This window comes from Amia ocellicauda, chromosome 21, assembly GCF_036373705.1.
Source record: "Amia ocellicauda isolate fAmiCal2 chromosome 21, fAmiCal2.hap1, whole genome shotgun sequence".
Classification (NCBI taxonomy): domain Eukaryota; kingdom Metazoa; phylum Chordata; class Actinopteri; order Amiiformes; family Amiidae; genus Amia; species Amia ocellicauda.
Window position 1 is genome coordinate 18,963,214 of NC_089870.1, and position 279,784 is coordinate 19,242,997.

General features: G+C 41.2%; 10 protein-coding genes across 22 annotated transcripts; 4 read left to right on the plus strand and 6 right to left on the minus strand.

The window, feature by feature from the left end:
- Positions 1-1,573: 1,573 nt before the first annotated feature.
- Positions 1,574-77,227, minus strand: foxn3 (forkhead box N3). 9 transcript variants are annotated; one of them, XM_066694821.1, is made up of 8 exons: positions 77,201-77,227; positions 76,934-76,966; positions 47,217-47,773; positions 35,259-35,395; positions 26,988-27,055; positions 8,464-8,526; positions 7,625-7,733; positions 1,574-5,249 (listed from the first exon to the last, which is right to left on the minus strand). In XM_066694821.1, the coding sequence occupies exons 3-8, from the start codon at positions 47,757-47,759 to the stop codon at positions 4,700-4,702; spliced, it is 1,470 nt and encodes a 489-aa protein (XP_066550918.1). In that variant the 5' UTR covers positions 47,760-47,773; positions 76,934-76,966; positions 77,201-77,227; the 3' UTR covers positions 1,574-4,699. The 9 variants fall into 9 exon arrangements, with proteins under 9 accessions (XP_066550918.1, XP_066550911.1, XP_066550914.1 ...); XM_066694814.1 differs by lacking the exons at positions 76,934-76,966; positions 77,201-77,227 and adding an exon at positions 70,820-70,984; XM_066694817.1 differs by lacking the exons at positions 76,934-76,966; positions 77,201-77,227 and adding an exon at positions 69,084-69,194.
- A 14,184-nt stretch (positions 77,228-91,411) lies between these two features.
- On the minus strand, positions 91,412-125,556 carry efcab11 (EF-hand calcium binding domain 11). 2 transcript variants are annotated; one of them, XM_066694614.1, is made up of 6 exons: positions 125,401-125,556; positions 124,957-125,052; positions 123,482-123,530; positions 120,765-120,866; positions 117,742-117,832; positions 91,412-92,120 (listed from the first exon to the last, which is right to left on the minus strand). In XM_066694614.1, exons 1-6 carry the CDS (start codon positions 125,479-125,481, stop codon positions 92,036-92,038), a joined length of 504 nt encoding a protein of 167 aa, XP_066550711.1. In that variant the 5' UTR covers positions 125,482-125,556; the 3' UTR covers positions 91,412-92,035. The 2 variants fall into 2 exon arrangements, with proteins under 2 accessions (XP_066550711.1, XP_066550712.1); XM_066694615.1 differs by lacking the exon at positions 120,765-120,866.
- Positions 125,557-125,877: 321 nt separating this feature from the next.
- tdp1 (tyrosyl-DNA phosphodiesterase 1) lies at positions 125,878-154,317 on the plus strand. The gene is made up of 16 exons (XM_066694166.1): positions 125,878-126,226; positions 126,584-127,213; positions 127,591-127,634; positions 127,805-127,860; positions 128,365-128,461; positions 129,051-129,085; positions 131,382-131,474; positions 134,002-134,172; positions 134,307-134,385; positions 134,523-134,708; positions 136,166-136,214; positions 136,444-136,510; positions 138,083-138,190; positions 144,090-144,192; positions 148,433-148,541; positions 152,624-154,317. Exons 2-16 carry the CDS (start codon positions 126,586-126,588, stop codon positions 152,695-152,697), a joined length of 1,899 nt encoding a protein of 632 aa, XP_066550263.1. The 5' UTR covers positions 125,878-126,226; positions 126,584-126,585; the 3' UTR covers positions 152,698-154,317.
- An 803-nt stretch (positions 154,318-155,120) lies between these two features.
- On the plus strand, positions 155,121-165,822 carry kcnk13a (potassium channel, subfamily K, member 13a). Its single transcript, XM_066694167.1, has 3 exons — positions 155,121-156,098; positions 156,344-156,984; positions 163,886-165,822. Exons 2-3 carry the CDS (start codon positions 156,648-156,650, stop codon positions 164,779-164,781), a joined length of 1,233 nt encoding a protein of 410 aa, XP_066550264.1. The 5' UTR covers positions 155,121-156,098; positions 156,344-156,647; the 3' UTR covers positions 164,782-165,822.
- A 4,380-nt stretch (positions 165,823-170,202) lies between these two features.
- LOC136716851 (26S proteasome regulatory subunit 4) lies at positions 170,203-173,849 on the plus strand. Its single transcript, XM_066694256.1, has 11 exons — positions 170,203-170,280; positions 170,861-170,914; positions 171,046-171,142; positions 171,250-171,374; positions 171,488-171,673; positions 171,866-171,994; positions 172,221-172,317; positions 172,572-172,761; positions 172,855-173,006; positions 173,129-173,283; positions 173,622-173,849. Exons 1-11 carry the CDS (start codon positions 170,278-170,280, stop codon positions 173,754-173,756), a joined length of 1,323 nt encoding a protein of 440 aa, XP_066550353.1. The 5' UTR covers positions 170,203-170,277; the 3' UTR covers positions 173,757-173,849.
- A 509-nt stretch (positions 173,850-174,358) lies between these two features.
- LOC136716852 (epithelial cell adhesion molecule) lies at positions 174,359-179,137 on the minus strand. Its single transcript, XM_066694257.1, has 9 exons — positions 178,945-179,137; positions 178,281-178,451; positions 177,384-177,621; positions 177,179-177,250; positions 176,898-176,961; positions 176,569-176,667; positions 176,222-176,404; positions 175,949-176,008; positions 174,359-175,578 (listed from the first exon to the last, which is right to left on the minus strand). Exons 1-9 carry the CDS (start codon positions 179,015-179,017, stop codon positions 175,516-175,518), a joined length of 1,023 nt encoding a protein of 340 aa, XP_066550354.1. The 5' UTR covers positions 179,018-179,137; the 3' UTR covers positions 174,359-175,515.
- A 382-nt stretch (positions 179,138-179,519) lies between these two features.
- On the minus strand, positions 179,520-194,451 carry nrde2 (NRDE-2, necessary for RNA interference, domain containing). The gene is made up of 14 exons (XM_066694477.1): positions 194,243-194,451; positions 193,063-193,171; positions 192,405-192,608; positions 190,627-190,773; positions 188,874-189,339; positions 187,516-187,921; positions 185,011-185,144; positions 183,278-183,401; positions 183,000-183,172; positions 182,436-182,825; positions 181,384-182,303; positions 181,107-181,245; positions 180,776-180,847; positions 179,520-180,197 (listed from the first exon to the last, which is right to left on the minus strand). Exons 1-14 carry the CDS (start codon positions 194,310-194,312, stop codon positions 180,072-180,074), a joined length of 3,480 nt encoding a protein of 1,159 aa, XP_066550574.1. The 5' UTR covers positions 194,313-194,451; the 3' UTR covers positions 179,520-180,071.
- A 2,927-nt stretch (positions 194,452-197,378) lies between these two features.
- Positions 197,379-206,902, plus strand: calm1a (calmodulin 1a). Its single transcript, XM_066694965.1, has 6 exons — positions 197,379-197,521; positions 201,057-201,087; positions 201,920-202,063; positions 204,841-204,947; positions 205,444-205,579; positions 205,952-206,902. Exons 1-6 carry the CDS (start codon positions 197,519-197,521, stop codon positions 205,978-205,980), a joined length of 450 nt encoding a protein of 149 aa, XP_066551062.1. The 5' UTR covers positions 197,379-197,518; the 3' UTR covers positions 205,981-206,902.
- Positions 206,903-227,002: 20,100 nt separating this feature from the next.
- ttc7b (tetratricopeptide repeat domain 7B) lies at positions 227,003-270,478 on the minus strand. 3 transcript variants are annotated; one of them, XM_066694086.1, is made up of 21 exons: positions 270,274-270,478; positions 268,819-268,973; positions 268,538-268,706; positions 266,658-266,788; positions 262,451-262,572; positions 258,195-258,273; positions 257,849-258,021; positions 257,128-257,191; positions 256,344-256,481; positions 253,556-253,639; positions 253,146-253,250; positions 251,955-252,072; positions 251,322-251,379; positions 250,307-250,379; positions 247,769-247,929; positions 246,422-246,538; positions 244,934-245,031; positions 242,562-242,612; positions 238,886-239,026; positions 237,187-237,389; positions 227,003-229,340 (listed from the first exon to the last, which is right to left on the minus strand). In XM_066694086.1, exons 1-21 carry the CDS (start codon positions 270,392-270,394, stop codon positions 229,119-229,121), a joined length of 2,583 nt encoding a protein of 860 aa, XP_066550183.1. In that variant the 5' UTR covers positions 270,395-270,478; the 3' UTR covers positions 227,003-229,118. The 3 variants fall into 3 exon arrangements, with proteins under 3 accessions (XP_066550183.1, XP_066550184.1, XP_066550185.1); XM_066694087.1 differs by lacking the exon at positions 242,562-242,612; XM_066694088.1 differs by lacking the exons at positions 227,003-229,340; positions 237,187-237,389; positions 238,886-239,026; positions 242,562-242,612 and adding an exon at positions 242,725-243,812.
- Positions 270,479-273,183: 2,705 nt separating this feature from the next.
- Positions 273,184-279,141, minus strand: brms1la (BRMS1 like transcriptional repressor a). Of its 2 annotated transcripts, none has more exons than XM_066694372.1 (10): positions 278,745-279,141; positions 278,058-278,148; positions 277,190-277,326; positions 276,808-276,887; positions 276,574-276,670; positions 275,956-276,045; positions 275,608-275,672; positions 275,336-275,375; positions 275,055-275,181; positions 273,184-274,944 (listed from the first exon to the last, which is right to left on the minus strand). In XM_066694372.1, the coding sequence occupies exons 1-10, from the start codon at positions 278,878-278,880 to the stop codon at positions 274,827-274,829; spliced, it is 981 nt and encodes a 326-aa protein (XP_066550469.1). In that variant the 5' UTR covers positions 278,881-279,141; the 3' UTR covers positions 273,184-274,826. The 2 variants fall into 2 exon arrangements, with proteins under 2 accessions (XP_066550469.1, XP_066550470.1); XM_066694373.1 differs by having other exon boundaries at positions 277,199-277,326; positions 278,745-279,140.
- Between the last annotated feature and the right edge of the window lie 643 nt (positions 279,142-279,784).

The window sequence follows — 279,784 nt, forward strand, 5'->3', positions numbered from 1 at the left end:
CCAAATACACACACACACACACACATGCACGCACACACACACAGCACTGCAATGGGAGGCCATTTGGCACCGGTACCCAACACTGACCTCACTATGACATCACTACATTTCTGTGTCCACCTGCTGGGCACGAGACACAGGACTAATCAGTCAAAGCCACACAAAGCCCTCACACAATGACAGCAGAACCATTCTCCCAATAAAACCATTATGGGTTTGGACTGATGGTGGCACACACCACATACCCCTAGATTTACAGGCGACCGGTAAGGTGTGTAGGAGAGGCTAAACTACACAATACAAACTGAATACAACACAGCAAATAAGAAGAGTTAATGCAATCACATTTAGAAAAGGGCCATTGAAATGACACTGCTACCCCTTCTTAAAAACATGTTTTAGAACATATCGAAAGGCAAAAATCAGGACTAGGTGGGTTCCTTTGAATTGTGTAGATAAACATCCATATCCCCTAACAAAGACACCAGCGCAACACATATCTACACCATACAGAAGGCCACAGTTGACATTTCCTAATATTTAATCTTTAATAGCATATTTAAATGAGCTCATTAAAGCCATGGTGTATCCAGCAGCCGCTCAGTATCTGCCGCGCAGGCCCGTGGCGGGCGCGCTCGCCTGTGGAAGTTCTGTGCACACACAACGCACTTTTCTCTGTGCTGTGCTGTGGTTGCATAGCAACAGAGTTGGCCACGGGTGTGGTGGCAGCGTTCTGAAACGCAGCGGCCTGTGATTAAGACGATCTGCCTTTAATTATGAATGCCTTTCTGTCTGGGGTACAGCTTTTAAATGGCAACGATGAATTATACAGGTGATGCAAACAAGGTGCTCTGAAAGGGCTTTTCTGCTCCAGAGTCACACCTCACTTCCCCGCAGGTTGTCTTTGTTCGGATGTAAATGATGCTTTTAGGACATTAATGTTGTAGATGAACAATGCAGGGTAAACATATTAACACAGCTGGACTATAATGGAGTCAACGCTCCACACAGGAAGGAAACACTATAAACACAGGCCCTCTCTCTCTCTCGATTTGTTTGTTTTCTTGGCTGGTTTTGTTTAAGTTCAACATGTGAGGGACAGTGCCAACACCAGCTCTTCTCAGGCCAAACACTGCATTTGCATTTGTTGTGTAATCTTGTGGCACAGGGATGAGTAAACAGTGACTGTCCGATGCCACTGTACTGTGCTTTTGCCGCTCTTTAGTGTGCGGTCTTTGTCATGTTTTTCAGGAAAACGTCTGGCACATTTTGATTAAACTTTCCCTCCCTGGTTTTGGAAACACAAAATGAGAAGAGAGAAATATTGTGTAATAATGTGCTGAAACACGGACTTCCTCCCTCCTTCCGGCACAGTCACTGTGACTGCGTCAGGAAGCAGGGTCCAGATGTTGAGCTACACAACTCCGACTCGTTGCCAAACATGGGAGGCCACTGCGGTCTCAGGACTCCACAACACATCACCTGTTGAAACGAATGGGATATGAAACAGGGAACATATGAAGTGATTAATCTTTCCCAAATAAACATCAAGACAAATAAACCACTTTTCAACTTATGCAACTCTTATTTTTTTTTTATTGCAACTGGAAGACAATACATCACAGAAACTTTATGGTAGGTTTCAGAAAAACAAAACAAACAAACAAAAAAAACAAAAAACGTTTTTGTATAGTAATGGACAAAGTGATATTTACATTAATTGATGAAATAGTTTTGTCTTTGGCAATATGATTACACATCAAGGAATTATAGAATGCAAGTATGCCTCCATATTGACAGGTCTTTTTTTATTATTTCAGACAGGTTGGCTGAATGCATATGCCTTCAGACTGCGCATTTCTTAACAAAACAAACAAAAAAGAACTCAAATCCTTAGCTTTTCTCCCCTCCTCAAACCTCCGTTAAACAAACAAAATGGCAGTTTACATTTAAATACCAACAGAACAAAAAAACAGAAAACAAATTGGCCTTTTTATCACTATTATTTGCTTGGCTAGTATAAACATTGAATTCACTAATTTCTCTCCGGTACATTTTTATTCCCTCCCCTTTCAGATCATTACTACAACATGAAGTTAAAGGATCAGTTACGTAGTGAGTGTGAGTCGATGGGCCGGCGATTGGATTCGGAAGGCAGTCATTTGTCCATGTTTTCCAGGGGAGAAGACGCTTTGATTATTGGTGGCATTAGCGGTTACTCAAAGGGTGGTTTATTAATCTCACAAAGAACCACGTGCCACTGAACAGCTACCAAACGTATGGGGTTTCTTTCCTCGCATTTGAGAATCACTTGCTCAGCAGAAGACCCAGGGTTTGTCCTAATGATCATGGGATCTCTCAATGCTGGACAACGCGGTCATCCTGAACACCCAATCGGAATGGAGTGTAAATATTGATATGATTAGCAGAAACAACACATTGAACGTCTAAGATGATGGAACCCGGGGCAGTGGACATATTGCAGTTTTCATATCACAAGTTCTCCTTATTCCTCTATCGAGAGCAATATTTTTGGAAGGGGCAGTGTGGTCACATGACTCAATAAAGGAGCATCCACAAATAACAGTATGACTAAGGCTGATATGCAGGACAAGCGTTCATTCATAATGGTTTTTAAATAATACTATGACTAATAATAATAATTAAATGTTACAGGCTTTGGCACTGAACCTTGAAATAGACAATATCCTCGATTGAACAGTTTAGTGCAATCTGGCGCGTTTATGTGGCTGTTTATACCATCGTGTGCACTCCAAAACTTCAGTTTTTATAATCATTCAAGAGTAAATAATACTGACAGTTTAACCTGAACAGTACTAGCTTGAAGGCTGACAAGAAACACGGAGTAAACAACGCAGAAATCCAACATTAAATAAACGAAAGCACAGCAACTAGAACAGAACATGGCGTGTCGGATGGACGGTGTGACATACGCACGGACGCTCACGGTCTCGGGACACATCGATGTTCGAACAGGAGGCAGGCATGAAGGGTTTACACTCACTACTAACTTCTCCTCGAATATCCGAGCTAAAACACAAACAGATCAAAAACCTCGACATTTGAACATTATTCATTTGAAAAGCAGAAGTGGGCTGAATGTGCAGACAAAGGCAGTATATTTTAATCATTCTAGCCCTACCCGAAATTTGAAGTCTTCATATTGCAGAGTAAGTTCCCAACAGTCAGTGTTTGTCCCTGAAGAAGGTTTATCTTTAAAAGCCTGCTTCAAAACAAAAACGGAAAAAGACAAAGAAAAAAAAAAAAAAAGAAAAAAAAAACTAGGCCTATGGGCATAAAAATTAGAGGCATTGCCTTTTCTCTAGGATCTATATTTATATGAAAATAATTCATGCTCCATGCTAAATACATTATTTACCTTACATGAACTTTGAATAAAAAACAGTTTCTTTTTGTTTACAGAACCCATGCAACACGATTTGGAAAAATCCTGCTGGCTACATTGGTTAAATTAAGAGAAAACAAAAATCTATTGTAACCTTTATACAGTGTTATCCTGACTGGATGAAATTGCTTATTTCATTGTGAGGGTAGGAAAAGAAAAAACAAACAAACAAACAGAAAATATGTAAATTAAAAACTCCACAGTCAGTTAAATATTTTTTGTCGCTATAATACTATTGGCAGGTTTTGTAGCATCTTTTATCCCATCGAGGTCTTTTTATTATTATAATCATCATTGTTCCACATGAATTATCACTATTTTTTAATCACTTGATTGTAATTCAATTCATTAATTTAATTGCTTAAAAAAATAAAAGGCAGTTTAGAAGACATTTTAATTATCATTATTTTTTGCACGCCCTGCACTAAAAGATCCGGCTTATGGCTTTTAAATAATTTTCTTTATTTCTAGAAGACTGAATTCTATGGTTGAAACGATTACCAATAACCAGCAACCAAATCTTTACCCGCGGCCTCCCTGCCTTGGCACTCAGTCCTTTATTGGCCCAGATTGGCTGTCCCAGGACAGCCGCCACAGTGACAACACAGTAGTGAATTAAGTGCAATTGTCATCGCTGGCTAACCAAGGCCTTGTCTTTGGCACTATCTCATCCGAGTGCCTCCGATGAAGACACTCGCTATAGTGCTGTTTGCAAATATCTCCGAACCGAAATATCCACAGTACTAAACATGACACATCCCCTCCTTGCGCCCAGCACTAACACGTCGAAATGGCTCAGTTTCCCTCCAACTCCAGCGTCGCTCTTGGCTGCACTACAGACCGGGAGATTGCTACAGATTTGTTTGTTTTCTTTCATTCGTCCTTTCCACAATAACTTCGCTGTAATTTCCTATTCCACCTGGATCCTATTTGCCAATTAGAGAAACACACGCATTTGGCTGACTTCTCTCTCTCTCTCTCTCTCTTTCCAACTCTCTCGCTCTCTCTCTACTCAGTCGACAAAAAAAATTTAAAGGAAAGAAAAAGAGGAAACAAAAAAGGTGTACCTAAATTAGCTGAGCATCAGAAAAAGTTTTGCTATGGCTTTAATCTCCTTTCAACAAAACGACAACAAAAGAACCCTCAAAAACAGTATCTAAAGGATAGGAAAACAAAGTGATTGTTGATATTGCCACAAATCATTAGAATTCACCTGATGTCCTGAAAAACAAAAATTGTAAATTCTATTAAAACTGATGTTTTTTTTCAGTCTTAATTTTTCATAGAATCTTTTTGCTCTTTCTGCCCCTTTGCCGTCCTGTTGGTGATATTGTTTAAGCACGCGCGGACCCCCGCCAAGTGCAGGAGCGACCCGGCGGCCTCTTTCATCTCCTCATCGTCGCTCTCTGGGGGCTTTTCTGTGCGCCTCTTTTTTAGGGGCAGAGTATCACTGGACACTTTCTGTTTCGCTTTTGTCAAATGTTGCCTTTTCTTGTGCTGGGCCAAATAGCCGCTGTCAGCCAGAGCATCCTTGGACTCCTTCCTGGCCTGTTTCCTGTCCTCTTCCTCCGTCTCGCTGTGGCTCTCGTTGCTGTGCAGGCTGCCCTCGCTCGCCTCGCTGCCGTCCCGGCCGCCCTTGCCGGTGAACTCGTACACGTCGTCGGCAGAGGAGGCCGTGGAGTTGCTGGTGGGGGAGGCGCTCCGGTGGTTGGAAGATTTGGCGCTGCTGTAGTTGTGATCCTCTTTCGGGTCGCTGCTGACCACGGGGGACCCGCAGGAAGGCTCGCTGTCGCTGCGCATCCGGCAGTTTCCCAGCACGCTCCTGCGGGGAGACGGGGGAGACGGGGTTAACAACACAGAGCCGCTTCACTCATCCTGTCAGAAAGCGATCCCATATAAATAGTCTGCTGCCACAGTCCGATTGCTAATGCACAGGTCTGATGAGTATAAAACACGGTTTAGACTTCAAATGAGCAGTAAAACCATAAATATACAATAGAATGGAGACATATTTTCAAATAAAAGTATTCTTTTGGATGAATAAACCGATTCAAATAAATAAAGGCAGCAATAAATAAGAACACTTTCTCAATTAAGGTAAAAAAGTCTCAGTCAAATCAGATCTCATGCCGAAGAAAATATCTGCTTCACTGCTTTTTTTAAGGAAATTGTGCAGTTAACATTAAACCACATTTTGGGATTTGACAAAAATTTACCTGAAAGCTGACAGTCTGTCTATTTCCTGCATTTATCTCTCATGAATTATAGCCAGTGCACAGCAGGCAAAGAAAACTGCACTCAATAATTAATATCTAAATGCAGTGTCATTCACTTGTGTGTGAACGGGGCGCATTTACTTTTAGTTGGCTTCCCGCGGCAGGGGCTGACATTAGAGGCTGCGAGACGCTTAGCAGGGGAACCAATTGGCTGCAGCTTCTAATAGACTGAAACTGCGGCTCCGGTGAAGCACTTTTAGGGTGACGGTTGTCACAAAGCACGGCTCACAGAAGTCACTCTGTAGCTGGAGGGGAGACTTCTCCTCTTCCAAAAGTGTGTTTAAACTTTTGCTGGTATCGCCCACAGGGAAACTCTCCGGTCCCTCCACACCACTAATGTACTTTTTTGCGGTTAGTCTGTATTGAGCGAATGTGTGGAGAAGCTCACAAGTTAAAGGATTAACAAGAACACAAGAGTTTTCTGCATTAAGCACGGTGAGAACTATTCCTCACATTGCCCTTGTTGTTAGTTTGTCTTCTTCCCTAGGAAGATAAGGTTTCATTTAAAGGGGAAAGTATAATATTGATATCTGTATATAGAGACTTGAAACAGTTGCTTAAACCTAACGAGCACTAGGACTGTCAAAGGAGACATTCCCAATAATCAGCCCTCGATGATGCCAATTTATACCCTGGACAAATCCTGTTAATTAGACAATTAAAACTCAAATCCACTGGGATCAATGTAGACAAAGAGTAATGGGGAAAATTGGGTGGCACAGAATTAATTTCAAATTGAGAAACTTGCTCAATAATAACAGGTTTATAACCTGGGAAATGAGATTAACGGAGATCTCTCTAAAGGAGTGACATCCTACACTTGTGACAGACTGGCCAGGGAGGGAGGGAGGCACTGGCGTCTGCACTGGCGAGTGAGAGCATCTCCTTAGCTTAGGGCGCGAGGAGGGCACCATCGCTCACTCGAGCTTTTCAGCCTGATCTGTAGGTCTTTGGACAGGCAGCAATGTGGCTCAACTTCAGCTATGTCAAAAGACCTACGTTTAATAAACACCTTTTTAAACGCGCCTTGGAGAAGAACAAATGGCAGAGTGGTTCAAACTGAAACTGTAAACGTTGGACAAGTGTATAATATATGATCCATAGCTCGCTCCCACTGCAAGTGAACCAGTAAAGCGCTCGTAGGTTATTTCAATAAACAAGGCTGATTTCAGTCGGTTCTTGTCCACACCATGTAAAACGTGTTCAGTGTCAGGTGGAGGGAGAGATCTAGACTGGTACCTACTTCTGCACTAAAGGTTATATGTTAATGCTGTGTTCTTCAGTCTCAATGGTCCAAGCTTAATCATCTTTTACACACTACAATCGTTTAAGATGACTTTCAGGTTTATTAGAAGAATTTTCCCATCTAAACATTTTTATAGCATCACATAAGGATTTGTTTTTAACATTTATATTCGTCTCTTTCAAAGTATACAACATAAACCGGCTACGTCTATAATCACTGAAGGATGAATTAAGTGCCAAACCAGTGTTTTTTATTTTCATGAAATCACATTGTATTTGAATGGTTCCAGAAGAAAACATTCACTGCTAATGAGATGGTTTACAACGTGTTTTTTTTTTTTTTTTTTTTTTTTTTTGACAAGTTGCGCCGCCTCGTTTTGGATACATTTATTTAAGCATGGTGTTGCTAAACATACATTTGACTTTTGTATTCTCTATAACGCTCTCTTTCATCAATTCTGTGTCCGCCTCATCATACCTGATGAGCAACCGAGTACAATTTAAAGGGTTAACTCCACTGGAGATGCACTTCCTACCCTCAACTCAAAATCACGCAAAAGTAAACCTCCAGACCTCCCTTTCCCCCGGCACTGTGTCCCAAGGTCAGACCATACATCAACCTGTCGTCAGCAGGACTCATGAGCTCGATAGGAGGATGTAATTGATGCACACTTGCCTCATCGCTGCTGTCCGGCTTCCTATGGGATTGATTGGCAGTGGTCTGATGCCCGGGAACATCCCCTGGTTCACCATCCGTGCGCCGTTCTGGATGACGCCCTGCGGGACTGAGGGACAGCAGGAGAGGCACGGTGAGGCCACAGGCACCACAGCACCAATCACACACATTTCAAATTGTTTTCTTTCATTCTCAGCAGATTGCACAACACACACAAACATGTCACCTGGAAGTGAAAGCACACATTAAACCTGGCGTTCATGATTCACTACAAAGCCACAACAGAGGTCCCAGAATGCACCACACTTTGGAGGCACTGGCCAACACCTCATCTTTTATACCATACCTGCGCTGGGCAGACCGACAGGAGCGCGTGAAGAGCTTTACAAAGGAAAATGAGTTAAAACTGTTCAAGCCCACCTACAAATAACATTTTGTAACGGCTGAGCGGAGAGTAGGTGGTCGAGTTAAACCATTTTCTTGTCTGTATTGAAACACACAAACACCAGCACATGATGACAGGAGTACACGTGAAAGAATTCGTGCCCTGAGAACCTTTTCAAGAAGTCTGTAGTAGAAACGGATGCATCTGACGCGTGAATATTACACCTCGGAGATAGGATGGTAAAATACTCCCAGAATCCATTGTGAAGGAGGGGTGGGGTTTAGGCGAGTTGTAAATGTTTCGTTATTGTTCTGTAAAGAACCACAATTATTCAGGCTGTGCTCTGAGATACTGTGAAGCTCGGCCCGCTCTTAAGTTTCCATTTGATTGACTGTCCTCGGAGTCTCTGTGTTCTCCAGGAGACTGACTGGAGCTCCAGTGCTATGGTACTCACAAGAAGCTGGGAGGTCAGGAGAATTCAAAAGCATCATGGTAGCGGCAGCATCAATGTCAGGATCTAAGAAATGCAAAGGAAAACTGGACTTAAAAAACAGTTACTGCTGGGAAAGGTGTTTGAGGTGGAGTCGATTTTCTGTTTATTTATTTATTATGTCCTCTAACAGTGAGCTATATTGACAAGGCAAGGGAAGTGAAATTGACCATTAAACTGTCATAAATATGTCGTGTCATTTCTGTCTCATCAGATTAAAATGGATGTACCATCTCTTGTTTTCTTGTTGTCGTTATCTTTTTAATCAGGTTATAAAAGGGGGATACTTTTGCCATCTCCTATTTGTGTCATCGTCAATGGCTTGCTCATGCTTAATATACATTTAAATAAATGTTCCCCAAGTACCAGAGCGCAATTATGTTTCACGTTGCAGAAACCTTATTTTTAGATCTCGCTATATTAAATTATACAACTAAATAAAGACACCAGGGCTGAAGGCAGGCACACGAGTGATCCTAATCTTTTGTTAACGAGGGGAAACCGCCGAAGTGAGCCAGGCTGTGACAAGGCAAGCCTCCGAACGGGGTAAAACAAAGGGAATATTCCGCCTGCAGCCGGCGCAGACGACACATTGCGCCAACACCTGTTACTCTACCCTTTTCAGCCGACTGTCGACTGCGTGTAACAGCGTTCCACGGGACGGCGGCTAATCTAAAACAGATGGCGGGTTACAAAAAGGAAAATATTACCCATTTGCACTCATACACACTTTTGCCCATTAGGCAGTGAGCATCGTTGTCATGGAAACTCCCTGCTGCCATGGCGACGGTACACAAGTCAGCGACAGGCCTGAACGAGCTGAAAGGAGCATCTGTCCTGCACCGCGTCCCGGCCGCCCCAAGGGCAGCACGCCACGAAGGTGAGACGACGCCACATGACAAGGCTGCCTCGTGCCCCGGCCGGGCGAGCGCAGCGCCCAGTGCGGATCACTCCGGGAAAGTGAAAATTTGAGATGCGTCTCTATAATGTTAGCGTCGCACAAGGCCAAACTGAAAATAATCCATATTAAAAAAAAAAAAAAAAAGGATACTATCCCAAAACGCTAAATGCTTTGTCTACCAAAATCGTAACCGACAAAATAAATTCAAATTTTGCGCTTGTTATAATAATGCGAAAAAACAAGCTGCAGTTGTCAAATTTGAAAATGGGGTCATGCAGATTGGCAGAGATTGTGCGTTTCAGTTTGAAATCACACTCTCGCTTTCCCTTTGGTTAAAAGAGGTGCCAAAGAGGGTCTATAAAGTAAAAGTCTGTCAACACAAAGCCGAGGGAGACGGATCGTGACAGTTTTGGATTAGGGGAGACTTGACTGGGCGATTAACTGCCAGTCAACTGCTTAAGCAAACAAGTGCAATCCTGCCACGCGGGGACGAGCGCCCCCAGGACAATACAGGAATACAGAAATAAGTCATTCAGTAGAAATGAAATGAAAATAGTCGCAAGGAAGCATTTGTAAATATCCAAGAAGCTACACTCCAGATTTAGTAAATCTGGACTCCCCTTCCCCTTCCTTCTTTCAAGGCATTCCAAAGTGAACAATGTCATCCCCCGAGAGAGCGCTGGACGTGACCGGAGCCACGCTCAGGGACAGCCAGCTCCTCGGCTCTTCTCTCGGCCGCTTGGTCCCTAATCTGTGGCAAATGTTTGTTCCCGGCTGCCTGCGGTCTGTGCCGGGCTGCCCGAGGGCCCCTCTGCCCCTGGGAGTGTCGCTGCACCGTCTCCACAGGGAGTGATGCTCTGGCCCGCGCACACTGGACTGCTTTTCTACTCCTGTGAAGCGTACTAATAATCAGGGCAGATGGCTCCAGCAACATTATCATCATTACAACACAACTCTGTCCTGGACTGTGTTTTAATGCTGAACCTCTTATTCTTTTTATACTAATCCCTTCTCTTTAAACGAGGGATGTGAAACAAAAAACGAGTGAAAGCACACTTTGATATCCTGGTCCATTCAAAGTATAGTATAATTTGCATGTTTATTTTATTGTTTTACTTGTGGTGCCACAGAAAAACCCTTCCAAACCTAATGAAACCACAGCTTTTTGACATTCCTATCAATCACTGAATTCATTAAAATAAACATTAATCACTAGTCTGAAAACATTGACTATTCATTCAAGTTTTACAACTTATGTTTCTATAGTCAACAAGATTCACAGCCGATCTAAAACCCCTCATCTCTTCAGCTCACACTCAAACCTAAGAATAATTAATAACATGCAGTGTTTGGGATGCTTTTAAAAATTGGTTTTACTTAATGCAGTAGTAAATTAACACCAAACCACGAGATGCTAAAGGGTCTGGATTCTCTCTCGTTCGAAATTCTCGTTTGAAATTTGCCAGCGGGACTGAAAAGGACATTTTCAGAATTCCATCAACACACTGAAAGATTTAGCCCCTGGTTCTTCTGAAGAAGGATGTGTTGAGAATGGAGATCTTCCCAAATTGAAGACGACAGTTATTGCTGACAGATGCTGACAATGGGAGAAACAGTTCGGTTTTAAACTAAACGGGAAACATGATGCCAAGCATTCGTCCCCTTTGACCTCAGATTAACGGCGATCATCTGCTGTCCCCCCCCTCCCCTCCCCTCCCCCCCAAGAGCAACCATAAACACGTAGCTGTTCAATAGCTCCTCATATGTAACAGATGACATGTAACCAATTCAACAGTATGGTTAATGCTCTGAACTGTCCACCAGGGGGTAAAATATACACTGGCAGGCCTGTGTGATACATTTCTACAAGAAAAATGTGTTTGCTTTTGCTGAAGCTTGTTCAAATGAAAAAATCAAATCGACTCGAAACTTAAAATCTCTCATTCTTTTTCAAAATAAGTAACAGACAAACAAACACTAATGTACATCACAGAAGACATCGTCTTGCTAGTAATGGGGGAAAGAAATCAGCAGCAAAACACCACCAGAAAGAGAGTAAGCACCAGTAAACCAGACAGAAAGCAAAGGTCTTGTAGGAGTGAAGGGGTGTCTGCACCAGAAGCAAACTAGTTTAAAAGAGGCAACTTTCTTGTCTGAAATAAGGTACTCCACACGGGGAAGTACAGGACCTACATGTAAATCACCAGAGGAATGAAACAAACACAAAGTGTTAACGCTAACAACGGAGTCAGCAATTTAGCATGCTGGAGTAGTTCTCTGCAGTAACCTAATTAATAAATGGCTTGGCACAAACACTCTTCCAACTAGCTGCCTGCTGTTCCTCCACAACTTCTGCTGGAGTTACAGCATAGTGCACAACTTGCATTTGCTTATTCCCAGGTCAGCAAAAAAAACAAATTTCCTTAGTATCACGTATACTGGTGCATCCAAAGGCTTGCATTACTCACTTACAATACAAGAGCTTTAGTAATGGAAAAAAAAAAAAACTAAAAACAAGGATGGGAAAGACCCTTGTCTTGTATTACAGGGTTTACTTTATGGTCTGTAGGAGATTAAATGAGACACCGTCATCAGCAACCACCACCACAACAACACAGACAAAGCCAAATCAAAATGAGGATCAAAACAATCTTAACATCTAAACCGTTTCTTTTTGTGAAGGAGTAATACAGAAAAGTAAAGCAGGGAAAGATTAAATGATTATATAACCCCAGTAAAAAAAAATGCTTTTAAAGAATTCAGTTGAGTCTGGTTGGACATAGACGGGTGGGGGGGAATCAGTTCTTGGAACATCTGTTTATTGACACTGAGTAAAGATAAGTGCTCATACTAAAAGGGCTCCTTGATAGGAAATTTCTTTTGACAGAAGTACTTTCCGAGTGCTCTTGGCCATTGTATTCAGACAATAAAACACAGACCTTCGGGGTGTGTAATTTGTACATTCAGGTCTATAACACGGATGGTTGGCTTTAGTGAGTGAAGAGTTCTTTATTTATAATAGTAAAACAGCAGCGATTCCTCATCAAACGCTATCTTCCGCGCCAGGACAACCTTTTCTGTGCCGGTTTTGAAATCCATTTACATCTCTGTTCAATACCCCTATTGTGGGGTTCAGGGCAGAAAGCCTATGTCACAAGGGTTTTATTTTCCGTGCTGGTGACGGTGCTGGCCCCGGTGAATGCAGTGCCTAATTTTTATTCAGGGCTAAAATACTTGATTGGACTTTAACCTCGGGGCTTCAGTCTTGAAGGTCAGAGAATGCTGCAGTGGCAAATATCCTCCCAAATTACTATTATGGCAGAGTTTCTGGGTAACAGGACGTGTTTTTTCCAATAATGTGACATCGTTGTCGTGGGGGAAAAGATCGCAAAATGTAACAAACCACTTTCTATGACAGGAAGATCTTAAATTCATTTTTGTATTTGGTGTGTAAAGAATAAAACGATAATTATAATTCATATAAAACAAAATGAATAAATAATATAAATGCATTAAACAAAAATATGACAAAGTTATTGTCTGATAAGAATACACCTTAAATATTTATAATGGCTCTAGGTTACATGAGGATAGTGGTGGACTGCACAGAACCGTAAGAGATTTAGACTGCTACAGCATCGGGTAAGGATGTTATCTCTCAAATGAGCAGTCAATGTCAATTTACGGAGTTAATAAGCAATGAGAAATCAGTGTAGCTTCTGAAAGGATGAGATGAAATATGAATTGCATGTCTTGGAAGCAAGTCTGGTACAAGAGAAACTTGCCACAGAAGATTGTTTACTTACACACACACACAATTTAAATGTACTTAAATACAAATTTCCAAATGAAAACATTTTCCCTGCTACCATGTCTTCATTACAGAAATTAAATCTATAGCATTTCCAATAGTTAGACGTGGGGGAGTACCTATAATTGGAGCTGGCCCGAGCCAACTCAGATCAGGTGATTCAATGCCAAGATAGAGAAAATACAAAAACAAGAAGGTGAATGATGTGGAAAACATTTTCTCTTTCCAAGTTTCTTTTTTTTCCTGTCTCTCTCTTTCATACTTTCATACATATTCGTGGCATGGAAATCCTGCTCATTTTAAATCCAGTTTCCACTGCACAACAAATTATTCCCGACTCATCTGCGGAGAAACTAAAATCCCTGTTATGCAGTAAATATTAGATCATCCAAAAGCCAAAGTAAGACGGCCGGCTAGAGAATGAAGATTAAGTGCCGTACGAGTGAATAGCAAACGGACAACTTCAACGATACAGATGTACTCGTTTGATTTCGGTGTCTCACGCTCTGAAACTTGCTTTGTAACAAAACAAAAAACTTTGTCATGAGAGGCCGGTCATTTCTCTCTAAAAGGGGACGCCGCATGTTTGTAGGTTAATGCAGACGGGGATGGTTTATCTCTTTAGTCATTCAATTTTGTATTTTATGACACTGAAAGGAAAGCAGGGATGACAAATTCCCACCACTATATAATCGCAGCACCTGCTGTTCTCCAAGTAAAGCCTATGCATTGAGCTTAATGCTATTCCCAGAAGAAGTATAGTACAGAGATTGGATTTGGAAGTCAATCTGAGAGCAAATATTTCTATATGATAAATAACAATATTAGGCAGAATTAGTGCCAGTGCATCCGAACAATACCCCGGTCTGCCACAAGAGGATTTGAAATGTAGTGCTCCACGACGCTCACACACACATTCCTCAGACACAATGGCTATAAAACTGCTCCACTGTGGCCATCAATTTCTAAGCTCTTGTTGCAGTGAGATCTTTCACCAGACACGCTTTAGAGATCCACAAAGGGTTTTTTACAATTATTTTTCATCCCTTTCTCTATTTAAAAAATCTAAAAAAACAAATGCCGAGACTCTGCTCAGTACTTCTGCTTCTTTCCTGTAAATACTCAAGTTTCAGTAATGTTTAAGCAGAAACCAAAAACAAAAGACATTCGAGAAAAACAAGAGTTTAAAATAACACGTCAGTGTTTGTTTTCCCAACAAGGTGAAAGTTACAGTGTAAATGGACACCATTTACACATTTCTCCTAGAAGCCAGACACAATATAAAAATAAACCTGCACTCATTGCAGCCCACAAAAATCCCACCTGTTGTTGAACTCTCGGTGTGGCTGCTTTTCCTTGGCTTTATTGGTGCATCATCAACTTTAAACCATGACATAAATGCACACTGGCATGAAAAGAGTTAATTCTACAATGGCACCAAAGTGTTGTTTCATAATACGAAAGAGTAGTGATAACATTTATAACTCTGCACATCGTAAACATGCCGTCTCACATTGTGTTCACTCAAAGTCCAGACAGCGCAAGTCTGCAGACGCTACACTGAGGGCCGCAGTGTGAACACGCGCTCTGAAGAGGGCGTCTCTTCTGAGTCTTGTAGGTCTATTTACACGGTTGCCACAGGAACGGCAACAACCTAAAGTACTGTACATCCTTCAAAGGGACTTGAACTGCGAGACCTTCCTCAAGTTCAGAGTCTGCTTCCTTCACAATGCAGCCTTTCTTTGTGTGGGAGGTTAATTAAAGGTAAACTGTGGGCTGTATCAACGCCAGGCGGTACTCTTTACTAAATGACTACTCAAAAGACAGGCAAGAAGTGCAGATCACTTTGGTCATTTCTTTTTTTCCCAGTTTTTTCTTCACATTTGACTGCTTTTTCTGGCACGATGCAGAAAAATGCAGGCACTGTGCCAGAAAAACTTTTTAGCTGAAGAACTGTGCACACATCTCTGATTTAGGCATATAAAGTGTGTGGGACCGATGATATATTGTGGTCGAGTATTTCGGGTATTTACAAAGCCTTGAGTGCGGCTCAACGGTCTGCATCAGTGTTTACAACATTTCAGAGGTTAAAAGAAAAAAGTGTTAGTCTTCAAGCTCACATTGAAGTCCACTGCTGCTTAATAATTGTTATACCATATCTAGAAAAACTAGCAAATGAAAGACTTATAAATAAGAAAGTTGTATTGTTTGTACAGCAAGCAGGAGCTGTAAAGCAGGGAACAGGCTTTTCATTTAGGGCTTTATAACAGATAAGGAATGCCTGAAAGTACATGATTTTGCAATTTATAAACAAAACAAACTAAGCCAACATTAACCCCCAGTTATTTTAGAAGTCTTGGTTTATATGAGCAATCAGGCAAAACTAAACAGAGCTTCGCCATTAAAACTACCAAAGGTCAATTACCATCTCTATAATGATCTAGACAGGGATTCTGGTGTTCAGAACACTGCCATTTCATTCTAAACTTAATTACACGAAAAGACTTCCCGAAATACTTCTAGTGACAGAGCCCTTCAAATCAATAATTTGCCTTCTATCCCAGAGTAGGAGAAACAGAGCAGAAGATCTCTGCCGAATGACACCCTGTTGAATTGAATTCGTCCCACTCGGATTTCACAGGCGGCTCCACACAGGAATGCCATCCGGCAGGATCTCGCTCCAAGCGAACAGGAGTGACGTCACGCTGCGGGGCGGGTTTCATTGCCCGCATCTGTACGGACTGCGCTACATAATCACCTGATTAGGAAAGCTGTTCAGAGGTCGATAATATATTTCCGAGAAACCGGAGGCTTGATTTCCTAAAAACGACATAAAAACCCTAATGAGATGCTGCATGCTGAGTCTCTAAGCTATGCCGGTGATCCATTTTGAAGTTTCTTAAATCCGCACTGGATTGTTCATGTTTCTGGATGAGGAGACATTAATGATGCTTCAGCAGTAGAGGCAATTGAAAATGACCCAGCTAGGTGGTTTACAATGTGAGACACACACGAAGTCCCTGAACTGTCTCTCAATCCAGGCCCACTTTACCATCAAACAGCTGTGTAATTCCACACGGTGAAGTCAACTTGCACTAAAATAAAACTGTAAATCTTGTACAGATGTAAATCTCGACAGTAGCAGGTCTGGGATGTTGATTTCTCTAACACGGAGGGAAGGCCAGTGTGTCAGGTGGGCCAGGCACAGAGAGGGTCCTCGTTGTGTACCATGCTAACCTACATTCACCGACAATAACACAGATCGAGGGCTTTGTTCAGAAGTGAATGAATCCCTCGCAGTCGCAGATAACAAAAGCCACCTTGTGCAAAGATCAATTCCGTTTCCTCCACTGCGTCCCCTCTGGGTCAGCCAACGCCAAAACGAAGGGCACTGCGGTTACACGTCTTTTATGTAAAATGTAAAATAATACGTGTTCGCAACACAAGGGTGATATTTGTGTGTCTCTGGCTCGGTGTCAATGTGTGTCAGTGGAGCGTGAAACCCATGGCACTAACAAAAGCATCCGACGGAGTTATTTAAAGCGCAGAGGGAGCGTGCTTTGGAATCGATAACACTTGTTTACAAACGGTGGACCGGTCATGTGGCTGTGGAGATGCCACTCACTGGAACGTCCCAAACTCCTCCGATTGTGGGGCTGCGGCAGATTACGACTTCCCTCAGCTCTATCCACACTGACCTCAATGCCGAACTCTCCCGCACATAAAAACCTTTTACCTGGAGTTAACGCAGGTGTTCATGAATAACTGCAGCGAAGACCGCCAGTCAGGCCAGAGTTCGTATTTCAGACGGAGGTGATTGTTCAGAAGGCCGCCGGTGACAAATAGGTTTGAAGTCTCGATTAGCTAAGGAAAAAAAAAAAAAAAAAAAAAAAAAACCTAATCGTATTGGCCGACGTTAGAGAACAATTAGCTCCTGTTTATTTTTTTAAATGCACGGTTTTTGTGGGGAAACAAAAATGCATTTTCTTGCAGATTAATAATTGAAGTGGTCTTTAATAAGCAGAATTCTCCATTGTTGCGGTCGATTCCCCTCTGAAGGCATCTCGGCTGCAGTTTCCTTCCGCAGTTTAGCCAGGCTTTCTGTTGCCATAGCAACCACTCACATTTCACATACTTCGGAGTAGTATATCATGCATCACCAGGGTAAAACAGGAAATACCATTCTGCACTTAATGCTGCCTTTTAGAACATAACTATATACTCCTACTGGAGTGTCTACACAGCCAGTAACAGTAACCAGATGTATAATGCTATAAGTACAGTAATTTCTATATATTGTATGCTGTATTTATGCTGTGAAAACCCCCCCCTTCCCCTCTCTCTCTCTCTCTCTCTCTCTCTCTCTCTCTCTCTCTGTGTAAAGGGAGGCAGTGTTAAATTACACAGAGCACACTACAATGCACAGCCCTGACTTCAACAGCTATTTATAGAAGTAACCAGGGAAGGGAAAAAGAGAGAGAGGGAGACAAATGGAAAAGCACCTGATATAGGGGAGGCAAACTGGGAATATCTGAAACCATTACAAAAAATAGTTAAAAGCAAAGATAATAATATTCAGCTGCTGCACTTAAGAAGGGATTTAGGGATGGTCTGCGTTATAAAGGGAAAATGAAAAATATCTTTATCCAGCACTGCCCTTACTGCAGTTGAATTAATACCGTTTACAATAAGAACAAATGTCTAAACATGGGAGGACTGATCTCCATAAATATCAGAAGCAGAACATACTTTCTTATGTGTAACAAATTAAATACATAAATATTTGTGTGCGTGTCTGTCTGTGACTAGGCGTGTGTGTGCATGTGTTTAAGTTTAAGGTCAAGTTTAATGACACGTTCTGCGAAGTTTCCAGGAAATTCAGTATTTGTGGAATTATTGAAGAGAAAATGCTGAATTTGAAGCTGGGAACACCGAAGACCGTTTCACAATCGGAGCGACGCTGAACCTTTAACATCCTGCACAGAACTTAATATGTACAGTACGAGTCAGTCATTTCAATTTGCACCCACGGTTTCATGGTTTCTAAAAAAGAAATGAAATATCAAAATCAATCGGTATAGCAGACATTTCCCCTAAAGGATCTGAAAGCAGAACAATCTCTCTTTGTATTCTGAGTGGGCAGAGATAAAGCTTTCTCCCTTTTCTTGTATTATTTGAACCCATCATGCAAAACTGGCCAAGACCAAGATTCTCCGTGCTCTTAATGATGGAAATTTCATTACAGGCTACCTACCTAATCGGGGAGCTAGAATTTGTACCAATAAAATACAAAATCTACATATTAAACATGTTTTCTTGTTTGTTTTTTCCATTTGAAATAATTCACAGAACTTCTCCCTTATCTGCATGTATTATAAAATGTCACTTTCTAAATTAAACTCAACAACGTGGGGAAGAATTAATATTTAAAAGGCCATTTCTGAAAGCTACGTCTATACGTTGCGGAGAGCGCTGAACTGATGAAAGATGACATGCCAAACTTCAAATAGCACTCTGCCTACAGCCATTATGAAAATATTCTAATGTGGAGGTCAATTACTTGCAGGTCAAGGGACAACAGCATCATCGTCCTGTCTTTTAAATAACTGGCATATGCCCCGTAACGACCGCCAAAGACTGCATTTGCGGTCGAGAAAAGGCTTCGTCCAGACGCAACCAAAGTTCATTACCGTCAATAAAAATGCGCTATTTTGGGGCATTTAAATGTGATTTCTTAGTCACATTGCTGACTCATATCTTGAAAGCTCAAAAGGTAAAAAAACAACAACAAAAACATCCAGATTTGCAATATGTCGTGAACGCAGAAAGGTGACATCAACACACTTATAATCATCTGTGCAATTTATAGAGACTACCTAATATAAATAATGAAAAAAGGGAAACATACTTCCGACCAACGCTGGATATTTCAGATACACGCATGCTTGAGAAGTAGTGAGTGAGTGTAAAAGTAGACCCGTCTGCTCCCGAGGTCTCCTCTGGAGGGGATTATCGACTGGAAATCGACTGAGCAGCCAGAAACAGGGCTTGATCTCGTCTGACCTCTCCGGGACCCCCGTCAGCAGGGATTGGCCAGTCTTCCTTCACCTGTGGGGACACCCAGATCGCCGGGACGTTCCCTGGACACCCCCCACAACAATTACACACTGATTCTTTAACAGACTGCACAGGCAGGTCAACTCACAGCACACTTCAGACAACAAACACTACCACGTGAGCGTGTTTGTTGATCTTTCCACGCAAAGAACACTATGAAACAAGTGCCATGCTGTGATATCTAAATGTACACTCTTTGTTGACTGTGTAGGCAAGAACTGGACATGAAACAAACACTCAAGGTTAATTTACCTATTTCTTTACCCGGCATGAGCAGCTCAGGCTAACATCTGATGATTTACTTCAACTTAAGCTGGCTCCTAGATAGGTCTGATTTGATGTATGTAATGCCATGTTCTGAAGAATACAGTTAGTTAAGGTCACTGCAGTGAATGCAGAAGCTTAGCACACAAAAAACTAAACATGGCAGCTTTAGTCACATCTTTTGAAAATAACTATCCTGGAACAAAAGGGAAATAGATACAAGAAGCTTTAATACCGGCACAGAAGGATGCAGTGGACTGATTGTAGTGCGCACACTTGCAGAAATTGAGAATAATGAGGAATGAAAAGCATTACTGAAAGTGATCCAGAACTGTGTTCCACGAGTCCTTTAGAGGGACTAATCTCTGAATTTCTAATTGTTGGATTAGGACGCTGGTGTGCTTCTTTTAAAACACAACGGAGAATCCACCCTTTAAAGCCATCTATAATCTCAAAATGGTTATATGAAATGAGCTGAAGACGGTTGTTTAAAACGCTTTAAAATCCGGCATCAAGGCTCAAAATACACCAGATTTTCCCCCCTATTTAAATCAATACCCCATAGAGTTTAAGAGCCAGACTGACATACCAGCAGGGTTCTATTTTAGAAAAACTTAATAACCCAATTATGTTAGAAAGCCTCTTTTATCACCGGTTATATCTGAAGGCATAAGTAAATATAAATCACTAAATTAGGATCTAAAATTTAACTATATATAACGGCAAAGCAGGTCGTAAGCAGAGTGCAATATGGACTTCCGTTCATTCTCTTTCATTTCTGTAAATTTGTTCTTGCAAAAAGTTACGGCTTGCCTTCTTTGTAAAACAATCAAGCAGAATTCAATTTCACCACTGAAATTGTATTTTAAACCATGGAAGACTCCGACACTATTTATCTAAATATACATCTGCAATCCAGAATTTCCCGGCATCAGCAAACCGAATATCTACAGCTTATTTTCCAATTGCTTGATGCTGCACATGTAACCAGTCGTTCCAAATGATTCATGGCTCTCCTTTAAATTGCACACTTTTGAAATAAAGTGGGGAAAGCAGCATTTGACGAGTTCGTTTGAATAACAGCGGATGTCACCATGCATACCACAATGTATTTAAAATGTTATTGTCTTAAATTAAATGACTGAGAATAATTAATATAGGTGCAAAGTTATCAAAGACCTTGTTTCCTGAGTTCATATTCAGGTGTGGACTCTCTTTTGAGTTTGAAAATGAAGCTGCTATTGTCTTCCTATAATGAATTTCTTCCACAAAGTGCAGAGGCAAAAGCCATGATAAATCTATGCCCAAAGATACTGAGAGAAGTGTGCCTGGATGACACGTGAATCTCACCAACATTAACTACACCAAGGAGCCCGACTGCGTGCACACACAACATTCATAATTAAAATGACAACAACAAAATGTAATAAAACGAACCCATTTTAATTGTATCCCAGTGAAGTGTCGTATTGTGCATTTTTCTAAACGAAATGTAATGGTTTCAGGAATACTAATGTGCTTAACAGAACACAACAGGAACATTTGTTTTCGAAAGAAGAAAACCTACTGCCAGCAGGGCGGAGAGCAAAGACATTACTTCTATCTTCTTCAAATCATCTCCTTCACTTGCACAAACTAAGTGTTTTACCGTGATGGTGCCAATATAAAGGTGCCATCCTTTTAAGGATTGAAAGGAGAGGGGTGAAAAAGGAATGGTTATAAAAATGTGCTCCAGGATGTCTCATGAAAGGAAACACACGTGAGAGAGTTATTCTCGTCTCTTGCTCTGCACCAAACCTGCGCTCGGGAAGGTTACTGTGACTCTGCTTCTCCGCGTGTGCAGCTGGGTACACCTTCGGGCCTCGGGAGGGAAGATCGAGTGATGTTGTTAAGGTTAAGGTTTTCTTTACAGAGTTCTCACGGGCACTAATGTTGTATCATCTTCTCAGTTGGGCATCTTTATGATATAATGCATCTGTTAACAATCAATTACTGTGGTTTTAAATAAACCGTCTCTGACCTTGTCCGTGACGCCCTGGCGCAGAGAGAAACGCATTAGGCTGCATTAGAGCCGTATCAGAACACAATTATATTAAAATCCATACACTTCATAGTATTGTGTTTGTTTAGCCAGACACATACAGGTCAGGTTAAAATAATAATAACAATTATAGTAATAATAATAATCACCCATTGTTTAAACCCAAACAAAGAAGTACATTTTAAAAAGTTGAGAGAGTACAGTGACAAAACCCCAGGAGCAATATCTGCTCTTCCACCTACACCTACAAGAATCAGTCCACAGTATGGACCTGTAGTGGCATGTTTCCTCTATATCAGTCTCATTTTTATTTATTTTTAATTCAATGCCGAGACGCAGCAATCGGTTTGATTTGTTTGCTCACAAAGCTCGATGGGCTCTATAATAATACAGAAGCGATTCTCTTTGTTGAGGGTCATTACACTACAGCAGAAATTTTAAAACAATTAAACACAATGAGGTAATTGACCCCACTCTCAAGCCTATAATCAGGCCCCTCTCGAAGCCTGCCACAAAAATCAATATCATCAACTAATTAGGCAGTGTCAGTCATTGTACTGTTCCACAGTTAAAAGCGCCGGACTCTGATAACTTGGGTTATTTCAATCCCTTTGTCTGATTAAAGCCTCCAGTGCCTGTGTTTGTAAATGATTTCTAAGCAAGTCACAGCTTTCTCACTCTTTGAACAAAAGGACAGGAGTGGGGAAGGGGTTATCTGGATTCTCTTAAAGGAACTGTATCACTTTTCATGGAAATGTCAAGAGTGCCTCCAAAATCCCCAAATCAATCACTGACCTGCTTTAACTAGGTCAGAGGTGAAGAGCGGTTTGTTTCTCGAGACAGATCACAGAGGAACATTATCATTTATTGCAATAGAAACCAGGCCCTCCGAAAGAAATCTCCCCAGTAATCCCTTATTAAATCTGCTTTTATATCTTATTTTGCTTGGCAAAGATTTTATCTTTTCTTTAATTCTGCTTGTTGCTGACTGCAGACTCCGGCCAGAATACAATGTCAAGATGGCCCGAGCCAAAGGTATGGCTTCATATTACCAAGGCTGGGGAACAAATAAAGGGAGTCGCCTCTAAAGTATTTTGGAAAGAACTGTAAAAATGCATACTTTAGACATCCTATTATTACAAAATTCAATTTCATACTTATTTAGATTGAATTCTATTAAATAAAATAAAAATATCTATTTCCACACTTTAAAAACTCCCACTGTTCACTGTTTGAATTCACATGCAAGACTTCTCATGTTTACAATGCTGTAAGCCCCAAGATTCAATTTTATCTCACGCTCTTTCAAAAATACACCCTGAGTTGCGATTTAACTTCACAATTTTTTTAAAACTAAAATCACTCTAATTAAAGCGATACAGGCGGTCATATCCACATTTCTGTATCTGTTAAATGTCCAGAGATGCAGATGGAGCTGGTATTGAGCTCTGGAGATGCATTCACTTGCACAGTTAAAAGTACTAAAGTAAACAGTTCAGTAAATAATACACATGTAATCTGGTAATCATTCCAAGAGATATTCGAGAGTACGTTGGGTAAAACCTTGCTATTTCAACGACACATTAAGTACTCTGCTCAGTGGTGAAGTATTGCAGATTGTAATCCCTGTTCATTAGGAGTACTATTCCATTTGAAGGGTATCCTTGGAAAAAGCTTTAACCCCCCACCCTTGAAATGCAAGAGATCTGCTGAAAAATGTGATGGCTCTTGGAATCCATAGGATACACTTAAGGGGCTTGAAGACTGTGATTTAATTTGGCCCATTAAGATAATAATAGTACACCCAGCAATCAAGAGCATTTCCCATTCACCAACAGCTAACACTACTTCAGGGCAACACTTTGGCACCTCTCTCTCATGAATTCCCACAATCTGTGGATACTGGAATAGTGTAAGATATTTAACTACGTGAAAATGAAGGAGACTGACTGCAGGTGAGAGTGAGAATAGAGTGAACATGCTTTATCAAAAACTATTTAGAAACAAGTACACAAACCTATACAGTATACTCCAACTGTTAAGTGAAATGCACACTTTCAGAAAGCATTTTCTTGAAACAGATGTACTAACAGACAAACCCATCTGATATCAAACTCCAGCAGTCGGAAAGTTAAAAGCATGCCGTGTGCAGACATTCCTTTATTCGGGTACCGGGTTAATTATATTAGTCCTGCAGATTAGTAGTCTGTTTGTACCACAAGCTGTTTGTTTTTTGGTCTCACCAGATGTCTCTCCCACACTCACTTCAGTTAAACAACACAGGTGCTCTGGCAAGGCTGACGACGTCGATTACACAAAGATAATATCTCGGCAAGAAAGAAAGTGTTCCAAACACTGCAGTCTGCCAATTAGACAGGTATTTCTGCCGTGACCCATTGGCTGTGCTATCTCAAGTCTCTACTTGTTTAAGTATTTTGATGTAAATGTCTTGCATATGGCTGTGTTTTTTTCATTTTCTTTCTAGTCTCATACATTTAAATGTTAATTTTTTCAGTTGATCGAAGCGAGGTATAACAAGGTGTGTGTACAATTTGACTACCACTGATTTCAGTGCGTTAACTCAGTTCTCTAAAGTGCTGGTTCAAGCTACAATCCAGTGGATGGGAATGGACTGCAGCCACACACTGTTGCGAAAGACACAGTGCGTGTGGTTTGTGCGGTTCTGTGCTGAAATCCATCACAGATTTTCCCCTCAGCTGTCTTTTGCCTGCCATTATAAAACGCACACAGAGAAAGATGTTTTGGAAACAGAATTGAACCTGCTGAGTGGTCTGTGAAAAGGGGAACTTAACTCATTGGTTCCTGCCAGTGCGATGAATCAAAACAAAAACACAAGAAGGGCACTTAGCCGGTTATGTTTCAGGAGGAAACTTGCTGATCAAGTATAATTTTTCATCTACTGTTAAGAGTAAAAATAAACAAATCCAACACTTAGTGGGACATTTTTTTTTTTTAACTTTACATTCCAGTCCTCAATCCTGCCATCATGCCTAACCCCTTATGGATTTGCAAAGAAAACTTACTTCTTAAGTTTAGTTACTAATTATTCAATTTAGGATTATGTGAAACTAAGAGACACCGAGAATCGATAGCATTTTGAAGGGAAAGGCATAATCAGACATCTTGCTGCATCTTAAATTCACTTCACACTTCAGTGTAAAAGAATTGCAATCCCCAATTACAGTTCCTCGGGAGCCCGTAATGAACAGTTAACAAAAAGTCCCACAGAAATAAGTTATACTCTGTCTAACATGCAAGGTGGTAGCCAGGTTTTTATGGCCTCAGATTTATGACCCCTTGCTGGTCTACAGCCCCTGTGGTACTGAACCACTCAGACCTGGCAGATAGTTAAGGAAAATACTTAATCAGCATTTCATTCTATAACAAGAGCCACTGGCCTTTCAAAAAATAAACCGAAAAACTCACCTAAAATGACAGCATCCTGTTCTAAATGCAAACGAGGAGAGGAGAGCAACTTAAAAGCGCTGAATGTAACCTGAAGCCTTGCATTACTAAATTAATTAATATACATTCTTCCTCAGATTACTTTTATAGGTATCCAACTAAACACACAGAACTCCTGAATCGAAATTCTGGTATGACAAATTAAGCCCATCTAAGTTTGGGATCAATCTTTAGAATAAGGTGCCCCATTTCTACAATGGGGATCATCTTTTTATACACATTTCACTTTTGACTATTAGCTTTTAACTCCTTGCCATCTGACATTTCCCAGCCTGGATATCAAAAGGCATAGGATATCTGAAACGAGGCGCTCTGGAAATGTTTGAATACACCTGTGTGCTCCTTGGAGCCATGGCAACCGTCGAGCTGACCTTTGTTAACTTGTCAACACACGGTGCCATGGCAACTTCGAACAGGTAACGTCACGTCATGTTTACGGGCCTCGTTCAGGAGTCCGCTCTCGCCCCCGAAAGATCTCTCGAGCAAATCGACGACAGGATGGAGCGGCAGCCATTAAGATGGGCAAGAAGGTCGAGTTCAAGTGGCGAGCGCGAGCGCTTTTGTCAGTGCCAGGTGCATTATTCAGGCGGATTACTAATACCAGAGGTGGCTTCATTTGCAGCTCTTCAGCGCCGTAACCGAGCCATTACTAAAGCAGCAGAACAAAGAGGACTCACTCCATACCCTTTTATGTACCTATTTACTTCCACTTGTGGATTTATTACATTGCCTGTCCTCAAAAGCCACTGTGATTGAAAATGAATGTCAATTTAACAGTCCGCGTGCTCGCACAGGAAAGAAATAATAATAATAATGAGAAAAATAAATCCCTTACAGCCAGACCCCACAAGTCAGTTTAAATGAGCTTGTTGACTAAATATGTTCACTGACTTGCCATACACGTAGCGGCTAAACTACATTTTGAGGTACAGATAGCATTTTTCAAGTCTCTGTGACGAACAAAAATATGTATGAAAGTGTTTCATCACAAAATCATCAAACACACTTATTCAGATCTTTAAAACCTCAGAAAAATGACTTGATAGGACACTAGTGAGCAATGCTATAAGTACAGAGTACGTACAGACGCATTACTTTAAATGACTCTCAAAAATAAATAAAACACTAGACAATTACATATATTTATTTCAAATACCACTACTTTATAAACTCCCAAGCAATGTCTGAGATGCTGGTCCAATCTTTCTCTCTCGTGTTTTTGTTCGGCTATGTTGAATGAAGTCGGAAGGTGTTTTTCCAAAAGCTGTAGATTTCACACTTTTAAAACCGACTTCATTAAAGATGGGAAATGTCATGAATTTTCAGCTGCTCAACCTCCCGAACAGCGCACACGTTCAGTTCTGCTCGCGCCGTTTAATATTGCCACACATCAGCCCCGGCATACTGATGAACTGGTCAAGTGACAATTGGAAAATGGTGATTCATAGATAAGCTCCTATTTGAATGCCTGCTGATGTACATGAATACATGGGAAGAGAGAGATTCCTCAGGATTACCGCAAGAGAGAGAGAGAGAGAGAGAGGGTGGGGGGGGAATCCACAGAGGATATGTTGCCAAAATCCAAAAATGTGTTAAAGAACTGCTTCAGATATACTGCACGACCTTAAACAACAGCGAATATAAAAGACACCCACTCACCGAACTCCTGTATGATCTACCCAGGTGCAGAACACAATGCCTTTGTTCCAGAAAAGCTTTACTTAAACAGCATATGCAAATAAACAAGATCCTATTTTTTTTCAGTAGCTTTGAAGTGAATCAAGAAGACAGGTTTCAGCACCCCAAACATTCGAACCGAGAAGAGTTCACAAACACCGTCGTATCATAGTGGCGTCGGCTCACACTACCTTGTAAGAGAACTCCCCCATTTTTTCGGAAGAAAGGGCTCCCTGGCCAGAGGGGTGGGCTTGACATGCTGCAAAGAGACAGAACAAGATGGTCATTGAACCTGGAGAGCTCCAACACAGCAACATCTCCAACGCACACATGGAAGACAACACTTGGGTTAGGTCATTGCAAAGGCAGCCGGGATGCAGGACAACAGGCTGCTCCAGAAAACATATTAATTGCAGCACTCGGCATTAAAAAAAATTGGATTCACAGGGAAAAATCGAAAAACACCAGCATTCAGACTACAAATTCTTCTTTTTATTGTATGACCCATGGAATTATGTACAGCATAGTCTATCGCAAGTACATTGTTGACAGGCTTTTGAAACAATATGGAATACACATAAAATCCGCCATGATGATCTTGCACATAGGCATCTGTGGTATCGAAGCTGTGTTGACAAAAGCTTGTGTTTCTTGGGTCAACGGTGGCCTGCTTTAATTGACTAATGGACTTTTTCCCCTTGTTGTTTTTCATTCATGAAAAATGAACGTGAAAAGCACAGCTGCGATCCCACTAAATACACTTACAACCCAAGCTCCTATGGATGACAAAAAAAAAAAAAAAAAACAGATCTCTCTTCTAGATACGTCTTAAAAGGGTTAACATGACATCTAATGCCTTTATCACTTAGACAGAAACCGTGGTTCAAGTTGCATGTTTTCCATATCAAGCCGCTTAACTAAGAGCTCTGATTAAGGTATCTGTCTCGTTAAAGAAGACAAATGTGTTTTTGACCAGGCAGCTTCGGCTCTTTAATGGCAAAAGAAGTCTACAAATTTAATCAAGCATAGCCTGTGATCTTAATTTCTGCTTCCAGCCTCTATTCTCTGCGAAGACACTGCCATTAGATAACACTTCAAGACATTTGTTATGATGCTCTGTTCATAATCTTCTTAGTGTATATTAACTAATTGAGAATTAGAACAAACAGCTGAAATGCGCCGGGCTTTGAGAGTATTTGTCTACATGCGGTATCATTCGAGGCTCTTAAAAACAGTGTGCCGGGCTTATGAATGTATTTGATGAATTGCCACTAAGACAATTTTATTGAGGAAGCGTAAAAAAAAAATTAGCACACAACATAAAACCCAGAACAGAGTGGTTCTGTTTTGTCGTGCCATAAAAGCAGAGTGTGCAGTTAACCCTGAACTTTGATTTACCAAAAATTACAGAGGGCACGTGCTGACCCCCACAATCTATAACCGGCTCTCAGTTAAGTGTAGTAAAACGGTGGGTACAATGTTTTTTTTTCCCCAAGATACTTTAATGATAGCATTCTTCCAGAATATTATCCTCATATTTGCACTAAGTGATTAAAACATGTTTTAGTGGATTTTGCCAGCAGCTAAAAAGAGGGTAACAAATCCATTAGCATATTTGTTACCTAGCAACAACAATGTGCATCCCCTTATCACAGTAACTTTTTTTTTGTTTTTGGACAGGAAAGTATTTATGGCTTCAACAATATAAACCAATTAAATAATATACATTACATAAACTAAAAACATGCTTGCTTGGGATTACGAATTTGAACAGAGGGGATGTATTATCGTGTAATTTAAAGAGATTGACTGAGATAATGTACAGTGTAGACTTATATAATAGAAATAAAATGTTTACAAAGCCGTCGCGGAGACCAGGGCATTCCTCAGGAGACAATATTCCTGTTCTACCCCACCTTCTGTGCTCCTTATTTTAACTAATTCGACTGCGCAGTAGGTTTTCTGACAGTGAAAAATAATTAACACATCAAACAAACAAAGTGAATTCCCTGAAAGTTCCTTCTCCTGTCATCACCCTGTTCGCCTGTCATTAATAACAATGGCTTGTTTCTCTACTTCCCACTAATGACACACTGTTGATGTTGTTGCAGCTGGACCTGTTTTGCGATTATGGATTTGTTATAGTCGTCCTGGGTCATTGTGCTACTGCAAATGACTCCATATAGGCCTATTAGGGGGAAAGTACCTATATTTACATCTGAACAACAACTATGTTTTCATCCATTCAGTTTAAGTACACACACACAAAAAAAAAATATATATATATAATTTAACTTTTAACCACTCAATCCCCCAAACTATTCTTACCAACCTTGCGGAGCTTAAAATATGCATCACATGGTTTGGACATGCCAGCGTTAACTGTGCAAGAGACTGAGGTGCAGGAAAGCACACAGAGGATATTCTGTGTTCACACTGAAATAGAAAGTGTGCTATTGGCTGAAGTATGCCGAAGCAGGCCCCTGCTCTGGCTCCCTGCTCCCGGAGGTGTTGATTTTATCATTACACTACAGGGATTCTCAGCCGCCCATTGGTGGGAGAAACGTCCGTTTGTATTAGACACGCACATATGTTTTGCATCAGGTTACAGTGACGGTATGCGTTGCTATGGAGACCACATGCTTGTGATAGACTACCCAAGTCCTTTTTTAACCAACTGTAAGGACAGAAAAACACAAACACACCCACCCTGCCACCTCACTTAAACCACGGTCTATTCCGATTAAATATTAATACTCTACTGTGAACCCACTCCACTATTAGCCTCAATCCCATCACAGAGAAAAACACATAATATTCAGGACAAACATGCATTAAAGAGTCACTGAAATGGTGGCAGACAGAAGTAATTGTTTTCTTTTCTTGAAACACAGCTGCTTCTTGTGCAACAATCTGATCATCTTATTAAAATGGATTGATTAAACACATATTACATGAAAAGGTTGCATGACAGCGACTAATGTATTTCTTAGACAGGCCTACCATCTACAGCGACCCAGACTTGCAGACTATTTTAGAAAACGCTAACATTTGTGTAAACCACAGGGACACCTTTACTAAAGGCATTCTTCTGAGCGTTTTATTTGAAACACGTGCCACTGGCAGAAAGCGTCTCCATACGAGCCTGTGATTTTATACTTAGCTCGGTGTCCTGTGGGTTTTGTAATACTAACACTCCACTTCTCAAACCGGATTGTCTCACCAACTTGAGTGTAACTGTTGAATTAATTTCCCAACAAAAGCTAGGCTCTTTTTTGATTCTATAATCTCATTTCAAATCCTCTTGCCCACTCCCTTCTCTTTTTACCCTTGAAATTACAATCCTCTTTCAGTAATCTGAAGACTAATTGGTGCCAGCACTGAGTCTCTAGTGCCATTTTTTCACATTTACTTTGTTCTGGCAAAGTGCAGGGCTGCCTTCCAGTGAACCAGACGGCGCACAATGAGTCTATTCTTAAGTACGGCAGACACGGCTAACAATTAGTGGAGAGAAATTAAGGTCTAAATCTCACAGCTGGAAAAGGGAAATTCCAACAATTTAAAGCTTACCTACTTAACACTGACCAAAGGCAGGGTTATAGACACTGACCCAAAGCTTGTTAGAAAAGTTGATGAATAAATATGGCGCTCTCTTCAGTGCCACCTCCAGAATCAATTTCTTAAACCGTTAGTATCAAAATCAGTAGGTTCGAAAAAGCCGTGTTGGATTATTTCAAACAGATGACGTAAACAGGGGCGACACGGGGAAAATTTTAGTACAGCAGATGGATACATATTTATCTATCATTAGGATGAGATCAAGAACATCTACACTACGGGAATGCCTCACATTACTGATGAAGAACCGGAGTCAGGATGCTGATGCCAGCATTTCTGAAGGCATCGAGTGCTAAGGTCCAGGACATGTGGGGCGGCTGCCCAGAGAACGGAAGAGCTGTCTACTGGGGCACGATCTGCCGTGGAGCCGTGCCACAGTTGGATCAGTAATCACTAGCGCACATGATAGAGCCATCTGCTGTTATGAATCAATTGCCCAAACTGTTTCCAACATCAGCCTCAAGTCTCCAACAGCCTGGCCTATCAACTGTAGCTTGTGACAGTGTCGAAAACACACAGGGAGATTTGCCCCAGAAGGCAGAAAAATCAACAGAAGCGAAGGCTAACTAACCAAATACATCAATCGCCTCTGCAAGCAATCACAGCACATGATACGCTATAGCAGATAAAATCTCCCACTTAAACTAACAAGTCTAGAGTATCTTGTCACATGACTAAATTGTCTTCTGGTTTACGACTACATGTTTTTTTTTTTACCTTTGCTAGTGTATAACTGCAGTATTGTATCTGTTCAGAAGGAGACTTTATACTTGTGCACTAGCATCCTGGCCAGTGCCCCAGCCACTGCGGACAAATTTGTCATCAGGGCTGAGTACCGCATGGTCCTAACCGTGACTAGAAAAGAAAAAAGTTTCCAAGGAGAAAATGTTGACTTGACAAAAAGAAAACACAAACAAAGAAGCCAGGCTGTACATTCACATCACAGCATACCAGACAAAAAGGGAAACTAACAGAAAAATTAGTTTTTATTTCTCGTCCTGCATCCAATGGAGAGGTTTGTAATACCAGCGTGGTGGGACGTCTTGATTCATGGCAGCAGTTCAACAGTCATCCGTCACACACACAATGAGCTACTGAGAATCGCCTCCAAATAATACACTCCCTACACAAAGTGAGCAGCAGATCCACGACTTACTGAACTCTAACAAATGAGTTACACTTTTGTTCTTCTTCCTTTGTGCCGTGACATCTGAAAGACACTTCGTGTGGGGATTGTAAACACTAGATATGTCGAGGATTTCACATCTAGCACAGCATTTGTGGTTTGTTGGACGATACTTGACTGCACTTTCTGTATTACTTCTCAACCACTCTCTTACTGTGCACTATTACAGCATGACCCTCATCCGCAGCGTTTTGAGAGGTCGTTCACCATGAACAGGCACTTTATGAAATAATATCTAAACGACACACGGACCATCCCTGAAGACTTCGAAAAGGAGATGATTTACACATGAAAAATCTGTAACTGTGTTCACGGCACTGTCCTCTATACAGAAGCAGCTTTTACAAACACAGATTTTTAACAATCCATGCGGCTTCCACACTCATCCATACAGATGAGGAGGAGATGAACCGGAGGTGCTCTTTCTACACACCTTACTCAAACTGAGAAAGTCACATTTTAGCTGAAGATTCGGCATATTCAATGCTTGTGTACTGTAGCTTCTTATTAGTACAGACACATGAGCAATTTACAATGCATTACTGGGAAATATCCAGGTTTTGAAAGCCATTGAGTAATATTTTCCATTGCTCTTTTTTGTTAGAGTGAGGTAAACTATCTAGAAGTCCTCCTGCTGCCAAATAAACACTAGGGGAATAGCATAAAATATGCAAAAATGAAACAAAACAAAATTAAATGAATACATAAAAACAACCATTAAAGGGGCCTTTAATACAGCTACATAAACTGAATCAAGTACAGTCAAAATAAACTTCTAATTCCTTCTTTCTGAAGGGTAAAGTAACAATATCTGCTCAAGGTGTTGGGAGCTACACAGCCACTACTTAAAATGCAGATTTTGGAGCGATTAAAATCCTTTATAAACAAGCACAGGAAAGAAAAAAAAGCTCACGTCTTCAAATATGTGAAACGTGCTATTGTTTAATCCAGTCTCTATTATATGTGGTGTCTTTTTTTTTTTTTAAACCAAATTATGACATTAAAGTAAGATTCTTTTCAATCTACAAAAAAATACCTAATTTAAGAATCTGCCAAAGCACATAAATTATGCAGCTGTGACTGGCTCGCACACTGGCTGTATAAAACAAACCCATTAAGGATGTTAGATATGGAAACATCATCATTTTAAATTCCTATTTCCATTACAATTGCTGTCTAACCTCCTGAATGATCCTATAATTTTCTATTACTGCGGATAGTGTAGCGAGCAGCGTGCGCAGAGGGAAAGTGACAGGGGAACAGCGGCATCTCCACCGGACAGAAGCGGAAGGCGTGCGTCTTCTCCGCAAAGAGGATTCGCAGCACGGTTCTCCGGACATTATAATTTTTTAATTTATTTTTTTAAGTACAGGAGGCACACGTCAGGCGAGCCAGAGATTCTAAACTAACTTCTGCTCTCTCAGTTCAAGGAGCTCCATTTAAAATTAATCTCCTAAAGCTACCGGACCTCAAGTTGTCATCTCGAATAATTCACGCATCCGTGGATTTTTATGAAGATGGACAAAAGCAGGTACAAATACCCTAAAATAGGCTCCAAGCCATCTGCTGTTGCCATGGAGAGTTGTGTGTTGCCAGGGCAATAGCGTATTTCTCCGCGCTAATGGCCTGTCCTTTTGCCAGGCAACAAATAGCCTTGTGATGCAACTGCACCTGTCTCAGCTATGTGTTACCATGGAGGCGTTCCTGTTGCTATGGCTGCCATCACGCTAATCGCCTAGCAAGGGCAGACGTGCAGCAGTCGGCTCCTAAGCCCAGCTGTTCTCCCTGATCTCCCACGGAAGACGCACTGTGGGCATGTAGAGGAATGTGCCTAAACCTGCCAGTTACACAACATCTTCCCTAATGATCCCCGGGCTTTTCTTCCCTTCAATGGAGCCTTCACGATTGTATATGGGCTTAAATTCATTTGCTGACATCAGTACAGAAATATTAAAATGCATTAATTATGCCGGCGTTCGGGATTGCTCGTGGCTTAAATGATTTTCTCCAAGCGAGCCGTGGTTTAGAAAGGAAATCCAGTCAATAAGCATAACCATGACAATCCAACAAATAATCAACTAACAATGCCGGATGAAGCGCCGTAATGCGGCTCCATTTATAAGACCTGACAGCGCTAAAAAAAGGTATGCGTTCCCCAAATCCACGGAAGCCCGATAAATGCTTTATTATGCTCTGACATGCAGTGCGGTACCATCTGGCCTGTTTGTGAGTGTGGATGGGGGACCGGGGTTGTGGTGATAACAGAAATGCTTTTAGTACCTGGTTTTCGGGCGGGAGGACGGAAGACTCGCCAAACATCATGTTAAATTGAGTCGCTTCTAGATGTTCTTAAAAGCAGAAACTAGACCGATCAGCATTTTTCCACACATTGATCGCATTTCATCTGTGTTTACGCAAAAATCTTTCTTTTGACACGTGCTTAAGACTTATTTCAATTATTCACAAAAGGTCTGTTCCGCAGTCTGCGAGGTTAGGTGTAAATTAATGTATTCCCTCTTGGAAAAATAAATCGTTCATTTCACTAATTTAACACAGTGTCACTTGCTACTCTTAAATTGAGTGTAATTTATACAAGTGACAAGAAATAGCCTCTCTGATTTCTCCATCACTCTTTGGACACTTTTTCACTTGGTAAGGTCTATACCAGACACGTATTCATGACTGAATAATGGCTCTTAGATGACTGAAGGCTCGTTTAAGGGCCCGTCATACCAGATTGTGCTTAATCACTCTTCTAAATAAATGTAAAAGTAATGAATAATGTGAAATTATTATTAAAAACACATTTCACTCAATATTTTGGGATGGTTAACGACAACACAAAGTGGATTTGTGAAAGAATAAGTGTCTGTAGTAATGAATGCTTTACATTTCTTGAAACTAATGGGCATTTGACTGTTTTTCTCAGGCTTTCGTACATCTCTATCAGTTCTGTATCAATTTAAATAAAATGCACAAATTAAAGGATTAAAACACTTAAAAAAGAAAAAGAAATAATGTGTTGCCTTCAACACAATATTGTGCAATTGTGTTTCCTGCAGTGTAATCCCAGCTGCTGTTTGCTGTGACCTGATTAGGGGTCAACGAGTTTTATTGCAAGTAAGATTTAGAAACTGTGTTGGACAATCAGTGCTGTGCTTACTGTGCCATAGTAGTTTTGGGACTACAGAATATAAATAAACAACACAAAGTGTGGAGTGGCTCCCAAAGTAACACCAACTCCCAGCCCCCCTCCATTTTGCACAATGTCTTATCAGGTGGGCACCGCAGCAGCATCAGCGGCTGTTAAATTGAATTTCCCTGGCTTTTACAACATCTACACTCTCTCAACTCACAAAAACTAGCCTCCCGCTCGTTACAGTCCCTTTTGTCGAGAAGATATGCCAGTTTAGGTTTTACAGTAAAGCAATTATGCCGTCTTTTCCAGTCCACTGACTCTGCACATGGACCTGTTAGCATGATCTGAATTAAATGAACCAGGGTTTTGAGACACAGTACCGTGAACTGTGCTTCCTCCTGACAAGTCCATTGGGAAGGGGAGCTGGCACTCTTCTGTGCTTTCCGTCTTTGCAAACTTTTAAGATTTCAAGGAGAGAGGAAGTGAGGAATCAATATTTTCTCCATATCTCTTGCTTACCTTTGATATGCCTGAGGAGATGTAGGAGGCGTATTAAACACTTGGGAGTAAGGATGATAAGGTGTCTTTTTCAACGCTTGAATTAGATTCTGTCTGTATTCTGGATCTATGCACCACAAGGAACCTTTCCCGATACTCTGTGGAGAGAAAAAACAAAAAAGGACTGTTATAAAACAGGCATGCGATTGTCTGAAAACTTCATTGCGTTTCTGAATCTAAAACACAGAACTGTCAAGCTTAAAACAATCTCCTCACCACATAAGATGAATTAGCTTCTTGTATGAAGCCATTTTAAAACTTACCTCCCACTGTCCTACAGACATTCAGCAACTCCAGTTAGAAATATCTACCTGTCAAAATACCGTGCACAACCTGTGGTTTACTGCATCTGGGAAGTGTGGTTATGATACTCAGCACGTCTATTCAGAGTCCCTGCTAATATAGCTTTGAAAACACAAACAAAGATGGCCATTAATGAAGTACGAGAACTAATAGCGATAGAGATCAAGTGTCTCCCTTTATATTGCCTCCATGGAGGGTACCAACATCTTAAATCAAGAGGACTGCTGCCTAAAGAACAGGATTAGTGAAAACTATAAAAAGAAACATTCTAGATGTAAGTGAATAGTTAATCAATATATATAAATTCGGACTATATTCACAAATTATTCTGCTTAGAAATAGTGGGGTAAGAAAAACCCTTTACCTAAATCCGATTAGTGGATAATGGATTTGTACCCCCATTCGATCGGCATCTCGGCCAAAAATACCCCAAACGGGGCAACAAAATGCTTTGCGTCTATACAAGTGCCTCCTAGTTTAATTCAAGCCTTTTGCAAAATGCACATGAATCTTCCATGAGTCGCAGGAGGTATTAAGCCAGTCTTTTCCAGTTGAGCTGCTATAAAGCATCAAGACATTTAAAACTCCACTGGCTAAAGAGAAAGCTTGAGTGAAATTTAGGCAATTTCTGAGGCTTGGGAGGGATTTCAAAGCTTTTTTTTTTCTCTTGGTATGCATCCATATGTACTATTTTTATCTTCGAAACAGCACCACTTGGTTGGGTTGACCTGAAACAATTTGTTGAAGCAATCCTGGTCGGACAATAGCCCCTATGGCAAAACGTGAAGCCCTGCACATGCAAAATATTTTCCTTTCAGTGGCAAAGGAAACAAAATAAAATGAACCACATGTGACAAAGCTGCACGATGTTTTCAGGAACTGGCGCTTTCATAAGGATAATTTGGGGACTTTCCATAGAGACCGTTTAAGACTCTTAAATCATAATAAAATGTTCCATTATTCCTGGAAGAAGCCTAGATCTTTTCAGAGACTTAAATTAAGTTGAGGAAAGTGAAAGAAATGGACTAAAGGAAGGAAAAAACACACAAACAACAAACACAAACACAAACACAAGAATAAATATACACACAATTGTTCTACTGAAAAGCTATTTCTTACATCCAGTGGGAGAAGCTGCTAATTTAAGATACTCGTGAGAAACAAATCTCAAATAAGTGAACGTGGAAGTCTATAGGGACACAGTGCAGGACATTAGTCGCCAGCTGTGTGTCGTTTACTAATAGTTACCAGCATATTGTTCTACCTCCAGGTCTGCTTTTCCCTACTGCCCTGTGGCTAGCTGGGGGGGGGGGGCTAGCTCTGTCTGCTACACAGTGGCTCCACCTGGGACCCTTAAAGTCCAGAGAATGGGAACTCCACAGTGTCTGTCCGTCCTACGCTGCCTGATGGGGAAAAAAAACACACACACAAAAACATGGCTTGTCAGGATCTCTATTAATTTGCCTACTTCTCAGGTGGTGACATAATCCAACACAGCACAGGATCGCAGGTTGTTACTTTGTGTTGAATAATTCCGAAATGCAGGTTCTGACATAATGGCGGTCCTGTATCCCAAAACTCTTGAAACCCACCTATCACTTAACTAGGACTGTAAACTCTGGGATGTCAGGCACTTTAACTTGAAATTAGTCAAACTAATGAGCCAAGAGTTTTTGTTGGACTTGGCCCGTAAGCCCTTCTTAAGATCACAAGTAGAGTGGGTTGCAGAAAATCGCGTTTTGGGAACGTGCCCATCCTGTGCTGCTGTGTGTTGGTGGGGAGGGGACAGGACTGTAAACATCCTTGCTCTTTAGTTTTGTTTATTTTCGGGGGGGCTGGAATAGAAAGCAATGTTTTCTGAAAGCCTGAGAGTCTAGAGGTTTATTACACTCCCGTACACAACACAGAGTGACTGGAGTAGACTGGGCCCCTACAAAACAGTGAGTGTGTTCAGAAATTCCCTGTGTCCAGCTGAAATTGTAATTGCTGGTCAATGAGGGTTCCTATACTTAATCATAACATACTTAGGCCAGACAGACATTCTACTACTTCTATACAATTCCACGTGGGACACAGGAGCAGGCACAAAGCCTCAGACTTGTTTACAGCTCCCTTCATTCTGATCTACACTAAAATTCAACCACACAAAATCAACTTGTGTTATTATAATCTTTTTCAATCTTTCATCAGATGTCCAGAGAGTATTTACACGTAGCACCCAGGAGATGTTTAGGTGCAAATTAAATTAATTAGGGACTTCTCAGTTGTCCACAGAGGCCAAGTGTTGCTTGGAAAATTATACACCTGGGCCTTTGCCATGAGATGGGTTTGAAGGAGACCTTAACTGTCCTGTTTTGTCTCTCTTATATACAGTAAACCTATATATATATATGGCAGCATTTAAAGGACCTCGAGACACATTGGTTGATCCGAACTCCAAGTTAATTATTTGCACAGGGATCAACCTGTGAGATAAGATATTCCATATTCCATTCCACTGACACGTGGCCCATTCGGCTGCTGACCACACCAAAAACAGACCTCAAAATGTTTAATGTTCCTATAAACTTTTCTCAGGTAATTCTCCAAAAATCAAAAGAAACCCTCACTGAGGAACACAAACATTTCAGCATAATTAATAAAAAATCTGAGACAAGTTATTCATCGTGCAGTTTGAATTAATACCTTTCGTTTTTAAATAATTTAATCCTGTTTTCAAAGGGAATATGTATGTGTGTAAATTGCTATAATAAAGCTTCTTCATGGTGTAAATTAAATTACATAGAAACTTGCTAAAAGCAACTTTTTAAACCAAATACTAAGAGTCAGCATTTTCTTGAAAATCAAACACAGCAAGACAGTGTTTTAATTAAAACATCCCCAAAAATAAAAGTACTCCAATGTAAAACTGTTTAGACCTCTTACATTCTTCATTATGTCATCTTTATCAAAATGCATTTTCTCTCACCATATGCTGTGTTTACATTTCTGAACCTAACCTATCATGTGTGGTCCTTAATGAGCTTCTTAAAATCCTGCATCCCTAAAACACCTACAAACAAACTTTACCCACACAGATTGTAGTTTGTATCTTATTTTTGCAATAAATTAACAAATTGTTTGGTCTAGTAGACAGCATCCAATCTGAACCAATTAAACGACCTTCAGATAATTTCTTGGGCTGTGACTCCACTTTGCTCTGCCCACATGGGAGCGCAGTGGGTTAAAAATCCTGATGTGCTTTTGCACTTGGGAGTTAAAACCTTTATTGAACGTTTAACTTTGCGAATGTATTTTTATAGCGGTGCAATGCTGCTCACGTATAAATGCATTCCAGACTAATCTGGGAGTTCAGGAATGCCGACTGTCCACATCAATATTCGCTATGATCAGTCTGTGTAAATAAATGCTAAAATCCACACTGTTAATTTGTAAAATGGTACCTACGCCAACATTCAATATTTACTTGCCTGTTCAAGCCCTTCAACATGTAGCCTAAGCACTTTGATTTCTACCATCAGAAAACAAACAGGATAACTATATCTCCCAACTCCTTTAGTGTCCACAAATCATACAATCTTTCACATTCATCCTGATTTTATTTAAAGATGTTGCATCTGTTTCAAATTCACATTCATTTATGTGAAGATCAACTACACTTTATTTTAATATTAAAAAACATCCTATATGTCAGCCTATTTATTTTAATATTAAAAAACAAACAAACAGGAGCGTCTACAATCACTTGGTTATTAATAATAGGATGTTTCAATGCAATGTATCTCTCTTCTATACAGATATTCTGCTCTCGCAATTTTAACTGGGAAAAACATGGTACGTTGTTTAAGGCAATTTAGGTAGATTTCATAACTTGAAGGTTTTTTTCACTGAGCAAAAAATTCATTTATATTTAGATCATATTATATTCGCCTACCTAATTAAATTGTCAATTTTCCAGCAGAGTATTTTAACACCAAAACAGAGTCTGTTGAAGTACAAAAAAAAAAATGAATTCACGTCATGAAATTAAAATCTTAAATGCTATAATTTAGATTGTCAAGCATCATGACAGCTTCGCTTTGTGATTTATGAAAGCAGATGATTTGTATTATGATTGTTATTATTAGTGTATACTTAGATTCAGGTTGTGAAAATAAAGTTAACACCGTGATGAAAGAGGACATAAAAAATACTTTTGGTTGTATTGTGTATGTCACTTTTTCCACCACTGTGAGAAACAAAAAAGTTTTAGGATCAAACAAAGACATTGTCAGACCAGCTCTAATTAATTTTTAAAACAACAGACCATGGAAAGCTTTCTAATACGATACCCGCTTGATCACAGCTTTCATTTTTGGCTCTCCGAGGAGGTAAAAGAATGACTAAAACTGGGAAATGCAGTTAAAACTAAAAATAAAGATTTTAGTCACTTGCAATATCACTTTGATGAAAGGGAATATGGTCATAATTTTTAATTTTCTTAATAAGGAGAATGAGAATGTAAAGGGAATGAAAGCCTTTAAGGGCTGCTGGGAAGATTCTGTTGTCTAACGTTTTTTCTTGTGACAATACACTTCAACAGAAAGTGATGAACTGAGGAGGGCATCCAAAATTCCCCCGAGTGTATAATATTACTAACTGCTACGGTATCATATTATTCATATTTCCCCTCCTAAGAAATGACCCTGCTAGTCTGAATTTCCAAATGTACTGTAATCAGGAAAAATCAATAGAGTTTAGGCCACTTTCTTTGTGATTTATTTCCATCTTATGACAGCTGGCGTGCTGCTCCGAAACTGGTTCAATGGCAGGAGTCAATAGCGTCTCCAATCAAAAGGAGGAAAGAAAAACTTGGATTACACCCGTCTCCTAGGCAACGAGCAGCTGAGGAGTGTATAAAGGCTGTTTGATAGTCTTGGCAGTGGCATCTCTCGCACTCACTAAGAGCCACGGTCTCTAAAGACGCAATGCTCCATCACAACCAATACAGTTAATCCTATCAACTTCTATGCAAAATAAAAGGCTTGCTTTTATGAAGCACTCCCTCCCCCCAAATCTTTCCTAAAAACTGTGAAATGTGGGAATTGTCATAAAAAATTAAACCTAAAGCTGGGTTTTAGAGGCCCTGCTGAAAGGGACTGAATACCTATATTTGAATTCCTTAATTACTTTTTTCTTAGTTGAGCAGTCTGAAGTAAGGAGATTTGGACAGAGCTCAGTATAAGATCACTGCACGCCATAATTCATTAAAAGGCTGCAAATTCGAGAACAGACTTTAGAGATCACACAAACACACACATATAGTGAAGCTGGTCTTCCTCTGTGCATGTTGATGCAGCAGAAAATCTCACCAATACACCATTTATTTTAAGATGTAAACGCTTTGATTTATAAACCTCTCGCGCATGATTCGGATCTTCCTTATAGGCCACAGCAGTAAAGAGCAGGAATCTCTAATGCACTTAGGAGCTAACGATCAAGGTTGCACTTTCCAACCCCTGGGGTCCCGGTTCCATTACCAGGGTTTCTGAGAAGAGCAATAGTAACTGCGGGGCGGTGGACTGCCCCAAGGCTGCCAGCCTCCCCAATCCCGGGCCTACTTTGTCCATTTGCGTCTCGTTGAATCAGCATAGCGTCGCCCAGGGGGTCACGAGGGGTTGCCGAGTTTTCCTTCACACAAAAGGGAACTTGTGCAGAGATGAGCACTGATTGAATGGCCGGATGCGTGCTTTTCATTTAAATGGGACAGCATATAATCTTTTCTTCCAGCAACCTGAATTGTCAGAAAAAGCCATGAGGACAATGGAGCAGCAAAACAAAGCATCTGAAATGCAATGGTGGCACTGAACCTACATGCTCTATGTGGTTTTGTAAAATGTTGCGATGCACATCAAAAAATGGTGACTAAACACAGCAATTGGCTGCAAGGGGGCCCTCTAGAATATGCATTGGCCCCCAAGAAAAGAGGTGCAGGTTTGTATAGTATTCTTACGCTTATCTTATCACCATATCTTATGCTTACATGGATATGGTGTCACTTTAATGTTACCCCCATGGTTGGCCCACAACAGCAGGAAAATAAAAAAAAACTAAGAGAGCTTTTCAAGCATATTCAGCACTCAATCTCCCTAATATTACACTTCCATGAAACCATATTTGGAAGCAGCAAAGATGAGCAACGGCCCATTTCATTCATTAATTTGGACTAACATGGGAGTGACCGAATAATCAGTTTTTCACAGGGCAGCCCTTTAAGAAAAATAAAAGGTACAACACGAAACCAAAGAACACTCAGACCCTGGGCATTTGTTTTCTTTAATTTCTCATAATTTCCCTTCAGCAGTGTTGGCCGTTTTGCTGAAAGAAGGCTGTTGGCAGTGTGCTCTGTCCACACGTTTTTATTGCACTGAACATCAGTGATTTAGGATAGGAGGTGTTTATATAGTATTTCACAAATATTATATAATGATTTTAGAACATACAAACTGCCATGTGGACTTGTGAGTGATTGCAATAATGGCCAACAGTAAAAACCTTTACACGACAACGGATATGGCGGGGCTTCACCTAAACTGAAGGGACGGAACAAAAACTTTAGAATACTGGAGACAAAAATTCACCAAAAACAAGATTCTTAAGCGCATCAACAGAATTATGTAGCCAAAGACATAGCCTACACACATGACAAGTATGGCCAAAGTCCTTTTCTCCTTGTAGTTACCCTGAAGGCTTTCAGTGAGAAAATGTACAAACTGGAGCTGGGCTCTTGGAGACGGGTTGTTAAGATGTGGAACATGTACATATCTGTGTGCTGCTGGGTCTTACTGTTAGGACACTTTCTTTTTAACCTCATATACATGGGGATTTTAATCCTCAAACAGACTTTGTGTGCAGAGAAAGGAGATGCTAGACCGCAAAAGTGTTGCCAAGTGTGAAATATGGAGATAATGAATGGCGTTACCATCTCATAATTACAGGTATTATACATTTCTACCATTTCTTTTTTAAATTCAGTTTGTGTCAGAAAATAAAATAACTATTACTGAAAAGCATATGCTCCATAGTATCATAACCGTATACTCTTGACACTGTATTTAGTGATTATCATATTATTCAAGGTCAATTTGTAATTAAATGTATCTACTCTACATTATACATTTTATTATAAATCAAAGGCTTGTGTCAGTGGTATTCTCAGAAGTACTGAAAGTTCACTAAGTGTACAAAAAGACAACATTATGTACTGTTTGACTAATGAATGGCTTTGGGCAGTGCAAATAAGCCTGTCAATGCTAAGAGATTGTTTACCCAGGTAATTCTGGGTCAAATTCCTTCCTGCAATGTTAAAAAATAAAAACACTGGATCTGGAAATCAACATGCCCAGCCTTTTTTTGCTCTTCACAAAGAAACCTGCCAATGTTATTGTGAAAATACCACTGAAGTCTGTTTTTCTTGTTATATAAACTCTGCAAGAGACTGAAAGGAATTAAACGCGGCAATGATTCAATTTTTCCTATTTCTGACTTCAAAGACTGCATGCTATTTTAACTGTTTAATCGTTCTGTATTCTGGAGTTTCTAATCCAGTCAGGCTTAACCACATAACAGAATAAATAATCAAGTTTTCATTGTTCCCTTTGGGATGCTCTGGGGAAACGTGTCACATTCTAGAAGCGGTTCAAAAACAAATCTCCCCAAAATGGAGACTGTAACACCTGTGATTCCTTTTCTTGCAAAGAGAAGAAAAACTGGGTGTCCCGTACGACCCGTGTAGAATCACCCATTCCAGTTTTCAAGGCAAATAAAGGACAGCCGAGACGCAGAAAAACCCTTACCACACAATCTAATAAATACAATATCTGTAGGTTAAGAGTCCTCATTTCCTAGACGACAGACAGAAATCTGCTGACACACTTATCCTGTGCTCTGCCGCTGTTTTTATTGATCACATCAAGCGCACCGTAAGCATTTATTATCATGAACCTTGGAAAACACAAGAAGCACAAGCCCTTAGTAACTCTGATAATGAAAGGTAAGGCGCCAAGTGAATCTATTTAGTAACGCCATTCATTTCACAACGTCTTGCTTGTAAACACAAAATCATGTGGCACTTGCAGTCTTGCATATATGGCAAATATTTTACACTACAGGGACTCTTGTCTTGTCAAGTGATGCAAGTTTTACATGCAGTACATTTGTTAAGATCAGAACAGTTTAAATGCAAAATTTCAAAATCCTGTGTGTTAAGATCACACCACTTTATGTTGTTATTTCCTGCATTTGTATCCTACTTTACACTTAATTTTCATTAAACTAATATGCTTTATTTGCTTTATTTCCAATGTGGTTTTAGAATGTAGAAAATATGTATTGCACAAGAATTAATTGATGTACCAGTCAGAATTGTATGAAAAAAACTAACATAATTTGCAAATGGATGTCAAATGGACTAGCCTTCAAACCCAGATGAATAATGCCAGACGACAGGGATCTTGTTTGTAAACACCACCATGGAAACTAATAGCACACTGACCTAGACAATAATGAGCATCTTTGAATATAGGAATCATTTCATATGATGCAAATTTACACTGATAAAATACATTTGTCAGGATGTAGACTAGAAATGTATACAAAAATGGAGAGCATCATAATCTCTGAGCTTTTAAACTGATGGCCAAATCTTTTATTATGTACATATAGAGAAATTAGTTTATTTAAACCCAAACTGACACTAAAACGTTGATTTAAACTGGCTCAATTGAATATCCAAGACAGACAATTATAACTGCATGCAGAAACAAATGTAACTATAAAGTCTATAAAGTAAAGTACAGAATAGCCAACTATAGTGAGGTGAAATCACACCATTTTACAGAAATTAATTTTAGCACCTTTTTGGGAAGCCCCCATCTATATAGCGAAAGAATAAAATAAACCTTAAAAATAGCACCAACTTTTATATTTATTCATAATTATTTTAACCACATACAGAAAGTGTGAAAATATTAATTTGCTTGCAATCCTACACAGTGTGTATCCCAGATCACTACACACAGACTTGTTTTTGTTTTGTTCTTTAAGGGAAAACTTACAGCCCTTTTTGGAGCACATTTTTTCTAATATATATTTTTATTTACTTTAAAAATAAATACATTCTGCTCTGGCACCTGGGCACCTTAAGCTCCTGAGAGGAATAACACAGAAGACAGCCCTGTTCCAGTGAAGCAATTTTTAGATGAGGTAAACACAGCTGACCTCATTCCCAACACAACAGGAGAGATGTGTGAGCAGGAGACACTGCTCCTGACCAACTGTCTGGCAAACGGATAGACCGACAGATTAGCCTGGGACTGAGGGCTACTTCTCATTCTCCACTCATGTAATCACTGTCATAAAGTCAGTAATGTAGCATCATTAATTTGCCTTACAATTATAAATTAACACTTAATGTTTCCGTGCAAGCTGTCTATAACTCTGTAAATAATAAGCTCTCAGTTCCCTTACTACAGAAATGCATTCTTCTCTTTTCATTTGCAACACATCCACAGAAGCTATTGGAAACCCATTACTATCTCATAATTTCCCTCACCCACAAAAGCTATCCAAAATGAACACCAAACGAATGAATACTTGAATATTGGCTAAAATATAGTGTTTATGAATTAGGAAAGAAAAAATGCAACTCTTTAAACAATGATGCAAGTTGTACATTATCTATACATTTAGTTATTTTTAACCTGCAGGCACGGCTGGCAGTTTACTCATTTTATATGAATGTAATTGCCGTCTCGAGAAGATCCTGTCAACAAGACTTCTTTTACGTCAGCCGCCATGTAAAGCAGTAATAATTCAGAGATACGAGAAAGGCGTTGACTTTCTGGGAAAAGCTGCACTACATGCCACAACACAGCTGCTGAAGTAAGTTGTCAGGTGAATGTCGAGACACTAAACTGGCTGTTGCATTGGAATAACACACTGAAAAGGTTAATTGTATTGCATAAATCACCTCAACATGTTTTGACTAGCAAAGGAGCCGTCACTGACTTCCTAGGCACTGTACGCCTTAACTACTACTGCTGCTAGATAAGCCTTTCCCAGCAAAATAGAGGCTGCCACATCAGTTTCTCTGTTGCTACAGCAACTGCTTACTTTCCATGTCAACTGCAACCCAGTTTCTATGGAGACACATATACAAAAAAAAATATCTTCCGCGCAGCCAAGGCCCAGATGGCAGTGAACTCTGCAAGTCACATGGATTGGCTTTAGCGTCCCGGCTGGTGCCGCAGGAAGGCACATTTCTGCACACAGACAGCGGCCAGTAATTCCACGTCGACCAAAGATCCGGCCCTCATTATTGGGCGGGAGGCCGGGGATCAATACTGGGTGCACTTGTAATATGGTTTAAATCCGTTTGCTTTGTTTGAGGAATGCCGAAAGCTTAGGACAGTCCCCTGCTCATGTTGACCGTGTTAAAGGGTTAAGGTAAATATTTGTAATGAAATTCCAGTGCAATAAACCCATCTAAAACTGCCCAGCATCCTGTTACATTGTGAGGCACGCACGCTTCACTGCCACACGGTGCTCATACAACAGAGAAAGCGATGTCTTTAAATCAGTTCTGACTGACTTTAACACATTACGCGACTAAGGGCTAGACCGGACCAAAATTCTGAATCGCAAAGTTCAAAATCGGTAGCCTATGGCATATAATTAATCGTTGGAAGCCACTTTCTACCGTGTATGCATCAAAACATGAGAAGGTACAATTTGTAATGTACCGATTCGCTGTACGGGTCAACGTTTTGATTTGGCCAAGGTCTGTGTTCCTGTATCTCAAACAAATGTTAGATTGAAACAAAAAACTGTTAAGATAAATCTTCATGCAATTACTAGTATTCATCCACTGTAGGATATAGGTATGACAATCCTACAATAAAAATGATATAAAACCCATCTTTATAGAATTAGATTAAATGTAGTAGTTTTCTTTAATTTATAAAATCAAAATTATTAAGATTAGAAAGTAAGATCTCTAAATTAATCTTATTATTCCTTCTACTGACCTTAAATAAATTCCACTGAATCCACAAATAAACACATAACATACAGAACTATTAACAAGACACTGACTCTTTAAGGGAAGTACCAAAAAGTTACTTCTGTTATGCACAATCATTTTTAGGGAAGATAAGTTTTCAAAGCATTTCTCTCTTCCTGACTATTTTCAGATTGAAACTAAAAACACTTAGTAATAAAAACAAAAAGCAAAACACACCAAAATGGACTGGAGATATGGGACCGGGGAAAAGTATAACAATGCAATGTATTCCATGTGCAGAATGTCAAGGGAATTTTAACAGGTTGTCAAATACATCCCAATAAAAACTATTTATAGCCCAAAAACAAAATTGTGCCTGACTAATATTATAGGATTGTCATGATTAATGTCACTTTAGACATATCTGTTGCAAAGATATACTACAAAACAAGATAGCTATGGAAAACTGGAAACTGTCAAATGCATGCAAATAAATAATCTTAAAGAAGAAAACATGCATCAAAACAAACTAACATAACCTTTCAGTTGTGTAGGAGATGAGAAAAGTGACCTACCTGACTCCGGTCCTTGTCCACTTTCTTAAAACACTTATTGAGGGAGAGGTTATGCCTCACAGAGTTTTTCCACCCGGTGGGGGCGTTCGCAAAGTACGGGAAGTGTTCAAGAATCCAGTTGTAAATATCCTTTACTGGCAGTCTCTTGGAGGGGGAGTCCTCGATGGCCATGAAGATGAGGCAGCTGAAGGAGTAGGGGGGCTTGCAGTTGGGGTTCTGCTTGGCGTCGTAGGGCAGGTCCGAGTGCGCGGGCGAGGGCGGGGTGTCGTCATCCATCTCCAGCACGGGGCTCACGCTCCGCAGCACAGAGTCCCCGAAGCTGTTGAGCAAGTTCTTACTCTCGTGCAGCCAGTTCAAGTTCGTCAGCTCCTCGTCTTCCATGGCCCCCTTCTCCAGTTTGATGGTGGGCAGTGTGAGGTCCATCTCCTCGGCCTCCTGGAGCGCCTTTGTCAGTGAACTCCCTTGGTAATACTGGCTCAGTCCACTGGAAACACTGATTCCTGAGCCTTCCGGCTTCTTACTGGGAGGCATGACTGGACCCATTTAGACCAAGACTCCTGGGGAAGAATGGGGACAATCGTGTTAGAGGCAATGTGGAAACTGGGTACATGTCCAAAACACTACTCTGGTCTAAAGTTAACTGTGAAGGAATGCAGAGTTAAGGTTTGGGACAGTATGGGGGATAACGTGGGCGATAGAGAAACTTTGGTTTGGTATTTTATTGGCAGACACACTTGTAAGTGGGAACTCACAACAACACACACATTGCAATGAGTTTGTGCACTTCCTGAAAAACAATAACATCGATTTCCTCAGCAGGAATAAAACGGCTGATAAAAATCACGTCGTCTGCGTTGCATCAAAACCCCTCAGAATCTAGAAGGTGCCGATTAAAAAAGGATGCTTTATCTTTAAGCTGAAACTTTTAGCATGGCTTGAAAACATGCGATTATCTCCTAATCCACCTCTGTTTTGATTGATTTATTTGCAGCTGTCAGTGGCCTTCATACAGGGAGTTCTCTCTTTATTTAATGAAGGAAACGGTCATGTTCTCATTGCTAATCTCTGGTTTTCTCAGGATGTGTTGAGAAAATAAGTCAATACAAAAGAACGGACTGTACTAAAACATATTTCCTTTTGTTATTTGTAGTAATGGTAGTAGTAGTATCAGCAATAGAGATGGAGGGGGAGTATTCGGTAATATCTAGTTTGTCGAGTTATGTCTGCAAATTAAAGTGCATTCAATTATCACACATCTCATGTAAAGAAGGAGAAAATGAAAAATACAAATTCTAATTATTTAGATACTCCCTCAAATTAGTTAGGAAATTAATATTACAGCTGTACGCTTTAAAAGCAATTCCACAATTACATATTTTGCTCTTCTGACAGAATTAGATACAATTTACTGGGGTTAGACACTACTGTATTTACATTCCTTGTATGTGATTTAAGACGACATAAATAAAAACTGTCATAATTGCTGATTTCTCAAACATCACCCAGCTGTATTCAATTATATCACTATGCTAATGAAAGCCCAATAATATAAGAAAATATAAATCCTACTATGCAAATTGGCATCACTGATTTGTTTACCAATGATATATGCAATTAAACAATCTGGAGCACCGCACAAACCGGTCCGCTTTCAATGCAGAACAGAAAATGGATGTTTAAATGTGTTGGACTGATTTCTAGAGCCGGTGTCAGACCCAGTGATTTTAAACAATCGTGTTGATTTCCCGGACTGCACTTTGAAGAGATATTGCTACTGAATAAAATAAGAAGATGGAGGAGCGATTAACCAAGGTGTTACACACCCCTCATCACAATGTAAGTGATCCAACTTTGGCTCCAAATGGAAGTTCAAGTCCCTTGAGCCTCTGAACAGGAAAATTATATTATAGCTGACAGTAAAGTAATTTAATTGCACTGTTGCCATGACAACCCACTGCTCTGTGTGCGCCTAATTTGCTTAACTGCCGGTTGCATCCCCACGGGATCTAATACACCACTCTTTCCCATCCTTTTGTGCTCTAAACAAACTTTTAAACAGCCCCCCATCGCACTCCCTAATGGGCCGTGAAGTTCAGGTGAGCAAGAACTACTGCAACGACCAACGTTGTGAAGTGAAGTGCATATGACAAGCCTGCAAACTGCTGCAAATTGAAGCCACGTACAATTAAACAGGAGACAACTTGGCGACCTGTCGGCAACGTGTTTAAAATGCACTCCAAATAAATAATTATTCAATAAGGGGGCAAGCAGTGTGTTATAATTAAGTATTATTACGTGCATTCTTAAGGGTGCAAGGATACAAAATACAGGCAAAATGAACAATTGCACACGTTGTCGCCATATGTGCTGATTATCCTGTTGTTTTGTTGCAACTCCCCTTTGAAAAATGACCAAAGTTTGTTTCAATTCCTACGCTCCCACCTCAGGCAATATAAATGCGTGTCCAGCAGAGACTGTTTCATCTATGTGTTTTGATCGGCTTATTTACCTTGCAGTGCTTTTAAACGCCTACCCTCACGTATTTGTATTATTACTTCAGGAAAGAGACTATTTGGGGGTAAACCTGAGCAGTTTTGCTTCAATCATCTGTCCCAGCAAAACACACGGATTCGTTAAAAGTAGTACATACGCCATCACATTAAAACTTTTAAACAAATCTGAGAAGATAACTATAATATGTGCGCTTTTCAGAACACACTGGCTTTGGTCTAAACATGTAATAATGTGTAAAGCACAGTCTCGCAACAGTATAAAGTTTGTTCCGATCTTACCTGGGCATGTAAGTCTCATTGGACTCAAAATTCCTCTAAAACCATCCATTCCAGTCCTCAACCCAAGTCAAACCCGGGGGGTGTCCCGCCAGACATCTCCAGACCCCCTCAACACATCGCCGTTTCTCCAGCTGCTCCCGCCGTCCCGCCCGCCGGCCCGTGTGTGTGTCTGTCTGTCTGTCTGTCTGTCTGCGCTGGGCTCCGGCTCGGGCTCCGGCTGCGGCGCAGCACACGCACATGACCGGAGGGGAGACGTGGGCTGGGCGTCGGCACAAACGGCAGCAACAACAATGACAGCCAGGGCTGGGGATCTGAGGCACCCCGGCCTGCTGGAGAGCCGAATAGCAGCTGTCCAAGCAAAGCGGCGTTTGTTTCTAACAGGACTGCGAGAAGTTGCACCATTCATAGTGAATGCATGCATTAATGTATAACCCTCCCCAACTGTATGGGGTAATATATATGTTTACTCAAATTATAAACAACTTAATTAATCAATGTGGATGGCAGAATAAACACTACTGACTGTGCTTCAGCTGTACACAGTTCCTACTGTATATATATATATATATAAATGTTTACAGAGTGTAAGATACATATGTTTAATGTACTTCATCCCCGCCAACACACATATACTATTGTGTGTGTGTATATATATATATATATATATATATATATATATATATATATACTTAATAAACATAAATAGCTTACATATCAGTACAATGTGGAACTAGATTTCCAAACAAGAAACAGTCACTTAATTTATTTAAAATAGGCTGAGCAAAATAAATAATGCAAACAAATGCTATAATACAATCAATGGTATGGATGCATTCAATCTGAGGAAGTCATATTACATTTAATTTTAATCACACTGGTCTTAACTTATAGGTGTGGTGACATGAAGTCACTTCAGACATCAGAAGTATCAAGATAAGATTCACGAATATTGTAAACATTACAACTCAATGACCTACATAAAAATAACATCTCTCAGTGGCATGATAAACACACATAGACATGTGCATTAACACAAATGTAGAACAGGATGTAACCCATACAGTGAACCTAACAACAGTACAAGATACAGAACATACTGTTACATTTAGAATTAAAATGTGACTATCATTTTAAAAATACACCAAAACAATTCTGCTATCTTTGTCAGCTTTATACTTTTGGATTTGCTGTCTTTACTCCCAAGGTGATGCGTCTTCATGTATGTATTTATGCATCTTTCATTTAAAAAGTATTTTGATATTGGACATGTTCATTTTGAATATAACAAAGAGAGGGAGAGAGAGACTGAGAGAGAGAGCTGTAAACTCGTCTCCCTGCCAGTCTGTAAAGTTGTTTAATCCTAGGGTTACAAGGCCTGCAATCTGTACAAAGAGAGGGCCTCAATAAAACACAAAAGCAAATCCACAGCTGAAAAGATGCAGGCTGCCCCTATTACAAGCTAACCAACTGCCAAACTGTCATTTTGCTGTTCAGCCAAACAGGAGACTTGTGTAATAACAACCACAAAACTCATTTAAACTTTGAAAAGGCAACTAATGAGCCCATTCATGCTGGCAATAAATTATTGACGAAACCACTGATCCCACTCAAGAGACACGACAAAGTAAACTTTAAACACCAATCTGGAAAGCACTAGACACCGACACTGGTAGTACCGTACTGCAGATACATCTGTCACAACATCACCACTGATCCACTGAGCTGGATATATTCCTTTTCAAAAAACAATCATGAAAAACATAAACTTAAAAATTAGAAACATTTACAGTCAGTGTTTATATTTCATGAAATAAAGCCTGGCTTTTATTGTTCTTCTCTTATTACTCAGTTGACACCAGGTGGCTACTACAAGCACATTTATTTGGGAAATTCTGAGGGAGTGTTAAATGAGGTTCGTACAAAATGAAGTGCATCTGTACCTAGACATACACATATGTTTGTAGTAGAGCTCTAATATGTATTAGCCTGTCAAACATAGAACACAGAAACTATTTACACTGTGTGCTTTTGGCAACAAATAGGAAAACAATAGCTGCAATCAGCACTGGGTTTTTGTTCAGAATACAGACATATTCTTAATTACATATTAAAAAAACAACAATCATGTCAGAATAAACAAAATCCAAGAAACTTCACTTGGGGGAGTTACAAACAACATTAAACCAAAGAGAAAGGATAAAATGACATGGTATTCTTAAAAAAAAAAAAACGTTTGTATATAACAGTGAAAAACATCACAATGAAGTAGTGTCTGCTTTAAATGTTGTATGGGAGTCACAACCAGGACTCAGCATTCAGTCTGATGACCTACTGGAATGAGGAGACAGGAAGAGGGCTGTAAACCAATGCACTTGGTCATAAAAAGAGAAAGCAGAGCAGCCCTGTGTGGAACTTCCTACCTGGTGTTCAGTTACCTGTTTTACTTTCATGAGCCTGGAATTGAGCCTCCTGTTTTTCCCAAACTGTCTGCAGCCACTTCTTTATTTGCAATCCTCAAACTACAACCCTGTAACTTTGCCTAGCAGCATCGTGCAAGAAACGATTCCGAAAGAAACACGGGATTTGCGTGAACCATGGCAAGTCCTGACTCATCTCCCAGTGTTTACCTGCCGAAATTCCAGCGCCTCGTTTGTGAAGGGTGTTGGCAATAGTCTCTCCTTGAATAGGCGTCACGTCTTGCCCCAGTAACCTGTCTGGCAAGCATGATCATCTTGCGTCTCATTGGTAGAAAGCCTTTCTGCTTCCTGCAGGCTTTTCCACACCCTGTTGACTTGTTTCAATAATAGTCACAGTGATGTCAGTCAATTCCAAAGAATACAAACAACAAGGCCAAACTAGCACCACACAGCCAGCCCAGCTCCGCTACACGAACAGAAACTAGAGGCCAGAGCCAAGCTGCTTTTGCTTAAAGGTCTCGAACAAAAGTCGACTGAAGGACAAAGAAAAACAATGTCATAAAATAAACTAATCTATAAATGTTTGTATGGATACTATGCCTGAATCAAACATCTAAATTATGTAATCATTAAGAGCCTCAAAGCCACCAATTTACATATGCATGCTTTTAATAATTATCACTAAGTGCAAACTAATCATGTCTACATGTGTTATTATGTGTGGATTAAGAAAGCATAAGCCTTTATAAACGGCATTTTTTAAAGGGCACAAGTGTCCCTGGCTGCTGCAAACGACTGTATTTCCAGGTAGTGCTCAATCAGCAGGATAGTTAGCATGTCATTTAAAATCTCTCAGTAATGTGGGTTAAAGGGGTATAGAGACACCATATTCAACACACCACACGTGTATAAAAGTAAAATTAAAGAAATCATCTCTACTGAGACATTAATACACCCTGAAAGAGCCATGCAATGAAAACTCTATTGATGAAAACAAATCGGTTGAGAATTTAGGAACATTGCCAGCAGGAAAAATATATATTTAGAAAAACCTTGTAAATCAATTGTGTATAAATAACTAAAAAAAAGTGCAACAATCCCCTCAATATGGAAATAACTTCGACCAAGCGTGTCTTTCAAAGTCAGTTTAATTCACTACAGTTCCCTGTTGCCGTGAATTAAACCTCCTTGGCAAAGAATGTATAAAAACATCAAATCAAAGTACCTCCTATCCTATTGTCCTAGTAAAAACCTAAGATATGGTATCTGCATCCAGTACTTTCTACATCTATCCTGGTACTGTCTAGAAACAGAGAAGCTGGTCCGGCAATTCTGTTTTAATGTGAAAAGCACTAGAAACATCTAAGCAACTGAATCTGTGAATGCTACAACAAACAACAAACCACCGTACAGCACGGCCATTTCTCATTCAACCCCAATATCCCACACATGGCTTCCGATTTCCAGACTTGTCAGTTTAATCTCTGCATACTCCTGACTTAAGAGCCTGTCTCATTCGGTGTATCTGTCACTGCCATTTGATGAGAAATATGAAACTTTTTAATTCTCATCCTGAAACAACTTGCCAGGGGCGAGAGCTTCATTACAATATATAAACAATACTGTCTTAATCACTGCTGAAATGCTTTAGTTTTCTGTCTTTGTTTTATTTCCCAAGCATATAATAAATTCATGCCTGCAGCAAAGTATTGAGTAATAGTTTCCTGGGCTTGACATGCAGGGTAACCATCATCCCGTACTTGAACATTTTGTTTATTATATTTACTGTTTTATACACTGCTTTCATTTTTAATAGACTTACTGTAACTTAATGTTGTTGAAAATTACCTGAATGCCTGAAGTGTCTGCAGGAAACATAATTACAAACTATGAACTAACATTTTCTGTGTGATATATAAACATTATGTTTATGTTCATTATAAAAGCTACATACACACCATATACACACTACATATCCTAAAGTATTGGGATAAAGCACAGCATTGTAATGGGTCTAGTTGGTTGTCATATCACACTTACAGCACGACTCACCACTCATAACATTCTAGAGACTTTAATGTTCCTGAGAATATTATTATTATTATTATTATTATTATTATTATTATTATTATTATTGTGTTGTTATTAATAAGAAATGTAGCTATAGTAGGTATACTTGGCTCGGGTTACACTCTTCCTCATTAACAGTGGAGTGCCTATTTATAAATAAAGGAGAGATCTGTACAAGGTCAGTTCAGAAAGTGCTTTACAAGCAGGCTTCCTTTGAAAAAAAAAAAAAAACACAGTGCCATTGCATCTGCCTGCAGCTCATTCACAAGACACTAAACTCCTCCTAGCCTTATGCTACTAAATTTAATTATTTCCCCTGACACGAAGTGAGCAGGGAGTTTGACTGATAGCAGTCTATATACGCCGCAGCTCGGTGACATAAAATTACTAGGATGCAGTTAAGGATTATCCAATCAGTTCAAGTCATATTTACCTCAATGATATATTGTAACCTAACACCCAGACTTCGCAGGGTACACAACCTAGCTCCCGGTTCTCAAGAGCAACTCCTTTCTCAAGGGTATTTTCGTGCTCTGCTGCCTTGTGCTTTTAGATAAACCTCAGCAGAAGCACAAAAAGTGTCAGCAAGTGTACTGTTTAATGCACTTGAGCCGAGTGTTTGGGTTTCTATTCAAAGACTGCGTAGGGGAGGTGGCTTGTTGGTCAGGTACAAATTACAAAATTCAAGGGCATCGAACTGATATACCTAACCAACAATAAGGTAAAATCATGACATAATTCAGACGGTCTCCCCAGTATTCTTGCAGCCACAGAGAGAGATGACTGTGGTAGGTCTACCAAAAGGATTCTCAAAGAAAGCCAAGGTATGGAGAGACAAGGTAGAAGAGGAAGGAAATAGGGTTAGTTGGACTAAAACCATCTAACTAACATAATAAGGATGTTAGCAGTGGGAAGAAAAAGGACATGTAGGTTACTTAAACAGCTGTAAAAATATGTAGTAGCGTATGTTATATGTTTTGGAATGCCATTATCTCATCCTTCATACATTATATAAATATATGTTCACAAAATGTGCAATATGACTTATGCCTGACTAGCACAGGTCGGGCTAGAAATATAGGCCTCGCTTCCATGCATCCAATGTAAATAGAGCATACGCTAAGAATAATAACCAACATTGCTGAGTTTGAAGGATACTGAGGTTTAAGGAACATAAACAGACCATTATGATCAGCTTATTATAAATTGTTAGAACCACACACTAGCTGTAAATCCCTAGCTTATTGCTGATGTAAAACAGATTTTCTCAGAGCCTCATTCATACGGGATGGAACCCAAATAGAGTAAAAGATTATGATTGAAATGCTGATTTATTACATCTTTATTCAGGAAGGTTTCTGAGGTACAAGCTTCTGTCCCTGTGTATTAAAGAAAAGGATTTTAGAACTTGTTAAAATTCCTTAAAAGTATTCTATCGGAATATGGACATTCTTATGCTGCAAAAGAGGAGACCGCAAGCCCAGTACAAATAGTAAAGATAATGTAAATTAGAGCTCGTCATACTTCAGAGTAACAAAGTACTTAGGAATAACAAATTGAAGAATAAGTTATTCCCGTTCTGAGCACACAATTCACTGAACAGTTAAATGTCAGCTCATTAAAAAGCTAAAGGAGTCTTATGTTTTTAGAAATACAACATGCCTGTATCAATCAATATATTTTTAAGTTAAATAAACTATATATACACACACATATATTTATTTTCCTTCTTCCCGCATCCTGGACAATGGATTTATTAAGCCAGATATAATATCTTCACAATAGGATTTTATTTAGCACAACCCAGTACGCATCTTTAATCAACTGTGCAAATTCAGAATAAAAAACTCATTACTTGAATTACACGAGCCTGAACGCTGTCTGAAGTTTATGATTTCTCTCAAATCTCATCAGATTGAATCAAAATATTTAGCTCTCTTTCGCCATATGACAGACAGTGCCTTAACCCCGTCCTCCCCGGCGCCTGGCGGCCTGCGCTGCTTCTAGGACACCAGCTCTGCTGCTCGAGCGGCGTGCTGCCGTTTCTGCAAGTGTGTCACCGTGGATCGCCAGGAACACGTACACACTGGTTACCTTGGAAACCAGCACAGCTAGGGTAGAGTGACAAGCTGTGTTAATTCCTTCACCCATGAACCCCAGGGGAACAGTAACATTCATCTTCATTTCCATTTGTGTCTAACACTGCATTAAGAATATTATTTTTTTCTCCACAGCTTTGCTAAATATCCCAGGGTTTCTCTGCAAAGTGTGCATCCGCAATTACAAGTGAAAGACTAAGAGGAGAGATTAAAAATCGTGATGATAATGGATTACTTTATGGTAAATATATTTATGTATTTTTGTATGTATAATTTATAATATACATGTATAGTATTTATAATGTATTTAAATATATAATTTCTAGTGGATAAACAGATGTATATCTCATCACCACCATCATGTGAGCATGCACAGGCTTTTTAATAGCGCCGTGGCTCATTTCAAAGGGGTTCCCCTCACTAACTCAGGGTCACTCCTGGCCGATTTCCCGCATGCAGGCTTTCGACAGCTCAGTTAAGGTTGTTCTTTCAGGTGATTTCAGTTCACAGGAGCTGACCTGACCTGACATGGTCTAGGTTGCCGTTTCCAGCGGTGTGGATTTGTAGGCAGGGCGTCGGTATCTGATCTTGAGGTTCAGCCCTCATTCCCTGCAGGTCAGCGCTCTGAGCACGATTCGCAGTGTGAGTGCTGCTTTTCCACGGGCCCTGAAACACTTCCCTCAGAAGAAGACCAGACAAGCTGTTTGAGAAGGCAAACTATAGAGTCCTAAATTCCTCCAGCCTCTGGTTTCAGTGACAATATTTTTAATAGACATATTTTCCTTCTCCAGATACCACACTCACCATTTCCTAATTCCACTCAGGCCAGAGAAAGTACTGTACCTCGGCAACATTACATGCACTGCAGGTCATGCACAGATGTGGCAATATTATCCCTGCGAATGAAGGGGGTCTCTGTGAATACCACTGCCCGGGTAAAGTACAAGACTGATGCCAAGACTCAACCCAGCACCACCATTCTTGGAAGAGAATAAGGGAAGGCTTTCAAACCCCTTCGGCTGAGGAACTGAGCACCAGCCATCGTCTCTCTCTGTGAACAACTGAAAGATAACCATTTCAGTGGCTCAGCCCTGTATGGACATGTCTGTCTCAGATTTACATTAATAAGAACAGTGCTATACTATGGAGGTAAATGGCCAGCAGAGATATAGGCTACTAGTCACCTGAGTATGGCAGTTACAACAAGCAACTAGTCCCTTTGCTGTTCACATCACCTCCCAATAATCCCAAAGAGATGGGAAATTCAATTGTGTGGCACATCGGGAGCAAGGGACCCAGAGTCAAGAACAATCCATAGAAGTACTGCCTATGGGAAATGCTTAATGGAAATTAAAACAATACTCCAAAGTGCCTCGAAAAGATTCACTTAATATATTGCATTCAAAATCAAGTTGAATATACAGTGGTAAATGCCTTTTGTATCTATACATAGATGTAAATAATATATACTTTACCTCAGATTACAACGGAGTTCCTTATAGTGTCTCAATTCCCTCACACATTTACTTCACTTTTCCTCTCCTGCTATCAGTCGCCGCTTCCATTGAAGGATTGAAAAGTAACATGCAAAGTTCTCTGTCTGAAGCAGTGCTGTGCAGGGAGACTTAGCAAAGTACTGCAACTGCTTAATTAGTAAAATAAAACCAGTCCCACACCGATTACATTTGAATTGAGCCCCACACTGCAAAACATAACAGACTGATGGGAAAATATTTTTAGGAGGCATTTCCCAGTGTTTCCACTCCCGTCTGGAATTACAGCCCGAACCCAGTTGTTTAAAGTATAAGTGGGATCTAAATGACACAATTGTTCTATTGTGTGTTAAGTTTCATTAGTAAATTGAACTCAGACAGTCCCGATCCATAGCAAAACTCCTAACAATGCAATTAATGGTGTTACACGGAAGCACTGTAGGTATCTCAAGTGCATTTAAAGGATTATAATTGTTACCGCCTGATTGCCATTGGGACTCTTGAGCAGGTTTGCTCATTACTTGAGCCAGTGCTTGAATCAAGACAGGATTACAAAGACAACAGCTGTATCAGAGAGCAGTTGGAGGATTAAAAGGAACAGGGAGCCGGGCTTCTGCTATGTTGTCGGTAACTGCGGTGTAAGTATACAAAAGAGGTGAGGTTAGGAGATGTGTATAAATAAATAAACACATCATAAAACAAAGAGAGGTGGGAAGACAAATGATGCCACCATAGAATCTCTTGAATGAACTGGCAGATGTTTCCATGAAAATATATAATATAACTGATCTTCCATTTTGTCTCCTTTTATTGTTCAATCACTTATGAGTAACAGCTCTTTGTGTAGTACAGAATCAATGTAATTTCCATGTATCATCTACAGCGAGATGCTGAGGTGAGAGGACGATCCTTTAACTGTGGAGAACATGACCGTATCTCTCCTGGTGAAAACCCCAGTGCACGCACAGGGAGGTGGGGAGGAAGAGTTACAGTACCGGGGCAGTATATATACCACGCAGCTCAATTCCCCATTCTGTCGAGAGGGAGAAATCCACACAGATGAGGTTATAAAGTAAAGTCTTAATCTTTAATCAGTGCGCCTGGATCAACGGTGCTCATTCACGCTCCAGCGATAATGCAATCCTGTACCCCAGGAATACAGGGACTGGGGGATGCTGCCGACACATCCTCCACTGCATCCCTGTAGTCATGGACTCGGGCCGGACTGCAGCGCTACGGCACAGGCCAAACTACCCACAGGCTGGAGACTGCCGATGTTTCCTCTGGCCTAACAGTATCGGTTTCTCAGTGCCCAACTCCTGTCATGTGCCCAGAACCTCCAGTGTTAAAACAAATAAGCCAATAAAATCTACTCTAGTTTCTGAATCATGGTATTTCTCTAACAGATGTAGCCTAGAAAACAAACTGCCGTTGATTCACCTTTGCTACAGCAGACCAACTTTGCCTGGCAGATAGGGGGTGTTAAAGTGAACATGGTGTGGCTGGATTTTGGAGGCTGCTATCTGAACCCGGACCTCCATGCTTGGTTCATGAGGGAAGTATACTGGTTTAAGCCACTTTCAAGTTAGACATTGCAAATTGGAAAGATATGCCATGGTTACCAGCATGTGCACTATTAAGAAAAATAAACAACAAAAGCATTTCATTTTTGTTTTTAATTTCCTGTTAACATGTCTTTTTATTTAATATTTGCATTCTTTTTACAATCGTTTTTTTTTCTATTTTAACTAGGCAAATCATCTGTTTTGTATGTGCTGGGTCTTTGAAGTTATGTATGTCTAACATTTGCATATTTTTTTCAGCAGCTTCAGGATCGTTTACCAAATATTTCACATCCAAAATAAAAACACAATAAACGCATCATTTTTGGTTGGTTTAATTCAACGAGCCAAGAATAACCAAACCCACTGCTGTTAATCTTTACTCTACCGAGTCACACTGGTTTAGAGGGGACATGTCAATTAATAAGAAAAACAAAGAGACATCTACTAAGCAAATCTTGCAACATATAAGATCAATTTAAGGTACAGCAAATACTGCTCACAGCTCATGTAACTTAATTAGTATGTTTCTCCTTGCTTTTATTTTGTTATTCTGGCAATTAGGGATTTGTAAAGTCAACCAAGGACATTATCAACCTGAAAATATTTGAGTCAACAATTTTTTTACGCACATATGTATGGGATGCTACCTTCTCTGAAATCTCCACTAATCACACCACTATTGGTAAAAAGGGAAAGCAATAAACTTCAGCTCAAGATATCATCACTCAAAAAGTTGCAGAATGGGTTAATAGTCAAATGGTAAAAACAAAAACAAAAAACAGATGTCAGTGTTCAGAGAGGACCAGACATACAGGTAATCCAGGAATGTGCAGCTACCCTGTGGATGGACTCATGCAATACCCTAAACTCTGAGGTCATGACCCTGACACTTTCTCTGGACACAGACCACAAGGTAAGCAAATACCACCCTTACGCTCGTACAACTAAAATAGTATTCCAGGTAGGGGTCCACCGGGGCAGAGATTATGCATCAAATTGTTTGGATTGATTTTTAATTGCTTGAACGCTATGAGTGTATTTATGTAATTTTTAAATTCTCAACTAAATATATACCAACAAATTGCAGGACGAACCTGCTCCCGATCGCACAGCCAGCCACATGCAAGCCCTTTCGAATGAACAATTTTCCCATTGTAGTCCCGACGCTCACACACACAATGCGGAGCTGTGGGTCACACTGGAACATGAAGAACACACTGTGATGGCCGCACAGCATTATCTACAAGGAAAGAATGTACCTGCAACTTTCACAAGCAGAGAACTCGGCCAGATCCGGCACCGAGATATATTTATTTAAAGGCAGTATAATCTTGAAAAGTCAGGATAACACCTCTTGGGTCGTTTATTTGTTACTAGTGCTTATACCTTCTACTGCAGCTTTAGGAGTAACCAGTGGCAGAAAATCCGACAATCCTCCTCTGACACAGTTGCTTAGCAACGCTCAAGCTTCTGGTCTACAGCTGATGCCTTCAAACTGCAAAGGCAGGATTTGCCATTACTTAGGACTTTTATTTGATCTAGATAGATTAACAACCTATGAAATGATCAGCACTGGTTTCATTCCTTGCACCACTCACTAAAAGAGGATGGGAAAATGCATGCATTAAAAGAATCAGACTTTATTTCCCCCATTTACCAAAACACAAAATGGTTTACACTCACCATGTACAACAGACAACAAGTTGGGAACAGTGTCCAAGGCCATTTTTTAATACTTACAGCATTAGCTAGGACACCTAGTCTACCCACTGGATTAAAGAACCCACTGATTTGTTTGAGATAACAGATATGGCCTCACTCTGATGAAATGTGTTCTCCCACTAATTGTGCTATCTAATCTTCTGCAATTGTTCGAAGATGTAAAGGCAAAACTGTCTGCAAACACAGCCTGTACACATGCCACAGCCTCTGAGAAAATTATCAAAACACAGCTGTTGGAGAAAAACATGTAAAAAGAAAGATGAGAAATGGAACAACTACAGAATGACTGGATAGCTCCATATTGGGCAGCTGTAGAGGTCCCTGTCAAGTAACTGTTCTTGTACGTTTTACTTCTACTGATCAAAGAGAGTATTTTCTCTTTATTACATTGAATTTTAATCTGTTGGTAGACATGTTTTCATTTCAGGGTTATAACAATTTCTTCTACTGATGTGTTTTTTGTATATTACGTGTTACTTTATGTGTGTTACTTTATGCTTTTGTCCAAAGCAACTCAAAATAAGACAGCAAGATGCAGTGTTAATGTTATATACTGTAAAGTTGATTAACAGAATGCATCCTAAACAGTACAAAATTAAAGAAAAAGATACTACACTTCAATGGTTAATTTAAAAATGGATATATTTATTTGATTAAATCCTAGAATAACACTAATAAACAAAAAACAAAGACAAGCTCTCGTGGTCTAAATCTAAAAATACAATCACACGATAAACATTCCTTTTTTGTTAGTTTCTTACACAACATGCAGTCCCTGCCTGTGTCAGCAAGATACCCCTGCATTTAGTTAATACGGCTTGCACTTTCCTGGAGCTGACAGAGTCAATTAAGCTTGAGGTGATATTGCAGTGACTGACCAAAAAATTGCAGATCTCTTCACATGATCATTACAAAAGACATGGAGTCCATTTAAAACTGTGCACACGCTGCAAATACTGATATGGGTTGAAAATTGTTAATAATAATAATAATAATAATAATAATAATAATAATAATAAAAAAAGGTTACTCTTAAAATAATATACAAATCACTACTGAAATTATTATATTCAGCCTCTGTGTATTGGTCTCAATGTAGTTTGTAATTGTATATTTTGAAAGATAGTGAACTGGCTGGAAACACTGATTTGTAATCACCGATTTGGACCAACCAAGTATGAAACTGTATCACGGCCTGGAGATTGACTTCCTTTCATACCAAGTAATTTAATTATTGTGAAAAATTGTCATCTGACTAAGAGAACATGACAGGCAGGGAGTCAAAACCTTTGTCATTCATCACCCTGGGACACAGCAAGCATATTATCCCAATTTCATGTTGAAGCTACGAATCGAATGCACGTACTTACCATGTACAACAGTGGCTAACTTCGGCGTCTCATGAAGGAGGATGAAAGCAGCAGCTTCCTCCTCACAGCTGCATACTGCGCAGCGGACTCGGAGTAAACTTGAGGAAGTGTCAGAGCTGATGCGCTCACTTCTGTGGTAAACACTTTGTCAGAAGAATTCACACTTTTTACTTGATCACTGCGCTACACTACTTCATACACCGGTGTCAAAAAGTCAAGAGAAGCATTCTGGAAGCCAGGTCCTAAGACGCTAGATAGGAGATGATTGTTTAGCAAGATATTAAATTGTTTTTATTCAATATAATTGTCAAATTACAAATTATTTTTTTTGTTTCAACTTCAGTAGTCTGTTTTAAGCTACAAAAAACAGGGTCTTGGTATTAAATTAGACTGCGGATGACCCGTTTTATTGCCAATAATGAAGTTGTCTTAGGCAATGCAGAAATTAGCAGCAAATAAAGACCATTTCTGTTATAGAAGTAATTTACGCTGCATTTCAATACTCACTCAATTGAAATGAGGTTTCACAGGAGTTTCTAAAGCCTTGTAGCTCGGTCACTTATCTTCTGCAAACAGCAATGTGGCTGACGGTCACAAGCCCAAAGTTTGCTCTTGTTGATAACGCCATAGCAACAGGGTGAACTGCATAGTTTTGCTCTGTAAGCAGGGTGGCCGGAATATGCCCTATCTGGCTTGCTTTGCACTATAATTTAGTTCAGTTTTGTCTTAACAAAAAGTTCAAAAGTTTGTTGTAAACTGGTTAGCAACCAGTTCTGTCCATTCAAAACAAATTCAGTAAAAAAAAAAAAAGTTAGAATCAAAGCTTTTTTTCTCATTTTGTGGTAATGAATTCGGGATTGTTAAATCAGCATCTCAGAGATTACTAACAGACAGTTAATTAAAATGATGTCTCTGCTTCCTAATCACAGTGATTTAATGACAATGGCTATATCTCATGTAATGGTCTCTTTCCAAGAAGTATGTTATTTGAATACACTTTACTGCCATTTTGTCTTTCGTTTTCAATTCACTTTACTAACTTTTTTGTTGTGAAATATGAGTTACAGGATGCTGCAAACTCCCACAAAGCACTAGATATTTTGAGGTTTTAACCTAAAGTGCTTCTGGAAAAAGTACAGCCAAAACTGAGTCTCAGATTCTAAAAAGCAAAAAAGGCCCAAACAGGACTCATATTTGAGGAATGTGATTCGATACAGAAACTAAACAGCGTTCTTCACACTGTCCTGCAGTGAAACAGACTCGAAGGCCCACAGACTGAATAGTTACAGCAGTGAACTTTCAACTCCCACAGTATTGATTTCCTGAAGTCCTGACAGGACAATGGGACGTGCGGGGAGAATAATGGTATCAGGACTTGGAGTCCGGTTGGTGCCAGCTCCCTGCGTTGGGCTGACTCCCACAGGGAGATGTTTCACATTCTGAGGATCCACAGGCTCAGAGAAGAAAAATGGCCTTAGACTGCTTCACCTCATTTAGCCACAGCTAACACCACTTGTTATAAATTGTCAAGTCTGAGGATCCCTCTGTGGTCACTACCTCAAATCACAGCCTGCTTCAAAACTATCCACACAACTGGCATGTGACTGTCTGTTAATCAGCACAGCACCAAAATGATGACATTAGGCAGTTTTGTTGACCTTCATTGTGCACCAAACTGCTAAACGGCAAATATGTAATGTTCCAATTAGATGCTGCTAGTACTTTATTTGACCATTTATTAAAAAAAAGGAATTGGTTTGGGTCTTTAGGAACATTTCAAAGTCATTCTGGAGACGGATACTGTTTGACAAGGGCTGCCAAAAAAATAAGAGTGAGAAATGATACTACCATGATCAGATCTACTACCTTGGGGAAGGTGCTGATGCAGAGATATTCCTCAAAAGTAAGAACCAAAACAAGGGAAATCTATGAACCAGCACAGACTACTCAAACTGACAACATGGCAATTTTCAGAAACACATCTAGCTACATCAAATGAAACAATATTTGCTCTGTGTCATTACAAATAATGCCTCTGCTTAGGAAAAAAAAAATACATGTTTGTGCCCTCTCTGACATTAGTTTGGCAACAATTACAGCTCTCTCATGCTTTAAGTAAGCAACTCAGTTTCTTTAGACAGCTTAAATACCAATATACTGTAGGCCAATTAAAACTCTCTTCTAATCAGCTTTTCGTTGATGAAATGAATGAATTTCCCAACGTGTCTTGACAAACTGTGCCTTCATCTATGAGATACTGAAACTACAGCAGATCCTGCTCCAATAAATATTTAACCGAGATGTATCTATCCTCTCTTTCTGCATCATCATTTTGTTTTTACAAACCTGATAAACAAAGTTACACAAGAAAGCACACTAAAACCTCAGTCCAGCAGTAGATCTCGGAGGGGTGTATCCCTCCCAGCAACCCGATTAATCATGTTTCTAGCTTTTTCTCTAAAAACGTTATCAGATCTGCTGCAACTCTTGCTCCAGAAGACATCTGAATTAATTTTACACACTACCATTGAGGGTAGCAGTTCCCACTGTCTTACATCACTCTTATTTCATTTAGATGTTTTAATTGCATTATGCACTTAATCATAACAAAAGAGCGATTTGTAATGTAATACTCATCAAAGCAATCCTTTCCCTTCTTGAGTTAATGATCGTTTTGGCTCAACACTAAGCACTCGATCACTAAAACTACTTTTCTCCTCAGTTCTGATTAGCTCATTCATGGGACTAAATTCTGGGCTGTAGCTTTTGAAAATTGTCTCTTTGCAGGGGTAAATGAACAGTTATTGAGTGAATACAGGTCAAGTGGACCAAGGGCACTCCACTAAGTAACACTGAAGAAAAACTATTATGTGTGCCACTGAAAAAAGAGGGGAGAATTAAATAACACTTTGTAAAACCACGCTGAAGAGGCTGAATTCGGGAATGCTGTCTGGTGGCAGTGTGAAATGATTTGCACATTAAAAGAAGCAATGTAACAGCTTTGGGAATAATAATAGCAAAAACAACAACAACAACAACAACAACAACAACAACAACAACAAAAAACAGAGATGAAACACGAGGGGAAGTTTGATACAAAAAACATATTTTGGCCACATCCTTAGGCAGCAAAATAGATACCATCCATATCTGATATTTGTAAATCTTTAAAGACAAAAATAAAGCATCAGTTACAGAGCTAGGATGAATGAAATACAGCTGTCTCTGTATTTCAAACCAGAATTATCCTTGTAGATGTGTTATATTTAAACCTCAAATATTTGCTATAGGGTGTGAAGTATTGTGAGGAACCTAACAAAAGAACAATTGTGTACAAGAGAAATAATCTGCAAAGCTGTTCGAGAGGCTTATAAAGTACAGTTGTGTACATACCAGGAGCCATAACGTTTTCAGTGACAAGAAAGAAAGCAGCATATCAATGAAATATGGGACTGATATCAGGTCAAAAGTGGAGATGAAGGTTACGGTCTCTCTCGTAACACGTGACTGCTTCTCAAGTGTCCCGTAATAAAATTGCCAGCAACTTACTGGAAGACACCAAACCCTTATGAGGGTTTCTAATGAGAGCATCAAAACATCTCAAAAACAGTGCAGGACCAAAATGTGTCTGTGACCCCAGTGACCTGAATCACTGGCCACACAATACACAGTTGGGGTTGTTTTTTCTTTTTTTGTATTATTATAATTTAAAAAGTCTCACTCATTGTTTATTGCTTTCAGTAAGAAGTCTGTAAAATACTTTCCTTCTGAGATCAAAACTTAACTGAATTGGTCTCAACAAGATTAAAAAGTCTTATCCATAAAAGTGTAAGCTTTATAGCCAGCTGTCAGGGTAAATAATATATAACCCCGAAGCAGGTAATTCATGTTAAAAATGCTGTTTTATAGATACATAAGGATTTAAATCTAGCAAATAGTCTGTCTGCTGTATGTCCTTTTTATGGCAAGATATAGCATTACAAACCTCATGGCCGCCCTTCAATAGCCTGGGGGATTTTAGCATCGCTGTGAGAAATCAAGACGAGTCTTTCTCCTGTGAGTGTTAACACTCTTGCTCGATGGGTGCTAAATGCCCTTGTCGTGTGAAAAACTAAGGACAATGGCCTCAGCCAGGACAATATCTTATGATGTGTTGACTCTCCCAAAGTGTTTCAAAAGCAATCAACTCTCCTGCACACAATATTTCAACTCATTTTCCATGTCTCTTTTTAGACCCGTGCTCTTCCACGACTCTTTTAGTGGATAAAACCACACGATTGAAAAACAAATAATGAAATACAAAACCGAGTATTGTTTTGGGTAGGGGCTGTCAGACTCCATCACAGCTACACAAGCAACTCTCTGCGAGTTCTTTCTGATTTGTTTGAGGGCCGAATTGATCCTACTTTATGGAACTCCATTCTTCAGTCAAGCGTGTCCTGTAGGCCTCTTGTCAGGAACTGATCAAGGCCACATTAACCCTTTGAAGGGCACGGGCTCACGACCTTTTAAGCCAAAAGAAGCCTATTACAAATGGCACATGCTCGGATACTTTCTTTCCACTTGGTACACAATTTTCACCAAAGAAAGCTTTTTACTTAATACAGTACTTGCAGTTTATTTTTCCCCTCACGGACTGCCAGGGAATATGACAATGTAAGAAAAAAATGTAGAGCTCGCCGTTAAAAAGTCAAGGAACAGGGTCGGTGATTTATTTTCCAGGCATAACTCCCGCAGTCTGGTCAAAGGAATACAGGTTTGCGGAGCAGAAAGCTTATAGATCAGTCATGTGGGAAGGAGCTCGCTCGTGTTTAGGCGGTTAATGACAGAACCTTCTTCACATTTAAAGGATTTGGATTGCCGATGAAAATGGAAGTGAGGCCATACAATGTAAAAGGCAGTCATGTTTAAATAGGATTCCTGCCATTTTCCACAATCTTCCCATGCATAATTTACCGTTGTTTATTTGTTTGTTCGTGTGATGTTTCTGACACATTTCCTTTGTGCCTGGCTACGCTTTCCATTCCTTTGCTATGTAGGGCAATGTGCAATTGAACTACACTGGCTATTGGTACAAGTTATCTCAAAGTCAAAGAATAAAATCCCCTGGGCCACAAGGATAGAGTTGTCAGGCATTTGCAAACTCTATTGAGTCGATAAAAATAAAGACACATTTGATTATCTGGGTTTCTCATTGTAGCAACCAAGATAACATGGTAACCCTTCTTTCCAAACGCACAATCAATCAATCAATGAGGAGATTTGTGAGAAGAGACTGATTCTCTCAAATGCTGTCAAGGACAAAAGCAAATACTCGGTAAAGCTCTCAAAATCATATCTATTTTAAACACATTATCTCTCCATTGTGGAATGCAATTAATGTTAATGTGAATCTCTTACACAAATAAAGCACATTAGAAGCACGTGAAACATAAATTGTGTACTTTATGCGAGCAGACATTCATAAAAACTTATACTGTGATAACGCCTGTGTTGATACACCGCCAAGAGAACCCTGATTAACCGAGAAAAGCTGTCACACTGCACACATCTAATTTCTTTGTTATCCACAGAGTCAAAACTAAGTAATCCACAATACTTCCTTTTACTTTAAAGAAAACAAGGGGCTGACACATTTCCTGCCAACGGACCTTTCCTCAGATAACTGAACACTCCCATCAACAGGATATCCTCTACCGAAAGAACATTGCTACACTTAATGCTTAGTGTGTAACTTAATTTCTCTCAGAGCATGCAGCTGTAATCGGTGTCAAATAAAATACTCCCTGTTCAATAAAACACTCAAAGACAGTTTGCTCGGCTCGGCGTCGCAACTTAAAGAGTACTCTGCTCGTAGTTTGACACCTTTAATAAACAACAGAAGTGAGCGAGACCTTGAAACGTTATTGGTCCAAAACTGCATTAAAAGCCACAACAATTCTCCCTGAAATCAATTAAGGAAATGCAGTATCAGTATTACCAGCAGCCAGAGCTCACATCAGCGTTCAAAAATAGACCCTGCCGCTGATGTCTCGCACACAAAAGACTGATGTTCACCATTAACACTGCCCTAAGACAGAACATTGTTGTGATACTAGGGAGATAAAACTGGCATCTTCCCCGCGTCCTCCACTGACAGCCGAGTTCCACACTCCTGCCTCAATCACAAACAGCACATCCTAAGGTGCTGGGTGAATGGTTTTCTGAAAGCACACAAGGCTAACCCCAGTAATAAGCCGACTTGAAAAGAGTGCGCATCCGAACGAGACATATGCAGAAAGTTTTAAAATGATAGCAAACTCACAGTGAGCAGAGTACATTTGCAGAAAAAAAAATGACCTTCATGAGACAGCTGCGTTGTAATGTTTCAGCAGATGCTAATGGGAGAACTGGCAGGAGAGAACACTTTCTGCAGGCATCTGTGATGACATGCAGACGTTTTTTGAGAAAGGGGGGCTTATCTTTGTCTCTATGGTAACTGTGTCTCTGGGTGGTTATTAGAAACCATGAACTTCCTGTGCTTCTGCAGAGCGGCCAATCAGATCGCCGGTTTTTATAGGCGTATAAACTCATGCTATAGGCACTTCTCATCCACATGAGGGGGCACTCGAAAAAGTGAGGCCCATAGGAAACTTGCTGTTAGGAAGACAACTATGGTCAGAACAAAGTAGAGCGAGAGAGCTATGCAAATGTCACACTTGAAGCTCAACAGCGACAGTAGTAACAGCAATCCAGTGCCAGAATTACAGAAATGATGACTACAGACGTGCAGTGAACAAAAGACATGCAATGCAACCAGAATAACAGACTACACAGCACAGGAAAAGTAACCGTGTTCACGTTCCCATGAAGAGGTCAGCTCCCACCTCTACACATTTCTGCAATATCTGATTACACTAGCATTCCTGACCTAAATATAAATACAAAAACAGAAGTCACGCAGTGATGAAAACTTTGGAGGTGATTCACAAACAATATCTGCCTCTTCAGTTCCAGTAAAAAGCCAAACAAATCAGATGTAGCACATTTAAATCACAATTCAGTCTACTCTAAAACTAAACATGTATGTATATCTTGTGAGAGTGTTTTTTGGGGGGTTGTTGTTTTTTTTTTTTTTTTTTTTTTTTTTCTGCTCCTGCTGAATCAGTTTAAAAGAAATCTGAATTCCTGAATGAAAACCGCTTTGTTTCAATACAATGGGAACACTTCATGTCTGACAGTCTCTCCAGGGGTTCAGAACAGGCCCATTCTTGTAGGATTAGATGTACATAAAATTATAACAATCAACAAACTGACACCAAATGCTAGTAGAAAGGCAAAGCCTACAATTACTGTGGAAGATCCAAAACATTCCCCGATAGTCGCGCCTCATAAAATACTCCGGATTCTGTTCCCACTACTTTATGTCCATAACAAGTAGGCGATATAACAAAACTAAACTATTTTTCCATAACAGCTTCTTGCAGAAATAGTTTGATCTGTGCTTCTTTATTCATCCTGGATATTTTTGCTCCCAGCACATTCACACACTGTGCATTTGGATGCATCACCTTTTATTGGAGCTACAGTTTTCCACTAAACAAACACATGGTATAGTCTATCAATGCTGTCTAGGTAAACAGGCTTTCTTTTTGCATTGCACACCCAAAAAAAGTATTTTCATGCCAAACAACTGGTTTCCTTGAACACATGCACAACTTCCCACCCCAACAACAAAAAGAAAGTGGAATAGGGTTTGGAAAAATCCCTTTAAGACTTTATACGACAAGATAGCATCCAAAACCCTCTGAAAACAATACATCTTCTCATGTACCATCGAACCCATGTTGTCTGTGCCTCTAAAGTCCAGCATTGTTCTAAAAATACATTATCATGCAGAAACAATTCCCCTTTTGACAAGAGTGCAGCCCCCTCCCCACCTAATCCTGATATCTCTCTATTTTATTATGTAGAGACAGCACATGTCCCGCATGTAATGCATTTGCAGGAGCATTCATAACCACCCAGTGTGCAATGATCACTCCAGACCCCGAAGAGCCAAAGATTATAGCAGGAATTAACAATCATATAGTAACCTTTTAATCCTGATCTTCTCCAGATAGTCTCCTCAGCATGAGCTTCTGCTTTAGCTCCAAATTTTAAATCCCACTGGTTAATCCGTCCATTCTGGTTTTATTCAATATTTTTCAGTGACCACAGTGTACACAACATTCATTTAGCCCTGTCTCCACACTGAGCTTTTTTTTGCTGTGCTCTGGAACTGAGGGAGCCCACCAGAATGACAACCTCAGCAGGGTCCTAGTTTCCCCCGTGTTAACTGAAAGAATTTCATTGTTCTGCCATGTTCCTGCTCAGACATGTGCAAGTTTTGGTACAATGTCTATGGAGCTGGCTAGATTCAATAAACAAGTATAAAAGGTTAGTCTGAGGAGTCATTGCTTAAGTGATGAAAGCATCCTTTGATTTTTCGTCATATAGATCGACTATAAGAATCAACCCGCAGAAAATAACATAATGACACTACCTTTAACTTGTATGCTGTATAATAGTTAAGATATAAATGATTGCATGATGATTAAATGATTACTTTTATCATTGTACCACTGCAAATTATATCAGTCTGAAAAACTGAATGGGCAGCAAAGTATTAACAAATGGGATTCAAGATACTACATGAATTATTAATGTCAAGGTGCTTTTTTTTATTAACTATTGCATTTTTCTTCTCTACACATGCACTTCATATATTAAAGTAAAACCAATTTCTTACAGGTCAACAAGATCTGTAGCTTTATTCACTTTATTGCAATCAGTGATGCATTCAAAATATCGAAAGGCCTAAAAATGGCCACACGGCAAGTCCCAATATCTGATTATCTTCCTTCGTCACTACCTAGCACTAAAATAATGACCTTCACAATATCAACTGAAAAACCGAGAGGCAGTAAAACACGATTATCCAAGGGCCTGTGTCTCTGCTGGGTTCAGTTAGTCAGTCGCATTTCAAACGCAACTATAATTGAGCTCCAAGTGTCACTCTTTGTGCTTTAATTGACAAAGTCAGTTAATTTAGCAATTGTGTGTCAGCGTTAGCATGTCACCGCTTCACTCTGCTGAACGATCGGCCTACAATTACGGCACAACTCTGGATCCCGGATTGTTTTTCTAGCTTTTAAAACAAAGTGACCATTTATCATTAGCATTCGAGTTATCATACACTACTGCGAAGGGCGTGTGATTAATTATCAAAGCGTTTCTCCTCACTGCAGGTTTCAGAGATTGAGAAAAAATCCACCGAGGTTCAGGGCAAGGTTTTCAGTGCCGGTCCTGCCCGGAGTACTTCTGGCTCTCCTGGCTTTCCTTCCCAATTATACAGGTGAACTCTTGCCTTCATTTGAGTTATTATTTGTTAAACAAGGGTTTTTTTAAGACAGTTGTCAACTGAAGAGTAATAAAAAGAGGGTATTAGGATGTCAAGTAACCAACGGAGAGCTCAGCTGGAATGAAAATCCGAAGACAAAGGAGGGCTTCAGGACAAGGACTGGAAATCTCTGGTTGAAGGGTTTACATACTTGGGAGCTTTCTTGCTTCGGGAACTGCACTCCTAATTTAAATACTACTTTGCTTGGTTTGGTTTTCATACAAACACAAGATCAGAATAATTTAGTCTGTGATTATAGCGCAGAAAACCCGTGAATATCGATGGACATCAGACTAGGACTTATCCACATAAGATTTTGTGTCTCGATCATAATAATATGACCTTAAATGTTTTAAATGGCACTTTAGGAAAACCACGCTACCCTGGGAATATAAGCAATCGTGCAACAATGCACCTCCACTCTCGTCCCGTCAATAATGAAGAAAATAAATACATACTTAGAACCGAGATCTCCCTGAGAGAGGATAGGTTCCCCCTATCTTGACATCTCTGGGGGTTCGGTCTGTGGACAGTTTTGCTTTGTTCTGTCAATGAGGCCCTTGGATACGTCAGTTAAGGATAAGGCTGAGAAAATAGCTGGTGTAGGTAGCGCACATCTCCTCTCACCTCCCAGGGCAACTCGGGTGATTTGCAGGAGAAGGATGTGCATTTCAGTGGCCATTAAATCTCCTCAGCTGCTTCGTTATTCCAGTGTGGTCCTCCAGTTTATCACTAGATATAAGACTGCCTCTCAGCGCCTCCTTGTCTATTATAAGAATGAGGGAAATAAGTAACTGCTTTAAAAACTCTCTCTCTGCACTGCTAAATAGACTTTCCACAAACAGGCTCTCATATCAAGCAGCTTTTCAATTTCTTAACAGCTCATCATATCCTGAAGCCGAGGAGCTCTGAGCCACCCCCCCGGAGGAAGCGCACGACAGCACGAAACCCCAAACAGGGCAGCGTTTTTGCATAAATCTTTCTTTCATTAAAAATTACGCTGGGGATGAATGGAACGAAGCGTGGGGATCACATCCTGGCAGTGAACTAGGGGGGGGAATATGCTAAGCATCCATGATGTGCTTGTTTGTTTGTTTTTTCAAAGGAAATAATGGATGAGCAAATGAAAACAACAATGGAAAACAGTCAATTTAATGGCATAATGTTTCTATCTTAGCTGACGCCTTTGTTTACTGCATTTTCACTGAACTAGTTTGATTTTCCCCTTAACAACAACTGAAGGCACTTTTCCACCAGGGCTGCATGTCTACTAACTGATGACCGGTTAAATGCGTTTCTCAGATCAATAGTAATCTGACCTTGGAGCTGTCTCTCAGTGCAGGGATGACAAAGTTAGTCAGCACTTAGTCTTCATACACATATAAAGCGGACGTAACAGCCCCGGTTTCCATCACCGGACCACCACGGTAATGTAAGGGAGAACTCCGATCTTTAATTTTTAAACGCTCCCCGCGTTTCGCCTCCAGCAACATGTGAGGCTGCAAAATCCCGAGCAAATCTCTGTTTGTGGCGGCATCCTTCTCCTGCCACACATTTCAATTGTCACTTTGTGGCATCTTATTCATTAGCATGATTGTGCTCTCTCCAAACACACGAAGGCAAGACTGTTCTCAAACAAAGACATTCAGAATGTGTCTCACTACCTTGTGTTATTTTAAGCAAAAAAAAAAAAAAAAAAAAAGATGATATTCCTTTTGTAGGAAAATAGCTCATAGCATCCCAGTGGGGTATTATGAGTCACTCCTCTATGTAAGGTTTTAGGGATTGAACTGAAACCGGATATTTTTATCTAAAATAACGTGGCCTTGATATTTTTCACATTTTAGTTATTTGAGTTCTCAGAGGATCTCGAGGAGCGACTGCGAGTTATTTAGGAAAATACACACACTAAAAAACCTCTGTGAAACCACACTTAAACTCGTTTCTCCTGTTGCGATATGAACCTACTCCAGATGGTTCAAAATTATTAATGAAAATCTTCAATTCATCATAAGACTTGAGGATAGCATAGCTGTACTAATTGAGGCCTAAATAAAAAAATAATCATAATAATAATAATGAGAGAACCACCTCATTGGCTTGTTTTATGACATTAACAAATATTTACTGATTTATCTACTAATGTGACATAATATAAAACACCAAGAACAAGAGTAACTACACTTTCATACAACTTATCTTCGCTTTATGTATAAACTATAACTCTCTTTCTGCTCGTACACAGATAGGATGCCAACGTGGATATGATTAACTGAATCTCTCCAGAATCTACAGCACGATGTTCTCAGTGAGACACTTTGTAACACAAATTGCTACCATAACAACATCAGTGCTCTCTTTATACATATTCGTTTAGACAATCAAAAAACCTAAAAGAGCCACAGTGCTACATTTGCCTTTTCCTACAGAACACATTAAGAACAATGACCCACATAATAGGATGATTTGGAACAGTTTTTACTTCTGTAAAGACAGCATGTTGCCTGGAGTAAAACAATAAATAAAATCAATGAACTAAGAAGGATACACAACATCATAGATTACAGAAGAAAAAAAATGGATAGAAAAGGGAAAGATGCTGTATGTCTCACACCAAGCGGCCATTAGGGTATGTACAAAGCATCCATGCATGCAATTGCATTTTAAAACAAAATGTCTTTTATTCTGCCGTTTTATAACCCTCTAATAAATATTTAAACAATATGTATTCCTGTTTGTGTATACTGCATCTGTTGAGCATTAGACAATGAAGAAAAAAGCACCTTGCGTCAATAGGAAGAGATTTTAAGCAGATCGTTGTTTTTGCCGAGCAGTTGGATATTAAATTTCAGTAATCCTGAACATCAATATGTAGGGAGAAAGGAAAGCAAAACATAAAACTCTGCAATAATTGCCTAGATTTCCCTTTATATTTTACAATTAAATTAGAAAACAAAATGTGGTTGAAAATATACTTGTGAAATTCTGCCACAGGTACCATCTTAATTGATGTTGCATTAAGTTACTGCAATAATGTATACTGTAATTAAGGCCTCAGAAAAAAAAACATTTTAAAAGAAATTTCCTGGAATAAAGATGAATATATCATAATGATACTATAAATCTGGTGCCACTTACGCCACAGTTAAAAGATTAAAGTGTTTGCCATTACTGATCTGGCCCCACAGATGGGTTGTAATGTACTTTACATCCAGTGAGATACCACAGATTACCTGGCATCCCAGAGTGAAGAACACAAAGAGATTCTGCTGCTGATTGCTAATGTGGGGGGAGACATGACAATGACCTATATCCCTGGAAAACACGAGAGCATCTCATTAAACATGCAGATGCACAGACTCAGAATGATTATTAATTTACTGTACTGTTTACCTAGGAAGCAAGCCCACAGATACACATTCCAAGACTGAAATTTCACGACAGCGTAAGAGACACAAAAAAGCAAATATAGGAAATCTGTTATTAATATACAATGTTTAACAACTCAATTATATAAATCTGTAGGTCGCTGTGACCTTTCCAAACTGTCTTCTTCCTAACGTCCCCTAACAAGGGGTAACGCACGCTGTAATTTACCGTCAATAAACTGAAAACATGAGTCCTGATGACCTTCTCAAGAACTTCTGTAAGACACTAAACATCACATTGTTTGTTAACCCACAAGTGAGAAGTGTAATTGGTCCAATTAATCAATTAATGAATGAATTAATTAAGCTTGGATAATGATAATGATTTGTATCATGCTAGTGAGAATATCTCAGAAATGTCTAAAATATTGGCTCGTATTACACATCAGCTTCAAAATCAATCACCACAACTGGGGGTTCCTCGGCACCAATTCTCCCATTTTCATTCTCAGAATTGTACTTTTACTTTAAATGCCTCAAACATAATAAAACAAACAGAAATTGGCTGCAATTAGTTCTACTTCATAACTTAAAATAAGGTATAGATTCATGCAACTTTGCAACATACCCATATGTGTAGAATTCACTGAGCACAGCGCGTTAAGCCCTTAAACACAACTCAACACAGAAATGCCTATAAGTGAGTTTTTATTGTATGGTGAGATTATGGCAACAGTTTCCACAGTGCCTGTAAGACTCCCAGCCAACTGGTAAATGTAATATTAAGTATCACTTACTTTCTTGGGAAGTAGCTGAGCCTCGAGGGATTGTGTGAAGCATCATGGTAACTATATTGTAGCTTTCTCTCTTCTATCTTATCTTTTAGCACATATGTGCCGATATACGGGGTTTTGTTGATACAACACTTAAAATAACTCGACTGCATGCTAATAAGATCCCAATGGATATTTCACAATGCAAGGAATCGGGTTTTGTGAGCCAAAAAGTGCACCTGTCAAAACTATTGTTACACTGTATATGAATACACTTTTGTACGGTACAGCCAAACTTCAGACGTTTTGACGGAGGGGACTGGGAAAAGTAAAGTCTTGGTTGTGTTTTCTGGTATTCAAATTATATCAATGTGCTAAAGCAGTCAACTCAAAGCAATGTTATTTGCTTTATTCTTATTCCCGTACATGTAGGGCCCTATTCGAAGAGGTGAGGGTAAATAAACTGATGTCCACAATCTCTCATTCCGGTACTGGATTTTGTACATAATTACTTAAAAAATGTTTTTTGTTTCAGCAAACTTGCCCTTGTAGAGTTGGATGGTTCAAATGTCCATAATTGATGGAGTTTCAAATATGTACACATAAAACCATAGCAACAGTACTCACCTCCATTCAGCGAGAGGAATAGGAGTTTTGTATCTGTGGAAAAAAAGGTATTCACACAATTAAACCCTGAAAAGTGACAAATAAGTGTCAGACATCCCTATGACTAAATTCTTCTGGCTAGATGCTGAAAAACTGATAGTAGCTTAAAGAAACTACAAACTACACTTAATCGTATTAATTTTGGATTACACATTCCTATCTGACCTGCCTTTCATTTCTCAAAAGTGCCTGAGAACAACACTTTGCACAGCTATCTGTAGCACTTACCCACAGTCAGGTCATAACGGAGAAGAGATGGCAGTGGTTGAGCTTCTCAGGTTAGGCGATTTCTATGAATAAAACAAATATGCCTGGTAAATAACAATCAAAGGATTGATTTAATTATAAAGCATACATACATGCTTAAAAAACACTTTTACACAATCGATGGCAAAGTTTGCATGAGATCAATGAGACTCTGAGCAAAAGCATTGCAGACAAACTGGCTCCAGCAACTTGTTACTACTAGAAGCCATGCTGATGAAAGTTAGGTAGCGACATGCAGGTGCCGGCTCTACATGCAAACCGTCGACTCCAGAGTTCTCGTTTCAAATGTCACAAATATATCGTGGGAAAGTCGTGTTTGTAGAATAACACAAAGCAGCTTAGATAACATTTTCTTAATTTCCTTTTTTGTGGTTATTTAATATAAATAAGGCAACCGTGTTTTCCACAGTCGATAAACTGTGACCAAAACAGCATGCATGCATGCATTGAGTGTTTAAACTATATACACTGAGGACAATTGAACTGTTTCTTCTCTACCTAATACTAGACATTGATTTATTTTAGGCAATCTTACAATAAACTCACTTTTCAACCAAGAGTTGATTGGAGATTGGAGGAGTTGATACAGCTTTGATTATTTCATTTATAAATACAGGTATTTAAAATATCCCCAGCAGTATTTATTAAGATGAAAAACAATAGTCAGGGACAGAATCTGCACAGACCCATCTTAGGACATCAGCACTAGATGTTTATAGCAGAGAAGAATAACTAGAGATAAACATCACACAACATCATGAGATCCCAGTGTTTAGTACACAATAAAGAAGTTGAAATTCAATGCAATTCTGTAATAATCAAAACAGATCTGGTAAACCCAAAATGACAGATGTGAGTTTATAGTATGATTATGGAGAGAGCCCCCATGGCCGGCTGCTTGTTTATTTATGAGGAAGGACAGCCACGCCAAGCCACCGCCATATTCAACCAGCTCAGAGCGCAAGAACGGCACACAGGAACTGTAAGAAGGGACTTAAACCAGGAAGGTCTTTGTGGGCCAATTAGCCCTCTGGATGAATTCTAAAAAATGGTTACTTTGTATAGAACATAATCTGAGTTAAATCTGCAGACTGAGCAGACTGTCTAAAGTCCATGCTTGGTTATCTGTTTATTACCGTTTTGATTGATGAAAAAATTATTATTAGTACTAGTATTATTGACAGCCTTGTTTAGTGTATAGTTTAGTGAAAGAGGTTTGTGTTTGTCCTCCCTTTGAAGTTTCAAACTTCTAATAATACTTTAAAATATTTGCTACCAAAAAAAATAACTAAAAAAACTAAATATTGAATCATAAGAACATTAGAAAGTGTCCAGTCGAGAGGAGGCCATTCGCCCCATCGTGCTCGTTTGGTGTCCATTAATAACTAAGTGATCGAGGATCCTATCCAGTCTGTTTTTGAATGTTCCCAAATTGTCTCTTCAGCCACATCGCTGGGGAGTTTGTTCAGATTGTGACGCCTCTCTGTGTGAAGAAGTGTCTCCTGTTTTCTGTCTTGAATGCCTTGAAGCCCAATTTCCATTTGTGTCCCGGGTGCATGTGTCCCTGCTGATCTGGAAAAGCTCCTCTGGTTTGATGTGGTCGATGCCTTTCATGATTTTGAAGACTTGGATCAAGTCCCCACGTAGTCTCCTCTGTTCCAGGGTGAAAAGGTTCAGTTCCTCAGTCTCTCAGTAGGACTTTCCCTTCAGACCTGGAATAAGTCTGGTTGCTCTCCTCTGAACTGCCTCTAGAGCAGCGATATCTTTCTTGAAGTGTGGAGCCCAGAACTGTCCACAGTATCCAGATGAGCTCTAACTAGTGCATTGTACAGTCTGAACATCACTGCCCTTGTTCTCAATTCTACACTTTTGACAATATACCCTAACATTCGGTTTTGCCTTTTTTATTGCTTCCCCACATTGCTTGGATGGAGAAAGTGAGGAGTCCATATAGACTCCTAGATCTTTCTCATGCGTTACTTCATCTAGATCTATTCCTCCCATAATGTAATTATAGTGGACATTTTTTTTACCCGCATGTAATACCTTGCACTTGTCCACATTGAATTTCATCTGCCAGGTGTCGCCCACAACTGAATATTATCTAAGTCCCTTTGAATAACCTGTGCTGCCAAGATTGTATCTGCTGAGCCACGTATTTTAGTATCATCTGCAAATTTGATAAGTTTTCTAACTATCCCAGAGTCCAGATCATTAATATAGATCAGAAAAAGCAAAGGCCCTAGTACTGATCCCTGTGGAACTCCACTAACAACCTCACTCCAGTTAGAAGTAACTCCTCTAATCGACACCCTCTGTTTCCTATACATCAACCAGTTCATAATCCATCTACTTACATTACCCTGAATGCCTACAGCTTCCATTTGAGGATCAGTCTTTGCTGTGGAACCTTATCAAAAGCTTTTTGAAAATCTAAGTTTATCATATCATATGCTTTCACATGATCTACAGCTGCAGTTGCATGTTCAAAACATTCCAATACATTAGTAAGACATGATCTGCCTCATCTAAACCCGTGTTGACTATTTCCAATAATATGGTTTTCATTAAGATGCGCCTCGATTTTCTGTCTAATAATTTTTTCCAACATTTTACAAGTGATGCAGGTGAGACTGATCGGTCTGTAATTTCCTGGCTCAGTTTTGTCCCATTTCCTGTGGATTGGTTTGACATTTGCTGTCTTCCAGTCAGTTGGCACATCCCTTGTTCTAAGTGTCTTTTGGAATATTTGAGTTAGCGGCCTATAAATAATTTCCCTCATTTCTTTAAGTACTGTTTTTAATTCTGCTAGTCCCTTTAGTACCTCCTCCTCATTTATCCTGATCTCTCTTAGGGTTTGACTGGACTGATTGTTAACCTGTGGCATGTTATCTGTTTTTTCTTTTGTAAAAACCTCAGTGAAATCTTGTTCGTTTTCCAAGATACTTCCATTTTTGCCCTTTATTTGTTTCACCTCCTCCTTTATTGACCTCTTGCTGTTGTAGTATTGAAAAAAGCTCTTTGCATTAGTTTTAGCTCCAAGAGCTGTTTCTTTCTATTTCCCTGTTTTCCTGATCCCTTTCTTAAGATCTCTTTGCAGTTCAACATATTCTTTGTATTTTGTTTCGTCTCTGTCCGTTTTGTATACGTATACAATGTTTTCTCTTGATATTTTTTTGCATACAAAGTTTTGGTACAAATTTCTCCTGAGCCTCAAGTAGTATATTCTTAATATACACTCACCTAAAGGATTATTAGGAACACCTGTTCAATTTCTCATTAATGCAATTATTTAACCAACCAATCACATGGCAGTTGCTTCAATGCATTTAGGGGTGTGGTCCTGGTCAAGACAATCTCCTGAACTCCAAACTGAATGTCTGAATGGGAAAGAAAGGTGATTTAAGCAATTTTGAGCGTGGCATGGTTGTTGGTGCCAGACGGGCCGGTCTGAGTATTTCACAATCTGCTCAGTTACTGGGATTTTCACGCACAACCATTTCGAGGGTTTACAAAGAATGGTGTGAAAAGGGAAAAACATCCAGTATGCGGCAGTCCTGTGGGCGAAAATGCCTTGTTGATGCTAGAGGTCAGAGGAGAATGGGCCGACTGATTCAAGCTGATAGAAGAGCAACTTTGACTGAAATAACCACTCGTTACAACCGAGGTATGCAGCAAAGCATTTGTGAAGCCACAACACGTACAACCTTGAGGCGGATGGGCTACAACAGCAGAAGACCCCACCGGGTACCACTCATCTCCACTACAAATAGGAAAAAGAGGCTACAATTTGCACAAGCTCACCAAAATTGGACAGTTGAAGACTGGAAAAATGTTGCCTGGTCTGATGAGTCTCGATTTCTGTTGAGACATTCAGATGGTAGAGTCAGAATTTGGCGTAAACAGAATGAGAACATGGATCCATCATGCCTTGTTACCACTGTGCAGGCTGGTGGTGGTGGTGTAATGGTGTGGGGGATGTTTTCTTGGCACACTTTAGGCCCCTTAGTGCCAATTGGGCATCGTTTAAATGCCACGGCCTACCTGAGCATTGTTTCTGACCATGTCCATCCCTTTATGACCACCATGTACCCATCCTCTGATGGCTACTTCCAGCAGGATAATGCACCATGTCACAAAGGTGGAATCATTTCAAATTGGTTTCTTGAACATGACAATGAGTTCACTGTACTAAACTGGCCCCCACAGTCACCAGATCTCAACCCAATAGAGCATCTTTGGGATGTGGTGGAACGGGAGCTTCGTGCCCTGGATGTGCATCCCACGAATCTCCATCAACTGCAAGATGCTATCCTATCAATATGGGCCAACATTTCTAAAGAATGCTTTCAGCACCTTGTTGAATCAATGCCATGTAGAATTAAGGCAGTTCTGAAGGCGAAAGGGGGTCAAACACAGTATTAGTATGGTGTTCCTAATAATCCTTTAGGTGAGTGTATAACCATCCATTTTCAACTGACTCTGTATCCAATGGGCTCCAGTCTACCTCTTCTAAGTGCCGCCTCATACCTTCAAGGTTTGCTTTTCTGAAATTGTAGACCATTGTTTTAGACTTGATCCTTGTTTTTTTAAAGAATGCCTCAAAGCTAACCATGTTGTGATCACAGTTTGCCATTGGTTCTCTAACTAGTGTTCCTCTGACTCTATCTTGGTCATTTGAAAAGATCAAGTCAATACATTCGCTCTCTCTCTGGTTGGTTCCCTGACAAATTGAGTTAGACAGCAGTCATTTACCATCTCAACCATTTCTATTTCTGCTTCTGTAGTCCCAACTGGGCTTTTCCAGTCTATGTTTGGGAAATTGAAATCCCCCATTATAACAGCCACATCCTTGCTACTTGCAGTCCTGATTACACTGTACAATGCAGCATCTTTCTGAATATCTGAGATGAGTGGCCTGTAACACCCTCCTACCACTAATCCTCCACATCTCTTGTTCTTAACCCAAAAAGATTTTGTTTCATTACTAGGATCTAATTTGAGTTCTTCTGCTTCAATGTCATTTCTGACATATACTGCTACCCCACCCCCTCTTCGATTTTGCCTGTCTCTCCAAAACTGTGTATCCTTTCAACTTGTTTTCATCCCCATCATTTTCTGTAAGCCATGTTTCCGTCACTCCATCATACATCATAGTTACACACCAGCACTGTGGCTTCTAGGTCTAACATCTTGTTCCTTATACTCCTGGCATTGAGGTACAAACATTTCAGGACTTTCCTACTAGCAGTAGTAGCAAGTAATCTCTTGCATACTTTCTGCATACCAGTCAACATATCAATAAATTAAGGCTTCATTTATGTTACAAAACTATGGTCATATGCAGAATACCCTGACTGAGTAAAACCACACTGAACAGTTTGTGGCTGACACCTTAAACGCCCTCTCTGCAGCACATTGATAATGAATCGGTGTAGAATTTCATAAACTGATAAAAAAAAAAAAAAACATCCTATTTACTTAGTAATAAGAGATTATGAATGCAGGGTTCAAGTTTCTCTTGACTGCCGGGGTGTTTTATGACTTGGAAGATGTGGGCCTCTATAAAATGAATCTCTCTTCACATTAGATGAGCATGGAAGAGGATACCGTAAGGACAACAAAACGATGATAATAATAAAATCCTGGGGAAAGAGACCAGTTTCAGGCTTAAGTACAGTTATCTGTGCACAATGTTGTAGGCAATGTGCAAATTGCAGTTGCAGCTTCTTTAGTGTGTGTGTATCATAAAACACCTTCAGTACAGTTTTCAAAGTAGTATTGCACCATAAGAATGCCATTTAATCTGACCTTCAAGATGAATTACAATATGATGCACCGACCACTAATATGTACCTCAATTATAATGAATGCATTACCTGCCCACCACATTTGGCCACTTCACAGCTGTTATTATGTTACAATCACATTCCAGAAATGTGGCTTCCCAGGATATATGTATGTTTGCATAGATAATTTAATAATTCTTGGTTTTAGTTTTAGGATTTCATTTCCTGTTAGACTTTACAAAAACCGATGGTTTACGCTAAAATAAATACGATTATTATTATCAAATGAAGTTTCACTTAAATAGGTCAGGTCGTGTGGTCATCGCAAGGGTGTGGAAGTGTGCGATCTGGCCTATGCGTCTCTCTGCGGTGCTGCGCGGCCGGTGCAGGACGCGTATCATCAGCAGACACTCACCTGCTCGCGTCCCATGTGGCGGCGGGGCGGTGTGATGGGGCCGACACTGGGGGGTCGACACTGGGGGGTCGACACTGGGGGGCCGACACTGGGGGGTCGACACTGGGTGGGGGGTCGGGGGACGAAACCGGCGGGCCCGTCGCCATGGCAACCACGCTGGCTGTGCGCGCACCCCCTCCCCTACGTCAGCCGGTGCTCGGGGGGGGGGGGGGGGTTGGGTTGGTTGAGGGATCAGCGACGCGCAGAGCGGGGCCGCACACGCTTTCTGGCGTTTTTAAGCTCCGCTAATGATTCGTTTTCAAAATCAATAAACACATTAATGCATTAAAAGAAAAACGGCGGAGGGAGGGCGGACGGGAAGAGCGAACGGCGGCCGGCTGCCTCGTTTCCACTGCGGAAGAGCCAGAGCCGAGCTGACGCGTGACGTCACCGCGCCCCCCGCCAGCGCTGTCTGTCAGCGGACCACAGCACGAACATATGTCGCAATTATACATGTCAGAGAGATTGGAAAGCTTCACACACAAACACACACATCATCAGTTTATATGCTAATGTGATTTGCTCACTGTTTTCCCATGTACTGAAGGTACATTAACAATGCAACAAAAGTAACAAATGTCACTTTATCATCTTGTGCTGCACGCCAAACTTCTGACCCCTCGACCCGTTTATGGGATATACATCAGTGCAATAAGACCTTCATGAGAATGGTTTCTTTATTCAATATTTGATCTTTCTCATGCACATCTTTTTCTATATTCCATGGCACACCCAACATTTATTCGACACATTCACGTTGTTAAGTTTTAATTATGGACATGTAACCTACTGATTTAATACCCTGATGTATGAAGTTTGCTTATCAATTTGCCTAATTACCTTCCAATGAGTTGTGTATAGTATCATATATATTTCCTAAAGGTTTCCTGTCTACCTGGGAAATGTTGCAGTCAGAGTAATTGTTTCCTGAGAGTGGGAACATTTAGCTCGTCCTTCTTTAAAAGGGGATCCCCTAGAATAATATACAGCAGCATACACCCTGCAGACCTACTAAATGCAAAATAAATTCAATTAGTGTCTTGCTAAATGTTGACCCTAGTAAATCAGGGGATGGCAAACATTGTAGTGTACTGTAGCTGAACAGCTAATACAATATTTGGCATCCCCAGGGACATGAATTATGGGGAAACAGCGAGTAACACAGCATAGAGCCCCCAGTCCTGCTGGATCCAGAGTAATATGATTGAATCTCTAACTAAAACACTAACCCTGCAAAATCAGTTGTAGACAAATGTTGTAATGTCCTACTGCTACGATATCTGTTACCCTCCCAGATAATGTTTTTTCTTATTTTTAACATGAAGGGGTAAAAAAATATTATAGAAAAGTAAGAAGCTATAGTCACTGAATACAAGTGAGGTGTGTGGTCTCCACTGCGGCCGGGACGGCAACCAAGTCCCAGACACTACCCCCTCTGTGGCTGTTAATTCAATCAGTGAAGTGTTCTCCTATTTTACAGTCTTTTAAAACTCCACTGCCTATTGAATGAGACCTATGGCGGCCCTGAGCTCCGGGGAATGTTGTCTCAGAGATGGTTATCACTTAATATCTGAAGTTATTAGAAAAGGGGTGGTAGAAGTTAATGAGTCTGTTATGTCAATGTGTATTTCCTTTTACATGCATCCCATGAAATGGTAAAGATTCGGATCTTCCCACTGAAATGCCCACATGACCTACTCCTTGTTTTAATGCCTTGGAGGACTTAAATGACTGAAAAGACCACCTAATTGGCCCAAACAAAAACAAAACAGGCATACTGATGCAAAAAGGATTTCAATAAAATATATATTTTCTATTTAAATGAGGGAGCCTCCATGTTATTTTGGTGGAGTGTGAGAATGGTCTTTTTCCGGGGTATTTTTAGTGATTGTCTGTCTTGGTTACAGTCAAAGGTTTAGCATGACAATACCTTTTTCTGTTTTTTTTTAACACAGATATAAAATTGTGATTCATTTCTGCCCGAGGCATGACTGCAAAATGTGTGCCTTTGAAACTGCAGAGAGCCGTGTCCTATGCGAGTGTTTAAGGGCCCATTTAAAAACTATTCAAAGGAACAAAGAGATTAAAAATATAATGCAGCACCTTATGTGTTCTGCCACGCACCATCCCCGGGGTCAAGTTGAGCCCTCATAACAGCATTGATCTCAGTATTGATCTACTTAGTGTAACACTCCCTCCATCTGTTTTCTCCCTTTTGAAATTGTATGTGCAAAATCGCAGATATACATGAGCAACGAATCTTTACCTCAAGAAAACAAGATGAAGATGTCTCATATTCCAGATATAGCATTTCAAATAGTTACAGCATTTTCCACCTAATGGTCAGTTCAGTTGGTTGTTGCTGATCATCAGTATTGTGGCCAGTGCAGGTTTATACCACAGCTTAGAGCAACGATTCTGTGTTGTGAGAGTTGAACATGCCTTTCCCTGTTGATGTTGAGCAAGAATTCGTTAAGCTTCACTAGTTTTGCGGACAACTCCTGAGCACGGTGGTTAATAACAGTGAATCAGAGTTAAGGGATCAATATAATCCCAATGAACAGCAAGATAGCGTTTCCCTGCTGCAGCACTATAATGAGTGACAACGGTTCACTGATGGGCAACCCAGGTCCTCACAGCCTCCATACTAAGTCTTTCCGTTCTCTCAGATTACCGTAACAGTTTTCAAAACTCGTTTTCCAGAGTGCCCAGATGTGCAAAGACGTAGAGAGAACACTGTTTCTAAATAAAAATACCAGACTGATCCCACAAGCCCCGAGAGGCGAGGAAAACGTCTGTGCTCTGACATGGTTGACTATAGCACAAGAGTGTTCGAGTGATCTCGGGGAGATGGATTTGCACATCGCTCAGTTGCGTGGCACGAGAAGCCATCCTGGAGGTGCCAGTCTAGACAGACGTCTATAATTCAACAGATCCTCTCGTCAGGGTGTGTTACGTTATCACCGTGTGCAGAAAGGATGTCGGAGGATGGTTTCTTTCACTTATTGGGTACAAGGTGTCACATCAGTCATCCGAAACCACAACTGGGAAGTAGGTTCGTAAACACTGCATAGTTCTTGTTGTATTGGTTTGCTAGCACTTCCACATCAACTACAATTTGCATGTAATGTCTGGAGTTATTTTGTGAAACGACAAATAGCTGCCAAGTATGTAAAGCAATGTATCCAAAGTGTTGCTTGATACAGATCAATGAACCTGCAACCTGTGTTCTGTAACGTTTTAGTTCCCTGACTTGTCTGTCGTCTGGGACAAAGATGTCAGCAAAATAAAGTTACAACAACTAGAATAAGAACATCACTGTACATAGAAAACTCCAATAAACATTTAGACTAGATGTGGATTTAAACAATCACATATAATCATCCTGCCACAAGAGCTTATATTTATACCTCCATAGCTTTTTTCAGTCACATACTCCCTTGAGAAATATAATGAAAACCACATTGGGCCTCTTCATATATTATGGCATTTTCAAGGAAGTGTAATACAATTGGAATCATTTAGCTGGACACTAAATAATAATAATAGTGATAATAAACTCAAACCAGTAAAATTTAAGAGCTACATGTTGCTGGTACATTACGCAATTATAAGCATCCACAGAAATAGGCATTGCAATTATATGTCTAAAAAAGAAAGAGGTGGTTGACCTGGAGTCAAGAATCTGTCTCATATAACAACATCAGGGGCAGTTCTATTTAGAATGAAGAACAACAATATTTTTTTTTGTTTTTGGCAAAAGACTTAAAAATATAAAAAGTTTTCCTGGCTCCAGTTTGACAAATTGAAAATTGAAATTCGTCTTTCCAACACAGCGGAGAAGGGAAGCAAAAGCACTGCATTTTTCAAAACGACACACATTAGTAACACAACATTTTCCCCGGAGTGTTTCTTTGCCATAACGGAAACGAAACTGATTAGCATGGAAAGATTTTCAAGGATTTTTTAACAGGCTTCTAATACTTAAAAAAATGTATTTACTGTTCATTGCATCGATTTATGTATGCATGCATGTATGTATAAATGTATTTATTAACCTGGTTTTAATGTCAATGTCTTTTAACTTTAATGCTACATTATTAGGGAACATCTGAATTATCTTTCAAACTATTACACAAACATCAATATCACAAAGATTACAAATAAATCAATTAGCTAGTTAAACACCAAGTGTAATACTATATCTCATAAGTAATGGTGAACTTCCTACATTTATTTATGTAAAATAAACTTATGTAATTACCGCGGTAATCTTTATATCTTTAATGATAATTGACCATTTCCTACTATAAACGCACTGGTGTTCAGATTTCTAAACGAACACTGAATGATACACACTAAGTAGGTCATACACCTTGGGCTGAATCAACATCAAATACAGAACGAACATAATCTGGCTAATAACGGCAACTTTCATTGTTGATAGCAATATTTACCACCGCCTATTGAGCCGAACTCCGCACATTATGAATTTCAACACTTTCTAATCTATTGGTGCTTTTAATTAGTATTTGCTGAGTGAGGCCCTTGGCTCTCGAAAGATCACAAAGCAACCCGGAGAACAACGAGGAGGGCAGCTCCATCTATTAGGGAATCTATATCTTGAAGTTCAATTGGTTTATCTAACTTACCGCTGCAAGCATTTCAGGTCTGGTTTGAAAAAATAAATAAAATAAACTACACTGTCTGAACATGAATCATGAATGTCGTTCTATTATTACTGCTGATTGCTTGTTTTCTCTGGATGTTTAAAATATAAAAGTCATCGACGTTTTTAAATATAACTCAATGAATCAAAAGTTGCAGATACTTTACAGAATGACACTCAAGCCTTTTAAAGAGGTTTTCTGTTCGTGCCTACAAAGATAATGACTCATCACTTTCTTACCATATACTGCATAATTTTATATACTTTTATAAATGATTGCTTCTACTTCTGATCGAGACCCAGAGACCTCCACAGAGCAGTTCCAGGAACCATTTTATCAGGAAAAGATCTACAAACGGCAGAGTTCGGAGACACAATAAGACTATAAGTTATTTTCAAGCAAGTGATGGTCTACCAGGAATGGGCCTCCTTCAGCAAAGCGATCGCAGGTGATTCCGCAGATCCAAATGACTTCCAATGAGAAGCTGTGGATGAGATCTCCCTCCCTCCCTCTCTCTCTCTCTCTCTCTCTCTATCCCACTCCATTACCCTACCTGAAAGTAATGACATGAAAATAATGTTAGTGATTAAAATGCGTTTGATATTGACAGCATGTAGTTGCACCATTCTACCGCCCCGACCTGGCCACTGCTGTCGGGACAGGTCAGTAAATCAATCAGCCCACGATTCCTCCGCCATCCTCTCCATTAAATTAGGGCTTTTGTGCGGCTAAACTGGGCTTAAGGCTAAGAGCACGCGGAGGGGGGGGGGGGGGCGGGGACCAACAACAAAACGATAAATCATGTTTAATAGGCTCCCCCTCAGAAAATCAATATGTTCATACTGGCTCCGAACTTGCACTCACAGTCTGTGTGCGACAGTGACAGGGAGCTGCTGAATAGGGGATGGCTCAGTTGGGGGGGGTGCGCATTTCCACAAACCGCCGCTGAATTTACTTTAGAAAGTTCGAGGTATAGCCGGCACAGTGGGGGCTTCGTACACATTCTTTGTCTTGCGATGAATAAACTATTACAAACCAAACAGCCTTGTAAGTAAACAAATTTTTTTGTGAAACAATTTAGGCCTCAACGCAATCCCACTGTGTCCCTTATACACATAACGTTACAGTAATATCCCGAGTCATGGGAGAGAGGTCTCGAATGTCAGCGGATGGATATTCGCTAGACTTCAATGTGTTGAATGTGTTATTTGGTGTATTGTATTTTCATACTGATGTATAAAGTGTGCTTCCAGGTTTTGGTTTCAGGACATTGACATAAAGTGGCCGCTTGTTTTTATAGCAAACACCTATTCTATTACTCTGTAGTAATAAGAAAAAGCTTTAAATAACTTTTCACAATTTAAATGCACATCGGCCACGATGAGTATAAAGTATGCGAGACCTTGATAACAATCCTGGCTTTATTTGATTTGGGATAAACTGAGATGTAAGCTGAGGTGTGGATAACGCCACTCTAGCAATTGTTTTGACTGGTTGGTACAACCTTGTTGTTCAAACCAAACAAAACCCTTTCAACTTTCTGCCTGGTGAATAAAACATGTTTGGCTCCTCCATCACTTGCATAGGCTGCAATTCTCCGGTGACCTCACAGCCACGTGGAAGCTGGGCTGAGCGACTGTGGGGTGGGCAGTGCTCGGGGCTTACTCCTCATCTCATTAGCTCTCTCTCCCCTCCCCTTCAGCTGTTCACAGAAACTGCCTCTCACCGCACCGCTTCCAAGCGCTGGGCTGAAAATCCATGCCGTAAAACTTGTGCTGAAATATCCGAGGCGTGTGATCTCCCATGATGTGCACAGCCCCGCCGACACATCACTGCATATGAAGTGCGTTCACACAGGAGGCAACACCAGAAACCAGGCTATTTGTTTGACATATTTGAACAAGAACCGAAAGAATCCCTCGTTGTGGAATGAAACGACGGGTCTCCTGAGCGGCCGCACACTGCAGATATATCCCCTCTTCCTTGCATAGTCACACTGTGTATCTGCAAGTAGGTAGAGCAGAGTGCGAGGCCTCTCATTTGTATCTGCCATCCCTGATTAATGATATTTCATTCTTGGAAGGTTTTTTTTTTCCTTCCCCAGCTAATTTCCATGGAGGCAGACAGCACAGCGGCGCGCTGCGAATGTCACTTAACTCATGCGCGGTGTGGAGAGCTTCATTTAAAAGGTCTTTATAAAAGCATAAAATGTTTCTTATGTAATTATTTCCCTTATTATGCAGGTCTGTTTACAGTAGAATTGCCACTGCACATAAATATGGCCCCGCCTGAGACTGCCAGCTGCTGATTCACCCCCCCCCCCCCCCCCCAAGTCCCTGAAGACACAGCTAAGCATTAACAAGAAGGAGAAATCGCGAAGCCCAATTAAAATTGCATGTGTGTGTTAATCATCAGGAGATAAACCAAAGCTCATCTTAATATTGAACTTTGTGGGCTTTCTTTATGTTGGGGAGATAATGTGAAAGACCGACTTTATAGAGATACAGGTGCGTAGTATAAATGATTGACACATACACACAAAGGCCCCGGGTCGCAGAAACTAGAGAAAGAAACCCCAATAAGTACAGCCTTTGAGCTTCACAAAAAGTCATCACAAAAAGCACTATGTATCTAATCGTCATCTTGACCCTCTGTTGATCTACTGATGATCCTTCCCAGGGATTCTGCCCAGACCTGCTAACTGGCTAATCTTGTCCAACTTTCTTCTACAAACTTCTTCATTTCATTAACCCAACTTCCAGAAGGTCTTTTTAAGTCTCTTGAGATCCATTTCCGCATTTCCTTTGTCCAACAAGGATCCTTTCATCTTACTAAGCGTCTGGCCAAATGGCATTTAAGTCCCTTTCTCCCTGCCATTATGTCTCACACTCATTACTTCTCTAGCCCATTTCTCTCTCTCCTGTCTCTTCTCGTTATTCGGTGGATCCATCTTCCCATAAATATATTGCATGTATTTTTATGTAACATCGGGAAGCACAATTTGGTCCCATCCCAGAGAGACCGGGGTTTCTGGTGTGGCGGAGGAAAATATCTTTAGGAAATACTTGCAGATAAAAATAGCTCATTTCTATTCATTTTGCAGCGTTCTAAAAATGGCTTGGTGTGCAGATTAAAATGTATTTGATTAAAGCTTTTATTTATCCCAGTTCATTTCCTCACTCATTCACTTCAGAGCTTTCCCATGGATCTGCAGTCTGGATGCATGCGCTCGGCTATACAGACGAGGACTCGAGCCTGATTACGAAAAAACAAATTAATCTTTATTCAGCAGGGAGCACAGCAAATCTCACAAAACACAAACAAGTATTTACAGTTCCTTAATCATGTGGAACAAGAAGAACCTCCGAAATCCCTTGAAAATGTACATTTTAAAATATGGAGGGTTTTTAATGCACCGTTATGGGTAACTACTTTGTGTCAGATTGATTACAGAGAAATTAGTTAATAATATTCAATTTCAGATGCTCTCACCACAGGTTCTCAGGTGAAGATGAATTTCATCAGAGGATTAATACTTTAAAAAGTGGTATTTCATCGGTTTAGAGAGGACAGTTTTGGAAATATCCCGTCAGACCATTGCAATGGAACAAATTATGGTTTATTTGCATATAACCCTATAAATCTGTCCGTGACAAAGATTGATACGATATTATTTTTTTAAACTTCAGTGATATAAAAGTGGCAGCTGAAGTTTGCTCAAATATTGGAGTTTAGCATGTCTGACGTAAAAACATTCACTTTTCCAGGTAGCAATGATATTAAAATTGCATCTCATCCTAGCAAACCACTCTGAACAGTAAGCTCAGTTTGGTTTCTATACCATCAATGAACACCATGATTTGATCTACCATGTTTCCAGGGTCTACAGGTCATCGTCTTGTCCACAACTGATGACACACTCAAAGTCCAGAAAGCTTACATGGCCGTCTGAATCTCGATCCACCTCCCTGTATGGGAAAAGGACACAGTCAGTAACCTGAACAAAAACAGCCATCGTTAGACATATATTAGGTTAAAATTGAGGTTTGAAGTGTAAATATTTAACGAAAAATGAACAAAATACAACGGTAGCTATAGCTCTGAGAGAGAGACCACCAGCAGCGATCCCACCCTGGACTCTGCCATTGCCTTAGCAAACGATCGGCATCATTAGCATAATCAGCTGCAAGTTAAGGAGCTAGAGTAGAGCATCGTCCCTCGTTACCACTCCAGCGAAGCAAGCAGCCCTGGTGCCCAATCGGAGGACTTCACTCCTAATGCCCCACACGCAGTTAACACTCATTGCGTTGTTATCGAATGGGAGTTGTATTCGTTGTACAAAACCGCTTTTAAAACAGACTCCTCACTCACTTCTGTAATGAAACAAACACAGTTTTTTCCTAAGATTTCCCAGCAGGCAACATGTTTGATCTCATCAGAGAATGACTAATTGGAAAAATGAAAAAAATAGACATATATATTAGAGAGTTGAACAGCGGCAAGGAGAAATTTCCATGGCAGGAAATTGATATATTCAATTGTTTTTCATAGCAAGAAAATGGAGTTGCGACATCAGAATAATCCACATTTCTTAAATGCCAGGATCATGCTTGTATAAATACTCAACATGGATCTCATCACATGTATGAAAATACTGATTTCAACATCACCACAAACGCACGTAAAACAGGATGCAGTTCAGATGTTCAGTAAGTTGAGAGTTGCTGCCATTCCTCTGCTTATTTTCTTCTTTCAATATGATTTCTTTATTACACTGGGTCTCAAACTGATCAACTGAGAAAACAGCAGATGTGAGTAAAAATTGGTAGCAACAGGGAGGAGAATTAAAACAACATTAAGCATTCAGCAACTGGAAAATCATGCTTCCTTGTTCCATGTCGCTGATTCCCATTCAAATAAATGTCTTTTGTAGCTCTAATTACATTCTAATGTCAGTTTCCCAACACGAGTGGAGGGTCTCTGTGCGCCTGATGTCTCCCGGCGAGCTCGAGTTGTGTGGCAGGTCTGGTTTGCACCAATCTGCTCCAATTTTAAAAACTGCTTTACGGGCGATCCCTGAGCAGATTTCATTTAAGGTGTGTCACTCCCCCGTGGAAGAGTACAGCGCTGTCAGATGTCACAGCACCTTAAAGAACATTATTTTTGGTTCATTTCTGGATCCATTTGGTATTATCAGTCAGTTCTAATTCTACATTTTAAACTAAATCTTTTGAGCAAGATGGGTCGAATGGCCTCCTCTCGTTTGTAAACTTTCTTATGTTCTACAGAGACCTGCAATTTGTGAAAAACCACACAGAAATATTGGCACAGTAGGGCAGCGCTTGCATGCACAACGGATGGTACAGGGGATATGGCATTTTGAACCATGTCTTGGCATAGCGGTTATTAGCCTTCAGTAAGAAATTAAGAATTTCTTGGAAGCTAAACCCTGGTGAAGGATCACTGATGCGTGCCGATCTTCTAATTACCACATTGTCATAGCTAGAATACCATCATAATCAGAATAATCGTGCATGGCTTCAGGATGTTGTTCTCATTACTGACAGTGTGGCAGCTGTAGTAGTGAATGCTTAGCTAATCAACTCATCAGCAAACCAGCCAAGTCATCATTTTTTATTTTTTTTAAAGAAACGAAGACAGCAAAACACTAAAATGCATAAGCCACTGCATCAATGTCCAAAAAAAGCAACAAAAAAAAAAAAAGCTGACAGACCACAGATGCTTCTGCAGTTCATTCAGGTTAAAGCTGTGCCGTCCTACGTATGGCGTACAGATGCAAGTCTTGCTTTCGATTCAATTAAGCAATAAGCTTATGGTTGGTTTATTGTAAGAAGAAATAAAATGACTCCCCGTAGACTAAGTGCCAAAGAACTTCATTTAATTAAAGGAACTTCATTACTGATGCCAAAGTAAACCGTAACTTCGAGGCGAATTCCATGGAAGTTATGGGCAACGCGAGTGTGAGTCGTGTTCATGTTTTCTGTTACATAAGCATCACTTAAAACAAAGGCCAAGTGGACTATAAAAAAACAAGGGCATGTATTTATAGCACAATTGGCATGAACTATCCACTCTCACACATTAGATTAACTCAATAATTGATGCTTATATGGGTTTAAAAATGGCCACTGCAGGACGGACTGCGTGGCGATACATGTGTAGCTCATTCACCTGTGTCAAATAACGAGAATATACCCAAGCAGGTGCACAAGCAGGCTATGAAGCCAGTTTCTGTATGGATTTCGCTGTCTTGTCTTCAGAGGGATCCGAGGCTATGGGGGTTTCCAGCCTCGTCAAGTTCCCGAGACCCCCTCCGCTCTCTCTCTTCTGATTCTCGAGGCTTGGAGACGCCGTGCCGAGGGACCTGCGACCAGCTTTGTGAACGGACTTCAAAGAGCGGGACATGCCGCAGCGCCACGGATCAGAGCCAAGACTCTTATGAAGGACTCTTAATCTGTTTGTGCTGTGCCGTGGCCGTGGGCGGTAATATTGTTGGATTAGGGGGATAAATGATTTGAGTTCGTTTTAGGATTTTAGCTTAGTATTGTCTTCTCTTTATTTACGTTCATTAACGAAGCTCCTCTTATAGACTTTTATCACCCGTGTTTTTATTAAAGGTGATTTTAACAGATTATTAATTTAGATTAGTTGGCTTATCCCCCTGGCATTTCTTTAGCAGCAGAATTCGTACCCTGCTTAGTATACTAACGTGTTTTGCCTGCAAGAGAAAAAATAACCTCTTTCCTTAGTCTGTCTGTGGTGTGTGTACTGGGATCCAAGCCGAACCTGCACGAGGAAGAGGGGATAGCGAGGCTCCCCATCTCTCTGTAATTCATTTGAGGTGGCAAGCTAAGGGATTGGTGGCCACTTATCACCCATGACACAAACTGTACTTAAATCACATAGTATAATGTTTTAAGAGAACATTTCAAGACCAGCAAAGTGAAGAATATTTATTTGGCAGCTGAAAACACACTGACAAGAAAGTATTCCACTGAGCAATGGATCACGACATGCGGCATCCATTTTCAGTATACAAAAGCGTAAACTGTTTTATCAAGAGCATAGGGTTTCAGTATCATTCCAATGAAACAAGGAAATCCAATTATGAAAGCCAGGAAACGTACAGCAGTATTTATCACACGGTGAACTTCCCACAAGACTGCTCTCCTCACATGTTGTTATGTTTCTACTGATGACTTCAAGTTCTACACTCATAACCAATGTAAAAGAACCCCTAAATATACTAAAATACTATCCCAAACCCGGCCATATCCTATGTAAGGTGAGTGATAAACATTTCAAAGCCTTTGTTCATGCACACAAATACAGGCACTGCTGGGGAAGATAGAAATGCTGACATAGTCACGTTGTTTAGGGGTAAAGGAGACAACCTATTCCGAAACATCACACTTTACTGGACTTTACTGAGCCCTTAGCGGTGTCTCAGGAGCTCACAACGCCTCTCCAGGGGAAGCATATGCCAAATAAAACACAGCTGTTCTCTATAGGCAGACTTTTTCCTTTTCAGAGATCTCTGCCAGATCGGGCAGGAATCGTGCTGCTTAAAAAAACAAATAGAAGTCATTAGTTAATATCACTTGGTGCTAAAAACAAACCATGTGCAAACAACCTTTTTAAGTTGATAACATGTTGCCACAATGAAGATGCTATATATATATATTTTTATTTAAAGGGGGAGGGTGGTTGGCTGGGGAATGACTGATGACTCGAATGCGCGTTTCTTGCAGTTCTCTCAATTAATAGCGAGTTGCACTTTCCCCAAACAGATCCCTGCCTTACTGAGTCTGTAAAGGAAATTTGGGGAGACGTACAAAAGAAAAAAGCAGTCGGTGAACGGGAGGATAAAGCAATTTCTTTGCGGGCATGCATGTTGTAAACAGATTATGTAATGTAAGGAAACAATTGTATTGTAGTAGTTTTTCAAAGTACGTTATTTTAACTAAGCCTACAACTTGCTTTATTGTAAGGCAACATAATCCTGATAAATGTGTAGCTTTCTATTCCTCGAAACACAGCCTGCAATCTATTTAAGTCATAAGTAACTCGATTTATTTAAATCCAAGTCTCATCCCAAAATTCAGCCCAGTAGCAGCAACGTGTCCCGAGCTGCCGAGTCCATTTGCCACGGCTGTCATTTCTCAGCGTCTTCATAATAAAACTCCTCGACTTTCCTTACTTCTGTTATACAGCTACAGCAGTAAAGTACCATGATATTCCATCATCATTTACTTCAGCTACCCTGCGACAAAAAAACATTGTTTCTCTCACTTTATTATTCATACTGCTTTGCAGACTATGCTAAAAGACCGGCGTCTCTTCTTGGAAATCAGACTGATCCATCATTACATTTGTTCATCGTTTAATCACACTACATAATGAGTGGTATTCAAAAAGGTCTGGACTCCATTTAAACAAATTCATTTGACTGGTATCTGTTGACATTTCTACACTATTTGAACACTGTTAACTGGTTTGTTTTTCCTTGTGTTGCACACTAGAGGTTATTTACACATTTAACCCAATATAATCCCAATAAAACACACAACGAATGTAGTAGGAAACTGGAAAAAGAACACTGATTCTTAAAAGAAAAATATTCATTTCAAAGGAAGATTTACATGTATATGCACTACTATCCTTCTGTGTTCCTATCCTTTGATGAATTTGGGCATATGACATTCATCCTAGTAGCTGTAAATAATGAATAAAAACAATACACCACTGTTCCTGCAACTACTAACACAACAACTGTATAAATGAATCTTTCCGGCCTATTCCTTTGCATTCCTACCCAACAGAAGTTTATTACTTTTCATAAAAGCTGGTTGTGCACCCTGCCAGGCTCATGTTAATCAGCACAAGTGACAGCACCTGTGGTAGCGGTGACGAATAGGGCTTATAACCACGGTATTATTTCACGAGGTATATGAAGTGTAAATTTCTATCAGTGGGGGAAAAGTTTAACAAGAAAAATCTTACCGTCATTTTATTTTGGCTACTTTCACACTCTCTCCGCAGTAGTTTTGCGATGAATTTAGAACTGCCATTACATTAGAGGCGAAGCTGTCACACCAATTGAGCAGAGAGAGGAGAAATTACGTTTCACGCAAAGAGACCCTGCTGGGGATGAAATGACCCGCCAATTGAAGATGTAAGGATGACAGCTTTTCCAACAAGGTGCCTTCTCTGCTGATTAACCAGACAGTTTTCTCGAGTGTTGGGCCCGGCCTCTCTGCTGATGGGATTCCAGTAGGGTTCCGCACTGGTTTAAGTTAGCGGTGGGCGAACCTATCACAGGCCACTAAGGGGGTGCTGATATATGAAGCCAAGGAGAAGTGAGAGAGGGGGAGAAAAAAGCCTTAGCTCGAAAACACACACAGCTTCAGACTGCTACTGCACACAGGGAAGATGTTGGTGCTGCTGATTTCCGCAGTTCCGAAGGGCTGGGGATAATGCATCCGAAAATACCTTGCCTTCTTCCACAGAAACGATGTTCTCCATTTATCAGGAACTGTCAGATAAAAAGGCTTCATCTTTGCAGGGGGGTTTTGAGACTTCATATACATGTTAATTTGTCAAAATCTGTTGAAATGCACTCATCTTTTGGGAATGGGTTTTATTCCATTTCACATCACAGGCCCAGATCCAGACATACTTTGTTCAATAAGATACAAAAAAAGACTCTTTATAGATTATTTTTTCTTTTTACATTTTTACAAGAAGAAGAAAAATGCGTCTCCAAAGCGTACTGGATTTCACATATTGCTTCAAAATAAACTGATGTAAGAAATTGTTAAAATTGTTTAACACAATCTGTGGGAAGCAAAAAAAAACGTCCTTTTTGTTACATTTAATCAGATTTCAAGTTTATGTTGCCTTAAGTATATGCTGGCATCGTCTGGTTGCGTGATCCTTGCTGGCTGTGTCAAACAGCATCCGATTACTATGCATGTTTACGACAGAATTGGTTTTTATTCTCGCCGTTTTCAACACACTTTTTTTTCTCTCATATTTTTCTTTCATGTTCCAAAAAGTCACCATGTGCTTCGGAGAAAATATTAAACAGAACATTCCACTAAATGTAAGGAACAATACAAGTCTCCGAACCCAACGATGTCCTCTGAGGTTCAGCAGCTTCAGAAGCTCCTCACTGACAGCGCTGGTGTGAGACCAGGCCGGGGACACATAAATATGGGCTGGGCTTGGTTGGTCCCTTTAAACCATCTTATCCTCAGCTGGAGCCCCATTCAGATTGGGTTGTGAGCTCCATCAACCAACGATGAGCTTGTTACCACCCTCTGATTAGCTTTAATTAATTAATTGAGCAGGAATTGCGGAGATGGTCCCATAGGGCGAGACTTTTAAAGGGATTCAGTTCGAAGGGAATGTCCGGCATTTCAAACTTAAATAGACAGTAATTTGGGGTACTTATGTATTTTAAAATGAAGGACACTGCTCAAGACCCTCGTGTAAGCTTCGCATTTTACCAGGTTGGCCTCTTCGTTGTGAGAAAATCACACCACTAACAGTCACACACGTATTGCTGTATACAAGCCACATATCTCAGATGAGAACGGAGATGAGATGAACTTCGGATTTAAATACAGATTTGGGGTAGGTTTTTTCCTCCTCTCCTCCATAATAAATTGAAACAAAACAAGAAAAGATTTCAGCTGGAGATCAATGGCTACTCTCCTCACACTTTGTTAAACACAATCAGCTTGTAGCTCACATTGTTTAAGGTGATTGATATTAATTATCCGAAACGATGCTTCACGCAGAGCAAAAGTACATTCAAAAACATGATCTTTGGTTTTATATATATTTTTTCCGTCGTTTTTGTGTGTGTGTGTAGAACTCTTCAGTGGGCTATGCAGGATTTTAATGCGGAAACACAAAAGATAAAAGCTGGGAAGAGAAGGATGCTCATTAAAAGAATTTTTGGTGGATCTTGTTTTGCGTTAATGTACTCAGCTTCTGAAAAGTTGGCTAGAAGCTGTCTCAGCCCCGAACATCTGCTCATGAATCTGAGAGTGGTTGTGAGATTGTTAACTATTGTCTTTGAGAGCACACTGCTTTGTTTTAGCTTTTTTTTCTCCCTCATCACATTGTACCATTACTACAAGAACAATGGTGTTTATTCAAGTGATCTAATTAGTGGCAGGTGCAAATAGCACTGTTGTTCAAACAGAGCTTTCATTGATATTTTTCATTCTTTGAGAGAACAAAACACAACAGATTTACACTGTTAAAGCTGATAATCTTCATCATCACACAAATCTATATATATACATCAAAATCTATAATTCTAATGAGACCTGCCTCCTGCAATCAAATACACGGAGCCGTGAGAAACAGAGGGAGTGACAGAAATTAGTTGTTTATCGTGGTCTTGTTAAACATGCACAATCCACACGACTCGTTACAAAAACAATGTAATCAGGAGATGCATAGAATACATTAATCGACTACCTTATCTAATGTGTGCATTGAACTATAAATGCTATGGCATTCTTCTGTTAAAATTGCAACTCACATCTGAAGGGGACTGTGCGCTTACTATTTCAGCAAAAAATTTAACACTGAGGTCCACACACAGGACAGGGCAGGACTGGTCCGTATGGTTCGATTTGCACAACACAGAGACAGATTAGTCTCAGAGCTATTTTATGTCAACAAACCAATCTTTCACAAACACACACACACACACACACACACAACCTGTCACTGTACCACTAGGCCTCTGTTCAGCCACATTACTTAAATCAAACAGAACGCGGCACAGTGTCTAATGGTGTTTGACGTTAAATGGAAGACGCCCGGAGACACACAAACACATACACAGCAAAGCTTTGGGTCGAATGAAGCCAACAGGCTGAGATTTTAAGAAAGGTATGATATTTGTGCGTTTGTTTTCCATCCTCTGAAGTGCATGTGAGCCGTACCTGTACTCCGCAGTGGTCTAATTTGGCGTTGGATGCTTCTTTCTTCTATTCATAAACATAACCGCCATTAAATTGATGTATGTAATCTGGTATTAGCAGGTGGGTCAAATTCTTGATTTAATCCGGCATTTAGGCCGGATTAAATCAAAATCTTGACCCCACCCGCTAACGGCAAACTACAAACCCGTACTTTATGGCAGTTAAATTTGCGAGCATTCAACAGAAAATAAAGCCACCACTAAGTATGGATGTGCAGTTTTCTATTAGCAGGTGGGTCAAAGTTTTGATTTAATCCCAGTCCTAGTGTTCGCAAAACCACAACAGGATGAAAAGAAGTGAAGATCAATGAATCTTTCATTTGCTACTGCTGGGAAGTTGCTGGGCACATTTGAGCTCAACCCATCTCTGTTCAGGGGCATCATACAAACATTCGTCACGTGGAAGAAAATGCAAAAGCACAAATGCTCACTGTGGGTCTCCAGAAGAAATCAGTTACAGTTCAGCATTAGTGAATTGATACAATTAATAAAAAATGAAATAGAACATCCTTCCATTTTGTCCGAAGACACGGACTGAGCACTGTCAATTTTAATTACACATTTTATATATCAAACATCACTGCACACGAAGCACATTTTGATGTTTGCTTTCTCCTGTCTGCAGGCACCAAGATCCGGCTTCAGGGATTCATTCATTAAGATGCTAATTGGTTTGATTCACAGACTCAAATCACCCCAGAATGCCTCGTAGGCTAGAGAGCGGCTGAAGTGGAACACACCATTCCTCCATCAGAACGGGGAGGAGGCATGCATTCGAATTGTAACACAATAAGACAATGTTGTGTTGGCCACACATTTGCTTGCAGTTTTAACAAACAAAATAGAATCCTTTCTAAAACAAGTGGACTACTGCTACACAATCACGTCCAAGATCAGGAGGTTACGGGTGACACCAAACAGCACCTCTGACCTACAGCATTGTGCGCTAGTGTATGCTCTTCCTCTCCGTAATCAGTGTGAAGTGTCATCGCTGTTTACAGGATATCTGTTTTTACAGCCCCAGATTAGCACTAATGTTTGAGGACTCGATGTTATCATAGGTACGGCTGTCTGAGATTAACACTTATCGCAGTCTACGCAACCAGCCGCTAGCCGTTCTCCGTTACAATTAAGCCGAGATCAGTGCCGCATTAATTCTGCATATTAACAATACAACAATTTAAAAACATTTTTTATCTAGCACAGACGGTTCCGGTCCGACAGCACCAGAAGCTGATGATCTTTATTTGCAGTATAGGGGCCTTCCCCATGGTGTCCTACTCTTGGTTTTCAAAGGTGTCCAGCTGTGATGTACTGTGGGGGCTAATGTCCACTGCGACCTAGTTTTACACCACCGGACCAATTTAGCTGTGGCTAAAGCCCAAACACCGGCCTTCGGGGGTTAAGAGGGGTGTAGATTATAACATGCCTGACCCAGCACTGCACAATTCAATTTAATTATGACACCGAAGACATTTCCTTTGGCATTTCGTTTTCTGTCCTCCTCTCGCATAGAAAGTTGACTTTGTACTATTTATTTTGCGAGTGCAAGAGTCCCACTGCCTATTAATAGCCTCTGCTTGAACAACGCCAACAAATTTTACAGTAATAATTCTCTCATCAGCGCAAATTGATTTTACGCCGCTCAAGCACTGATAGGAGGCTGGCGTTCCCGATGGGAAGTGAAAGGGCCTCGCAGATCTGCCGCCTTTGCAGAAAGGGCCATTTTTACTCTGTATGACTCACAGATGGGACACTTTTTTTTTCTCCTCCTGTTTCACTGTAAGTTTTCTGAAGCAGCGAATAAGAAAAAAAAAACCACACAAACAACAAATTTCCCCAGCTCCAGCTAGAGGAACATATGTTTTGATTCAGGCCCTGCTTCAGCTATTGCCACTGTCAGCAGACAACGTGCGAGAATTACAGCGGTTCCGTCAGACTTGTGACACATGCGCGTCGTGATTAATTAAAGGCCTATCATGATTCTCATTAGTCCCTAGTTTAGCAAATTTGTGTCCGTTTCTAAATGTACAGAATGGCATCGGAAAATTGGTTGTCACATCCGAAGGCATGGGGAATAGGCAGTGTTCATTAAACAAAGTGCTCGGCTAACAAAGAAATAGATTCCAAAGGTAACGCAGTTTAAAAATCACACTTACAGACAATTTTTAAGCTAAATAATAGATTATACACTGTGAAACTGATTTTCAAGTGGTTGGCTTTGTAATAATTCCCACATTTAAGCTACTATTACAGAGTGCGAACAGAAAACTTCAGTGTATATATAGGGTAATTATGCACACACTTGCAATACTTTTGCTTCAATCAGCAAACACTAAAAGCGGTACTTTTGCACTGGGCACAGGATTGTTGCAGACTTTTTTGTTGTTGTTACTTTTACAAAGCTGACAGAAACCAGCGGGAGATCCTTCTGCTTTGGAGTAGACCCTCACTAGCTTTAATATTTTTGTTAAAACAACAAATCTAGCTTTAATATGCTAAAGAAGGTTGCTGCATAGTGCTGGTCTTCTGTGATGTTATGCATCGTCAAGTAAAGCGTACACAATCTTTGGCCCTGGAAAACAGATTAAATGAAATACATGTCGTAGCGCAGCTCCATCATAAGTTGATTGTTTTAGTGCGAGCCCAGAAAGCTGTAATCCACCGATTCCCCACTGATATAGCCCAGAGAGACCAGGCATATCTGATACGAAACAATCAACCGGCACTACAGGCGTTTAAGACCTAATAGTGTTCGGTTTTCTTGCCCTTTAACGAACCAAGTGTGGAGGAAAGTTGCCTCGAAATTTAACAAAATCCAAGAGCGAGATTAAGCCGGCACATCTGTGACAAACACATAATCACTTCAGTAGAGGTATCTAGTGGCATTTTGAACTTGATTATAAGATCAGGAGCAATGAGAGATGGTAATCATTTAATCCTCTAAGAACCCAGAACAGCTTTTCATTTCTCAAGCACTCTATGTTTCCTATTATAGAACTCATTATATATATATTATATAAAAAACACATGCAGAAAACAATTTCTCCTGAACAACACACCAGTCAACCATTCCACTCAGAGGTTTTAAGAACCAACGCCCTGCCCTTTTCCAAACAATTCCGCACAGATAGGAGTATAGATAAATATAAATACATGCTACAGCAGCAGGTATCGGTGGTCGGCATCTCTACGTGTCTGGCCAGGGTTACAGGTGGCAGGACGGCACCTTTTTGAGGGTATTAATCTAATAAATCATTTAATGCACAGTCTTGTCATTCCTCCGCACACACTGGACAGAGAGCAGCAACCCTTTATGCTGAGAGTCCATCTGGTTAAGTATAAAATGACACAGGAGGAGAGAGGGATGCTGTGAAAAACAGCGACAGCGACCGTTGCGGTGTCACAAAGACAGATGGGTCGCTGGAAATTTCATCTCTGGCTGAAGCAGTTTTGATTTGAGTTTGAGTGGCTATTTCAGCTTCCCACTTGAAGACCAGACTTAACCGTTTAGTGCTGGGATTGTACGAACTGCTGGCGAGGACCGTTTTTGAGGGCAACACTTTGTTTCACCGAGCTCTTCATTGCCTAGCGTTAATGAATCTGTCAGCTGACCAGTTTTCTGGATCTTTTCTTCGTTGTTTTGAGCTCTTGAGGATTCGGACAGTACACTCAAGGCCTGTTCGTGAATAAAGTGTTGAGTTTCACAGATTCCCATTGACTTAAGTATTTTGTTTCAATGGCCAGATGTCTTGAACTGAAGCAGCTGGGTTCATGCAGATTAAAATATATTTATATATAGGCCTACTATGGCAATGTAATTCCCACCTGTGTCTGCATCATTAGCTGGTGACTTATTAAGACCTATTCAGACATTTATATAGTTGAGTTGAAGTGTAAGATGACGTTAACGTTCACAGACATACCGATCAGGCTGTCACTCAAAAGGATAACTTATGTGCCGGTCCAATGCGCACCGACCTTCTACAGATACTATATACAATCTACAATGAAAATATGAGGCTGCTGCTTCTGAAAAGGGCAAACGTACCCTTGTGCCTATGTTGTTACAAAAACAGAAAAGCTGTTTTATCATAACAAAAAAAACATGAGACTGTGGTCAAAAAAGCATGCCAATGCCAGCTCTCCAGCGAAACGTGACAAAATACAGTACAAGGGAACGATTCAAAGATTATGCAAGACAACATTCATTCAAAAGATATTTGCAGAACAGGTTGTATTTTTAATATTCCTCTGAACGCTAAAAGTCGAATTTTGTACGTGTGTTTTTGAAGTTAAACCCTCCTACTCGGAATTCATAATGCAGTTTAATAAAACATATTGCTTTCCAGGTGCACGGAGAATGCCTTTGATCAAAAGAAAGTTGTTCCCAAATGGAAAGGAAAGAATTATATGGAGAGGTTGAGCCTGAAACACAGAAGACTCTGTGCTGATTGATTTAGGCATTCACATTAGTACCGAAACAAACTGGCATTAACCCAGAACGTCTACCTCAGCAAGGCAACCCGTGACCAGAGGACATGAATGCAAGTGAAGTAAATGCATTCTTCTTCATGTGAACTACTCTGCCATGTTGGACATCCTTCAAAACGAATATCTGATGAGGTCCTTGGATCAATAAGCTACTAGCAACCGAAAGAACAACATAGGCCAAATGGTCTTCACTTGTTAGCAAGCGCTCTCATTTTGTTATGTTCACACACAGATCATAAAATACTCTCTCAGCCCAACGTTTTATACAAGGCATTTCAATTCTTCGGGGGATGATAGCAATGAATCTCTTATTATCTTGGGGAATGGCCCGTTCCTAACACTGTGCTTCAAGCCTGAGGAGGCTGAAGCATCCTCAAGGTTACAGTTGTCACTGTCTTTTTGTTTCGCCTGTAAAACCGTGTGGCACAAAATGAATGGGCGACTGGAGAATCACATGCATGGCAAACCGCACGGTGAAGAAAAGGTTATTAATACAGAAGCTAACAGCTGCAAGACATGTTTAGTGAAATATAAAAATATAATACATGTATTTATTTAAAAAATCTAAAATGTATTACCACAAAACAGGATTGTTTGTGAGTTTAACATTTAAGCAAAGGTTATGAAATGAAGTATCCATCTTGATTTGCCAAAAACTTCTCCTTTTAGGTTTTTACTGGTCCCACAATATCTTTATATGCTAGCAGCACAGTGCAGTGGCAGACTTGACCAATTCTCGAAAAGTCTGCAGGCTTTGTATTCGTTTCTCCAGTGCTTGTGGGGGTGCAAGTGTAATTTATATATAAATTGGGATACCACAACTGGACCACTTTCAGCAATGGAGAGGGGAATACAAAGCGAGTACAGAAAACACAGACAGAGAGATAAGATCGAGATAGATAGATAGATAGATAGAGTTACAATGTCTCATGGGCCAGTGTAGGTACATGATTGATGTAAAATCCATTGGAAACTGGAAAAACAATCTAGCGCAGTTTACTTACTACCTGGTACTACATATACGTTCCATAGCATAACACATTTTGTTTTGCCACTGATATATTCTCAGTGAAATCTGAATTTATATGATTGTCATTTCTATTAATCACTGAAATGGAAAGCCAGATTATGTATGATGTGTCACAGTATTATTGAAGTTCATGTCACAATTCAAGCTGCAGATAATCATCTCTGCTGTAAATCACACACACGCACACACACACACACAAAGCTAATATAAAATACTTCTCACATGACCACTGCTTTACTTGTTTATGCCAAACGAGCTCCCCTACATCAACACCGAGTGCTCTTGCTCAGCGCCATGCACGCTGAGAACACCTCCATTGGGATTTTTGTTTTTATTATCGCGGCAGAGCAGCTTACCGTTTCCGAGGCTTTGCTAGATGGATTAATTATGCCATTTAATGTGTTTATTTCCTTGTTAAAGAAGCGGAAAAGTTCTGTGAAGAAGAAGGGGGAGAGAAAAAGATGCCATTTCCATAACAAGCTTTGTATGGTTTTTAATTGGCATGAGGAGGCAGCATACTGGGAAATGGGTAAATAGGAGATATTTACATAGAGGTATGTGCATTAACCACCACTGTCTAGAAGCACCTGTGACACAATGAGTATTGAATCGGCCTCTTCTCTCCTGGCTGACTTCCTTTTCTTTGGCTGCAACAGCCCAACTCTTATTTTTGTCTTTCTAAATGCTAGATGTACTGGTCTGCAGTTCTGCATTAATCACTGACACAGTACGCTGCCGTGTCAGTCATACAAAGCGATCCCTGTCCCGGACAATTATCTCTATATGTTTCTTAGTTTCATTCATCTCACTATCCCCCCTGGTCATTGTCCTCGGCTGTAAAGCACACGAAGACGATGCGCTTTGGACTGCCATCATCTTTCCATCAAAAACATCTTTCATGGTGGATTTCCAGATGAAAAAAGAAACGGGCACGTTAATATGACTCCATCGATTGCAGCTCGAAGGTTCATAACAAACTGTGTGTGATTCAGAGGTGGTTGTTTTCTTGTTTGGTTTTTGTGTTATCATTTTAAGATATAAGCTATATATATATGACTGTTTGGTTTTGGGTTTTTAGTTATGGTTTACCATTTTGTGATCTGATCCCCCCAAACAAAAACTCCTCTGCTGGACCGTTCAGAGTGGTAACCCGAGAACAGGAACAGATGTACGCACGCATTCCCCTTGATGGGTATTGATTTTTTTAAAGCACTGGACGTATTTAAACTTTTCATCCAGGACCTCTGGAACAGCTGATGAAACCTTTGAATCCTTTGAAGAGAGAAATGCTACAGCATATAAAAACAGATGCATCAGAAAAACAGCGGATAACACGTCCTGTCAGTTTACGATCAGTCCCTTGTGGTCCTGTATCAAGTTTAAATTATAACGTCAGCATTAAATTGACCGCTAAGTCCCAGCATTGAGTCTTTATGTGGTAGAAGGACTCAATGTTGTCTGTGCCTCAGGAAACCTACACGCCTTATTAATCAAATTAATACTTCTAATCTTTCTACATTTCTGTAACCATTAATAACCAGAAAAGTACAGCAACATATTTCAGTGCATGACTTTCTCGATCCCATGGGAGCAATTACAGTTCCTTAGAAGATTAGCCTTCATACTTTCTTAATCAGACATGGGAGCAACCTTTCTCTTTTTGGGGAAGGGAGATATTTGGAGGTTTATGCAAAGCCGCCATTCTAACCTACCGGTAAAGAGGTATTATATTAGAAGTGGACAGAGGGAAAACCGGACCACAGCCGGCACGGCACTGGTCAGACTTGGAGAGATCACTAATTACTTCCATCAGTAACCAAGAAACGCTGGCATATTGGGGATGGAATTACATCCGCAGGGAAATGTTATGTAGGCAAAGCAACAGCTGAACTGAAATTGTGTAGTACAGGGAACCTTAATGGTCTAAGCCTTTGAAGAAAGACCCCGACTGTACATTATGTTTTTATAATACAAAAAAAAAAAAGTGAAAGCAGGAGGATGAGAGAGTGGATCTAGAATTCCCCCAAGTTTGTCATGTTGGTCTACAGCATGGATACAAGGAAACATTTTTTTTTTTTAAGTTACAAGCTTTGAAATATCGTTTTGATTGCTAATTTAAGACATCAAAACATGAACTTTAAATTAAATTACCGGAGCAAAGCAAATCAAAGGAATGCTTCTTATACATGTATTCCTGCTTTACTTTCAGCAGGAGCCAACTAATCACCAACATTAAACGGCCAGCATTTAAAAAAAAACAAAAAAACATAAGTTGACCATAAGAAATGAGTCGACTGGCACCCAAGAAATAAAATGAAAGGGTGTTTTGAAAATCCATAAGAATATATCTGATAGAAGACATTAGTGCCAAGTCATTATTTTATAGATTTGTTGTTTAAGTGGATAATTCATTTTTAAAAACAAAATCAAGATTGACATGGGTTTCCGTTTTTTAAAATAGTAGAACTCTACACTAGATCTAAATAAAAATCAGTTGTTTCAACACTTTCGCCTTCTCCACCAAAGTACACCAATGAAACCCACTGTATACTGCTCTTCTCTTCCAGTGATTTATTCTCAAAATTGGATGTGACCTCCATTTTGCAGCTGGATATTTCCCACCAATGAATGGAGAAGCCAGGACTGGGACAATGGTATCAAATATTTGGGGGGTTTCACCCCCTAGAGTTACATTTTTTTAGTGAAGGAGCAGTGCCCCAGGTCTCTGGCTCAATTCTCCCACCCTCCCCACATGCCCAACCATGGTGCTGCTCAGAGCCCCACAAACCAACATTGTTAGATTTGACTGACTGTGTAGCGATTGGAGAGAGAAAAAAAAAATACTCCTAACATATGCTAATATTATTTATTCAAATTAGAATCACAAACCATGTAAATTGAAGTGCCATTATCACAGCACTGGTTTCTACAAGATGTTTTAGAATGAATTCCGCAATAATGAAGCAGAAACTTCAAAGTAGAATAAAATTCCGCGCTGCTGTTTTTTTAAAAATATTTGTTGTTGTTGTTCGTTGGATTTTTATTTTTAATTTTTTTAAAAGATTAATTACATCTTTGGGGAGCACTGACATTCTTTCTTTTCTGCCAGTCATTATGATACTAATTGTTCATCCAGATAACACTGACAAGTAAACACTAATTTTCATTAAATCGTAACTCAGATAAGCGAATAAATTGTTTCATGCAAATACTGAATGTAACTTTCTCCATAAGCATCAAAGCAGTTTATTCTTCAGCTGCACAGGACCGTTGAACAATCTTACACACTGAAGTACGACAGGTAAATTCATTACCATTTTAATTAACCAAACACCAATAGCGTTTATTTTTCCCCATAACAACCACAGTAAACATTTACAGTCCAAGAGCAAGGTTTCATTTACAAGCCTGGCAACATTTTAAATTACCTATCTGGTGTAACCTCCTATACACATAACAGGCTTGGTCTCATCTCTGTGGCAGGGGAAATTACAAGACCAGACTGAAACAGTTCTGTAATCTGAAGGACCAGGAAGGTCCTTACAGCCACTCGATTGGATTTTCTTTATCGTGCATCAAAAAAAGGATATGAACATTAATAACGAAGTCGAAACAGATTGACACCAACTAACATACCCTTGAAAAACAATCACTTCTGCTTCATACTGTATTCAAGTGATATTTAAGATATATTTAATTTTTAAGAGAGATATCTATATAGCATGAGCAGTTGCAATCATAGTATTTGCAGGTGAGTGGCAGTGAGGGAAATCCACCAAATTGTACCTTTATTCTCTCTAATAACCTTAAAGTACATTTATTTTCCGTTGTCCGTTTACAAATATTTTTTCCCCAATGTCTTAAAACAAACATACTTTTCGAAGCAATCATCTTGGATCTGGGGCATGTCAAGCAAAACACATGGTTTCAAAGCGAGATGACACAAAAAGGACATAAAGAACTGGTCATATAGCAGCCATCTGATCTTGACAATGTCATGTGACACATGCACTGCCTTCCTCCACACAGCAGATCCTTCTTCATCGCTGGGGGGCACGTTTGGCCTGGGGGATTTGTACATCATGTATTATTTACTTGACCGAGTTCAGAATTGTCTGCTCTTATCACAGCTTTCGGCAAAGTGTACAGCTTCATTTTTTTTTTCCTCTGTGGGATATGAATAGATTCATTATATATATATATATATAACACTGCAGTTAACTATACTATTTGAACTACGTTACAATTCAAGCCTCTCTTGCTGTGGCACAAGAAACTAGTTAAAATTATCTGAACTAAAACAAGGAAAGAAAATGGCTCAAGAATGGGTCTTGCTTCAGTTAAAGTCGGCACGTGTTTGGATAAGTCAGATGTAAATAGTACCCATTTATTTAACTTTTGGTGTCCAACCAATGGGATGATGAGCCAAGTCGATAAAGACAGTTTTTGTAATGAACTGACCAGCTGTGTGAAAAAAACATTTTCCAGTACTAGCAGATTTTTGGTTGTGGACCCAACACAAAGCCCCCCAAGTCTCTCCCTCGTTGTACAGAGCGCCTAGATGTTTTAAAGCCTGACACAATTTGGAGCTGCAAGGTTAAAACGGGGTGCCCTTACTCCATTATCCTTCTTCATTCTGGCCTCTCTGAAGTTTTCCTCATGCTTTATGGAACAAAAAACACACATCACAAATCAAATCAGTAAAAGACAACGCCTGCCAAATACTCCACAGACTCCTCTGTGGAAACGCACTGCCCTATTCTTTCTTGTCTTTGTTGTGTACATACTGGAGAAGCTATGTAGCCTGAGAGAAATTTAATTTCCATCAAGCTGACTCCCATCATAAAAATCCGGCCAAAGGGGCAGGAAGAACTAAGCTCAACTCAAAACACCAGATTTGTTTTTATGTAGTTTTGGAGAACGGCTCTGGGGAAATGCCATTGTACAACAGGCTTGACTTCTGTATTACAAATGACTCCATTAGAAATATTATCAGCCGATCAATATCACAAATTTCAAACGGCATCAGAAGGAAAAAGAAGCATTTAAATAAGGGGGGAAAGAAACAGTCATAAATATATATATATAAAATCTTTTGAATTGTAACAGAAAACGGACACACGATTTTCATGGCTTTACTTTTCTAAAGCAGCAGAACCATCCATAAGTAATGAAACCAAGAGCAGGTAACAACATTTTCCAGTTCTTATTATAATAAACGCTTATCTCCTATCTCCCCGGAGACGCGTTTGTGTTTACAATTTGCAAAACAAACCCCAGTCCGAGACCACCTAAAGTAATATTTTGATGGACGTATCAGTCTATCTTTATTAGTAAAAATCCATTAGGGAAAATCACCTCTCCACCCTTCTGTGAGCCGCTATCTGGGGCAGACAGCAGAAGATAGTAAACTGCGTGACCCTATTTAAAAGACACTTTAGAATTTCTGTTTTAAAAATGTGGCTTTCAGTTATAGCTTCAGATATTCTCAATAAGGCACATACGAGTCAGAAATAGCTGGTTCATTAGAATTCCCTCATGAAATAGGGAAATTTGCTCAGGCACGCAAACAGTAACTAATTTATTTTTCATGACTACATACATACATACATATAGGCTAGATACTTTTCAACACTTCTATTTCAGGTATACTTTAACTCTTGACTATTTAATTACTGCAACAGGTGCGTCGATTTAAACTATAACAATAACGGAGTTTTAAATGCAGGAAAGAACAGCGGAAATAAAAGTCAGAAAGTACCAAGCAAAGGATACACACACACACATGCATATATACACTGCATACACATTGTGTTTATAAAAAGATCCAATTGAAATTATATTTAGCATTTTCCCTGCCCAGATAGGCTTATAAAAAAGGTGATTCATCTTGTAATGGTCTGGCTGACACCAAGTGGGAGAAGCGGCATATGTATGCATAACGTGTACATTCAATAATACAAATAAAAGTGTTCCATAAGGAATTAATCTATTTTTAACTAACTGAAGTACTGAATACACTTCAAAAGTGCTCAAAAGACTCTTCTATTCTTTAGAGGTGCATAAAGAAATCAAAAGCACTCTGACAAGACAGGGCAATTCTCATCATATACAGCCTGATGGCAACAACCCCCCCCCCCATGGGCCCCTATACTGGTATGTCCTCAGCCATCCCCAGGTAAACTGTTTATCTCTAACATGTCTCCTCTTCACATTGCGCCTACCTGTCAGAGCCGCTGCCAATTTGCTCAGTCGAAACGTGTGACCTACATCACGGCTGAAGGATCATCTCAAGGCGAAAGTCAGTATTCTCTAATAGTGAGTAAAAACACTTTTAGACTAAATGACTCTCCGGAACAAATGTGATTACAGTATCACCCTGTGGCCCCAAATGAATTTGCAGCCCCAAAAAAAAAAAACTCACATAGAATATGCATTACCAGTAAATTAATATTGCTGGAAACGAGAAAGAAATACATTGTTACAAACGTACACCCCACTGGTTCAGACTCCACCAATTGAAAAGTGATCAATATTTCCCTGTTTCACAAGCTCTGTTGCATGGCACTATAAACTTGCAGAATTAGGATGATTATTCTGCTCAACTGATGCAAATCGGTGTCATCTGTAATTGAACTGGTTAAACTGGGAATGCTGATTTGCAGCAGATTTGGATAAAAAGGTCTCTAAAGCTGATGGCATGAATGACAAGGAAGATGTGCATGTGGCATTATTTAACCTTCTTTTAATCGACCGATAACTGATAACGGTCTTAGATATACCGATATTCGTTTCTGCATATCAAGCACTAGTCAGATAGAAAATTACATCCAATTCATGGTGCATTAATTCAATTATAATGCTGAACTGTACTCTCTGTGATCCTCTGATCTGCCCTGTGGTAACAGCCTGGCTACCTGTCAGTCAACTCAATCAATCAATTATGATTTGGTACAGCGGCCTTCACAGGGTGGCCACAGAGTGCTTTACATACTGAGCATAAACAAACAAACACAATAAAATATCAAATAAATAAAAACTTACATAATTAAATATAGTACACCATTAGGCACGAGGAGAGAAAAACAAGAACTCCTATAGGATGGCAGATTCTTACAGGAGAAAATAAATCTCTGGGGGTCCACAGCTTAAGGCCCAGACCTAATGTTTCCAATGTGTCACATCAAACCATTTCCCATTATCAAAACATATACAGTGAGGGAAAAAAGTATTTGATCCCCTGCTGATTTTGTATGTTTCCCCACTGACACAGAAATGATCAGTCTATAATTTTAATGGTAGGTGTATTTCAACAGTGAGAGACAGAATAACAACAAAAAAATCCAGAAAAACGCATTTCAAAAAAGTTATACATTGATTTGCATGTTAATGAGGGAAATAAGTATTTGATCCCCTATCAATCAGCAAGATTTCTGGCTCCCAGGTGTCTTTTATACAGGTAACGAGCTGAGACTCTCTTAAAGGGAGTGCTCCTAATCTCAGCTCGTTACCTGTATAAAAGACACCTGTCCACAGAAGCAATCAATCAATCAGATTCCAAACTCTCCACCATGGCCAAGACCAAAGAGCTGTCCAAGGATGTCAGGGACAAGATTGTAGACCTACACAAGGCTGGAATGGGCTACAAGACCATCGCCGAGCAGCTTGGTGAGAAGGTGACAACAGCTGGTACAATTATTCGCAAAGGGAAGAAACACAAAACAACTGTCAGTCTCCCTCGGTCTGGGGCTCCATGCAAGATCTCACCTCGTGGAGTTTCAATGATCATGAGAACGGTGAGGAATCAGCCCAGAACTACATGGGAGGATCTTGTTAATGATCTCAAGGCAGCTGGGACCATAGTCACCAAGAAAACAATTGGTAACACACTACGCCGTGAAGGACTGAAATCCTGCAGCACCCACAAGGTCCCCCTGCTCAAGAAAGCACATGTACAGGCCCGTCTGAAGTTTGCCAATGAACATCTGAATGATTCAGAGGAGAACTGGGTGAAAGTGTTGTGGTCAGATGAGACCAAAATCGAGCTCTTTGGCATCAACTCAACTCGCCGTGTTTGGAGGAGGAGGAATGACCCCAAGAACACCATCCCCACCGTCAAACATGGAGGTGGAAACATTATGCTTTGGGGGTGTTTTTCTGCTAAGGGGACAGGACAACTGCACCGCATCAAAGGGACGATGGACAGGGCCATGTACCGACAAATCTTGGGTGAGAACCTCCTTCCCTCAGCCAGGGCATTGAAAATGGGTCGTGGATGGGTATTCCAGCATGACGATGACCCAAAACACACAGCCAAGGCAACAAAGGAGTGGCTCAAGAAGAAGCACATTAAGGTCCTGGAGTGGCCTAGCCAGTCTCCAGACCTTAATCCCATAGAAAATCTGTGGAGGGAGCTGAAGGTTCGAGTTGCCAAACGTCAGCCTCGAAACCTTAATGACTTGGAGAGGATCTGCAAAGAGGAGTGGGACAAAATCCCTCCTGAGATGTGTGCAAACCTGGTGGCCAACTATAAGAAACGTCTGACCTCTGTGATTGCCAACAAGGGTTTTGCCACCAAGTACTAAGTCGAAGGGGTCAAATACTTATTTCCCTCAATAACATGCAAATCAATTTATAACTTTTTTTAAATGCGTTTTTCTGGATTTGTTTGTTGTTATTCTGTCTGTCACTGTTAAAATACACCTACCATTAAAATTATAGACTGATCATTTCTTTGTCAGTGGGCAAACGTACAAAATCAGCAGGGGATCAAATACTTTTTTCCCCCACTGTATATAGAAATTATCATTTACATATATTCAAGTATTATGGATTTGTAAATATACATCAACTATAATTGATGCTCTTAACTGAAACGACACGGAAATGTAACAAAGTATACAGAAGTTGTTGTTTTTTAACGCAAAGCTTTTTTAGTGTGCAAAACAAAAGGAGATGTTTCCTGTTCATTAGTATGCCCACAAAATCCATTAAAGAAGAATGTGTTTTAAATGTGCTGATGTAATTGGGTACACAAGAATGAAAGCCTTCATTGAGAAGGAAGGGCGGCTCGGCGCAATTTATCAGCAGCTGTCAAACATTCGACTTTTTAATCTAGCAAAGCAAAACAGGGAAAAAGAAAAAAGGAGCTAGGCACGACTCACTCGGCAGCTAGCCTGAGCATGAGCCCCGTATCACTAAACCATTAGTCGTCTTTTCAATGGACAGCGAATTACTGATTGGACTCCTTTTATTGTGCTTTCATTAAGCTCATTGTGTCAACGGCAAAAAAGGTACTTTAAGGGATTTATGTACTGAGAGCTTCCACAGGCAAGCCATTAAACTGCAGGGGCGGTGATACTTCCTTTCACAATGGTACAAAGGAAATTTAATTACCTTGATATCGTGGCAAAAGAAAAGGGCAAACTTTCAATATGCAGTAAATGTGCTCACGCTGGGCACTGGCCAGGGTAATTTGCTACTGATCTGTTAGAGGATTTTTGAGAAAAACACAGAGTTCCCCTTGTAGAGAGCTGTCAGACATTTATAAGGAGCAGGGCTGCCATCATGTTGTGCTACCCCAGCTTCGATTGGTGCTCAATGTCAAGATCTAAATCAATGGTTGCTGCCACACTGGGACACAGACCCGGTAGACTAGATTCTTAGCCTTTTTGTAAACTCTGGAAACTTTGGAAGGGTGTGTAAACAAGGTTAATCTAAGGATCCAAATGAATTCAGCCACGGGTTCTAAGATTTGAGGATCTTCCCAGAAATAAACATCATATAATGACACGTTTATAGTAAACATCTGGATGCATTCCACTTCTACAGGAAATTGAAGTACGTATGGTCTAAATGTTTCATTGCACTTTTCCTTTAACGATCAAATGTTCAAATTCCTTTTTAAAAGGTGTCGTACAGTAAAAAAAAACAATGCACACTTTCAATATCAAATGTAGCTAGATAACCTTTAAAGTTACACAATGCTCACAACGCATGCTCCCCAGCATTACTGAGGTTCTATGACACATCATTTTGATCTACATGAAACTGTACATGTGGATAAATCGGACGGATGTGGATGAAAGTGGTGTGCTTTTTAAACAACGTTTGCACTAAATGTCTCTAAATATTTCACACACATATTTCATAAATAGAACATTATAAGAGAAACATGCAGACTCATTTAATATGCCATTCTCTTCTACGTGGAGAAGAGCAAACGTTTGACACTTAGGAATGTGAGCCGCAGAATAGAGCGAGATTATAATGCTCCATTGACTACGAGAATCTATATCCCAGGTATTTATAGAAAACCGATGACAGATAGTCGCTCTGGCGACGGCAATAACAAAAGCACAAACTCCTGCGGGCAGCACTGGAGGTGCGATGACACCAGCACTGTATACCCCGTAACCACAGCAACTAGCCACGGGAAGATAAATGTGTTAACATCCATTGAGAACTGCGGCACATGTCTATAAATCTCACACACACAAAAGACACCAGCCTTCTGTTAATCGCACAAAGCCTTAAGGTAGACCATTGTTCTGCTGTAATTATGACAAAAAAGGGACAGGATAGCAGTGTTGTTCTTTTGCGAGGAAGTGGGAGAAAAAAAAAAAAAAAAAAAACGGACACGAGCTTCTTTCTCTGAAGGTACGCGAAGAAAAGAGTTTGACACCAGAGCCACATGATTCATCCCCTGGAGTCACCGGAGGGAGCATTATTATTTATCACTTTGTTGTGATAATCTATCCTAAACACAGCCCTGGGCTTGCAGATAAACACCACCAAACGCTTTATATTTGATGTGATATTATTTATTTAATTCCCTTGGACTGCGCTGCACTGGAGCACTGGGAGACAGAAGAAAAAAAAACAAGGAGGACAGGTTTGTGAAATGTGAAGGTCGTGACCCTCAGGCCTCTGTCCAGACACGGTTGTCGACCTTGGGCGTGTGTCAGGTGATTGAGTGGCAAGTCTGCTGTCTGGTCTGGTTTCTTTCCCTTTTTATATATATCTATGTATTTATTTATTTATTTATTTAAGTCCTAGTTCCCACAGTTATCAAATCACCTTTTTAAGGACATTGAGATCATTACCTCCGATAAATAAATACTAAACTGAACAGTAACAACAGTCTTAATTTCACAATTCCTCTATCTTGAAAAGCTTCCCCCAGAAAAAAAACAATTGCAAATATGCTTTATTGTGCAGCACTGAAAGAGGCTTTCACGTCATCATCTAAAGCTGCTCATATCACGGTTTAGGACTTGCATTGGATGCCTGCCGTACACACACACACACACACTTTATAAAAAAAAAAAAAAAAACACCTGTTGGATTGTATTAGACGCTTGCCAAAAACTAATCAAACTGTCAGAGCAGGGAAACAGGCATCAGCAATACTTAAGCATGAATTCAAAAGAAATCAATCATGATAAAGCTCAGCGGAGGAATAGTTTGGCATGTAAACGTAACCTGACTTAATAAGAGGACGTCCTCTGTGGATCCAGCACTAGAGGCAGATCAAAGTTGCATATCCATGTAGTGGAGAGCATCTTAATGGAGCTACATAAAAGAAACATGCTGCAGTGTACTTTCCTTTAAGTTTGTAACTAGCTTACAAAACAGTGGCGGGATAGAATAGTTTCCCATGAGTATATGCAAATGAAAAAAGGCCACAAACATAATTAAACTTTTAAAATGATACAAGTAAAACTCAGTTGTCATCCTGTCATGACATTTTACACAATGCCGTGATGACCACATGACGTTTTGTGCTCTTATTTCTGCCATACATTGAAAATAGCACAAAGCAGTAAACTGGGAAATTATGCAGGCGCATGGGTGACCTTGAGAGAACATTTTAAAAGGAAAATAGACACCTTCCACCTTGTATACACTCAGCAAATTGTATTACATGTCATACAAAAAACATGTCAAGGGAAATTGGGGTTCATAATCCATACAAACATGAGGTGTTAGTGCATTACAATGCAATTAAGGAAAAGCTATAGAAATACAAACCTACCGAAATACTTCCTGCACGGTTCGCTCAGGTAAGTGAGGTGCAACGCAAGCGAAGGCCTTTTTGAAGTCTTCTACCGTCAAGAAGCCACGACCTTTAAAAAATAATTTAAAAAAGGATTATATCGTGTACCTGCTTGCTGAAAATTGTTTTAAATGTCATATCTGTCTAGATAGAATGTTTAAAATGTCCAGAGAGAGAAACTATGCAGAAAAATGTTATTTTATCACTATTCAACACAAACACAACACAAACATGTAACTGCGGCTTTGGGAAACTTTCGTTGTTATTCAAGATTAGCAGATGATAATGTCTTTCTCCCTCAATCCGATCTGACACCACCACTGCCTCGCTCGGTACCAGAAGGCAGGAGTCTAGTACAGGCTGGTCTTTCACAACTGCTCTCAAGATTTATTTCATTTTACAACCGAGTAGCCAGAGCTCCGAGATTTAAGAGACAGAAGTAAACAGCCCTAGAGAAACAGAATCGCTGTCGAGAAAGTTGTTTCATGATATACGTCTTCGGAGATCTATGGATCTATTAAATGCGAGTACATTTTATTGCCGTTTCAAGAGGCCTGGAATTTTAATGAGCAGGAAAACGTGCCTATGAAAATAATCGAAAAGTGCAAATAGGAAATCTAAAATACTCCTATGTAAGTATCTTTACAGTGCAGTACAAAGACATTTGACAGGCAATAAGGCATTTTAACAATAATGAGATCGGACCAATATTCAAACTGCTATACATCTCAAATGACAAAAAAAACACTCAATCCCGTAAATTGTTGGCTATTCTTTCGATTGAGAAAAATAATTACACATAATTTCCACCCATTCGGTTATTATAAAGACTGTGAGGGGAGAGTTAAACTACTTCACCTCATGTTCAAAACGATCAGTTCCAAATCTGCTCATAATTCTCTCAACATCTATTATCTACAATGTTGGGATGATGCAAACCTGTAGGTCAAGGCAGGATAAAGAGGGCGGCTTTACCTTATTGGCATCCCGTCAATACAATTAAAAATATAAAGGATGGAATATTAGCTCAAAGCAAGTTTGGCTCCAGAACAAAAGAAGGCCTATTGAAAGCTGCTGATCTTGTGGAAACTCCTTGTAGAGACTTCACTCCGAATGTTTTGATCACAGATACTCGAATCCTTACACTTTGGCATCCCCCGCCTTTATTTCCCCAATACTATTACAACAGGAATGCAAGGCCTTGACTAAAACGCATTCTGTTCAAAAGGGGAAAGTGGAAAACAAACAATAAACACAAATCCAATGCTCTGCAATTGTGATAACCTTGCTCAACACTCCCGATTGAAAATGTCAACGGAGAACGAAGCCGCCATGTGGGCAGCCATTTGACACGCACTGTGGAGTTTCCCAGGATTTTGTTTGCTGCTCAAACATAACTGTTCCCGTCTTTTATGGCGGGTCAATGAGGCTAATGAAGTGAGATGTCTGGCCCACTGAGTGAAATTAAACAATCACCCGTCGTCCTCTTTCTCTGGTCATTGCCGACTCCCCTGATGCAATAGATTCTGCAATGTGATTAATTAGTTAGGTATACTCTAGCAACCCATTCTAGTACCTGTGAAACAGCCTAAAGAGGTGTTCTGGACATGAACATCCTTGACATTATATAGCATCTTATTCTTAATATAATTATCAAAAATAACTAGCCTATAGTCTGAATAACTTCTTTCACTTGGCAGTGAATTATATAGATTGTTTTCCTTTTCTCCTGCTGGTAGACACGGTCATTTACAATGTTTTGTTTGTATTTCTCCCCAGTAATAAGGAAAGAAACGACTGTTGTTCTTCAATTTCTATTAAAGCCAGAAGACCGTAAAACACCAAAGAAGAAAAACGTGAGAGAGACAGAATTCAAACCCAATACAAAAGGAAACAGAAGGAGACCATGGTGATATTTATGCCTTTGGGCAGAGGGAAGAAAAAAAACACATGCCTGCCCCACTGTGCCATACACAAGGGCAGCAAAAGCAATTAAAACTTAATTAAAAACACTCAACGTCTTTGAAAGCTTGACCCAAGTGTTGTTTATGCCCAACTGAGTAAACGCGAGCCCGTTGAAATCTACCTTATTGATGGACCCAGATAAGAACCGATGCCCTTCGTGTGCAAGGCAGTGAGTTCAGTCTCGCATTGCCCTCTGCTGAAGCCCCCAACTGGTACCGCACTGTGAGACCGCGGGACACACTGACAAGAGCCAGCTGGGCTCGGAAAGCACTGCAGGGTGGCGAGGGTGCAGGCGATGAGGTTTAACCCATCGAGGAAGCACTGTGCTGACACTTCGTGTTTCCCTGATTGGAATCACACTATCATTCATCTCTACCCAGAAGTTTGCAGCACTTCCACGGAGCTGCCGGGAGGTGCATAGAGTGCAGAAATAAATCCCCAGTGCCTAGGGGGACCTAGAGTCTGAACTGAACCTGACCTTTGTGAATCATGCATGAGGCAGGACCGAGGCAAGACAATTTATACACAGTGCCAGCCAACGCATACGGAATGCATGCCTTCGCACGGCTCAAAGTGGGTGTGCAGGACCACAAAACCTGCAAAAACAAATGAGCCGCACCACTAACTTCAGCTGCAGGTCTTTGGGTACCACAACACCGAGTAATTCTTGGCCACGTAAGGCGCTTTATAAAGCAAAAGTTGTTGCCATTGCAAAGAGTGTACTGGAAGGGCAGTGATCTTGTAAAGAGACCTCAAATAACACACAATGGGTCCAATGGAGAACACACAAGCGCTGTCATCCAGTTCACGCTGTTCTAATGAGAGAGATCACATTTTCTAATGGTACAACAAACTCCGCGGATCGTCTCCCACTCTGCCGCTGCCCCCACCCGCGGTGCACGCAACTGACAAAGAGTTCTCTTGATGCGCCGATAGCAGCGAGCCGTCAAATTAAATATTCCCTCCTTGTAATTGATTACAAGGTAGTACATTTGCTAACACAGAATTAAATATGCAGGTAAGATAAAAGAACATACAGTGCACATCAAACGCCATGAAGATCTGTCTCGCCTTTTCGTAGGGATCCTGCGCTGACAATTTCCTCCCCATGAGACGTATAAAGTGATCCAAGGGGACGCCTTTGAAGAACAAAAAGTGAAAACAGGAATCCAGGTTATTCGAAAGCTGTCAGAAAACACTTGGTTCATTTACATAGGCTCAGCGGGCTTGTTTAAATAAAGTATTTTAGGGAGCAGTGCCTCTCCTTCAAGCATGCAGAGCAGGCACTTTTCTGGTGGATGCGGATACTGAGACTAGCAAGGTGGGGAATCCTGTATCGTTTTTACTGACTGTCATCAGTAGCTCCTCACTAAGGAACTTGAATCCTTGTTGGGTCAAGGATAATTAGTTAAAGCTATCTATTGCAATGACCACTGAGAGCCCAGAAATTGGGTTAACGGGGGATCCAGCTCAAACCCAAAACACCCTCCGTGATGAAGAGCTATAGGATTTTATTGCAAGAAAGTTAAACAGGAACCACAGCCAGAAACGTTTCAAACTCTGAATATTTGTTTTTTTTCTATATTTAGCCTAAAAACGTAATGCAAAAACAATGAGACACATACACAGAAAAAAAAACAAAAAAAAAACATAATAGAAATTGTAACTTGGTAAGTCACCGATTAAGTCTGTTAAGCTGAAGCAGAACATCTACAAAATGCCCAAGTAATTCAATTGCCGTGGATAATATCTCGAGTAATGCGGGAAGTAGACTGTTTTATTAGATTGTTGGAAAGCCAAGCTGAAGAGAGAAAAGCTCTTATAAAGTCAAAAGTGAAGGTAAGCAACATTTTTCCCCCCCGTTTCTTGTCATTTACTGTATCTCAAGGGGGAGAAAAACAAACAGGAACAAACTAAAACGTGGCTAAAGTATAGAGAGTTTGAGTTTTATCTGCAGTGTACAAAGAGCAGTCTCCCTAATGGGACAGTGAACATCCAGTCATCAGTGACACGCACACAAATATCATCATTAGTTAAACATCTGGTCGGTTACATTCTAGTGCTTTGGAAGACCTAGCGCTCAAATCATATCAGCGCCGGAATTAAGTGAACCATTTTACCTGCAATTTCCTGCAGTTTATAGGTCAATAAAATCCATTCCTTTCCCCGCTTTAATAAAGAGAATAGGATTGTCCTGCATTCATAAAACCCCAATTAATGAGTTAACACAGAAGCAACCATCGTACATTTGTCATAATGCTTAAATAGGTATTGACGGCAGTTATACGACTGATTGTATCTGCATTACTGTTTTGAGCATGGGACCCCCCATTGCCTTACAAGGTAGTACATTTTGGGGTGGCTCACTTAGGAAGACACTGTCTCATCCTAGCATGCAAATTAAAATAATAAAAGTAAGAAAGAGTGAGAGCATTAAACAGATTCCACCCTGTGTAGCATAGGTCATGGGTAGAAAACCTTGAAAAAGGCAGGGGAGGTTAATCACTGTAGTACAGCACTGCCGTTAATGCATCTCTCTCTCTCTTTCATGCTTAGAAAGCGTTTTTTATGACATTGACAGCTTTTACACCTGCCCGGCGAATCCCCCGGGGCTTAACGCACCTCTTGCCAACAAACAAACAAGAACAAATGAAAAATACACACATTTCAACGAACGGGGCCTTAACGAGACCCGGAAGGAGGGCAACGCTGGTCTCGTATCGCTGACAGATATTTCTGTAACCGATAAAAAGTCTGATGCAAGAAATGGAAGGGTTCAGTAGGTAAGTATGGAGGTGGGGGGGGTTGGGGAGCAGAACAGGGTCCTTGAATGACCTTTTCTCCTCTGCCTGTATGGCTGCCAGTGAGGGGATCTTCCTACAGTCTTGCCAAGCAGTTTGTTTCTCGACACCAACAACCCACACTTCCACCATCACTAATTTAGTAATCACCGAAAATACACGAGAGCAGCAATTTAATTCACTGTTTGCTCAAAGCAAGATTTAATGGTGGAATATTTCATCACACCAGCATGCTGCTTTAACTAGATTATCTCAAGCTTTCCTACAGGGCAGTATACAAAAGCAATTTGCTTGTGGCTTAAAACAAGAGACAAATTACTTACTAATCTAGGTCTTCAACCACTTAATGTCTTTCCTTAAAAAATGTCTAGCCAAGCCCTTTTTATTTGGTGTTCTTTAACCGCAGCCTTGCCTTGTCAAAGACCCTGCAAAGCATGTATATATTTCACACCAATTCAGTCCTGTTTTGTTGTGCATTTGGTAACTGATTCTTTAATTACTGGCAATGTATAAAACGATTACCACCCAATCTCAATCCAAAAACCTTTCAATAGTTCTCTCATAAGGGGTAAAATATTTCCTACTTTCTAATGATAATGTTGAAATCTTGGTAATACCACAATTGCAGTGGTTTATTTATTTATTTTGCATAAAGGTCACACGATCAAGCCTAATGCATTTTCTCTATTAAGAAATATACCTTAAAGAACTAGTTTCTACATCTGAATTGACTGCTTTTAAAACTTTCTTCTAAAATATTGAGTTACACTAAAATCAATCTGCAATTCATTCGTCAGTCATCATCAGTTGGATCATGTATTGTTAATGGAACATAGTTGCACTCCAATCTGGAGATGTAAAGCAGCAATTTTCAAACTTAAACAAGAGCCGTGACTTGGGGGATTTTATTTATTTATTGTTTGAAACATTCAAGGTTTATACGTCTGCTTTACCTGGAAAATGTGTTTGCAGAACTGGATCCATTAGCAGGTTTGTCTCTGACTGCAACATAAAAAAAAATATCAATTTATATGGGATCATAAATGCAATGCCTGAAATAAAAGCAAACTGGAAAAATCCTCCCATTATTTTTTATCACACAGATTTAATAGAACATAACCTTTTTTGAAGTCACAGTCACATATTTCTCAAAGGTAGGGAGAATTAAAGGGGGAATGCTTATCATAAACCTCTTATATCCATAGCTAAGGGTTTCTGACTTTCAGAAAGTGTGCCGGGATCTTATTTGATTTGAAAAGCTAATTCAATTATATAGACAATGGGGAAATAAATTGGATGTCTTATCATTATTTTAATTGAAATGGTACATGTATAGGTCATTAAAAAACAACTCCTCCCTTATAATGCATGATTTTATATAAGTATGGATGGAAATTCAATCATTAGGAAACAAACACAAACATATAGTATGAGATGAGAGTGCAGACTACCATCCGAACACTAAATGTGATCCTCTAACCGAATACATATATATTGTTTTAACAAATCAATGACTATTTCTATAAAGAGAAGGCCTTGCCCCGCTAAGAGCCATTTGCATTCTCCTAATTCCCCAAACTGTTGTGGTCAGTCCTGGCCTGCTGAAGTGCAGAACTGTACATCACGTTGTGTAGCAGAAACACTTTTAGACTGAAATCTGTACTTTATGGCCTATATTGAATAATCACTGCTGTTTTGCGCTCTCCCTCACACTGTTGATGCAAAAGCCCCGATGCTAAACGGGGATGTGGTTCACATGTCACATGTCATCAGGGGCTACACAGTGTCAAGAACACATAACTAATAAAGGAAGCATAAAAAGAGTGGTACATTCACTACTACAATATATATATATATATATATATATATATATATATACACAAGATCGTGTTGAAAATGTAATGGTACATCTTAACTAGATTCATAGTAAAAGAAGTACATGAAATCCAAAGCAGCATTTATGTGATACTGAGTGAAACTGCCAGGTATTGCTCTACTTGCACAACTGTAATATTACAAGCAGTTCTGACTGTCACATTAACATTACATTTGTTCCTTGTCCTGTTAAATCTCATCACGAATCCTTTACAGCAGATCAGCGCAATAACGCCCTCTACTGGCTTCTACACTTATTTAACCACTAGACATTTTTAATCACACTTACTGCAGTTTCCTACTCGCCTCCTGCGGGGTATACATGGCAGCATTTCCTAACACTATGCATAGGTAATCTAAAGCAGATTAACTTTAATAGTAAATAATCCTTACTGCAATAATCCTTAAAATGGACAAAAAGTGTATTATCTTGGAAGACAGCCTACTTGTTTTAACATCATGATACAATTAGTTCTTATGTAGACAAAGCTTAAAACTGAATTAGTTAATGTCAATATGCAATGTTCAAGGCCACGTTTATTTATTTATTTACCTTGGACGGCTTGTATCCAAATAACATGACTATAGCAATTTTCAGATCCTCTCGTCTTAAATAGCCCTTTCCCCCTTCGTCGCATTGCTGGAAAACCTGTAATAATCAAAACGCAGGTTTAATCCATCAAAAAAAGCTTTTCTTAATACATGGCAATCCATTTTTATATATTATCTTTTCAAAAATTATGTTATTAAAAACTATGACATGATTTAGTTAGTTTGTTTGCATATTAAATTAAATCGGTCATCTTTAAGTACTGGTGACATAAAACAACTCGGTTATTTCAAAATAATTTTACGTTAGTTTGCAAGACTTTGATAAACTAAAATTAATATTAACTGCCACTCATGAGGAAATGACAGGTTATATGATAGAGATACAGAGCATGTTCCTACTGCATTTCAAAGACAGGTGTCGTAACTATCTGTAAACGGTTCTTACCAAAGTTAACTTCCTTTCGTCAGCCGCGGAAATGTGTCTTTCTTGTCCGTTTAGACGTGTTTTGTAAGAAAACATGTTCATGTTGTCAATACGAGTGAAACCACGGACACTGTTTTGAAGGACCGCTTAGAAACCGCAAGCTCGCAGCTGATTGGTTCCTTGTTTTATTTACCTCGATCGAATCTGGAAGCCGGTTGGCTAATTTCAGCAACCGCTTAGAAACTGCAAACTCACAGCTGATTGGTTCTTTTTTTACTACAACATAATGTGGAAGGGGATTGGCTAATATCGTGTTCTGAAGAGGCCCTTAGAAACTGCAAACTAACAGCTGATTGGTTTCTTATTTGTTGTACTACAATACAATCGGGAAGGGGATTGGCTAATGTCGTGTTCTTTCTTAGGTATTTTTACATTTGTTTTCTTAATCAAAGTTAGATTAAGTATAGAAAGTCCACATATTCCTCTTCGTGTTTTATGACAATTACTGTCATTTAATCTAACACACTTTATTAATATTGTTCACACCATTCTTGCATTAGATAAGGGTCATTTAAATGTGTTGATCTTTGTCATACGGGGAACCAAAATATTGTTGCACCACCTTCCCAAAACACATGGGGTGTAGAAAGATGGCTTTGCAATTCAACAATAAAATGCTGAACAACTCTGCTGTATTATCATCTTTTTGTTTCATATATATATGAGTATATGTTTCGATTAGTTATGTGTGTTTTTGCGACATTCACTCGTTTAATTCCAGGTGTGTGAAATAGACGATACGAACCCCATTGTGCGTTTTCGCCAGGAAACAAAACAGTCCCACCCAGTAAGTTTTCAAATTCTAATTAATTGTTGTTCCAGTACAACTTTACATTATTAAATCTGTCAAAATGAAAATATTTTAAATTACGACGGAGTCCCTTCCTGAAGAAGTAATAATGACATTTTTTGTCTGTTGTAGTTACCTGGATGATAATTATTTTAATGTAGCGGAGCTATATTATAACATATATGCAACTTTATTTACGAAAGCTTTAATTAATGTATACAAATATAATCGCACATCCCTGTGTTTGTTTGTGGACGAATGTATCGAGTGACGTGAAGATCACATGACCTTGATTAAATAACAATGTAGACTCGTCCACATGTATTCTGATCTCAGACTTGATCTCTCCATCAGGTATGTCTCAAGAGAGCCAACATGGGAAATGGACACTGTCCAGCAGTGATGATGAGGAGGACCCAGTCTCGACACAGAGCAGGGCGTCTTCAGCAAAGAACCCAAGTCCTCCACTGGGGCAACCCCCCGATTCAGGTGGAAGCCAAACCAAGGTGGACGTGTCCAGTGTGGACTCGCAAAACCTGCAAAGAGACCCAGTGAAGCCCTCAGGACAGCTTGAGACACCAGATCATTCAACCCGTGTGGGCTCAGAGGCCAGACAAGCAGCTTCATCCAAGCAACGGGCTCCCCTGAAGCTTGAACCTCCATGGTCTTCTGGGAAGAGGTCCCCTGCCACCAAGAGGAAGAAGCAGACCGAGGACAGCGGCTGGAACCTTTCAAGCAGCGATGAAGGGTCTGACTCTGAACAGAGAGATCAAAAGGACACCAAGACTCAGAGTCCTGGTGCCAAAAGGATGAAACGGGAACCAGATCGAGAGAGCCCAGAGACTGCCTCCTACAAACAGGAGTCTGATGAATCCTTAGGTGCCTGGGACGAGTTGCCACAAGGAGATGAAACATTTAGGTTTTATCTCGCCAAAGTCACTGGTGTAGAAAGGAAGTATAACACCGGGGCCCTGCACATGAAAGGTGAGAAGGACGTATAAAACTTAGCAGCGTCACTAGATATTGTAGCCTACACAAACATGCACAAATATAATGAGTCTGAAATCCACATTGATACAAAATGCCGTTCTCTGAACCTCATGTTATAGATCTGATTGCAGTTGTTTGTTCTTGCTTGACTTGTCCACTAAAAGACCAATATGTAGCCAATAAGCAATACCTGCTGTCAATTCTGCCCTGTAACACCCGTTTGTTTTAGTTTTTTGTGTTTTTTTTTTAAGAAAACAGTATTACCCTATGTATTTTTCGTACTATTATTCCTTTTCTGGGAATTATACGATATTCTGTCAGGTTGAATTCATAATTTAACGCGATTACTATTATTATTATTATTTTGTCAGATATCCTCTCTCCTCTGTTTGGGACACTGAAGGAATCTGTTCAGGTGAGAAATTTAATTATTTTGAACAATTTGATATATAAATAAGTAACTCTCTCCTTAAAACGTATTCAATATCAGCATAAAAGACTATAATCTGTATTTGTCTTAGTTTTCTACGTGACAGTTTGATGCCAGTACAGTTCTGTAATTAATTTAAATTTATTTCCTTCTAGTTTAATTACTGCTTCAATGTGAAGTGGATGGTGCAGCAGTACCCACCAGAGTTCAGGTAGGCCTAGACTGTGTCTTGTATTGGAAATGTCATTTTCTCCCTGTCAAGCTAATTGCTGTAATAATAATGTTTCATGCAAATCCCCACAGAAAGGACATTGACATCCTTTATCTGTACATAAAAGCTGTAGCGACTGACTGATCATGCTGGGACAAATGTATTCTACAATGTGCTTATGTATGAATTATTCTCACACAGATTGATGTGGTGCAATTTGTCTGTAGCTATTTAGAGGTTTAACATTTTTTGAACATCTGTTTTCCATGACCTGACCTTTGCAAAGGTTTTGAGAAGTAAATTGGGCAAAATGACTCATCGGGTGTCTGAAGTTTGTGTTCACATTAGAGGAGACTTTTTGAGTCTGACAATTAAAGGTTGTCTTAGAGGAGTTTCATTACATTAAGGGGTTGGGGGGTAGTAATAAATGTATTTTTTCCATATAGGGCCTTTAGATTGAAGATTGTAGATGTATATGCTAAACCTCACTCCTCTGTTTTGAAGGAATAAGCCTTTGTTGATCGTTCATGGGGAGAAGCGAGAATCCAAAGCCAGGCTGTTCCAAGAAGCCCAACCATATGAGCATGTTAGTTTGTGCCAGGTACTCACCATCCTAATAAGTGCCCTCTTTATGAAAGATACCTACAAAGATCATTATTCTCTTTTTATCACTCATAGGGCTGGTTTCAATGACCCAGATTAGCACTAGTCTTGGGCCATCCAATGTTGTAGGAGGAGGAGTAGTACAAGACTAGTGCTAATCAAGGTCTGTGACACCAGCCCTAGGAGGACAAGAGGGAATGTATTTAACAGTACTTGAATTTGATTTGAAAATATAGCAGTTGTGCTTCATTTCTCTGTCCACCTGGGGGTAGTGTCAAGCTGCTAGATATTTGTGTCTAATAAGATGTATCAAGAACTTTCACCTGAAGGCCACAGCAAGTATTCAAATTAATTTGACATGCTGTAGCTAGAAATACACATGGTGACGTTTCTTGTGCTTTTATATTGATTTGTTATTATTCCTGTTTGGACTCTAGATTGACTTTAAACATATGCAGTTCATGACTTTTGTGAGTCAGTTAAGTGTAATGCAACATGAACATCTTTGTAGGGAAATCAAATGTCGCCTTTTGATCATGAAAACCCCAAGTGTCAAAACCAATAACACAGCTTTTTAATATTTTCAGGCCAAACTGGACATAGCCTTTGGAACTCATCACACGTAAGTATTTTCCACTTCTTTACTCTTAAGAACCTTTTAAAGTTAGAGCAGTAACATTTTCTTTCCTTAAATATCTTTTGAAAGAGTGAGGTGGCATTTTGAATGCATTGACAAGGTGCGTAACCCTTTTGGTAACCATCTTTGTTGTAGAAAACTAAGAGAACTTGAAATGCAACTGATGCGCAAGCACTGAGGATTGTATGAAACAGAAAAGGCAATTATTCTAGCCAAGGCTCTTAGTTGTACAAAAGCAAGTGCACTTTTAAAACAGATCCTTTCACACGGCTGCTGACAGGAGTAGAGATGGTTTCATCAGCTGTTACACAACACAAAGTTACCAGTTCTAACAATAAATGCCTCAGCATCTCAGCCACATTTTTGCTATTCTTCCAGGTAAGCCAGTGCTTTCAGTCAGGCATTGGTTGTTTTACATTGTGATAACACTTAAACTAAGAATACTGCCTTTTTAAATTCAGTTTTCTTCACACAGATGGTCCTTTCTCTGTCGCTGGTGGTCCTTGTGTTGACAGTTGCTTTTAGTTATAAAAATGGCTGTACAAAGCCTCCATTTACTTAATTGTTTCCCTATTCAGGTCTGAATTAATTATTAATAATAATGTCACTGGATCCATTGGTAGGTTTTATGTGCTTTAAAAATGCAAATATTGAAGGGAAAAGATCAGGAATATGATTATTAAAAGCTTTTTAAAAATTCAAACATTTATATTAGGACACAAACACTATACATAATGAACAGCAGACTATATTGTCCGTGATCTGCCGACAAATTATTATCCTGTACAGGCTGGCTGTTTAGTTATTTTTAGCTCTTTAGTGGTGAAACTGGAGATATGAACTGGACAACATCCATATTAGTGTAAATTAATATGTTTGGCCGCTAGGGGTGCATCAAATTAATATGCATAATTATGAAATGAAGATGAATTCGTAGAGACAGGCTGTAGGAACTGTCAGTGTGAAGCTCTTCTATCTTCTTACACTATTATTGTACATTTCAGTTTTATTGGATTGTGTTCTTCTTATTCGTGTTTTACATTATCACTCCTCTGCCCTGAGGGTCAACCTGTCAACTACATTTGTCTCATGAAAGGACCGTTGAGGAATTTAACTTGTCAATTGAGAAATTATGAATGGTAAAATCAACCTACAGGGAAGGGAGGTTGGTGTTTAGTGAATGCAGATTCTCATGGTAATTTAGTTTAAAGGTAGGCCTCATTTTCAAGGGGGAATTGTTTTCCAATAGAGCCGCGTACAACTGGAGGGAGATTATCTTTTTATAATCAAATTGTTTTGTTCGGCAGTTTTATTTTAGCCACTACACCAGTGCTGTGGCTCTCAAAAAAAACCATTACTCCACACTTGCATATTTATAAGTTTGATTCCTGCTCTTTCCTGCATCTGTTTAATGTTGTGCATGTTTTATTCATTCTTTCTCAGATTGAAAATAACCAGTACAGTATTAGACTTTTTTTATCCCTGTGATCCCTAGTGAACTTTTCTTTGCTGCACTTAATATAGAAAATAATCAAATGTAGCTGTAACCTGATCTAATTATACCTCTTATCCATTTTCTCTTGGATGGCATTTAACTTCCCGGTGTCGGCACAGACTATTTAATTTAATTGAAAAGATATTTTGAGCAAATATCTCAACAAGAGGACTGGAAATATCCACTTCAGTGTAGCTGAGGGAATGAACAGCTTTAGTTTTTACTTTATCCTGGCATTGTATTTGCAGGTGGCTTTAGGTACATAAGTACAAGGGCATTGACAATCTATGCGGAAAGTCAAGGTCACTGGAGCTAAAGGAGATAGGATGAGAGGTGGGAAAAAGATTCACACATTGAGTTGTAAGTAATAGACCTGACCCTAGCACGTGTCAGTTAATTTACCTGCAATATATCAGGTAGGTTTAAACTCCACACAACATCTCTAACATGCTTGTCATGTGCGTTAAAATAGATTGAGTCTGGAACTAGACTCTACCACGTGTTTTCCCTGAACTTGCCAATCCGTGAAACTACACAACTGTATGCGTCTACGAGGTCGAGGTCTAAAGACAGCAGCCGGATTGATGACAATCTGAAGGGTTGTGTTTATCATTTTATCCCGTCTTTCCTCTGTCTCTCAGAAAGAACATGTCGCTTGTAGACGCTGGATTGATAGTAGAGGGGGAGAGGGGGTCTCAATGATAAAGTGGCTGAGGTAAATCTAGCTGAATGGAGGGCAAATGCTGAATGCTTGTTTGTTGATGGGTTTTTGTGTCCTTTTCGCAGGAAGATGATGTTACTGCTCTACGAAGAAGGACTTCGAGTGGTGATTCATACATCGAATATGATCCCCGCCGATTGGTTTCAAAAGACACAGGGGTGAGCGGTGATTGGTTGATGCAGAGTCAGACGTTTTGTTATGTCTTTTGGTCCTGTGACACTCATGAAATGATAGTGAAAAGGTATAATTACCCCCAGATGTAGGTGTTTATTTGGATACCATTAAACATCTAATTTGATGGGTGGCGGGGGAGTTAAATTAGCAATTAAATTGAACTCAGTATGGGATCATCACAAAACGGTGAAAGCCTGTGGTTTAAAACTAATCGCCCCGTGTGTTGGAAAATGAGAAAATGTGCAGAGCTCAACAAAAAATGTGGGACATAAGAAAATGCAAGGACGAATTAGCTGCTACCTTTTTGAGGTTGTGCTTATTGATATGAGAAAAAATAGGAGAAGGTGTCACCTTATTACTCACTTGATCGCTTCTGAATGTACCCTTAGCGTCTCACGTTGACAGTGGTGCGTCTGGTCTTCTCATTTTCCACGAACAACAATAGGTCTCCTTCATATTTGAAACGGCTGTCTTGTGTTACCTGCTATTAAAACGATTTTGGTTTTGTTTCCATGACAACACGGTGAATTAGGAGAACGCCGAAATTAAAGAAACCTGATTTATAATTTGTTTACTTAGCAGGCTAAATATAGTCGGCTGCGTGATTGTTTTTCACAAGCTGTCGTCCAATCGGTCTCGGATGTGTCTGTTGTGTGTGTGTGCGCTCGGTGCGGCCTTGTTAAAACAATTTTATATGCAAGAACATATGTCGAGAATGGAAAAAAACAACAAAACGTTCATCTGAAAACTCGTATTTGGTAATCCTACATATGTATATTTTATACACCCTGAAACAAATGAAAACAGGTAGTATTGTGTCTTGAATAAAATATGCCACTGCCACAAGCTTTGATTAAATCGGGCCTTGTGCTGCTGCTCTACCAAGTCTCACAAAGAATTATAAATAATTTAATCCTTGTACAGGTTTTGCAGTCTCTGTAGGATTTAGTTGATCTTGGTTAGGGGGCCTTCGCCGTGTGGATGCTAATACAGAGCAAGACCGCATAAGCCTGCAGCTGTGCAGAGCAGAGCGCAAGGACAGTGTACTAAAGCCCCTGTATGATGTTTTAATATTGAGGTGGATGGTATATGATTACTGTAGACCACCCTCGCACGTTCTAAACATGTGTAGTCCATTGCTTGTGTACGGGCTCAAATGATGATAATCGCAGGGCTTCTTTAAACAATACAATTCTGTTACTGGGTGAACAAATGGCTGACAGAACTCTTTTCAGGGTCTGAGTAAGGAATGCAGACGAATACCTCAGGTTGTCCATGTTTTTATATAGACTAGTGGTCTGTATAACCCAACCCTGGCCCTGGAGGAGCCCCTACCCTGCTGGTTTTTGTTCCAACCGAGCTCTCAATTACTTAATTGAACCCTTAATTGAACGAATAATTTGCTAAATCCGAGAGAGAACTTATTAAAGGACCAACTTTTTTTATTACACAATTTAAAAAGTCAAATCTAAGCAGAGTGTTACTTCAATTAAGGTTCAATTAAGTAATTGAGAGCTCGGCTGGAATGAAAACCAGCAGCGTACACTCTCACTTGGTCCTTCTATCTCAGTTAAAAAAGTTGAAAACATTACTAGCTGACAGACTGCAGTTGAGCATTCTCCTCTATGTCACTGTAATCCTTTTATTACAAAAATGTGGGGATTTTAAGATGGGAGAAGCAGACCTGTTTAAATATTGGTCTATAGGGACACCCTTCTCAGGTAACACTGAAAATCTGGATACACTTTCTCACACCGGTGACCTGAGTATTGAATCCTGTTGCATAACACATTGTTTCCTTATCTTTTTTGTCTATTTTTTCAACTGGAAGTTGTCTTATCTTCTCTAACTCACATGCAGTTCATTGTTGGACATAAAGTGCACCTCGTTGCCCTATATTAGATTAAAAAAATAAACAAGGAAATTAAGGTGATTAGAAACTTTCCCCTTACTACAACGAAAAGCATCCCTAATCTGATTAATTTATTTTTTTACTCTCTGAACTGTGCTTTTAGTATTAATATTATCTCCCCCAGGCTTCCGGCATCGCTCACAGAATGAGTCTTTTCTTTCCGTTTCCACTGCTACGCTCCTTAGCAACCGATGTGTTTCATAGCTGGAAGAAGCCGCCTGCTCTGTTTTAATGGCTCCCAGTTCAAGAGTTCAGCTATTTGATATGAGCACATCTCCACCAAAGTGGTGAAAGACAGCGGGGCTCGCTGGATGGGAAACGGCTGAAAGGTGTTGATGCATTAAGCAATCGCGCGCTATTCCCAATAACTGCTCCCAAATCTGCAGCGATTTTGAAAAAATGTAAGAACGAAGCAAAGCAACTTACAATTCCCAAACTTGCCTAACTGCCCGTCGAAGTGAGAAACGTGTAAAGTGAAAGAAAACTAGCAAGGCACAGTTTATATTCTCCTCTTTCAATTTAAAGCCGTTACGTAGCTGTGTTTTTTGTGGGCTGAAGTGAGTCCTGATCGGTAATATCAATATTTTTCTTCCTGTCAGGATCTGGATGAGCCCTCTGTATGTGAAGATGCCCGAAGGCAGTTCTGAGAAGGCGGGGGAGTCTACTACAAACTTTAAGCACGACCTCATGGAGTACCTTGGGGCGTACCATTCCCCCACCCTGAATGAGTGGGTGGAGAGAATTAAAGGGTACGATCTGTCCGAGACAAGGTGAGGTTCACATTTATAGCGCCTTTAACAATCTGCTGTTGGGTCTTCCCTGTGTGGATGATAAGACCGTGTATCACACAGCTAGAAAACTGAGAAACACAGGGTATTCAACTCCCCAACTCCTCTTTTTTCAGAGTTCACCTCATAGGTTCGACGCCAGGACGCTTCCTTGGGGGAGACCTGGACAAGTGGGGGCACATGAAGTTGAGGAAGGTAAAAGGAGAAGAAATAGTCAGAGATTTCTGTTGTTTTTGTTGTGTAAAGTGATTTATTAGCCGGAGGAAATTAAACATTATCAAACACAATGAAAACAGTTGACTTGATCTAATGATATTTTTTTGTCCTGAAAGTTGTTAAGTGAAAACATGCAGCCAACTCCGAAACATGAATCCTGGCCTGTCATTGGTCAGTTCTCCAGCATTGGCTCCCTGGGGATTGATAAAACCAAATGGCTGGCTGCTGAGTTCCAGCGCACCCTGACCGCACCGGACAGCAGGGCTAAGACCCTCCAGAGCCCAGAGGTCCCAATGCACCTAGTGAGTAACAACATTGACATTAACCATTGCTTTCTGCGTACCTTTTTGTTATTAATTCATGTTACATGAATACAATATTGTTTTGTGAATCCGTGGGGGGAAATAAAATGTACACTTTATTTTTGTTAACTTAGTGCAGAGCTGTGACTCGTTTTGGCTGATTATTTATAACACTTGTCCACAGAGACCTAGACAACAATAGCATTTCATTTGTTCTAGCTGTCAGTTCTTTAGATCACTTTTGATCTTTGCTGTAGTCATGGCTTTGTGAGTGGGACTTTGTTTGTCTGCTGCTGTAAAGTTTCAGACCTCGGTAGATGTTGCTGTGAAAACTACTTTAGCTCATGGGTTTTAGATTTGTTGAGGCAGATAGTTCCCTTTTAGACCCTGGTGAATGATAACCCCTGGGGGAGGACCTGTATTTCCCTTTTTATCTGACACTCGATTAAAGGAGCACCATTTCCCACAGAAAAAAAAAAAAAAAGATATTTGGATCTGTTTGGATTCTATTGACTGCATCAGCATTTTGGATTTTGGTGGAAGGAGAAGTTTGTACTGTGCTTTAAAGCAGTGGTTCTCAAACCTGTCCTGGAGTACCACCTACCCTGCTGGTTTTTGTTCCAAACAGCACTCAATTACTTAATTGAACCCTTAATTGATATAATAATTTCCTAAATCAGAGCCTTTTAATTATTTTAAAATTAGAGTTTTTAAGTAAAATATTGTATAAGGGAATTAGTAAGGAGACAACTTTTTATCAGTTACACAATTTAAAGAGTCAAAATTACTTAAATTAAGGGTTCAATTAACAAAAAACATCATGGCAGGTGGTGCTCCAGGACAGGTTTGAGAACCACTGCTTCAAATGATGTAACCTATTAAATCTTCTCCTCTAGAAGATCATGTGAAACACTGACAGGGTCCTCTCAGACAGACACACGACAGGGAAACATGTTTAAACTTGGTCAGACAGAAATATCGCATGCCCTTTGATAGATACTGATTCGCACCGTACAGTTTTCCATCCATGTCACTAAGGACGTATTCCTTCCTTTCAGAATTTCTGAATATGGCATCAATTCATGAGATGGGCTTAAAAAAAAAAAATCATATCACTGCCCTTGCACAGACTGATACTTGAAAATAATGATAAGGTTTGGAGTACAGATTAATGAGAGAGAGTAAACATGATCTAATTGCATTCATATTCTCTGCTGTGAAGTTTTGTTGTTTTTGTTTCTGCTCCCCGGAGCCTTCTGTAAATATCAGAGCCAAAGCGGCTGCGTTTTGAAATATAATGATTCATTTAATTTTCGATTTCATATTTCTGTGGACGTGAACACATTTCAGGCCCTAAATTAGAGTTGAAATGAGTAATGATCACATGTTGTGAGGCGCCAACGGTGCCCTTTATTGAGAGAAAATGAGTCTGTTCCTTTGTCTTCCTCTGTGTGTAGGTGTATCCCACAGTGGATAATGTGAGGACAAGCTTGGAAGGTTATCCAGGTAAATACTTTGGATATAAATAACATCATATGGTGAAACAATTGATTTTTGTTGTACATTTAAAACAGAATAAAAAAATAAACATGCCTGTATATACAAATGTGTTTCATATGCGGTAAAATTATTAAACCGATATTTTAAAGGCATCCCTAATAAAATAGCTATTTTTTGTGTCAGAAGGAAGATGGTTCAATCGGTTTTCAGTGTTACATGTTCAATTATTTAACAGCGGGCGCGTCGCTGCCCTACAGCATACAGACGGCACAGAAGCAACTGTGGCTGCATTCGTACTTTCAGTAAGTAGTACTTTACCATATATATTGTATTTATACTTTTATTTTTTAAACCCAGCTATTTGAAGTTCCTAGTTCCAAATAGTTAACCACAGCTCCTAAACATCTGCTGGAAAACATGTGTTGTATTAGAAGAATACAATCAATTGACAGACCTTTTTGGAAGTAAAGAAGTTTGCTTGAATCGTGTCTGTTATAAATATAGATCAGTTACGCAGAAGAAGAATCCACAAGTCCTTTGTCTACACAAGAGCGGGATAATCATATAAGTGCTCTCTCTGCAGGGCAGATTTAAATTACATTAATGCTCCCCCTGGAAAAACAGGATCTGTAATTGAGCGCGTCACATGCAGATATTGCATATCCAGGTTCTGATTACAGATATGCTCTGATTAGTGTGGGGCATCTGAACCTGTTAACCTGCAACGCAAGTGCGGCGCACTGATTCTTTGTGTCATCCGAGTAGCACTACGCCTGCAATATAAAACAAAACTGAGCGGAAACTGATTTTTTTCGTTTTGCATGGAGAAAAGTATATATTTTAATTGTAATATATCTGTCATATAGTTCTGAAAATGTGTTTATTGGTAAATATACACCGATCAGCCATAACATTATGACCACTGACAGGTGAAGTGAATAACACTGATAATCTCATTATCATGGCACCTTGGGTGGGATATATTAGGCAGCAAGTGAACATTTTGTCTTCAAAGTTGATGTGTTAGAAGCAGGAAAAATGGGCAAGCGTAAGGATCTGAGCGACTTTGACAAGGGCCAAATTGTGATGGCTAGACGACTGGGTCAGAGCATCTCCAAAACTGCAGCTCTTGTGGGGTGTTCCCAGTCTGCAGTGGACAGTACCTATCAAAAGTGGTCCAAGGAAGGAAAAGCGGTGAACCGGCGACAGGGTCATGGGCGGCCAAGGCTCACTGATGCACGTGGGGAGCAAAGGCTGGCCCGTGTGGTCCGATCCAACAGACGAGCTACTGTAGCTCAAATTGCTGAAAAAGTTCATGCTGGTTCTGATAGAAAGGTGTCAGAACACACAGTGCATCGCAGTTTGTTGCGTATGGGGCTGCGTAGCCGCAGACCAGTCAGGGTGCCCACTGTCCACTGCCGAAAGCGCCTACAATGTGCACGTGAACATCAGAACTGGACCACGGAGCAATGGAAGAAGGTGGCCTGGTCTGATGAATCACGAGTTCAAGGTGTTGACTTGGCCTCCAAATTCCCCAGATCTCAATCCAATCGAGCATCTGTGGGATGTGCTGGACAAACAAGTCCGATCCATGGAGGCCCCACCTCGCAACTTACAGGACTTAAAGGATCTGCTGCTGACGTCTTGGTGCCAGATACCACAGCACACCTTCAGAGGTCTAGTGGAGTCCATGCCTCGACGGGTCAGGGCTGTTTTGGTGGCAAAAGGGGGACCTACACAATATTAGGCAGGTGGTCATAATGTTATGGCTGATCAGTGTAACTTAATCATGAGTTTATTTTAGAGTTGTTTTATGATTTATTTTAAATTTAAAGTGTGAAATGAATTTTTGCTGTCTTTGATCTGTTTTCAAGTAAGTGGTCGGCAGAAGGGACTGGCAGAAGCCACGCCATGCCGCACATAAAGACCTACATGAGGGCATCGCCAGACTTCACAGAGCTTGCCTGGTTTCTTGTCACAAGGTAAACAGTTGTAACTTCTCCTGCTCCTCTTCCTACTACTAGTAGTCTGCCCTTGTTAGCTTGTTGTACCTGGATATGAGCTTATTGTGAAACATTTTCAAAACATTGCAAAGTACAGTCAATACACTCAGTACACTACACAATAAGTTTTGAAAATGTTTCTTCACCCTGAGTAAGATGCGTCTGCTAAGAAATAAATAAATTAAATAATAAAAGCCAACAGAGACGGCTGTTGTGGAAAGTGCATTCCATTACAAGGAACAAATTGAGTTTGTCTCCAATCTGAAAAGGCACGAGACTCAAGCTGTGCGTTGTTTTTCCTCAGTGTTTCGTTTTGTGCTTTAGGTTTTGGTTATTGCAATGCTAGTCTTGTCACTCAGAGAGGAAGTAGCAATCATCTAAGGTTGCAAAATGCTCAGGGGTGACGATCCAGTGAGGAACCACAGGATTCAGAGTCTTTTTACTCAAGTGAGAAAGTCCCTTTCCATCAGAAATGAGATCAGTCTCTTCAGAGAAATTACTTAATTGTAAAACCAATCCTTTGCAAACAATGCCACACAGACACGCATAGGTTAAATGTCTCGCTGATGTTTAGAAAAGAACAACCTGTATATTCCTTCATTATTATCAAGCAAGGAGACGGTTAAGCCTGTTCTGTATTCAATTCAAAGAGGGGGTCGTTTCTAAATGAGTCTCCCTTCCCAGGAGTCTTGATTGAGTCTCACTGTTCGTTTCTTCGGCATGCTTGAAAACACACTCAGGCAAATCAGCCCATTTGATAAACTAATGATTTCTCCTGAGTTATTATACATATATGTGTGCGGCTGTCCTCAGTGCGCTGAACACATCGATTTTATATCCCTTTGATCCCCATGTTCTGAGCAGTTCATGGCTTTTATCAATATCCAGTCGCAGCCAAGGAACCCACTTTGATGTTGCACTTGACCGGCGTATCTCAAAATTTCATGTAGGGTTTTTATTTTATAAACAGTCGCCTGTTTCAAGAGCATGCAGTGATCTCAGATCCACCTCAGAGTGCCAGACATGTCTTTCTTTCACCTTCCATTTATCTGTGTTCCTTTTTTTTATTATTTGTTTTGGAAAGTACCTTAAGATGGCTGATGCTAGACTTTCGTATTCACTTGCACCATGTTTCAGATTTATTTTCGGTACTTTATGTGTATGTAGAACACTGTGCCGCACAGAATTAATTCAGTAGGTCTAGCTTCAGTTTTAATAAGTTCCCAGTCTCAAAGTTACTATGGTTTACTTAGCATTCCCTCAAGAAGTGATTGCTATCTCCAGTTAAATACAGCATTACAGAATAAGCCAGTATCTTTTAGGAAAATGTACTTGGCCTGTTCAGAGATAGACAGCTGACCTCCCAGTTTGGGATTGTAATTAAACTTGCCATGTCTTTATATGTTCAAACTGGAAATAAAGTGTTCCCTCTTGCCTTTCCCAGAGAACTAATTTGAAAAATACAATAAAAAAAATTAAAAACATTACAGTTTTCTATTTTAATTCAATTTCACTGTATCAAAAGATTGCCATTCATATTCTGGCAGTTAATGTAATGCAGGGAGCTCAGACAATAAATATATATATATATATATATATATATATATATATATATATATATATATATCAACACAGATCTGGCAGTGTTTGATCGGATTTTGTTTGTTGAACTCTCGGCTGTTTTTGATGGAGCCTCTGTATGGGTTTCTCCCTGTGGGATCTCTTCCCGTTTTGAAGCGTGGCAGAAAGCCCACAGTACGTAAATAACAATAATGTATTTTCCATAAGATCCTTGGGCTCTTAAAACAGCCTCAGACAGTATGTAAATGCACTGGCGTTGGCTTGGCGGCTCTCTCTTGAAGTGCGATATTCAGTGTCAAGATCCAAGGAGAGAGAGAGGGAAAATAAGCTTCCCCGATAAGCCCTTAATTTGCGATGCAGATATGATTTAAGATGATTCACGTGGTTTAAAAACATGACTGCACTACACAAAGTAGTTTTTATTTATCTTGGGGGGGAATATTAGTTTGTTCCTCACAGTCCAATATACAGTAGTTTTCTATCTTGTGAGTAATCTTTGCAATGATCAACACAACAAATGCGTGTGTGATGATACTTTTACTGGAAAAATACATTTGAATTACAACTTTAATATTAAATTAAATCGAATGCACACATATCTGTCTCTGTTATTTTGGTTTTAAGTGATTACAGATTAATTCTGGTGGCACTAATACAAGAACAGGAAAACAACAGTGGAAATATGAGAGTGAAAGGAAATTCATGCAAGACAATAATATTAGAAAATAACTGATGGGATTTATGTTGTGAAGTTCTTTGGTGAACTTTGGTTGTGTTATTATATAATTTTTTGGTTAGTTTGGTACACTTATACTCCAAGCACTTTCCTGCGTCCACTATAAACAGACCTGGATGGTTTCAGCCTCAGACCTGAGCGTTGCTTCGGCCTTTCAGTGAGAACGCAACCATCATTACAGGTCACTGAACAGGTCAGGGCTACAGTCGCCACATATAGTTTTTGACCTTGTATCAGATTTTCTCTAGACTTAATGAAAAAGGTGGATTGATTGCTGAACTGAAAAATGAAACATGAATGAGGGTTTGCTGTTCACGGTAAGCTGTCATTTCGAAAACGTACAAGGGAACTATATAACTGATTTGATGTGGGGGACGGGACGGAATAATGCATCTTGTGAATTTGTATACATCGGCACATAGTGTATTTCTCTGATGATGCCTTTTGACTTGTTTTTTGTATGACAGGCATGGTATATGACTGCTAGAATGTTTGTACACATACTGAGCGCACACACACACGCACTTGGTGCATGAATTACTTGAGTGCATGGTGCATTACACATCCTGAAAGTTTCTCATTTCTAGAACACTACATTTCCTTTTATTAACCTCCCATTGTCAAAAGTGTAACGCTTGCCTTGTTGACATATTTATGCATGTTATCGCGACTGGCATGCTGTTAATTTCCTGACAGCCAGAGCAGAAGACACAAAACCGTACATGAGAAGCGAGATGCTCCCTACTTCACAACATTATGTAAATCAGAGGGGTGTTCAGCCTTCGGGATCACATGACAAGTCAAACCATTTCGAAGTCCTTGACCACAGCCGTTGCTTAGAAACGCAGACTTGAGGTGGGGGGGTAGAATAAAAAACCTGTAACGAGACGTAATTATTTCAGCTCTGTCTAGGAATAATATTCTACCATCTCAGAACACGAAGCAATCAAAAGAATTCTTCTGTTCTCATCTCAAGATGAAAGTTTCCAAGAAAGTCTAAATTTTCCTCTTGTTTTTGAATCTTCAATGGTTTTTCCGTTTTAAAGTTTCGTTCCTCTTTGTAGTTTCAGCGTCGAACTTGGGAAGATTGTACACGTCATAACCGATGAAAACCTTTGTTTTAAAACAATATATATAAATTATGTATTTATTTACTTTTATTTTGTTTTCTGTTTCAACCTTGACCTCCCAAGATGGTACAAGTACAACCCTTTGTGTTTGCGTGTTATCTGGAATTATTTTGTTGTGCTTGAGTGACTTCAGTTGTGTGCATTGGTCTGGCATATATTAGATCCATATACATGAATATATGTACTCAAATTAATTTATAATCGGTGTAAGAAGAAAAAATAAAAATATTAAACAATGAAATAGCAGTATCTGATTGATATGACCACCTACACTTAATCCCATCTGTAAAGGCTTCCTAGCAAATTTGTATTCCCTTCACTTTGTTTAGTCACTCAGCTTCCTCAAACACGTCAACAGTGCCAAATAATGTCGGCACAGAAGTGCAGTCAGGGTCAAAGGTCATGCACTAAGTACGCCTGCAGGTTCCCATCGGCTACCTTTACAGGCCAGTCTGACTCCAGTCACTGCTGAATTGGAGATCATAAATAAATGCCCGTTATCGGTCCCCATTACCAGCCTCTTTGCTCAGCCGACCTGCTGCTGGGACTGGTTTTTGAGGAGTCCCACAGCTTTTTAACTAACCAAAGCACCGCTCGCTTCCATTAAGGAAAGCTGCCGTGTCGTCACCGCATTCATAACCTGCCAAAGATTTGTATGTTTTTTGGTTGTTTTTTTAATTATTAAACTGGTGCCCTGTTTAGATGCCAAATATATTCTATTCACACCATTGTTGCAGCTTGATTGTGTAACCCAAGTGTGAATTTCAGCTTTGTTTTTTGTCCTGGAGAGGCCAGGTGCAGTAGTTCTGTGTAGCTGATTTTTAGAAACACATTTTCATCCAAGGCCATAGAGAGAACAGACGACATAGGAGAAGTGTGTGATAAAGTTTGGGGCACCTCATTGACCTCATGTAGATGCCCGGCAACCAAAAGGAGTCATCTTCTGGCCCGTGTGGTCCAATCCAACAGACGAGCTACTGTAGCTCAAATTGCTGAAAAAGTTAAAGCTGGTTCTGATAGAAAGGTGTCAGAACACACAGTGCATTGCAGTTTGTTGCATATGGGGTTGCGTAGACCAGTCAGGGTGCCCATGCTGACCCCTGTCCACTGCCAAAAGCGCCTACAATGGGCACGTGAGCATCAGAACTGGACCACGAAGCAATGGAAGAAGGTGGCCTGGTCTGATGAATCACGAGTTCAAGGTGTTGACTTGGCCTCCAAATTCCCCAGATCTCAATCCAATCGAGCATCTGTGGGATGTGCTGGACAAACAAGTCTGATCCATGGAGGCCCCACCTCGCAACTTACAGGACTTAAAGGATCTGCTGCTAACGTCTTGGTGCCAGATACCACAGCACACCTTCAGAGGTCTAGTGGAGTCCATGCCTCGACGGGTCAGGGCTGTTTTGGTGGCAAAAGGGGGACCTACACAATATTAGGCAGGTGGTCATAATGTTATGGCTGATCAGTGTATGCCCGTATGTTGATCTTTAACTTCAATCATGAATTGTAGCACCCCTAAAATACGAAACTCATTGTAAGCTAGTTACAGACTATACTACAAACGGCAATTAAGATTAATTATTTTGTATTCGCACACTTCCTTTGAACAAGAACTGAATTCAGCGTAATTCATCCTTGTTACTGGTGAAACACGTTTAGAAAGAATTAAGTATTTCGGTCGGTATATATTTTGGTGTATTGGATTCAGTAGTGAGGATGTGTGCTCGTGCCTCTTTGGGAAGGTGGGATCGCAGCTCCAAAAGCAAAATCTTGTCACTGGGGCTGGCAGAGGCATGCTGGGATGAAACAGAATGCAGTATTCATTTCTGTGCTGGAAACCTCTTCCGTGGGCAGAAGTGCACAGTGGGGAGTCGGGGGGGATATATGCATGTCTTTTGCAAAGGGGGGATAAAAAGAGTAGTCATGTCATTGCATTTTTTTCACCTCCCCCCACCAGATACTAGAAACATTCTTATGTGGAATTTATCATCATAACTTCTTTCAAACTTATTTCCAGCAGAATCTTTTTTTATTCGATTTGTTGTTAGAATTTGTATGTAACTGAATCACAATTAGTCAATTACAGGGAGTTCTCTCCGAGTGGCTGTCTCGATGCCAAGACAAGCTTAGTCAATTCTGCAGGGATCCTTCCTTTTACAGTAAGAGTGGCCTCCTGTGACACAGCAACTCTACTGACCTCCCGACGGCTGTGAACGAGCAACGCCCTCGAAGACGAGAGTTTCCTTCAAGCCTAGCGCTGAGACATTCCCCTTATTCATCCACCTGTTCTGAATGAGCTATGAATTAAGTGATCAATGCCACCTTATATAAACTACCTTTCTTCCAATTTCAATAGTGCCTGTGAAAGCAGCTTTATTTGAGTCATTTGTGACTGGTATCTAATGAAAATACTGCTCGTTTTTTCCAGTGCCAATTTGTCCAAGGCTGCCTGGGGTGCGATGGAGAAAAATAACACCCAGCTGATGATTCGCTCTTATGAACTCGGCGTACTCTTCCTGCCCTCGGCGTTCGTAAGTATTCCCTCCCAGGTGGACCTCGATCCTGCCAGCTTTATTCCCCAAGAATGCGGCTTGTTTTTGTTTTCTTTTCTCACCTGCTGCCGTCCGGCGCCTGCCGCGGTTGTAGATATGTATTCTGTGTGACTTGTATGGCCAGATGTGTCATCGCTCACACGGAAACTGTGGGCCGTTGTTCACTACTATGGAAAAAGAAAATAATTCGCCACAGCTTTTATGCCACACTATATAATCACAGGGTAATTTGTCCTTGTTGGTAGGGTTGGTTTTTGAATTACTTCAAAAGTTGCTAAGCAACAGCTTCATATGCCTTTCACCCCCTGAACAGAAGGGAACGCAAGCACTGAAAATGATCCTGTCAGGTTTCTCCATAAGAAAAGCAAATGCGATCTCCATATTCTTTTCATGGTACTACACACATCGCCCAGTCCTCGGCTTAATTATGCCTTCATTGTTGGACGATACTGTAACGCACTTGGCGCGCTCAATATACGTTCATATTCTGTGTTTTAGTTTTACATGAGCAGAATTTCTCTCCTGATTTTATTTATTGATATGTTTCTCTCACTCTGCAGACATAACAGTACTCCATGTGGGTAAACTGTGCACTGGCACATTCCACTACAAAATTAATGAAATGCGCAGTTTGTCCACAGGGAAAATCATGTGTAAAGAATCCAGTTCTCTTTTTAGTCCTCCAGATATTATTCCCTAATCAAATCTTCTCACCTGATCAGTGCCAGTTGCCAAACTCCTGAGCCCTGCTGGCTGCCAGTGTGTCCTCGCTGTTGGCAGCTCGGTCAGTGGTATGGTGTTATAGTGAGACGAGTTAAGCCAGTATAAGTAGAGACATTCGGAGGCCAGTCGGCTACCCAGGGATTTTTAACAACCAGATCCTCAAGTATTACCCATGGACCCCCACTCCACTTATATAATAGATTTTCAAAAGGCTCCAGTTAAAATTTGATTTAAAAAGGATAGTTAGCCTAGACAATGAAACCAATTGTAGCCCAGCACTTCCAGATAGGTCTTATTCTCTGGTTGATGGACCACAGGGGACTTCACAGCCATGCTCCTTTGTGCGTACAATATTCAATTATTTATCCTCACTGCTCTCCTTATTGTTTAGTGTTTGGTGAGCACTATAACAATAGCTAGACTCCATTGATCTGTTTCTGCACTCCTGCTCTCTTGCCAATTTTCACTTGTTAATGTCAAGCCTTTTTTTCATTTCTAAAATCCGTCTCCAATGTGAAGATTATCTCCTCTGCCTGTTTAATTCGAGTTATTTCTAGTTTTATTGCCACCTACCACCCAAAACGTGCTGACGATCAATACCACCTTCGCGTGGGCAATCATATCCATTTTGAGAGCCTCACGTTCCTCTCCTCCTACTTTTCTTGCCGGAATCATTTTGATGATGGCCCATTCACTTCGGTATAACCTGCACTCTAATATCAAAAGTCTGGGTACTACAAATACCATTTCTGTTACCCATACACTCGAGAGCAAGTTATTTTCTGAAGGAGAAGGGAACTCGAGTCCTCAGTTGCCCACAATGCTGAAGGACTGTTTTGTATGCGGCTCGAGTGATTTTTAAGCGGGCACACACACACACACAAAAGGTCAAATACATCACCATGTGCAAATGTAAAAATCCTACAAATTATTTTATTATTGGATTTGTTATATTTATGTGTGTGTACAGCGATATATAGATCTATATAATATATATATATATGTATGTGTTGTAGTGGCTGATGGAAGTCTCCTTTTATTTAGAGTGGTGGTGTCTAGATACATATATCTTTCTCAACGGCTATTTTCTTTCTGCTGAGTGTTATTGAAAATCTTTCTTCTTTAAAGTTGTTGTAGTACACTTTTCTTGCAGATATGATAACACGTCCTCTTCCCTGATCAATCGAAGGAAACGCAGCAGGAGTCAAAACAAGTCAAGATATTCCTTTGCAACTTAAATTGTTATTCTCATTCAAAAAAAGCAATGGCAAACTAAAACTGCGGCCTTGATCATTTGCAACAGCCTTTCAATTGAAATGGTTATTCTGAATTTATTTCTCCCCAAATCCAGCACAGGGCAAAATACCAGATTATACTTATTTGGTATATTATGAAGATTGTACACGCTGTCTGAGCTCAAATGAGATATGACCTGTAATTATATTCTGGACGTTTCCCGTTAGCGCAGAGATGACAGGTCTCAGGTCTCCAGTTTATTAGAAGTAATACATTTTCAAATTCGTTGTGGAACTGTAGCAGGAAGTGACTAAGCTTTCTCTCGCTTATAGACAATTTTAGACTATAACAAACAGCACTGTGAGCGTCCAGGTTAGCTTAATTTCATCGTGGTAGGAGCAGTTACCCAGCTTTCTTCCGACTATTAACAAAGCAGTTCATCCTATAAGAGCCAGACAGTCTGTGCTTTTTTTTTTTATTCTTACCCGTCACCAGGATGCCTCTAAAAATGTTAACAACTACTTAGGATTCCTAACTGTTCTAGCACTTAAAGCGTGCAGTTTCACGTCATTAAAACCTCAAAAAATGTCAGCTTAAATGTTCTCCTTTTTCAACATTTTAGTACCATTTAGTGAGGACTAAAGACACTCATTTTGTAGCGTACCTTCCCTGCAAAAGGCCACACGTGAGAGGGAAAATGGATAGAACTACTGAGGTTACATCGACACGTAATTTAGAAAATGTGCCGGCTCTTCAGATAATAGTCAATTTGTAACTGACCTGCTTAGTAAAAATCACATCGGTCTCTCCAGCTTTTTCCGTTTTCTATTGTGGTTACATTTTACAGGTTTTATAGTGGAGATCAATACAGGTGCTGGACTAATCTGCATGCATCTAGGTTAACTAAAATTGGTTGCATTACAGATTTGGCATCGCTTCCAGATACAATAAAAACATCCCAGGGATAGGATACCTTTGTTTTGAGATTTTATTTTTGTAAACTAGTTTAATGCTACCGCAAAGCTACAGTCCATTTCTAGTACCTCAGTAGTCAGAGCTGTGAGTATATTATAAATCAATCAGAGCTCTATTTTCTTACTAACTGAGTCTATTTGGAAATACTGTAGACACAGTCGGGACTGGGTCTGGCTTAGTAATTCAGCCAGGGAGAATAAAGCCTTTCACCTCGAGGTCAAGGAATTATGTTTGTCCCTGGCCCGCTGAAGGCAATTTCTCTTTGATTGGATTTCTTGCGTGGAGGTGTTCACATCATTAAATATAAATGCATCAAAATGCTGTGCCTTGCTTTGCGGCCTGTTTCTCTGCACATGATCCTGCCCTGACGTGTGTAAGTATGAAATTGCTATAAATGTCCTCTCACTTTAAAATAAGTAAATAAAATACCACACCGCATACGAGTACACAACTTTCTACTGTCAATGAGGAAAGGATTTATGAGCGGGAAATAAAATGATTTAATTCCTTCGGAGACAGAATAAACGGAAAACATAATCAGAAATACAATGGACTTGGGTTTACTTGCACAATGTAATTGTATTTGCGAAAACAGAACCTACATGAAAACTCGTTTGTGAATTAATAGCGTAATTGTGGTTTTCACCTTTATTTCTTCATATCCTTTATATACATTGTTCTTATAATCCCTTTATCCTTAGAATAGGTGCTGATATGACTTGACTGTATTGTCATATGCACCAGTTTGTTTACCTTGGCAGAACACGGCCAATAAAACCCCTGGGTCGGCTGTTAAGTGCCGTGGATGGAGAGGAAATAGGTGGGGGTTTATCATCTCTAGTTTCCAAATATCATGTGATGTAGATTAGCTTCCTAGTAGAGACATGAATGGAGCTGAATAGACTTTAATGAAAGCCAGTGGGGTAAAGGGCCTGGATTATACAGACACATAGGTTTCACTATGGATTTGTGTACACAAATTCACGTTTCACTAAATTTTGAAGAGGTGATTGTTGTGTTTTTGCACTGAGGAAAAAGGACAGGTTAACCCTGATGACAGGTACTGTTGTCAATCTTGGTTTAATTTAGGTGACCAGTAGGATCCACTAGCGCTGATGACAGAAGCAGCATGGTTGAAATTGCCCACTGGGATGTTTGTACATGACCAGCAAAAGAAACAATGGGGGGTCTCTTTATATCACAGATGCATGCATTTGGAGCCTTGCTGTGAGGTTCAATACAATGAAGATGTTCTCAATTTTGTCCTTTTTCCGTTTTTTTTAAGAATATGGCCACATTCCCTGTGCAGGAGAATCCGTTCTCGGGCAGTAAGAGCCCCACCTCGTCCTTCACTGTGCCGTTTGACCTGCCACCGGCACGCTACACTGTCAAAGGTAAGCATCGTTTCACCATCACAACCCCCCCCCGCTGTACCAAAGAGAGCTAGAGTAACTGACTGTTCTCCATCTCAAGTGGCCGTCTCACAGGACTTACTGAATACATGAAAACATTGTGAAAAGGATATATTAAATCTATTTTCTAGTATTATATAGAATCGCATGCTGCTTAAAGATTCAGAGGCAAATTACAAAGTGCTAAGTAGCATGCAAGACCTTTTACGACTTCAATATATTAAGATTGAAACATATTTGCCCAACAGTGACTACACTATCTGGCTCTTAGGATTCACAATGAACACAATACAATAAAAACTGTATTATGAGCATTTGAAAATGCTTTTGAAGGACTGTAGTTAATTAAGCTGCCTGTTTTTCTCCGTGAGACACTTGACCTCAATAATTTTTCCTGACAGGGTGAATCTCAAACCTATTTGCAGAACCTTTACAAATAAAAATGGATGGCGCTTCTGCTTTTCTGTGAAGAGATCTGATAGAGGATTTGTGAACCCATTCAGCTCAGCTAGCACACTTATACATCTAAATATGGTAATGTCTTTAAGAGACTTGTGTACTGAGAGTTTGCACATGTTTAAGAGTCGTAAATGTCCAGTAACATGTACTAGAGCAAGAAAATAAATGGTTGCTTAAGCCAAAAGACGCCAAAAATGTTGTGGAGATCGTGTAAATGAGGTGTAATTTATTCAAACGACATGTAATAAAACTGCCAGCCTTAGCGACAGTACATTCTTGCATTTGTTGCTTTTAAACCAGGCAGTGTCGCCTGCTGGCCCTGTTCTCGTATCACTCAGGTGACTGGAAAACATACAAACAGAGCTGCAAGACAACAAGAAACATCAAAGAAACGAAATGAGCTCAAATCAATTTTAATGTTTTTAGTAGTAAACTAGTATACATTTGTGGTGAGGAAAAAAAAAACTTCCACAAGCAGTTTTACCTTCATCATTTGTTTTCATATCATAGCTCACTTGCATGACCTGACAGTATCTCCCAGTTTAGGCATACGTGTGTTACTTAATGTGTGCACTGCCTATTCCACTGTAATAGCTGAACGCACAGAGTGAATGAGAAATCAGAGCGAGCGGATTAAATGTGCAGAGGCCATGTCTTGTTTCTATGGCAGCACTTACCCGGGCTCTTTAAAGACAGGGTTCATGGTATACCTGGTGCTGAGCCGCCAACTATTGCAGGGTAGATCATTAAAACCTACTGTTTACATAAAGCTGAGGTGAAAGGAGTACTGCTGGAGCTCTCAATTAAAACTAGGAAGAATACGTGAGGATATGGTAGCTCGGTCTGCGCTGTTCTGCTGAGTCATTGATAAAGATGTACTCTGAGGCACAAATATGGGCCCTACACAACATTCAGTGCAGCCAAGGAGCTCTGCGTGATTTTAATCCTCTAAAATCACTGGAGTATTCATATCCCCTTTCTGTTTATTTCAATTCTGCTCTGTTTGTATTGATATCCGCGTGGTTGGTGGCTTTTGTGATCCTGAAGGAGATACCGTGTGGTGGAGGCCCTTCCTCTTAAAGATGTCCCTTGGGATTTAATCGGCAGTCGGCAAAAATAACAGAAGTCCTTAATTACTTAATTATACATCCTGCTCTCCAAGAGACAGTGGAAATGACAAATCGGGGCCCTGCGTTTAGAAACACCAGCGATGCAGTTACTGCCAGGTCTGCTTGGATGTGTGTGATGATGAGAAGGTTTCTCATGTCACCTGAGATAGGAACAGGTAGTTATCGTGGTCTACCTGGTATCTTTAACCCATTCTATATTATATATTTTGTAATCTCTCACTTGTATTTTGTTGGTTGTTTTTGCTGAAATATTAGTTTTACATATTACACAAATGTATACATGCAAGTATTCTTTACATTATTTAGGGATTCCTTAGTTATATTCTTTCACATTTTTTATAAAACACCCTAATGGCTCAGCCTTGTAGTCAGCGCTGTTGTTATCATCTATATAATAATAAGTCTTCATATTAAATAAGTTAGCATGGAAACTATATTTAGATGGAGTAATTAACTAGAGATTGAAACACTTGTCTTAACACAGCAGAGTCATATGTAAGTCAAGTTACAGGCATTTATAATTGACTTAAGCTCTAATTGAGATTTCCAAAAACATGAAAGCCGCCTAATTACATTACTGCCGCCTGGACATGAATCATCACGATCTCACAGACATTTACGTAGCGGTTTGGAAAACAGAATCTGATTATCATATGTTAATTGTAGATTTAGAATGTTAAGAAAACTTTAATGGTTAAAAAAGTGAAAATTCTCAATGAGAGAAAGTTTTAACAAGGGATGCAAATTGTTGAAAAGAGGTCAAATGTCCAGTGTTTTTTTTGTATGTATACTACTGTCACACACTCACGGTTATTGTAGTAGCGTAAACCTAGGAGACGTCTGACTGCTGCCGTCATCCGGTATGGCATCTGCTCACTATTTGTAAAACAGGGCACAGCTAAATTGACTCTGAAGTGGTTATTTAAATTGTCTCACAGGCTGTCTTGACATCTTAGAACAAGTAACCAATTAAAGGCCTCTGGGCTCATGTCACACATAATACCCAACGAATTCCCTGTGAGAGAAGTATCCTAGTGGAAGTCTCTTAATTAACGTGCTTAACAGAAGGCAGTCTGAAAGTGAAGGCAGCCAATTTCTGACATTGATTAATTTTGTGTTTTGTACTTGTTGGCGATCTGGAATGGACGGAGGCTCTGTGGATGTAGGTCTGCACACCACTGTATATACCGGATTGTATTTCTCACTCACAGTACCTGCCCGATGTATAGTGGTGCTCAATTTGTGGAAAGGAAAGGTCTAGGTAATTGTAAGCTACACACGTTTTGTCATTATCAATAGTTCGGACAGAGCACTTACTCCAAAGAAACTAATACTGAGAATGAGTTACACTAAAGACAGAGCCTTGATTTTGACTACTCACTAGGTTCATGATCTATTCAAGGCGTAATACATTTGTGAGCTATATATATATAGGAGGTGTTTTTAATCAGGGAAGTAGGCCGCCCATCAGAGTCACATGTCAAATATTAATCATAATCATAATGGTAGAAATGAAGTATTATTACAATAGTAAAATAGGCTGCCAGAATAATACATATATTATCCCTTTTAATCTTCATAGACTCCTTATTAACCCTGTTTTTATATTCTGAGTTGAGGGCTTCTTTTTTTCGTCTCGTATGCGAACTGCTCAATACAGGATGCGTCTTTTGAGAGACTAAAGGAATAATCGGAGAGACGCATTTGGAGGGACTGCTTTTGTTAGTTGTGCTCAAAAACGAAAAAACATGACACATCTACAGTATGTATAAAGGAGTTTTCCAAACCCTGTGCTTGCCCCTTAGAAGCACATTGCTTTTGTATTTAAAGGTTATATGTTTGGTTGGTTTGTTAATGCATTTTATGTTTTTAAGAAGCTGTTGATTATATTGCTTTTCTGTTTAACCCAGTTTTGTGTGCCAGTTACCATGGACACTGTGTTTCTGTTGCCTATATGCACTTGACAGTGTGTCTAGTGCAGTTCCAGATCTGAGAGAGCAGTAATACGAGGTAGACACTCCTGGAACATCCTAGACTATTTGTTTCGGCGCTCTGGGACTTGGCACCTGTGCACCATTCGCTTTTTTTCTCTTGTTTATTCAGTCCAACATCTGCGTTGCCCCACTGCACGGAGCATTGATGTTACTGTTGCCATATGCTCTGCTCTTCCGTAAACTGCCCTTTTACTGCCTCATAAATAGATTCAGGTACTGCGTTTTGGACTTGCTTTAAATTCATTTAATCTTAACAGGACTGAAGTTGCAGACATTGCTGGTAGTATGTAATCGCACCGGTGCAGTTGACCAAGCTGGGAGGGGTTGAGGTCTAGGTTAGGGTTGGAGTAAGTGAACCAAGTTTGTTAAAGACATGAGCGGATTTATAATTTAAATAAGAATTGAATTGAAATGTTCAGAGTATGGAATTATCTGCGAACTGTGAACTTTAATTTTTGTTTCATTATTTTATTCTCCTTAGATCAGCCCTGGATCTGGAATATCCCATATACCCAAGGACCCGATACGCACGGGAATGTTTGGGTGCCTTCGTAAGTGCCAGAAAAACACACTGAAACTCTCACGGGAGTCGAGGCTGGGGAGACGGCGGAAACGACACAGTCTCTGTGTCACTTTACTGTGTCTTTCACCACGTTGGTCTTTCAATAGCAGAATCATCCCTACACAAACAGAGCAGGACAAGTGTACGTCATTCAAATCCACAATATTCGCCTGTTGCTCCTCCGTATCTCTCTGTTCTGCTCATTCCGGGAATAGCTGCTGGTATTTTCAGAGGTTGGACGGACAACTGCCTGATGCCTGATGTACGAGTCTCTCTGTACTTTGTGATTTCTCAGTAATTACCCTGAGATCAATGGTCATTACATGTCAGCATCATAAGCTGTTTTTTTAGTGTATATTTTCAGGCAGTATCTGTTTAACTCTTAGAGACTCGCTACTATCATTGTGTTGCTCTTATTAGATATTAGTTCCAATTACTTCCTTTTTTTGTACTACAAATGTGTAGAAACGTGTCAGAACGCACAGTAGGGGACGTCTTAGATCAAGAGTCGCAGTAAATAAAGGTATTTTATTCTCAAAGCATTGTTCAGATTATTGTTTTTCCACCCATCGCATGTCCGAATTAGTTTATGGATTGTTTTACTGGTGTGCATAGGTAGATAAGCCTCTATCTTGGACAGATGTTAGTTCAACAAGGATCTGTGAGACAGCAGGGTGAAGTATTATAAAAGGGTGTGTGCAACTGATAATTAAACCTCAGCGGGTGAGTTTAGTTTAATGCAATAAAGCCACGAGACAGGATTGTACGAGAGGCCTGACATATTAGCGCCCTGTGGTTGCTCAAGGTTTTGAAATAGTACATGAAATTTAAGTTCAGTAATCTTGGGGGGAGTTCATACCCCAGGGAAAGGTTTCCACAGCAGCACAGAGACTGCGTTTATTGATTAGGAGCCTTTTGTGGATGGGGAGCCATACTCACCCAACACCAGCAACAGCACGGCGAACAGAAAGTTTACATTCTGACCTCGAACGAGTTGATTAGCTGTGGGGTTTAAACCGCAATGAGTTTTCACATGAGAAAATGAAACTGCTATCACTCCCGGCGATGCCATATGTTCTCTGAATTAAGAAGAAAGACAAATCACAGCAGGAAGATCTTAAAAATACAATTTAGAATAGCAGGTTTCATCGGCGTTCTTCACCAGCTACGTTTTTTAAAATAGGCATCAATTTCATTTCTGGTTTACTGTTCTGAAGTCCAATCTAGCTTTTTCCCCCCCATCTTTCTGGGGAAAGAGATTTAGACATCAGTTTCTTACTGCATTACATATTTTTAACTATTTCAGTTAAATACACAAGTCCTAAAATATCTTAATTCCTGCATAGAAGACAGACAGACAGACTAAATATTATGATTATTATGCTCTCTTGCTGACGGGACAAATATGGAATTAATCGCCCACTCTTAACCTTTGTGAATCTGTGAAGAATATGCTTTTAGAAAAGTTTGTCTTGAACTTAGAGATTCTGGTCAGTGCTGTGTTTAAACATGGTTTACCTTGTTGACGCAAATTATTCAAATTTACAAAAGCATTTTTTTTTTTTTAAATATGTCGAATCCGATCAATCCTAAATAAACATTCGATATTTTGAGTCCTTGCTTGTCTATTTTTATTCGAATGTATTCCTCTACATTAATAGTAACTAATCATTAGGAAAAACAATAAAACGATCTAAATTATTTGAAGGTGTCGTGTTCCTGTTTTTTTCACATAATGCTGTCCAAGCATTATAAATAATGCATTTATTAACCTTGCCTTATGAATGTGACATTTGCACAAAGCAGTTCTTGCTGTAACTGATTAAACAGAGAAATACTCCAACGTGAACAGAAAGGTCAGTCAGTATTGATCCTTTTTTGTGAAGATGTATTCCCACTTTTCAGAGCTGCTGCACTGCTTGGTATTTGGATCAGGGTGTGCATTGCTTCTGTTTAAATTAAGGCCTTATCTTAGGAGCCGTGCACATTTTAATTAAACATGTATGGCCATATATCATGAAAAATGGTTCTTCTTTGGTATTATTTGCTCTTGCTGCCTTTGTTTCCATATTGGTGACTCATTTTTAATTTACGTGTGAGATAAGTCTTTCAATTTATGCAGATTTATTTTGTGATTTCAAAATGAATTAAGTGCAAGTAAAATATTTTATGGGCAAGTACTATTCATGCAGCACTTAATCCCATTTTGAATTTCATTTGTTTGTTTTACTCAATTGAAACAGAATATGTGGCAGAATAAATCAATACTTTGCCCTACCCATCAATTGCAAATTAGCATGGCTTAATGATGCAGGGAACATTAAACAGCCAATGATAATAATAATAAAAAAAGAAAGAGATGATTAATCGTTCCCTATGGAGATGGAAGAATTTGTATATTGTAGTGGTATTTCAAGAGTATTGTTCTGAAAAATAAGGCCATAAAACATGCCGGGTCACTTTGAACCTGGTCTGGAAAAGACACCAGTCTATTTTATGTTTATGTGTAAAATGGCCATTAAAGGTAAAGTTTTCCACATGTGATTTATTTTATTTTATTGCAGACCCCAAGCTAATATTGAAATTTTACATGTCCATCTGATTGAAAATTATATGTAGCACTTAGTGGAAATTAATCTTAAACGGACTATCCATAAAACATGTTTCATTACATATCCGATTACTTATTCAGATTGAGGACCCTGCCTTTCAAATGGAGTGAATAACCATTTTCTGTTGAAATTGCATACACCATACCAATATCTATACTACTGTCTTTTAATAAACCATGCTGCAGTTTAGGGTTATACCCAATACGTGTTCTTATAAACATTAAACAAACCATTTTATTGCAAAATGCATTTGAAAGAATATCAAGTTAAGTAAGATCAACACAAACAACTCAATTGTTGCCTGGTGTGTGTATTGATGTAAAGGTGTGTTGGGAAAAGCGAAGACTGAACTATACTGCGCACTTTGCTCGCGTTCTAGTGGCGCAGCTCTCCGCAGTTCTGCGCAGATCTGCCCCTTTCTCGCCACGCCATTGGTGCAAATGTGCAGATCTGCCCACACGGAGGCGCCCGGTCCTGCCTCTTCCCCGCCGCTGCGCCGCCGGTCTCGGCAGCCTGTTTAGCGCCTCTCCGCGTCCGGCTCGGCGCAGCGCTACAGCGGATCAAATCACAAGCGCTTCTCCGGGGGGAACCAGACGGGTCTCCCTCCTCGTCCTCCTCAGAAAGCCCAGGCCGGCACAGATGCGCAGACGGCTGCTTCCCCAGCGGCGCATCCCACTGCACATCACTGGGGAACTGGGAGGAGGCGAACTTGGAAACTGAACTTGCTGTACAAACCCGAGCAGACGCAGGGAAGCGATGAGGATGTGATCTGCAAGCCACAGGTGAGTGCTGCTACATTATAAAAAGTGCATTATTATGATGTGCAACTGGATACAATCGCATTGGATACATGTGCACTGGAGTTTTAAACATGGGAATACGCGTCCAGCATGGATAGACCAGACAAAGAATAGCCGGTGAATGGCTGACACTGGGATACTTTTTCCTCCTGCCCAGTTGTTCAGTAATGTCCGTGTGATGATGGATGTTGGGGTCTGCTGTTCACTCTTTCTCCTGGATTGCACAGTGAGAAGACCACTGCTGGGTCCGGCCGCTGGGATCCCATGACAAGCAAGGATGGAGAAAGTCTTCATCAACGCCTTCAAGGATGACACCTGACCCGACGCGCTTGTTTTGAGGGTGTTATTATTTACCACTACCATTGAGAGGCAAAGACAGACGGATCATGGATATTTGAGGAGAATATAGTTTTGCACCAGAAACGCCACCCTCCGCCCGAGCTCAGTATTTGAGGGTGAAAAAGACGGGAGATCTTAACTGGACTACTCCCCGTGGCAGACCATGCGGAGGGCCCCCAGCGAGGCTGCGTGATGGCCGGCCGCGGGGGCTGCTGCTGCGGGCCGGGGCCCCTCAACGAGGACAACGCGCGGTTCCTCCTGCTGGCGCTGCTCATCGTGCTGTACCTGCTGTGCGGGGCCGCGGTCTTCTCGGCGCTGGAGCACCCCAAGGAGAAGCAGGCCAAGGAGAGGTGGGTGCAGAGGTTTGACAATTTCACCCAGAGGTACAACCTGAGCCGAGGGGAGCTGGAGAATTTCCTGCGCTTTTATGAGGAGGCCAATGTGGCCGGGATCCGGGTGGACAGCATCCGACCCCGCTGGGACTTCACCGGCGCCTTCTACTTCGTTGGGACGGTGGTTTCCACCATAGGTAAGAGGTCCTTTCCCAATTCACTGCAAATGCAACATTTGTAACATAACTGTAGCCATTTGTAAACTCGTAAAATGTAAAATGAAGTCTGATTGAAATTAAAACAGGACGTTTTTTCAGTAAGTGTGTCCTATGTACATATGGATATTACCCTGTAATGATGCTTGTAAATCCCCTGTCAGGGGGTGCTGATCCACCTTTTGTTGTGAATCTGTTAACCTTCTCAAAAGTGAGATTTAAAACAGAATTAAAAGAGGTGATTGTTGCTCTTTGGTCTCCAATTAAGGACTGTGATTCACCAATTAGTGTACTCAGGACTTCAATTTAACAGTAGCACATACTTCACTTAAGAGAGTTGGACCATCAAAATGTGTAAAATACCAAGCTCTTTCATTCCACATGGGATACTGACCTCCTAGGTTTTTACAAGTACCTAGAACAGTGCATTGTGAAGTGACTTTTTATTTAACGTGTTGTTGTTTTGTACATTGAGTTGACTCCAGCATTGCAAGCATTATATTAGCCAAATTAGCCAAATTACTCGAAATACAAACATTAAATTATATGGCAGAAGCATTTGATTATAGTTTTTAGATTAAATTAAGTCAAAGCACTATTTAACTGTTGTATTCTTTTGTTATGTTTCTTCGTATGGTCTCGGTTTGGGGTGTATGCTTAGTTCCTGTTAAGATGTAAAGACAGTGTTAGTCTAGATTACACACACTTTACAACTCCTGGAGATTTACAGCCTGTGGGTCTGTTTAAAAGAGACATCAGAGACTCCAAAGAGATTGAAGAAGACGGTTTTATATATGAATTCCTAAGTTAAAACAAATGTGGCTACAGTACTTGCTAGCGGATTGTGGAGGCACTTGAGGAGGTATTTGAAAAGACCTGTGTCCATGGATCTCAGTCACACAAAAACATACATGGAATTGTTTTGGTATATACTTAAATTCATAAAATTACTGAGCAGAGCCTCTAAATCTAATTTGTATTGCAGTGCAGCGTTTATGAGATGAAGAGTCTGGGGAACATGCTGTCCTCTCTTTTGTCTTTTAACAATGAAGAGGGGAAGACCTGCCTGCAATTTTTGGAAAACAGCTCAGGGGCAAAGCTGGCAGTTCTCACATTATTAACATTTATGATGGCTGCAGTAATTAGCTGAAGACACCTAAGCCACAGATCATAAATAAATTTGACTCCGAACTTCTATTTCTGTCATGAAAAGGTTTGGGCCAGTTGCCCTGCGTCACTGCGATATAAACAACTCCAGGGGAAATGAAGCTCCTCACTACTGATAAAACAGTTTCCTTCCTGCAGTCAGAAGTTGATTTTTGTCTGACACTTACATCTTCAGAGATGCTCATGTTCTTCTAAATGCTTGTATGTGGTTTCCCCCCGAGACTCAACTGCAATGAGTGGCTTCATCTGTGAAAGAGAGTGCATTTCAGCACTAATACTTCACCAGTAAATTACAGAAATGCACGTCCAAAAGTATCTGGTTCTTCGCGTCTTTATAGTTTGTGAATAGTAGAAAATTGTGTTGTGATTCCCATCTACATAATTTTAGTGACATGTCAGGTTCAAGTGATTTAGTTTAGTAATGTTATCTGTGGTGAATGATTGCGCATACTGTGAAGTTGCACGAGTACTGTGAAGCATCCTGTCTTTATTTAACTTAAAATGGAAAACTCGAATGCTTTCTTATCTCAAAACCTGCTATAGAACTGAAAGGAAGGCAGATCACAAGTTCTGCTTAAACCTAATTTGGTGTTTTGGTGTTTGAAACGCTCCAAATGTGAAACTGGTCTCAAAGTGATTTCTAAAACCCTTTATTGAACTCCTGTCTATGGGTCTGTATCAAAATGCATCACTTTCTGTGCCTTTAAGATGAATCAAGTCATTTTGTTAAATAAGTCAGGCTTTAAGAAATAACTTTGCGGCCAACATCTTATTTTACACCTTTAGAAAAACATGCTAAAATCCGTAATTGCCAAGATCTTTCTGTATCATGTGTCAGGCACAGAAAAGCTCCTTCGCCTTTCTGACTCTGTGCTTGTCGGGTCCATACAGGCCCATCCACAGGCCCTCGTGGCCGTTATTGTCCAGCTGTGGGTCTGGGATACCCCCAGCATGCATCCAGGCCCTCAGTAGGTCGATGAGAGGAGCGGTAGGAAAGCTGTTGTATCTCTGTGTTGCACGGTATCAATTTATGTAAATCGATCGATGGTTTTCAGGAAACTCTTCAGGAAAAGCTGTCGATTAACATTTCGGGACATTGATTTTTTTTCTAAATGGGCTTCAGTTAATGAACAAGAGCATTCCTGCGTGCCCCATTAATACACCTTCAGCAGGCTCCCAGACATGTGGCAACTTTTTTAAAGCTGGTCAAGTGTAACACGTGACAGGGAAGGGAAAGGTAATGTCAGGAGATACGTTTTTTTGAATTTCCACACAACAAAGGAGGAAAGTAGTTTTTTATTTCAGTCTATAAAAGCAGCTGAAGGTTGTCAGACACAGGAGTGATACTAGGATGTGGACGTACGGTTATGTGGTTTGTTTTGAGCACACAACACACAACACATCTTTGTGTTACATGTTATTGAGGGCTTGTACTTTAGGTTGCCAAAATCTTTTTGTTGTTCATAATCACAGAGGGAGCTCAGACCTTCCAGTGCTGTTTTGGTGTATTATGCCTTATGGGAGGATGTCCATGCCAAAATGACAAAATACCTAATTGGCAAATGGGCTTTTGTGGTGCTCTTATAAATCAAATCACAAGATCCGTCGAGATTCGCATGCGATTGTGTGAGGAACGACATATTTCTGAGGTGATTTTATTGTATTGTCACATTTTGACAATTTGTGGGCCTTTATTCAGAGGGAAAGTAATAACCCGTTATAAAATTACTTGGAGTCATTAGAGTGCTGTATCAAGAAAGCAAATCACACTCAAGGAAATATTTTAAAATAAGTATTCATTGATGTGAAAGTCCCATTAACATCTAAATGCATCTGAGTTTTCTCTAATTACAAAAAGACACCCCTGGTTGCAACTGAAGTTTTCTCAAAATTAAAGTTAATAATTGATCAGATATTTTCCATCATGTTCCAGCTTTCTCAAATACCTATTTAAAGTTTGTGTAAAGCAAAGAGAATTGTGAGTGACAAATTAGATTCAGATCAGTAGTCAATATAGGCCAACGTTGTCATATTATTGATTGTATAGAACTGTTGTCCGTTGAACAGAACATAAAATGTCATATTATTTTTCATAAACATGTTCACATAAAGTGGGGCTTTGACAGAACCCATGGCTGTGTTTTGGACCTATAAATACTACCAGTGTTTCTGCCTTTCTGAGTTTTTTTTATGGTTGTTTTCAATTGTCAATTCCTATCAGTTGTCCTCTTACTAATCCCCAACAGACCTTCTTCCATTTGATAAAGGTTCATTTGTGTTTGAGGAGCTATGGGAAATTGAAGCCATTAAATTCTAAATCATAAAGGTTAGCCTTGATGCTTAGAACTGTAGATCATCTGAGGTTATTATTCATGTGCTTTATCCTCAGTTATGCCTATTGGAATGCAGAGCAGGAAAACTAAATATAATGCACTGAAAGCTCCCAGTACTGAAAGGATTTTCCTTAAGTTACGGCAAATATTCTGTTTTCATTTCTGTTTTAATGCTCAGTGTACAAGGCCTTGTGATTGGTTACTGGAGGACTGGCATTGTGATTGGTTACTGGAGGACTGGCATTGTGATTGATTACTGGATGACTGGCCCACTACATGGTTGTTCCAAGTTCAGAATGGAAAGCTCAGTAAAATCCCAGCTTGTTATTCAAGGAGCTGGGCGATGATTTCTCCTGCAATGGGGACAAGCTGGAAAAGGCTTCCCACCCTTAAGAGCAACATAAAAGCTTTGAAGAGCTTAAACAGTGTTTTATTTGCAAGACCAGTGCTGTGCGATTGTAAGGAGATATACAAAACAAACCGCTTTTGTTGCTGGAGATGGCCTTGCTCAGGGAAATGCTTCACACTTCCTCTCCAATCCAGCTGCTGAAACACAGTGCAGAGAGAAGGTCTAATAGAAAAATACAAGTTATTTACACCCATTATATACATATATGTATTAAACAATAATCAGTTTGCTCATCCAGGCTTTTCCTGAGAGAAGTAACGCTGACTATATCACACAGTGATTGAGATGCAGTTGTGACATGTCCTTCTGGGGCTGCATCTTTCCTGGCACTATTCCCAATTATTGCTCACCCCTGTGTTTTCTTCTCCTTTTGATGGTATTAGGAGTCCGGGCAGGGAGCCGACCCAGATTGTTCCTGTCGTAGCGTATGATATGCGATTACCAGCTGGGCTCTAATCATCAGGTGGCAACGGGGGGACTCGGGGTCCGTACTTTCTCACACTGTGGCGAGTTCCTACATGAAGGCTCTCAGATATCACTCCTCACTCCTTACTCCTTAGTTCATCTCTTCTGTTGTAAAGATTTCCGTACACGGATTCGCAAGGAGAACCAGAAACCCGACCCGGTTCTATCGCTGTCTGTTGTCCTGGTTGAGCTTGCTAAAAAGGGCATTTTTGTTGAGATTTGGTTATCTAACAGAAAATGTGAAATGTTTCCATATACATTTCCTCCGAGTACCATAGGGAACCTAAATATTGCACAAACAGAAGATTTTTCTTGTATAGTAATAAACTGACAGTGTCATTAACTTTCATTATTACTTTGAAAGGTGCAAAATCATGGATGGATGGATAAACCGTTTCTCTTCTGAAGGAAAGAAAATATTTGGACATTCATAGTTACTATACTGTATCTCACTCTGCACATAAACCAGGTTTTCTATTAGAGACCTTGGACTAATTTATTGTAGCTCAACAGGTGCCCTTGAAAGAAACTGTTTTCTGCCCTGAAGGATTTATCACTGATAATATTGTATTCTTCATTCTGCTGGTAAGGGCCATCAAGTAGGTTTTCTGAAACCAGAAAAAAGATCTGAAGTACAGTCTTTCACAAATTGTTTTGATGTAATGATCTGCAACTGTCTGCTCCTTTGAACAACCCCCCCCTAGCCCTCACACCATCCAGGATGAAGTGCTTCTTGTATTTAATCTAGCTCAGTGCCATGAGCCCTGCTATGCTGACAAGAGGTGATGGATACACGATGCTCGCCCCACAGACCCGAGAGGAAAACGCAGAGAACAAACTATAACCCACTGAAGATCTGGGGGTTTAATGCCAGTTATAGCCAGCAGTGTGTCAAATCCGTTTCTTTAGGTTTTTTTTTTTTTTTTACAATTACAAAGCAGACATCAAAGAAACTTGTCATGAAGAAATTGACTCGACCTCTTTTCTCAGGACAGCAATTTGTGTCTTCTTCTCATTACTCACTCATCTCATCCCCCGGTGAGAATATCCTGTGTTATCGGTCTGAAACTGTCTTTCTGACCTTGTCAGTTCTGGACCAGAGTTCTCATTATCCATAACTTCAGGAAAAAAAGAAACGTTGCGATTCACAGAGAAGAAGCACCGAAGATTAGGATTCGAACCAAACATGAGAGTGACTTAGTTTTTGTATGAATACATGTTTTGTACGACACTGCCTGGAGTCGCACAGCTGCTGCCCAGAGCACGGAGGGAAAGGTCAGGGCATGCGAACTGTCAAATAAGAACAGCATCCTGACACGAATACACGACATCCTGCGCAAACACAGCAGAGGGAGCAGGAACCAGCGGCCTCATCCAGCCTGTCCATTAAAGCCTGCCGATTCTAAAAAGCTTTTTAGATTCCTGTCGCGCAGATGTCATTACATTGTGTGTGTATGTGTGTGTGTGTGTGTGTGTGCTAAGTAATGATTTTACCTCAAAACAGAGAAGAAGGTGAGGTAGCAATCATTTGTTATGATTATGATTATTATTTTTGTAATTGATTCCACAGGCTGGATGACAAACAGCTCTGTGAAATGATTTTGCCCACAAAGGCAGCTGTGAGAAACAATAATAAATGCCAGTTCAATGCATAGTTATTAACATATCTGTCATTTGAGGAAATTAGTGGAAAAATTAAGGCTGTAGTTAGTGGTCACCAATGGCAACCTGCTAGCGGTGCTCGGTTGAGTGAAGGTGGCATTTCGAGAGGCAGAAAGTAGTGCAGGGTTTGAACGCCAGGCAGACACAAAGAGAGGACTCTCCTCGTTAGACATAATTAATTAGGGAGTGCTGATAAGCTGACAGGCCACTTCTCAGAGCTGCATGATGAACATAAGCTGCCGGCGAGAGTGAGGCTCCCCCAGCTCTCGTACAGACAGCCCTGTGGTTTTCAAGATGAAAGGGAGAATTCGTGTGTGTTTTTATACCGTATGCTAAGCTCTGATGTCTGAAGCACTGCTACCAGTTTCCATGTGAGATTTCAGCATGATCAGATCAGAGGGCTCATTAGCAAGGTGGCTTCTCGAATCTGAAGGAGGGCTACCTCCTTTCATGTGTGCTGTACGACTAAAACTACGAGCCACTTTTAACGTCCGAATCAATTTTGCGCCACCTTGATGCAATAGAACCCTCAATCTCTGCTTTGTGATCATTTTTTCATTCGCATTATAGTTTCAGCCATAACCGAGACATTTAGGTAGAACAAAGTGGCATCATTGTGGAGGTTCCAGCACGGCCAAGAGTCACAAAAAGAACAGACAGGAAAAAAAAGTCTCCTATTATATTTTCTATTATTGTTCATATAGTGAAATGACATATATGACTGTCTCCTCCATGTTTCTCTTAGGCATTTGATCTTTCATATTGTAGATGAGTTGTTGAAGTTCTTGCACCGTGCTGAAGCGTGTGAGGATTGCATTTTAGCCCTTTTCTCTTTCTCCTTTTGCAGGGTTTGGAATGACCACTCCAGCCACCATCGGAGGCAAGATCTTCCTCATATTCTATGGTCTCCTCGGCTGCGCTGCTACCATCCTGTTCTTCAACCTGTTCCTGGAGCGCCTCATCACGGTGCTGGCGTTCATCCTGAAGTCCTGCTATGAGAAGCAGCGGCGCAGGAAGGGCGTGCTGCCCCACGACAACAGGAGAGACTCCACCCACTCGGAGGGGCCAGACAGCCTCAGCGGCTGGAAGCCCTCAGTGTACTATGTCATGTTCATCCTGTGCATGGCGGCCATCATTGTCTCCTGCAGCGCCTCAGCCATGTACTCGGCCATCGAGGGCTGGAGCTTCTTCGACTCCCTCTACTTCTGCTTCGTGGCCTTCAGCACTATAGGGTTTGGGGACTTGGTCAGCAGCCAGAAGCAGGAGTACGAGAACCAGAGTCTCTACAGGCTGGGCAACTTCTTCTTCATCCTCATGGGGGTGTGCTGCATCTACTCCCTGTTCAACGTCATCTCCATCGTGATCAAGCAGACCCTCAACTGGATCTTGAAGAAGCTGGAGTGCCGCTGCTGCCTGCGCTGGCAGAGGAAGGGCTTCCGGGCCCGGAGGAACGTGGTGATGCCCGGCAACTTCCGCACGCGGCGGAACATCTCCATCGAGACGGACGTGATCAACGAGAGCGACATGGATGGCCGCCGCATGTCGGGGGAGATGATCTCCATGAAGGACTTCCTGGCTGCAAACAAGGTATCCCTGGCCATCATGCAGAAGCAGCTGTCGGAGACGGCCAATGGACACCCGCGACAGTCAGGTTCCAGCTCTCGACACAATGGCTTCTCTGGGGGGGTCGGGGCCCTCGCCATCATGAACAATAGACTGGCAGAGACCAGTGTGGACAGGTGAACCTCGGGGGAGTAAGACTTGTCTTGTCTTGTCTTGTCTGGACAGCTACTTCAGGGGGAATATTTATATCCCGAACCACCAAAGTTCAGCCGGTAGATGCATCTACGTCTCCTTTTTACAGTACAATATTTAACGCTGCAAGTTAGATTTATAGTTTTATACAGAACAGGCGGCAAGTCAATCTAAAGATAGTTGGACAGAGAGGACAGTTATATTCCTGGTGTCACAAGTCTCATTTACTACCATCTTCTCATCGAATGATCTTGATATGCATGGGATTTAAATCAAGCCTTTAATATAAACTAAGCTTTGGTTTTGTTTTTCTCCGTGAGACTTCTCTGTTAGACAGCACTGACCCAGGCATGAAATGACCACAGAATGCATTTCTCATTGTAAACACATTGACAATATAGAATGCCTGAACAGCATAAATAACAGAAAATAACATGCAGGGTAGACAAGGGGATTCAGAAGCAAAATGCTTAAGCTACAGCTGAAACCAGTCCCTGAATGTTATATCATCCTGGACTCTTGAAACACAAATCCCACAAATATCCCAAAATATTGAGCCGATTTGAAAATGAATTGCACTGCTGAGAACATTATGAGAGACGGCTACAGGAAGCCCCTGTAAACCGTATTGTTAATTGTTCCCCGTTTTATGCAGGGTAAGTTCAGAAGCATTCCTGCATGTCTTCCCTGTTTTCTCAGTCAAATTCAATGATATCTGACTTGGAAAGACGTAAGATAACATTATCTGTTTAATTGTAGATAGAGGGAAAGGAGATCAGTGATAAAATATTTTTGTATAATACACCATAATACACCATATGGAGAGGAACTCGAACGGTATCACGATATCGGATCCAATTGGATCCTTTGACTGCATCGTTTGATCACTGCATATATTTCCCCTGATATTTCATCTGTTGAGAGTATTTAATTAGCTAAGCTGATTGTACTGTTTACAAAACAACTGCTGCTGTACTGTACATTTAGATTGTTTATCATTAATTCATTATAAAGAATATTTCAGTTGCATTCCTCTGGGGAAATGGCGGTGGATTTTTTTTGCAGAGTTTTCCCTGTGTGGTTATTTATTCAAGTCAAGCTCAGATCACATTTGATTACACTGGTAAAATCAGGTTTACTGCTGTGGATGTGTACCTAAAATTAAGAATATCAGCATCATCTTCAGCCTTTACATATTAAGGACTTATGTCTACATGGCAGGGGGCTGATAAAGGGAGTAATAATCTGCCCTCACGCAAGCATCCATTTTCTTGCTGTCTACTTTGCCTTTTTAAAATTGCTGTCATATTTTTCTTTATGAACACCAAGCGTTCGCAAAATCCTCCCCGGGATGTGAAGAGCAATAAAATGCTTTGGCTTGATTTTTAATGGAAAATTTACATTCCAGCAGCAGTGTTCAACACAAGCATCACTGGGGGGAATTGGTGTAAAATAAAAAAAAGATTAAATACCGTGTAGTGTAACTCAGCGAGGACTCAATACAAAATGAATAGAATAAAGAGTTTGAAATCTAGGTAGATGTATACCTCAGAAATAGAAAAACATTGCGCTGGGGATTTCATTATTCAGAGCGCCAGAAAAAAAAAGACATGGTCCTACATTAAATCATCTATAATCTCTCAGAATGGAGATAAAATAGTTGCCTCACTTATGCTAATTGAAATGTGTTTTTTTTATTAAAAGGTAAAGGACACCGAATGTGTTTTCTACATTTGCCTGTCTCTGATGTTACATAACTGTCTCTTTCTCTCAATCATGCAATCAGCACTTAATTGATTCAGCCTCCATGTAATGCAGCTGTTAAAAAGCATCAGAAGCCTTTATGTATCTCTCTTAATCAGACCCCTGAAAGACACCTGTTTTTGGTGGACATTTAAAGAGAGAACGTGTTGACGAAATTTGACAGTTCAAACTGGTCACTGCAACACAAAATCATATTTATTTGAGCCTATGTGTCTTCTTATTCTATTCCATTTCTGAACCACATTGAAAAGGACCAATATATCATCACTACCGATACCCAAGTAATCCTCCTGAGGATATGTAGGTGATTTTGTATATAAAATGTAACACTGCTACCTCAGATGGATAATTTCAGGTAGCTGGTAATTACTCTTCCTGAGAGCTGTGATCTACCCCAGCTGTCCAGCAGTGTGGGAAATGGCAGCGGTCAGTGGGGCAGCTTATCGAAGTCAACACGCGCTCTGCCACACCGGTCAGCGAGGGAAACTTCTACTGAAGCGCGAGATAAGACTACAGCAGCAGTCTGTGGTTTTCAGGGTAAGTATCTCTTCCTCCACAGTGTATTGCGTTCACATGGTTCTGTCAGAGACTTGCTGAGTAGCGATGTGTGTAGAATATCATCCGCTGATCCAGCCTTGAGAGTTGCCTGAGGGTACCTGAGGGTTCTCCACAATAAGGTCCATGAAAAGACAATTAAAAGCAGAGATAATCCCCTGAGTTCATTTCATCGAATTGTCTGTGTCGCATATTACCTACAAAGCACACACACATACTCAAACACTGGTTGAATGCCTGCCCAACCAAGGCCGGGGATAAAAACAAACCAATATATATATGAATGAGAAGCCATTATGCTTGATATTAAACAATCCTGACAATCAAATAGTACCATGTAAACAAACACAATTTTTTTTCTTGAATTTTAGATATTATTTTGGGTGAAAATTCCACCAAACCCTTGTGAAAACATGAAACATAACCTTCCAGTGAACTTAACACACGTTTCGATTGTATACATGCAAAAGCCTGGAAAATTGAGCGCTCGTTCTCTCTCTGTGATCATTCGTCATAACCCCCCCCCCCCGTCCCTCGAGGATACGACAGTAACGAGGTGTTTAATATACCCGAGAAGATTTCTCTCTTAATCTTCTCTGACAGAAAAGCCATTTCCCTAAATCTGCTCCTTGTCTAACTGCTGTGACACAGTCAATTGGTGTGCACGCCAAGACTGTTCAGCAGACTAATGTACTGCATTATCTTCAAGAGTGTGTGGGTGTCGAGGAAGAGAAAGACACCCAAGTCACGCTGCACGGATTTGAGAAACGCGTAGTGTGACGGATTAAGGATTGCACACTTTTGTCTCATCATCACCAAAATAAACCTATATCTGCATATGGCAAAATATGGTGAATCAATGATTTGGATGAAGTGCTTAATGACACCCGAAACCTCACTGTGGTGTGCATCATGGTTACGGTTACTAGTCTGTGAAATGCATCAGATGGAAAAATGGATCCCATCCCATCCCATCCAGTGATGGCAGCCTGTTTGCATGAACTCAAACCAGGCTGCGCCCACGTGAATATTTCCAAGGCTCTCATGATGGAAAAGGTGAGCTAAAGTGGTGATGCCTGACAAAGGAAATCGGGCTAACCTTCACAGATATCATGTAGCACCTTACCTCTCTTAAAAGCCTCTTTGGGCTCTCTCTGTGATAATAACTCCTTTAGAAGCGGCTGCTCCTCAGAAACAAATCACAGTCTGCCTGGTTTGTTGGAGATGCATTAGTGCCGCATATATCGCTGAAGAAAGAAGTGGAGTGTTTTTACTCTTTTCAACTCGTTGCACATCATCCTTCAGGTGTGAAACTGAACAATACACAGAAACTGGACTTCTATCAAATGAATGTGCTAAAACATACCCACAGAAAAATAAAAATAATTGCATTCCCCGTTTCCAGACGTAAAGGTTGCTTTCATTCAGACCGCAGGCCCTTATCGTTTACAGTAATGTAAAAGCATAACAGGCACAGGGAGAGGTGGCATATATCTTTTTTTGGATATATCATTCGTTTTTTCAAGAAAAGTCCTTATATTCCACTGTGGAAATAATACATTATATAAAGATCCTTATTTAAAGGAGTATTCGTTTCCAACAGATCCATAGCTTAATCAATTAATTGATTAAGACACAAAATAAATAGCACTACTGTAGTACTAGGGTGGAGCTAGTTTTCTCTTAAACTGATGGCCATCTTCTCTGCAGCTTCAGAAAGCTTTCCTCTCTGGCAGGAAACGCAGATATCTCGACACCAGCAAAGCCACATTATCACCTCCCTCTGTGTACTTTAACAGACACAGGCGTGCATGCTTTCGTATTCAGCCAAATGTGAGAGACATTTACAAAGTAAAATTGCCTGCTCCCTGCAGGATGAGAAAAAAAAGATCTCTAAATACAAAATTCAAAATAAACAGGCAAGCTCACTCTTCAGACGTCTCTATTTGTTTTGTGTGGGTTTTTTTCCCCTTCTTTTTTGGCAGCTGTGAAATTGCAATTTGCATTCTGTTTCAGAGCCAAATCTGGAAACCCCAGAGCCCTTTGCAGTAATGTGTTTCCTTTGTGGCTCTCTGGACTAATAGGAGAGCAGTTAGTGGGAAGTCAGACAGACCTGAATAAAATGGCACCTGTCTCCTTGTGCCTTCTGCCTTTCTCTGTACCACCCCTTGGCTACAAACAACACATTATTGTTGTTGTGAAGTAAGATGTAAACCTCATCTGTCTCACAAACATCAGATGAGGTTGGAATGTGCCGTTGAACTGTTCAATTAGATAATTAAACCATCAAAAGGGTGCAGGCATATAAACGCAGGTATTTTAGCCTATTTCTCTGTGTATAATATATAGCTTTCTCCTAATGAACCATATCAGCCAATTCTCATTTCACCAACAGAGGGCACTGTTGTCAATGGAAATTTGCTCCGGGTGATTCAACAGGTATTCATAGTTAATGTGACAGCGCGGTCTTGTTCTCTTGTAGGATTATTATTATTACTGGTCAGCATGTGAGAACAAGCAGAGAAGATCTTTATTATTAGTTGTATTATTATTATTATTATTATTATTATTATCATTGTTGTAGTTGTTGTTAATGATCATACAATAGAAACAGCACTAAGACTAATTAAGCATCATAACCCCTTTATACCAACAGCAACCTGCACACTACCATACAAAATAAAACATGTTCATTTAGATATTGTGAAAAACGTACAGCCCTGTGCAGACAAAGTATCTTCAGACACTTTCACTTGCAGTTTGCTCCGTTTTTACTGATAAAGCTCACTTTACTGCTTAACACATTTCTTCCTTGTATAGCAGTATCCCATTTGCATCCTTACACTGGATTTTGTGTTATATGTTGTAATGCTGTACATTTATTAGTAGTAATCACCATGCTTAGGATATGTGTAGGAAACAAACATGCACGTAAGCTATGATACTAAATACATACATAAATAAATATTACTGATCTGATTATAAATATAAAACTGCATCGCTCCTCGTAGCACAATATCTTTGTCTTAACCGTCTTTGTGATCTGTGGGTATCTCTGCTATTCAGCTTCGCGTTTTCGTGGCCGCTAGCCGTCTGCGAGGTTTTGCCTAATGGACTTGCCGTAGAGTGACGTATTTCCTGCGAGACGATCAAGTGCAGTGAACGATGGTAAGTGAGGCAGCAGTTTCTTTCATCCGACTGTTTTTGTGCTGTTTTAGCCGATTTCACTAATGAATATCATTACCATTTACGTCCAATATGAAAGTTTATCAATATAACCTTTACAGGACGGGGTAGGTCATGCGGTATTGCGTTTTGGATGTCATGATTTTCCGTTTTGTCCGCTTCTAGCCCAGCCCCCACGGTGTTACAGATACCGGGTTTACGAGCACAGCAGGATAAAGTATTGTTAGTTAATATTAAACATATGTTCAAACGATTGTCCTTTACTTTAACCGCCTCCTCTGCGTGTTTTTAACGTATTTAATAAAAGGTTCCCCGTTTGTAAATGCCGGTCCAAGCCGCCTCTACTGTGTTGTACCGGACAATTGCTTTTAATAACAGAAATGAGCGGAAGTAGTTTTTTGGAGCAGTTTAATTTAGTGGCGGTTGATAAATGTGGTCTCTCTCAAGATCGGGACATAAACTCGGTGTTTTCACGGTACAGCAGTGTAAAGATACTGTCCTTTATAGGTCACGTCTACACATAATTGCTTGTGAAGAATAAGCCTGTTTGTTGTGATTTTAGGGTCAAAGCCAGAGTGGGGGACACGGACCAGGTGGAGGGAAGAAGGATGACAAGGTGAGCCAGCGACCTGACGTGTTGATCCTATTGACTGTGGAAACAAACAGTCAGATGTTGGAGCTTCGTTAGTTTAAATCCCTTTCATGGTGGAGAAAAGTGCCTTAACTGTGAATGTTTTTCTTTGCTAGGATAAGAAGAAGAAATACGAGCCTCCGATCCCCACCAGAGTGGGGAAGAAGAAGAAGAAATCAAAGGGCCCAGATGCTGCCAGCAAGTTGCCTTTAGGTATTGCTTTCAGACCCGCCACCTATAAAGACTGCAATTTTATTTTATTAACCGACTTTGAAAATGGTCAGACGTAATGGACTAATTTGAGTTTCTCTGCGTTTCAGTCACTCCTCACACTCAGTGTCGGCTGAAGCTGCTGAAACTGGAAAGAATTAAGGACTACCTGCTCATGGAGGAGGAATTCATCAGAAATCAGGAACAGATGAAGCCCTTAGAGGAGAAACAAGAGGTACCGCCAATGTGCAGCCACTTCTCTTGGAAGCCCAGTCCAAGGGAAATGCCGAAACGCCTGGCACTTGGATATCGCCCTCCCTAATGTGTCTGTTTTGTGCATCTTTACAGGAAGAGAGGTCAAAGGTTGATGATCTGAGGGGGACGCCCATGTCTGTGGGAACCCTGGAGGAGATCATAGATGACAACCATGCTATAGTGTCCACGTCCGTGGGCTCGGAGCACTATGTCAGTATTCTGTCCTTTGTGGACAAGGATCTGCTCGAGCCGGGCTGCTCCGTCTTGTTGAACCACAAGGTAAATAACAGATTCAGTCATCTTCCTGATACCTGAAGTAATGACAGGGGAATGTCCATTGCTCTGTCAGGTGTTTATTAAAGTATTTTCTCGGGACAATGCAAAGCTGGTGCCGTTCTTCTCTGTCAGGCCAGACTGTCAGATATGGAGATGTTTTTGTTCAAACCTAATCTACTATGGTTTGGTCTGCAGGTTCATGCTGTCATAGGGGTGTTAATGGACGACACAGATCCTTTAGTCACCGTGATGAAGGTGGAGAAAGCCCCACAGGAGACCTATGCTGACATCGGAGGGCTGGATAACCAAATCCAGGAAATAAAGGTAAGAATCAGTAACTTTGTTGTTTAAGGTGCCCCACTAATTACTTGTTGTAGATCCGTGTTACAAAATTATAATATCTAGCCTAATATTTTCTGACTCTGTTTACATGAGCTATCCAAAGGGTGTCCTCTTTGAAAGTTCAGTGCTGTTTTCCAATGCTGATCCACATGTTTTAGTTACTTTTCTATGTATTTATTTGGTTGTTTGTGTAATTTGTCCTCTGTAGGAATCAGTGGAGTTGCCTCTCACCCACCCAGAGTATTACGAGGAGATGGGAATCAAGCCTCCAAAGGGAGTTATTCTGTATGGGGCCCCCGGCACAGGTGAGAAATGACGGGAGAACGCAAGACTTCTTACAGTAGTATTCCTGAGAATCTGAAATTAAGATCGGGGGCGAAAATGACAAGAATAATAATGGCTTTAGTTTAAAACCATATTGATGAATCCAGGACAAAGTATGTTGTCTCTACCTGATATACAAGTGAACAATAAGGAAAGGCACTGTTTGATTACAACCGACAGCTGTCCCAGTAAATTAGATTTTATTAACGTGCTCCCTTTGTGTTTGTGACGGAAGGCAAGACTCTGCTGGCGAAGGCGGTGGCCAACCAGACCTCGGCCACGTTCCTGCGGGTGGTCGGCTCTGAGCTCATCCAGAAGTACCTGGGCGACGGGCCCAAGCTGGTCAGGGAGCTGTTCAGGGTGGCCGAGGAGCACGCGCCCTCCATCGTGTTCATCGATGAGATTGACGCCATTGGGACGAAGAGGTAAAAAAGGCCTGAAAGACTTGACCTTGAGAAAATCGTTCAGTTCAAATGTGCGGCTTGATCACAATACTTTTCCCCCCGTTTCCTCGGCAGGTATGACTCCAACTCCGGGGGGGAGCGTGAGATCCAGAGGACCATGCTGGAGCTCTTGAATCAGCTGGATGGCTTCGACTCTCGAGGGGACGTTAAAGTCATCATGGCCACAAACAGGATAGAGACCCTGGACCCAGCCCTCATCAGGCCAGGTATGTCCCCCACACAGCTGCCCTCTCGTGAGTAACACGAGGACACTGTGGCAGATACAGATGAACAGCAGCAGTGGAGTCTGTGAGGGGGATGTCATTCGCTGCTCTCTCTGCTCCTCTAGGACGAATTGATCGTAAGATCGAGTTTCCGCTGCCCGATGAGAAGACCAAAAGAAGAATCTTCCAGATCCACACGAGTCGGATGACCCTGGCCGAGGACGTGACGCTGGATGACTTAATTTTGGCCAAAGACGATCTCTCCGGGGCAGATATTAAGGTATCCTTCCGATTGATGTTCGCTGTCTTTGTTTTTGTGCAGCTTGGAGTCTGATTGTGTACAGACTATTATATCTGCACTGGGTACCTTATTGAACTAAGATGTGTGCTTATTGTATTCTGTGTTGATTGTACTACAGCTGGAAGTCTCTGTGAATTGATGATGATGTAAAAGGTGTTTTTGTTTTTTTTAAAGGTTAGAGATGTATTTCAGTGATTCATTTAGTATGTATGTATTTTAAGATCCTCTTGATGGTCTAAAGCCAGGCCACAGCCCCTGCAGGTTGTTTTCAGAAGCGATGGGCGCAGCACATAATCCTCGTGTCTTTGCTGTTGCAGGCTATTTGCACTGAAGCCGGCCTGATGGCGTTGCGAGAGCGCAGGATGAAAGTCACCAATGAAGACTTCAAGAAGTCGAAGGAGAACGTCCTGTACAAGAAGCAGGAGGGCACGCCCGAGGGACTCTACCTTTAAGTTCAGAAAGAAACCCTTTTTCATGTGTTATTACTTTTAGCAAATACATGTCATGTAAGGTTCTGAAAAGGTAATAAATGCCATTTTCTCTGATTAGAGCTTTTGATATGTGTGCATGAAATGTGATGTTTCTGTTTGAGCGGATCAGGGAGTCGTTTATTCTAAACCACCTATTTGACAATAAATTGTGTAATTTCAGAAAGAAAAAATGTCATTTTTATTGTAAAAGCATTCTCTCATACATGTCTGAATGACTTTAGTTGGGAGTTTAATAGGAATGTTTGGAGCAGAATTATTTTATATTAAAAGCGTTATACTTCAGATTTGAAGCGGTTTTCTCTCTGGGTGTGAAAAAGCAGTAGCACTGTGCACTGCTTATAGTTCATTCATGTTACACAATTGCTTCTACTGATTCCAGATCTAGATAACAAGTAGATAAGTGTAAAACTAGCTGAATTAGAAGTAATTTTCTTATAGGGTAGTGGGTGGAGCATAAACTTAGTTATTTAACCTATAATCATCAGTAAATTAGGTGAGACAAGATTGCTGTTATTCACTCCCATAAAATTATATCCTTATGTACAATAAACTGAATGCCTTTGTAGTATGGGTTTATTTACTTTATTTGTAACGTTTTTTACAAATTAATTGGGTTTCTGTGTCGCAAAAGAATGGGTATCCGAGTTCATACAAAGACAGACATACTGCCGACGTGGTGTCTAGTAAGAACTCAGTTGCAGTGACTCGGAGATCTATATGAACCTGACTAGGTGCCTCACTGGAGAGTCTCCATGCAGCTCCTGCTGGACGTCCTCTGAGGGAGTCGACCGGTGCCCAGGTATGGTGTCTACACAGACATACTTTATACTGTACTGTTGAGCAAATTTCCATTTAAAAACAAAATACAATTTAATACTTGATCAAGCAAAAACAAAATTGTTTTGTATCATATATGTCACACCTGTAAAGACAGTATTTCCAAGTGTGGGTTCAAAACGGTCTCTAAACTGAATTATTTTCTGAAGATGAGAGGCGCCACCTAGAGGCGTGTCGGGGAATACCTCGGCATCAAAGCTCAAATAACTTTTTACTCTTAACTCAGATGAAATGTCTTTTGCTGAAAGGAGGAGTTTCCATTCTTGCTGCACTGCAGATAAAGAGATATCTGGGCAATAATGGACTATTGAGAAAGTTATTGTTAAAATCTGGTTATAAAGACAGAAGTGATAAGCAGCATTAAAGCCACAGACTATACAAGTGAACTCGTGGCTTGAATGCTGAAACTACATTGTTACAGCTAACAAAGACACACTGCTTCTTTTGGGCTTCTATGTTATACATTTTGGATCAAAGACACCTTTAAGGTTAACTTCATATAGTTAAAAATTCTGTACGGCAGCTATATGAACGTATTATACCTGTCAACATTTTGACTTTCTCCGTCCTTGCTGTTTTTATTTAAGCAGAAAAATTCCACCATACAAATAGTGATCTCGGCTGTCTAGGTGTTCTGGTGACTAAATTGGAGTTCCTGCTTCGTAATCCAACATATTCCTGCGGTTTCCCAAGGCTGTGGGCAAACATTTCTTAAAAACAGACAAAAATACATTGTCACATATATAAAGCAAAAGTAAATCAATGGGCTCTAGCTTTGTTGGACACAAAATAACTTAAAGCACATTCTGTTTTGTACCAACACATTTACAATTGTGTCACATTAATACAAATAGAAAATAGCACTCTGTACACACTCAACATATTACATGACAAAGTAGGCCATGGTGTCTCTCTGAGCCAGATGGTAGTCGTCCAGCCCCTGGCCCTGGGAACAGAGAGGGTTATTGCTGGTGGTGTTGAACACAGAGGTGGAAAAGTGCATATAGGGGAAGTGCAACAAGGAATTCTGGGAAAGATCCTAAGCAAGATGCCAAACGTTCTGAACCATTATTCACTGAGCGCTTACTGATCAAACTGAACATAATCAGACGTGGGAGAGGGATATATTACCACATACCGAAATAATGTGTGGACTACATCTTCAAAAGCACTTTCCCATATGTCACATCAAAGACATTTCTCTGTTATTGGCGGGTTTTATCAGTATTTTGAAAAACACATTTTGTGAGAGGGGCATGACTTGCCACGAGTCTCAGAGCTCTATAAACCACCACCGCACCACACGGATCTCCTACCTCAATGACTTCGAACTGGAATCTCTTCTTCTCCTGTTCGGCTCTTCTTCTCACTACGACCTTTGGGACAGAAGACAGCGTTGTTGTCGGCACTGGAAACCCATACGCGGTGTATATATATAGACCTCTGGAGTCAATCGATCCTTCCATTTGTCATTTTGTAAGGCGCCTTTTGCAATGTGATGCTAGAGAGCGCTTCATACTTTACGGCAGAGAAAAAAAAAACAAGAGGCTAGGCAGCTCGGCAGGACTATACAGCCGTTAATGACTCACAAACACTGCGATTCCTGTGAGGATTGCCAGGGCTATGACGATGATGATGGCAGCGAACCCTGGCGAGATGGTCTTCATGTTCATGCGGGGGGGCTCGTTGTCGAAGAACAGGACTTTAATGGAGTCCCGCTCGACCTCCAGGCTCCTGCCGTCGACTTCAAGGCCGAATTTACTGTTCTTCAGCTGCAGTGACATGAAAAGTAGACCATTCCAGAGTTTTCACTTCATTCCAGAGTTATCACATGGCTCAGACAGGAGGGGACCGACCTTTCTGAAGTTCATTATTATATAATTATATATAAGTATATGTTTCTTAAGTCAAACACGTCAAAGTGTGACATACTTACGTCTCTCTCTATGTAGTACGCCACGGTGGCCACATCCACCGGATCTTTAGTTCCGTTCTCCGTCAGCCGTATCGACACCACCTGGGATAGTTCCTGAATCTGTTAAAGGAGGCAGAGAGAAGTCTGATCATCCGAGAGTGAAATATGACATGGTGTGAAGGGTGTGTGCAAGGAAAGGTAACCTATGTTGAATCCATACAGACTGGGCCTGGATGTTAGATGAGTGGCTCTATTTCACAGTAGTGCCTTAGGCTCCAGTTTAACAGAGCCAAGATGGGAATAAAGTGCATCTAAGGTTGCATAATAACATCAAAATATACTGTACCTACATTTATCTCGAGGATCTGGGTGGCCTTCAGTGTGTATTCTTTGACCAGTTTAAAAGCCAGTTTCCTGAAACAAATCAATTGTGGAGACATCCATTAATCCAGATTCAACTTTCTGCTGTTGCTTTTTAGTTAGCAAATGTCTAGATCCACTTGGTTTGGACAAATAAGTGGAGAAAAACTCAACTAAGTTTAAGAATTTGGTATTAATTCCAAAATCAGGTTCATTTAAAAAAATATAAAAGTGTTTTGTTGAAAGGAGGAAGGAAAAAATAATGACATACCGTCTTATTGCTTCTCTTGTTCTGGCGAGAGTTGTGAAGTCCACTTTAAAGGTAAATAGAATATCAATGAGGCTGTGGAAGAAGAAAACCTTTGAATTTCAAAAAATCCAGATACTTCCTGTATTATCGACATGCAAAGGATATATGAAGACTCTGTATGTAGTGCGGAGGGGTGGGAGTGCTGCTCCGGGGCAGGGGTGCTTACTGGACCCTGACGAGCCGGTCGCACTTGGGGTCGTCCCCGGTCTTGTCAGTGACGCGCACGCCGGCGCTGTCCACGCACCAGCACAGGTTCGAGTCGTCGTCGCACTGCTTGGGCTTGAACATGCCGTAGCCGTCGCACTCCGGGTCGTACTCGATGTCCAGCCGCCCTCCGGGCAGGATGGTCCCGGTGCGCCGCTTGTTCAGCATCTCCAGGTGCATCAGGCGGCACTTGGGTGTCACTGCAGGGCAGGAGAACATCTCAAAGCCAGCATGGTCACTTTCTTTATAGTTTCATCAAAACCAACTCAAAATTAGCTACTGTTCCTTTATTTGTAAAAAAAAAAGTATATTGCATTGCATGACGAACGGTTCCTCCTGCAACCCTGAGTATATATATTTTTAGTAAATGTCTTCTATATTTCTCAGAGAAGGTACACTTTGGACATCTGCTGACACATAGCGTATGTCCCTGTATTAATCATTGCCTGCTCACACACACACAGGTAGTCCAGCTGACATTGTTTCCTGACACTGGCTGACAGTGAATATCTGATGTCTGTCATCTAGGCGCTGCAGGAGGCAGTGAAAGAGGAAAATCAAGAGTACTGTGTGAAACAAATGTCATCCTGTCATCCCAAACCTCGAGAGCTTTCTGCATTTCACTGCACAACATATGTGTGTCTACCAGCCTGGATTGAGAAACCTTTTCTTTGCAAACTCTGTGTCAAGAAAGCTAAATTACACATCCTTCCTCACACACTATCGACTTAATGGATGAATATACGTGTCTTTACATTAATCCCAGTAATAATCTTGTTTTGGAATAACTTTCACGTCGTACAGTTTCAGGTTAGATCAAAGTCAAGGATAATGAAGCAAGTTTGCTTGTGAGACGTACATTGATTGCAGTTGACGGTGAGGTTGTCGTAGCCCCGGAAGACGGCCTCGCACGTCCCACACCTGTTCATGTGACAGGTGACATACTCGTTGTGGACACAGAAGGCGTCCTCGCACACCTCGTCGAACTCGCAGTTCTCCCGCGCGGGGAACTCGTCGTTGCATTCGTCGTCTGGAACACAAACAACCAGCAGAGCAGCTGTCCTGAAATCGGCAATCTGCTTTCAACATCTCATGTCAACCACGCGTCTCCTCTCAAGATTAATTCCTTCAGACATGAGTCTTTACAACAAATGCATCAAGCACTAAGAAAGTCTTAACCATCTGCTTTCTGTCCAGAGGCGGTCATCAGGGTACATATTCAAGTTCTCAATACATTAACCATGTCATCACAAAACCATCAACATTCATTTAAGCTTTTCAGATTCACACTTATTTTAAGCAAACTTACAATCTGCTGCGCTCTAAACACTACTTTCTGGAAACAGACCGAAATCTCAGAATCTAACTCCTAATCCTCGATCAGATTTATAAAAGTAACTGCCGCTAGTAGAGCGAATGTCTTGAGGAGAATTTCTAGGTAGCAACACATTCGTAAAATTCACAGTTCGTCCAAAATACCCCAGCTCAGAGCGGCTCCTCCACCCCCGCTTCCGCTCGCTCACCTGGCACCGCAGACACGGCCACCGTACTCTCGAAAATCAACACCGAAATCATACACAGGGTTTTCATCTTCATCTCTGCAGGATCTCTCTTCACTCAACCCAGCGTGGTAAGACCGAGCGCCCTGTTCTCCACAGACTCACCTTCATACTGGGTGCTAGGTTATGTTAAACCAGTTGGCTCCGGTCAGGTCAGTTACCCTTGGGGGGTCATTGCAGATGCAATTATTCACACAGGAAACTTGCTAAAATCTACTCCAGCCCCGGGGCGGTGTGCAGTAAATTTATTTTGAATGATCTGCAGAATTGAGCAACATTGAGAACCTTTACTTTCTACCAAGGACCAAAATATGTTTACATACGTATTGAGGTATTTTACAGTATTATTGTCATCATTTGTGTTAATAATGATGTCAAATGGTGGTTAAAACCTACATATAAAAATCTAAAACAACTCAGAATTAGGTAAGTATACTTTTTTCTACAATAGTACAGCAAATCACCACTGTTTGATTCTTCAAATAGGTTGTAAACAACACAAGATTGATCACAAATTGGCAATAAGACAAATGTTTTTTTTAATATATATATAATTTAATAGTTTCATACAAACTGTACAATATGATACTGATATTTGTTATAATAAATTTAGTCAATTCCTCATATTTCTGTGCTACAAAATGTCACAGTGATATCTTGTACCCAATCTTACCCATTTGTATCGTGGTTCCCTTTAAAACACGGGTCAGGCAGGAGGGGTTTTAAAAACAAAGTTGCTGATGCTCACAGAAAACACACAACGTGTAAATCCACAACACAAGGACTTCCTAACGTCCCGACGTTCAGCCACTCTTTAAATGATGGACACAAATTAGCTTAAATACCATCAATATTATCGTGCAGTGGAAGGCATTCCTACACTTGTATTAATTATAAGTTGTTTGAACCTGAACTGATAAGTTCCCAACACACATTTTGGTCAGTGACATTTAAAAATGCCCCCATATAAAAATCCCTGCCCTCAATTCAACTCGATCCTCTGAACTCAAACAAAATCATTTCAATCAAAAGCGCTCTGGGTCCTGGCGGTGCCGGTCAGGAGAGAACGAGGCCCTCTGGGTCCTGGGTCCTCAGTCCTCCAGCAGCACGTCCACCTCCTCCATTGGTACTCGGAGTCTCAGCTCCTTCTCCGTCATCAGATCCATGTACTCCTGCACGCGCTCAGGGAAATGGGCCACAGCGTCCATGTACAGCCCCTGCACACGGGACACGGCACAGCTCAACATACAGCTGGACAACTGGCTTCTAAACCAGCGTCTCTCAGCCCTGGTCTGGAGGAGCCGCTACCCGGCTGGTTTCTGTTCCAGCTGAGTTCTCAATTACTTCACTGAACTAATTAGTTCCTAAATCAGAGACATTTAATTATTTCAAACAGTAGGGGGTTTAAGGTAAGTTCCTTATACTTAACTTAACAAGGAACCAACTTTTTATCAGTTACACAATTTAAAAAAGTCAAATGTAAGCAAATTATTACTTCTGTTAAGGTTCAATTAAGTAATTGAGAGCAAAAACCAGCAGGGCAGGGGCTCTTCCAGGACCAGGGCTGAGAACCACAGATCTAAATGATCTTTGTGCACAATACCAGGTGACAGACACATTTGGTATGATCCACTGTGCCAATCTTTGCCATCTCAATATTTTGAGTGCTTTTGGGCACGGTGAGATTAAATTGTAAAATGGGAAAACTGAACCAGACTTGTTCATAATCAAGGATTGTTTCGGTTTTTTAAAACATATAATCGAGGAGTATAAAATGTCTTCCCAGTCCGCTTACCTTCACCCATGGGATGTGCTGCAGGGCTCTGTAAAAGATCCCCCTGCTCCGGTCTGCATCGCCCTGGGACACCTTGTGTACAAAAATAAAATACAAAACTAATATTTTAGATATTTGTTCAGAAATGAAGTGAAGTATAATGCATGAGAATTAGTGTGGCAGTAGCGACACCATTACCAAGCTGTACAGTGAAATAAAGTAGGTTTCAGTTGAGTGGCTGCTTCATAAACACTGACAGCATTTAGGAACAAACGTCCAAATGTGCTTCAGGACACGTCCACAGCTACTTCAAATACAAATATATATGCAGAACGGAGAGACAAGGTTGTACCAGGAAGTGCATGTACAGCCTCCACAGCAGAGGACAGTGCGTCCCGTTGTCGCTCTCCACGGCATGTTCGAACAGCACACGGATCCGGTTGCTCAGCCCGTTCTCCGGGATCGTCGAGTGCACGTCTCCGAAATCAGCCCTGACGCACCAGCCGAGAAACGAGAGAGAGATGTGCAATGGGAACCCAAGGCCACTGTCACATACTGTATTCCAAATATGATCAACAAATACTGATATCGCATCTTCCCCCACCTAGTTTATCACACTCGGATCGTACCTCTGCACCGCATCGACGAGCTCTTTCCTCCTCTGCTCCGCGTGGATGGCGAACAGCTGGGGCACGACGCTCCTGGTGCTCTTGGCGACGCTGGCAAAGAACCTCCGCGCGCGGCTGGCGTTGTGGCACTTGTTCTCCACCTGCACGTACAGCTTCCAGAGACTGTGGCTGCCGGGGAACAGGCGCAGCGCCGCGGTGAGCGAGTCCCGGAGAGGGCCCAGCGGGAACACGTGGGCCCTCGTGTGAAACCTGAGCAGCTCAGCCTGCATCAGGGTGAGCTTCTCCAGTGCGGAGGGACCGGTCCAGGCGTTGGGAGACTCCTCCGTCCAGACCTCAGACATCATTTGCACCGCCTGCCTATAGACGTGGTTTGCCGCCTCGATGCCCACGGTTAAATACTGAAACAAAGCGAAACAACCGACTAATCCCACAACCCTCATGGGCCACCCAGCACAAACAGAGCCGTCCGCCACCTTCTCGACCTCAGTTAAAAGGCTGACGAATGCATTTTCATACACTTTCCTGGCTTTCAGGATGCTGACAGGCGGTAGCTGTCCGCTGTACCCTGTATAGGAGCCGCCTTCCGCGAGTTTCGTTAATATATAGACAGCTGGAGAGCCGGCACCCACAACAGCAGCTCCGTCCATCGCCTCCACCTCCAGCTGGGCGTACAACAAGCACAGCTCACAGAGGTCCGCGCTCTGCAGCCCCTGGCCGAGACCCGTGGCGATGGCGGTGTCGAACACCTTCCTGGAGTCGTCCGTGTTTCCGATCAGCCACTCCGTGTGGGCGAACTCCCTCCACAGGGCCAGGCTGTTGCGGTTCTCCGGCTCCTTGAGCAGCTTCTTGGCCAGTTTCTTACTCCTCTTCCCCTGCCACTTCAGCCTCTTCTTGTTCTTGTTCAGGAGACATTTAATAACCTGGTGGATAATTACAGGGGAGGGGGGGATAAATAGTCTATCAGAAGACACACATTTTTAATTGCCTCAAAATTTAATCAGAAGCGGATAGTCTACAGTAAATTCTTACATAAAAGGCTCAGATGAACAAACCTTCAGCTTCTCGTACTGCAGCCAGTAGAGGGAGAGAAGTGATTTCTCCTCTGGGGCAAACAGCGGCATCATCTGCTCAAAGACATTATGCACAAATTCCTCGCCCTGTTTGCAGAGGCCGCTGTATTTCTTGGCCCCGTCCAGAGTGGTCATGTGACCGATCGGGCTGACCCCGACGTGGTTCAGGTGGACGGAGGTCAGGGGCCTCTCTGCCGCCTCTGATCCCCCGTCCAGTATGGAGCGGTGGTCCAGCGCCACGCTCCAGAAGGGACTCGAGTAGCTGCGCTCTCCGGGGATGTCGAGGAACTGCAGGAACGAGCACAGCAGCTGGAAGCGGAGCTCGGGAGACAAGAGGCGGATCATGGAGGAGCCGATGTCATCGAACAAGACCTGTAGGAGAGCAACAACAAAAACATGAGACCGCATAGAGAGTATTGAGTTTTAACCAAAGTCAACAAACACTTTTTCAGGGGAAAGGAAACAAGAAATTGTCTTTGCTACAGGGGGAAGAAATGGATAAGGATTAAGAACCCAGGTTTATCCCAAGCGTCTTTCCGAACCTACCTGTCTATCAGGGTCTTCGCAGTCCTCCTCCGATTGGCCCTTGGATTTGTCGGGCCTCCATGGCAGCCAGTGCCTGGTCTCCCGAGATGCTTCCACGTCCAACCAGATCTGCCACTTCGGTAAGGTCTTATCCTTCACTTCGGTGTCGTCCTCGAGATCTTCGTCGTCATCGTCTGAGACAAGGAAATCGAACACACCGTTGATGTGCTTTCATGCTTAACGAGAGAGAGAGAAGCTACCTGTCCCGATGTCCTAGCGGGCCGGCTCTAGCCCCTTACCTGGTTCGTTGGGGATGAGCCAGCCGCCTCTCTCCTGCTGACGCATCCAGGACATCCAGCCGCGGGCGCCCCTCTCCCCCACGCGCGGCTCCCCGCAGTCCCAGAAGGGCTCGAAGAACTCCACCTAGCGAGACAAAGTTGGGTTTATAAAGCAACACCATCTGTTTACAAACGCCACAATGAATCTGATCCACACAGTGTGAAGAAGATCCCTTGCAAAGTACTGATAGGAAGAATGTCAGAGCAATCAGTCCAGTCTTGTACGACAATTATAGAAAATAGCTAGTCTTCTCAGTAACACTTTACTTTGAATAATAGTAAGACTTATGCGAAACAAATAAACATAACACTTTTCTACTGGGATAAGGAAGAGTCCAAAGCTCTTAATTTTACTGTACAACAATTAATTTATTTTGTTTGGTACAAGAAGGATTTATCTACAGACAAGCACACAACAATTCAGGCAGGACAGCCTCTCAGTAAAATACTAAGCTGTCTTTGTGTCATGTTTGTAGACAAGCAAAACAAAAGGCTCAACTCTTCGATGCCTGACATGCAGCATTCTGAGAAGGACACATTGTTCCAAACCGATACTCATTTCCGCAGAAAATAAATATAAAACGCAAAAATTGCTGTTGACATTCAGCTGTGAAATCCGATATTAAATTCTGAATGTAATTAGAAAAACTTCATGGAGGTTAAAGGCAATGAATGCAAATAATGTCTTTAGTATGCAAACTAGGAAAACATTCATTACTGGACCTGAAATGCAAGATCACACCGCGTATTTAAAACCTAACAGGAGAATTAATACCAGACAAAGAGCAAAGACAAACAACCTTCAAAAGGGCAAATTAACCATTGCATGTATTTGCCAAGAATGTTACCATTTAAAAAAAGACAACTCACTGAATTAATGTTATGAGTTACACAACGATGAAATGCCATGGTTGTTTTATAATTGCAAATAACATCGTTTTTTTAATGTGGTCTTCATGCAATAAATTAAGAGGGGAAAAAGCTCACTCCTGTTGATTCTGACCTATTGTTCAGCTGCATGAAGAAATATTGTAATTTCTTTGATGTGGAAGCGCTCTGTCACTTTCTACTCATCTGAGATTATAAACAGGGAGTTTTAAGCCAAGATGAATAAGACTGCAGCACAACTGTTAAGCAGGCACATTAAATCAGTGATGCATTGAGACACCCTCAGCATAGTTTCCAAAGGAAAACCGATATTATCCAAGCCATAGCCGGGGGCAACACTTTCTACTCTGGCCCTACTCAACCGTCCTAAAGTTTGGAGCGGCATTGACACCACCAAACACTAGATTTGCAGATTTGAGGATCATAATTATTCAACAGAGATCATAAAGAAATTGAATGATAGTTTATTATCAGAAACCTATTATCTGATTGCTTTGATGTAGGTGAAAGACCACACAAAACTTTAAGCAAACAGAAACAGTTCGTTCAAGATTTGCGGCTAAATTATAGTTCGTCTCTGACACACATAGCTGTTCTACAGGGGAAATTAACATTCACAGGCCGCTAAATTGACATAGCATTTCTGTGAGCTTGAAAAATTAATAATAAATATATAAATAAATCAGGAATGTTTACAGATATGTAGATACAAGCTTCTGTGTTACTGTTTCTGTTCACACTGTCATTTGAATTGCCATGAATCCTCAGCCATGAAGAGCTGATGACAATGGTTGGGCTGTGAATACCTGCTGCCTGGTGGTCATATCTTTCACGCTGTCAGGCTTGAAGAAGGTGAAGTCCAAGATCGCTTGAAAGAGGGAGACGGCCTTCTCCGAGTGGCCCGTTTGCCGTAGGAACTGGCACTGCTGGAGGAAAATCGCTGAAAAGAGGGAAGCAGAAAGCAGGTCAGCCTGTTTCCACACCAGGACTGAGCTAGAATGGATTTATTTCTGTAATCAGGCAAAGCAAACTGCTTTAGCTCCCTTCGTCTTTTATTATGGGGAAAACAAACAGATGGTGAATTACAGAGGCTGAAGGGAAGTCTGTCACAGAAAAGATAACCTCCAATGTGAACCTGCTGTCTATCATGAGAAAACCTGCAGTTGTTTACAAGAGCTACCTAATTAAATTGCCATCTGCAAATTTGCCCACAGAGACTTCACCTCGATAGGGAGTGTTGTTAAACAGACCACAGTGTCGTCCAGTGTGGATTTCGGAGTCTTAAACTTATAAAAAAAAAAAAAAATGCCCTAAGTGTTCCCGCAGTGTACGAAGCAAGAGCCGAGCCCTAGAAACAGAGCGCCTGTGACAGAGCACTGCGATGGTTAAGTTATATTTTACTTCACCTGAATGGGCATTGTACTCATAATCTGTCTCATCTGCACTTTCAGATGCCCCCACTGTGTAATATTTTCTTCCACACTATAGTTCAGCTAGATATTGAATTGATTAAATATGCTTCAGATTCCATTAATTAACCCTCAAGCTGGCGATTAAATATGCAGCTAATAAATTGAAACGATATCCCTCCAGGACAGACGAGAAATAGGATGCACATATTAAAATAACTATTTAAATAATTTAAACACCTTAACAGACAGCACTGAGATTGTACAGAAGCGTTTATATTTCCAGACAGCGCGTTATAGGGAGACGCTGTTATTGTCTGTGGCCGGGAAGTCTGCTTTTCTGACACTAGATGGCATATGATACCATTCTCTTTGAACAGGAATGGTGAAGCCGGCACAGGGCCAAGCTGTGAGTTAATACTCAATCTTTATCCAATGTGAATGGAAATGGATAACAAAATAAACACAGCGATGCTTACAACAGCATTTTACATTTTCACTGCCAGCTAGAAATCCACTTATCCCAATACTGCCATTAATGTGCTGGTTTGTAGCCATTACTGCTCTAACGGTAATTGGATATGTAGATCTGCTTATGGAGCTAAAAGGACCTATAAGACAGCCAGTGAATCAAGACATTAATGTGAAATTTTAAGCCATAAGCTGAATTCTTTCAAATGCTTCCACTAGATTTCTCTGTAGGATGCAACAAAAATAGGAACTTCTAGAATATTTTTAATCTGCTATACCATACTCCCTACAACAAAATATTTCAGCTTCAAGACTTTTCATTTCTCTCCAGCTTTGATAAATGATGCAGTAAAACTGTATATTTTTCATACTGCTTAAATAATTATGAAAACAACTTAGTGTAAAGTAAGATTTGGATAAATGGCATGGATTTGATTGCGACTGATATTGTGTTTTAAGAGCAAGCAAGCAAAGCGTACAAAAAGTGCTTTTTTTTATAAGCGAAGCCTAATTGTTTAATTATCCTAATTGAAGCAGAATACAGTTTCTTGCCAAGACGTTAATACCTGGATAAAAGTGGCCATCGCTCAAGCAGCCAGGGTGATCCATCACCATTCATCGCGCAGATCAGTTACACTGTAAAATCTGCACAATTATCCCCAGTAATCAACTTAATGAGATGCCCTCCATTGTGCTTAAGTCTCCCGCTGCACAATAAAACACACTGGCGTTAAACCTCCTATGGGTCATTAATTACATCGTCCCGGCGTCGTCCAATCGCAGGCTCATCAATTATTTGGCCTCTTGCAGTCAAAACACAAAATACTACAGCAAACAATTCGATAAGCCTTGACAGAATGAAAAGCGCCAAAAGAAACCGGACCCAAGATGTTGCCTTTTAAGATTGTTTATGGACGGGGGTAAAGTTTCAACTGATTTAGAGTCGCACTTATCCCAGAGCAATGCGACTGGTATCTGGCTGCCTATGATTCATGGAAGAAGAGAAAAAGAATTGATTTTCCTTTTGATATGAAGGCAATTTTCTAAAGAGATTCTGTTTTGCTGGAAAAAAAACGATCGCTTTGTTCGTAGTTTTCCAGATACAGTCCTGTGCGATATCCTGTGACTGCCTTTTCTATTGTGTGTCTAGAAAAGCAGACTTTAATTCTCAGCGTACACAGTGTAAAGGCATACACAGACAATGCAGACAAAGACAACACTGTTGACCATTGCCAACTAGCGTTCCCCATCCCTCTTTCTGCCCAGGTTTTGAAGCAGGGCCTACATGGTCCACCTTAAGGCCTAGACAAATCTACTGGGGAAAAGACATGCTCGGCTGCTCCTGCTGCAATTCACTCCACCTGAGAACTATTTCAAACAAAAAGGTCAGCAATTATTACGAGTTTTCTGTCCGAGTCATAGATAACTTACCGAGCAGGGCTTCCTCGGTGCCGGGCAGAGATGGATGGGACACCATGCAGCCATCGTGAACAGCAGACAAAGTGGTGAGGCACTTGCCATAAATACTGTTCACTTTGGACACCGTGAAGGTGCTGAACTGGCTCTGGCTGAACAGGAGGTATTGCTTCCACAGCTCTGTGTTATTCGGATGCAGAAAGACCAGTTTCTTCCACTCCTTCAGCAGCGTGGATGGCTCCCACAGCTCCTTGCACAGCTCGAGTCTGGCCAGCTTCAGCTCCACGCTGCCGGCATTGCTCTCGATGGCTCGATCCAAGATGGCGATCTTTTTCTCCAGCGTCACCTTGAGAGACTTCTTTCCCCTCTCCGACTCGCTCTCGGTGACAGTGAAGGGATTGGGTCTGTTCGTGAGTTCGTCCTTGTTTTCGGAAATGGGAGACCAATGTGCAGGTGGACAGATTAGACATTGGGTTGAGATTCACTGTGGACCTGTACACTGATCTCCTTGGGCTTGAGTCTCAGAGACAATCTAAACATGTCCAACTAAAAACTAAAAGCCTACTTAAAAACATGCAGATTTATTTAATTAAAAAGGTCTGGAAGCTTCTATGTAGAAAACAGAGTACTACTGGAGATTCACAAAGATAGTGACTGCAATTTATTATGCACCTGCCGGTCCTCTGGAGAAGGATTTATTAATTTGTGTCTGTCAGATAAAATGTTCCAAGCAACTAGTGTTTTTTCTGCTCATTCAAACAGACATGAAAGCAAACGAAGGTTGTTAATTTTAATCCTTTTCCTCTCCTGTCTCAGAGGACTGTGAAAAGAGTGAGGAGGGAGGAAATTGTAAGCTGAATTACATTCTGTGCATCACCGCCATTACAATCCCTGCAACCCTGCTTGCAAACCCTTGTCATACGAGATCCTAAACCAACCACTCTCCCTCGAGTCCCAGCAGCCCCCCCGGCCTCCCACACATCCGCTGATGAGCACCTTGTGGATTTACACAGAAGTCTCTCCTCCAGACAACAAACAAAACCACCTTTTAATTAGGAGTTAAAAGCAGGTGAGTGGAAACAAAAATGGCACAAAATGAAACGACTGAACCTCCAGTATCACTTGACATGCTATCATCTATTTATACTGTGAAGAGTAAAACGCATAATGTAATAAATACACAATAAAGGGATGCACGTTAAGGCCCAGACGCTCCCTGTTACATTGATATATGTGTCCTGTGCTTCTCATTTAAGAGAAACCGTATCTTTGGGTCTCACTTTCAACCTCATACTAGAACTAGTTGTTATATTTTATTTTATTTCGGTGGCCTTTCAATATCAATCAATGACCGAGCAAACAAACAAACAAACCTGAAAACGGACAAATTCCATCCAGGTCTGGGCGTCCCCTGGGTTCTCCCGCAGCTTCCTGTTGAATTCCTCCACCTTCGCAGCCAAGGCGGTCTGGGCCGGGGGGTTCCCTGCTTGTGACTTGTCCTGCTCCGGCTGACCTTTGCCCTGTAGCCACAGGGAGGTGGAGGCGTCGTAAATCCCCAGGGGGTTGATCCAGGCCGGGGCCGCGTCGCTGCCGACAGCCTCCGCACTGCACTCCGAGATGGGGATGAAGCCCACGCTAGGGGACGGGAGGCCCCTGTTTGGCCCCTCCGCACAGGGGAGAACAGGAAACCCCTCGGCACTAAGAAGCAGGCGGCAGGCTTTGGCAAAGTACCGGTCTGGCACTTTTGCACTCTTTTTCTTCTCGGATGTGGAATCGGCCCAGGTTATGTGCTGTGTCTTTGGGTTCAGGCCAAGTGAGGAGTTACCTTTTCTTTTGTACCTGCAAAAAAGAAGAAAAGAAAAGCCTTCAAATTGACTCACTGGTGAGGGTTTTCTGACAAACATTTCGTGACGCAGAGTGTAGCCTGTTTTCACCATGACACATTACACTAGAGACAGTGTTGGCAAACGAAGCCCCATCTGTCTTACCTCCATCCCGAGAAAAAACACACACATTAATTGTAAGAATGAAGCCCACTAGAGAATTTCAAATGAGGTCTGTTTACTGTGTGTTCAAGCAGTTCCAAAAACAAGTATCAAACAAGAAGGCAGCGAACGTTCAGGTAATATTAACTTAAGACACTGGGCAATGGTCCAGAGGACATAGAAATTGCCATCTTGGCTGATGGATTAGCTCATGACGGGCTGAAATAAGCATTAAAACCAAGTCAGAACAAATGGGATAGAAGGCATTTTAGGTGCTATTTTTAGCGGCCGAGAAGCAGAATGAATCTGTCCACGATTTCTCTTGCCCTCATCTCCAAAGTAAATTAATTGAAATGGTAGGCTAAACTGTGCAAGTGTAAACCTCGGCAGTGCCTGACCTTCAGAGTGAGAACACAATCCACAGTAATACACAATTCAATCAACAAATATTGATTGCGGTGCTCCGACGTCACCAGTGCAGGTTCAGAGCTCTCCAATTGAACATGATATTGCATGGACTGCGGCCAAACTCCTTCTTTGTTTCTCTAACACCGAGTTAATAAAAAGGCCATAAAGTTGCACTGTGGTCGCAGATATGCCAACAGGAATATTAATGTACTGACCACCTCAGCAAATGTGAATTTCCGCCTACCTGTGGGTGAAATTCCGTGGACCTTAAATTCATAGGAGTTAAAACTCCAGCTTCAAACTTTAATGCTTAAACAATGTTTCAGCTGAAGCTTAAAATGTAATATTCTTAAGTGGAAGAGGTCACAAAAGGTGTTTAAGATCATTAAATCTGTAATAGCAAAGTATTAGAGTGGTGCAGAGATCAAATGAAATCACTAAATATAAGGAAACTGATAAATTAGTCTGGCCAATTTCAATCTATTTCATTCCCCCTTTTTAAGTCTCAGTATATAAACTACCTCCTTCAAATGAAAACAAGGTAGAGCTGAATTCTGTTTCTTAGTAATTACTGGAACAAAAGAAACAGACCTGTTATTTTACCCACAGAGCAAATAGCTGTGGCATTCATCACTTCTTCATAAAATAAACTCTTCAGATCACTACAAGACTGCAGACTTCATATAAATACAAAAACACCACAGAAGGCCATTCCAAAAGCAGCAAAAGATACCTTGCGATGTCTCCCCTGTAGAGGGACTTGTACTCCCAGTTGGCGGGGTCTGCTTTCTTATCAATAAAGAAAGGGAAATCAGGAAGGGCCTGAAGGTCATCGATCCAGGTAAAGGAGCCTTGAGGAAGGGGTTGCTGCTGCCCCTGCCTTTGGAGAAAAACAGGAAAGTTTAGCCCATGAAATCATGCCAAAACACACAAGAACAGCAACACAGTCCTCGGTCGTCTCATCGCCGGGTCTGGCACAGGTGTTGACATTGGCACAGCAAGCGAGGATGTCATTTTTTTTTAAGTGGTGAAGTGCGAGGGTGGTATACAGGGGAGTTCAATTAAGATACACAACTGTAGATTACAATACTAGTCCTTACACACATCATCACTGCCCAGCACCACGTTTAATACGTTCTTCATTGTGAGGAAACGTCTTTGTCATGAACTTGTTTTTGTCCTGGAGGCATTTTTTTTTGTCCTGCAAGTCAAATAAAGCTGATGGTCCGTCACTACGGCCCCTTTAATATGAATGTTTTTATTTTCAATCCTGGAGTTCACGGTAACACATGCAGCTTGTTGGGGAACACAATACATCTTAACCAGGCGAAGAAAAACAACAACAGGCCTGCGTTTCCCCAGTTCACCGATGACGAAACAGAACCTAACCAAAAGGAAATGCTAAAGCTCCTTGGGAAGGGATTCGAGCTGACACTGCGGGGTCCCGCTCTCGGTGGGGAGAGTCTCATGACCTAACTTTTAAATGCAGAGCCGGACTTGGCAGCTTCTCCGCAACGCACTAAAGAGCTGAATCGCTTCGTTGACAGCCTGCTCCCAGCAGGGAGGATTGAATTGCACTGACAACACGGAGGCAGACTCCCACTGCCGCAGTCCCCTGTGACGAGGTCTTCTCTTCCTGGCACAAAGACAAGCCTCCCCGTGTCAGGAGCTGACTTCCCTCGCTGCATTTCTCCTGTCATTGCACTTACACCAGCATCTTTCCAAACTGGACTGATGGATGCATATTTATTTCACAATGTATCGGCATTTTAAAAAGCTCTCTCTATTATAAGTTTCCTTATAGAAATGTGTTGATTACACTTCAGACAAAACTAGCCTGAACGCCAAATTATTCACGGAAACCGTCCAGCAACTACCATGATTAACACCTTTTAACATCTTAACATCTTTTTTGGTTAATTTGGCTAGAGATAAAGAATAATTATCTAAATAATCAACTAAAGAATAAGTACAACCTGTACATTCAAGTGCTTTTATATACCATGGGTAGCCCCACGGGACTCCAAACGACCTTTGCTATACTGTTTCCAGAAACAGGAGGAAGACTCTTCGATATCACAACAGACTAACCTGACTGTCCTCTCCTATGGAGCCAGGTCACGCAGAAGGAGACTCAAGTTCCCCGCGGTCAATAATAAATACCTGACTTTCTGCCAATTCCCTACAGCGTGACCTCCATACGTTGTTTCGTTAATGTTAAGAGATATTTTAATTGGTTTCAACTTCAAAAGTCATGACCCATTTTTAGGGCCACAGGCTTTTTTCCCCCCACGGTCTCTGGCAAGATCATGTTCTGTGTTCCCGACAATAAAGCCTTGAAGTGCAGTGATGAAACGAGGGCAAGGACACAAAAGCACAGGTACACAAACAGGATGTACAGCACGGAGTCTGAGCCAGAACCGTCTAAGTATTGTGGATGATGAACGTACAGTAATTGATAAGTTGTTAATGGTTATTGTATTAAAAAGGTTATGAACTCCAACATCATACCTCACTATAGCAGACTCCTGCTGTTTTATAAGATCGCTGGGATAAATGGTGTCTGAATCATAGCCGCTGTTTTCAGATTGCTCCCTACTCCGCCTCTTGTGTTTTTTCTTCTGTTTCTTCTTCTTTTTCTCTTTCTTCTTCTTTTTAACTTTGGAAACATCTTCATCCTCACTTTCCTCTGGGAGCCTTTGTGCGGTAGAACAACTGCAATAACAATTTTGAAATGCATTGCTTGAGAAAAAAGGAAATGCATAATATACCAATTCAACAAATGGAACATGTGATTTACTCTGTATGAGAAAGAATGATTGAGTAACAATTTAAAAACATTATTTAATAATGTGAGTATTAAAAACTATCAGTATTATACCTTAATTAGTATAATTATTTTTAAGGTTACATTTATATTGTCTTTAAATTCAATTCTGCACTTGTCATCTATAGTCACCTGTCTTTACATGAAATCTTTACAGAAACTAAAATTCCTTGACCAATTCCTTTACTCCTACTGTAACAGACTGAATAACCGTCTTCCATGTACAGTTTTCGTGTTTTAGAGTTCCTATGATTGCCAGCCTATGTAGCTGTACAGGTAATCTAACAAACCAAGATCCCTTTGCAGAGAGTAACAACTTCAGAAGAGGCTTCCTTGTGGTACCTTAGCTCTGCAGGACCCGCTGTGCCCTCTTCCACCTCCTCAAGAGCACGCCTGTGCAAGGTTAACGCATCCTCGGTGCGGAAACTTTGATTGCTTAGCCAATCCAAACCTGTGGACAGGAAGTAGAATGCCAAATCAATTGCAATTAGCTCCCTGAAACCTTCAAGCTAGGAATTGATCTGATCTAAAGACAGCTATTGAAATAAAGATTCACATCAATTCATAACACTGAAGGATCTCAAAGAGTTATCCATGAAAGATTATCACAATAAGAATATGGTTTTGTATTTGATGTGAAAGGCTGCTTGCTTTACCTTGACTATGACAAAAAAAAAAGCTCTTCATTCACTATTGCATTCCTTAACTGATGAATTATAATAAAAGCAAGATGGGCTCTTCACAAAAATATAGTGTGTAACCTTTTTATCGTCTGCCCGAAATTTGATTAAAAATAATTACATGTTTTTAACCAAAAGTTAGCGATCACTTTTTAACAGTCACTATACAGTATGTAATGTATACATAACACAAGTATAGTCCTAGTTAGAGCTACTTTTAACATCAATGCAAATGACACTGTGCAATTAGATATTAGTATTCATTATAAATTCAGCAGATTTAAATACGCCTACCATAGCCACATAAGTAGAACAAAAATAATTGAATTGCTCTAATTTGAATAAGAATAAGAAAAACAAACTTGTTCGACTTTACTTCTTGACTTTGGTTATATATCCAATAAAAGCCGAACGGCGCGTATATCTGTGTTTGCAGTGTGCATTGTCTTGATTCAATCTTAGATATTGTGTGTCTAGGACAAACATTACAATGTAGCATAATGTTATGATTTATGCAATTCGTATTTGCAGTTTCAACTGAGATTGTATTGTTTAGTGACATGAAGTTAGAAAATACTCAATCAGACTATAACTAGTATAACTAGCTGCAATAGAAAATAAATATTTTCGATGTACATGTGTCATTCATTTTTAATGATTTGTATTGAATGTCTTCACTTTCTAAATACATTGAGACATTGTATGAAGTAATCTGAAGCACAGTTAAGATCAATTATAACCAGTTTCAAGCAACGTGATACAGCGTCGTCCCTGTTCGCCGAGCACAATAAAGTAATTCAGCTGTAACTTAAACAAAGCAATTATGTTTAAAGAAGCTTTACCTCTTGGTGCTTTTTCATTGTTTGCGGTTTTATTACTAGATAATTTAGCAAAAGCTGGAAATAAAGCCATAGTGGGGAACGTTTCATTCCAGCATGTAAACAGTCGCACGCCTTTTGCGTCATTTGAAACCTTTGACGCAAGGCATTCTGGGAGCTGTATTTCTCATAATCATTTTTGGAAGCTTTATCAATACAAAGCGTGTTATTAATAAGATGAACTAATGCACTTATAATAAGCATAACGGGCTTACAGATCGATTAAAACTATTCAATGCATTTAATTTTAAAAAGTGTATCGTTTTAATCCACTTAGTAGTATAAATGAGGTTAAAGACGTAGCTCCTGCTTCCTTCTTCCATTCAAGTAATGGAGATTCAGCGCAGTGTTGAATCTGTAAATAAAACTGATGCGATTCACGGATAAAGCACTAGAGGTCAGGACGGTTATACAGCACTAAAGCACCTTTCGCAGTTGTAGTATATTTGTGTTACAAATAAAGATAGCTTGATAAATATATTGAAAAGATAAACTGTATTTGCGTCCTCGCTTACACGGCACACGTAGATTGATAACACATCACTGAACTTTTAATATAGGCTACATTCTATACATGCAACTTTTATTTAACAACGCAGTACATAGGTAATTCAAAATGGTGCACCACATTTGTATTGTACAGTAGTTACCAATTAAGACATCCAGTGTGCATAATAAGTTGATGGTACCTAATATTACTGTATGAAGCCCTATGCTGTGCTAGTCAACAACTTGCCTAACAAAAGTGTACCTAAAAAGTTCATAAAAATAAAAACACGTTTATTATGAAATTATTTACGCTGAACTACTACTACACAGAACAAAACACAGCAAGTAAACAAGCACACAAAGAAATCATTATAATAATATGCTTGGGTGTCACATCGTGTATTTTTTAACTTTATTCCGGTATTTTAATGCGCACAGCAGCTCATCCCGCGTAAATCTTCAAGTCCCTCAGCCGCGAAACACTTCCGTGTTCGGCGAGGTCTGCGGTGACCAATCACAAGTCACGCTGGACCTTCTCCCACTCGACCGCGAACAGCCTGGACGCCATTGCACATTTAGTATTGGGGGTGGGGGGGTAACGGATCGGATACTAGTTCTCCAGGTTTCCCAACGTTAACAAAATAAAACGCGTAAATGGCGCAGTGCAGGCACCCAGATAATCCGGCGCTTCCCATCGAGCCCGCTCGCGTCCCGCACCGGTCTTCGCCTCACACCGAGCACCGCGACTTGACGCATTGCAGATCTCACGCAGCCAATCACAGGCGGCAACACACCGAGCGGAATATTGCAGGTCCGCTGCAGCCAATCGGGAGCGCCGTCACAAAAAACCTCGCCGATTCTCCAGCGGCAAGGAGGAAACTGGCATTGAAATACGAGCGGTATCCTTCCGCTGCAATAAAATAGAGCCTGGGGAGTTTGTCCGCCTGCATGACATGATGGGTTTCTGATGCAAACTCTGGGTGGCCTGGCTATAAAGGGTGTTATTAAAAGTGCAAACAATGACATGAATGATTGTTTTAGATTAGAAAAGTAAATACTCATTATACCTTGGAGGCTAGGTGATGTAATGAAAAAGTGTCTGAAGCTGCCAAAACTTGCAAAGGTTGCAACTGGGCTCAAAATGCTCTTTTTCCCAGTACTTTTTTATAATCTCTACCAACAAAAACCTGAAGAAACACAAAACCAATCTTTGTTGCACTTGGAAAAAGTTATTTTTAGTTCTTTCACAACAGAAGGCTAGTTCAGTAATAGTCTGTTAAACTATTCAATGAGAATAAGGGTGGCCTGGTATCCCTTTGCAAAAAATGAATAAACATGAGCAATTATGTACTGGACATGAAGTCCAAAATAAATGCTGACTGACTGAAGTAAAAAAAGCACTTTTGATTTGTAAGGAAATCACTTGGTTGCCACCCCAGTGGTCTCAATAAGTGCTTAATAATTGGTTGTATTTGCCATATAAACTGTCCCAGACGTGGAGAGAAAGCAGTTACAGGTCACAGACTTCACATGTCACCTCAACCTGACCAGCTTTCTCCTCGGCTCGTGACTCATTTCTGTTAAGCCCTGCTTTTCATGAGAAATTTGCTATGCTAAACCATTTGAACTATATTTGTTTGTCTGTGGGGTGACGTCTTGTCCCACAAACATTGACTGTCACCAGCCTTACACTGGCCACTTGAATAGCGCTTCAAAAATGTTCATTGGCCATTTTAAATGATTGTTTTTACACCTCCTTCACTCAGTTCAGGCTCCAGATTCATATCATCGTGTATTTCGATAAAATACTTTACTACAGTTCTACATAAGGAAAGTTTGGAAGTCTGCATTCACAACTAAATATAGATCCACCTCTTCTGCCTCACCCAAACCAACGAGTCTTTACACAGCAGTATACTTTTATAGCGCTCATATATCTGCTATATATATCATATATCTAACAGCAGTCACCTCTTAGCAAGTGGTGATTCTGCCTCCAGGGTTCAGCCTTTTAATTTAATTAAATAAATAATGAAATAATATATAATTAAAAGTCTCATATCGACAATAAACCCTTTATTCAACCATGATGTGCATCAAGGTGATGTGAAAACTGGAGGAACTGAATATAACATGCATAAGGATCAGAATTTTCCGATCAGCTAATGTATATAAATATATATATATGCATATATGTATAATCACTACTATTTATTAGTATTCATATTTTAATTAGCATTCCTCTTGAATATGACATGCATGCAACTAAAGGGCTTCAATGCATTAGGAAACAGTTGAGGAGGGTGTAACTAGTGTGCCTTGTTAATTGACATCCTTAAAACAGTGTCAACATTGGGATGCCCACTAAGTGCAACTCTAAGATAACTTTACATTTCATGGACATGCATGCAGGCGTCCTTATCAATGGCAATCAGGTCCTATTCAACAAGACCTTTTTTTTTTTTATAAATAGACGCACATTGTAGCAGTGCATCTCAGGTTGAAAGGGAGCTATGAAGTTACCATAATTTAACATAATGACAAACGTGCCAGTAACCCTGCGCTGCGCTGGGCGGAGCCGGCGGCCCCGCAGTGAGGAAGTGAGTGAGCCGGGCTGCGCGGCGGAGGAATACACACTTATATAGGCGCCGCCGGAGAGACGCGGACTCACAGCCTTCAGTGGAGATCGCAGTGGGAGCAGGTTGTCCGCGTAGTCTAGAGTAGATCCAACCCGAACCAGTGCCGTCGGACATGGTATGTATGGGACCCGACCCGTCGCGTCGAGGCGATTGACCGGGGGGATGCGCGGTGTTATGGGCAGCGCTTGACCGAGGTTGTGACTTCGTGTTTCTGAGGGGGGTGGAAAGCAGATGTTGTCCCGGCGTTGTAATGGCGATCGCGGCGCGGTTGATGCCGTTATTGGCGGTGGAGGTGTGTGTTCAGTTTGCCGAGGGATGGGTAGGATTGAGTGCCGCACGAAAGACGCCACTCGGCGGGGGGAGAGAGATGCCCGACCGCACAGATTATCATCGGAGTCCGGGAGTCAGTCGATGGTAGTGTAGGCAGTCGTGTGGATGGCGGCCAGTAAGGACGGCTTGATCTGAGCGGGGAGACCCAGCCCTGGGGGTCTCCTCCGCTGGACGGGCAGTTGAATTGAGATCTCGATTGATGTTTTTAAGTTTTATTGTCTGCTAACTCCGGCACAGGTATGAAAACAGGGGTTGCATGTGGTGTAAGATTGAATATACACTGAAAGGTCCAGCCCGGGTTAGGTGATCTGGGCAGGTGTGTCTTTCAATAAGTCATTCAGATGCTTTGAGACATTGATTTTGGGAAACTTGTACCATGATATGAGAGGGGGATCCTGACGGGACATGTTCTGCATACTGTGTGGTTTTAATTAAAAATAGAGAAATGAGGCTGCTCTGATGTCGCCACAGTGCTTGATCTATATTTCATAATATCCGTATATATTTGCACTCTAATACTGAATCTAGACGTGGCTGGATTGTACAGCTGTGAGATTACCCAATTCTGTCCTTTACAGATAGTGTTTTTTAAGTTGATTTTGTAATGTTTCTATGTATTGGGAGTGAGGACCTTTAGTGTGGTGGTTGTTCAGCAGTGGCACAACCACCTTAACCTTTTCTGGTGAGGAAGACCCAGCCCTCAAAGCAAACCGTAGTCATCCTGTGGCACAGTAGCATAAATCAAGCCTGGGCAATGAAACTGATCACTTTTAGGCTGTTTCAGACCATGCATGATCTTAACTTGCTGTTTTGATTTGAGCGTTTCATTTATGCCCTCTGGAACTGGTCAGATATTTTGTATGTGTTTAAGTTCACTTGAATCCTCCAGGTTAACCTCTGTACGGGTGTTAAGTGCTGGAACTGAACTGTGCTCAGGGAAGAGTCACCTGGCTTGGTCTGGTGACGTGTGTTTTATTGAGTTACATTCTGCCCTTTATCTAGATTGGATGATCTGAGAATGCACTATAATTTACAAAGGGTACTTAAGACATGCTAGACTTTCACTGATATTTAACCGGAGCACAGAGGTCAACAACCAGGATCCTTGGAGAAATGCCATGGGATCATTGTGCTCTGAGTCAGAGGGCGCATTTTATTATTGTTGCTCTCAAATGTGCCTAAAGGGACAATTATTAGAAAATGTCAGCCAGCAGAACATATTTTTGTATTCTGTTATGGAAAGGGGAGGCTTTTAATAAACCAGCTTAGATTTGTAAGCTTCCTCCTTGCTTTGCAGCTTCTTAAAAAAACAATAATAATAAAAAATAAAGTAGATGCATTAAAAGTAGGCAAGCAGCCTCTAGTACTGGGTGGATTTTAACACTTTTGATGTGTTTGGCGAGTGGCACACTTTAGCTGCAGCACTGCTGTAACACCCACACACTTCCTAAGTGTTCCCATCTTCTCAGTTCTCAGCTGGAGATGGGAGCTATGATCAGGAAACTGAATCTCATTTTCTGACGCTTCTGCAGTGATGCCTCGCAGGCTTGCGTACTTGTGGTACAGCCACGCTCCTCTCCAGCGGCTGCAAACGTCAGGTGTGAAAGCAACCTCTTGTCAAGACCAGCCACGATCCCTGTAACTAGACTAGCCCCAGATCATGTGACCAGGGAACAGAGGGCTCATTCTTTAAATTCCCAACCAGGGTGGGCCAAACGTGCTTTCAGTTTTTCCGGTGCACCGGTGAGCTGTAGCCAGGGAGGCCCGAGGGAACGGTAGTAGGGAACACCCTGTGTGCACCTGCCAAAGGAATCCTCTGTGATGACACTCAGCCCTGCCCAAGGAACGCTGCAGAGTGCAGATTGGGTGTGAGTGTGGCACATGAAGGGACACGCTTTCTTTCCTGTGTTAACTGCGTGAAGCCCTGCCTGTGGTTAAAGTGCGTCAGTGACTGTAGTGCATATGGTTACTATTAGGGCCTCAGTCCATTGAGGACATGTGATCGTAACGCATGCTCTCGTAACTAGGACAGCTCGAGGTGGTAGGAAAACGGTCAATTCTAGTGCTGTTAATCGTACAGGACTTTTATGTTGGGGAAACTTTCAGGAACTGAGTGTGCTACAGGATCAGCCACATGTACCTTGCCCCCTTTTTTACTTTTAATAGCAATGAAAAATGTATATCTACTGGCAGAGAGCTGGATTATTGCACCAGCCTTCCAAGGGTCAATTTTTTAATGTCTGTCATGACTCAGCTGGGCGTGAGTTGGTGAAATGTTGAAACTGAAAGGAAGAATCTGTTTGGCAAAGCTAAACTCTAAGGTTTAAACTGTAGACAAACTGGCAAGAGTGGGGCAAACATTTTGTATTTGCAAAAATGGACACTTTAGACTTGGCTGATTGGTACATGAAAGATTATTGCAATACTTGTAAAGAGTGCCTGAATAATATTTGTGCAGATGGATCAAGCACATCTTTTGGTTCAGTCCAGCTGCATAGAAACGCTGGTTGATGCCATGCTGAGTTGGCATGATTGTTCTATCCAATCATCCAGTGTGATGGACAATCTGAGGAGTGCCACCAGGGTGGATGTGTATAAATACTGTAGATTTGGGGTCTAGGTGTATAGTCTAAAAATTGTACCCATAACTTTCTGATTTGTTCATGCTTGAGTGAAAGGTTCATCCAAGTGCATTCCTGGGACTGCCAAATGCCAAAAGATGTCTGCTTGATTATGTCTATGCCCGTTGGAATGCACTGATACCATTTATAAAGCCACACACAAAATAGATGTTCACAAATGGTACAGTTTCAACCCATTAAAGTAATTTACAGTACAGAAGTGTGTGAGAAAAAATGACTGGGTGTCGTTCACCAAACCAATGGTGGGTTCATTTTAATTTGAATCTTGTTTGCCATCCTGAAGTTGGCCTAGGTTAAGGGGTTTTAATGCCAACTAGTGCCTTCTTCTGGATTAAACCAAAGGCACCATAACCCTTTTACAAAAGTTACTGTGGTGTGCAGATTGCAAAAGGCAACAAAAAGCATGTGAATGAAGGGTGCACATGTTGCAGCAGTTTCGAACATTATCTACTCAAGGTGGCCCACACAGTGTTTTATCCCAGCATCTTGGTTTTCTATAGCACACATGCAATTCTGCAGTTAACACAACGCACTGCTCTAATCGTTCTTTACTGGTCATGCGAGAACATTGGTATCAGCTCTAGATGGTTATAGTGTAGAGATGCATCTTTTGAATTTCTGAAAAACAAACCATTTGTCTGACAACTTTTTTTTTTTTTTTATAAATCTTTTCCCCAGGCTGACCAACTAACAGAGGAGCAAATTGCTGGTGAGTAGTCAGCTCTGTTAGTATCAGTTTCTTTCTCCAGAAAATAAGATTTCAAGTATTATCCAAAGTCCTAAAATAAATTAACTTAGTTTTATGTAGGTGTCCTGAATTCTAGACACTGTAAAAAAATATTTAGTAATTTTTATATATATTTATAACTGTGCCGTACAGAACAGTGTAGTACCCTGTATTGTATAAATACAACTATGGGAACATAACATTTTTCTCTGGCACTGAGCAGGAAGTGAGGTTTGGTATGAACTGGTAGCTTCTGAAAACTATTTTGGGTTTTAACGTGGGTCTTAAAGGAAAAATGCAGACATGCATACTATTTGTCTTTAAAAGTATGGTTAAGTGCACAAAGCGTGTACAAACCTGTCGCAAGGCACAAACTGCCATAGGATCAATTAAGTTTGCCAAATGTATTTCATTGATCCATTTAGGGTAATAACATTTAGTCTTTGAGTCTGTAAAAAAATAAAAATAATAATAATAATTGTGGGCCCTTTCGGAGACATTCTCTGGCCAGATGAGAGAGTTAAGATCTCCATCTGGACACGCACAGCTGCCAAGGTGATGATGTAAATGGCTGATTATATCTTCCTGGTGGTGTCGATCCTTCGATTCTCGTACTTGTGCTTTGACTTCTGTGACTTGTTGGATCAGACCTGTTCTTATGAACTGACTGATCGATTGTGTCGACTTGATTGTCATTGTATTCTTCAGGGTCTTTCTTGGAAAGCTGTAGAACATGTCGACAACTGATTCATGTAAAGCAGAAAACAAATCAAAGAGGATTCACCTTTTGTTTCACCCTCCTTTCCCATTCCAGAGTTCAAGGAGGCCTTTTCCTTATTCGATAAGGATGGCGATGGCACAATCACAACGAAAGAGCTGGGCACCGTCATGCGGTCGCTGGGTCAGAACCCCACAGAGGCGGAGTTGCAGGACATGATCAACGAGGTGGACGCGGATGGTAAGCTGGCATCCTTGTGCTCGGGCAGACGAGGGCAGGGCCTTGTTTCGCATGAGGAACTCTGACTGCGGTCTGAGACGCTCGTCTGACTCCTGGAATCTAAAGCGATGGCTATAGAGGAATGTGTGAACAAAGAAGCCTTTTCATTCTGTCTTTTTCCCAAACCTGTTTTTGTCAGGTTCCCCATTAACATTGAGTGTAAAACAATAGTGCAAGAAAATGTAAAGCCACTTGTATTTGCTGGCTTATAAAGAAATACACAAAACCAGTTTTTCATCTTCCTCTCCACCCACATGTATCTGAATATTTTTCATTGTGCTCGGTTTTTTCTGTGCTGCTCTCATCCCCCACTTTTTTTTTTTTTTTTTTTTTTTTTTTTTAAGAAATGTAGAGTTTTTTGGGGGGGGGTTAATATTGAGAAACAAGGATGAAATGAGCGTCAATTTATTAAATGATCAAGTTTATTGTGTGTTATTTAGGGCACTGGCTTGTGGCTTGTAGTTTTGCTTTGAATAACCTTTTGGGGTTGTGGGGAAAATAATCCTGTAAGCTGCTTGTACACCGAGCTTTAGAGATGCCCTTCCTGTCTACAGTTGTGGAGGCGCCGTGGAGGGTTTCGGTTTCCATTCATGGATATATTTTAAAAATGTTGTTTTTTTTACATTGTGTCACGGGCATGGGCAGAGAGTCTAAATCAGACGCCCGTCGTTTAAAATGTGAGTTAAATATTCGGAGTAACAGGAGTACCTGGCTGTGGATCGGGAGCAGGTTAGGCCTGGCGTCCTGGGCCAATTATTGCATCAGCCAAGGTGGCTTTTGTCTTGTTTGAAGTTGTTACGTGGTTTTTAATCTACTGTATAAATAATTGTCCAGTGGTGGCTCAGCATACTCCTGCAGTCAGAAGTGTGTGGAAGTGCAAGGGTGTGTGTGAGGGAGAACAAAGCTGTTTTTCTTGCAGTGAATATTTCCAAACCATGAATAGCTTTCGCTTCTACATTTGCGAATGTTTGCCTAACAAATCAGCAATGCAGGAATGACTCTCCAAAAGAAGCCTATTTACCTCCTATTACCCCCCCTTCCAGCTTGGACCATATTAATCCAGGTTCCCTCTATACTGTGGTACTCCCAATACCCTTGTTCAAGGTTTTATTCTACCTGTTGTAGCGGTGGCAGCAAGACCTGCACCTGTGTCACATGAAGAGACTTGCAGAGATGCACCTTGTGTAGGTCTGGATTATTAAATATTGAGCTCCACCATGTGACACTTGACAGGATGCAAGAACCCAATAAGGAAAGTGAAGTATTTTGGTCTTGGTTGTTGGATAAGAACCGGATTCCAACTTGTGGCTGGGCAGTGAGGAATAAAGAACTGAAGATCTGCGTCCACGTCGGAGTGTCGTTGTGTGGCTGTCCACTGCCTGCTTTTGAATAGATCGCATCCTTTCAGATTGATGTGAAAGCTCTCTATCAGGGTTTGTTCATGAAACTGCATTACCTGTTGGTCGGGGTTATAGCATGAAATGAGTCACTGGATTTGGGGCTGTACCTGTTGCACAGATCAGGAATGTTGTTCAGACCGCTCTATACTGGTTGAGTAACCACGACCGATGAGTGCGAGGGCTTTAGAGACTGGGTTATGTAATCTACTTGGCAATGCCCAAATGCAATACCTACACATTGTTTTCAGTGGTTTTGTTCTGTAGGATGCAGGCTTTGTGCTGCAAAGATCCAGAACATTCTGCATTCCCTTCATTTAACATTCTGCTCATTTTGTACACATTGTTGAACGCTCAATGACAACTTCAGCAGTAGCATGGCATGGGGTGCAGCTGTACACACCTGGATGGGAATTCAGATTTAGTGTGGAGAATGATGGTTTAGTACAGTCTAGTGCTCTGGAGTTTTGACCATTTATTGTCGCTTGTCCTCTGTGCAATCTCTCCTTCCCGTTTATAATGGCGTAGCCCAAACGGTATGGTAATGCAGGCAGATTGCACCAAGCTGCTGGATGGCAAAGGAACTTGAGTTTTGTGTTTTTAGTTTTCCTTCAAAACCTTTCTATAATGCCAAACTGAAAATGTTCCAAGTTTATAAGGCCTAGACTCAAGCCTGTTTTGGGTTAAAGGAACACAAACTATCAACTGCTCCTCTTTGAGTCGGCCAAATAAAATAATAATGGCAATTATTAGTAATTAAGGGTGGGAATACACAATTAAAGTCCTGCCACGAGTATTTCCTAGTAGCCAGGCTTTGTGTCTATATTAGTGGTTTAGTGGTCCCCTGGTGATTTTAAATGCTATAAGAGTTTCACCTTCTGCACCCACTAACCTTCTTCCAGCCTAGAATAGATGTTAGGCTCCTGGCTGTGTGCTTATGCAGGCGCTTGGAGTTACTTAATGGAGACTGTTAGTTTGAACGCAAATTTGACATTTTGACAATTCTAATTGTGAATCTACAAAATACCACATATGATAAACTATAATTGAGTGAATCCAAGGGTTCTAGTTTAGATGCTTATGTAATTTGGCAAATTGTGCTACAGCAATGAAGTGGCCATGATTTTTCAGCCACTTTTGTTTGAAGATCGTCGGTTTGCCTTTGCTGATGATAGAGGATACATACCTTTTGAAAATGGGTCATTACATCTGATTACATCCGCCTGGACTTACTGACTCCTACATTTGATGAGGCGGACATACTTGCAGAGACTATAAAATATTATATTATTCTAATCATTATTAAGGGCTGTGAGGATTAATCATTTCTCTGTATTACAGGAAATGGAACGATTGACTTTCCTGAGTTCTTGACCATGATGGCCAGAAAAATGAAAGACACAGACAGCGAGGAGGAGATTCGTGAGGCCTTCCGGGTATTTGACAAGGTACGCGAGAAACAGCGTTTTGGGGATTTCTGTCTCCTGTTTTCAGCAGCGGAAGCTTTCAATTTCTCCCAATGCATTCTGGGACCCCTTTAAGAAAAATGAATGAATGAATGAATGAAGTCTGAAGAACAGTCACTGCAGGAGAACAAGCGATTTACGCACAAGCTTTTCAGATTAATGTAGAGAATTTCTGCCTCCGTAGCGTTCTGTGAAACCAAGAGATCCTGCCCTGCGTTTGACATGGCAATTATTGAATCATCTAGAAGTTCACGAAGTTTAAGATATTGGAAAATAATTCAAATGTAATGGATATCATCTACAGATAAAACACACGATTTGTTCACCTTAATACTTTTCCAAGCTTCACAATCAATCTAATGGTTACTTCTGTAGATTTGTATAAAGTTTCTTTTTTATAATGGTATAAACATTGATAGACCACCAGGTTACTTTGACAGCTGAAGATTTAATCGTTTCTCCTCCTTTTCTTCTCCAGGATGGTAACGGCTACATCAGTGCAGCTGAGCTACGCCATGTCATGACAAACCTAGGGGAGAAATTAACAGACGAAGAAGTAGACGAAATGATCAGAGAAGCAGACATAGACGGAGACGGACAGGTTAACTACGAAGGTAACTTGAAAGCCCTGCTGTCGCAAACTCAAATATCTTGGCGCATTTCCTTCAGCAGAAGGGACCGCTTTTGAACGATTACTACATTTGGACATGGTTTAGTTCCTCCTCAGATTATGTAGATGGGAAAAGTCTGCAAGGTGTGAAGCCAGTGGCGAAATCAATGAGTAATAAAAATAACTTATTTTAGTGTATTTACTAATTTGTGTAAGTGTTTTACGACAAGGAAATGGCAGCATTTACAATATCAGAGCTATTCCTTGATTTCACCTTAAGTGACTCCCATTTAAAAGTAATTGCTGCTTTAATGCAAGGTGTGCTGATTTGTTCCCCCACGGACTCCCGTCTTATCTGTTTATTTTCTTCCCACAGAATTTGTACAAATGATGACTGCAAAATGAGGCTCTCCTGACCTCCCCCTGTCCCTCTTAGAAGAAAAAAAAAAATCAGTCAAATGTTTTACTTACCTCTTGCAAAAATGTTCATTTATTCATACTGTTTCTGTATAGAAAACATAATTGAATGTTGAAAAGAAAAAAAAAATCCTTCTGTCCAATTACAATAAGAAAAACGAGAAAAAAATTGAAAAAAAAAAATCTTATAAAAATATCTGCATGTAATGGTTGGTGGTCCTGTCCCCAAAGATCAGTTAAGCATCAATTTAAAAATACCTATACTACCTTAAAACAAAAAAAGCACTTGGTGAACTCCTTAAAAAAAGTTCCATTTGCTAGTAATACTGTTTGGGCTGGCCATTTTATTTTGTTTTTTTCATGCATGTAGCTTGAGAGTTGAGCACAGTCTGGTGTATGAAAACGTGCTAATTCCACAGAAATGTTGTATTGTTGGTATAGTCCAGTTTGTATTTGGAACAGAGATGCAGTGCAGAAAAGAGGCTCTTAATTGTAAATCCAGAAAGCGAGTGGGGAATTTGCAGTGTGCTCAAAAAAACCATTAAAAGATCTTAAAAAAAAAAAAAAAAAAAAAAATACGGTTGGCATGTTCGTATTTCGGAACATTGTTACCTTGTTGTGCGTTGCACTATAGTGAAAGAAGTGTCCAGTTGTGACCTTTCACTAAATATAAAGTGATTCTTAGCAAGGGAGCATCATCAAACTTCACATTTCTATCTTCTGTTTTCAACTCTGACATGAAAGTGTCAAGTGATCATGTATATCTACAGTACATAGGATTTCGGCACAAAGTCTTCTAGGCTGTTCATCAGATTCCAGTTTACATTCATTCCAAGTTGTACATGCTAGTCTTCTATATATAATTTTTTTTTTTTTTTTTTTTTTCCAATAAAAGACCATGAACTTTAAACATTTTTGAGCATTGTTTGTTTGTTTGTGTGTGTGAGACTAATGGGAGGCTTGATAATGGGGGGGCTGCTTTATTTGGGGGTTGTGTGCATCTTTCTTAACTATTCAATAAAACAAAATCAACTGTTAAACTGCTATTGGTGGCAGCAGTGGGATATAATACTCTTGTCCTTCAATTGGTTCAGAAGGTTTCTTTTAACTAGCTTTGAATGTAAAGATGTCTCTGGTATTTTATGTTTTGAGAGATGGCTGATGCCAATGTGAAGCTTTAGTTGTAAGGCATTCAAAAGACCGGTAATCGGAGTGTGGGATCCAGGTGTGTATTTGGGTTATCTATTCCGTTCACAGCCTCGCTGCGGTGAAAACCTACACCTGGAGGAATGTTAAATGAGTAATCGGGGCAAAAACTACCCAGACAGCTGCCTTTACCGTCCCCCCCGCTTTGTCAAACAATCCCTCCGGGCTTGTGAGTCAGTCTCCCGTTTGATCCATTGTTCAGAGACGCACCGATCATCCGAGGGAGAGGCAGGAGCTGGTTGCTGTGGCAGCTCTTGGGGCGTGATGCGCAGTGTGAAGTTGGTGAAATGGCTGCGGCTGTGATCGGTGAAGGACTTCCCTGAGGGGTTGTTGAGTGTCCGTCTTTGGAGATGCGGTGGGTTGCTGAGCAACGCCAACATGTAGGAACTGGGATGACGGGGATTTCAAAAGGCATGTGGGAGGCTTTTTTTTCCTGTTCTATATGTGGGCCTTCTGCTAAAACCTCAACATTGATTTTTTTTTAACCCTGTGATGTAGACCTATTTAACTAAATATATATATATATATATATATATATATATATATATATATATGACATTATATAATCACATTTATTGATACAGGTTTCTTTGTAGAACAGTTGATATTTCTGTAAATGTTCACTAGTAAAACAACCAATTGAACTGGGTGTGCGCACATGTTGGATCCTTCCCCTGTAATTCTTGAGCAGGAAAACAATCAGTCCTGGAAGTCGGGATGGGTAGTTTAAATAATGGCCCAAAATTAAATATGAACAACAATTTGAAATTCACCGCCAGTTTGAAATGTTTAAGTCCGTGTTTATCACACTTCACTGTGGGATAGTGAGTGTGCTTTGTGTTTTGGTTCTGCTTTATTACAGAGCCCTTCGCGGTTGCGTTTTTAATTTTAAGCTTCACATTCCTGTGCTTCTGCAACTTAAAATGAGTTGTAAGAGCAGTGTGGGTGTGTGGGTCTGTGCCGTTCCCCTGTGGAAGCAGGCAGCCCACGCCGGCCAGCAGCACGGGCAGCAGCTGCAGCACATGGCGAGCCGTGTGCCTCGATTGTGCTTTTCACCACAGCTGAGAGCTCCACGGGCTCCGTGGCTAATGCTCACTCGAGCAGCTCGATGTGTGTTCCAGTTCAAAACCTCTCGAGCGGACCTAGGGCTATCAAATGTTGCCATACCTCCAGATACACACTCTTCCTTTCAGGACGATGACTGGATTGTAGATCGGATGCCGCTGCTTTGAAGAAACCCCCAAACAGACAGCGGGTGAATCTAGGGATCTGACTGCCAAATCAAACGGCCTTTAATCTTTGCTAAAGGGATGATAATCGTGGACTGTTCATTTGTCTCGCATAATACCTAGGTAGCAATTTTGTAAATGTTCTCCAAACACAATTCGGTAATCTGGGTATTAAGAATCACTTATTGGTAGATATCCATGTTATTATTCGTGTAGCGAGGGGAGTTTTAGTGAATCCTTTAGATAAACAAGTACTCTAACAAAGCCCTGGAAGTTTTATAAAAATGTGAATTGATGTTTTCCTTCATTGTATTTGACACAACAGCTAAACAGTATCCCATCTTTACTGGGGTTAATTGTACTTTGTGTGTGTGTCCCTAGTATAATGTAGGAGATATAGTGCTACTTCATTGGTCAAAGGAGAATAAATACATAATTGGAAATCGTTCCTCTGCTTACAAAACATCTGTGGCGACCAATGATTCTGCAGTTTAGCATCAAACTGTAACCAAGGTCGTCACATTTTCCACTTCACCAGAGAACACTTGACATTTGAAAAACTTGAAATGTATCAAACAGTGTTTTCGAGCCCTGCATGCTTATAGCTGATCTGCGATTCGTGAGGCCTTTCGGGTATTTGACAAGGTACGTATGAAACTAAAAACACTGAGATTGTGTTGAGGTTCATGAACTCCTTCAGCGTTTTGGGGATTTCTATCTCCTATGTTTTCAGCAGCAGAAGCTTTCAACTTCTCCCGATGCATTCTGGAACAATAAAACCCTGTTAAGAAAAATGAATGAATGAAGTCTGAAGAACAGTCACTGCAGGAGAACAATCGATTTACGCACAAGCTTTTCAGATTAATGTAGAGAACTTTGCCTCCGTAGCGTTCTGTGAAACCAAGAGATCCTGCCCTGCGTTTGACATGGCAATTATTGAATCATCTAGAAGTTCACGAAGTTTAAGATATTGGAAAATACTGTAAATGTAATGGATATCATCTACAGATAACACAATTTTGTTTACCTTCTCAGCTTCCAAATCAATCTAATGGTTACTGTAGATTTGTATTAAAAGCATTTTTTAATAGCTATAAGCATTACATTGATTATTTTTGGTAGTTGAAATTTTAGTTGTTTTTGTCCTTTTCTTTTTCAGTATATATTTATTTGCTTATAGGTGATCAGGGTAATATGGTCCTAACCTTCACAGTCCCATAGTGACTTGTATTTACCTTATTTGAAAGCTTTCATAGTCATATATGGAATTTGGTAAAAATTCAAATGGTTCTCCAGTGATGTAACTTAGGATCCATATGAATTTGCAACCTTTGTTACCCAGTCTGGTTCCTCATCTTTAAAGGCCAAACCCTTGAGTGTGTCAGGGGACAGGAAAGCCCCCAGTGACAGGAAGCATGGTCCTCACCCCTGAAGACCATGTCCAAAGGCGTAGAAACAACGTGGCCATTTTTATGGTGGACTAGTGTCGAGAACCATTAAAGAAAAACAACGCAAACTGAACTGAGATGGAACCGCAGCAGTCTGTTCCCGCCTCACTATCCGATCAGTGGGCCTGGCAGGCTCTGGCGCTTGCTTGCCTCTGCAGATTCATCCTCACAAACGCGTCCGCTTGACAGTTTGTCGCTGTGCATCCGATGCAGAAGTACTTTGAAGGGTAATTAGCGGATCTGTCATGTGCGGTGCAGAGCGTACTGATGGCAGGGTGGTTATGTTCAGACACAACCGCACTACATCAAGGCCGATTGAGTCTTAGCTGGATTTTAAAGAATCTGAAATCAGGCACAGTTGTGCGCTGCCAGTCCTCCACGCCACCCCCATATGTTTTTGTTACGCCTTTGGTTCTGGCACAGTAATCCAAGGTGGTTTGAGATGATACAAGCCTTTTCTGTTTATTTTTTTATGTTTTCTTGCTCCCACAGAGAGTCTTGTGTTTAAAGCACTTTGCCTAAAACAAGAGCACACACAGAGAGAGAGCTCTGAGCATGTTTTTGTAAAATTAACCAAATGCTTGGCTTGTAATTGTGCAAGTCAGCTTCGGCTAAGTTTGCATGTATCTGTGGGAATTCATTACGCACTGCTGCATATTAATGTGCCCTACATTTGTTCAACAGAGGATATGAAAGATTCATCTGTAATGACAGGGGTGCTTTGTGCACAATTATCAAAAACAAAAATGGAAGGCTAAAGAGAAGACAACATTATTCAGCCACTTCTAACTGGTCACTTACTGCTGTTGTGTCTCTGTGCTCCCAAAGTGTCATTTGCGTCTCCAGGTGAGATTGGGTGAATTATTAAAGACAGATCTTCTAACATTGTTGCGCAGGCTGAAATATGTTACCTGAACCTTGTGAAATTGGAATCCAAAATAAAATGAACTGTTGAAAAATACATGAGTATGGAGAAACCCGAATAATGGGAAAGAACCATCTTTCTGAGTGCATGACCCACGGTTCACAACCTCGAGGCTCATCTGACTCCATATGGGGGTAACATAGGATATGAACAGTCGCATCACTTACATAACAGAACCGATACTAAACATTTGGAAATCTTCACGGATGTACATTAACTTTTCAAGAAGTGTTCATCTTTTAAAATAATGAGCAGGCCTGAAGTACCCAAAAACATCCCATTAATGGAGAACTTTAAAGAATGACTATGACTATGATTAAATGTATCATTGCTATCTCTGGGTATGCAAGTTTATAATGGATAGTCCTCTTCAAAAGACAGGCTTACGTGCAGTAATGCGAGGGGGTTAGCTCAGTCAGATTTTCCATAATTTCTTCATCTCAGGAAATGCTCAGTTTTTGTCAAGCAATGCTCAATTGTGTTGCGCAGCCTAGTTTTCCTGGAATCCCTTCCAGGCCTCTGAGAAGGGCAGTGTCAAAATCTCGACATATCAAAGCTTTATTATGCTGAAAAGTGGCATATCTTATGCCCACTGTATAATCCTTTCATTTGCTTAGACCCTTTCAGTGCGGAGGTCTCCCACAATGAGGCTTAGGGAAATAACGAGATTGGGTATCTCTGTTATTAAAGCCGTGCTCCTCAAAAGGAAATGGGGGAGAGCGTAGTTCGGATGCAAGACGTCTGGCATTCAGAAGTGGATTGCAGCCTGCGAGTCAGAGATGAATTTTAAAATGGGCCGTATCTTGGAAATGTATCCTCTAGTAAACAGTCAAGTTTATGGACTCAGAAAGATTGATAACAGAACATATTTCTATGGTAATTTTAACATTTCTCAGGGACTGATCTCAAATGGTGACATCAGACATCAGGTGAACCGAGAAGCTTCCTGACTAGACGCTCCCAAGTGACATTCACACGACAGACTCGTAAGGATACGCCGGAATTAATCCGTGGATCAGATCTCTATGGTGTATGACCACAAAAACAATAACAATCTGAAATGGCACCATACAGTTGCAAAATATATTTCAGTTGGTATTTGTTTTGGTTTTGCATGTGCCGGCCTGCTAGTACAAGTCTGTAAACTGGACAACAAGGATGAAAGGAGTGAGAAAGACAGAGGATATGGGGTTAATCTTTACCTTAAGTCACCTTTTTTATAGACTTGCTCTGTGCATCTGATTTATGAATTACAGAGAGATGCCTGGATAGATGCCAGAGGTGTTCGCTAAAGAGAAAACTCGCCAGGAAGAAGATGACGTCCGGAGGTAGAAGGTGTCTGTTTGTTTCTGAAGTAGAAGTAACAGGAGATTGATACTCAAGTGAGGGGAAACTCAGCACAGAACTGTAAGGACAAAACTTCACATAAAAAGTTGCAAAACACTGCACCTTTTTATATTTCCACACAAGTCTAACAGCCGTAAAAGGATGCAGGGCCCTTCTTTAATGCACTTCATAGGGTGTCTGGCTGTCTCTTGAAAAATGTTTTTTGTGTAGAGGTATGGACTTGCAGGGGCTGATGGTGGACTAAAGCACAGAGACAGGCAACAGAAAGTAATACTGCACAAACTGGGAGTATCCCGTAGTCTTGGATATTAGAAAAGTGATATCTACCGAGGCAGGTGTGAATTGGCCCGCATTAAACAAACAAGCAAAATACACCAGGACTGTGAGACGAGATCAGAGAGGGGGTGATGCTGTGACTGCAGGCACCTCGCCCATCGGTGTGCCAGCTGCATGGAGAGAGTGCTCTCTAAATCACCTGCACTCGAACACAGTCTGGGATATTTACAGGATGCCATTTCAGAAATCCCAACTCAATTTCCGATAGATATCGCTGGCGATATCGACTTGCACTCAACTCGGGGAGGGTGAAATGTCGGCGACCCACACTACAGACGTGCAAATCTGTGTATTAACAAGAACAGGCCATAATCCTCGATAAATCAGTTCCCTTCTCTCTACAGTCGGAGTGGCTCTCCTGGTGAGTGACAGACTGGCCCCAGAGGGTTAAATTAGGCGCTGCTGCATCAATATTTCAAATGTAAATGGAGCATTGCCTGCCAGCCGCAGAAAGGCGATGGGAGTTCATTAAGTCCTCTCAGCCAGGCAGTGTATTTCCAGGGCTTGTGCTGGCTTTGCTGAATGCTAAGGGGATGCTTTCTCTTGCATCACTTCACCGGCAAGAAGAGCTATTGCCATACAGAGACAGATAGGGAAATGCATGACCACATAAACATACGCTACAAAGAGACGCAGATCATCATTTTACAGCAGTAATATCTTTGGTTATGAGCTTCAAACTGCAACGTGAGAGTTGATAAAGCATAGCAGCTATACTTCTTGTAAAAGTTAATGATTTATTCAGGAACAATGTTGTAGATTGAGAGATGCTAAAACCACGCATAATCATTGTATGAGATGACTTGGTGGAGAGTTCAGAGGTTAATGGCAGGGCGCTGTCCACTGGTTTACTTGATGTGGCTTTTTGATGTTTCCACTCATTGCAAAGGACATCATTCAAAACCCACGCACACACAGTCAGAAATCCAACAGAAATAGATCAACCAGATAAAGATACCAGGGCATCCATTTTGTGAAGAAAATCATTGCCCTGCAACATCCAACTTCAAGAAGGTCATGCATAATTACAACCACTTTTCCAAAACAACATAAAAGGTACAACTAAATATTTGACCATAGTGGTGAATGAACTACAAAGATATCCTATTGAATTGCTGTCCCAGTTCAGCTGAAATGCCATGTGAAAATATTTCTAGCATGATGTTCACTTCAAAATGTCAACCTTTAGAGATAATTCAGAGACATCTGTTTTGTTACCAGTGCTAAAACTATGTTGAATTGTGCACATGTATGTGATATATGAATTGTGAACTGTAATTCATTCTTACGTGTGTCTGTTATGTGCTTTGCAAAAGTGGTTATAAAGGATTACTAATATTGTTATATCGAGTGGAAAGGTGTTATGCAGGCCATTTAAAGCATTATTGATAATACCACAGGAAGATACCCATAATCCTCTATAACTATTTCCCCCTCTAGCGTTGCATTACTAGTCCAACATTGAACTGAGAGCTGGGGAACTGGGGGGTTCGGTTGGCTGGAAGTTGGCTGAGTGATGTGCCCGCAACATATGGGAAACTGGATTTTCCACTATTGGAAATGTGCAGGGCTGTTAAAGTTGCCCCAGGGCTCAGTCTGTCAATGTGCAGGGAGATGACACCCTGTCAGCAGAGGGGGGGGGGTCCTGACACAACCACACTCGCACACAGCCAGCAGGGCTCAGATCTCCTTTTATTTTATTCTTTCATAGGCCATAAAAATTCCTTTGCTGTAGAACACACTTTCCCCACCACTCTTACATGTTTAAAAGTGAAAAATGCAAAGAAAGATTGTTGTTTTGGGTGTGTGTGTGTGTTTGTTTGTTTTTTCCTGACGCATGGTTTGAAGTATTCTTGCAGAAGGAAGATTGATCGCCTCTCTGCTGAAACCATCCCGGACTGCGGTATTTCTTCCTTCTGCAGAAGATCACACGATGCATACATACATCTGCATGAATCTCACATTTCTGTGTATTAGTGCCTTAAATGAACCGGCAAACAAAAATCTTCGAGAGTCCAATTAAATTACCTCAGTACCAGCCTTCTTTGGATATGTGTTTTTAAAGCACGGCAATAATACGACAGACTGGGAATTTCAATTATTCGAGGCCCCCATTTAGGTTGCTGTCAATTAAAGTATTTTATTAAAGAGATACCTGTAAGGAGCAGGAAGAGATCTGAAGGAAAGCAGGAGGCTACACTTCAGGGAATACTACCTTCCCTGCCGCACATTCATTAAAACTATACCTTTATTAGCCCGATTTCCTGGGGGAATTCAAGCAATTTCAGGCGTGTCGTGATGGTACAGTTGTACACAGTGCATTCAAACAAGAGCATTCAGCTCCGGGGGAAGACTTGTAGGTGGTCCTTTGAGGTGTTTTGGTGCAGGTGCACGACACATTGGTTTGGCTGTATCAACAAATCTGATATAAACGAGGAAAAGGATAAAACGCCGAATGAAAGAAAGATTGTTGTTTTACCTTTGGATGACCTGAAACATTTTGAGTTCAAAATGCACACCAATGCAACAGAGGGTTATATATTGTTCTGCAGGTATATTATCTATAGCTAGTTTTTTTTAAAAGCCCAGGTTCTTAGCTATAGACAGCTGTTAGATTATTTTTTCATTGTCTGCTAAGCACAAGCTGCTGTCAATGGTACAATAACCTTGGCGGGAAGCTGTGGTCAGAGACAGATCTCTACCACACAACCAATCGATCCCTCATCCAGTTACTGATGGGGATGAGGGCAGAGGGGGGTTGTTGCTTATCCCCTCGGCTCTTTGATCTAATTAATCAGTTCTGTCTGTTTAAGTTGGACTTCCTCCGTCAAAAAACACCCCACAAAAAAACAAACATCCTGTCATTTGCGATTTCATGTGCGGAGAATTAGATTGTAACTGAGGATTGTCAAGCCCGCTCCTCGGACGGATCAGAAAAAAAAAAAAAACGGATTTTCTAGTGCTCTAGCTGATTACTTATTTCTCTCCAGCTGTTCTCCCTCATATCTGGTCGCTTGGATTCCTGAGCCTTTTAAAAACAACCATGAATCGCAGTGGCAGTGTTTCCTGAGACTGAGTCTTTTCAAACACAACCAACAAACCTCAGCGTGACGAGAACGAAGCAAGACTGTATACAAATGGGACAGTGGAGGTATGTTTACCAGACACCTGTCTCCACACCGGCTCACTGCCGGATCAAATGAATATCTTGGACTAATAAAGTGCATAAATTATGTTAATATTGAATAAATATGCATACACACTTGAAAGTCTTCACATCCTTTATAAAAGAATGTAATTGTGTGACTCATTCAGGTTGAGATATATTTTTAATTTGTCAACAACCAAAACCAAAGACATTTCTCTGCTCCAGAACAGCAGGGTTGTGTGCGTCGGCTCATACACGATCCTCCAGGCTGCTCTGCTCAGTAACTGCCTTAGATGGCATTTGAACAGTTTCAGGGAGTTTCAGCTGCCTGGTGAAATAGCCTTGATCGTGTAATTTGATCAAACGCCTGAATTGAGCAGCTCTGCACTGCAGCACCAAGAGAGCGTCCTGGAGTCGTCCCCTCCTGGAGTCAGACCTGATCTGTCTCACTCTCTCTGGTCACCTTGCCCTAAGACTGCACAGTACTGCAATCACCAACAAATTACACTAATTGTGGTAAATGCTTCTCTGGCTCCTTCTGGAAAATAGTCAAGAGTTCCATGGATCAATATATACAGTCGGATTCCTTCTCTGATTTGAAGTCTCCTTCCTGTGGCTTGAACAGTGATGGCGGTGTAGGAAAACTGGGTGTGAGATCAGAAAACTTGCTATTGCCACACAGCCCTAAGTGCTTTAGCAGTGTTAGTCAGATGATACAATCAAGCCATTAGTGACCGCATTGCATCATCAAAGAGCTTTCTACTGTAATGTGAAAAAGGCAAACAAGGGAGTGTTTGAAGAATCGCTCAGCCACCTGGGAGCCCATTAAGTACTAGTGATTTGGACCAATACATTCAAGACGGACAGACAGTACTTATGCTTGTGATTTATGCCTCAATGCACACCTGGTAAATGTGCATGTGTGCTTTTTTTACAGGACGCTTGGCTTTGTCTGAATGGTTTGTGGTCAGCAATCTGGTATAAGCCTGCTACGATTCATAAAATCAGCCAACCATACGATCAGAACCTGTGAACGCAGATCTCCTGGTCACATGACTCCACACACTCCTTCAGTATCAGTTCAGTTTTTTACTAATCACTTTGGTAATATTATCTAAATTTGCACTTATTCTACAGAAGCTGTCTGGATGGAACCGCACCTGCGAATAGATAGAGGTGAGTCTGAAAGACCTGAGTACAGCCAGGAAATCTGATCCAGCTCAAACTCACAGCCGAAATAAGACATTCCAAGTCTAATGAGTCCTGACATTTTCCTGGCTCAGTGTATTTCTGTAGCCCTGAGCAATGCATTCAAAATTGATCCTATTTTAGGTATCGCTGCGATTTGTAAATGCTATAATTGATACACAGTACGTTGTCGGTGTCAGAGGAGATAATCAGAGCTGTAGCTCGTACATTGGTTTGATTTGTTGTCAATAACTCAGCAGGACGGGAGGATTAAAATATCTGGGCAACCATCAGTCAGATAATGGGTTTGGGAGGTACAGCTGCAGTCAAGGGGTTCAAAAAGGGAGAACAATTCACTGAGCTAGGAAATTGGGTAACTGCAATTAAAAATAGTAATTTGTCTTTGTAACTATTTGAGCATGTCACCAGAAACAACAGCATCACGGTTACTGAACTGAAATGAAGCTTCCAAGGAAACATAACAATATTATTACTGTTATTAATAATTAGGACTCAAAGGCAAGAACTTTTGGGGTTCATGGGTTTTGGGGCAAGCAGGGGACACAATTTACACCTAACAAAACTAAGACGTCTACAAAATATTGAAGTATAGATTACAGTTCAGACATTTTTAAAAACACAACTAACACAAATTACGCTTGCCATCTCAAAATGAATTTAGTGACCAGAAAATTACACTCATCAAATCCTGAAAGAAAACACTTTAAAGCATTAAGTAATTCCTTCCAACTCTGCAAACGGTTTTAGCGACTGATCCTTGTGCACACATGGCTGACAATGCCTTTTGTCGAGAGGCTGCTTATGAAGCACAGCTTTAAATCCACCGCACAGATGGTAATACTGAGGAGATGCTCAGGAAAACACAGCCACCGGCGGAGGGAACAGAGCCAAGCCGAGCCACCGAGCCACCAAGCAGAGTCCGGAGGTACGCCTTCCAGCCTCGGAGATGGGAGACCCACTTTCTTTAAGACAACTTAAAAGCCATCTGCTCTAGAGCTCTCCCTCAAACAAAGACCCGGCCTCTTGCTATGCGCTCTAATGGTCCCGATGCAGATGTGCACTCAATTTAAATGTTTGGGCTGTGAGTGTCTTTATAATCCTCGTACGCTGGGGTGTGCGCAACAAATATTGATGCCTTCTTATGGGAAGGTGGGGATTTCCTCAGTAGGAGATCCGAAAGCTGCCCTCTCCACTCGAGAAACGTGTAATGGCTGAGATAGCTTTATCACACCTCTTCGACAACAACGAGGTGGCGAGTGCTTTTTGTTCCTCCGTCAGCGCTGTTCGGTGTTGCTCGAGGTCACTCAGCAGCATTCAGACTGAGAGGCACAAAAAGGGACCGATCTAAATGGTAACACTTGGTTGCAAGACAGTAGTCACGTTTTAATTGCTACTCCCAGGTAGACGCCTGAAGCAGAATGACATCACGCCTGCAAACTTGTTTCCAGGAAAAGGGTATGAGACAGGAACCCGTCTGAAGATTCTGTATGTTGTGACCAACACCGTTGCTACCTGAGGTAAATATAGGTGTATTCAAAGTTATGTTACATTAAATACAACTGGATTACTATCTGCTGAACTGGCGCTGGTCCTGCTTTTGGTTTTGTTTGTCTTTCTAAGGAGCTAAATCTGCACTCGACAAAATATTTTAAAGCACATGCTACCAAATTTCTTTATTGTCTAAATTTTCCCCTGGAACATTTGGGCCTTCGGGTCAATCTAACTTTTATTCACTCAACTTTAGCTGAGCAGTAGGTGAAAGTGTATTTCTTATAAAGCATTCTGACTTTCTGGAATAAATACAGTAATACACGGGGCTGTTGTAATCTCTCAAATAATCACTGAGTCTTTGTGAAGTTTCGCTGCAATTTATAAGATAAAGCACAGTTCTGTAGTCCTTGCATTCAGGCCTCAAAATGTCATTCATTTCAGCAGTTTTTTATGCTCTTTAATGTTGTAAATCTACGGCTTATATAAAACCTTTATATTATCAGTCGGCTATTAATATTTTATTTCCAACACGTTAAGAGTTTTATTATTATAAATTAACAAGTCCCGCATTTGCTACTGCAGAAAATGAGTTCCCTACAGTTAAAACCTTATGATATCTATATATCATCACAGTGTTATTGTGTCCCCTGGGAAAAACGTGTCTTATGGAGATTGTGACTCTCCTCCCCCCCCGCACTCACACCACAATGAGAGTCACTGGGAAAAGATCATCTAGTCCACACTGGCTGGGAATGTCACACACGAGAAAAAAAACTTGTTCTCATTTCCAGCCGCGCCTGGCGGATCTCTTTAATCTGGACGACTAGTGATGTGAAACAGAGCCTCGGCCAGATTTTGTCCCAGGTGTGGCACGTGGGTTTGTGGCACCAGGAGTAACGGGGGACCGATGTCAAGCCTGGTCAACCAGCACCTGCCACCCCCTGCGCCCACTGCCGCGACAGGAAACCCGAGGAGCCGTCGCAGATCCCGTTACAGCCGCACAATGACGGTGTAACCAAGGAAGCTGGGGCCCAGCCTAATAAACCATTCATTCCCGTGCTAATGAAGCTCTTCTAATAACAGCTCTAATGGCACCTTCATTACCAGGGCGTAATGAGTGTCAGGGCCGGTGCTGGCTGCTTAATCCTTTGTTGAAAACAGCAGGGATGTCAATTTACTTGTCTTTCAGAAGTGGCACCGCGGGTCTTTACCAGGGAACGGTACACCTTTAGACACCCGTCTGACTGATGTTCGTGCACATGTGGGTGTGCGCTGAGAGGGCCTGCAGCAAAAACACGCAATTATCACCATTTTCTTTCATTTATTTGAATGAATTGGGCCATGTTTGTTTATAAGTAGTGTTTCGTATCATATTTGAGGGTTTCGTGGTGTACTGTGGAAGTTTCCTGTTTGGTGCACATTACTGTGATGGATTTATTTTCTCTTTTCCTGTCTCTTTCCGTTTTTTATCCCCCCACAGTGTGTGTGCTGCATCTCAATCACACACTGTCTGCTACTTGGCACCACATCCCAAAGACTCTTAGCATTGAAAGGCAGGTATATCAGTCAGGGGACTGAGGGAAAAAGAGAGAAAGTCTCATTAAAAACCAACACCTGAACAGCCAGCTGACACGGGGCCAAGCAGGTCACACAGACTTCACAGGAGGACCGCCAGGCCAGATGGCACTGTGCGGCCGCGGGGAGGCCGCTAGACTTGGGACGGGGTGAGAAATGACCCCGAGACCGTTCTGGACAGTACACTTTCTAGACTGTTATGTAGCTGGTTTTATTAATATCATAGAAAGAATCTTCTCACCTGTCACACACACACACACAAAGCCACTCAGAAATGACTACAGATGTGTCTGCACCTGAGGGTTATATGTGTATGCACCTATATCAATCTATTGTATATGTTTGTAATGGCATGTGAACCCATAGCTTAGTTTAATTGTGTATGTGGGTACATATATATGTATTTACGTATACGTACATAAGTATGTATACATTTATGTAATTTGTACTGGCTTTGACTACCTCTTTTTGTTGCCGTTTTCTGTAACCTGTCGCAAGAAAGATCTCTGCTGTCAAAGAGTGAAAATGAAGTTGGTCACACTTTACTTGTTAATTGACTCCCACTCCCCAGAGTACAGAACACCTCCTTTTGTGATGAAAGTGGCAACCTATCGCCTGAGAGATGCTGAGTCAACCCATAGCATCGCTCTATTAATACCCACGGCTCATCCTTTTGTCAAAGCACTGCTTTCAGGATCTGGGATTTTATTAGAACAAGCAGTTTAAATCAATGTGCCCCCCCTGTCCTTTCAGCACCATAAACAACATCAATCAAGGGTTCTTTCGTTTTTTTCTTATGACTATTCCCTAAAAGATTACAGGTTTGAGCCTGGATTCAGGTCTGACTCATATCTTCCTCCTGTACACAATGCATTCCTCGGCCTCAGTTGCCGTGTACTGTTCTTATCACAGTCTGCATTGTAACACCGCGGGTCCTGTGCATTGAGAGAAAAGAAAAAGAAAAAAGAGTGTTTGCCGGGGTACAGTATCTGAAAACGTCCAAGACTTCATTTCTCACTCGTTTCCTGTTTTTTCCGGTGGTGTTCTTTCCTTTATCTCCCTCACCCCTACGAATGTCAGGCGAGACCTACTCTCTGCTGGAATGCCGCATGAGAACAATTGATTGCCTTGACGCAGCGCGAAGGCCCTGCACCGCGATAAAGCCCCATGATTCACCCTCCGCCAAATTGCCTGTCGTTTATAAAGGAGATATATTGATCTGCATTTCTATTGAGTGTAGCAATCCAACGGCAGAGATGTCTGATATGGGTGAGACTGACTAATGCTGACCCTGTCAACTGCTTATTAGGAAATTTTGGTGCTGCAATAACTATACCACTAGTATTCATTAACCTCAGCGTGAGTGTGTGTGTGTTGGGGGAGGTTTTGGAGTCAAACCTGTATTTCAATGCCTGTAAACCAGTCAGGCATCGACAGAGAGAGATTACAGGAAACCCGTCGATGCTGTTTCGATGCCACATGCTGGGTATCTGTTCGTCAATCAGTGATTCATTAGTGACCAGTAGACTGAGAGTCCCTAACAGACAGGAACCATTAAGTTATAGGCCGTTGTTAGAGTGTGTACTCCTCATAAATAGCTTAGAAACCCGTGGAAAAGTTCCCCACAAACAGTGTCAAGATAATTGCACCCAGTGAAAATGCATATTGAGCCTTGGGCCGCGTTTCAGATGCCTGAGAGAGAAAGCATTTCTCTGCGTAACGTTCCAACCGTACAACAGCCGGCAAACACAAACCAGACAATACACAGAGGACCCGGAGACACACGATCACACGGAGTACACCGCTGAGGTGGAATTAAGTCAATGGAATATAAGGATTATGTAACAGGAGCAGCAGAAGGTGGAGCTGAACTAGTAAATTGAGCCGCGCATTGTACTACAAACGGCATTTGCATTTTTAATGTTGGCGGGAATGATTTACCAGCTTGTTACATTTCAGCTGTAAACTCTGGGTTTCTTCTCATTTTTAAACAAGAGCTACATTCACTTTAATTTATTCAGGCTTTGTGACAGCAGGGAGAACGTTTCTCTCTGTGCTACCCAAAGTCGCACTGCTGCGTGTGTGTGTGTGTTTGGGTGTTGTCAGTCAGGGAATTATGTAATCCAGTACTGCGGTGGCTGTAACAGCTCAGCTCAGAGGAGGGCTAGCATTGTTGGCATTGATAGAATCTGAAATAGGCCAGAAGAACAGAAATATATACGGCTGAAGGAAACATACTTATGATAAATGTCGTGTTTTGAACTGAACGCCGTTTTTTTAAACATCTTTCCTTTGTTTTTGTTGCTCCTTCTGAAAGGCTTCTTAGTTACTCGACGCACTCTATAGATTTATCCTTGGTGTATCGCACATGTATGTAGGTCACGAACAGAATTCTGCTGTTGGAATCCTGAGACAACCAAAAACAAACAGAATATCATAACAAATGAAGCAAAAGACAAAGGAAATATAAAAAATACAGCAGTTGAAGATCCTGTCAGTGGGATTGCTAGAAGAAGCCGATCCAGACAGCCAGGCCAAAACAGAACAGAACAGGTCATACCTGGTGTGTTGGTCCACAACACTAATGTCTCAACAGCTTCCTCTGGGGTCACCATGCAAGAGTGTTTGTCCGGGGAAATTAGCTGCATGCCTTCTACATTTTTAAAGAGCAGTCGGATTTCATCAATGCCTGGATGTCAATAATGCGTTTTCGAAGTGCCTGGCCCACCGACGTTAATGATTGATGCCGTTTAGTTTATAGACCCCTGTTAAGCTGTGCGGCGCTGCGATTGCATCCCTCCAGACGATTTCTGTAATGAGCCACCTGTGACCGGGGGCATTAACGTAGGGGAGACAATGCCACTAAACGGGCTAACGGATGAGTTAAAGAATGAGGTGGAGAAACCTTAGGGGATCTACCACAACGTACCATGTACTGTATAGATATTTGACCTTAATATATAGTAGGAAATCCTGAGAGAAGACTATACATCTAGACACGCTCTAGTCAACATCTACTATGAGATTTCACTCTGGAAACACGCAACGGCAGCCAAGTACGTTATCCATGTGGTATTCAGTCCTACATACTCTGTTTGGGTCCAATCTCAAACCGGCAGTCCACTAGTCAGGCCCTGCTGTTTGTTTTGTCAGGAAATGTAAATTCAGAGTTTCCCCAGCATTGTTGTGGGTTTTTCTTTTGTAGCCAGAAACACTTTTCCAGTGAAATCATTGGACACCAGCCAAGGCAAGCCCATCAATGCGCTGATCCCATTGTACTGTGCGCTGCTGGCAACTTCCGCAGATTTGTTAGTTTTGCCAGATGTGCTTTTTTCTTTTTCCTCAATACAGGCCCATTGTGTGTTTCTATGAATACCACAGAAGAGGGTAGAAACAATAAGGTCACCCAGCGGAGTAATTCTACATCAGAACAGTCCTGTAAGGTCTCAATACCGAGCACTTTCATTTGGCATCGTTAGGAGCTTCTCAGCCAATCACACGTTTAGCGAGAGAACATGGATGTGCTTTTCCAGTTTTTCTAGATAACAAATGCAAAAAGTGTCAGCGGTCAAAAGGCATTAATCTCCGGCCATTTGTTGCTGTCCAAGACCCGAACCAAACTGCTCCGTCAGATTATATACATCGGCTGCACTTTCCTTAGCATCTAGTTTCCTGTTCGTAACTTTCACCAGTGTGTTTGGAGAGATTTAAATTCATGATACATAGCTGCGGCAGGTAAAATAAATATTATTATAAATGATTTGCACTCTTTCAGGTGATAGAAATGCTAGTTTTTGTGTGTGTGCAACTCGCTTGTAAAAATTCCACACGTTTTTGTTTTTTCTACAAGCTGTCAGTCGGCAGCCTTATTTGCTAGGTGATCACAGAGTTGTGTAGAAAGCTCAGGGAAAAATATGAAAGAAAAGAAAACTGCTATAACCATTAAGCACTTTCTCTTTTGAAGCGATGATTCAGAACCAACAATGGCATCAGATCCACGGTTCTTACGTTTGAAGATCGAAGGTAGCTCGTCCCTCCAGAGCTAATAGATTTGATACCGCGAATCACTCTTCAAATATCAAGTGTTGCGAAGAAATCTGTGCTGGTGTGTGCGAGTGTGTGGGCGCAGGGTGCTGGGGGAGGGGCAGACAGAAATGGAGCACTTCCAACCCACTGGTGAAGGACGGGGATGAGAAAACGGCAGTCGCTCCGCGAGATATTTCTGCTGGGAAAAGGGCAGGCAGGGTTGAGTGCCAGCATGGGAGGAGAAACATGAGGAAATGTAGCTCACGGGGTTGAGGGCGGCTGTGGTTGAGATGCTGGGGGTTCATGGCTATGAACTCGTTTCCAGGCAAAGGAGAGATGATTCAGAACCTGCCCGGCCCTGTAGATCCACTGGGGAGAGGACAGTGACCCCTGGAGTGAAGGAGGCAAGCCTCCAATTTTCCAGATATACGCTGAGGAATTGTATATTTCCCCTCAATTAGGGACAGATAAAAAAAAAAAAAAGTATATCATCATCATCATTAGCCCATATCGATCCACTGCTGGATGAAGGCCTCCCCAAGATGTCTCCACTTGTTTCCATGTACCAGGTCTCTTTCCAGGTCCCGCTTTTTCATTTTTTAGGATCCATTCGATGGCTTAGTTTGTCCATCTCTGGTCTGTTGCATTTTAACAGCTCCAATCTTTCAACGACGTCACATAATTTAGTTCGTTCTCTGATCCATTTATTAGTTGCTCTGCCTCTTCTTGTTGTATGTACAGTATGTACAGAAACTGCCAGTAATAAGAAGCTTGGAATAACAATAAAGACTATTAAAAAAATGACGCACAATTTGGCCAACAATAACAGCGGCAAGAATTAATATTTTATATATGTATTACATATATAAAATAGAAATCCTTCCACTGTTATTGTTGGCCATATTGTGCGTCATTCTTTTAATACAGTCATGGTTTCCTTCTGGTGTTTTGTTTTTCACTGGGCCATGTTTGTGTTGAATGTGACCAGTTCCTGGATAGTTTAGCTTCCTAGATTACAGGCTACATTACACTGACTTGACACCTATTTAAAGATAAGAAAAACGAGAAAGAAACAAACAAGCACAAACACAAAAACAAACACAAAAACAAAATAATCAGCTGACACACATTCCAAAGGCAGCATTAACACTGTAGCCTTAATTGCAATGGCCGTTTAAGCAGGAATACACTCGGTTAATGCAAGCTGCCTGCTGCACTGCAACACTGCACCACCGTGACAACTATCAGATCTGAAATGAGAAAGTAGTCTCCCAGGGACTGACGCTTTAATAAACGCCGACTCCGGTGCGGCTGCGGCAGCTTTCTCAATATCCTTAATAACCTCCCGCTAAATCAGTTCTATAAATTTTCAATTACAGAATACAGTTTCCGCATCTCTTGTGTGATTTACTCCACGCACCGAACTATACCAAAGAGCTTTAATTTGTTTAAGACGGGGTTCAGTACATTAAATAATGCCTAAACCTCTCACTCTGCCTCCTTCAGTTTGTCATCGGAGCATTTTTATTGGCCCACATTACTCAGCTTGAGTTTGTTTGTTTGAGTTGTAAGGTATTCCTGTTTCTTCTTCCGGCTCTTGGCATGTTTTCATCAATCTTTCACAATTTTGTAATATAACATGTTGGCAAATATATATGTGTGTGTGTGTGTGTGTGTATATGAGAGAGGCTGAATTATTGCAATATTCATAGCAAGTGCCGTTAGTTATCAACCTGAAAAAAGCACAAGGCAGACGTGCCAAAACAAACAGGCCTTCGAGCCGCGCCAGTTACGAAACCATCCTCCGTTGTAATTTTTTCCCCCTCCACCATTTCTGGATGTTCTGCTGTGTAATTATGCAAATCTTGTTTGAATAATTATATTAATCATTATGATTGAATGCAAAGTTGTACACACAGCACTTCCATATGTTGAGTCTTCGACTAAGAGAGAGAAAGAGAGAGGACTGTGAACGGGGCAGGCTGGCACACACCAATACAATGGATTTATGAACCTGCTCCACTCTAATACATTTCGGTGCTCTTCCCAAGGTAGTTTTGATAATAAACATGCTGGAAGGGAGAGGCTTCCCCTCATAACAGCCAGCAAAGTCAAGAAGACCCTACAGCTCCAACAAACGCCTTCCCTGAAATGAGCTTTAGACTTCCTACCGCCTGATAATAAATACGACAATGTAGACAACATGGAGGCCTTCACCGTTACCAATTTCAGGAGGGTGTTTAATTCGGCACCACCAGCGTTAGTCCATACAAGGACCGTCCTTTCACATGGGTGAGAATTCGGTATTGTGGCAATATGTCCAGGTTGTCAGCATGCCTAGTGGTCCAAAGCCCCTAATCAATATCTCGGGTTTCCCATTCACCAGGCAGGGAAAACCCTCTCTTTAGATGGTCTGGAACAATCTAAAACCCCTCGATTTAAGGCATTTTCTTGCTTTTCATGCCAAATCATCTTCAGTAGTTCCCAGGAACTATTCAAGATGTCTTATTGAAAGGAAGATTGCTCCACATCACCTGAGAACTCCAAGGGAAACTCCCAGCAGCATCTTATTTCCTGCAGAAACTGGTTTTCATGAGCCTGCCTCTGACTGATCTAGATTTGCTAGCAGATTTTTCTGGGGAGATGTTTAAATAATATACCCCAGGCAGTTGAAAGTAATGCATGTTTCAGATTTCCCTGAAGCAGAGCAGTGAGAATACCTTAATTTTATATATATATATATATATATATATATATATATATAATTGATTGAAGTGAGGTGTATTAATATACCTCTTTGCTCCCATTCAAGGACAGAAAATAAGGATACAAGTGCTTTAAAAGCTGATCACTCTGACAGAAAATGCCAAGACGCTAAAAAAAGAAAAGTTAAAGTACTCATTACTGCCAAGCTGGGTGACATGTTTGGTCTTGCAGACACTTAATAATTATAACTGCACAGAAAAAACCTTGCTGGGAAGGGTTGGAGAAGCTCATCCGGACGAGCAGAGAGGGACCTGTACTATTAGGATGTAAAAATTTCCACCAGAATGATACACAGACAAACATCTATTCCAATATATTTTTATTGACATATTACATTCGTCTGTTGGATAATTTCAGAGCTAACTATACAGAGTTTTTTCCCTCTCTTCTCGGTTGGGTGAACACATTAAACATAACGAATGCTTTGGCATACAGACAGTACGAATGCAATACAAGAAAGGATCCTACATGTCTTTTCGATTGATACATCTTTTAGTTCAGGAATGTCAACAATATAATTTCCAGTTTAAATATCTCTCTCTTAAATAATGCCTCTCTCAAACAGCAGTCCTAAGCTTAAACATTTTCTTTCAAGTACGAAATAACTACTGAACATCAAAATATAAATATTGCAGCTTCTGAACATTTTCATAAAACCCACTGTAAAATATAATTTACAAAAATAACAATAATGGATTTGTAAAGTTCACAACCTAAAAGGTAACATGATCAAAACATATATTCTTTGATTAAACAGAATCAACACATACAGCTGTCCGCACTGCTGTAACACGCACTGTTTTTGGCATTCATTACCGTTATTAAAATGCGAATTATTTTCTTTTAAGACTGACAACAGTTTTGTTTTGTTATAAAACATGGCATCGTGTCGAAGTTTTTCTATTCTTAAACGAAACTATTGGCATTTGGGCTGGGCGAACAAATGAATAGTACAGCAACACTAAAGAGCAACTGAGAAACACAAGCAACATGCTTCCAAACTGTTTCTCAGGACATCAGTTGTGACCAAATCCCAAACTATTGGATAAAAATAACCCGGTAACACAAAAAACTAAACAAAGTAACAGCAATTCTCAACTGCAGGGTGGTGGGGAACTAATATTGACAAAAAATCGGAATCACACCGTAGATTGAAATACGAACAGGTGGATGCACGGCCCTGTGGGATACGGGTTTAGCTTTTCCTGGCAGTGTGTGCACAGTTTTATTTACATTTTTATCACTGGTAGCAGGCTGGTCAATAATATCTGTGGTCAATGGGAGGATGACAGTGTCGCGTACTCATCTGTGTGTTTTTGGCCCCTACTAAGTTCAAAAATTAAAATAAATATAGCTCTCCAACGTGCCCACACACAGCCTGTTAACCATTTACTGTCATCGCTGTGCTTTTACCAGTCGCTGTCTTGTTGTCATGCGGTCCTATCATGTCTCATTAGCACGCCTTCCTGAACACAGGGTGAAAGGTCGGCAGGCCTACAGCTCCCGTCTGTTATTGAGTGCAGTCAGTCCTCACCTTCCTGCTCCTTCCTCCCACTGAGAATCTCACTCGCACCACAATTTTGACAAATCTGGCACAAAACCAGCCACTGACTGTACAGCGCTGACTCTCTCACTGACTAACCACTCATCGTTAGTCCAGCCCAAGCCTGGAGAGATACATCTGATACAAAACCAGAATGCAAAAGAACGAGAAGAGTGGGAGGAGGTTTAGGCTGACAATGGGGCTTGGACACCCTTCCCTCTGCGGGTCATTGTTTACATGCATGGCGGCGTGGAAGCTGACAGCTGGTATTCTCCTCCACCCTCCCGTTTGGCAGGAGAGAATCTGCATATGGCGCAGAACTATTATTAATCTTCAAATCGTTGGACAATCAGATCTGCCAAGCAGTGGAATCAGATCTTGATACGATAGGCTGCCCCGTAATCTCTCGCGCGGTCAAAAGAGCCGAGTACACATCACGAGGAAGGGCCGCTAGCACTTTCCACGCCAATCTGAACAGCTCCTGACTGATGAACACAGGACGGGAAACCCTAATGAAATGGGTGGCAACATCGAACGATTGTTGGCTCCAGTGTCAAACACTTGATCATCTGGAGTGAGTGGGGCAGTATTTTATATATCTGTATTTGCAGATTACAGTTTTATCCTGTATGTAACCAAACTGTCACTCATTCCAGCTCTCGATGCTGGTACAATTCACATTTCCATTGCACTCTTTTTTAATACAGCTACAGTCCTTTTACATTTTTTCGTGTTTTTACAGTCCGTGGATGGGATGACAACTGAAGCTTTTGAGCACCTCCTCGGGGCTGGACAGAACCCTGGGGGGCAGAGGAGGTGGTGGTCTTGGTGGTGGTGGTGTGGGAGGGTCTGGGGGTGGGGGGGTAGGCAGGGTCACTCACAGGGCCCGGGGGATGATGGTGAAGGGCAGGATGGGGCTGCTGGCCTCCAGCTCCAGGGCGGTGAGGAAGCACTCAGTGGCAGCGTCGTCGTGGCCCTGCGCCTGCAGCACCTCGCCCAGGCTGTTCCACACGTCGTGGGCCGTGGAGTTAACCTGCACTGCGTCACGCAGGACCTTCTCCGCCAGGCTGTAGCGGCCCAGCTGGTGCAGAATCAGGCCCTGCGAGAGAGAGGGAGACAGCCAGGTCAGCGGGCAGGAAGCTCACAGCCCTGTGGCCTTCGATAATCCCTTACAGTGACTGTGAAGTTCAAACATGAGGGTGTTTTTGAAGCAGATGCAGGGCATTGTGGTGTACAGTCAACACTGCAAGTATTTTCACCTGCAAAATCCCCATCAGGTATATTTCACACTAACAGTGGGTTCAAGACTGTTACCCTTCACCCTTTAAGAAGCACGACAGTATTCACCAGAGATCCAGAGTGGCCCAATTGAAATGTTACACCATGTCTATTTCTGTTCTTTGGAAGAAAAACAAAACAAAACCCACTTCTCTCATCCCATTTTACAGACCGTCCAGCTACAGACCAGGCCAGAGCCGTATCCGCCTGAACCAGGAGACAGATGGTAAAAATAAATGTATAAACAAACAAATAATAAAAATAAATATATATATACAGTACATATACACACACACACACACACACACACACATATATATCAACCGCTTGTCAAACTGCAGAAAATGAGCAACAATGTGACAAGACTGCTGAGGATGAAAAAACCCAAGCTAGGATTTAAACTACATTGACACCGAGTGAAAACCTGCAGAAACGAGATGCTAAGGTTGCGGTTTTGATTGCTGGCCACGCCAAGCTGTCCATTCTGGCCGGCAAACCGATGAGCAGAGAAATACTGGTGTCTCTTATAGTGGGGAAGGAAAAGCCAACTGGGAGGAGGATGGGACGTAAAGGAAAGAAAAAAAATAAGAAAAAACTCTCACATGGCCACCCACAGCGTGGCTCAGTGGGGTCAGAGTGATCCTTAACATAAAAAATAAAAAAAGTATTTATATATTTATGAAGAAAGGGTTACACTTCCACAGGAAACATTATACAATGATACCCAGTGGACTAGCACAGACAGTGATGCGGTTTCACACACATGAGTCACTGGAGCTGGTGTTTTAACCGAGGAGCTGTATTTAGAGAGCAATACAGAGAGAGAGATCCTCTCGGCAGGTTCTCTAGTGGGGGGGCACTATAGTCTTTGTATTTTGTATTTCTTGCAGAAAAAAAAGCCATCGCTCCCCCCTAGGCACCACGTCACCGTGCCAGCACTTCATCCATATAAGTCAAACCATCGCAGCATCGCCATCGTTACTGTACAGAGTCCCGTGCCTAATGCTGCATGGCTTTTTCAACTCCCGGTGTCATTGTTCGCAGCTTCCTCCTGCAGTCACCAAACACGTTCCCACAGGGTGATTATTCAGTCTACCAAGCTGAGAGCCATTGAAACAGACCGCTCCCGAAAAAGAAACGGATGTTGAATAGGCAGTCAGCTCAGCAGTAGAGATTCTCTACACAATGGCAGCCACGCACCGAGAACACATTTTTCAACCTTTGACTTTACACTGGGCTCATCTTAACACCTGACGTGACCACGATTCAATCATAAACAGGAGCTGGACACAGCCCTCGGACTGCTGGCAACACCGAACGCAACCCATTCATGCGACGCAGAACCGCGCAGCAGCCCTAGGTCTTTGTAGTCTGTGTTTACAGTCATTAACTGCACACAGCCCGCCCCTCTCTCTCTCTCTCTCCGCGGCGCTGCTGTTGAGACCGAAGTGCGGAGCTGCGCGGGGCCTGTGGCCAATTAAGGCTTTGTTGTTCCCTAGTGCCCAGCGCCGCCCCCACTCCACACAGCGCTGCCTGGCAATCGCCTGCCGCCTAGCAACTCGCCTCAACAACACCGTCCACACCTTCCCAGTCGGCACGCTCAAAACAGGAGAGTTTTTTCTTGTTTGTTTGATTGCGGGTTCTTTCCATGACTGTGGGCATGATGACATACTGTCACGTGACCACAGAATGCATCAGAAAACAACAGAAGAGTGCCTCTAAATTAAGTTATTTTACCTCAAATAACACTTCAATTCCCCCTTCCCCCACCCTCCATCTCCGAATTCCCCCATGAACACAGACTTCCAATGCGCAAGATTTCTGGAAACGTTGTCTTGTGCATTCAGACGGGGAGTGGATAAGTCATCAACATAAATAGTTCGAACTGTCAGTAGGGTCTTAGGGAGGTTAAAAGTACGCTGAAGGTAATAGGCTTTTTGTCTTCCCAGGCATTAACCTCTAGAGTGAGAATAGAAACAAGGTGCACCTAATATCTGGTATACGGATACTAATCATTCACAGGATTGCCAGATGACTTCCGTTAAAAAGTTAACAACAACATATATATATATTTTTTTCCTTCTCAAGTCTGTTAAGGTGCTACAGAAAGATTTGGGTTTCCAGCTGCAACGCATTAAGCTGGGTTAAGCCGAGCACAAGTGTGGACCGTCTTACACTACTGGCACCCGTCGTGCTTCACTTCACATGACAAAAACTAATAATATAATCTCCCCACTCCTCAAACTCCCACGTGCCTTTTACACAGTTCAAAAAGAAAGCCAGCATAGCAGAGGAGGAAGCGCGGTCTCCAGTATCTGGCAGGCCAAAGAGATTGTAGAGTGCTTTAAAAGGAACGAGAGGGGAAAAAAACAACAACAACAGCTTGGAACCAATAACTACACCTACACAATCCCCATCCCCGGCCCCTCATACATATACATCGAGTGAAAGCGATATTCTGACCCATGTGGACCACTGAAATGAACCCTCAGGCGCTGAATCGTGACACACGTTCCCCTGAGAGCAGTCTCTGTGTGTCCCAGCATCTGCCGGAGCCAGGGTGTGTGTGCGTGTGTGTGTGTGTGTACACAGAGTAATCAGAGCAGGATCACCTAATGACCGCACTTCTTTTATTTTTATGAACTAGAGAAAAGGTTAATTATGTAAGGTTTTAGCCCACAGACAAACGCTGCAGGCTCAGCCAAGAAGTCAATAATTCATGGCCTGCGATTAGAAGGCTACGTTCACTTTGAAAATGAACACAGTGGCATAATTGAAACAGGGCTAGTTGTTCTTTACACCATCGTGAATAAATAAATATTCAACGGGACAAAATTCTACACTTAAAATTAGTTGTTTTATTCCCCAAACGGCCCTCTGTTCCCTTCCCGACCCAGCACCGCGCCCACACAAACGTGCCTGGCTGAGAACGACGGAGACGGACAGTAGTTCTTCGTGCGCTGTGTTTGGCCCAGGCAGGTCCGGGGGAATGCGGTTCAAACCCAGCTCAGCCACACGCGTGTCATTTTGACCTCGGATCTCTTCTGACCCAGGCTTCGCGAATCGAAAGGGTAGGGAGACATCCTGAGGCACACTGCAGCCTCCATGACTTGACCCAGCAACGTGCTGTATGCAACCGTGCACCCATTTTGTAGAGGTGTATGTGTAGTCATTGTGAGGAACTCCAGAGTAGACTTGCACAGAGAATCTCACCGCCTCTCGGGGGAGAATCACAATATCAGAGGGAATGTTACTTCTGAAGCAGCACTGCCCCGAACACGCCGCCTGTCGGTAACAATTGTGTTCTTGAGCACTCCGTCTCAATTAATAGAGTGTGGCATTGTAATCAAACCCGAGTATCAAACAACGCAGGGCAGGAGCAAACATCAAAATAGTGCCTTGAAGCGTGGGGTCACAAAGACTGAACTGTTTTCAAAACCTGCAGTATTAGAAGTGAAAGTCTTGTCCACAGGGGAATTCAGTTGGCTTCGCAAATAAGAACAAACAGAAGCGTAAACACTTTGTCATCACTGCTGTCCTAGTCGGAGTAACACAAGACGAATAGGAACAGGCACTTTAAACGCACATCTTTCTCTGTGCATTTCCAAAAGGAATCTAAAAGGAAGTTGGCATATTTCTCCTTCAATATAAAAGTAAGAGAAATCACAGGGAGTTTGGTCTATTACCAGCATTGCAGTGAACTTTTGAAATATCAATTGAAATTAAAAATGTCTGTTTGGGGAAACTGGAAAAGAAAATACATTTGCTTAGTAGTAGTACTGCCAACATGGATGGATTTTGAGGGTTCACATGTCTACCAACGCAATTATAACAACATGATAATACATTTCTGGAAATACGTCCCAAAGAACACTTCTGGGATGAACTGGAGCCGTGAATAAAGAGACTTTGAAATACTGTTGTTTACTAGATTGTGTCTGTTGTCCTGATACTTTTGATATTAGTCTTTTCTGATGCACAGTCAGAATTACTCCGTAACAGAAAAATCCCCCAAAGTATCTGTAAATAAATGAAATGTATGTTTCACGTAACAGTCACCACCAGGCAGAAATATTCCCCGCACACAGCCATCCCAGTTTCCATGTGGCTTTGAAATTCCTTGAGCAGCTTGTGAAAATGTGCCTTGAAAGGGAATAGCTAAGACTCACATTGTAATTGGGATGCGTTCCTCAATGGCGTGGAGTTAAAAAAGATATTTAAGATGCATTATGTCCTCTAAACTAGTCTGATGTTGTAAAAAGAAAACATCTCCAATCTCTGCTTTCTCCAACAAGAAAACATACCATCAGAAATACATACATTATATACAATATATTTGTGAATCCAAACTTTAGTTATACTACTGAGTGTTGGGTGGGCTTAGCTTCACATTTCAGTGTTGGCTAGGCTTGGTGTTCAGGTACCATTAGGGTTTAGCACGGGGTAAATTACCTATTGATGCAACACAATGGGGCGAAGGGATTACCTTCGATCACAAATAATGCAAAATCCTGTTGCAGGTCGAAGTCTGTATTCCTGCTTTTGAATGTGTGGAAATATAACACCGGCCAGCGGGAATCAATACTTGGAGAAAGTCCAGACGCAAACAAAAGACACATAATAGGATTAAATAACACACAACACGTAGACATACAGAGAGGCATGCAGATGTGGTTTAAAATATCATAACAGACATCGATTTTCAAAGCTGTTGTTGACATCAAAGAGTAGGGCAGCGGGCTGAGTCCTACTTTAACGAAGTGTCTGAGGGAGTGTGACGGGCCTGTTAGTAAAAATTACAACACTAACACCGGGGGAAGAGAACACTTTAAAACCGACTTAAGAGAGACGTTAACAGGACACAATGTCTGTGTTAAAAATGTTATTTTCTCTGCAGTGCCAGTGAATGTAACACCACAGAGAACACAAATGAACATGACTTTCACACACTGTCTAAAAGGCTTTTCTGAGGACAAAATGCTGCTGACAAATGCCCCTAGTTTAAATAAACCCTTCGACACAGACTTCATTCTCAAAAAGCTTGAGTTAGCTTAGCTTTCTCCCCAACCTCTATCTACACAGCAGTGTCTTAGAGAGGGCCTTCCCTCTTATAAGGTTCTGGCAAACAGCAGATTTAATGCAGTCTAATTAAAGAGAGAGCAGAAGACTGCAGTTGCATCAGAAATATTGAGCAGCCGAGCAGCCCCGCTGACAAACGCACTTGATTCTGTGAATGTTGTAATGACGGTTTAATCGATTTAACTGGGACCAGCATTCAGTCACCAGTGAATGTAATTCACAGATATAATTCAATCAGCACAATGCACGCTGCAGCAGAGACGAAATCATCTTCATTAAGGGAGGGGTTTTCTTAAACAATCCTGATGAATCACATCTTCCAGCCTGTATTTTACAGTGTGAGAGAAAAAACTTATCAGCACCCCCTATCTGCAAGATCGGTTACTTCCCCATACCCTACACTTCATTATGGTTTATTTAAACATATTTCGATGCCAGTGATGATTCTCCTTTAATCTAGGTTTTTCAAAGCCGAACATACAATCTTCTACATGTGCATCACATTATAAGCATGAATTTCAACATTTAAGGTTGATTCAGTGTAATGTGAATCCACTGGTCTAAAGGGACAATTGTAACAATGCCTACATCTCAAGGAGTTGTTGAAATTATGTATATGTATGTGATAATACCAATTCACCACACTCAAACTTTACAGGATTTGTTTTGCATTATCATTATTATTATTAGGCAATTGCTAAGAAAATCCCAGTAGAAAATCTCCTTGGAGTCCTAAATTTTGTAGCTGCAATACTGATATATATATATTAGTTATATAATCGGTTTGCTTTTTTTTTTTTTTTTCCTATTCTTTTGAAATTAATTTTGTCCCACAGGAGCTGAGCACATGCATTCACTATTCTGGTGATTTAGATTCTCATCTTCCCTTGAAAGTGGGACATGGTGGAAGACTTGTGGTTTCCTCTATTTTTATTTCAATTTCTTGTCCCAGTCGCAGGCTCAGAGCACATTTCTTTATTTAATAATAAACTCCCTTTTCAAAATCTGTAAAATAATCTGTAGTTCTGAGGCAACATTTGTAGAAATCGGAGCGTCTGAGATGGGAGCTGTGCTTTCAGATGCCCATTGCTGACGAGAAGTAGGTTTGGGAACTAATTTCACTCTTTTGGATCAGTAAATGTTCTTAATACAATTACTTAAAAAAGGACTTCCCTTTTGTGTGGGGAAAAAAGCCAACCTGGGGCACAAACATCTGACAAACCATCCTCATGAAAACACAAAAGCTGAAAAATATAGACTCCCCAACAGCAAAAACTTCCATTATTCAAAGCCTTCCCTTATCCCATTACTAGCAGATGAGCTGCTTCACAAATGGGTGCTTATACGTGCAAGCCCGGGAGTCTTATACTATCTCTTTTAGACACAGACAATAAAGCACAAATGTAGGTTTCCCAGGTTAGGTTTATTTTTTGTTTTAATCTTTTTGAAATGTTAAATTAGAGAGACTCCTCAGAGCTGCCACCTAATTAGCCACAGAAAGACATGACATTAACGAACGTCTGAACTCTCTCTGCTGTGCGGTTTCTGGTTGGCGGCCGCGGCGCTATCTTGTGCGTACGGCTTCCAGAAAGTGAACCTGTTCGCCATTTGTCGACTTTGACTCGAACGTATCTCCTGTTGCCAGAGAGGAGAAATTTAAGCTTTCACTCTACTTGATCCTCCGTCTCACTCGGTCTCCGGGGACGCATGAGAAATACCTGCCTGAATAATGCATGAGCACCTCTGTCAGGGCCCGGCTAATCCTCTCCGATAGGAAGGACAAACACAAACAGCTGCTCTCTGTACGTTCACAACTCGCCAGCTCGGTGCGAAACTTTCCAAAGCATACGGCTCCGCTTGATGCCTTTTCTTCCCCCTCCACTCCCCCTGTGAAGCTCCCTGTGTCTCTATGATCCTCCACACTTTGGCCAAGTTGACCACGAGAAGTTTACATTCATGTTCACAGCACTCATCTTGCAAAAGCCACTTCCTGTTCAGTTGGTTTTCAAGCCTGCTTTGAGTGACATGTAGGCTGAATCACCTTCGATGGAGACAGAGACCAGTGGCAGGAGAGGCTCATGGGATTGTTTTGAGTTTCTGGAGACCAGACATCATAGCTGCCTAGACTGACAAACAGCAACATGACGGGACAATGCAAGCTTCCTGATAAAACAGTGACACTCAGAGAAGATGTGGCAGAGAAGACTTCCCAGTATTAATCTTTAATTAATTAGCTCATTAAAAAGACCCCTTATGAGCTTGTTCCTCATTGCCGGTCGTTTTCCTGCCACCCTGTGCCAAGTAACAGTGCAGATATGGCACTGCCGAAGAAACCCCATGGCACTTCGCTGTAATCCCGCCAATCGGCACGAGAGCAGAAATAGAAGGGCCTTGTCACCAGATCTTGACAACCTACTTAATTATATGTTAATGAAAATGTGTGTGTGTGTGGATGAGGGGGAGACTCTTATACACAGGAGTATATTTTGTGTTGAGTCACCTTAACTTTGAATCACCCACATGAAATACGACGAGGTTATGGGATGTTGTTTGCCCAGAGGAGAGAGGAGAAAGGAGAGTGTACTCACCAGTCTCTGCATGGTCTTGACATGGGTGGGGCTGATGGACAGGGCCTCCTCGTACCAGCGCTTGGCCTCGTCCATGTTGCCCCGCAGCTCGGCCACCTGGCCCTTCATGAAGAGCACATTGTGGGACATGGGGAAGAGGTTGGCTGCCTCCTGGGTGCAGGCCGTGGCTTCCGTGGGCTTCCCCATGCCTATGTAGACTTCCGCTGCAACACAGAGGAGTGCCTGGCATAAATACTCAAGCACTGTTTGAAATAAAATAATAAATAAAATAAAAAAGCCGCCTGATTTAAAAGTCACACATTTTTCTCTATCTAAAAACAGTCATAACTATATAATAATAATACAAATAAATCCTTTGTCTCACAAAAAGTAAACCAAATCTCGTGATGACTGCCTTTTCGGAGATAAAGGCATTATCAACTCGGCAGGCGATAACATCACCAGACTCTGGCAAAGGCGAGATCTCCAAGATGTTTTCATTCGGTCTCGGACGTGTTCAGAGGAAATTACATTACAAAGGTGCTGTAAAAGACAGCACTTCTGCCTCCGTCTCTTTGACCGGTTCAGAATGGCCAGGATATTTATCGACAAGGACTAGTGGAAATTCTGATGGAGAATGACATCATTCTTCCTGAGATAATCGGGTCTGGATGGAAAACAAAAAGGTCTTACTCCCAGGGCTCGGGAGAACCCAGACTTATTCCAACCTTCAGAAAACGTGTGGAAAAAGGTTTCAGTATTTGTTTGATTTTTTTCTCATGAAGACTGTATATATCATTGGATTTTATATTTCATCAAGGGTTCGGAGAAAAGGCACAGCAAGTCTGGCAATCAATATGAAGACAAAGACCCTTATATGAAGTTGGTGTTTGTTTTATCTAGTTTTTCACCATCTCACAAGGGAAAAAAAATGTTTAAAGGTCTGTAACGAACGTGATATTTTATAGACTTGTCTTTCTGTATTCCATTAAGAACCTCTCCCATCCTCTTGCCTCCCCTTGGGTCTCAGTTCATAATCACAGACTCTGAAACCCTGAGGAGGGGAATCATTAACTCGAGCTGATCAGTTCCTGCAAAGGGAAATCTGGTATAAAAACCAAATCATGGAAAATGAAAGAAGACGTTAACAACGTACCACTATACAACAATAAATTACATCCTCGGTGAAATAAAATAATCAGCCTCCTTTAATTTGGGAATTGCATTTAATGTGTCGTAACGTACACTAAACAGGTGGTGTGCAATATTAGAAATATCTTAAGATACTTAAGGAAGCAATTTAATTACCATGGCTTTGACATACAACAAAATACTTTAATCTATTCGGGGGCATTAAATAACGGGGAAATTTCCATCTCTCGGTTGAGTGACGTTCCTCCCATTTGCAGAGCATTTAATCAGCATTTGATGTGGTTTAATAATAACGGTCTCAATAAAACTGTCGGGATTTGGATAGATGATAACGGATCCAGAAGGAAAGCAACAGATTTGAGATCCAGATTTACAGTGAGACGTGCATGGACCTTTTTTATTTTTGCAAGGCACTACGGATGCTTTGTGTGGTTGTGTGAGACCTATGCATTCATACTTCTTTTTTAATTCATTAATTCTCTCATTTGTTTTTTAAGACAACCAGAGCCATCATGGACAGATCCGACTCTTGGATGGCACCGTGCCACCCGCTAGCCCCCCGGCATACCTGCGTGCAGCCAGATCTGCGCCAGCGTCATCCAGGGGTGCAGAGGGCCTTGCTTAGGTGCGCTGCTCTGCAGAGAGGACGCCACCTCCGACAGCGCCTGTTCCACACGGGAGGCGGCGATGGAAGTGGCGTGAACTGAACCTGGGAGGGCGAACGGACACATTAGCAGAGGAAGCTTCGATGGCTCGAGCAAGACAGAGGCTGAGCGCAGGCATTAACCCCTTCTGCCCCAGGACAGGTAACACTTTGCATCTGATAGGATGGCCATGGCTGCAGATGCTTGATTTACATATCTCTTGCAAAGCAATCCCCCCTACTGTTTTATATTCCAGTGGCGTTAAAAAAAAAGACAGGAGAAGCTGGAATTCCCCAGCATACTCTTGTTAAATAAACATGAAGTAAGCATCCCTTCGTTAGTTTAAATTGCTGGCAAGAACATTCAATGGAAAATTGTAGCCATAAAAAAACCATGTTGTTCAGATCTCTTTGATTTGTTCTAACATATCAGGATTACAAAGATTTGGGTATTTTCTTCTTGAGTCATATCTTCAATGAGACTTATACAGCTGCTTATTATGTCAGGCTTTGTAGATTTGGAGCTGAAAACAAACCATTAAAATGGAGTGGTAGCTATCTACAGATCCTATCTCACTTTTCCCTCCTTCCCCTTGTCTTATCATCTGTCCTGGAGAGAATGAGTTAATCTGGGCTCAGACTCTGATTTGAAAGTGTGCCCATACTTTGCTCGATTCCCTGGCAGTCTGAGTTTAAAAATATTCCAGACCTGTTCTGAATTTTCAAACTGTAATTAAAAAAAAAAAGAAATGCATTCTAAAATTTTGATTTTATTTGACGTTTTTTCATTTTTTTTAATGACCCAAAGAGCTCTTTCATTAAAAAGGCAACATTTTAGCTTCCACTGATTCATTTTCGTGATCTGCAGAGGCCCCTGTATTGAGTTATCTTTTGCTGTGGATAATTTTGTTGGTAATAAACGCATTCATCCCGTTTTTATTTAAAAATAAAAATAAAACAGTACTCTCTAACTAAATGAATGATCCTTGTCTGCAAACAGCACAGCGCTGGAGCGGTTGTGTGTTGTCGAGGCAAGCAGGCAGTAATAATTCAATCTAAAGACAATTATGCAATAGATATAGGTGACCTACTATGATGGACTGTCATGATTCCCTTTGTTCTGACGCAGAGAGGAAAATGCAATATGAAGGAGGACAGCACTTATGCAATGCATGACATGCATAATATTATTGATGTTTTTCCTGAGTAATTAAATAACACACAGTGTAAAGAAAAATGGCTTTGCATTATTATACTATAAGTTTCAAACATTAACTTACAATTAATCTGATCTTGATGTATTCATGCCGTATGCCCGATTGAAGCGACACCTAATGACCTTGTTAAAGATAAAACGGCTCTAACAGGAAGTGGCTGAAGTAAAAATAAAAACGCCCACAGGATGCACAAAAAATAAAAGATAAACAAAATTAAATGAAGATTCCTGAAGGTTTTTAATGATTGCTTTTCAGGCAGCCATGTTGTTTTTCAAACCTCTTTGGTGACCTATTTACAATATGCAAAGTTGACCTGCACACTGATGCGGGGGATCAATGTGGATGAGCTCAGATGGATTTTTCCTGGGAATGATGTGATTCAGCGATGTAGACTAAACCACAGTCTTTTAGCCTCGTCAAAACATATACCTAGGGAAGGCTAATGCAGCGAGGCCAACCGGGAACCCAGGACTGACCCTTGTTCCTGTCCGATACGTGTCTGAACCCAAGCTAATGGGTGAAACCACAGGTTAACCCAGACCGCAGGGGAAACGGGTCACATTTGATACCATGCCTCGCTCTGCACCACCCCTGCCTCTGCTCTTGCTCTCGCAGGTGAGGACAGGTCGTTTCACCCGCAGATCAGCTGGGCATTCTCCGTTTTGTTTCTTCCCAATTTTAAAATGAATCCGGGCGCAGATGGATGGCTGTCAAGATGGAGCCGAGCTTCACTCTGTCGGTTGGGGAGCAGCGGTGGGGCTGCGTAACTCAATCCGGTTATAAAGAACGAGCTGGCAATATAAATGCTGGCGATATATTTCAGGTTTGACATAGGTGCAGTCCCCACTGAGGATATAAATAACGCATTTAAGGTGTCACTACCCTGGAAAAGTACAGATCACCTCACAGGCTGCAGTATTTTCCTTGCTTTTTGGAAGCTGCTAATGAACCATTGTTCCTTAATTCCGTACAGGCGTTAAGAGTGAGCTTGTTCATATTCAACAATGTGTTTCGTGGAAATAAATGTTTAGATCTTTGTAGGGTATGTGAATGTATGCAGGATAATATAAAGGCATTCATTCCACTACATATAAAAGTCCCACACACTTTTATAGCATCCTGGAGTCTGCTTCACGATCTATTAAGTGTGATAGTTTGGTTTAGAGAATGCCATAAAATTACTTCGGTTTTACACAAAGGAATTCCGAGACTTGTATTTGTGTGCCTGTTGCTATGCGCGTCCCCAGATATATTATTTGCAACATGATCTCTGCCCTCTGTCATAGCATCATCTATAAAGTATCTATCGTTTGGCACGTGTCCCGAGCTAGTGTATGCATCTGTAAGACATTAACCTCCTCCCCGTAAACAGAACAAGGAGCCCAATGAATTGAAAACAAATCAGTGTAAGAATGACAGTGCCTTTTGATTTCTGAAAACCTCATGCTCTAGAAACAAAACAAAAGAGAGATACGCAAAGAAACTGAAATAGTTTTTGAATCCATGCCAAAATGCGCATGAAAAATCATGAGTCGGTAAATGGAAGGAGCCAACGTCTTGCTGTCGACTTGAAATGCACGAGTGACGACACAATGGGACTGGACGCTTGGTCCCACACGTGTAACATGTAACCATGAAGCATGCAGAATGAAAACGTGTAGAAGGGCACCCCAAACAATGCAGCATGCACAACATCACACAACAATTCACTGTGACAGTGCTGCAGTTACAGGCGCATGCAGGGAGCGAGCCGGGCATGAAAGAGGCACACTAGCGATTGTTAAAGAAACAGTATTCATTCAACAAGGCCACATTACTGAACACTAATACTTTTTCGAAACCGCAAAAGTTTTTTCTCCCCCTAAACTGGCCTTTAACACATAACCTACATTTAAAATAAAAACTGAAAACAGAATTTGAATTGCAGTGGCATCGGAGGGAACCAAACATAACTGTTGTAATGTTTCAACATGTAACTTACCTCACCATAACCCTACATTACTTGACCTACATTGTTCAGAAATTCATCCTAGAGCATGCTGGGATAAGTGTACTATAAAATGATGAACTTCTCAACTAAGTATAGAGAGTGGATCCCCAACGATAACACTTTGTTTAGGGCCCTGAGAAATTATACTGCCTCTTTAATAATTTAACTCCATAGCTGGCCGAATGCATTCAGGTCTCATCGTACAATCGGCCCGGGGGACAATAAACAGAGGTCAATAGCAGCAGCAGCCCCAGAGTCACACACTAGAGTCAACTACAGCTACGGATGGACAGTAGCGTTTACATTCGGTGGCGGAAAAGACCAAGTGATTTCTGAGTCCGGTTGACGGCAGAGTAAGTAAAAAAACAGTAGGCCTCGAGAGAGCGCTACTTACAAACTGAAAAAATGGAGTAAAAACCATGAAAGTAAGCATCTGGAGGGTTGCCTTTAAATAACAAATCAAACCACAAATTAAAAGATCATTGAAAAGAAACAAGCAAGCAAAACAAAAGAATCAGGTTAGGTTTTTCACCATCTTTACGGGAAGGGAGCAGGGGTTTGATGTACTCTTTATTCCTCACAGCAGGTGATGGATGCTTATCTGACATTCATACAAAGAGGTGACATGTCAGGGTCATGCTGTTTCAACCGACCCACCAGCTGAGTAACACACCTCTCGTTTACAGAGGACGTCGCTGGTAAACACAGGCTGACTGAGAAACATGGCCTCTGTCCTCGGGAATCATGGCTCCCCGACACAGAGACCAAGCCAAGAACAAGTGTCAGGGAGCCAGGAGAGGAGCTGGGCACTGCAGGGGAAGATTGTGCTGTTAAAGACCTGAGGGGGGCCCAGGACTCCTCAGCTCCTGAGCACACAGCCATGATCTCTTTATCTACCCAACATGCCTCTCAGACAACACCCTGACACCTGCATGTCAACGGCAGTTACAGTGTATTCTGAGAACACACACACACACAAACATCAGAGTAATGATGGGGGGCTGGAGGAGGCAGATGACAAAGGATACAGAGATGGAACAGAAAGAAGAGACGGCCACCAGCAAGGCTAATAAAGTGTACAAAACAGCTTGTTAAAATCCACATGGTCTAACAAAGCATGTGCTGGCTTTAATGAGACCGGGGACAAAGAACAGCCAGTGATTGAAATGATCCGGTATTTGCATTTGTTTTACAATGGCTTCCGGGGAAATGCGAGGACACAAATTAATTTCACTTTGACTAGCAGTCACTCTTCAGACTTCAATAAAAAACACTAGCGCTTCCACACAGTACTGTAGCCTCTGGACTGACACAGCTCTTTTGCTATGCGTCTGGAGCCCCAAACATTACGTTGTGGAGTGTCTAAAGGGGACATATTGAATTGTGAGGAATGGACAGATAAATCAGAAACAAATGCACGCACAAACGCAAACACACACACACACACACACACACACACAAACAGCAGGAGCAGAGAATAGTGGTTTACAGGTGAAGGATGGCCGGCGCCCAGGAAAGTGGTCACAGAAAGCATGGTTGCTTGGCTTCGGGGGGGGTTCGGGTTTGGAAGGGTGAGAGTGGTGAGAAGACACAAAAAAGTGCAGAGAAGGTTCTGATCCAGAGAAAGAGGAGGAGGAACCTGAAGCTAAAAACAAAACAAAAAACATAAGAAGAGAAGAAAAAAGAAAATAGAAGGTGACAAAAAAGGACACACTGGAACGACAATATGAAACAGAAATGAGAAGAAAAGAAAAAGACACAAAGGAAAAAAAAAAACACTTGAGCGACGCTAGATGCTGGCGATGCTCAAAGCGTCACAATGAGATGAAGCTGGTTGAGGTTGTCTTCCTCTGGTTGAGGAGCACATCAAAGGCAGAAGAGCTTGCGAGTCCTCCGAGCCCAGCCCTGCCTCTGGCCTCCATATCAGTAGCGGCGTGTTGCATTTTACAGCTCATACCTTGCCTCGCACTTGGCACCAGAGGAATGTTACAGAATACAATTAACAGCAGATTTGTGAGTCTCGGCAGAGGCACATTTTACCTCTGCAGTGAGATTCCTGGCTCGGGGGAACCGTTGCAGTTTTTTGGCTGTAACTGAACGCCACTATTGCAAAAGTCTGATACTAGGGAGCTTTAGTTTTACACTGACCATATATGGACATGTACAAATAGAGAAAAATATATTCATAATCATCAAGGAGACAAATTTGAACAAATTTAAATTGCAATCACAGCAACAACCAAATTAACAGCATGTGCCGTGCTTCTCTTGAGTGACGGACACTGTACTATGAGGTATTGCGTTCTTGTTACTGTTCCAGAAAATTAAAAGGTGTTAATTGCTTTTGGGGGGAGGAGGTTTGGAAAATGCCATGTATAGTACTGGAAATAATTATGGGAAAACAGGGGGTCATCAAGTAATATCTGTAGCGTAATAATGAATCTGAACCAGTTATCCAGCCAGGCACCTTTGCCTTTGATTGACTGATTGATTAATTAGGTGATTTATATTGGAGAACATTAACATCGCATCCTAGTTAGACTTAGGCCTAGAATGTGTTCCTATAAGAGGACAAACCACCAACAGATTCACAACAATTGTGCTTTGCGATCATCTGAACCTGAAAAAACAAACGTTACTTACAAAGATGTATTATTTCCAGTACTGTACAAGAAGCACTTCATAAGACTTATTACAGAAAGTAATACTCCTACTAATAAAGTCAAATATCTATTCTATTTTTCGAGTTTAAGCGTGGTTTCTTACCCGTTTCTGGGTCACTGAAGTCGGGGAGTGTCATGGTGTTCAGTTGCCTCCTGTCTGCGATGGCTCGGTCCAACAGACTGCTGCCCCGACCCGAATCACTGGCAACATACAAGGACCGGAAGGATTTGATTGAATTCAACAGGGGAAGTTGTGCTCATGTTTATTTTGGATGTGCTGAGCAATAAGGCTGAGATGACTACAACTGTGGATGGCAGTATTTGTTTATTTATTTTCGCACAAGCAAATATTCATAAAAATAGCGTGTAGCCTTAATCCATTGTTCTCTGTAAGTATTAATGTGCCAGTTTTAAAAATGCAAAACACTTGTTTGTTCAGTAAAGGTTTCTTCAAACATGAGAGCGAGACAGCGTTTCACATCAAAAAGCTGATTAAAGTTGATCTTTAAAACATTACAGTGCAGATTACAGAGGGTATTAGAAATGTGGTTTAATTACCTTGAAGGCTAAAAAAATACTTCTGTTCTAGGGAGAGTGATTTCACTTTAAACAATTTTGAAAAAAAAAAAAAAAAAAGCTCTAAGAGTTGAAAAATGTACATTTAAATACTTAACGAAATTGTCAAATCCACTGGATTAGCCTACGGGATGTGTTTTGAAAGGGTTCTTGGAAAATATAAATACAACAAAGAAGAAACTCACAGAATCATATGAAAATGGTCTTTGATTAGTGTGTCACAGTGATGTTTATAAAAAGGATGTGTTTAGCCATGTTTAATGAAGTTGACAGTGCTGGTTTTGTGCAGCTCCCCACTATAGTGACCAGGAAGATATTTTCCCTAATATTATTAACAAATTAGATTCACCAAGTTCTTTATAGATATATGGTCCCCAGCCGGGCTACCCAACCTGCAGCTCCTTCAACCCACACCTTGGCACATTTGAAATCAGTTAAAAAATGATTATATTAATAATTAGCAGGATATAACCTTATACATGTTGGTTGTGCCAAATTATTTCAGTGGAGTGGAGTAGAAGAGCCAAAAGGCTACGTAGCCCTGGTGTAGTCAAATGTGTAAAACTATTGTTTGATATGTGGCCGAACGTCTCCCTCCTTATTAAATCTGGTATTCATGTGAGCATGAAGCACCGCTATGTCTTAGCTAAGCAGTAACGTCACTCCGAGCACAACACAAGGCGATCTTAAAGCATCTGATGAGGCCCGCTACTAATTAGTCCCGCCGGATTCACATTGCATGCTTAGAAGATGCTGAGGAATGCTGTGTAAATGCTTCAGAAGTATTTGTTCCTTTTCAAGTGGAGAGTCAGTGAATTGATCACCTACAGCGCTGAAGACAGAAAATCAAAACATCTCCCAGGTTCCACAAAATGCACCCATGATCCTACTATATGATTTCATTACATAATGGACACACACATATATAAGGTTGCAATTTCACACACACATTTAATTTAAATCACTGTTCCTGCTACTTTGTTAAACCTTAATTATCGCCGGAGGGGGAGCGTACCTGGGGTTGGTGAGGTTGTAGCAAGACTTCCAGATCTGCAGCATGTGCTTACAGGTCAGGAGAGCTTCGTCCGGGCCTCGGCAGATTGTCTCCAGCTTCACTTTTGTAAACAGGAGGCTGAGACCCATGAGACACGACAACCATCAGCTTGTGCACATCTACACATTATTACATGAAGATCAGACCATAGTCAACAGAGCTTCAATAACAGTTATTGATGTCACTGTTCAAGAGCAGTATAGGTCTGCAACTCATTGCCATTTTCCAATCCTTTTGAATTAGCTAATTATTCTAGTTCCATAGAACCGATTACTAATAATTCAAAACAATCTACAGAACTTGGTAGATAAACACATTCATATTGCTTTAATATGCCAATAAATAGCAAAAATATGTCCTTTTGTATCGACTGTAGTTATATCTGTTCCGATCCCCTAAAGGACACAGAAAAACTGACGTGGATTGCATATTTATAAGATAGATCCGTATGAGCTACATATAGCCTTATAGGTCCATTTCTTACATCGCAGTCTGTAGGAACGTACACTCCCTGTGGGGATGTTGAAGCTCAATCAAGCTAGTGAAAAATAAATCTTGTTCTTTTTCATGTTACATAAGTTGGAAAGGCATACAGTAGCTAGTACTGCTTCCCCCTCAGGGAGAAGAATCTAAATCTATTAGAAATGCATAAATTCAAACAGAGAGAAAACAAACAGCGCTGAATTTCAGTTGCAAATAATCAGGGGTGAAACTGAACCCTGTGACGGGGGTCCGTGTGTGCATATTAAAAATCTATTAACTACCGACGAGCAAATTTAGATGACATCTCTGGTACTCCTAAATTGGGTGCTTAACTCGGGATCAATGTTTCCCTGACCCTCCCTCTGGCTATCCTAACACTCTTGTAATTAACACGGCCAGCTGTTCCACCTCTGTTCTGACTCCAGCGGCTGAGAGCAGACACACTGGTGGCTGGGCAGTGAAGGGGGCTGGACGCTAGCCAGGGAGTTTCTCAAGCTTCATGCACACCATCTCTGGCCTGCGAGGACGGCCTATATCTAGTTAGCACCGTTGATTAGAAATTCTTCAGTTTTCTGTGTGAGTCGAGGAAAGTAAAGCAAATTCACTAAAACAATTACATGGCCGACTGGCACCATGAAATAGCTGTCGTCAAGTCAGCGGTTTTACTTTCTCACTCCAGAGGCAGGGTGGCCATTGTATTCAAGCTGGACATGTGTTTGATAACAAGGGGAACCACGTGCAGATAAGGAATCGTGATGGATTACAAGCTCGATACACGCTCCGTCCAGCTCGGGACTCATCTTAGCGTCCTGCCAATGGACTCACATGAAGTTCTCCGGGTATTCACTGAGGGCCATTTCGATGATGTTGAGGGCGTCGTGGTAATGTTTCTGCGCCGACAGCAGCAGGGCCAGGAGGTGCAGCGAGTGGACGTCATCTCCCTGCAGCTGCAGAGCCTGGCGCACGTAGCCCAGGGCCTCCGGGATCTGCGGACGCAAAAAACGCAGCTCAACTCCTGGCACAGCCCCGCCTTCATCCGCTTGGCCTTCTGGGAAAGCACAGGAAGTGTGGGCTCGTCTTCTCTCACCGAGACACTCTCCCCTCAAGGGACCTAAAGACCCTGCCGATCCTGAACCAGCTTTGGTCAATGCCAACCCTGGATGTGCTCCACAGATGCCCCACTGACCGGCAGCGGGCAGGCCTGTATGGATCTGGCAACAAGCCCTCTCACGGCCAAGCTCCGGTCTCCTCCACAGCACCGATCAATCCTCATCAATGCAGTACTGAAGACCTACTGTACATTTTTATTATTTCATAAGTAAACTGCTGTTTTAGTGTCCCAGGCGGTGAGTAAATTAAATCTGGCACTTAGAGTTAAACGGTGCAACTTTTATTGATGTGGAAGTCCTGAACTGGTCTGACATTTCAAGACTAACCACCTCCTGGATTGTCCAGCTTCCCACTTCTTTCATTAATTCTTATTAATCCTGAGCACACAGAAGTCTGTTTGAAATCTGAACCTCTTTAGCTAGGTTCAAATACACACGGGTAGAAAAACCTTGATAACCAACATTCGTAAAATACTATTGCTTTCCCGTTTAAACAGTCCGTTTAGATTTCTTCAGGACATTCTTGTGGTCCAGTCAGGTTACCAGAAACACTCAATTTAACAACCTGGCTCTCACCATACCAATGCACAACATGCAGTTTCTATTTTCCCATCTTGTGGGGTTTCAGGTCACATTTCTCTTCCCGGCTCCAAGTGGATTCTATTTGTTCTTCATTACTATGGAAACTGTTGCGTCACTTTGAACATTAAAAATAAAATGTCTTAATCGCACCCCCTTTTTTCCCGAGGGTGGAGCGCACTGCTGTAAAGGTAACACTGCTGAAATAACCCTGGGAAGCATCGGCAGCCTCTGTCCTGTCTGCATTGATTAACTATGCATCTGATGATTTGCTTCATGAAGCACTGTGTAAACTGCATAAATATCACATGAGGTCTGGAGCAAATGGAGAGAGAAAAAAAAAAAGAGAAGAGGCATACCTCGAAGTGGCAGATGAATGCGATCGCCTCTTTAAGGAGGGAAGCAGATGCGGCCGCCACACTCGCACTGCTGTAAATGCGAATCCAAATGAACGGTGCGTGAATCTGTACACTAACGAAGCAATGTCTGCCACACGCCTGATGTGGTTTTATCTGCAGGGCTGGGATTTCAAAGGAAGGTGTTCATCTTGGTTATTGGTGGTTATTGGTCCAAAAAAACAATTTTGAGATTCCCTCTTCCCCACCTGACTGCAATAAGGCAGCCCTCAGTGCGCGGTGAAAGGCAGTCTTGTTAATGAAGAACAGGGCCTTCTCCCGCAGGAGTCAGAACCTACATATCCTGTTCAGCTTCGCCTCCAGTCACTCAGCCCAAAATAAATTCTAATCTTTTCTGAACACTTCACTTCCTCGAGCATCAGTTTGACACATCAAGCTTTAACGAACACGGATTTGGGGCTGCATCCTCAGCAGCGAGAAGCTCCTCGTGTCACCTACAGTGAGTTTTCTCGGCAGAGTGTTTCTCAGCGAAATGTGATCCTTATTATGCCTGAAAAAAACAAAACCGGAACCATGCATTTATTTTTTGGCGATAATTAAAACACCTCTGGGCCCAGGGAGCAGAAGAGGGGTGACCAGAGACCTCGTGCAGGTAATAAACGGTGCGATCAACCCCAAAGACAAACACACACAACTATAACTGCCACGTCTTAAAGATTAAGTTGAACACCCATTGCCGGGCCAACACACATCCCTGTTCTTGAGGCCCTGACTGATAGCAGCTGCCGAGCGGCTGACAGTTCACGGGAGTGTCATAAAAATGCCAGGCCCGGCCGCAGTGGAACAAATGGCTAAACGACGATATGAAAAAGAGTCTGTAACGCGAGTGCTTTTCCTGCAGACGAAAATGTGTGATTCAATTTCAGGCTCTGGCTACATCTGGGGTAAACTGATCAGAGCGATTAACGGCGACATCACTGATGGCGAGTTTTCCATTAAAACAGAAAAGGTCAGGCTTCAAAACATCAGCCAGTGTGTGTGAAGGAACACTAAACCTCGAAGCAGCCCTGTTTGAATGTCCCTGGAAAGAGCAAATGGGGTTGGACTGGAACCAAACACTCAAGACACGTTTCAAGCGCACTTTATGTCAGTTAAGACAATTTGGGAAGTTTTCATTACTCTTTAAGGCAGAAGAAATCATTTAATGACACAATGAATTTCTAACAAAATGGTATTCATTACAATTAAGAAAGAATAAATAAACAGGGATAAAAATTATTATATTATTATTATTAAACAGTAGACATCGAAGGTCTCACCTGTCGGGAAACAGCCAGCTGTAGAGCCAGGTAAAAAGCTGCCAGGTGGTCAGTTGGTGACAAATTCTGGGCTCTGTGAAGCACACACACACACACATTGTTAACAAATATCAAAATAGGCTAGTTTTATTGTTCTGTTCACTTTGCACTGAATAGCTCCTTCACGAGATTATTTAAAAGCCTTGGAGGCCACTTTCACATTGGTAAGATTTTAAAACTACTCTCGGAGGGTCAAAGAGAGGCCCACTAGCACACAAACAAGTATTCATCAACGAAACATCATATTGCTAGAAAATATAGTAGATCAGAGGCGCGATAAATTGTGAACTGTGAGATGAGAGATGCAGTTCTTGGGAATCCTAATTTCATAACCAAGAAATGTTTAAAACTCCATCATCAGCAACAAAATACATCCCACTCCGAGCAGCTGCAGGGCACGAAATCTGTCAGCTGTCGGAGGTGGTCTTCTCGCTCCGCGCTCGCCGAGTGACGGTCACGGATGGTAACAAATGGGGCAGCACATTAAGAAGTCAAATAACTTTATTATAAAGAATTAAATGTTAATGAACACTGTGTGAGCGATTAGACAGAGGACCGTTTTGGATAGATCTTGAAAGGACTTAATGATCGTCTGGAAAAAGAATGTCATCCCCCTTCTGGTAACTTCAGTGTCAGGGATCGCTTGTGGCAGCTCCAGTTACGATCACCTCACAGACGTCAGGGAAAAGGAGACATGGATTTGCGCGGCGCAGTTTACTGTGTTACACCTTCCCAAAGCAAAGGGATTTCCGAGCATCTCTCCTCACTTCATCACTCCGGTGTCGAGTGCTGATGTGCCCAGTCAAACACTACAAGTCCCTGTGGTGCTGCACTACACACGACTGTATGCTGGCATTACTCTGAACTACATCATTCCCCCACACCCCACGAGCCTGGGACAGTGGAGTAGATTGTACGGGTGTCAATATGAATTCCCAGTCAAAGATCTGTGAAACAGACTGAAAAACTTGCTCACCTCTGAAAAGCACCAAGCGCTTTCTTCTGATACTCCTCCTGCATTCCTCGCAATGATGCTGAGAGACAGGGGACAAGGTTTTCTGCTCAGAAGTGCATTGGTAAAAGGGTTTGTATAATAGCCAAGTATAATTTCCATAAACTATCATTTACAAAACAACAACAACAGCAACCTCTTATTGGTACAAACTCATAGACTTTCATCTGTGTCGCGGTTATTGCTCATGGTTATTGTCCCTGAACTCTTTTTATGAAATACATGTGAAGAGCACTTCAGAGCAAAGCCCTTTATTACAGGACACGGTGTATTGCTGGTGTGATTGAAGGCAAATAAGGCCGCTTCCAGCTGCTTTATAAACAATATCTCTGCCATAACCGAAGTACGGCTTCCATATCAGGGAAGACGACAACATATTTAGCAGAAGTCTAATCAAAGGCTGCGATTGTATCCTGTCGTACGAGAACACAAAACTGAGCTAAACTGTTTGGTATTGGTGACAAGTTGCAGACACTTCCCCACAGTCGAGCCCTGGTGAGCAAAAAAAAGAGCCCGATCGGTCTTGAAAGGAGCATTTTATAACAGGTGCACAATAACCCCCATGGAGAAGCAATGGCTCCCCTACTCACCACTTACCATCAGTGGCCCTCAGGCTGTACACCAAACCGATAGCCAGGTAGCCTTTGGCCCGGAACTCGGACGCCTTCTCTCCCATATCGACCACCATCTTTGCAAAGCGCTCGCCTTCCTCCAGCTTGGAGACAAAACAAAGAGACAACATGCCAGATTTAATGCAGGATATTCATTGTATACATACACACACACACCAATCCACTCGTCGGGTAAAAGGCACTGCAAAAACATCCGTTCTCCAGAGGGACGCACGTCTGTATCAATGCTAACAGTCTACCTTCCTCAGCCAACTGTCAAATTCATTAATGTTGCAGTGGCTTATATGAAATGTGAAAGTGTAGGAACGAGGGCCTGGGGCAGCGAGGTGCTTCGATTCCTTCAGCCAGCTGTAGAATCCCCAAATCGGCTTCTGGAACACTATAATGGAAGCTCTGATTTAGCCCAAAATTACCCATGAACACTGTGAACCGCTGTGCTCTTTTCAAACTGCGAAATGTACAGAGGGGGGAGAGTTCTCTTCAAGCCAGATGGTTTTAAATAAAAGACTTCAATGTTTTCTGAATTCATCAGAGAATCCTGGAAACATATTCCGACTTAATCTTAACGAGCCTACGAGCCTTTAAGCGCATTTATCAAGGAACATTTTTTAATTATGAACTTATTCCCCTTTTAATTTCAGCTTGAGGTCAGGATGCATTAACTGGAATCTTTTTTTTTTTTTTTTTTTTTTTTAATGCTGGAACATTCTGTCTTTTAAATAAGAATGAAAAAAAAAGTTAAACAATCTGCATGGCTCCCATATTGTATTACATTAAAATCAAGAGCCTTGGTTCAGGACTGAGCTTCCAACATCTACCAGCAGGACCATCGATACATAGGTTTAAAAACCAGCTGCTGCCATGGAGGTTAAAGATCCCTGCTAGCAATGTGTACTTAAAGTATTAACTTCTCTAAGCAAAAGAAATACCGAAGCAACTTGTGCCAGAAGAGCACAGCACGAAATAGCGTTTGCATTCTGCCTCACAGAAGAATGCAATGTACAGCTCATATCAAAACGGTGGGAAAGTAGGTCATAGCCTAATAACACATTCCGCAGCATGAATGAGTAGCTCAGTAATGCAGCAGAAGTCCGCAATGAGAACAGGTCCTTAAGCCAATCGGGGCCCAGGTGGCTGCCGGATGCACACAACTCACCCAATGCAATGTGCCGATGCAGAGCTTCACCGCGAGGAGGGGAATGGTGGGGTCGTCTGGCTTCAGCCGAATACACTCCTTCAGCACACGGACGGCACGGGCCGACTGTACACGGGTGGGGGGGAAGCGATGAAAATGACAGTTAAAAAAGATTGAACCCACAACCTTGTCAATCTGGACTTAGGCATTTGTTCACATGACATATTTAAGTGTCTGTTCAAATGAATCTGATAAATAACTACCTGTAGGGCTTTCGGATATTGAACTTCAACACCATCGTTCTGCTATTCTGTTTGTGAGGTTTGTTTGTTTGTTTGTCCCCCACCCCCCATATAAAATATATTGTGTTAACTTTTAAGATGAATCGTGTAACATTTACCCATAATCCCCCACACAGCAAAGTCACATACCTTCCCAGCAGCCATCAGCGACAAAGCAAACTGATACCAAAGGTGAAACTCTTCAAACACAAACTTCATGGCTCGTTCCAGACACTGTCAAATTAAACACAAGAATGCAATTCATCCCCTCGGAAGTGGAGAGAGACGAAAAACAAAATATACAGAATAATGTGAATTGATATTTACATAATGCATAGGAAACAAAAACTTGTCTCTGTCTTCTCTCCTCGGTCTACTAGAATAAGCAGTCTTTGCGGCATATTTTTACATATTTTTCAAGGGAACAAACATGCTGGTAGCTGGTAGACAAAGGCAGGTGGCCTTACAACACAGCAGGGTAGACCTTGCCCGTCTACTGAGGGCCACACGAAAACAGCTACAGTGAGAGGCTTATTAATGAAGGTATATGTGCACAGTATTGGGTAAAAATGATGGAATTTTATTACTTTCTGTCTTGTAGAAGCAGTCAATATAATAAATATTTAATGTGTTTGTAAGGGAAAACTGAGCATCGGACAACTTAATAGCCGCCTTATTGGGAATGTTAATCAAACAGCCATTTAATGAGGCTGATATGTGCGTGGAGATTATTAACTCATCCGCAGGCGGTTTAAAGATACAAATGTTTTAGACTTTGATTAACAAGAGGCTGTGTTATTAAGGCTAAGGGTGGGGGAGAGAGAGAGAGAGAGAGAGAGAGAGAGGGGAACATGTCATCTACTTCATTATTTTTATGCTATTCTTCATCAATCTCACGATTTTCATATGACTTTCCTTCCGAGTTACAAATTATCCATCTTTTTCACAAGTTCCTCAGAAGATTGTTGAAGACAAAGCAAAACCCAAGGAACGGTTTTTGGATGTTCGGGCGTTTACTATTTTCTCTTGCACACTGCATTGCTGTGGGCATTCGCAAAATAAAAAACGCGTGAGGATAAATATGTAACAATACCTACAGAAGTTCAAAAGACAGCAAAGCACAAACAACAAGCATGGAAAATGATTTCACAGTCACGGTGCATGCTTTAGCTCTTTGAAGCCGCCGTTATGAATCTGAGAGTGTGGAAAATGATTATGGACTCAAACAAGCAGTGTTTGTTAATGAGCAAAAACAGCTCAATGAAATAAAAAACACAAAACATGTCAGACTTTAAAACCTGGTCAGAATTTAAATGGCAATCCAAAGTTTCAATGTACTCTGAAGAACATACTTATTTAGCGTCACAAACAAAAACCAAGTTCCCAGAATGTTAAAATACAGTAATACCTTGGTTAACAAATCCTGTGTGAATGAATGTACTTAATAGCAAAGCGGACCGCCCCCCAAAGCTTTTCAAAAGAGAAAAATCTGCAGGATACCCTTGCCCTGTAAATGCACCTGAGAGTGATTTGTTTACATTAGTAGTAGCCAATCACTGAAGAGGTTAATGAGTGTCCCTAGCCTGGTCCAATCAGTGAAGCGGTTCTTGAGTGACCTGGTCCAATCAGGCTTCGGCAGTCTGACCTTCCCCTTTGTCATTGCTCAAGCCTTGTAATGCAAAATTGATTGTTTTTATGTCTTTTGGCAGTGATCAAATCATTTTATTACCCCCCATTATATCACCAAACGACCATCTAATGCTAGTGCAGCATAAATCCATCATTTTGGAATCCGAAATGCAGATCGTAAAGTGAGAGGAGAAAGCGGCCCGTTCCACACAGACCAAGAGAAGGCTTTGGAGCAGCAAGCTCCCTCACGGCTACAACATATTTCATGTTTCCAGACATATTTAACAATTTTTTTTTAGCTTTTCATTATATTTTTCCACTGTACCCCACTCCCCTCTTCCTGGAATGCTTCCCTATACCTCCTATGTTATTTCTACGTCTGGTAAAGTTTAAAGCCAGTGGCAGCAATAGTGTATATAGAAGGCCAAACTGAGGACAATGTTGTTGTTTTACAGTAGCTGAAGCTTTCAGAGGAATGTCATTGTGCTGGCTGAGCAAGCTTGCTCACAATTATGAATTAATGCACCAAGGCCATTAGAATTCATCAAGTTTTAGAACATTTAAAAAAGGCAATCAGGAGGACAGCGAGAGAAAAAACGAAATACTTTCCTGGCTGACATGGAATGCAAACTCTCTCTATAAGAGCACTAAAGCCTGGTGGATTTCCGGTTCTCTCTACTATTTAGATGGCTCCAAACATTCACGCCAAATCAACATTCAAAATGAATAAACCCCACCCCTTATCTCTTCGGTACGCTGCGTCTCAAAATGAGTTACCGGAAAAAAAAATATATATCAGCTGCTTTTATTAAAAGCTGAAGCCTAGGCTAGGCATTTAAGCGAGGCAGGCATAAGGTGCATTGCTGACATGAAGTACAGTAATTAAAACCATAACTCACACAGAGTTATGCAGCAAAGTTCTCTCCATTCCAATAATATCTGTCACATTTCAAAGCATAAATAAAACATGAGGGTTTGTTTGTTTTTCCTGGGAAAGGGGTTATTTTGCATCAGCTGTTGTTAAATAGATCTTTACTGCACGGACAGCTGCCTTGTTTTATTTTTACACGGTGTGGCTAGTCTATCGAGTACAGAGGATACACGGCGAGGTGTTTACTTGAGTCCGACGCAAAGGATGTATTTATTCACTGAGGCCAGCTGATGAGATCGAGATTCTTTCAAAAGATCAGCAATCAGGCTCCGATTACCACTGAGATGGTTTGGATTGTCTCGGCGGTCCCGGCTCCAGCCACACATTTAAAACATAACGGAAATGCACAGTCAATGCCTGGCATATAGGTTTGATTACCTCAGACAGCATCTCATATTGGCCTCTTCTTCCAAGTGCTATCGTTAGCAGGTCGTACACCACTGACGCGCTTTGTAAACTGATGATGCGGTCGCTGTTGTGTTCCGGAATTCTGCTTAGGACTGCATCCCTATTGGCCTAGAAGGAGAGGGAAGTAAACATTTGTTCAGAAGGGAAAAAAACTTCAGATTCAACTCTACAACCTTCATTCTGACAACTAACACCTTTTCCATTGTGTACTCTCCCTCATTACTTCAACAGCCTGTAAAACAGAGATACTGGCTCTTCCAGAAAGAAAGCCCAATCCAATTAATGAAAATAACTCCACGTTTACTTAAAGAAATATTTGAGCTCTTGATAGAGTTACGATGGATTTCTGGTCTGAAACGCTTTCATTACTCCTGCACTCAACAGGATGGATCTTTATTATTATCAGCACTGGGGTGGTGGGGGGAGACCAGTGCGGGAGGAGCCATTAAGAAAACATCCAGGGAGGGAAAACATTCATAATTTTGTGTGGGGGGTGGCAGTGTATGATTGCAAACACGGCCCGTGTGTCACATCTGCGAAAGATTAATGAAGGCACAGGCGATCTAAAAACTAATAAAAATATATTCATAAGGCATAAGTAAATACACAAAAACACACACACTCACGAGCACAAATCAGAAGAGTAACTGCACTCTAACATGTCAGCAGAAGTAAATCTCTTATTAAAACTAAATAAGTCTTAACAAGCACTTTTAATAGGCCTTTTGCTTGACATAAGAGAGCTCTGTCTTACCATTGACTCGCTAATTAGGAGCAGCAGCAGAGCTTCTTCTGTGTTTTCCTGAGGACAGAATATGCTGCAATTAAGAGAGAGAGGCCATTAGTGCTGGAGCAGCTCTTACACACAGCCCGGCGCTCTGTGTCTGCACTCGGCACAAGCCGGGGTCAACTGCAGAGGTCAGCGCTAATCACCGCCATGATTACTGCGCTGGTTTGGGAAGGAATGACGATGATATTCTGTTCAATTATGACTACGGTGATGATTAAGCAGTAATGGCGGGTATTATCACAACTCCACTTCAAAGAAAACATGTCTTGCTTGTTTTCTTTCTCTTGCTCAATGCTGCCACTGTTGGCGTTTCCAACGCTCGAGTTTCCTCACATCATCGCACAAGCCTGTTGCTCTTATCCCAGCACAGAAGCTGAAGGCTCAAATGCTCTGTCTGACATGATTGGAGATATTTTCTCTCCTTAAAGACTTCAGCAGAGCATCCTGAAGCCTAGTCTAACTTTGGGAAGACCCCCTGAAATTCTTGTACCCCTGGAACAAATCACTATAACAAAGACAACCTGGTGAAGTACACATTTTGCAAACAAGAATGAAGACACAGTCCACTGTCATGGTGGCCAATCAAAAATAAACACGCATCTTTTAAGTGCATGTTGGACATGTGAGGTTCTGCGCTTTTCTTCTTGCTCGTGAATGGGGATCCCGGTGCGGGCGGGCAGCGTACTTCTCTCCAGAGTAGACCCTGGGCCTCCTGGGCAGGGCGTAGTCCTTGGTGTGGGAGGCCTGGCGCAGGGGGTCGTCCAGGGGGGACTGGTGTGGGGGGTCTTCCAAGGGGTTCCAGTAGCTCTGCTCGCACATCCCCCGTAGCAAGATCTCGGCCAGCTGCCGGGCAATCGTCTGCGGAGAAGCGAGCACAAACTCAGGCCTCCGAGAACCAGAGCATCTAATGAACGACTACATAAAATAATGTTTTTAAGGTTTTAATAATAAGGTTTTTGTGCCCTTCCACTGAGAAACACTGTACGCCCTGCTAAGTGGGCCGGGGCTGAAGAAACTGTCTGGGATCTTACCATGCGCAGGTTCTGGGTCGTTCTCGTCTCCACGGCTCTCAAGATCTCCCTGAACCGCCCCACACCCCTCGTCAAGTTTCTATGGTGTTAAAATGTTTAAAAATAATAATAATAATTATGCAAAGAATAATAATAAGGCCATCTAAAAGCACTGCATGACATTGTAAACAATCTCTGAAGGAGTTAGTCTCAGCTATATATACATTCATCTTACTAACTGAGGACCAACTGAAAAACAAAACTTGATTCCAAACCCCTGCCACAGCATCTCACCAGAAAACAAACAAATACAATAAAGTTAATACATATCATTATTACTATTATCGCTCTTGCTTATCCCCCAGATTATATTCCAGATAGAAGCAGATCTTGAAACGTTCTCGTTGCTCGTTTCCAAGGTAACGTCCCACAAAGCCAGGTTTGCTGAGCGAGGCTGTCGCAGAACCGGCGGAAGAGCTGCGCTAACCGGGGAACCGTTTGTCATAATGGAAACGATCAATGAATCAATTAAAACAATCAGGTGGGCAATAGAGAGAGCTACATGGGAAATAAAAACTAAAATATCAACAAAAATGCCTTTGAATTCAATTGTACACACAAATATTTTGCTAGCCACTCATATTCCTAAATTTAAGTTTATTGTGTACATTATTAACACAGCCTGGCGATTAAAGCAGATGTTAGGATGATCAGGATGTGGCAGAATTAATTTAATGTTTTATTGTGTTTTCTTTTTAATAACAATAATTTATTATTATTAATAATAATACAGAGAATACCAGCTATGTAACAGATGAGGGCGTCCATTAAACATCATGACAGCTGTGACCCAGAGGGCTTGGAAATTGGAGCTTTACTTCCATTAACTGAAATGAGATAACGTGGCGTGCGCCGTGCAAAAACTGTAGAGAGAAGCGTTCTGGCACAGGCCATTGATAAGGGATTTAAATTCCCTGCTGCTGTAGTATTGTACCGCAGGGGTGAAGAGGTCACCTCACAGCACTGCCCTGCACACCAACCATCCTGGTGTGGAGAGATGCGTTTGCACACGCCACCTCCAGTCACGCCACCCATCAACACAGCCATCACGTGTTGATGTACGTCCAGATATGCGCTCCAAACACATCCACACTTTTGAAAGGCTGACCCCGCCACATACAGGACATGCCCTGGCCTTGTAAACAACACAGAAGCCACAGAATTTTGCAAAGTGGATCTCGATATAACTTTCACCAGTACAGGGAAAAACGCAAATGAGAATCCAGTATTTATTTAAGCCTCTCGTGGTGTCGTGGTGCAGTGTGTCTATTGACAGCATGATCTCAGCCACAACAAAGGTCTCCTCATTACAACAGACGTCTTAAATTGTATCCTATATTTAGCAAGGGCAGTCACTATCAGTTTTACTTGTGAAGATATCCAAGTCTTTCAGAGAAAACCAATGAAGAGTCAGAGATTCTTTCTATTTTCTCTAACTATCTGCAACCCAAACGGAAAAATGCACCGGCACATAGATCTATTTAAAGAGAAATGTAAATATGACCCCTATCTATTGCGAATGTTTGAGGAGCAAACTGTAATTACAGTCCTGTGTGTTCCTGTAATAATGTCTGTTGCAGGAGAGGCTTAGGCTCTGATAGAAAATAGTGATCAGATTGTAGCACGATAAGCATATGTATGTTTCCGTGTAGGTCTGCATGTATGTGTGGTACTCAGTGTAATCCTGCATGTGGCTTTTCAATTTGTTCCAATGTGTCAGATAGGGGGGATTTAATTTGTCTGCAACATTATCTCCAGTTTCACAGAGAGAATGTGTATAAATATATATACTTTGTTACAAAAGGTATTATTAATTTGCAGTTATAGATCATTTTCACATATAAGATGCCTCGGTATCAAGATTTCTCTGTGCAATTTAACTACATACATAGATGGATAGAGATCTGTCTCATGACCTCGCCAAGCTCTTAAAAAATGAAAACCAAGGCCAGCAAAGGCCATCATCATGTCCCAACTCTGACTCTGCAACCAGACTGCTCCTGCAATCTCAATTCGGCAATTTACAGACGATAACAAGGACGCTCAAGTCCACTTCGTTTTAACTATGATCAGATGACACTCAATTAAAATCTGCTTTCTTGAGAAAACGCCTGTTAAGCCGCGAAGGGGAAAAAACTGTGAGAAAAGAAAAAAAATCTGCTAATTAAAAACACGAGCTCCACCAGATGCCTACTACGGCGCATTCGAGAATCCTTCAAAAGTCTTTGAGACTCCAGAAGGAAAATACTGCTCTTGGTTTCATTAAATGTACTTTCCCCTTCAGCTTCACTGCCGTTTCCCACGTCCAGAAATGGCTGAGAGGTAGATTTAGACAAACAAGTGCACATGAAAGACTGGAGCACAGGAGAGGGAGGGGAATAAAAGGTTAAACATCAGGGCACTGGATGTGTGCAGAGCATCCCTCAGCAAAGACACTCTCGACTATGAATCTAATTCTCCCAACGAATGCACTAGCTGTCACGACCCCCGGATACGCCGAGAGTTAAACAGTGATCGCCCCGCCAGGCCCAGTGGCTCTTTAATAATCCCATGCTGTTCGCAACATGAAAGACCGGGGGGATCAGCAAAATTTGCTGCATTCATATTTCAGATCTCTTATCCTACACCACACACGCTCCCTGCCGTATCTATTTACACGCACGTCGTGAGCTTAAAAAGGGGAGTCATAGCAATCCCGCAGATATGGTCCTTACATCACGGCCGAGGGATCAAAACAAAAATAGGAACCTTTATTCATACCAAACCCCTCCAATAAGTCACTGAACCACTGAACTGTTTTCTCTGGAAACAGGCAGTATGCTGAGAAGATACAGCTGGAGTTGAAGGCCTCTTAACTAGCACTAACAAATGGAAATAGTACATGTTTGATGGAGTAAAGAGTCTTCCTGCAGACCTATGTATATTCAGTATCAGTCTTATAATAAAAAATGCTCTTATAATTGGTTTTCTGCTTTATATAATACTAATAATAATAATTGAATAAGCCTTTGTGTCATCTGCTTGGTTGCCACCAGCTCTGACCCAGTTTATCAACAGCACCAATGAGCACCATTAGCACATGACCATATAAATGTTACAATCATACCTTAACCAGGAACCTACACAACATCTACTGCACTTTCTACAGAGGGATATAAATCCATCTACGGGCAAATTAGGTCTCGGCTCACGACACTTTGAAATCCGTCACCGTCCCATTCCCCTTCACGTGCCTTGAAGGAGCTTTGGCGTCCTCCACTAAACACACACAATATGGGTTGTATACTCTGCACGCTGAGTGCCAGGGCTTGGCGCTCTCAGCTGCTTTACATTATATGGAAAGTACAGAAAAAGAAGAAGAAGAAAAAAAAAAAAAAAGAGAACAGGCCAAATAATAATAATCAAAATAATAATAATAATAAAAGTATAATGGGTACTTTCCAGAGATTACAACCACATATTTCATAGCTTTTTTTGGTTACAGAAGCTTCTGTTTAATCTCCAACAGCTTAGCTAGAACAAATTTTACTAATAAAAAATAAGCCTTGATCATATTATCTGAAAGGACTGAAATGTAAAACTAATCCTGTAACTCAGGTTTTTTACTGGACTGTGTGCAAAGGAAATATTGATGTACAAATGACAGGGGAATGCTCCAGTTCTTAAGGTTCAATAACCTAGACTAGATATAGCACTACTCTATTCACAAGACGCACAGAGAGATACCTACTTGCGATCTTCACATACATTAAACCTGAAATGTAAATTATAGCAACAGACATTATGCAGGACATAGACTCGACAAACAGGCCACCATGTGCGATACATCATCTTTGAGCTCATTAACCTCATTACACCTCCTACATCCTTAGAGAATGGTTGTTTATGCAAAATAATAATAATTACTGAAATACATTTATTACTGTTGTTGTTGTTTGGAGCACAATGAAATCAGAAAAAGTTAGTTCAATGCTTTTGTTATACTTCTACAACACACTCAAAAGAAAACGCAGCGCTCCACCAGCCTTCATGATAATGTATATTTATACTGCACACACGCATTGTGATTTATTTATTTATCTATTCGTCTGTAATGATTCTCCAGTGGCGAAGATCAACCCTGGGACTGCACATAAAACAGCGCTGGCTGCTGTCACACTCGAGCCAGGCCTTTGATGTGCCAGTTGAAAGGCTGCTCATCACAAGCCTCTTCTTACCCATTTTTGAAGTGGATGACATGGGCCCTTTGAAGGCCCGTCTCCAGGAAGTAGCCCAGCTCCTGCTCCTGGGAGACGGGGCCTGGCTTCGGACTCCGGTTGTGCAGGCCAGTGCTGAGAGCCTGCGGAGAGACACAAGAGCCACAGATCACAATCTCCGTCTACGAGCCCCAGTAGGTTATCTTCAACTCATGACCTCCTTCCACAGCTCGAGCCATCGGAAGCAACGTATGTCGGGCATTTGTCATCCGCGCGGTGCCTCTGCATTACAGTGTAGATGGCGAGGGATGTTTCCAGGTGTGGGATATTCGATGCAAGTGGCCAAAATCTTTAAAAATGTAACGATCTGGTGTTGGAATCTAGGGAGTGATTCCGGTTCACCCTAATTACCGTGAACATTAAATGTATTATAATTGAGGCAAACTGAACACAGGGAACACCCACTTACCGAAAAACAAAAGCAAAAAACGAAGCAAATCCATGCGTCACGTGCCGCAGTCGGAATTGGGATTAGAAGCAGCGATTTAACTCGCTCACACTCTCTCCCGGTGGTACAGCGTGTATCTGGGTCATTTCAGAGCTGCCCACCCACACGTCTTTTATGTACTAGTGTGCAGAGCCAAGTGCAGGCACATATTGAAACTAGTCTACAATTCATGGCTTCCTTCACATTTTAATGGACCAGAAGAAGTGCCTTGATATCATGACATTAGCAGCTTAAATGGAACAGTCAAATTGGACATAAAAAAAGCAGGATGACTCGAATGAGATTAGGCTTTTAGTCAGCATTCACATACCAACATATTCTAATAAAGCTGTCAGTTAATAAAAGGCATTTAGTCGTCTTTGTTTATCCCCTCTACATCCTCACAGTAAAAAGTAAACAGCTTGGAGGAACAAGGATGGAAATGAAGTATTATATTGTGCTATAAACTCTTACATCTGTTTTCCAGCGTTCTCCAAAGTATATCATTTATCGCCCTGAGCTAAAACCCCCCAAACTGAGCACTGCTATGCGAGGTATTTACACTGGTTTAGGGGGCACCAAGTGAAGTAATACCTCTTTGCACACTTGCATCAGTACACTTCTGTTAACACCACCCCGATGAAAGCAGAGATATTACTGTTTATTTGTGCCTATCAATCAATGACGACTCCTTTAAGAGCACATCCGACCAGCCCAAGAAGAGGCAGAGAGGCGCTTTGTGAATCTAGAGAACTGGCTTCATTAGTGTGAAAATACAACTAGACAAACACAAGTTAAGTGTGCTTAATTAAGCATAAGCTGACGTGCTGAAGGTAAACCAATACAACAAAACCAACACTGGCGCTTAAAAACCTCCAAACACAAAACGTTTGGGGCCGGGGACACTAGCCTTGTAAATTAGATGCTTTACATACCACACACAGGGATAACGGCCTATGAAACTTTAATCACCTCTAAATACGTGCAACTTGGTTTTTGTTTGTCTTTGGCTATGAGAAAGCTGTCCCTTGGGTATTGTGTCCAACAGATGTGAGCTGAAATCCTTGAATGCATTAAAACTGAGATCAAAGTAATTTAAGACCAATTTGGCGGATTACTGGCATCCGTCGAGCACACCTTGGGATACCAGGGAGGTGATTGGCCCAAGGAAGCAGCGCGGCACGGAGGAATTCTTCAGAGGAAAGCTAAATATAGCCAAATCTTGGCCCATTTTTGACTCGACGACCACTAACATTCCTTTGAATTCCAGGGAAAGAGTCAAATTAATGCAGCAGTGAATTTGGACAGTGATCTGAGTTAACAAGGTCTCGGGATCTACTGATAAACAGTCAAAAATCATTGAAAATTCACTGTAGAAAAATCTGAAATTTGAAACAGACCCAACACAAATTATACTATCCTTAATTGTTGATACAATGACGGATGACACTGTGTGACAAGTTTGATGATTGTAAAGAAAGGTTGAGACACATCAGTAGCGAATTACCATCACCTTTATTTTTGACACTGGCAAAGTATCAAATGGAATATTAAATATGCTTATTAATTTGCCAAGAAGGAGCATAATATTAATATGCACGGGCAGAAAGCTTCAATCCAGTCTGTTTTGTGTGTGTCGGGCTTCTTTACGCATAAAGGAAACATCAAGCCATGAATTCTCCATGAGACAGATTGATTCTCCGGATGAGACAGTTTCTATTAAAATCTACATTTTCTTTCTACCTTGAAGAACAACAGTCTCCTTCTATACCGACCCACAGTTAAAAATAAATAAAACAACTAAATTCCACACCGGCACTTAAATCAAAAGGTTTGTTTTAATGTCTGTACAGTTTAGGGTTTGTTTTTCTGCTGTGGGCCTTCATGTACAGATGGCTCTGCAGATGTGGAGTCAAGGAGAGAAACATGAGGAGCATTTTTCTAAACCTGAAAAACTGCAAGCTTACTTGAAATCAGAAGGAAATCTGTCTGCAACACGGAAGCATGCTAATTAACGTGGAGCGTTTAATTAGCTCTGTAAAGCGCAGGCGGCTCGTCTCACCGCACTGGGTGCTGAATCGACACCAAGCCTCGAGTTCCTTTTTCTCTTTTTGTGAAACTTTTAAAGAAGAGTTTTCAGAAAGAGGGGTTAAACAAACAGAAGCAGGATGATTTAAAGATGAAGAGAGGACACTGTCGTACTAAGTTTAAATAATTAAATAAAAGTGTTATATACTGACAGGATTCAATTTCGACTAAATTGTGACTTTACCCGACAAACATGTATTTTTACGCCCACCGAAATCGTTTTAATCACGTCCACCATCTTGGATTTACGCAAACAAATAATCCATAAACATACGCTTTTTTATGTAACGACAAAAGCGAAATGTATAAAGTAATTACAATTTAATTATACTATAAATAGTGACTAAACTATATTGTTTACTTTTTATAGTTATTTAGTAACCAAGTTAACGTGGAAAAACTGAGCTGGCAAGGAGATGGGAGTCTTGGCGTCGTGATCACTGCCTTAGCTCACTTGGGCCAACACACGATGTGCTCTCCTTTTCGTACCCGTGCACCGGAGCTGCGTCAAGGTCAGCCCGGCCAAGCTTGGCAGCGAAACGGCGCCTGCCTCATTAAGTCCCAAAACCCGACCACCCACCGGCCCGCTCGTCCGTGTCCAAAAACTCCCTCGGCCCGATGAGTGAAGACTAAGTAGTGAATGAGATGCCAATTAACTTGGACGGTTACATCTTGGCAGAAGGTGCCGCGGGGAGTTTTTCCTGTCTTGTGCACAACTGGAAATCTTGAACCATACTGTGTGGATATTTATTTATTTATTAAAGGCGGTTAAAATAGGCAGTATAGTCCTGATCTACAAATCACACAGAAAACTAAAAACAAATTACGTTGGGAGACACAACGCACATTCTTGGACACTGAGGCAAGTATCAAGGCGCAGGCCAAGCTCATTTAAAGCAAAATCACAAGGGGAAAGGCAAAATATAGAAGTTAAAAAAATAAATATCGCTGGCACATTGATCTGGGGCGAGAGCCAGTCCAGCCCCACCGTCGCTGTACTTGGGCCATCCGACATCGAGACTTTAGCACCAGACTGGCTTTCGAGAAAGGCTATGAATAAGCTGGCGAACATGCCTAAGAAAAACACGATCCTGTGGAAATGACGAACTCCAGATGTTTTTCCAGTGACTTCTGCCTAACAGCCACACCCAGCGGAACAGAGACCGCACCCTGAGCTGCAATTTGAACACAACCAACTCAACCGCCCCCCACCCACACACACTAACAGGGCTGTTCTGCAAAATGAATGCCTTTGCAATTATAATAAGGACTTTAAGACGAAACAAAAAATTGCAACACATCAGGATTAGGCCCAAGCACACCAAACCCTGCTGCAGAGGCCCCTGGTGGCAGTAACAAATCTGTAAGTGACAAACTTTCAAGAGAATATTTTATTATTTCCCCTAATAGTAGTGCAAGGACCATTCTGAGACATTTTCTTTATTTTTGTGTTTCGTTTTGGAAGCCCAAAGGAATTACTGTGCAAGTTGAAAACATAATAACTACCCCCTAATAAAGAATAAAAAAGTGAGACATGAAACACTGCATTTCTTGTGTGTGTGTGTGTGTGTGTGTACGTCTATTTAAGCTGCACTACAACATTACACAATCCATGACTTAAAAGAACTTTAAAATATAAAAGTGTTAGCAAACCTTTTCCATTTCCTGGAGGTACAGCAGGGCAATGTCTCCGGATTTCTCGTAACAGGTAATGATCTCTTGGTTAGAATCCACGTTCCGATTAGTGCCTGGAGACGCCATGGGCACTTTCTCTAAGCACAGACCTAAACAATTAGAAAACACATCCCATTTAAGTGACCTTCAGAGAAAAGTGGGTGCAAACACTAAATCATTTGACGCCAAACATCAAACTCGGTTAGGCCTTCGACGCGGGCCTCCAGGCAGCATGGAAAATGTGAGTAAACTTGAGTCTTGCCAGAGAACCACCCTGAAATATAAATCTTGCAGGCCATCAAAGCTAGCTGGACAGGCTACGAAAATAGCAGAGCTTCTTAATGTTTTATCAGGTACCTGGTAACAGAACTGGGACGTCGTTATGACTTTGTAAAGTAAAACGCAGCCAACGGTTATGTAGCAGTTACCCACGGCTGACTAGGTCAAGGGTAAGGCAGAGGTGGAGTTGAGGAATCGAGAGAAAATACAGATTGGAAAACAGACCGGGACAGGATTAGTAGGCCCCTGCAATATCAGTCAATTAAAAGGCTTATACACCAGCTAATATTAAAATTGGACATAAACAAAACAAAAAGGTGAAGCACCTTCAATGCATGTCAATGTTAGGTAATGTAATACTCCGCTGATAATTCTCCAGCACAAAAGGGGTCATTTTTCTAATTAAAAAGGTGAAATGCTATCTGGTCGAGAGTACGGCACCTGTAGTGTGACCGCCACATCATCATGAAATTAGCAGGACTGGCTGTGAATAAGACATCTGGTGTGCCAAAGCTGCAGTCATGCATTATGGGAGTAATATTTCATTGGAGATGCTAAATGGTGGGGGGGTGCAAAGGTTGTCATGGAAAAGTTCCCAAGAACACATTATTTATTAAGAAACGCTTCTGAATTTGTAAACACGGTGTGTGTCAGTGATGTACGAATATGAACGGCCAAAGCGGCTCAAACTGAGACCCGAGGAGGGGACGGGCCGCGCATGCCCTTATATAGAATTACTCCAGAGCGCCGGCTGGGGTTAGAGGCACGGGCGCTGCGACTCCGATGCCTTGACACACATAAGTAATTCATAATTGTGTGGCACTTTCACAGGCTCCAATAAGCTCCTGTGTTACTCTAAACAGAACTGAATGACCCCTAATCAAGTGACTCATTAAAATTAAATAAGAGTAAAGCTGCACAATTATACAATGGCATGAGACTCGAGTGCCCTCGGGGGCGCGCCACAGAGACACGGCGCTGCTCCGCTTTGACCGTTCGGTGAGAAAAAGATACACGGAAAACAAAACACATGTATAGGTTCCTTTTTTTTTTTTTAAACATATAGGTTTTAGTACAGTGAGTGGCGCTTGAACGGATTGTAATCACAAGACGACTGAGACCTGCTGCGCCCAACCTTCTAATTAAGAGTGAAGACAGAGGGACGTCAACATTTAAAGGAAGGCAGCGTTCTCTCATGCCACATCCTACACTGAAAAAAATCCACCCAGCTTCGGCTGCAGCTCGGAGTGAAAGACGAGCTTCCACTGCCACCCCCTGCCTACAAGCCTTCACTGCAGCTGCGTCCAACACATCATCAGCTGGTGGAAAGGGCTCTCCTGGGCAGTATGGACAGTTTGTGAACGATGGGTTCCCGGCACATGCTTTTGATTGAGGAATACACAGCACAGATTACAGAATGTGTAATATGCATGTAATAACCTGTAATAATCCTGATAGTTTCGAGTGGCGCTGAAGAGAACTGAAGCACAGGGACGGAATTAAATCATACTCCCCCAATTACAGCATCATTCCTCTACCGTCCCCCCCCAACCGCAGCCCGAGCTTGAATCACGCCTCACCTTTCGTGGCGTACGCCTCTGCGATCATGGACAGGCGGTACACGGGAATCCCCACCAGCTGCATCTCGTCCAGCCCCACCCTGGCGTAGAGGCTGATGGCGTCTCCGTAATCGCCCTCCACGTAGTTCAGCTTGGCCATCAGCAAACTGGCCTCCTGCATGTACTCCGGCTTCCGAGATTAACAATCGTCAACACAAATGCGTACACAAAGTAAGCGAAAGACCGTATGAATTGTGTCTGAAGGTTCAATACGGTGGTTAAACATCTGAAAGCGGCGTTACCTTGAGGTTCCCCCTGTCCAGAGCGGCCGTCAGGTGTTTCCTGACCTCCACCAGCCGCGGCTTGGCCCCCCGGGGACTGGCCCCCTGTTTGATGGGGTTTTCTTTCAGGTATTGCTGGAGCTTAGCCTCCCCGAGCAGGAGCTCCCCCAGATCATCTGAAACACAACAAATTATATCAGCATTTGTTAAAAGCACATCCTTTCTGCACAACAAGCATCACAGACAACACACAGACATCAAGCATCTCAGAGGGCAACAGTGCAGTAATCGTAGGGACTCATGGACGGATGGCACATTCTTAAGACATGTACAAATATCCCATCCTATAGGTTAAAAAAATAGATTTTCAGAACTATTAAGTGCCTCCGAGAATGTGATGTATCTTTAATTTGAGGAAATGCAGAAAGCAGACAGGGTAGGTTAAAAGAACAATCACTCAGGGAAGTGCACTCTCCAGGAATCGACGGTTGTGTGTCGAAAACCTGCCACCTTGCGAGAATGACTCTCACTGGAAACAGAAACCACATTTGACTGTTTGGGTAAGTGAGCAGGTTACAGATCACGAGCATCATGTGCGACACGGAAAATGAATAACGGCGAAGAACATTCATTCCAAGAGGGATCACTGGCCACGAGCGATCTCAATGGCTGCCCTTGTTCTGCGCCCATGTGGTTCCTAATCAGATTTGGGATTTCATCACTGGTGAGGAGTCACATCTGCATAAAAAAAAATGATACTGTGTGTGTGTGTGTGTCCGATCAGGAAGTGTTTGTGAAATCTGTTGTTGGGACATCTCGCTGTCTGGCCACTTGCTAACGTGTGCCAATGATCTGCTTGTGAAAGGGATTTCCAAAGTAAATAGGTACACAAACTCCAGACAGTACTTGGAGTAAAATACTTTAAAACACCTGCTAATTTTCATTGGTTCACATAAAAAGTTATGATTTGTAGAAAACTATCTCTAGATCAGAAATTGGAAACACTTCTTCAGATCGATTAAAAACTCAAGCTGCAGTATAGGTGTTTCATTATCATTAATATTATGATTATACTTCTTTCCAGTTGATGAGACATTTTCTTTACACTAATCACTGGAATTGCCTTTTTTTCATGATTAAAATTCGTCAAGCCCAAAGCACCCAGCTAAGGAAATAATTGTTCAATAAAATGCCCCTGATTTGAGCAGATCTGTCCCCCACACTGAGATGGACAAACCTAAAGCATCACATGACACATTCACACAGCCCATCCATCTTTTATCGGGAGTATTTTGCCTGTCTAAGGGCAATCCCGGCTGTTGGGATACACGATAATACACCGCGTAGTTCCCATTCATTCGAGCTGTCAAGGCGCTGCACGTCTCGGCCTGGGACTGTCAGGAAACTCCGAGGCTTCGGTATGCAGCGCAAGGCCCAGATTATGGACACATCAGCTGCTGCGGTTCCGTGTCCTACCGTTTGATATGAGCTTGGCCGACAGCTGCCGCACCAGCTCCGGGATCTTGTCCCACTGGCCCTCGGACCGGCAGCGCTCGATCTCCGTCTCCAACCGGGACCCCGACTTCCTCGCTGTCATCTTTCCCCCAAAACCGAGTCTCCGGGCTGAGACGGAGCACAACAAACCAGGGCAGCAACAGCGGCGCGGAGGAAGCGCGGCTGCGGAAACAGCGCCACCTACCGCAGGAGGAGGGGGATCTAATTGTGATTCAGGATGTCAGTGCAGTAATAGTAATTTCTTAATTAACTACAGTGTCCCATTGGAAAGTTTGCAGTGCAATTATATCCTAAACTTTTGTGTTTGTCTCAGATTGTTTTAAAAAAATTACACTTCACACTCAATCAAATTATACACGTCTTATAAAGCAATAAGCAGAATCAGACATGTTTCTGTTACACGAGTTTGATAGTTTCTATTATTGTTTCCATGTAGCCCACTTTTATTATTATGAATGTATTTTTATTAAGAATTATATTCTGAGTGGACAGAAACATGCACTTTTGCTGGCTTCACACTTATACCCATCGCCACTAGAGGGCTCCCAAATCCACACAATAGTAAGTTCTCATCCTTCTTGGTGTATAGCGAGTATTGAGAGTATTTTTCAAAATATAGCATCTAAACTGTGACTGGCGACCGTTTGCAGGATACCTGTCCATGCACTGTGTAAACTGGTCTTCTTGGTGTAGCCGAGACAGGTTTATTTATGCTGAAATCATATTTAATGTATGTCCTAGTTTTATTTCAAATGTCTATATTCCCGATTTAGAAGTGTATTTCCACATTATAGAAGCCAAGGTACAGAGCTTTGGAGATTGTAACTTGCAATGCAGCTTTTTAAGGAAACAGAATACGCCAGTAGTGAAGTGGACAGTGTTTTTGGAATAGTGATTAAAAAGGTTTAAGTTGATTATCAAGGTCACGACAACTCTTGATTTGACTTGATTTCAATTTAAATCTTGTCAAAATTGCATTCCATCCTAATGTTGAGCATCCCTTACCTTTCTTGATCACACTGTACAACTTAATTGTGAAAATGCTGTGCTTAAGAGAATAGGAGTAAAGTACACCTACTAAAATGATACAGTAATAATTCAAAAGTTATACATTGTGGAAAGGGAGCAACTAATATACTATAAATGCAACATGCTTGACATCAAGTGTTGTAACGTTTCAGTACTAACTAACATCTATATAGATGTACATTATACACAATTATTCACATATATATATATACAGTGAGGGAAAAAAGTATTTGATCCCCTGCTGATTTTGTACGTTTGCCCACTGACAAAGAAATGATCAGTCTATAATTTTAATGGTAGGTGTATTTCAACAGCGAGAGACAGAATAACAAAAAAATCCAGAAAAACGCATTTCAAAAAAGTTATAAATTGATTTGCATGTTAATGAGGGAAATAAGTATTTGATCCTCTATCAATCAGCAAGATTTCTGGCTCCCAGGTGTCTTTTATACAGGTAACGAGCTGAGACTCTCTTAAAGGGAGTGCTCCTAATCTCAGCTCGTTACCTGTATAAAAGACACCTGTCCACAGAAGCAATCAATCAATCAGATCAAACTCTCCACCATGGCCAAGACCAAAGAGCTGTCCAAGGATGTCAGGGACAAGATTGTAGACCTACACAAGGCTGGAATGGGCTACAAGACCATCGCCAAGCAGCTTGGTGAGAAGGTGACAACAGCTGGTACAATTATTCGCAAAGGGAAGAAACACAAAATAACTGTCAGTCTCCCTCAGTCTGGGGCTCCATGCAAGATCTCACCTTGTGGAGTTTCAATGATCATGAGAACGGTGAGGAATCAGCCCAGAACTACACGGGAGGATCTTGTTAATGATCTCAAGGCAGCTGGGACCATAGTCACCAAGAAAACAATTGGTAACACACTACGCCGTGAAGGACTGAAATCCTGCAGCGCCCGCAAGGTCCCCCTGCTCAAGAAAGCACATGTACAGGCCCGTCTGAAGTTTGCCAATGAACATCTGAATGATTCAGAGGAGAACTGGGTGAAAGTGTTGTGGTCAGATGAGACCAAAATCGAGCTCTTTGGCATCAACTCAACTCGCCGTGTTTGGAGGAGAAGGAATGACCCCAAGAACACCATCCCCACCGTCAAACATGGAGGTGGAAACATTATGCTTTGGGGGTGTTTTTCTGCTAAGGGGACAGGACAACTGCACCGCATCAAAGGGACGATGGACAGGGCCATGTACCGACAAATCTTGGGTGAGAACCTCCTTCCCTCAGCCAGGGCATTGAAAATGGGTCGTGGATGGGTATTCCAGCATGACGATGACCCAAAACACACAGCCAAGGCAACAAAGGAGTGGCTCAAGAAGAAGCACATTAAGGTCCTGGAGTGGCCTAGCCAGTCTCCAGACCTTAATCCCATAGAAAATCTGTGGAGGGAGCTGAAGGTTCGAGTTGCCAAACGTCAGCCTCGAAACCTTAATGACTTGGAGAGGATCTGCAAAGAGGAGTGGGACAAAATCCCTCCTGAGATGTGTGCAAACCTGGTGGCCAACTACAAGAAACGTCTGACCTCTGTGATTGCCAACAAGGGTTTTGTACTAAGTCAAAGGGGTCAAATACTTATTTCCCTCATTAACATGCAAATCAATTTATAACTTTTTTGAAATGCGTTTTTCTGGATTTTTGTTGTTGTTATTCTGTCTCTCACTGTTAAAATACACCTACCATTAAAATTATAGACTGATCATTTCTTTGTCAGTGGGCAAACGTACAGAATCAGCAGGGGATCAAATACTTTTTTCCCTCACTGTATATATATACACATGTGTGTATGTATATGTATATATAAAGGGATTACACTTATGACAAACCAGGATATTTAGAAGACTTTGAAAGTCACATCTTTATTTTAAATGACTTAATTTCATAACCAAACCAAAAAATTCCACCTTAAAACAAAGTTCATCTTCTCTCCACATCCTTATTACCAGTCAAACCTAATAAAGGAAACCACCTGCTAACTTTAAAATCCCTTATACATAATTTAATGTACCTTTCACAAATCCGAGGACTTGTTTTCCATACATTTCATTGCATACATAAGAAATACATGATATAGAATTGCATTCAGTCTCAAATTTCAACTACAGTTTGTACTGCATGGAAAAAAAACAATTATATACATATCCATATAAATTGCAAGTAACCTTAACTTTATTGTACATGTGCCAAGGCCACCTCTGTAAATAAAGGGCGAAGAAAAAAAAACAGTCCTGAACAAAGGCAGAACAGACATTGCAGAGGGAACGGGGATTGCAGGCCCCAGCGCACAGAGGATAGCAGCAGGGAAGTCAGCGCTGATCCAGCGTCATCCACCGAGGTTCAGAGAGATCCGATGGCGGCACCGGGCTGTTAAAGCTGGAGCAGTGGATCGATGGGGAGACGTCCCTCGTGAAGAGAGAAGAGAAACCGAAACCGGCAGGTCTTCAGAGTGCCTTGCAAGCTCCCCTGTGATTGGACGGTTTTGCAGTCTGCCCTAATGATAGTCCTTCTCTCTTCTATAGGAGAAGAATGGACAAATCCTCACTCTATACTTGAGGCTGGAGCTCAGATGTGAAGGACAATTCATTGGCTTCATTGACTCAAAAAAGACCTCTGCTCGGTCGGTGCTTAGATGTTGCAGATGTTACAGCATCTGACGTTCTTCTGCACAAAAAAGCAAACGAAGCAAAGAGTAACCCCCAGCCCCCATGGGAATCAGTCTTCCCCTTTCTCAACGGATCAATCGGACAGACGTGTGTGGAGGCCGTACCCTCACATGAAGTACTTTTCTCAGTGGATATACACACGTTCACACGGCACGAAGCGGGTCTATACCCACAGAACCCTCACTGCGTGTCGGGGCTGCGGGTCACAGATTAATACTGCATCGGAGGGACAGAATCGCAAGAAACGTATAGCAGCGGTATTCGATATGAGGTAAACGGGTCAACGCTCACGTCGAAGGCAACATCCTGCCTCAGCCCTTCACAAGAGAAGATCTGCTCAGACTGGCAACTAACAAACCCGATTTGGCAATCGTTCCCTAGAGTGTGTGACAAATGTACCCCAACACTACTTTAAAACATCCCCTGGTTCCATTCCTGCTTTAAAATCACCCAAATGGACAGAAGGACAGTGATCTGGAAGAGGCTCCACATCGAAATGCTGAAGAACAAAGCCTGCTGCTTGCTCGAGGGCGAACACATTCCCTTCTAACTCTTTCCCCGGTTTCCTTGGCAAGTGGTTTATCTCGCCTGTAGCAGCAGCATCTCTTCTCTTGTAGAGAGCTTGAGGACTGATGGCCAATCGCAAGCGTGATGAACACAGACGGACGGACGGACGCAAGTAGAAAACGGATAACTATAGACGTTCCACAAAGAAAGAGACAACAAAATAGTCGATTTAAACAGAAGATGCACGTAATGGCACACATCCGCACTCCAGACAAAAAGGAAAGAGAAAAACAGACGGAGTACTAAGAGTGCTTGATGGTGTATTTGCCTTTCTGAAGCTGGGAGATGTATAGCTTAGACTTGCTGCCGTCCAGTCGTTTGAACCACACTTCATCGTGGTTAATGGTGGTGATTATGGCACTGCGAGAGGGAAATAAAGACGCACAATTAGACACCAACCCAGCGCTGGATCGCCAAACGCGACCATCAAAACGAGCGCTTAGAGCTGACACGCAAAGTGCGACGATCACCTTGTAGGGTATTCATCTTTCTTGTCAATGCATATGGCCTGTCCTCGGCTGTACCACTCGCCGTCATAAAACAGCCGTCCCTCTTCGGATCTGGCGCTGTGCTGATGTTTGTCCGTCTTTGTTGGAACTGGAAGACAGAGCTGCACGTTAGGACTCCGGAGAACGCTGAGCAAATCAGGAAACGTTAGGACGATAAGAAGTCAAAAAGTGTCACCTTGCAAATTTAAAAACAGTGCTCTATGGACAATAAGGAAGAAAGAGGAAAGATACTTTCGTCTTACCATCTGGCTTTACTCTATGTGGTCCCAAAGTAGCCATTGCCTGTGAAATATGAGATGTGATATGAAAACACTATTTGCAAATGTGATGGCGAGGGGTTTAAAAAAAAAAAAAAAAAAACGGCAGTCCTAATCCGCTTCTAAAGCAAGGTCAACTTCAGAAAGAAAGAAAAAAGTGTTACATTTAATTTGTATTACTGAAGAATATGCTTTAGTGTTTTTCCCCCATTACATAAGCTGCCACAAATACGTTTTTAAATGTTATCTGCATATACCTTTCTTATCGTAGTCCAGTCTTCAAGTATATCGAGGTCCTGCAGCATGTAAACAATATATGGTCGTGGGAATGTTAAGAGGAAACACCGTGGAAAATAGACAAATAGTTCAGAATATAGCAAAACTGACCCCCGCAATGTAGTCAACGTCTTCCTGTTGTCTGTGGCATGAGTGGAGCTTCCTGTAGAGAACCTAACAAAGTTCCAAATACGTATGAATGATAAGATCGTTAACTAATCTGAGAATAATCCTACGATTGATAGATACAAGGGCATCTCTTGAACCGTTTACCCTCGGGATACAGCAAGTGCTAAATTTTCCGGAGTAGGACACTAAACAAAGGATATCAGAGACAACAACTGGCTTCTTCTTCTTGTCTGGGCTGAAGGGATCTTTCTTCTTGTTCTTCCTGGATTGCAGTTCATCATTCCATAGTTCTGAAGGAATAAAACACAAAACAACAACTCAAAAACAGCATGAAATGAAAGACAAAAGCTTCCCCTTAAACCCACAGCTGCAGTCGAGCTGTCCGGCCTCGTCACTACAGACAAAGTGACACAGGAGCGAATTTTGCTGAATTTCTATCACTGCCGTTTTAAAAGATCAGATCTACATAAATATTAACTTGCACATTAAACCCTTACTCAATTCAAACCTCTACACCTCAGTTTTTCCTAAATCTCTGTTCAGAGCTAGTCCAAACCCAATTGTGATCCCACTGCTAACACCAACCTTAACCAAACTAATCTTAATCCGCTTTTAAACAATACTAACCTTTAGCTTATCTGTTACCTAAATCTATCCATAGCTCAAACATTAAGCCTAGTCTAACCATACCCTCCCAGATCTCCACCTCAACACCTTTTTTACACCTAAATCAAACCATAACCCCAACTACAGTTGCTCTAACAAGACACTGTGACACACCACCACACCTTTAATAATTGCAGAGAAGGCAACTTTACCTGAGGTAATGTCTATACTGTGGCGATCTTCTTCCAGGCGTCTGATCTTCTCCTCCAGCTCGCTTTGTACCGTGTCAAACAACAGCAGCTTTTCACTCTGATAAGAAGAGGCATCAAAGTAATATTACATTCTCGTGGATGACAAAAGTGGAAGACAGTATGGTTTCTATTGAAGAGAAGTGGCGAGGTTCTGCGTTACATCACAGCAGGGATTTGGCAGGTCAGGTGACTCACCTCCCAGTGCTGAAACGCTGCTTGAATCTCACAGTCGTACTTGTTCTTCACAGACTCTAAACACAGCTCCCTGTAAATCCCTGTGCACAGAGAGAGAGAGAGACAGACAGAGATTGTGACACACAGTTGGAAAGCAGATATCTCTGCACTTGAAAAAAAACTACTTTCCCTCTCTAATCATCTGTTTTCAATAGTACCTGACAACGTTCACATAATCACACATTGCCCCTTAAAGAGTTCATACCAATGACACTTCATGCATGTTGTGTTGGCGTGAAGGTTATTTTGGCGAAGAAATCAAAGAATGCCTAATTTCAATGCACTGGGCATGGAATAGAATTAGAAAGAGCACCACTTTTTCATTGGCGACCAGTCAACGCACCGTGCTTACCTGCCACTTTGGTTCGGATCTGCATGTTCTCCTGCAGCGTAGCCAGTGGCTCTAGGTATTCAGGTGCCTTCCCCGCGATGACCTCCTGCAGCTTGGCATCCACCTGACTGAGCCTTTCCTTATAAAGCCTGGCACAGAGTTAGAAAGACACTGTCAAAAACCAGAACACACACATTCTAATTAAAGAGAAATCTACCCTATAGACCCGTGTTTCACAACCGTTTCAAGCCTTGAACTTAAAACAAAACGCCAACATCGCCCACCTGCCCAACCCATTCAAAACTTAAAAACAAAACCTAGTTTGAAGCGATCAACTGTTTAAAGAACATTACTTTTGACTGCTTTACCTAAATTATGCATTAAAATTAAATGTATCAGTCAAAATATATATTTTTTTTCATGTTGGCTAGGGCTTAAAAAGGAGAAGGTTATGGATTTATGTTGTACAGTGGTGATTAATTTTAAGTCTCAATTTGGCACTATAACATAGTACTACAGTTAAGATTCTTTATAATATTATTTAGGATATAGGCAATTTAGGTTATACCAGCTGGAACTGAAATTATTTTGATATTTAGGAAATTGGTTAAAAACAAATTAATAAGGGTTCAGATGAATACATTAACGGTCTACTGGCTTTTTATAGTTGTATAGTTGTTCAGCAATGCAGTTACATTCTTTTATTTAATAGTTTTCCTCTCCTGTGTGCCGAATGTATTATTGTAGTTTATCTTAATTAATTGTTTCTGGTTGATTTATTTGTTTGTCTGTTTTCAATCTGTAAAGTGCATGGTGGCAACCCTGCAAAAGGCACTATACTAAATAAAAATGGACTGATCGATGGATGAATTGATCTTACTGGTCCTTGAGATCTGTGAACTGTTTCTCCAGGTTGGTCATTTCGTCTAAGCACTCCATTCTTCTCCTTTCGCAGTCCTCATCGTCCATCTCTATTCATGTTAAAATAAAAAGGAAGACTTGAAGAAGAAAACAAATCCAACTTCAAAGTATGATGATGACAAAGTCCAGGAAAGGTTTTCCTAGCATCTTTGCCAACCCGACACACGTAAAACCTGTCCAGTAACAGCATGCATAAACAACATAAACATCATTAAACCCTAATGAAAGCACATCCTCTCATTCTGACATGCATATTCCCCCAAAATACTCCTGCATCACTGTGTGGTCCACTAGCATGTCACCCATACATGCATGTGTCTGTTGCATGCACGAAACATACCTTCTCCACATCACATGCTATGCAATCAAGGCCACAGACACACGATATACGAAAAAAAAAAAAAAAAAAAAAACATTACATCGCTATTGCATTCTTGCGTGTTGTGTTTATAGCGATATTTGTGGATGATTTACGTGAAGCGATGTCATGCATCCTCACACAATGCAAAAATTATAAAAATATGTGTGGGGACGCGTCCGCGGCTCAGTCTGCAAAATGAAAACAAATGACCCGTTTTGCACAAACTGCACGACACACTGTCTCTCTCTGGGTGGGACAGAAGACACCGGGCTCCAGTGCCCTCACCTGAACTGTCTCCATCTTCAGACACAGACGAGCTCTCCGTGTCCTCCTCCTCGGAGCTGCTGCCCTCTTGCTCCGGGTAATCCACCTCCATCTCTTCGTGGTTGCTTTCTTTCTTCTCCCGGGAGTGCACCGGCATCGCACTGGGTGGCTTCCTAAACACCGGTGGGGCAAACCTGGCCAGACGGATCAATTCCCCGGTTGGAAAAACATTAAAAAAAAAGCCACCGAAACGTAACAAGTTTGGGATTTTTGAGCTGTACAGATGGACGCCAAATGCAACCAATCGTCTGCTCTTACAGAAGAAGGAAAAAAACAATCGCTCAAGTTGTCCAATCCCATCCGAAAAGGGGGTCGTTTGATATCAGACAAGGAGGGTAGACTGGCGCGTTTTTTGTTTTTCTCGCCGCTTGGCCTTCTGGGAATCGTAGTCTTCAGAGCCGTCCTCGTCGCACGGTGGCGCTGGAATAAGGGAGGGGTTTAACTACATCTCCCAGAAGCGCAGCCCAGCTCACAACAACAGAGCTGAAACCGGCCCGGTTGATGTGACACAATCGCATTCAGAAGCCATATGGGTTCTGCTATTAAGACATAATGTGCCGAGCTACCAGAATGAGATACAACCCAAGCAGACTCATTAGGTAACCTAATTTAAAACGTTTTCTGAAAATGAAGCTTCAATTTAAACCAGAGATATATTTAAAACGGTAGGTATGCTATTATTAGTACTATGTTCCACTCAATTTTCGGTTCGAGCCCTGTTTTAATGTAGGCCCTATGTTTGTAATTAATTTATTTTATAGTATCAGTTCCAGGTTTTGTTTTCATTTAATTTATTTGAATCGCTTACTCGGCGGGTGATACCTCAGCCTTGCAAGTAAAACGCGATTCTGGCACATAAGCCCTTGTTAGCTGCGTGACACGCACTTAAACCAAAACTGTGTCATACACATTTGACCCGTAATTTGGATTTTGGCTTTTTCTTTTTCTGTTACATGTGATGGAGATTTAAATCCGCCATCTTGAGTGATACTTCACCAGCA

Coding starts and splice junctions, on each gene's coding strand:
- foxn3 (XM_066694821.1), bottom strand. CDS start 47,759: ATGGGTCCAGTCATGCCTCCCAGTAAGAAGCCGGAAGGCTCAGGAATC. Junction 8,527..26,987: donor TGGGGGAGTTCTCTTACAAG/GTAGTGTGAGCC, acceptor TGCATTTCTTAG/ATCCTGACATTGATGCTGCC. Junction 7,734..8,463: donor TCCTGACCTCCCAGCTTCTT/GTGAGTACCATA, acceptor GCTGTCCCTCAG/TCCCGCAGGGCGTCATCCAG.
- efcab11 (XM_066694614.1), bottom strand. CDS start 125,481: ATGAACATGTTTTCTTACAAAACACGTCTAAACGGACAAGAAAGACAC. Junction 123,531..124,956: donor TTGGATACAAGCCGTCCAAG/GTAAATAAATAA, acceptor TTTATGTTGCAG/TCAGAGACAAACCTGCTAAT. Junction 120,867..123,481: donor TCTGCAAACACATTTTCCAG/GTAAAGCAGACG, acceptor TGTTCTTCAAAG/GCGTCCCCTTGGATCACTTT.
- tdp1 (XM_066694166.1), top strand. CDS start 126,586: ATGTCTCAAGAGAGCCAACATGGGAAATGGACACTGTCCAGCAGTGAT. Junction 129,086..131,381: donor GCCTTTGGAACTCATCACAC/GTAAGTATTTTC, acceptor TCCTTTTCGCAG/GAAGATGATGTTACTGCTCT. Junction 134,709..136,165: donor CAGAGGTCCCAATGCACCTA/GTGAGTAACAAC, acceptor CTCTGTGTGTAG/GTGTATCCCACAGTGGATAA.
- kcnk13a (XM_066694167.1), top strand. CDS start 156,648: ATGGCCGGCCGCGGGGGCTGCTGCTGCGGGCCGGGGCCCCTCAACGAG. Junction 156,985..163,885: donor GACGGTGGTTTCCACCATAG/GTAAGAGGTCCT, acceptor CTCCTTTTGCAG/GGTTTGGAATGACCACTCCA.
- LOC136716851 (XM_066694256.1), top strand. Junction 170,915..171,045: donor GAGGGAAGAAGGATGACAAG/GTGAGCCAGCGA, acceptor TTTCTTTGCTAG/GATAAGAAGAAGAAATACGA. Junction 173,284..173,621: donor TCTCCGGGGCAGATATTAAG/GTATCCTTCCGA, acceptor TTGCTGTTGCAG/GCTATTTGCACTGAAGCCGG.
- LOC136716852 (XM_066694257.1), bottom strand. CDS start 179,017: ATGAAGATGAAAACCCTGTGTATGATTTCGGTGTTGATTTTCGAGAGT. Junction 178,452..178,944: donor GGCCGTGTCTGCGGTGCCAG/GTGAGCGAGCGG, acceptor TTTGTGTTCCAG/ACGACGAATGCAACGACGAG. Junction 176,009..176,221: donor TCACAGGAATCGCAGTGTTT/GTGAGTCATTAA, acceptor TCTGTCCCAAAG/GTCGTAGTGAGAAGAAGAGC.
- nrde2 (XM_066694477.1), bottom strand. CDS start 194,312: ATGGCTTTATTTCCAGCTTTTGCTAAATTATCTAGTAATAAAACCGCA. Junction 185,145..187,515: donor CACCGAGGAAGCCCTGCTCG/GTAAGTTATCTA, acceptor CCCTCTTTTCAG/CGATTTTCCTCCAGCAGTGC. Junction 181,246..181,383: donor CTCGTCGATGCGGTGCAGAG/GTACGATCCGAG, acceptor CTGGTGCGTCAG/GGCTGATTTCGGAGACGTGC.
- calm1a (XM_066694965.1), top strand. Junction 201,088..201,919: donor AACAGAGGAGCAAATTGCTG/GTGAGTAGTCAG, acceptor TTCCCATTCCAG/AGTTCAAGGAGGCCTTTTCC. Junction 202,064..204,840: donor CAACGAGGTGGACGCGGATG/GTAAGCTGGCAT, acceptor TCTGTATTACAG/GAAATGGAACGATTGACTTT.
- ttc7b (XM_066694086.1), bottom strand. CDS start 270,394: ATGACAGCGAGGAAGTCGGGGTCCCGGTTGGAGACGGAGATCGAGCGC. Junction 258,022..258,194: donor CGACCCAGAACCTGCGCATG/GTAAGATCCCAG, acceptor GCTTCTCCGCAG/ACGATTGCCCGGCAGCTGGC. Junction 247,930..250,306: donor AGCTGGCTGTTTCCCGACAG/GTGAGACCTTCG, acceptor TTGCGTCCGCAG/ATCCCGGAGGCCCTGGGCTA.
- brms1la (XM_066694372.1), bottom strand. CDS start 278,880: ATGCCGGTGCACTCCCGGGAGAAGAAAGAAAGCAACCACGAAGAGATG. Junction 278,149..278,744: donor TGAAGATGGAGACAGTTCAG/GTGAGGGCACTG, acceptor TAACATGAATAG/AGATGGACGATGAGGACTGC. Junction 276,888..277,189: donor CAAAGTGGCAGGTAAGCACG/GTGCGTTGACTG, acceptor CTCTGTGCACAG/GGATTTACAGGGAGCTGTGT.